The following is a 288,358-nucleotide window of genomic DNA, read 5'->3' as shown; positions in this document are numbered from 1 at the left end:
ATTTGGAATAAATATATATTTTCGACTCCTTATTTTAATAAGTGTAATTAACAAACGCATGTTATTTTGTGTGACTGTTTTATTTAAACACAATTTTCAGTATTTGGAACAATTAAATGAAATAAACAATTTAAGATAACTGTAGGAGTCATAAATCATTGATTACATAAGTGAAATTGCATAGTATTGAAATCTTAATATTACCAATAAATTGTGATTTAAATAATGGCATTTCTAATGCAAGGGAAGTAACTCTTTCACATCCATCCATATGCTGGTGTTTAATTACCCCTGTTGAAAATTGATCCAATAGGTAAATTTTTCAATGTTGAGAAAAAAATCAACTTAATTAAGGTATGCTCTAGGTTATAAAAGTTGTGTACTTTAACTTATGTCTTTTTTTCTACTTTTCTTGCAGTGCTTACTTCCCCTGATCAGTAGAATGCATGGTCCAAATTTATCAGAGATTGAAACACAGCTGTTGTAAATTCTAAAGTAAAAATTAATGTTCATTGTAAGAGAGGTAGATGAGTTTAACTAGTGTGATATCTTTTAAACATTATTAACAGTAGAGGGCAGTTACTTTAATAATGGCATGTGACTCCCTTTGATAGCCAAAAAACATAAATATACATTATTCTGCAATCATGTAATATCCAGTAATGTATAGTTAACTACTGAGGCTGAGCTGAGCTTCTTTACATAGGTACCATATAGCTTTCCATTATCAGTTATAACCAATTATAAATTGAAAATTGTATTGGAAAATTGTTATAAGCTCCAGATCCACTTAATTAAAATGAAAAAATATTTATCACTTAAAAACCTGAAAGAAATACTAAATGTATAACACTTTTTACTATTTCATGTGTATGACCATTAATAGATATGTTTGGCATTATTATTTTGATCACTAATTCTCTGTGTATACATGTAGTATATCATGGGGGGGGGGGGGGTTCATGTTTTCACACTGTGGGTTACGGCCATTAAATAATGGAAAGGGGTAAATTTTCAACATTGAAAATTGATCCAATCTCTGTTGATAAATGACCCATGGGGTCAATTATTAATGGGGCCGAAGTTTATTGTTACACTGGCACTGCTCATAAATACTTGAATAACTCAGATGCTTAATATTAGATATTATCAGAACAGAAAATAATCATGTTACGTTTTGTAAAGTTATTGAGACTCCTACTTTTGAGACAATAAAAAAAATTAAAATTGAATATTACAGATGTGTTATGGTAGTTTATCCATAATGTTTTCCTGCCAAAAAATATCTAACATCGGCCAATATCTAAGCAAGTCGGTTTAATTTCGGAACAATATTTTTTTTAAATCTTGGTCTTAAGATTTTTTACAAGCACTCATCCTCTATCACTAAGATGTACTAAATTCTGGCTATAAACGTGAATACAGAAGATCGTGAAAAATAACATTCCATTTATGGTCGATTTTTTAGCACGTTTTTTTTTTTTTTTTTTTGAAAAAAAATGTAGAGGCATTGCTATAGACGCGGCAACATTGCCGTTGCTGTTGCCGGTGCCTTTGCTGTTGCCATCCGTAAACTTGTACCTGGATCATAACTTTTTTATTTCTTGGTGTATTGTCTTCATACTTGGCAACAACAACCCTTGGGACAAGACCTTTCAGTAGACCACACTAACCTTGACCTTCATCCATAAATGACCTTGACCTTCAAGGTTAAAAGTCCAAATTTTGCTTGTTCATTCTGTTATTGGCTGTAACTTTGTCTTATTTTTGAATGGATTGTCTTCAAACTTGAACATAATAATCTTCAAGGATATCCCTTAAAAATAACCCAACAGACCTTGACCTTCACTCATAAATGACCTTGACTTTGACTTTGAAGGTCAAATTATTGAAAGTTTTTTTGGCTATTATTGGCTGTTACTTTGTTATTTTTGAATGGATTGTCTTCAAACTTGAACATAATAATCTTCAAGGATAACCCTTATAAATAACCAGACAGAACATGACCTTCACTCATTAATGACCTTGACCTTTTCATTGTTTTTGCTGTAACTGGCTATAACTTTGCTATTATTGAAGGGATCAACTTCATGTTATAACAGAACATATATAAGGACAAGACCTTGTCACCACCATGTGCAACCACCAGCACGTGACACCACCAGCACATGACTTCACCACATGACTCCACCATGTGACACAACCACGTGACTCCACCAAGTGACTCCACTACGTGACTCCACCCAAGAATCCACCATGTGACTCCACCACGTGACTCCACCATGTAACACCACCACGTGACACCACCACGTTACTCCACCACGTGACTCCACTACGTGACACCACCACATGACACCACCACGTGACTCTACCATGTGACACCACCACGTGACACCACAGGACACCACCACGTGACACCACCATGTGACTCCATCACGTGACACCACCACATGACATCACCTCGTGACTCAACCACTTGACTCCACCATTGACTGCACCACCTGACACCACCACGTGTCACCACCACGTGACACCACCTTGTGACTCATCCACCTGATTCCACAATGTGAATCCACCATGTGACTCCACCAGGTGTCCATTATGTGACTCCATTATGTGACTGCACCACGTGACACAACCAGGTGACACCACTAAGTGACTCAACCATGTGACTCCACTATGTGACTCCATTATGTGACTCCACCACGACTCACCTCCATGTGACATCACCAAGTGACATATTTTTAGAATTTTCTATTTATAGAATTGCATGTTTCTATTTATAGAATTGTGTGTTTCTATTTCTATACATAATAGTATATTTATATATACAAAATATATAGACAAAACTAATGTGACAAAATAGACCAATTAATTTTATAAAAAGGAAACGTTAAGATTTTGTTCAAACATTCCTTTGTTTGCTTTTAGAGAAAGTAAAAAGTTGAGCGTTGCCAACACCCGGCGGTGGCTCTTGTTATGATATAGGCCGAAGTTAGAAATTATTTGGCTGGAAAGCTTTACAGTAAGACTACCTTAAGTATTAAAACGTTCTATTTGTACTCATCATAATCTGCCACTCCTAGTTTTTGTGTCGCCTTGAAAAGGCGACATATAGGGGTCACTTTTGTCTGCAGAGTTGGCGTCGTTGTCGATGTCGGCGTCCCCTAAAGCTTGTCCTGAGCATAACTCAGTCACCATAAGTCTGATTGACTTCAAACTTGCTATGTATGCTTCTTTCAATAACCCGAAGCGCAGTGTATAAAGACCGGTACTCTGCACTTCTTAATTTTTGAGTTATTGCCCTTCGTTAATTTTCATACTTAAATTTTGTTCAGGCCATTTCTCTTCAATTGTAAAAGCTATGGACTTGAAACTTCATAAGATGATAGATCTCATTTAGAAGAAGTGCAGTGCACAAAAACTTGTACTCTGCACTTCCTTTTTTTTGAGTTATTGCCCTTTGTTAATTTTCATACTTTATTTTTGTCCGTGCCATTTCTCCTAATGTATAAAAGCCATGGACTTGAAACTTCATAGGATGATAGATCTCATTAAGAAGAAGTGCAGTGCACAAGAACCGGTACTCTGCATTTCTTATTTTTTGAGTTATTGCCCTTTGTTAATTTTCATACTTTTTTTGTCGGTGCCATTTCTCCTAAAGTATAAAAGCTATGGACTTGAAACTTCATAGGATGATAGATCTTATTTAGAAGAAGTGCAGTGCACAAGAACTGGTACTTTGCACTTCCTTATTTTTGAGTTATTGCGTTTTGTTAATTTTCATACTTTATTTTTGTCCGGGCCATTTCTCCTAATGTATAAAAGCCATGGACTTGAAACTTCATAGGATGATAGATCTCATTAAGAAGAAGTGCATTGCTTAAGAACCGGTACCCTGCATTTCTTATTTTTGAGTTATTACCCTTTATTAATTTTCATACTTTATTTTTGTCCGGGCCATTTCTCATAAATTATAAAAGCTATGGACTTGAAAATTCATAGGATGATAGACCTTATCATGCTTATTAATAAGAAGTGCAGTGCAAAGAAACTGTTGCTCTGCACTTCTTATTAGTCCCCTACCGGTTTAACCGGAGGGGACTTTAGGTTTACCCTCCGTCCGTCTGTCTGTCCGTCTGTCTGTCAGTCCGTCAGTCCGTCCGTCCACAAAACTGGATCCCGCGATAACGCAAAAAGTGCTGAAAATATTTTAATGAAACTTGATATATGGATAGATGGCAGTATGGAGATTATGCACGTCTTTTTTTTTTCTTCCTATGTTGAAAATTCTGGTTGCTATGGCAACAAATAGCCTGAGAATATGGCAAATTGAACACATAAACTGGATCCCGCAATAACGCTGTTGTGTAAACACTAAATAATCAAAAGATTGCACTGGTTCTTCAATAACGTTGTTTTATTATAGATTACCGGAAGTCAACTCATATAATGACGTCAATACAATAACGTATAAAATGGCGCGTCACGCTAAACATGACGCTAATATTGGCGCAATAACTCTGTACATGCATATGTACGTAACACTCCGGGGGCCACAATGCTTGTTCAAGATCATAATTATTAAGTAAAATAATAATTGTTCAAACTGAAATTCAATGAAATGAAGTATTGTAACTTAGAAACTTTGAAATCAGATATATCTAGTGAATTAAATTACAAGTTCGCTCAATCAATTAAATTTATAAACTGTCTCTGATAGTAAACCACTATTGCAATTAGTTTCAAATCATTGTTATTATACTCTTATTGCAATTAACCGGTAAAGTTTCACTGATTATATATAACGCATTGCAAATGTCACTTTATATTTTAAAGGCATGCGCGAAAAATTGGTGCCGGCAAATGCACGTGAATCACGTGTACAATGTTACTTCAGTTTTAGTGAGACTCTCATAACAAGGTTAGGTATTTGTGTTTCCATCTTGAAAAGAAACGTCCAAGCGTTGCATCTATGAGTATGTACAGTTCCTCGACAGGCTCATTTAATCCCCTTGTTGTGAGTTCTCTGTCGTCTGGGTAAAAAATGGAGGTAATCCTGCGTCTGTATAGTAGATGAGATGGGTCTATGAGATATGTGTACATGAATGTATAGATACGTGTGCGGTCATTTATAACACATATTTTCTCCGAGTCTTTTCTCACAGGATGGTGGGGCATAGTTCTGGGTCTACTTATATGTTCGTTTCGTGATATAATGTAGTGGTCATCTTTCTGTGGTAAATTGTCAACATAATTTTCTTTACTGTACGTAATGCTATTTTCTGAATATTCGCGTCTTTTTTCGTAGCATAATTGTTGGTTTGGCTTATATCCTTCTCCGACCGACTCTTTTATCTTAAGATGCTCTACTTTAAGTTCATTATGCGTAATCACAGTCATAACGTTAATTTTACAGATGGGGATCGATGTGGAATGTATTTCAGGATCAGTTTTCAATGGTCCTGATAGAAGGTATCCGATTTTAGATAGTGTAGCTGTAGGCCCGTCACCTCTGATAACTTTATCTTGTACTACGTCCCAGTAATGATCAGCACCAATTAGAATCTCGATATCAAAATCTTCATCTCCTGAGACTGGGTGTGCGAGTTTGAGCCCTTTCAGGTAAGTAAGGCGAGCAGCATATTTGTGATGAGATTTCAGTGGCGTGGAAATTTCAGGAATAATCAAAACCTTTATGGGAATATTTTCTTCTGGTGTTTCTAAATACACGGTTGCTCTGCTTAAATGTCGCACGCGACGCTCTGTGTCTCCGAAACCCGACATGTATAAAGTTTCACTTCCGGTGGGCTCCAATTGTAATTTTTGGGCTAGGTGTTCACTTATAAATGAACTCTGGGAACCTTCATCAAATAGGATATTGGCAGAAATGGAGGTACTTTTTGAGGTTACCATGGAAACTGCTGTCTTTAATAATACAGGACCTGGTGTGGTAGAGTAAGCAGAATGTAATACCGAAGTGGAGTTCCCTTTCTCATTGTTGATAACAGGATACTTATCTGTAGATTTGGCTGCTATTTTTACTCCACAAAAACTAGTATGATGTCTGCGTGAGCATATTTTACACTTGAATTTAGACTTACAGTCTGTAATCTTGTGGTTTCCCAGACAATTAAAACATAGCCTTCTTTCCTTCACTATCTTCATTCTCTGTTCACGATCTTTAAATTTTACACAGTCTATACAAGAGTGCTCTCCCTTACAAAACGCGCATCTTTGTCTATGTGATCGTAAGTTGCTTGGTATGGGTGTATTTTTTCTTTCTGTTCTACTAGAATCAGATTTTGTTAGAAAAGTTGCTGTCGGAATTAAGTCTTGAGGGGTATTCAGCAAATTTCCAGCATCTAAAATATTGATTTCATTCAGTATACATTTCATCAATTCACGCAAAGACCACGACTGTATCCCGTGCGCACATGTAATGTTTGTTCTGACCTCTGGCGGTAGTTTTTGAAGGATAACAGGTGTAAGTAATGAACCGTATGTAGTCTCATTCTGATTTAGTGAAGCTAATGCTCTGATATATGTCTCTGTTGTATCATAGAATTTTCTAATACTTTGTACAGTGTACATGGGTGCTGGAACTTCTAGTAATGCTTTCATGTAAGTTTGTATAATTCTGTCCTTTTGACCATATCTCTCATGTAACAATGAAATAGGCTGTTCATAATTAACATTAGTTAAGGCAAATCCAGCTATTGTTTGCAAAGCCTCATTTTTAAGACACGACTTCAAGTAATTGAATTTCTGTACTCCGCTAAGTGAAACATTCGAGTGTATAGCAGACTCGTATGAATCCCAGAATGAACACCAGTCAAGGACATTTCCGTCGAACTTCGGCAAATCTAATTTTGGTAATTTGTGATATACTGAGCTTTGAGATAAGGACGGTAAGAAATGCATCTGGGAAGTATTCTCGCTGATACCTGGCGCACAAATCTCGGATGTTTCGCTTGATACGGACACTTGAAATGGCTGAGCATTAGGGTTTAGAGCTGGGGAATTGTAGTTCAAATTTGAAATTGATACCTTCCTAAAATCATGTATCTTCTGTATCTTGGTCTTTAACATGTATATATATTCATCATGCTCAAGAATTTCTGTTTCTATTTGTTCTTCCTCTTCGTCTTGAAAAGAATCAAGGATCTTTTCATGAATCTCCGTGATCGTCTGCTGTTTCTGTTTGAGGGAGTCAATGATCGTCACAAGTTCCTCGTAATCGGCTGCCTCCCGCTGAATTATCTCGAATTTGTTCAGGAGTCGTGTAACTGCGCCTTTGTGACCCTTCTGTATAGAACGTAATTTTGTTGTGATAGTGTTATCCGGTTCGCGGGACCAAAATGTTGTGTAAACACTAAATAATCAAAAGATTGCACTGGTTCTTCAATAACGTTGTTTTATTATAGATTACCGGAAGTCAACTCATATAATGATGTCAATACAATAATGTATAAAATGGCGCGTCACGCTAAACGTGACGCTAATATTGGCGCAATTACTCTGTACATGCATATGTACGTAACAAACGCAAAAAGTACTGAAAATACTTTTATGAAACTTGATATATGGATAGATGGCAGTATGGAGATTATGCACGTCTTTTTTTCTCCTTCCTATGTTGAAAATTCTGGTTGCTATGGCAACAAATAGCCTGAATTTCAAGATTTCTGATTTAAATTTTTCAGCTTTTTCACTATAAGTTCTTTATTTCTTACGGTGTTTACTTCAAACTTTAAATATAAGTTTCTGGTCATCAACCACATCATATGTGACAAGGTTTACAACTCTAGCACAAAAATTATCAGTATTACCTCCCATGAACTTAGAATTTTTATGGAAAAAAAATGTTGTCTTTTTTTTATAACTTCTTTATTTCCTAATGCATCTACTTCAAACTTCATATATATGTTTCTTATTATCACTCAATATTTTTGAGAAGGTTAAATACTCTAGCAAGACTATTTCCAGAATTATGTCCCCCTTGAACTTAGATTTTTTTTGAAAAATTGGTAATTTTCACTCACTTCTTCATTCCTTATAGGATTAACTTTAAAATCCCACATCGTAATATGACGAGGTTGTATAAACATAATTTCCTTTCTAGGCAGGGAAACTTTACACATTACTGTGATATAGACAAACTTAGAACTCAAAAGATTTAAGTTCATTCATGTCATTCATTCACTGGTAAAATTGACTGGCCAATGGCCCATCAGAAAGTTGCTGGGGTTCTAACCGGTAGGGGACTTTATGGATTGCTTGCAATACTATGATAATTGCTTGTTTTTTGAGTTTTTGCACTTTGTTAATTTTCTTATCCTGGCCATTCCCCCTACACTATATTGTTCACAAGGCAACACATCCAACTCACAGAGTTCTAGTTATAATGTACAGATCTTAAGTTGATTTCTTATACTGGCAAACTTACAGCAGAAAATCACAGAGACAGATTTGCACACCTCAGGTTTATATCCCACTTTGTGGGAAATGCATACTAATTAGTTGTATATATCAAGGTTGATTGCAAATTTACTGCAGTATCTTACATGAAAGTTTTGAGTATTGCGGTCAACCCTCGAAATATATCAGTACAAGTTCTCCAAACACTGTAGCTACAGTGCTATGATTAGTATTTGCCATGAACTGATTTTGAAAATTCTAGCAGTCTATTGCAATAGGAATTTTATCTTGAAAATCATGCACAAAAGGCAGGATGAATAGCATAGCTTGCAGGACATGTAGAAATTTAAAGCTAATATTCCTGCATCAGAATTTCTTTTCAATCTCTGGAAATGTATCACAATATTAATTCTTAGTATAATCATATAGTGTTACCTTGGTTGTGTCATAACACGGTTTCATCATACTTACATGTAGGCAAAATGAATGCAGTTTTTAATGTTCAAATTTTGTTTTATTGATATCAGCTGTAACATAGTTCTATTTAATATAATATTGCTTTTTTTTTTATTGTAATTGCAACTTAAAGCAGCACGCCTCCAGATTTTTGCTAATTTTCATGAAAATTTGAAAATGTATTTAACAGTTTAATATTGTAAAGTTACCGAAAGAATACAATTTACACATTATCAATGACACTTACATACAACCCATGTGAGGTCAAATATGCAAAAATAGCCCTTACTGCGTTAGTAACGCAGTAGAAATATAGATATAAATGCTGAAAAATCGGTCATAAATCACATATAAAATGTAAATTATTGCTAGAAATTTTAATCTTCATGCTTTTCCTAAAATTTTAGTACACTTTTCTCGGGTTTTTTTTATCGAAATGTTTTTTGCTCATCTGGAGGCGTGCAGCTTTAAAATGACTAGAACAAACTTTTAATATTAACATATGCTTTTATTGAAACATGTCATAAGGTAAAGCATTTTATAGCTGTAATCTAATCACTGTCATAGGGCAATGATGAGGATGTGCTGATTAAACACATTGGTGCGAGGGCAGTGGAAGATGGTGATGATGTACAAGTAGAGGAGGTAAAAAACAATGCTGTAGAAGATGAGATGGTCGACAATGTTGGTGAACAGAAGTTTAAAAAGATAAGTGCTATGAATTTACGATTACATTTGAGTAGACTAGTTGTATATTGGTATCTGGTGAAAGTTCAGTAATAATCGACTTATTGCACTAGGTCTGAGAACTTTCAAGTCTATATGTGTTTTACAATTATTAAAACCATTGTATTGTCCTTATGATTGTCCTTTGTATTTTTATTCTTCTTCAGTGGAATTATTATGTCTTTTATGTTTGACAATTATGCAATACAGAGGTTTATTATATACGCATGCCGATTTTGCAATTCTGCAAAAGTGGTATTGCACAGCCGCTCATTTGTATAAAGATGATGTCATTTGCTTTTAACAAAAATACCTTAAAAGACACAACTACAGGTCAAGTTCGATGATGCGTTATCTCCGGTCAAAAACTAGGCCACAGGAGCTAAAAATAGAAAAATCTTTTTAATGCTCTAGTGGCTGCAGTTCACATTCAAATTACCTGGAAATTGGTCAGGAAGGTTGTTTTGATAATTTCTAGGTTAAGTTTGAATATGGGTCGTTTCCGGTCAAAAATTAGGTCACATTGCCCAAATATGAAAAAACCTTTTTAACACACTAGAGGTCACATGTTTGACTAAGTTGTCTTCAAACTTGGCCAGGATGCTTGTCTAAGACATTGCTTGGATGCGGTAAATGGGGCAGGGGAGCAATCCAGGGATATCATGGCGCTCTTGTATATTTTTTTTATTTTTTATGTTTGTTTTTTTTCCATATTTTATATCTAAATCACAATTTCACATTTTCACTGTCCACAATCGTCACATACTTCAATATCTGTTTCATTATTATCCTCCCAATCGGGACAGTTATGTAATTCTTGTTGATAATTTAATATAGTTAGCATTTGCAACACTTAATATAACAACAAGCATTGCAATAAATGCAATGCCCGTATTTAAATTCAGAAATTGGTTCTTGAGCCATGGTAGAATATAGAATAGTAATGAAAAATAAGATAAACACCTTAATTAATTAATTAATTTTAAATCTTTTGTACACAAATACAGCAAAGCGAAGTCTGTTTAGTTTATCAGTAGAAAGGTCAACAGTTGTGATGCTGACTGCAATAAATCTACCTGATTAAATAGTTGTAAACCACAACGGGTCTAGGCTTGTTATAAAGGCCTCAACAGACGGTAGGATTTTGAAGTGGAATAAAAAATGTGTCGTATTTTATAATGAGAAAAAAAACAACAAAAACAAACAAACAAAAAACCAGTATTTTAATAATGTGGACTTTCATATTAATAAAATTAACACGTATTACATCATTATGTAAACAAAGTGAAGCTGGATCCGCCCATTTTTTCATCGACAAGAATTGAGGTCTTAATTCTCATACAAACTCAATCATTGAATCCAACTTTAACCAGGTGCATTGATAAAACTAAAACAGAACTATTGTTTGAAAGTTATTATAGGTAAAAAGAAGTAACTTACCAGTATAACTTTCCTGACTCCATCTAGCAAGGCAAATATTTTATCCCGATGCAGACACATCCCCACTGTGTGTGGAATTTTGTCCCCTTCAACGTGGCCACAGTAAGACAGACGTGGATGTTTTAATTGAAAGGGTAATTTTCTGTGACAAGTCAATCTGTTTGATAATTTGCAGTAAAAAAAGTGTCGTATTTTCTAATGAGAAAAAAACGGAAAAAAGGGGAAAAAAACAAACAAAAAACAACAGTATTTTAATAATAATATATTCATAAAATTATTACGTATTACATCATTATGTAAACAAAGTGAAGCTGGATCCCCCCATTCATCGACAAGAATTGAGGTCTTTATTCTCATAATACAAACTCAATCATTGAATCCAACTTTAACCAGGTGCATTGATAAAACTAAAACAGAACTATTGTTTGAAAGTTATTATAGGTAAAAAGAAGTAACTTACCAGTATAACTTTCATTAATCCATCTAGCAAGGCAAATATTTTATCCCCTTCAACGTGGCCTCCTACAGTAAGACAGACGTGGATGTTTTAATTGAAAGTAATTTTCTGTGATAGGTCAATCTGTTTGTTAATTTACATTGTTTGCTTTAAAAAAGAAAAACGTTGAGCATTGCCCCCGCCTGGCGGTGGTTCTTGACCTAAGGCTGGGGCTGTAATGATTCACCAAATGTTCAATCCTATCCGATGTTAATTTTAGGTACCCCGATTTGTTTGTTTTCGATTGGATTGCATTTTTGATTACTATTTTGTCTTTAATTGGCAAGTCTGTTGATTTGCTCTTAAAACTGTGACCGTTGACATAGTCTTTTGCATTTCTTTAGTTGTATGACCATTATCCCAACGTATTTGACTTTTTATCATTCCTGGGACAAAGAGATTACTAGTTGTTTTTGTGAAAATAAATATTGATCTATTTGGAACTCTTTTTGATCAAACAATCTATCTCAGTAATATGACAAGGACATTTCCAGATTTGACTTTTTTCAAACCTAAACTACCTTTTTGAATACATTCACATCAGTGTTTTCTTTTCATGTGTTGCATACCTACCGACTTCGGATATGTTATGCCTTCAAAACATATCTTTCATGTTGCTTTGTTGAATCTCTTACCCTCACAAAACCAGAAGCATTCCATCGCCCTTTATCTTAAGTTTTGTTTGCAGAATTTATCTAATTATCTTTCTACTTTGATGTTTGAAGCAAATTTTCGTGCCGAGAATACAATACTACACGCTCACTGATTGGATTACTGAGTAAGATAGTCGGTTGACTAAAATCACATATTTTTGGTTGTGACTGGAATAAAAATGTTGAATTTGACTTTGGAATCGAACCGGTCTACAATGCATCGGAAGGAATTGTTGCACCTCTAGCTTAAGACTTTGCATAAAGTGAATATAATATTACATTTCATATTATTTCTTAATGGAAATATGGTAAATATTTATCAGGTTTAAAGTAAAATGGCTTGTTTCTCCTCCTATTATCAAGTGAAAAAATATTGAACCAAAAAATGGTAGAGTGGGAGAAGAAGTGTCTGTCAAAGTTAATCACATATTTATTTATTTTTGCATGTTTATCATTAAGAATACACAATTTTAGATGTTTATTGAATAAAACTGATGCTGAGCATTCACAATTTTTTTAAATCCATATATTTAAATAATTAAACCCCCACAATCAAAAATTGGGGGTATATAGGAATCAGCTTGTGTATTGGTGGTTTTACTGGAAGATAACTTGAGGTCACTGTTACTAAAAATAGACAAATGATTACCGGACAATTGCAATGAATTAGCGATGAGATGTTGTAATCAAACTTGATATTAAGCAAGCTTTTATGAAGACCCATGGTGGGATAGTGTTTGAACCTCTTCAAGTCAAGGTCACCATTACTAAAATAGAAATATGGTTTCCAGACATTAACTTTAGTTAGGAATGAGGTATTGTAATCAAACTTGCAAACTTGATATAAAGCATGGTTATAAGAAGACCCAGGTTGGGATTGCTTTTGGGCCCCCTTGGGTCAAGGTCAGTGTTACTAAAATAGAGAAAACGATTTTCAGTCAATAACTGGAGTAAGCACTTTGAAATTGTAATCAAACATGGATTATAGTATTCTTACACGAAGGCCCTGGTTGGTATTACGTTTTAATCCCCTTGTGTCAAGGTCACTGTAACAAAATTGATTTTTGGACAATAACTAGAGAAAAGAATGATATATTGTAATTAAACTTGGTATACAGCAAGCTCATATGAGGACCGCAGTTGGGTTTTCTTTTGACTCACCAGGGCCAAGTTCACGGATAATAGAAATAGAAAAAAAATGTTTCTGGAAGATGGGCTATTAATTGTAATAATTATTGGTATACAAACGAAACATAGTAAGTAAGATAGAGTCAGACCACTTATTTTTTAAAAAAGTTAAGGTTCCTGGTAGGGTTGTGAATCACCATGAGTGATTGCTCTTGTTATTACTGGCATTAGTTGCCAGATAGGAAAAAAAGATATTTTTAAGGTTTATAGATGTACGTGGCAGTTGAATTGGCGGGAAGGATTTGAGTGTGTATATTACATACTTTGAGGCCTTAAGAGCCCTTCTAATTTTAAGGTTTTTTTCATGATAGTAAGTGGCAATCAATGGACTGAATAAAGTTTATGTCTCATTTATCATATAGATCATAACATAGGTTAACTATTCATATAATAGATACATGTATAGTATCTTATTTATTATGGTTCAATAATGTCCTACATTCATGAAGTGACTAAGTAAGGTTCTATTACAACATAACCATCGTTAGAACAGAATACCTTGGATTATGAATATTAGGATAAGAAATGGGAAGTGCCATCCACTGAACAAAGCCCCAATATCCAGTCAGTTCAGTCTGTTAAATCCTTTAGATAGTAAGGCAATTCTAATAAAGTTGAGACTTTGCTCAGGTGTGGGTTTATTCTTTGACTGAGGTTTTATTACTTTCATAGTACCATTTCGCTTCAATCTGAACTAAAGGAGCAGAAAACTTGAAGGAATTTGTAGGAATTTCACATGTGTTTTAGTACTAAAAAAGAGGTATAATTTTCTTTGCTTTTTTGCTTTCCAGTACATAAATGACATTGCACAAGAATTTCAAATATGAATAGTGTACAACGTTTAAATAGCATGATTTATGAAAAAACGTCTGGCAAGTTATTTTTTCCCGCACTAAAGTGTATATTTTTTATAGAGAACTTACAATATGTATTTTCCTTGTGTGCCAAATTCAAATATTGGGACTGGAGTCTGTAATTTGTCTCTTTGTTTGCAGTTTTTTTGTGACTATACATTATACTGTAATTGACTGAAACTATAAATAGTTTCAGATTTCAATATAACAACATTGTTTACATTGCAAAGAACAAAAGTAATTTGAAATCTCAAAGAAATTGAGTTCCTCCTTTGTGACCCGTTTTCCTACCGACTCTTTTTTTGATATGTAGATATGAAAATTTCGTTCCAAAATTTCGTTTCAACAGCATATCTTTAGCTTTCTACAGAATATAAGGATGAATTGTTAAACTGTGGTTGTTTTCTTGCCGGGCTTGTGTCACACATGGATTTGAAGTGTTGCTTTTCATTCAAGAGAAAATCGAATTATTTCGATTTATTATTCAGACTAAAAGTAAGCCACATATCATGGACAACTTTTCCTTGGGACCTGTTCTGCTAAAGGGTAGAACTGAGCTACCAGGTTGTGCAACCTCTATAAGAGTGTGCAGTTGTTCGGCTTCCCACTCAGATGATATAACTGAACACTTCTGAATTGAGAATTGTCAGGAGCACCATTTTTGTTGGCAGAGATTTTTGTTATACATAAATGAAAACAATTTGATTTTAATTTTATATGTGGCACAGGGAACATTCAAAGAATGATTTGTTTAAATATCACATTATCAATTTCTATTAGATTATGTAAGGAGTACTGAACATGTATACCCTTTTACGATTAGGAGACTTTTCAGTATAGTCAGCTGTATATTTTGAATATTTTATACAGTAGAGAAAATATAAAATCTAAGGCAGGCATCATTATCTGTAAAAGTGAAAAGTTAAACTTTGTGCACTGTTCATAGATTACTGATTTTTGTACAGTGTCATTTAAGTTGATTTTAAGTTTGTTAATAGGCTAACTTCGTGCTGCTCAATTTCTTTACAATTGAACAGTTAGCTTTAAAACAGTTCCAAATACAACATAAATAGAAGTCTCTTCCTGAAATAAAATGGGACTTTCTGAATGAGTGGTTTAAGTAACCTGACTGTTAGGCACTTACATCTGTGAGTTCTAAATTTGTCATGGTCTTTGGAGTCTCTTATTTGCGGAAGATGTCCAGCTAGCTTACGGAAAGATTATGGTTCTTCACGGGTGCCTGCATGTACCTGAAGTAATGCATAAATGGGAAACTGAGGTCTTCATTTCAGCAGGGAAGCTGTGTATGCCTGAAAAGTGTCAGTGTGACTTTATAATTAAAACAAATCCTGAAACTTAGTTAGAAGATGTCTTTAAGGTACATGATATTTAAGAAATCCAAAACATTGTAATCAGATTTACTTTCATAGTATTGTTTACAATATAAATGGGGGAAAATAATTTAGGAGGCTTATCTTAAAGTATCATTAAATTTTGCAATTTTTCAGATTTACTTCATGTATTGTGAATGAACTACATGTATAGAGAAATTTTAATTCAAAACATCCGCAATTCACTGTAGAATTGTTTTTGTTACTGCCATTAAACATATTGTCTATATTTTCACTTGTGTCTTTAGGGCTACTGTAACATTGTTCTTAATCAGCCAATGCACCAAATTAAAAGGGGAATCTTTCAAATTATTAGGTCACGAAGGAGAGAAAGATAATGATTAACATCAAATTTCAGTGTTTTTTTTCTACAAAGGATTTATTTTCATTGTTTGGTGCGAAAATATCCATGTTTTTTATTGAGGTAGGCTATCACCAGTCAAAAATTCCACTCCATGAAAATAATAAGTCTTGTATTTAAGAAATAAACTGAAATATTCCCTATTATTCCATTCCAGAGTCACAAAACATATATGAAATGTAATATTTTATTCCATAATTAGTGCATCTTTGAGTCTGACTACCAGATACCTCACCGCTGCTGGTATCCCGACAGGGACTTTGGATTCTTTCATGTGAGGAAGCTATTCAGCTAGCTTACGGAACGTCGGTGGTTCTACTCGGGTGCTCGTTCGTGCCTGAAATAATGCACGGAAGGGCACCTGAGGTCTTCTTCCGACAATAAGACAATCATATAACTGATGTTCCGTGCTTCATCTCTTAACTCTCCATGTCTTTTTATCCTCCCCCCTCTTCATCCGCTTTTTCTTCCTCCCTTCACATGCATTTTTTCTAAATAGTTATAGTTGTCAGTTCTGAAATATGTAAAGAATTGAAACACATTACTTTAATTATAAGGCATACGTATGGGAGTATCAATGAGTCAGCATGATAAATAGTGCTCATCCCCTCTATCTCTCAGACATGTTTTCTCCTTATCACCCCTAACACATATACTATGTACTGGCAGCTCCTCATCTTCTCTTTTAGCCACTTCACTGAAGCATTTTTGTTTTGATGGTTTTGAAAATGCTACAAAAAGATGTTGAAGCTTTCATTCAAAGCATGATTATGATAATATCGTGAACTTTTGTATTTTGTTTTTCAAGGCCCCCTCAGCCTTATCTCAAACATTTGTCCCTGATCAGATATGAACAAAATATCAGATTGTAATATTACAAATTAGTCATCATCAATATTTATCACCACTGTAAAATAAAAAGTCGGCTTTGGTGGCTCTGCGTTTTGAACGGACCTCTGTTGCTGTTCAGGTTGTTCAAGCTGCATAGGTCCCGTGTTGGTCTTTACGTCGTCCCAGCTGCATAGATTCCTGTTGCTCTTTGCGTCGTTCCAGCTGCATGGGCTCCTGTCGTTCTTCTCGTCGTACCAGCTGCATGGGTTCCGGTTGCTCTTCTCGTCGTCCCAGCTGCATGGGTTCATGTTGGTCTTCACGTCGTTCCAGCCTCATGGGTTCCTGTTGCTCTTTACGTCGTTCCTGCTGCATAGACTCCTGTTGCTCTTCATGTCGTTCTAGCTGCATGGGTTCCTTTTGCTTTTTAGGTCGTTTAGCTGCATGGGCCCCTGCGAGTACTCTTAGGACCAATCACAGTCCCCGAGGTGTATGCGGATGGTCATCGGGACACCAATATTTATTTCAAATTCTGCATTGTTAAATTAAAACAGACTAAAACTGACTAAACACACGTATTTTAACTTGATTGACCAGATATTATTTTACAGAAATTAAAAACACCATTAACTATCAATGAAAATAAAGATAAGAATAAAAAATGTAAAATTTTAAAATCACATATTTAAAGGAAAAAGATTTTTATTTTGTTTTTAGCTCACCGGTCACAAAGTGACAGTGTGATCTTTTGTGACTGCTTTTCGTCCGGCGTCCGTCCGTCCGTAAACTTTTACATTAAATGACATCTCCTCATAAACCACTAAGCCAATTTCATCCAAACTTCACAAAAATGTTCCTTTGGTGGTCACCTTTAAAAAATGTTCAAAGAATTGAATTCCATGCAGAACTCTGGTTGCCATGGCAACCGAGAGAAAAAACTTTAAATATCTTCTTGTAAAAAAAACCCTAATAGCTGGAGCTTAGATATTTAGCATGAAACATCTTCTAATGAGTATCTACCAAGTTTGTTCAAATAAAAGCCCTGGGGTCAAAATTGACCCCACCTTAGGGGGTCATTGATTTTCCCTTTATGCATACAGTAAAAACTTTAAAAAATCTTCTTTTAAAGAACTCAAAGAGCTAGAGCTAAGATATTTAGCATGAAACATCTTCTAATGGGTGTCTACTAAGATTGTTCAAATAAAAGCCATGGGGTCTAAATTGGCCCCGCCCCAGGCGGTCATTGATTTTCCCTTTATGCATATAGTAAAAACTTCAAAAGATCTTCTTTTAAAGAACTCATAGAGCTAGAGCTAAGATATTTAGCATGAAACAGGTTCTTATGGATGTCTAACAAGTTTGTTCAATTAAGAGCCCTGGGGTCAAAATTGGCCCTGTTCCGGGGGACATTGATTTTCCTTTTATGTGTATAGCAAAATTTAAAAAAAACTTCTTCGAAAAAACCCGAATAGCTAGAGTGTAGATATTAAGCATGAAACATCTTCTATTAAGTGTGACAAAAAGATTGTTCAAATAAAAGCCCTTGGGTCAAAACTGGCCCTGCCCCAGGGGTGTCATTGTTTTTAAATATATGTGTAAAGAAAAAACGTAAAAATTTTCTTTAAAAAACCCAACGAGCTAGACCTAAGATGTTAAGCATGAATCATTTTCTAATTGGTGTCTACATAAAGCCCTGGGTTAAACTGGCCCCCGCATCGGGGGGGGGGGGGGCTATATACAGGTGAGCGACCTCAGGGCAATCATGGCCCTCTTGTTTAATATGGTTTTGAATTTGTATTCCTTTATTTTTATTTTTGAAATTCTAGTCCTAATATTGAGTGATGAATGGGGGGGGGTCCACTTTCAATTGTTTACATAATGACGTAATCATGTGTACACTTAAACAATAGAATGGGTGACACGCGTGTGTCACTCAAAACAATGGAATGGGTGACACACGTGTGTTATGAATAACAATATAAAGCTTAGCACACAAATGTTTTAATCCCGCCAAAATAAAATGGATGCCTTATTAGATTGGAATAAAAAATGGCGCACTGTTTCTCCATAACAAAAGGAAAGGAAACATATGTTTTTCACCGTAACAATAGATTCATGTACACATTTGTTTTAAACAAGAAATAAAAGTGTAAATGAAATGTGTCTTTTCCCTTTTTATCCACTTGGCAAATTGAATTTTCTGCTGAAGTTTGTCAAAATCAACTAAAGGTAAGTTTGATATTTGTTTAGTAGTTAAATAGCTACCACAATATTGACTAAGTTTTCTACTTGTTTATATTGTAAAGCTATAAAGCAGATAATCACTAAGGGCCTTATCAAACACCAATTATTCACTGTATAACAGTGTTTTGCAAGCTTATCTTCTTAACCAGAAGCCGTTAATTCTTTTATTGGTCCAGACTGTATGCTTAATATGTTGTTTTATTGGATCTGGACCGCTAGTCGGGCTATTAAGTCTTACATTAATTTGATAGAGGTGGGAGATTTATTGACTTATGTAGGCCGGGGGGGGGGGTGGCAAAGGGTTTTTGACTTTTTTACTTTTTATTGTATTTGTTAAACTCCTGTAAATTTCCACTGTCCATTTTTCCTCCATCTTTCTCCACAAATCCATAATACGCTTTTTTTTCCTTTTCCTTGTTTTACACACGCTGTCCTTTATTCCTCTTTATGATGTAATAAAACATACTGATTAGCAGCAATTCTGATGAAAGATAATTTATAACTCCCTTCCCAACCGAATTGTTGTAACAGGGTGTTTTTTTCTGTCTTTTTTTCCCTGTTTAAAATATTTATTAAAATAGTATTTCATAATACAAGTCATATCAAAAAAAATAATAAAATAATTAAAGTGGACCAAATCAGCAGAATTTGTCATTAAAGAAGATCATTTTTCCTCAGTTGTAGTTTTAGATTTCTTTTTAAAAACTGTATTTCTTTATGACATTTTTCTAATTCTTTATAACTATCTTCCAAAGTTTTTATTGTTGAGAAAATTGAACAACTGTATGTTGAAGCTTTCATACAAAGTCTACTAATTTGGTCCAATTTTTCTAAAGTATCTTGCGCAGCTTTTTTATTTCTTAATGTGCCTCGTAGCCGTTGTTCCAGCCTCTGACCGTTGTCTGATCTGAAAAAAAAAACAGTTTGCAATTTTACCAATTATTAATATTGTCATTAATATTGATAATCACTGTAAATGATAAAAAAAAAATTACAATATAATAATACGTATTGCAAAACAATTCTTTTTATTTCACAACTGAACAATATATGACAACATATCTCATTAACTTATTATATAGAAATAATAAATATACTTACTGTAATAGCAATAGGATAAGCTGGGAAACTGAAATAATCATATTTGTTTCAATTTGTTTTTCTTTTTAAACTCATTCAGAATAAAAGTTCAATATTTCAATTTTATTTATATTTAAATTATAACTTACCTCGTCATCACTTCCGACATTTTCAGTCTCCATTTCAGTATCACTAAAAACAAAAATTAAAATAAATCAATATATTTTCAGATCAACTTTGAAAAATATTATCATTTCACAATATTAATTAAAAAAATTTACACACGAAAAAAAATCTTAATAATTGAAAAAAACTTACAAAAGACTTATATGAAAGTTTTTTAAACTTCAGACACTTCATTTCATAAAAACAAAATAATATCAATATTTTATCTACATCTAAACATATACATCATAAATGCAAACATAATATATTTCACATAATATATAAATTATTACTTAAGGCTGTAATTCTGGTAAAGAATTCATCTTTGGTACAAAGTCCCACAACATTAACAAGGACAAAAAATATATCAAATACAGCAAAATGTACAAGCAGAAAAACTGTATCAAGTACAGATTTTTCTTCATATTTATACCTAAAATTTTGGCTCTAATCTTTCTGTTGAAATATTTATCTTTGTGACTATGTCATTATTTATTAAGCTCTTTTTATATTTCTATGAGTAAATCTTTTACCCAATTAGCGGGAAAATAATTTCAATGCGTTACCATATCCTTTGTCCTTTAACGCAAGCTTTTTTTTATTAAGTCACATAATAAATCACGCGCTTGTCCGTACAATGAATTTGACTTTTATTAAGTAGCATTCAAAACCATTATATGCTAGTATTTACCTTAGTACTTTCAATTATCTTTAAAGTATTCTAATGATTATAAAATTTGCGCAAAAATATTGTATTTAACCCTGTAATACTAATACTATATACCGTTTTACATCAACCATTTTCAAACTAGCATGCTATCTTAACTCTTGTATTCAGTGCCATTTTTTATGATCTACTAATTGAGCTTTTTATTGCTTATTTGAACTACAATAAATCGTGTTTATCATACTACTGTAATGGGACTGACAAGTACACAGATAATTATCACAAAAGCTGGTTTTCTGAAAGAGCTAACCTTATAATATGCCCAAATTAATAACATAGCTCATAGGAACTTCTAAACCAAATTGTCTAAGATGTAGATATTTATCATGTAACATTTTAATCCATTTTATCTAGGTACACATTCACTTTCAAACCTTCTTTTTTGCCCTTATTTGTAACTATACAAATATTTGTATTATAAATTTATTATATGTATAACCAAACAAAATTTATTTCCATTTCACTTTAATAATTTGACTTTTTATTCATGGATCTTGTAGTTGGCAATTCATATACAGTTTCCTCTGAAGAGGACACTTCTTGTAACTGTATGTCTGGCATATTCACAACCGCATTAGATCTTCTCCTTCTTCTTAATAACATCACCACCAACACCCCAAATATCCCTACAAATACAGCCCCCAAAACTTCTCCTGTCACACTCACAGTTACTAAAAAAAGATAATTACTTTTTTAAATACATTGTATTTTTTATCCTTACTTAATACACAACTGATGAAAGGGGGGACCTACAGGCAGTTTGTTTACATAATCACGCAACATGTATCGTTTTTGGCCCTAAAACATGACATGTCATTGTTGACATAATGACGTAACATGTAACGTTTATGGCCCTAAAACATGACATGTCATTGTTGACATAATGACGTAACATGTAACGTTTATGGCTAGAAAACATGACATGTCCCTTTTATGAATAGAATAACAGGACATGTCACCTTTAAGACTATAAAATCCCAGATATTTTTGATGTTCAATTTTTCAATTGAAACTAATACATTTTATTTTGTTTACATAATTTACGTAACATGTTACGTTTTTGAATATAAAACTCAATTTGTTATTTATGTGATGTGATAAAACTATTCATTGTTAACACCAACAAGACCAATTGTTTTGTTTATAAATTTCTTCTTTAGTTTTTAAAGCATTTTATGCTAGGCTACGTCAATTCAACCACTTATGGAAGGTTCATACACTGTTTGATGTAATTAATTTACTGTGTATTCCTAAACCCATAAATTTGATAACACTTAATAGTCAGGTGGTATACATAGGAAAAAAATAACCTTAGACATATTCAAACCAAAAAGATTTATTTTTCAATAAAAGAAAAAGATTCCTATCAAGCCAATTATTGTTTCCTTTGAATATAATGAGGCCTGTTTTGTCTCAGCTTTATCAAATTGTTTCATCACATCTCTTTCTCACACTTGCAATTTAGTTATTTTCACATAAAAACCTCCTAACTCTTATCTTATTGACCGCAAAGTAAGGTAATAACTTCACTCAGCCAAATTTTGATAAAGTTAACCCATTTGTAAATATCATACAGTGATTGAAGTAGGACATACCGATATAATTATTATCAATTTGGGAGTAAAAGGGGGCTGGACTTAGACTTTTCTTATTTGTTTTGCTGTAAAATCCATTTTTCCTTCTATACAATCCTTGTATCCTTAATCCTTTAAACATCTTGTGTTATCCAATATTATTGATCCTGCAACCGTACTAAATGTTCCTGTGTTAGCCTCTTGTCAAAATGCATTGTTGTTTTCTAACACACGTCACCATTTCAAAATATGCGGTGAAATACTGACCATAATACAATATTCCATACCCATATAAAAAATGGGGGTTGTTTTTTTTAGCTCACCTGTCACAAAGTGACAGGGTGAGCTTTTGTGATCGCTTTTTCGTCCGGCGTCCGTCGTCCGTCCGTCGTCCGTAAACGTTTACTTTAAATGACATCTTCTCATAAACCACCAAGTCAATTTCATCCAAACTTCACAGGAATGTTCCTTTGGTGGTCACCTTTGAAAAAATTGTTCAAAGAATTTAATTCCATGCAGAACTCTGGTTGCTATGGCAACCAAAAGAAAAAACTTTAAATATCTTCTTCTAAAAACCCAAAGAGCTAGAGCTTAGATATTTGGCATGAAACATCTTTCTAGTGAATGTCTACCAAGTTTGTTCAAATAAAAGCCCTGGGGTCAAAATTGGCCCCACCCCAGGGGGTCATTGATTTTCCCTATATGCATATAGTAAAAACTTATAAAATCTTCTTTTAAAGAACCCAAAGAGCTAGAGCTAAGATATTTAGCATGAAACATCCTCAAATGGGTGTCTAAACCAAGTTTGTTCAAATAAAAGCCCTGGGGTCAAAATTGGCCCCGCCCCAGGGGTCATAGATTTTCCCTATATGCATATAGTAAAAACTTATAAAATCTTCTTTTAAAGAACCCAAAGAGCTAGAGCTAAGATATTTAGCATGAAACATCCTCAAATGGGTGTCTACCAAGTTTGTTCAAATAAAAGCCCTGGGGTTAAAATTGGCCCCGCCCCAGGGGGTCATTGATTTTCCCTATATGCATATAGTAAAAACTTATAAAATCTTCTTTTAAAGAACCCAAAAGCTAGAGCTAAGATATTTAGCATGAAACATCCTCTAATGGGTGTGTACAAGTTTGTTCAAATAAAGCCCTGGGGTCAAAATTGGCCCCGCCCTAGGGGGTCATTGAATTCCCTATATGCATATAGTAAAAACTTAAAAAAATCTTCTTTTAAAGAACCTAAAGAGCTAGAGCTAAGATATTAGCATGAAACATCTCTAATGGATGTCTACCAAGTTTGTTCAAATAAAGCCCTTGGGTCAAAATTGGCCCAGCCCCAGGGGGTCATTGTTTTTCCTCATATGTGTATAGCAAAAACTTTAAAAAATTCTCTTTGAAAAAAAAACCAAATAGCTAGAGTTAAGATACTAAGCATGAAACATCTTCTAGTGAGTGTCTTCCAAGTTTGTTCTTATAAAAGCCCTGGGGTCAAAATTGGCCCCGCCTCGGGGGGTCATTTATTTTCCTTATATGTGTATATAGCAAAAACTTAAAAATTCTCTTTGAAAAAACTCAAATAGCTAGAGTTTAGATATTAAGCATGAAGCATCTTCTAGTGAGTGTCTACAAAGTTTGTTCAAATGAAAGCCCTGGGGTCAAAATTGGCCCCGCCCCGGGGACATAGATTTTCCATGTATGTGTATAGCAAAAACTTAAAAATCTTCTTTGAAAAAACCCAACTAGCTAGAGTTTAGATATTTAGCATGAAACATTTTCTAGTAAGTGTCTACAAAGATTGTTCAAATAAAAGCCCTTGGGTCAAAACTGGCCCTGCCCCAGGTGTGTCATTGTTTTTAACTATATGTGTAAAGAAAAAAATTGACCAGCTAGACCTTAGATGTTTCGCATGAAACATCTTCTAATGGGTGTCTACCAAGTTTGTTAAAAAAAAAGCCCTGGGATTTAAACTGGCCCCGCTCCGGGGTTCTATATACAGGTGAGCGACTTCAGGGCCATCATGGCCCTCTTGTTTATTTTCCTTCCCCTGTTTTTTTTTCTCCAATAAACAAAAATAACATTAATACAATAATTATGTGAACAATATTTCAAATAACTAATAAAAAGATGCATATATTAAACCCCATTTCTCTTTGCTAAAACAACATTGTTACTTCTTATAAAATAAAAGAAAAGTGTGATGTCATATTCTTTTATATATTATAATCAGTTAAAGTTATTATCAAGAACACATGGAACATTTGCCAATAAACAGTTGTAAACATTTTGACGCAGAAAGGTTCTATTAATAAGCACTATATTTTATCTTTCGTAGTGAAATACCAGGATGTGGGGTGTATATGAATATATAAAAACCCGTACTAAGGCATCATATTCTTCTAAGAAAATTAAATTTAAGTGTGCGGTAGAGCACATTTACTTATATTCCGTATCATTAATTGTTTTGTAATGGAATAGATAAACGAGCATTTGTAGCTTTACTCCCCCTAGAATATATTATAACTAGCAGTGTAAAGTTTTCATTGTGCGGAGTGTCTATAGATATATAAAACCTCATATTTTTTCGTAAGACATGTGCGATCCTGTTTAAGTTGAAAAAACACACATTGTTGGTAAAAATAAAAATAAATTAAGTTGTACATGATTACGCAACATTTGTTTTGCACAAATATGTTATAAAAAATAAATATTTAGTAATTGCTATACATTCAGCTAAAATATAATCTCAGGAAAAATTCTAAATGATAATTTTAAACTGAGTAGACTTATTTTTTAACAACAGTGTTTTTATAAGTAACCCATGTAAACAGAAATCTAAGGTGCAAGTAGTCGAGATGCTAGACATTTAAAATGGAAAAAGTTTAACTTAGATTTTCTACAAATGTTTTTATTATTTTTTGAAGATATACAAAAACAGTGAGTAAAAGTTGGTACTCTCCGTTTGTTATAATTGAACAGCGTATACATATAATTAGCCAGTTACCTACACTTGGAGAAAAAATGATACTAAAAAGTGACATTTCTATTATCAGAAACATGTTTTAGGTTGTTGAAAGATAAAGTAAAATTAATTCAAAGCATCCGTTGGGTAACACATCTAAATTTAAAAAACGAAAATATATATTGTTACACTAAGCGTTTAAAAATCAATAATATATTCTCATATTACTTTGAAATCTTTCTAATCACCAGTGAAACACTGACCTCATATACAGTACTGGGAATGTAAATGTCTAGCAAAAAGGTAAAACAGCAATATTACTTAATGATAAAACAATACAATAAATCAATAAGATATAATGATAACATTGCTTAATGTCTTACATGAAATACAGCCTTTTTAACCAAAACATACAATTATGCTACCGGTAAATCATAGAAGGTATACTAATCCAATACGCAGGCATTACACGAAATTGATAACATTTGTTCAAAGTCTATAACGACTGTTCCGTACCTGTCAGTAACAGTCATTTATAACGGTAAATTAAAAAAAAAACTAGCACTCTATGGGTCCATCTGGTTCCACTTGCATTTTGTTTGCAGGCCATTCCAAATCCTCAATGTCAAACATAGATAATTCTTCTCTCAAAATTTCTTCTAATTCTACACTATTGAAATTTTTTTTAATTTTTTTACTTTTTTAAATTGAGCTTTCTTCACTAACTTGCATAAATAAGACCATTCTGTATTTTTACTCCCTGAAGTAGGAGTTACGTAATCAACCTGCTCGGTAACCAATATGCCTTCATTAATAGTATTAGCGGATGACATTTCACACTCTTATATGCTTAAAAAATTTATGTGCTTACAGTTAAAAATTATATTTCTTTTTCAAAAAGAAAATAAGATTTATACCTTTTATTTAGATGGCCACTTGAATCCACCAGATAATGTACCAAAGTCTGTAGCATGTTTTTCAGGACGTCCCACAAAGCAATTGGCAGGTACCGGATGTCCAAATATATTTGTGTCGTTGGTAATTATGGTTTTTGCAGTTCTGAAGAAAATGGATTGTTCACTTGTTTTTTTTTTATCAGGCTGGTCATTACATCCGTAGCTAAGCATTTTAAGAAAAAAACACTGAGGTGAAAATTTTAAATGTGCATCTAAGGCAATATCAGTTGTAAGCCAATCCTGCTCTTTTACGTGACAGGCAAAACACTCTGTTATGTCACCACAGCGAGTATAAAAAAGCCAGCCTTTGCCAAAGTATATTTGTTAGGTATTATTTGATTAGACCAGGTTTTAAAAGTTTCCAGTCTGTCTTCGTAAAACATCATATTTTGTGGAACCATTGTTGCACAATCTATTTGCTCCATTTTTTTTCTTAAAAGAAAATATTCCATTTAATGTTACACTTTATTTAGGTAAATGTTGTATTGAGTTTTCCAATTTTTTTTAAAGTTTTTTTTTTAATGTTTTTTTTATATTTTTTTTAAAGTTTTTTATCCATATTTTTATCTATATTACATGTCCACATTATCATTGTTATAATATTCATCACACTTTTCAAAATAATGGTGATTGTCATTATTATAGTCCCCATCGGGACAGTTATGCCATTCTCCATGGTAAGTTAATATAGCGTAGCATTTGCTACACTCAATGAAACAACGAGCATTGCAATAAATACAATGCCCGTGTTTATTATCCAAAATTATTTCTTGTGCCATGATAGAACATGTTTTATTTGTTTTATTGGATCTTGACCGCTAGTCGGGCTATTAGTCTTACATTAATTTGATAGAAGTGGGAGATTTATTGACTTATGTAGGCCGGGGTGGTAAAGGGTTTTTGACTTTTTTACTTTTTATTGTATTTGTTAAACTCCTGTAAATTTCCACTGTCCATTTTTCCTCCATCTATCTCCACAAATCCAGAATACGTTTTTATTTTCCTTTTTCTTGTTTTACACACGCTGTCCTTTATTCCTCTTCATGAAGTAATAAAACACACTGTTTAGCAACAATTCTGATGAAAGATAATTTATAACTACCTTCCCAACCGAATTGTAGTAACAGGGTGGTTTTTTTTTTTGGTCTTTTTTTTTTTCCTGTTTAAATATTTATTGAAATAGCATTTACAATACAAATCATATAAAAAATAATAAAGTGAACCAAATCAGCAGATTTTGTAATCAAAGGAGATCATTTCTCCTGAGTTGTAGTTTCAAATTTCTTTTTAGAAACTGTATTTCTGTGTGACATTTTTCTAGTCCTTTATAACTATCTTCCAAAGTTTTAATTGTTGAAAAAATGCTACAACTGTACGTTGAAGCTTTCATACAAAGCCTGCTTATTTCGTTTAATTTATCTAAAGTATCCTGTGCAGCTTTTTTGTTTCTTAACGTGCCTCTTAGCCTTCGTTCCAGTCTCTGACCGTTGTCTGATCTGAAAAAAAATCAGTTTGCAATTTTACCAATTATTAATATTGTCATTAATATTGATCATCACTGTAAATGATAAAAAAATTTACAATATAATAATACGTTATTTCACAACTGAACAATATATGACAACATAACTCATTAACTTATTATATAAAAATAATAAAAATACTTACTGTAAGAAGGTCACTGGAGGGAAAATAGTTGCATTATCTGAATCTGTATTTTCAACAGAGGTTACAGGGGTTGGCTCACATCTTCTAAAGTTGTCTGTAGCAATAGGATAAGCTGTGAAACTGAAATAATTATATTAAAATGTTTCAATAATTTGTCTATTTAAACTCATTCAGAATAAAAAATCAACATTTCAATTTTATTTATGTTTTGCTAACCATCATAAAACTACTTACTTATCGTTTGAACAGCCCCTTGATTTCCTTCCCATAACAGCAGTATAAGCATAAAAACTGAAACAGAATATAAACTGAGTTGAAAAAAGTATTAATCATACCTGGTTCAAAAAAAAACATACCAATATTTATTTATGGTTTTGTTAAATAATTATAACAAATCATTAAAACTATAACAAAAAACAGTATATTTCAATTGTAAATTGGTAAGTAATTATAAAGAAAGGCTTAAAAGTATAACTTACCGCGTCATCACTTCCGACATAGAATTATTTTCATTCTCCATTTCAGTATCACTAAAAACAAAAAATAAAATATATCAAATATTTATGCCCCCACTTCGAAGCCTAGGATCTTCAAACTTGATATGGTGATTGGTCATGACCAGCAGATGACCCCTATTGATTTAGGGGTCAAGGGGTCAAAGCTCAAGGTCACATTGACCTTGTAGGTAAAACAGTTTCCGATTAATAACTAAAAACGCTTAGGCCTAGGAACTTCAAACTTGGTATGATGATTGGTCATGTCCAGCAGATGACCCCTATTGATTTAGGAGTCAAGGGGTCAAAGGTCAAGGTCACATTGACCTTGTAGGTAAAAACGGTTTCCGATCAATAACTAAAGAACCCTTAGACCTAGAGACTTCAAAACTTGATATGGTGATTTGTCATGACCAGTAGATGACCCTATTTTCCGACCTTTTCCATCTTATTAGTTTATTTTATTTTATTCATTAATTCATTTATTTATTTTCTTTGTTTTACTGTAGTAAGCTTGAGCAAAAATTTCAATGCATGTGAACTACATCAAACATGTATTTAATTATGCATTCAGCTATGTCTATATACAACTTTCAGTCGAAGAAAATTCTGGAAAAAAAAAATATTTGACTAATTAAATGTTTATTTTCTTCACTAAAAACTTTTCATATCTTATTTCATGTTCTTCCATTTCGAATGACATGTCATTTTCTTAAAAAATAACAGTAAGTTCTTTACAATCGACATTGCCAGTGAGATATACAGGTAAAGAATTATTCAATATAAATTTCATTATTGAAGTCTCTCAAGCAGGTACCAATATTGAAAGTTATCAACTTACAATGTTAAGGGTATTTCGAAGTGTTTATAGAGTATTGTAAAACAGTGCATACTCACATTATGTTTTCTTTCTTGTATATGTACTCAGACTCTGCTATTCTTACCTCACACTATATACAACCAATGTTTATTCAATATGTGTTTACTTTCCGTAAAGAAAGTAACAATTCCTTCATAAGATTAGCTCCAAACGGTGCGTTTTCCCAAGAGCAAATTTGGGTCACAGTTTTTTGACATAATTATGCAAAAACTTTCTCCAGCAATATTTGATCTTCCTATACAAAAATTTGGAGTATTCAGGTTTTGACAATATATGCAAAATTGCTTCAACATATTCCTTCTTGTATGGCAAATTTGGAGTACTCGCGGGTTTTGACAGTTTTATGCAAAACTTGCTCCAACATATTCCATCTTATATAACAAATTTGAAGAACTCAGGTTTGGATATTTATTGCAAAAATTTCTCTAGCATATTCACTTTTATATAGATAACTAATTTGTAGTACACAGTTTCGACGTTTTATGCAAAACTAGCTCCAGCATATTCCCGCTTAAATAACAAATATGGAGTACAAAGTTCTTGACATTTCTATGCAAAACTAGCTCCAGCGTATTCCCTCTTATATAACAAATGTGGAGTACAAAGTTCTTGACATTTCTATGCAAAACTAGCTCCAGCTTATTCCATCTTATATAACAAATTTGGAGGTCACAGTTCTTGACATTTCTATGCAAAACAAGCTCCAGCGTATTCCATCTTATATAACAAATTTGGAGTACACAGTTCTTGACATTATTATGCAAAACTAGCTCCAAAATACACCAACCCTACTGACAAAACAATGCTATCAAAGAGGCATTAAATATTCTCAAGTAATAGACAAACAACAATTCTTACAACCATGCTTCCAAGCGCCCTTTTTTCCTCTTTTAATGTTTTAATAATCTTGTCAATCTCCTCCTCTATCTTCTTCTTAGGTCTCCCCCTCACAACATTTTCCAGATTCTCATAATTATCTTGTTGTTCTGAAATAATAAAATAGGATCATGCAACAATGTTATATTTATCATTAATATAATCATAATACTATTATCACAGTTTCAAGATTTCATTTGTATATAAATGTATTCAAGACTTACTGTTGAAATGGGAGGGACAAATTTCCTCCCTCCATATTTTTAACAAGCACCGACCCCGTCGGTTCCACCCATTGAGGTTTTACTGTATTCTTCTGTTGTTGTTGTTGTGGCTGGGGGTATTCTAACTGCATTTCAGGCATTTCTAAGTCCTCATTATATGGTACTACTAATATTTCTTCTCTACTTTAAAATAAAAATATACCAATCTCAGTGTAAAAAATATGATGAAAGGGGGTTTGTCCAGCGTCAATTTGTTTACATAATGACGTCATCAATGTCAATTTTATGAATAGAAAACAGGACATGGCTTATTTATGAATAGAAAACAGGACATGTCAATTTTATGAATAGAAAAGTTAACATATTTTGCATGTTTTATCAATACAAAAAATTACATGTCAGTTTTATCAATAAAAAGCTTAACATCTTTAAAATATGTCATTGTTTTCAGTGAAAAAATGATATATGTCTTATTTATAATTTTAAATAGTTACATGCTATGTTTTTGAAAAAGAAATGTGTGCATTTTCTCTATTTTTTATTTGTTTATTTGATAGAACAAATACTATAAAAAGTACTACTGTGTGTTTGTTTTATTTCAATCAGCTATAGCTATCATCTGTTTACAAACGACTGGGAGTGTGCCTTTCCCATTAATAAAGGTAAGAGACTCTCTCAGCTAATCAGATTGTTACACACGTTAAATCATTCAAGTACTTAACCCGGTCATAAAATTAAGTGGTCAATGTGATTAAAGGGGTTGCAGGGCTATTTTACAGACTTAGGCCAAGCTAGAATGTTTTTTAAGAGAGGATTTTAGAGGCATTGAATAGACCATGTTATATGTCAGGGCTGATAATGGTTAAAAGAATGTTTGACAGTATTTCACATTTATTTTAAAAAGATAGGCCTGTGTGCAGGAGTATGACCATTCTTTTTCTATTGGGACTAAGACTTTCTTATTTTGATTTTGTCCTTTTTCCATCCTTTCCATGTGTATAACAAATTCTCCTGATGTCTATATATCCATATCCGATTTAAGTATCCATCCTTTTTCAATGATTCCAAAATGTTTTATATTCCAATAAAGTCCATATTGCTCCTTGTGATCCAGATGATATATATTACACCATTCATATATAATGACTGAGATTAGACTTTTATTTACCCAATCCCAAGTATTTATGTATATTTGGGGTTTATTATATTTTCCCCCTTTATTTTTTAAAAAATAAAAATTATATACATAATAAATACACATTACAAAAAAAGACAAAATGATTATTAAAAAAAAAACAGGGAGGATATTAAAAGCAAGATATTAAAAAATTTTACTTAGAAATACATTCAAATTTCTCTTTTCCTTTGTGAGAATGGAGAGCTCATTTGACAAATTCTCATCCAATTTATTTAAAAAATCTATGGTATTTTTTATATATTTTGTAACTTCCATCACCCGCTTTAATATCCTCCCCGTTTTTTCTTTGATAATTTCTGTTTTTTCTTTTTCTCCACTTTTTTTTTATTAAATCTATTTTCCAATCTGTCGTACTTGTCCGATCTGAAAAACGAAAAACAGCATATTTATTGTAATTGTTGCATTTTTTACACTGCATACTAATGTTATCAAATTTATATAAACAAAATTAGTCCTCATTAACTCTTGTAAATTAATAATTTCCTTAATAAATAGGTACACACTTATTTCTTCAAATAAATAATATACTTACTGTTTAAACATCAGTGTGAGCCCACTGTCATCAACAGGGGGCTCAAACAAGCATGAGCCAGCTGGCGCCACCCAAGCTGGCTCAATTCTTGCTGGCATCTCTACCCAGGGAGGAGCTGGTGGGGCTACCTCCGGCAGGGCTACCTCCAGCAGGCCAGGCAGGGCTACTTCCGACAGGTCTGACAGGGCTACCTCCTGCTCCTCTGCCTCTGTTTCAAAATCTGACTCCCACATAATACTGAAAATATAATCATCAAAAATCGATAGGAGTTAGAGTTGTATAAAGAAGTAAGAGTTTAATATTTTACTAAACGATTGATAAGTGAGTGAAGATATACTGTTATTAAATAACCAAGTTCATTACTCCCTAGAAAAGAAAAAAGATAAAAAATAGTATAATCAATTATACCTTGCTATTGAAAAGTCCACAGCATTATCGTTGAAAACTATCGGTGGAATTATACTGTCAAGCATGTCTCTGTATGAAAGTATAAAAAAAAATTAAAATCATTATGTCCATATGCACACTTAATGCTAAAATGCTAAATACTTTTTTTGCAACTTAATTTTCAAGTTTTAGATTATTTAAACAGAACTGTAATTAATATCATTTTATGATGATGATAATTATTATGGTAATATTTCTATAAACATAATATATTTTAATCACTGTAATAGCTCTACTATATTTAAAAACAAATCAAATCCAACTTACAGTGTTAGATTTTCAGAAACCATGTTTATAGGTGATCGGGATTGCATTTTCTCAGGGGTTATATACCAGCCGTGGGTAGGGAGACAGTATGACAAATCCTTGACATAATCCCTGCCCCCCCGTCCATAAGTCCAAAATGAAAGATTTATTCTCAATTAGCGCAAATACTCATGATAATAGAGTTTTTACAGCATTTATTATCTCTATTATGTGAGATTTATTCCTAAAGTAAATCTCGTGTCAGGTGTTTAATGTAAGGTCTTTCAGCGGTTCCTTACTCATTATATTTAATAGGATTTGCTGTTGTTTTTTTTTTCAATGTAAAAAGGGACAATGTTTAACTTAAAGTTCTGACTTATATTTTAAATAACCACATTCAACTTTTTGCGCCAAAATATCAGTATGACTTAGATCTCTATTTCAAATTATTTGAACTAAAACAAGCAATAATTTTATTTGTTAAAATACAACTAAATACAGAGGGTAAGATCGCAATGTATCTTACTACCAACTGTATGCAAGACACAAGATAATATACCAAAAATCATTCAAAGAAATCATCCTGTGTTGTATAAATATATATATATATATATATATATATATATATATATATATATATATTTATACAAATTGCCATCTTTATAGCTTTTATATCACTCCCTCCTTTATCTTATGAACTAATGAAGTACATTTTTTCCGTCTCAAAATCTACAGGTGTTTTACAAATCTATCTCATGGAAAAACAAAAGTGATTATGCACATTTTAATAGGTTGTTTTTTATCAGTTTTCTGTATATTTCAGTGCATAAATCAAAGGCTAACAGATAATACTATCTACAACTTATTTACGTTTTTTCACACGTTTTTACAAAAATCTATGGCTTATAGCAATGTTAAAGTTCCTTAATCGCCATTGTTCTCGACCTTGTCACTGGTCTTTCATATACTGTCTCCTCCGAGGAACTAGTAATCTCTGGTAACTGTATGTCTATTTCTGGTAAATTTAGTACACGAGCTCGCCTGCTTCTCTTCACCCCCAAAATTATCCCAGCTGTCAAAACAATACCTCCAATCACCGCCCCAGTAGCACTGATAGTAACTGAAACATAATTATTGTATTATTACTGGTAAAATGCATTGGGAGAAGTGATCTAATAACAAGAATTTTAGCTGAAATGTGCTTTACTGTCTTGCCTGTTAATGTAACGGTTCGTCGTAGGTATAATTAGACAGGAAACTTTCTAGCGACGAACTTATATTGTTTTATTTACCTGAAACAAAACAATATGACCCAAAAGCAAAATCAGGCGGGTTTTTCACTAAATACATCAATACTTTCTTTAAAATGGCTGGCCTGAATGGATCTCCACCTAACAGGATAAGATCTGCTAAATTAACAACTATTGGGAAAATTAGGGCATTTATTTTGATTAAAACAAGATAGAAAAAACAAAGGCAAACGAGCTCTTAGCAAGCTGTGTCTAAACATGTAATATTGAAATGTGTCAGAAAATTTCCTTTTTTTTTTCAGAAAATTTTCATTTCTTTTATATTTGTCCATTTTCTGAATAGAAAGCCTTACATTTTCCCCCAAATTCTATATTTTAAATAGGAAGCTGTACACTTTTTATCACAGAGTATTATAAATAAATACTTTATAAACCCGTTATAAAACTGTTCGTTTTATAACTTAATTCAAGCAGAAAACAACAATATTGATCAGCTTTAATCCAGACATCCTTGTGAAAAGGTTTATACAATTTATTTTACACTATAACTGACAGCATTTTGAAGTCATTAACTTAATCTAAAACCGTAAATAAGATCAAATTAATAAATTAAACGAGACTTACCTGGAAGTTGAATTTCAATTATTATTCTACTGCTACTGGACCACAGGGTTTAATGAGATGAACATATGATCTTATCAGATGACCAAGCAGACTTTCAGAGCATACATTATTATGCAAAATGCGACAATGGCTTATACATATGGGAGGGGTAACCGGGTAGGCATTAAACCCTGTGGTCCAGTAGCAGTAGAATAATAATTGAACTTCAACTTCCAGGTAAGTCTCGTTTAATTTATTAATTCTACTGCACTGAACCACCTAGGGTTAATGAGATTTTAGAGACCATGCTCGCATTTTGACAATTCGTTAAAATTCCATAACCAAGTAAAATGATTACGTATTCAATCTACGACTATAAACTTTTCAAAAACTGAAAATATAATGCACAAAATAAAGTATGCAATAGCCATATACATAAAATGCTGTAAAAGAAAACTATTCCTATTTCTACTGTGGCGGAAAAAGTCATAAGGCTTGACCCCGGCTACAATGTTACATTGCATAATTTATATTGCTTTTGTAAACAGAAAATTGCAAACAAGTTTGACATTAAATGGTATACACATATACATGTAGCATAAAATTCTTTCACATGCAGTGATATTCGAAGTTTTCTATGGTTTAAAAGCAACACATTTATGCTTTTAATTATAATTTCTTTAGGCATGATTTCTGATATCTTGCAAAATCAGTGTTTTGAAATTACTTATCTGCCCATTAAGCCTAAACCTGCCATTATTCGTTTATATTATTTACATTTTTTTCTTCACATTCTGCACTATATTTTTCTTCAGATTAAAGTATTCTCAAGTGATAGACAAACCACAATCCTTACGAATGAGTGCAATGCTATTTAAGAGGCGATAAATCTGTTCAAGGTTAAACGATTAATTTTATAACATATTTCATTCTATAAAACTAATACAGGGCATGGACTTTGACTAACATTTGTTTTAATTAAATACTACAGGACAAGGGTTTTACTAACATTTTTATTTAACTAAATACTACAGGGCAAGGGTCTTGTCTTTGACTTTTTTATGCTCCCCGAAAAATTTCGGGGGAGCATTTAGTCGGCGCCTTGTCCGTCTGTCCGTCCGTCCGTCTGTGTTCTTGTCCGGAGCATAACTTGAAAACCCTTTGAGATAATTTGTTTAAACTTCATACAGTGGTGGAGGGCATTGAGGGGGAGTGCAGTGTTAAAGAACCATAACTCTATTTTGCCCGGTTTTTTGAATTATCTCCCTTATAGAAAAATCTTGTCCGGGGCATAACTCTAAAACTATAAAAGAGATATCAACATGAAACTTTGTAGGTGAATAGATCTCAATGGGAAGATGTGCAGTGTATAAGAACAATAACTCTTTTTGTCATAATTTTTTAGTTATTGCCCTTTGTTGATTTTTACACTTTGAACTTTGTCCGGAACATAACTCTAAAACTATAAGAGATATCAAGATGAAACATTGTAGGTAGATAGATCTCATTGAGAAGAAGTGCAGTTCAAAAGAACCATAACTCTGTAAAGCCTCATTTTTGAATTATCTCCCCTTATAGAAAAATCTTGTCCGGGGCATAACTCTAAAACTATAAGAGATATCAACATGAAACTTTGTAGGTGAATAGATCTCAGTGGGTAAATGTGCATTGCATAAGAACAATAACTCTTTTTGTCCTAATTTTGGAGTTATTGCCCTTTGTTAATTTCAACACTTTGAACTTTGTCTGGAACATAACTCAAAAACTATAACAGATGTCAAGATGAAACATTGTAGGTAGATAGATCTCATTGAGTAGAAGTGCAGTGCAAAAGAACCATAACTCTGTTAAGCCTGTTTTTTAATTATCTCCCCTAATAGAAAAATCTTGTCCGGGGCATAACTCTAAATCTATAAGAGATATCAACATGAAACTTTGTAGGTGAATAGATCTCGATGGGTAGATGTGCAGTGCATAAGAACAATAACTCTTTTGTCCTAATTTTGAGTTATTGCCCTTTGTTAATTTTAACACAGAACTTTGCGGAACATAACTCTAAAATTATAAGATATATCAAGATGAAACATTGTAGGTAGATAGATCTCATTGAGTAGAAGTGCAGTGCAAAAAAAACATAACTCTGTTAAGCCTCATTTTTGAATTATCTCCCCTTTGAGAAAAATCTTGTACTGGACATAGCTGTAAAACTATTAGAGATATCAACATGAAACTTTGTAGGTAGATGCATCTCAATGGGTAGATGTGCAGTGCATGAGAATCATAACTCTGCGTTGCCTAATTCTGGAGTCATTGCCATTTGTTTATTTTTACTTTTTGAAGTTGTCCAGAACATAACTCGGAAACCATAAGAGATATCAACTAGAAACTTTGTAAGTTGATAGATAACAGTGATTAAAAAAGTGTAGTGCAAAGAACAGTAACTCTGCCTTTCCTAATTTTGGAATTATTGCACTTTGAACTTTTTCCAGGGACATAACTCAGAAAACTACAAGAGGTGTACTTTCCTGTGTCCAAAACCTATTCGGGGGAGCATCATCCGGCTCAAACCGGGCTCTTGTTTTATTTATTGATAAGTCCTCTCCAAAATCCATCCTTTATTCAGCATCATCATTATTTTGGTTTTCCTTTTCCATGTTTTTTCTTTTTTTTTCCAATCTTATTTCCTAAATCCTTCCTTTGTGTTTTTTTAATCCTTATTTCAAATTTCCTCCTTTGGGGTATCAGTTTTGTAGCAACATTTCTGTTGTTTATAAGTTCCCATCAATACATAATGACTGAGATTAGAATTTAAAATACCCAATCCCAAGTCTTTATGTATATATGTGGTTGTTTTTATTTTATTTTCCCTTTTTTAAAAAAAATAAAATACATTATTATATAAAAAATACATGTATAAAAAACACAAAAATATATTTTTTACATTTTAACATTTAAAAAAGACAAACAGGAATGATAGTTTGATACTATATTTTACAATTTTAAAATTTTTTCTTTAAAAATGCATTTAAATTTCTTTTGTCCTTTTCAAACAATTCTAGATCTTTTCCTAAATTGTGTCTAAATCTTTTAAAAATGAAATTATTTTTCTAATATTTTTTTCAGTGCATATCCTCTTTTAACTATCATTCCCTTTTTTTTATTTTTTAATTTTTTATGTTTATCTCCCATTATCCTTTCCTCTATTTGAGCACATTTGTCAGATCTGAAAAATAAAAAAATAATGTATATTACTATCAATATTTTGAAATAATTTAAAGGAGCACACTTTTTTTTTTACTTTAATTTATAATTTAATTTGTCATTAAATCAATGATACATAACTAAATATAAGTAAATACATACTTACTGTTTAAACATAAGTGATAGATTTTGTCCTGCTGGACCACTGGTTCGAATAGACTCGACCTGTTGTGGCAAGCCAGGTTGCTTCCAGCCGTTTTTGGTGTTGTATTAGTTGTTAATGTTGTTGTTACTGCTGCTGCTGTTGCTGCTGTTTGATCCATTGAGCTGAAATTTTAATTATTATAATTTTTTAACATTATTATAACATACTTATCTCTTTTTTACAATTTTATAACCAAATGTTTTTTCAAAATATTACTATTGGCTACAAATCTTTTTTTTAAAACTTAGTAATGTCTAAACCATTTAAAACTTCGGACATGCTGTCCTCCGTAGTAATATCCATTGGACTGAAATAAAAAACAAAAACAAACCTAACTATTTTATAATCTTATCATAAACTTTAAATTCATTTTTTTTTCATTTCATAATAACATATTTTTCAATATATTATCTACTTTATGTAATTCATTAATACCTTGAGAAAAAATCTATATCCACAGCATTTTCACTGCAGCCTTCTCTTAACATTTCCCTACAATAAATAAATAAATATTTTAATAAATAAATAAAATGAAATTAATCAATCAATCAAAACTTTAAACATTATAAACTTACAATCAATATTATTTATTTATTTTATCATATATTTTTAATTAAATAAAAATATGATAACATTAGCTTACTAAGTATGTATTATTTTTTATTTTTAAAACAAAATATAATGTTTATCAAATATAACTTACATTGTCAATTCAGGGATCTCCCAGTTTTCCATTCTTTTTTCCAAACAAAAAAACACTGATGCAACTCTATCAAGAAACTCAAAAAAAATTTGCGCCAATCTCACAAATATCAGCATTTATATAGTAACCTATTAGGGGATACCTAAAGTTGTCACTACAAGACATTGTCCAATTAGTACCCTCTTTTCTTTTTATATATAACATGTTGAAAAATTTATTTCTAATTAGGGTGAAACTAATAATAAAACTTGCTACATCATGTTTAATTGTATTCATTATCATAAATAAACGACTCTTTTATCTACTATATAGCCCCCTGTATTCAATATTTCAGCACTACAGCTGTTTTTCAAGGTATATTAGTCACTATTTGTACTTATTTGTCAAACTCTTCTTATCAATTTACAGTACATTAAATGTAATCCCTTAATGAATACTTCTTTTTTTTCACAGTACAAACTTTTGCGCCAAAAATCATTTAGCTAAAATTGCGCCTTTAAAAATGTAATAAAGTACCTTTATATAGATAAACAATTCTCCAAGACAAATGTTTATACCAATTAAAACAAACTAGAATTATCCCCCATTTTGTTCTGTTTTGACGATATTTACTAATAACTGTCATTATTTGATATGTCATCATAAACATTTGGTATGTCATCATAACCAAAAGCGAAATCATTTTCTTAAAAAAGAAATAAAAAAAAATGATTAAAACAATTATTACTCATATAATTTGTGTACATAATGTTTTATAAGAAACAGTGTCAATGTTTGACTACTAGTTTATCAGTCATTATTTCATTCACTGGGTAACAATTTTTAAAGTCTGTACCAACATTTGTTCTGTTTTCAGGCTGAACCAATTTATATAATTATTAACCATGACATTATTTAAAAAAAATGATAGACCATTTTGGACGTAAAATTATTCTTTTGTGTTTTAAAAACTACAAATCTTTATTAGTCCCCTACCGGTTTACCGGAGGGGACTTTAGGTTTATCCTCCGTCCGTCTGTCTGTCCGTCCGTCCGTCTGTCCGTCCGTCAGTCCGTCCACAAAACTGGATCCCGCGATAACGCAAAAAGTACTGAAAATATTTTAATAAAACTTGATATATGGATAGATGGCAGTATGGAGATTATGCACGTTTTTTCTTTTCTTCCTATGTTGAAAATTCTGGTTGTTATGGCAACAAATAGACTGAAAATATGGCAAATTTTACACATAACCTGGATCCCGCGATAACGCAAAAAGTACTGAAAATATTTTTATGAAACTTGATTTATGGATAGATGGCAGTATGGAGATTATGCACATCTTTTTTTTTTTCTTCCTATGTTGAAAATTCTGGTTGCTATGGCAACAAATAGACTGAAAATATGGCAAATTTTACACATAACCTGGATCCAGTGATAACACAAAAAGTACTGAAAATATGTTTATGAAACTTGACATATGGGTACAATGTAGATGGCAGTATGGAAATTATGCACATCCTTTTTTATTTTCCTATGTTGAAAATTCTGGTTGCTATGGCAACAAATAGACTGAATTTCAAGATTTCTGATTCTAGTTTTTAAGTTTTTTCACTATAAGTTCTTTATTTCTTAAGGTATTTTCTTCAAACTTTAAATATAAGTTGCTTGTCATCAACCACATCATATCTGACAAGGTTTACAACTCTAGCACAAAATTTATCAGAATTACCTCCCTTGAACTTAAAATTTTCATGAAAAAAAAACATTGTTTTTTTTATAACTTCTTTTTCTGAATGTATCTACTTCAAACTTCATATAAATGTTTCTTATTGTCACTCAACATTTGTGAGTGTTCAATACTCTAGCAAGACTATTTCCAGAATTATGCCCCTTTTGAACTTAGACTTTTTTTTGAGAAATTGGTAATTTTTACTCCAACTTCTTCAATCATGATAGGATTTTTAAAATGTTATATTTTGATAACAGGGATGTTTAAAAAATAACTTTAGAGTGTCCTTCAGTTCGTCTGTCTGTACATAACAACTGTTTCCTGTGATCACTTTTAAAGAACTTTTTCAACAAATTTACTTAAAATAGGAACCTAAGTGAATGGCCAATGGCCTTTCAGAGTGTTGCTTGGGCTCTTACCGGTAGGGGACTTATGGATTGCTTGCAATACTATGATAATTGCTTGTGTTTCAAATATTATCACATCAAATTTATTCACACATATATTTACAGACACAGAAGTTTTTTTTTAAAGTTCCTTTATTGCCCTAGATCTTGTCACAGGAATCTGATAAATTTCCTCTGAAGAGCTTGTCGTCACAGATAAATCTTCTAATCTTATGTCTGGTACATTTACAGTAGCATTTCTTCTTCTATTCTTGTAAATATTTCTCACATAGACGGACACCCCTACAATAACAGCAAATCCTAAGATTCCTCCAGTCACACTTACCGAAACTGAAAACGTAATTGTTAACAAATTTACATTATAAAGTTATAACTAAATATTTAGACAGGCTCTTCATAGGTATGATTAGAATCAAAACTCTCCATCGATGAAACAGTTGTTGTTCTATAAATAACATTTAACGGAATGTCGGCTTGCCATCTTTTTTTTCTACAAACGGATGATTTAAATCTTTTAAACAAAATAACGGTGTTTTAATGCTTAATAATACAATCTTATTATTATACATACAAATAAACTTATAATAACTGCATGCATAAACTCACTCTTTACAGTTCCATGATCGTGCTTTTTTTTCATAGCTAAACCCTATTTATGGGTTTATGACTCCATTACTCGTATAAGTGTATTTTTCACTTTTGCTGGAGGGCGAACACTGTACAGTGACATTTTTAAAGTTTACATTTAAATCTAGTCTTAAGTTTTTGGAATTTTTGCATACGCTGTTCATTTGATTCACAGATCCTGTAATCACAGATACGTTGTATAAATTATTTCCTTTAATCCTTTTGACTGTTGGACCTGCAGATATATCCACGTACGTGACTTCTGTTAAAATGATGCGGTCAGTGTTTATGTCACTGTCACACCAATACATTGAGTTTCTGTTGTTACATAATGATAAAGTAACACATTGTAACTTAAAAAAAATGTGAAAAATACAATCAACAATTTTACCGCCATTTCAATATATCCTTTCTTTTTGAAACCCAAGTTATGAATGTTAAAGTCTGTGGTCACATTTTGTCTACTCATAAAAACAGTGTAACTAATTATTTATACCCCGGTTAATCAATTCTTTACAAATCAAAGGTAACTCGCTTTTTTAGTTCTCTTTGTAGCAATTTAGACCATGGAATTCAGCTTGCAGTTTTCAATATTGTAAACTCTTTCATCTTTAAATTTCATGGACCAGTGTTGAAATAATCATTTATCAAATACATGTAGTACAAATTAAACCTGACCTGTTAAACACCTACAGGAAACTATGGTGTACATTATCCTATAAATCTGTACCATAATTAATAGCATCGTATAAAATGTATGGTGTACATAACTAAACAATAAAGACTGTATACATTGGTACTTAAAATTTTATATTTTCTTTTGCTCTTTAGAACAGATGGACTGGTCATCTGATCTAAAACAAATTATTTACAGCTTTGAAAACAGTCGCGATTTAGAAGAATTTGCTGTTATATGGTGTATGGAAGGAGACTTCTACAAACAACAACGTGTAATATAATTGAAATGGCAAGAACTTCGAAAAGATATAAATTTACACTCTGCTGGACCCTATCAAAGTAGTTCAATGTCACAACAAGGCGGTGCTGGTGACAAAATAGATTTCACTATTTCAAAAGAAGGTGAAAGGCAATTTATAAAAAGCAGAGCCATTGATCGCAATTATAAAGTACAAATTAACCAGAATGCTTTACAAGGGAAAAAAGTCGATGAGTTACATAATGAATTACACGATTTATTTGACAAGGCGGGAAATTCCGCAAACATTTAACAACTAATCGGGGTGAATTTTGGAGTTTAAAATCTGACCTCTAGACGCGTAAGACCGGTTTTTAGGAGGTTTCAATATTTACCACCTAGATAATTTGGTTCAATCACAAAGCAAAACAAAGTGTAACCATATGCTATTCATATTTAGTATATTTCTCAACAAAGGGTATTGTGCTGATGCTATTTGCATTTAATTATTTATCTAAATAGCATTAACAATACAAGTCATAACAAAAATAAAATAATAAAGTGAACCAGATCAGCAGAGGAGATCATTTCTCCTAAGCTGAAATTTCAAATTTCTTTTTAGAAATTGTATTTCTTTGTTATATTTTTCGAGTTTTTTTTTTACTATTTTCCAATGTTTTATTAATTGAAAAAAATGCTGCAACAGTACGTTGACGCTTTCATACAAAGCCTGCTAATTTCGTCTACTTTATTTATAGTATCCAGGGCAGCTTTTTGCCTTTTAATGTGTCCCTTAGCCTGTGTTCCAGCCTCTGACCCTTGTCTGATCTGAAAAAAAAACAGTTTGTAATATTACCAATTATTAATATTGTCATTAATATTGATCATCGCTGTAAATGATAATTATTTTTTACAATATAATAATACTTGTTGCAAAATAATTAAATTGTTAAAAATACCCCATTATTACTCGTTAATATTTTAATATTTATTTAACTATTATCAAATACAAAACAACTAACTGTTAGAACTGCAAAGGCGGAAAAGGTATAGCATCTTCATCTCTCCTTACTCAGGCTGTGTCACTGACAGTGGCACAATTGTAAAACTGAAAAACATGCCATAAAAATTTAATTCAATATGATTTTATTTAGATCTTGAATATAATTCCATATTTCATTATTACTTAAATATATATTTAAAATCTTTTTGTTTTAAAAAAACTTGCGAATGCGCTTTTCTAATTATGTGCTCTCCAACTCAGGTTGCCTCATCGCTGACAGTGGCGAAGTTGTAAAACTGAAGAAAAAAATTGTTAAAAATCAATTTAATATATTTTATGCAGATCTTCAATAAGATTCCATATTTCAATGTTAATTATATATATAAATTATTGTCACAAATGAGCAAATGCACAAATAGTCCATCTTCTGTTTCCGTTCTCAACCTCTAAAATAAATAATAAAATGCATCAAGTATTTTAAAAGCATTTTCACCAGATAATGTTTCAAAGTCTGCAGCAGGTTTTTCAGGACGTCCCACAAAGCAATTGGCAAGTTCCGGATATCCAAGTCCCACGAAGCAATTGACAGGTATCGGATTTCCAAATATATTTGATGTCTGTGTGGTTGGTAATAATGGTTTTTGCGGTTCTGAAGAAAAGGGAGTGTTCACTTGAGTTTTGTTATCAGGTTGGTCACTGCACACATAGCCAAGCATTTTGAGAAATACACATTGTCGTGAAAAATTTTAAATGTTCATCTAAGCCAATTGAGTTTCCTAAGCACAACAATTACAAGCCTCTTGTCCATAATTTATGCAGGTAACTGTTGACAGATTTACAAATACTAAAATCACACAGTCTAACCCCAAAGATTTATAGTGATAAATAGTGGCAACAAATGAGGTCTCAATTCGCATACAAACTCCATCTTTAAATCAAATTAACCTTAACCAGGTGCATTGCTAAAACTACAAAAAAAAGAGGAAAAATTCATCTTTTTTCCCCTCTTATTCACTATTATTTTTAAATTTCTTCATTTTTGAAATCCTAGTATTTTTTCTGAAACTGTCTAATTCTTAAAGGAGTTCAGTTGGTACTTCGTCTGGTTACTAATTTTTTTCGAAAGAGAGTCCAGTTTTTCTTCTATGTTAGATAATCTATGGTTTATTGTATCGAATGCTGAAGATAATTTATACTCGGAAGCTGATTTTAGAATATTATAAGGCGTTGTATTTGGCAGTCTTGATGCTGGCTCAAGCGGTCTCATTGTTATAGATGATGCACTTCCATAGTAAGGCACATGTGATGTTCATATTCCAGGAAATGTAGTTGCTGATGGTAGAGCTATTGTTTCAAGACGTCGTTTTGTTGTTTGTTTTTCATATCTTCTCCTGTGATTCTTTCAAAATAATTGTCGTCCATAGTGAAAATACAATACTTTTTGTGTTTCAAAAGTCCTGACTTATTCGAATATACATTTGTACAGCTTTCACACTCTTGCATTTATTTTTTTTACTTGGCTCCAGTCATAGGGCCGATTTTGGACTGTGAAGTTGGTTATTTTGTAGGCAGCCATAAAATTAAAAATTCCAAATACTCCTCCGTGAGACACTCTCCCATTACAACCTACATCAACAAATCGAATAAATTGGCATCAACATGTGCTTGGAGCACACTACTAATTGTGTGCCTATAATGAAAATAAGTAAGATCCTGTAATAGCTGGTGATTTGTGGCAATATGTCTGCCGTCTAATTCTTCTATCCAAATTGGAAATTGCCACTTTTGATCATTCTTCTTCCGCTTCAGGTGTCAGGTGTAAATTATTTATAATCTAAACTATAATCTATCATTTAAGAATACAAAAAAACAGACAAACTGGTCAGATGACCCAAACCATTTCTGACGCTAGTCGGTTAGAAAAGGTCAGTAAAGGAACAAGGGGATATCTTTAAAGAGACAAGTTAAAGTCTTAAATCTCTGAGAGAAGGGAAGATAGGAAGGTATATAACTTATAAATTAAGGTTATTGAAAATTGCAGATTCTGCGAATAGTACACATCGAGGGTTCAAAGGTAAAAGGTTATAACTGCCACTTTTGCCGAAATTGACTTTTTATGTTTTTTATAATGTACTTATTGTCCTTTATGTCTGACGAAAATATTATATAAATATTCAATCCTTATAAGGGCAAAAAATTAAAAAGTATTTTGTAATAACTTCTTTTCTACAAATTATTTAGGGGTAAAAGGTTCTAAGTGTACTTATTACCTGTTGTTTACTTGTTGTTCCACATGTTTTGAAGAATCTGTAGTGGAAAAAGGTTATAACTGATTTTATCACCTTTTTCCCCTGACAGAATGCTGCATTCATACAGTTCACAAGGCACTATCTGTTAACTCTTTTCCCACGAAATTTATCTTTTAGAATTAAATGCAGCGAGAATATAACCGAATATGAAAGACAGAAAATATTCAGTACATACTGGTCAATGGGTGATTACATAAGTCAGAGGCAATTCATTTGTTTCCATGTTGCCAATAAAGAACCAGAGAATGTATCTAAACAGAGAACAAAACAAAGACCTATTTCGAATTCGTTTTTCACACAGGTAGAAAAGAGGGCATGAGGGATGTTGCACTTATTCATTATCTCTCATGTACAGACTCAATCAAACCGAGTCTGCAATTTTTATGTAATTTTGTTGTGATTAATGCTTCCGAGGGATCACTTTGTTTCCAGAATTTTTTTACTAAAAACTATCGATGTCGGTTCCAAAACAGTTGCAAACGCAGTTAAGCACAAGGTGGCAGGGTTATATGTTGGAAATGACAAGAGAGGGAAAGCTGTGCCTGGAAATAAAACCACGGAATATCACAGATCATTTGTAAAGAAACACAACGAAAGCTTTCCGACTAATGAATCACACTACACACGAAGACCCCAACAGGAAGTATCTAACGCAAGATTTAAATATAAAACGAATATACTCACTGTATGTAGAAAAATGCAAGGACAAAATAGAAAGTGTGTTTCAGAGGCTGTGTACAGAATCATTTTTAGTACAGAATATAACTTTTTTCTTCCGTCCTAAGAAAGATCAATGTCCACTCTGCAATCTGTATGACACTTTGAGAATAGAAGATAGACTAGATGAGGCAACAAAAGCAAAATATCAAGTTCACCAAGTGACCAAAAAGAAAAAAAAACAGTGCAAGAATGCAAAAATCAGCCGATAAAAAACGCACAAAGAAAGATCCAAAGTTTTCTGTGTCGGCATTTGATATCCAGGTTATTTTGAAAACACCACTCAGTTTGATTGGTGATCTTCGTTACAAAAGAAAACTGTGTTGTTGCAATTTGTCATTCTATGAAATTGGAAATGGTAACGGGACTTGTTATCTGTTGGATGAGACACATGGGGAAACCAGGCTCGTGCAAAGTAGGAACTTTTGTGTACTTGTATGTAACCTCTGTTGCAAGTAAGACATCTGGTATTGAAGAAGTGACATTATATAGTAATGCATGTGGAGGACAGAATTGCAATCAGTTTGTTGCAAGTTGCTTAGTTCACTGTGTCCAAGATATACCTCACATCAATGGTAAAACCACACATTTCTTGAAATTGGCCATTCATTAATGGAATGCAAAGTCCATACATGCATCTATCAAGCATGCAAAAAGCCTTACAATAGTTCATGTTCCATCGCAGTGGGAAACAGTTATATCATAAGCACGCCGGAAGCAACCATATATTGTCGTTCTAATAAAATACAATGACATACTAGATTACAAGTTGTACAAAGAACAAAACTTTGGCTCAATGAAAATCGATGTTGATGGTGAACGTGTTAATTGGCTGAGTATATATAAAATACATGGTTGATTTAGGGATGGATAAGGCTTATCCGGTGAGCTAGAAAGTGTATCTTGGCGAGCTTTAGCAAGCCAAGATTCACTTTCGCAGTGAACTGGATAAACCTTCTCCAGCCCGACATCAACCATGTATTTGTTTTATCCTGCTTTTAATAATGTTTTTAGAATAATTAAATGGTTTCATTCTTCTTTTTCCCCGATAAAATAACATCTATGTGTAGTTTTGTTTTGCTGCTAAACATGTGACGTTATCAAATGATGTAATGACTGGAGATAGATAAAGACAAAAATACAGTATTGTTGTGAGCTATGGTTTTGTGGTAAGGGAGTTCAATGCAGTTAGGTTAATGCAGAAGAAGAACAGAAGTAAAGAAAAGTTTCTTAAGGCTTTACGAAAGGCTTATACAGAGAAGCTTCCAATATCTGCTGCACAAGCTGATTTGATGTCACTTGTTGCCTCTGGAACAATTCCGAAGGAGTGCGAATCATACTATGAGTCATTGCCATGCAGCAAATCTATAAAAGACAAACTTTAAGTGCCTTCTGTTAGTGAGAGTGAAGAAGATGAGTGGTGGTCATAGAATAATCAATGACAAACATTCACATTTTGTGACATGAAACAGTAGTCTTTATTTACTTAACTATGATATGGGTCACTAATATCCTTAATTGCTGATGTCTGGGGTATGTTTGACTTAGATTTTAGTGCGTATTTTCGTAAACTTTTTAGTTATTAATTTATTTCTGTAGAATCAAAATATTGAGCAGGTACATATTTCATATTTCTATGAATGAAAAGTGTTAATTTTGTGTACGAGTATTAATGTGCATTGTGTTAATTACATCACGTAAGGTTCTTCAAAGTAAGGACATAATTGATAAATTTGCAACAGTAACAATTACTGCAACATATAAATTTTTCAGAGGAACAAAGCTATAACTGCACTTATAACCTTTTACCACAGTTTATATTTAACTTTTATTGCTAAAATAGATAAATACAGAATCCCTAAAGAAAGCCCAACACGGCAAAATTGAAAATGTTGCAGGCTCGGTTTGATTGAGCCTGTTCATGGACGGTACTGGAAAGTGCAAGTTACCGTCCACGCCCCCTAGCACCGGCTTAAGCAGAATTCAACATTTTAACATGAAATAGTAAAATTTTGAATTTAGAAACATCCGCAGATGTGTTCATACGGCGGTTATCATGGAACGTTCAATGTGACACTTCCGTGCCATTCCATGAAAAGCGGCGTATGGTCCCCAAGTAATAAAAAGCGTGTGCCCTAAACGAGAAAACAATGGGCGGAACTAAATAAAATGGAATTTTGAAAGGGGATCAGAGGTTATGAAGCCTGCGTATCACAGATAAGACGTCAAAAGACAAATTAAAAAAGCAGGCAACATATCCTAAGGGTGATTCAACATTATTCAAGTAGGAATATTGGAACCACCCAACTAGAAAATGCCGAAAAGTTGAAACTAAAAATACCACAAGCACAACAATAATGTCGTGCTGAACGATCTTCAAGGATCGAAAATATAACATCATTGATTAAATGTACGGGGAGAAACCTAAACCTAAACCTTCAGAAGTAAAAGGTCGTAAGTGCAGTTATTACCTTTAACCGCTCAAACTTGTAGTCTTGACAGGATCTAAGTACATTTATTACCTTTTACTTCTGTAAAATGATATTATTTTGATCTTAGAACTTTAAAACAAACTATAATTACAGTGTTTTATCAGCACCAGGCAATGTAAACTAAACAAAATATGATCTAATGTAGTCAACAAATATGGGAGAATCAAAATTGTTATAACAATATTACGGAAAATAAAGTTGTATTAAAAAAATATGTTTTTTGCGTTTTTCTCGAAATCTTGAAAATGGCAGTTATTACCTTTTACCTTTGAACCCTCGACATATTGCTCTGATACATGCTGAACATAAGTTGTTACGCGCAGAAAATCAAACGCAGTCTACATTATAAGTTCCTTTACCAAATACTATGCAAACTCCTTTATCTCATTACAGATCCGGGTTTCTGAGATAGATCACAGCCTTCATCAACAAGCCCACTTACCGAGACCTTAGCACCAATAAGAACAGTACATCTGTTTTACTGACATCCTACATGCAGAACAAGCCAGGTTGAGAAGCAATCCAGGTCACAATCTCCGTTTTTGCACGAGTCGGACCAAAAGTCCAGGCCAGTAAGGATGTTATGTTTATCTTTGCGAAAGAGAACACTTTGGTTTTACTATGCTATGCTATGTTTCAACCTAAAAACTAAAAATGTATTTGACTTGACTGAAGGCAATATAATTTATATATTTGTTAGTGTGTATGTGTTAAGTTTTCTGCTATTTATTCATTTCATTAACTCCACTGTTTTTAGCTTATTGCACCATTTTTTTCGCCTTTTTATTAGGTCACCTGTCACAAAGTGACAAGGTGAGCTTTTGTGATTACAATTCGTCCCGCGTCCGGGTGTCTGAAAACTTTTACTTTAAACGACATACTCTCATAAACCGCTGAGCCAATTTCATCCAAACTTCACAGGAATGTTTTTTGGTCGTCACTTTTGAAAATGTTTAAAGAATTTAATTCCATGTAGAGCTGTGGTTTCAATGGCAAACGAAGGAAAAAAATAAAAATCGTCTTTAAAAAACCCCAAATAGCTAGAGCTTAGATATTAAGCATTGCCATGAAACATTTTCTGAGTCTATGGTTTTCATTGGTTTTCCTTATATGTATATACATGTAGAAAGAAAACTAAAAAGTGTATTTTTGGAAAAATCCAAAAAGCTAGGGCTTAGATATTAAGCAAGAAAAATCCGCTAATTGGTGTCTACCAAGTTTGTTAAAATAAAATACCGTGGTTCAAAATTGGATCCGCCAAAGGGGTTGATTGATTTTCTTTATATGTATATTGTATAAACTTATAAAGATTCCTTTTAAAAACACCAAAGAGCTAGAGCAAAGATATTGAGCATGAAAGATCTCCTAGTTAGTGTCTACTTAGTTTGTTTTAACAAAAAAGCTCTGAGGTCAAAATTGGCCCGCCCCGTGGGGTCGTTGAATTTCCTTATATGCACGCAACTTTTTGCAACTTTTCCCTTAGCAATATCAGCCATATAATTTCAGATACAAATATGAACTTTGTTATATCAGTTTACGATTTAGATTTCATATGTGTTTTTTGTTTAAAGTTTTCAATATTACTTGTTCCTTGGCATGGACTGTTCCTGCACTCAGGTGAGCGATTTCAGGGCCACCATGGCCTTCTTGTGCCGTATTTTAAAGAAACATGATTATCTTAACATAGACAAAGGTTTACATTCTGGGCACTCGTGCTAAGATATTTCAGTACAATATGTGCCCGATTATATATCGAAAGGAAGATCTATTTTGTTTATCTAAATGTGACATGTAGAAACTAGACAAGGTAGTAGATGTGGCCTTAAATATTTAAGCAAGCGTTTTCATATATATATGTATATATAATATATATATATATATATATATATATATATATATATAATATATATATATATATATATATATATATATATATATATGATTATAATCAAAACTTTCCATCGATGATACAGTTGTTGTTCTGTAAATAACATTTCACTGAATATCGATTAGCCTTTTCTTTTTATATATATTTGATTTAACCTCTTAAAAGTTACAGTTTCGTAATAAATATTATGCATAAAATAAAAGTTTTCATATAATAATAGCATTGTTTGAATGTTCTTTATAAACTACCTTTAACAGAACTGAAATGGCAAGAATTTGAAAGGGCACAGATTTGCACTCTGTAGGCTCATATCCTATGTCTTCTTCAGATCAAGATGGCTTGACAGTTGAGCAAATACGTTTCGCTATTACAAAAGTTGGTGAAAAGCAGTGTAACCCTTTCGCAATTCCTTGTTACTGTCCTTGTTTGCAAGCTTACGCACCTTTTTCAAAGTTTATTTATATTTTAATGTTTTATTTTTTTTTATTTCAGAAGCTGAAAAAGAGTCAAACGATGACATTTTCAGAAAAAAAAGTTGCGTTCAGGACTTTGAATTCACAGTGGAGAAATTAAGTATGAAAAAGCAGAGACAGAGATCTATCTAGGTCTCTGGACAAAGACATATACGCTGACAATTATAAAACTAGATGAATATTTCTAAACGCTTGATAAACCTTATAAAAAGTATTAACGATAATAGTTTTAACTTAGATAGACACATGGTGATTTAGTTAGGTTTGTGATTCTGACAAAAACATTGTAAGGTTGAAAGTAGCAGTTTCCGTGTCTTATCATTTTACAAAACCAATTCAATTCATGAAATAGAACTAATATTATCATATCTTGGAATTTGAACACACACATATCTAGAGTTTGTAACACTGTGTAAGTTAAGTTTGTAGGTGGATATGTCATAGAAATCCTGATTATGGTTGTTAGGAACTTACTGGTGTTGCATCATTTCTTTATTCAGAAGATTTATCTAAGTGACAATTATACTAGAACAACTTCTATATTCTTAACTTCTTGTTAATAACTTACTCGGTGTAGAAACTGCAAAGTTTACAGAAGAACTTTTAGGTCTTTGCATGCGATGAAGAAAAGGAATCTAGTATTAAAGTTCAAGAAATGCGTAGCTATTTACTATTGAAAAACTACATATCTTTTAACAATATGTATGTATTTCTTTAACAGCCATAATTTCATTTACTTTGATTTTTAGGATACTTTTTTTATGAAAATACGTTTGAATAATATGACTTATTTATCATGATAATATTGGTATTTACAAGCAAATACAATACTACTACTACTAGTGTTGTGCATCAGAAACAAAGCAAATTTTTCATACGAAAAAAAAACATTGAATGAATATGCATGCTCTTTACTTTTGAAATTGTTATTATTATCTAAAAAGACTTTTTGTTTTCAGAAAAATGTGTTAAATATCAAATATGTTAGTTACAAATGTCTAATGTTTTAATAACATATGTCAAATTAATAATTTAATAACTGGAAGATTAAATGTTGCTTTTCGTCTTTGCCCAATCAATTGTGCTAAAAGTTTTGTTATGTTTTTAGATGATAATGTCAATAACGCTCTCTGTACTTATTAACTTGTAAAACCTTATAACTGATAAAATATCCAGGTGATGATTGTTGTTAAGTAACATTATAAATTCCTTGTTGCTATTTTACCTTATTTTGTATTGAAACCTGATTGGTCATTTTGTAATTTAAGAAACAAAGATGTTAAAATCGTATTGGCCAGTTTAAAACGGAACCAATTTTAGAAATATTGAACAGATAGATAATTTGGACAGTAAGAATTTGGATTGCTGAGCGATAACTTTGTGACTTTCCAATAGAAATAATTGTTACTGTTTTTTAATATCTATTTGTTAACGTCAGGATTACCTGTGCATATTTTGTCTATTAATTGTGGTACTCCACTTAGAAAGTAACATTAAAGTATAAAACAGAACATTGTGTTGTGATTCCATCCACATACAGTAGAACCAAAATTCAGCGCATAATACTAGTATAAGGTGGCGCGATAGCTCAGTTGGTTAGACCACTGACTGTCACTCTTGAGGTTCCGGGTAAGATCCTGGGTAACATCCTTGGGATTTTTCAGGAACACTTTCAGTGTTTCCCACCTAACTAGAGGTTTACTAGTACGAAACCCAGGTAATCTTCACATGTATCAGTGCTATACACTGGACATGTAAAAGAACCAAGTAATCTATTCAATAAGACTTAGGGACTGGTTACCGGATTTCCTTGTATCTCATAGCTATCTCTACAGTCTGCAGAGGTAAGGACCCTACTGGAAATATGTGCTTGCACTTTCTTAGGTTATCCTTGACCGCCCGGTCTAAAGAAAACCAATCATATGATAGCTACATGCAATCATTGCAAGAGGCATAATTATAATTCATTGATTTTTTGTTATTAAAAATATCATTTGATTAGAGTATCATCTTTGTTTGGAAGATAACTTGTCTTATATCTGAACAAATGTTATAAAGATGACATGAAACTAATAATCTATTTGAAAACCCCTGAGAACAAGTCAAGCTTACCAAAATTCCTTCTAGGGCAATACTAATTTTGTTAACATGTATATAGATATAGTCATTAACGGCACTCCATGTATAGAAGCTGGAGAAAAAAAGATTTACATGTATCTTTAAAGATATTTATCTATAAGGGCTTAGTTTGTTCTTTGGAAAAAAAATCCTTGGAAACAGCATGCTGCTGATGATAAATAGCACTGGCGTTCGGCACATTCACCATGCCAATAGTGGTCAAATTATCATAAAATAATCACCCCTTGATCATCAAGAACAAAATTACTGTCAAGCACCCGTTTACTACATTACTAATTTACTATCCAGCACCCGTTTACTATATAAAATATTTTTTATAGTAAACGGGTGCTGGATAATCATTTTGTTCTGGGCGATCAAGGGGTGATTATTTTATGACAATTTGACCATTATTGCCATGGCAAATGTGCCGAAACTTCTCTGATGTAGGCCTACATACATAATGCCGACCTGTGTAAAATGCGCAACAATGAAAAGGTAATGATTGTAATGCTCACTTTCTTCATTATAATTTATATTACTTTATCAACGTAATCGATAACAATAATGTTAAGCAGCATCAATCAGATCGTTTACATTATTATTATAGATGTTGAAATATGAATTTTTTTCAAAACGGCTTATATTAAGTTTTTTGATATATTATGATCAGTACATGCGCTGGGATTGACGAATATGCATTTTATTTGGATTTTAAAGGCGTTTTGAGCTCCAAACCCCAAGTGTCTGGGTTCGTTGCCGATGCGCGCTGACCATGTATTGCATTATATTTGTAATCAGTGAATATATTGAAGCATATGAACGCTAAGACATGTCAAATTCGCCAAGTATTGATCAATATCAATTATTAATTGTGAAATAGTGTCGACAATTTAGTGTGTAGAGTTTTAAACATGACCATATGGAGCTATATAAGTATATATAATTATTGTTTATATATCTGTGACATGACATTTCAACTTTGTGTGAAGTCAAAACATGCTTAGTTCATATTTTTAAAGAGACTTTGTAGCAATTATCAATATTTTCTAATATCAAATTTGAGCATAGTATATTTTTAAATAAATACATTTTCTTTTGTTTATAATGTTACAGTGGCATGTACCTTTTGTATTTGTCACGTTTGTTAATCCTTGCTAGACACGGGTTGGTTGTGTATGCAAAAGCCAACTACATAGCAAAAGATAATTAAAAACTTGAAAAATCCAACATTCAGATATCAGGTCAATAGAGTATTGGTGCATGTAAGAAAATTTGAAAACGGCATAGTCAAATGAAACGTCCAAGCAGTGGCGGATTCAGGCCCGGGCTTCAGGGCTGCAGCCTTCCCCCCAGCTCCGCCCAAATGCCGTAGCGTAACAAGTGCGCGGAGTTTGCAATATAGCTTGTAAAAAGTCCACTATCTTATTTCCAACATTATATATTTAGTGGTTTATCACCCAAAAATACGGTAGAGACCGGCCGGCCGATACGAGAATTGTTCTGTGCAAAATGGTAGCCCCCATAAACTTTGGAAATAATTAACAGGTCAGTGATATTACTATTTACGTGACCCATCAGTATCAATAAATATATTTATGAGAAACAATGCTGTTGTTCTTGTTGTTTGATAGAAAACTGGTAAATCCACAGAATTAATGTCAGCCCGGCCTCAAAATACGATTCACGAATTCGAAAACTTAGCTAAACGCCGTTTTCCGGTACTTTCTGTACATAGCTCTGGGGATTTCACCTAATGGAGTGTAATAGCGAACTCGATGTTTTCGGCCTTTTTTAAAATTAAATTGAACAATAAAACATTTATTTCTTTATAAGAAAATAATTAAATATCATTGTATGAATAATTACATACAAAAAATTAAGTAAATACACAAGTTTACGTAGTCCTTCATTGAAAGACATCGCATTTTCTTTTTTTTACATTTTGACGTTTATCGGAAAATGCGGATTTGACCCATGTAAAAAATAGCTTCAAATCCGCGGTTACGTCTAAATATTTGGACTAAAGTTTACGCAGAAAGTAACCTAGTTCTGGCTTCCAAAACTTTATAAGCCGCTTTTTAACATTTTTGTTTTTCATCTGATGCAGCATTAAAGTTTTGGATTAGACCCATTACGAAACCTAACCAGAATACCATAAGTTGATTTATTCTTGTTTTTCACTTGCAAATACACTTGACCCAATCAATTCTTGGTCATTTTACGATAAAACAATCATTTTAATATCATTCTATACCAATTGAAGTATCTAAATATTAATACCGTCATTAAATTTGCCTATTTAACTGTAAAATATCAATTTACGCCCACTACAGTTGGCCATGACATTCAGGTGCCACGCGAGATCTTGTATGACGTCATTCGCGGGAACAGATTTGAATAGAGTCGTGTACTATATTTAGAATATTTTTTTGACATGATTTCGATACTTTTATTCAAGATAATGTTTTTATTTATTTTCATTAATTTTTTAGTACTTAAATACGATTGTATTGAATATAAAAGTTAGTAAATCACCTTTTTCAATATCTTTAAAAAAAGTAATTTATAAAAATATTGGAAGCACATGGGTTTGTAAAGGTCAATCTCGTAATCACGTGGTCAAACATTTTGGCAATATGGCGGCCAAGTGCCGAAAATTTTACCTGTCGGAAACTATTAGGTAGTTTATGTTCGTAATAAGATTTTTAATTGTCCATCCTTGGCTTATCAACAGATTATATATAGTTTTATCAAGGTATGCTTCACTTTACTTCATGGCATGTTCGAAGAATAAATACGAGCGTGTCAGATTCCTGGCATGATTATTGGTGGACTTTCCCTATGGGGTTATCTTCAGCGTTCACGTCCTGTCATAGTATATAAACGGGTACGCTGAAGACCTTAAGCTAAAAATAACAAACAGTTAAAATAGGAGAGTATCATAGCACTTGGCTTGAAACAATTAAGGGGGTGCCACAAGGCTCTATTCTTGGACCTTTAATCTTCAACATCTTCATGAATGATATTTTTTATTTTATAGATAAATCCATCCTCTACAATTATGCAGATGACAATACTCTAGCCTTCTCCAACTCTAAAATAGACATATTGAAAAACACATTAGAAAATGAAAGTAAAATACTTATTAACTGGTTTAACATTAATAAAATGCAAGCTAACGCTGACAAGTTTCAAGCCATAGCTGTTGGGGAAATAACAAATGAACACTTAAAAGAATTTCAAATTGATAATGTTACAATAAAATGTGAAGATTGTGTTAAACTGCTAGGGGTAGACATAGATTTTTTACTTAACTTTGATATACAGGTCACCAGAATGTGTAAAAAAGCTGCCAATCAATTAAATGTGCTCTTAAGAATTAGGAAATTTTTTAAATTCAGAATGTCTTCTTCTTATTTACAAATCTTTTATCAGATCTAATTTTAACTACTGTCCCTTGTCTGGCATTTTTGCTCCAAAACAAACACAGAAAAACTTGAAAAAACTCCAGCATAGAGCTCTAAAAATAGTATTTAATGATTTTAATTCTTCATATGACACATTATTAAAAAAAGTTAATATGCCTACTTTACATTTGTCAAGAATTAAAATAATAGCCAAAGAAGTGTTTAAATGCCTGTACGGAAAAATCACCACCATATATAAAATGATTTAATTCAATTTAAAAATTCCAATTATTCTTTTAGGTATCAAAAAAGTGTAAATGTCCCAAGGGTCAAAACAGTAACATACGGTAAGAATTTTTTTAAGTTTGAAGGTGCCCAGATATGGAACAGTCTCCCTAATGACATCCGCAAGGTTGAAAATTACAAAGAGTTTGGGAGACTGATCCAGGTCTGGAGTGGCCCAAGCTGTAAATGTGCTATGTGCTTGTAAATTTGCTATGTGTTTGTTTTTTTCTGCTTAGTTTTGTTTTAATTTATGTAAATGCTTAGACTACATGTTTTGTTTGTTTGCCTTGCTTTTGTGCATCCCTTTTAGTTTGCTATGATGCTTTGATTATATGTTGTGTGTTAATTTTTCTTAAACCCTTGTATTTTATGCTTGTTGAATCTTTGTTGTGTTTGTATGCTTTGTCATATTAAAACTCCTTATTCCCCATTCCATTAGGCTGTGCATGCAACTTAATTTTAGTTAATTTTGTTTGTTACACTGTATGTGCTTTATCTTGTTTCTTTTTTATGCTGTATAAGTTCTATCATAAATTTTTATGCACTTTTATAAGTAAGTTTAATTTTATCTATTTTAATTTTATTTAATTATATATATTTTTTAGGAAACCTTCAATTACGTATTTATAAATTGTAGATGTTAACTTATAACTATTACTATTTTATTAATTTTTTATTTTTTATTATTATTTTTATTTATTTCACATTGCTATATGTATCATACTTAAATTTCTAGACTACAGTCATTTATTACTTTTAGAAACTGTTATTACCTTTAATACAATATGTACTGTGCATGTCATCAAGCTATGCCTTAATTTACCATCTTATTGTAAAGTTCTTCTTAACCTTGATACTTTTATTTCATGCTTAAGCTGCTAATAGTTTTATATGTTTTTATTTTCAGAACTGTTATATGTTAGCAAATATGTTTTATGCTTTTGTTATTGTCGGTAAATAGCTTATTAGCTAATGTTTCTTGTAATATGATAACCGACTTAAAATAAAGTTTCTTGTATCTTGTAACCTTATTTATTATGGAAGCTCCCACTACGTCTGTTGTAATTTTATTGATTTTCATTATAAACTATTTTTTTGAAAAAATTGCAATAGATATCAAAAGAATATTGATAATTTTCAAATACATCAATTTTTTTCACCTTAAACGGAAAAATAATGATAGAAAAATAGAAATATCATGTAACTGTGTTATGTACTTCATTTGGTGTAATTCCCCAGAGCTAAATCCGTAACGTACTGGAAAACGGTGTTTAGCTAGGTTTTCGAAAAGGTCAATACTCCAAGGAAACAAGTAGCTAAAGATACTTCAGCGAACAGGTTTTATAGTACTGCTAGATCTGTTCGCTGAAGCCAATCCCATATCGAAAGTCAACTAGAACCATGACATATTTATGTCATGCTGTAATTCAATAAATTTGCATGATCTGGACAAAAGCTATTTTAATAGAGGTAGTTAGATATATTTGGGACACTTCAGTCTATATTTTTGAATACAGAACGTTAGATTGATGAAATAATCAGTGGGTTCGCATTTCATAAAATTCGCCACCATTGCTGCCCTAATTATCACATGACTAGCGAGAATTAAGGTTCAGATACCTTTGCATGACATTTGGTGACCCGTGACCCAAATGCAATTTTTAATTGAAAACTTGGCTTTGCAATTATGAATAACGGTGTATTTATTCAGGGTCTTTCAAATAGAAAATTCTCTAAGATTTATTCAATAACAGACATTGTACCAAAAACATGTTGGATTTATAAATATTGTTTTGAGTGACGATTTATGAATTATTTGTTTGTTTTTATTTTAAATCATACACTTATTAAAAATAGCGTATGGTCCATTACTAAAAATAGATTCTAGAATTCCCAAAACTTGAAGTCCCGCGAGATTTCATTTGAAAGCAGTCTCCATATTGGTAAACATTCTCTACATATTTCCCTAACAAATAGTTGGGTACACAATTATGTCATTGAAGTTATACATTTAAAAACAAAACATGAATCGATTCAAAATTGATTTGTTTATCAAACGGTATTTTTATTTGACCCAAATTTGAGTAATAAGGGAGATTTTGATAGGTTTTATGTACGGCACACAAACTGCAAAAATTCTGGTAGCCTTTGCAAATAGGGTTGACCCATAACTTTACTGTTGCACTACGTCAAAATAAAAGCGACATATAAAGTAATGGAAGCCAGAACTAGGAAACAAGGTGAGAAACTAGGACACTTGCAGCATCAAGACACAACAACACATGATTCAGATAATATTTTTATTCATAAGTTTATATCATAAAAATAAAAATCTGGGCGAGCATGCGCCTGTGCGAGCATGGGTCCAGTGAGTCTAAACAGTAAAGTCAATCTGGTCCCAAAATCAGTCAACCCGGCCCCAAAATTAGTCAACCCTGTCCCAAAACTGGTCAACCCAGCCACACATTATTTTTATTTGGTCAATGCGGCCTGAAAATTGGTTAATCCGGCCCCAAATTTGGTTAACCCGGCCCCAAAATCGGTCAACCCGGCCCCTAAATTGATTTTCAGAGAATATTTAATTAATTAAATTGAATTATTATGTTTTAGACGATATTTTGCTTCTTTCATTTTCCCTTTGTCTATGAATGATATATTTATTACTCACAACAAGATTATAAAAAAAAGGGATAAATTATCTCACATTTACAAATAAATTAAACTTTACCAAATGAAGATTATCAATCATATGATAAAGTTATTGAAAACATTATTAGGCTATAATTTGTCAGTAATTTGATTGCCCCAGTTAAGGCTTTTATACATAATAGCAGAGATCTGCCAAGGACGCGATTTTGCGCCACTGGCGCTAAAAAAATGAGAATGGCGCAGGAAAATCGACAGGAAAAGGGGCCAAGGGTGCATATAAAATCTGTGCCAGACTTATATGAAAACAAAACTGTCCGCTGGGTTATTTAGTCATCCAGTCAAAACTGGTACCAACAACAACACGTTACCTATTCCCCTGTAATTACGCATATTATTGAGTTTATCCATTTCCCTATAGCTTTTGTTCACCTTATCTACTTACCGCATTTCTTCTCATAATCCCTTTCCCGCACAGATACTCATTTCTACTACCGTAAATTTAATCTAATAAAACAAACAAACAAAAAGAATTATACAACTACTTAATAATATTAAATTGGTTTTATTGGTTATCTTCTCTGTTTAATACTGAATCATAAGTGAACCGCTTGTCATAAAATATGATTTCAGTTCCATTACAAAGGAAATTCAATTATCTACAAACTTTTTAAAAGTCATTTAGGTCAATGTCTACTTATTTTCCCAAGGCCCATACTTTGGTCAAAATGGCCCATCATTTTCAGACGAAGTGGGCCCAGGGCCCAGTACGGCAGATCTCTGATAATAATGAAAATGATTGATTATATAAACATCAATAATTATGTGTGAACGCATGCATTTTTCTTTCCCCCCCCACTAACACTTACAGTCAAAGGGGTACGGCTCACTATATACTATATATATATTAGTAAACTATATAGTGTAATGGGAATGGACTTAAAATTCATTTCTGACTTCGGATAAATGTTTTCTACCATCAAATACATATTTTGTGAACATTCAATGAGCCATACCCCTTTGCTAACAGTGACTAATACTAGTCTAATAGTATCTAATATAACAAGGGATACAACTCAAAATTGCTTAATTCATCAAAAGTTAATAGAATGCAGTATACAACAGCATTTTTTCTTTCGTTTGTTGGACGTTCATGAAAGAATCTATAACTTCAAAAAAAATGGCTCCCTTTGCAGTGTTGCATCTAGAATTTCAAAATTATGGGGGATTGTCCCCCACTTAACTGAAAAATAAGGGGGATTTGAAAAATATGTGGGGGACATATATTTACCTTACAATATGACATACTGAAAAGAATTATTTACTTTACGTTCAGGCATTTTTGACAGTTATCCTCGCATGTATCAGTGCTATACGCAGAGCATTCAATAACAGCTAGGGTCTGGTTCCCAGATTCCCTTGTATCTCATAGCTGTGTCTTAATGCAACTCAATGTATACAATATAATGTATACTAATGTATACCTGCTAAGTGAAATCATAAAAGATTTTGAAGCAGTATCATCTGTATGATGTAGATTTAGATTTAGATGGAGAGCTGTCCTACTCGCCCCAGCGTCCGCATCCAGATTTCAGATTAAAGTTCTGGTGCAGTAAAATATTTTCACTATAACTTTGTAATTTCTTAAGGTATCAACTTCAAACTTCACATAATTATATGCTCCTTATCATCAACCACATCTTATGTGACAAGGTTCATAACTCTAGCACCAATATTTTCAGATTGATCTCCCCTTGAACTTAGAATTTTCCTAAAAAAATACATTTTTTTTACTGTTACTTCTTTATTTCTTAAGGGATAAACTTCATACTTCAAATATATGTTCCTTATCATCAACCACATCTTATCTGACAAGGTTCATAACTCTATCACCAATATTTTCAGAATTATCTACCCTTGAACTTAGATTTTTCCTTAAAAAAATACTATATTTTACTGTTTCTTCTTTATTTCTTATGAGATCAACTTCATACTTCAAATGTATGTACCTTATCATAATCCACATCTTATGTGACAAAGTTCATAACTCTGGCACCAATAATTTCAGATTTATCTCCCCTTGAACTTAGAATTTTCCTTAAAAAATATTATTTTTTACTGTTACTTATTTATATCTTAAGCTATAAACTTCATACTTAAAAAATATGTTCTTTATCATCAACCATATGTTGTGTGTCAAGGTTCATAACTCTAGCACCAATATTGCAAGAATTATCTCCCCATAAAGTTAGATTTTTTTACTTAAAAAATGTTTTTTTTTTACTATAACTTTTTAAATTTTAAAGGTATCTACCTCAAACTTCAAATACTTATTCCCTATCATCAATTACATTTTATGTGATAAGGTTCATAACTCTTGAAGCAATATTTACAGATTTATCTCTCTTTGAACTTAGGATTTTCTTTAAGAAATATTATTACTTCTTTACTTTGTAAGTTATCTACTTCAGACTACAAATATATATTTCTTATCCATACACACATGTTGTGTGACAAGGTTCATAACTCTAGCAAGACCATTTCCAGAATTATTCCCCTTGATCTTGGAATTTATATTAACAATGTTATTAGCTCGACTATACGAAGTATATGGAGAGCTGTCCTACTCGCCCCGGCGTCGGCGTCCGCGTCCGCGTCCGCGTCCAGATTTTAGATTAAAGTTTTGGTGCAGTAAAATATTTTTCACTATAACTTTGTCATTTCTTAAGGTATCAACTTCAAACTTCAAATATATGTTCCTTATCATCAACCACATCTTATGTGACAAGGTTCATAACTCTAGCACCAATATTTTCAGATTTATCTCCCCTTGAACTTAGAATTTTCCCTTAAAAAATACTATTTTTTACTGATACTTCTTTATTTCTTAAGGGATCAACCTCATACTTTAAATATATTAACGTTATCATCAACCACATCTTATGTGACAAGGTTCATAACTCTAGCACCAATATTTTCAGATTAATCTCCCCTTGAACTTAGAATTTTCCTTAAAAAATACTATTTTTTACTGATACTTCTTTATTTCTTAAGGGATCAACCTCATACTTCAAATATATTTACGTTATCATCATCCCCATCTTATGTGACAAGGTTCATAACTCTAGCACCAATATTTTCAGATTTATCTCCCTTTGAACTTAGAATTTTCCATAAAAAATATTATTTTTGACTGTAACTTATTTATTTCTAAAGGGATCAACTTCATACTTCAAATGTATTTACGTTATCATAATCCACATCTTATGTGACAAGGTTCATAACTCTAGCACCAATATTGCAAGAATTATCTCCCCATAAACTTAGATTTATTTACTAGAAAAATATTATTTTTTATTTTAACTGTTTTATTTTTAAAGATATCTACCTCAAACTTCAAATACTTATTCCTTATCATCAATTACATTTTATGTGACAATGTTCATAAATCTTGAAGCAATATTTACAGATTTATCTCTCTTTGAACTTAGGTTTTCTTTAAGAAATATAATAACTTCTTTATTTTTTAAGGTATCTACTTCAAACTTCAAATATATATTTCTTATCATTACACAAATGTTGTGTGGTAAGGTCCATAACTCTAGCATGACTATTTCTAGAATTATTCCCCTTGATCTTGGAATTTATGTTAACAAATGTTATTTTTTTACTATAACTTAATACATAATTATACATAATTGATTTTTCTTTCATAGTTTTGTCCTCCTTACTGCGTCCAGTAGTTTATTAGTCGAGCTTCGCTGTCTCCTGTGACAGCTCTTGTTTTTATACTATAACTTATTACATAATTTTACATAATTGATTTTGTCTTTCTTATTGCGTCCAGAATTTTATTAGTCGAGCTTCACTGTCTCCTGTGACAACTCTTGTTATGTTTACCTTTTTTATACTTGAGTTGTAAAAAAAGATTGTGGGCAATAAACATGAATGACCTTCACATCTGAAAAATCATATGAATAACAAAAAAACAAAACATCACCATGAATGTGGGGAAATGTCAAATTAAGGCCACGGCAGACATTACGGCTATATTGTGGAATAGATCCCAGGTCTAAACAAGGAGTTTATATATATGTGACTTTTTAGTGTATTCTATACAATTATTTCTTCTGAAATATATATAGGGGTCTAATCTAGAACATTGTTGCATCTGACATAAAAAAATCAGTATACATGGCGGATAGGAAAAAAAAGTTTGTTGTTTGTATTTTATTTAGAATTGATAATGACATTGTTAATGATTGAGCATGAAATTGAAGGAAAATTTTGATAAACTTTTAGATAAAGCTAGAAAGGCAAGACAATAGACACTTTTCTAAATTTTATATGAAACTTTGTGTTTGATATGAGTATTAACTATTTGACGTTCAGCTTAACCGAAATATACTATAACAAGCCCATAACATCTGATATAGTGGACTAGATATTACTTGATTAGTATGCTTCGTTTTAGAAAATAAAAAGAGCATGGGGTGGAGTGTTATGTGTGATAAACATAGCTTATTTTTTAAATGTTTTTTTTTTCAGAGTAGTAGAACTACAAATGTAAATCAGTGGAACTTTCAACAGACTGTTATATTTGTTTCATCCCTTTGAGCTGAAAATCTGTGGTACGATCATCTAGAGACAACAAAATATCAATAATGGTAATCATAATTTATTCTTAATTGGTTTAGCTCATTAAATTAAAGGAAACTACATGTAAATATTTTCTCATGGATGATGGATTATAAATGCATTTTGAAAGACTTGCTATCAGCAAGGTATCACAGGTCTTTTTTACAGACATGTATATATCAAATCAGAACAGTCTAAGATCTACATGTCTTGCTTGTAACTTCAGCAATTTTTGTAGTAAATTTGGAACTTTTTATGGACTGTGAAAAGATTTACCACAAAAGTAAGTTTTTTGCTGTTGCTGGAAAATAAACATAATGAAAAGTCCAATTACAGCAAGATTTTGCTTGTGGTAGCGGCGGTTTTCGTATTTATGAAAAACCTTCACTAATTACATGCTGCATAAATTCAAATACTTGATACGGCATTAATTTTGTTGATCACTTTTAATCATAATGTATCATTCTTAAAAATTATAGTTTACTTAATTTGCTTTAAAATATTTCTTCACTTTGTATAAAAATAGTCGAAATTAATAATATACATTTCATTGCTGATGTCAACAGCAATGTGGGCCAAGAGTTTTCCGGTCTTGGCACTATAAATTGACATATTTTATTTAATTTTTGTATTTTAAAATAAAAAATTACATTTTCATTTTCTCAATTTTATTTTTTACAAACATGTAAAAGAAATATGGTACATAAATAACAATTTCACAAAGAAGATTGTAAAAAGATTAATGTAAAAATAACACAGATAAAAATGATCCAATAGAAGTAATGAACACATAATGAATAATGCTGCTCAAACACTTAAAAAGTATCGAGTATCAGTATCGATAAAATACTGTGTCGTTTCACAAGTATCGGTATCGCATGGGTACTTTAATTTTCTATTACAGGAAGATGAAAAAGCAGGAACTAACACAATGCAAGGACCATACACTATAGATCAGCCAAAGACCGATATTGGTTTGTAATTTTTTAGGTTGTTTTTCTCCCCATTGAATACAGTGTCGGCCATCCTGTCTTCTCGGAAATTACTTTTGGGTTAATATATATTGCATTTTATCAATTTTAGACAGATTATTGCATCAATTACTGACTATATTACATTGTACCTAAAAACATGAAAAAAATGAAAGAAAATTGGGACAAAAATAAATGAACTGCGTTCAAATAAACAAATTTATATAAAAATTAAATTAAAAGTTTAAAGAGAATCTCTCAAGATATAAAAATTGGAAAATAAGAATCAAAATCATAACCGTCATAGTCATGCTTTCTAATAAAATGGCCTCTCCCCGAATAATTTAATGCCGCCGCCCCCCCCCCCCCCCCCCCCCCCCCCTTCGACAATAAAAAAAAGAAAACTTTAATGTACTTTGAAAACACAGTATACATTCCCTTGGAAAGCGAAACCGGCCGCTTGGGACATTTATCAAAATGAGAAAATCCATTTTTCCTTTTGCATACACATCACCAATGGCCATATATTATCTAGTATATACAACACTTCAAAGTACTACAGATATTTTACAAGAAAATCAAACTACTGCAGAAAAACCAGTGTCATAATTGAACAACTAATCTAAGTATCTTCCGGTTTAGAGCTCCAGAAGTATCGAAAGGATGGCCAACTATTCAGTAAACTTGAAGTAGCTTGTAGCTTAAATACAGTGCAGCTAGAAACTAGCACAGACTATGGGTACTCTGTAACTGGATAGAGTACTTGTACTCTACATAGACATGGTTCTTATTAAGTCACATCAGTATAAGCATAATACACATATAGCAACAGCACTCTGAAAAATGCAAAATTCAATAGATTTACCAATCTGATTATTCTTTTCAAAAACAATTGTATTTTGATGTAGCTTACAGTTGGCGAAAATCAATGCTTTAACATTTACTTCATTGTGTAAGAGAGAGGGAGAAGGGAAAAAATTGGTTATAATATTGCTTCCCTGGAATGATAGTAAGAGGAGGGCCTGATTTTCATTCTCCAGGTGCCTTCAAGGCTTTTTTCCTTGTAACTTGTACAAATAATTTGATGCCACAAAATATCTATTTTTGATTTCAGATGGACCAAGTGTTTTGTCGTCCGATAATCCCTTGGCAGAGACTTGCTTTAATTTAAAGAGTATCAAGGTAATTCTTCATTAGCTTGACTTTTCCGAAGAATAGGGAACTAGAGCTATTGTACTTACCTAGGCATTGATGTGGCTATCACACTGGTTCAGTTTTGTGTGCAAGTGGGTATCTAGAAAACTAATGAAGGAAATGGGTGGAAACTTTACACTCTTGTTCTATGTGATCATTGTTTACTATATACAGGTGCTTTCACACAAATAACAGTCTGTCCTCTGGCGAGTGCTTTGGTGCGAATGACCCCCTTGTTTTTAGCTAACATGAGCAAAAATTACAAAAAATTTAGATATTAGGATATAGATGAGTTGTCCATTTCTTTACATAAACCTTGTCAATACTTTTACTGTAGAGGCCTAGAAGTAAGGCCCCTAGGTTAACCTATTTAAATATATTCTTTTCAATTTTTATTTTTAGCTCAACTGTTTTAAAGAATTGCTAGTCATGTTGTATGTTGCTGTCCCAAAACTTTAAGATTAGCGAATATTTTATTATTCTAATCCCCCCGGGCATGTAGTGATTGAATCATCTGTCTGTCAGACATGTCTGTCTGTCTGTCTGTCTGTCTGTCTGTATGAGAATTACCTAAACTGGCCAGTTGGATTTATCTTATGTTCTACCTGTACTTGTAATGGCTTCATAATCTGCAGACTCACTAATCAATACGAGTTACATAATCTGGGCATGTTAAATATTTATAGCTTCCATTTTTAGCTGACCTGTCACAAAGTGACAGGGTGAGCTTTTGTGATCGCTTTTCGTCCGGCGTCCGTCCGGCGTCCGTCTGTCTTCGTCCGTCCGTCCATAAACTTTTACTTAAAATGACATCTCCTCATAAACCACTAAGCCAATTTCATCCAAACTTCACAGGAATGTTCCTTTGGTGGTCACCTTTAAAAATTGTTCAAAGAATTTAATTCCATGCAGAACTCTGGTTGCCATGGCAACCGAAAGAAAAAACTTTAAATATCTTCTTTTAAAAAACCATAAGAGCTAGAGCTTAGATATTTGGCATGAAACATCTTCCAGTGAGTGTCTACCAAGTTTGTTCAAATAAAAGCCCTGGGGTCAAAATTGGCCCCGCCCCGGGGGGTCATTGATTTTCCCTATATGCATATAGTAAAAACTTAAAAAATCTTCTTTTAAAGAACCCAAAGAGCTAGAGCTAAGATATTTAGCATGAAACATGTTCTAATGGGTGTCTACCAAGTTTGTTCAAATAAAAGCCCTGGGGTCAAAATTGGCCCCGCCCCGGGGGGGGGGTCATTGATTTTCCCTATATGCATATAGTAAAAACTTAAAAAATCTTCTTTTAAAGAACTCAAAGAGCTATGGCTAAGATATTGAGCATCAAACATGTTCTAATAGGTGTCTACCAAGTTTGTTCAAATAAATGCCCTGGGGTCAAAATTGGCCCCGCCCCAGGGGGTCATTGATTTTCCCTATATGCATATAGTAAAAACTTAAAAAATCTTCTTTTAAAGAACCAAAAGAGTTAGAGCTAAGATATTTAGCATGAAACATGTTCTAATAAGTGTCTACCAAGTTTGTTCAAATAAAAGCCCTGGGGTCAAAATTGGCCCGGCCCCGGGGGTCATTGATTTTTCCTATATGCATAATAGTAAAAACTTAAAAAATCTTCTTTTAAAGAACTCAAAGAGCTATGACTAAGATATTTAGCATCAAACATGTTCTAATAGGTGTCTACCAAGTTTGTTCAAATAAATGCCCTGGGGTCAAAATTGGCACCGCCCTGGGGGTCATTGATTTTCCTTATATGTGTATAGCAAAAACTTAAAAAATCTTCTTTGAAAAAATCCAAATAGCTAGAGTTAAGATATTAAGCATGAAACATCTTTTAGTGAGTTTCTACAAAGTTTGTTCAAATAAAAGACCTGGGGTCAAAATTGGCCCGCCCCGGGGGTCATTGATTTTCCTTATATGTGTATAGCAAAAACTTAAAATCTTCTTTGAAAAAACCCAAATAGCTAGAGTTTAGATATTAAGCATGAAACATCTTCTAGTAAGTGTCTACAAAGTTCGTTCAAATAAAAGCCCTGGGGTCAAAACTGGCCCGGCCCCAGGGGTGTCATTGTTTTTAACTATATGTGTATAGTAAAAACTTTAAAAAAATCTTCTTTTAAAAAGCCCAATGAGCTAGAGCTTAGATGTTTAGCATGAAACATCTTCTTATGGGTGTCTACCAAGTTTGTGCAAATAAAAGCCCTTGGGTTAAATTGGCCCTGCAGCGTTGGGGGGGGTTGGGGGGCCTATATACAGGTGAGCGACCTCAGGGCCATCATGGCCCTCTTGTTTCCAAGTTATAAGCCTTTTCAGCACTTGGAAAATGGATATGGTTAACCTAAACCGGCAAGTTGAATATATCTTACGTTCTATCTATTCAAATGGCTTCATAATGTACAATTATTCATCAATACAAAATACATGATATTGCCAAGTTATGTGCCATCCATTTTCCCTTGTAATTTCCCTTGTTATCACTTTGAAAATACAACTTTGTATGGTTAACTTCCAGCAGGATAGATTTATCTTAAATTTCTCTTAATTCCTTCTTTATTTAATGACATTTTCCATATTTGGTAGATAAATACATGTACCTTCAATTTTGAAAAAAAAAATGATTCAAATTTTGCATGGAGGGGCATCAGAGGACTTTTTCAGTAAAGCTATGACATAGTCATATGACCTTTGCAGTAATTATGCAAAGTAAAAGTCGTATGACCTTTGCAGTAATGATGCAAAGTAAACACCAAAACAAGAAAATCAATTCTACAATTATGATTTTTTTTTTAATTATCAGTGTGGAAATAATGACTGTTATATGTTGCAAAAACAGAAAATAATCCATGTTGAATCCATAATTATTTTATGATATTTTGAGATAGGCCCCAAACAAATTTGTTCTAAAGAAATATTGTAGTTATAGATCTAAAATATAAATATGTTTAAATGACCTGTCATGGTTATAATCAATTGATGGATTACATAATTATATAAAAATTTAAATACACTCGCACACACACAATTTTGTTCACAGGTTGGGAGATTTTATCCTTTATAAGTATTATTCACATAAATAATTATTTCTATGATTATAAACTTACAGGAATGTTATCGTAAAAATGGACTTTGGACCAAGGATGCAGGAACGAAAAGAACAACACTTCTGCATGCAGCGGCAGGATATGGGTTGCTTTCAGGGGTAGAATACCTAATGAGGGAATGTTCAGTTGATGTCAACATAATAGATGAGAAGTAATTAATATAAGAAAAAATCTGTTTTTGCTTTTTATATACCCTGAAAGTTTTTATAAAAAAATATTATGCAATATTCCTTAGCTAGTAGGCAGCTTCCAATTTTGTTTGAGCATGATAATTACATGTACATGCATGGAGGGAATTATGTTATACATGATATGGGCATCTGGCTTTATGTTCAAACTTTAGCTAAGTTCACAAACCTGTGGCGACTAAGATGCTCAATTGGTCCGGCTGCTAGAGCCCTTCAAAATTCTATTAGATATGTCCTTTATGTATATCAAATGATCATTTATGACCTTGACCTCTAAGGTTAAATTATTGAATTTTCACTGATTTTTGCTATTATTGACTGTTACTTGGTAATAAATAATTGGATTAAAAGGTTGAGCTGACATTTACCTTGAGCTTTAAATGACCTTGACTGTCAAGGTCAAGTTATTGAATTTTGAGCTCACCTGAGCTTGCTAAAGGTGAGCTTTTAGGATCGTTGAAGGTCCATCATCCGTCCACACTTGTTCGTTAACACTCTAGCAGTCACATTTTTGCCTCAATCATGATCAAACTTGGTCAGGATGCTTGTCTAGGTGATAGCTCTGATGAGTTCAAACATGGGTCACCTCGGATAAAAACTAGGTCACTGGAGCTAAAAATAAAAAAAAAACCTTGTTAACACTCTAGCAGTCACATTTTTGCCTCTATCATCATCAAACTTTGTCAGGATGCTTGTCTAGGTGATAGCTCCGAGATTAAACATGGGTCATCTCGGATGAAAAACTAGGTCATAGGAGCTAAAAATAGAAAAAACCTTGTTCGTTTACACTCTAGCGGTTACATTTTTGACTCAAGTGTAATCAAACTTGGTCAGGATGCTTGTCTAGGTAATTGCACGGATGAGTTTTAACATGGGTTATCTTAGATGAAAAACTAGGTCACAGGAACTTAAAATAGAACAATCTTGTTTACACCCTAGTGGTCACATTTTTGACTCAATTGTCATCAAACTTGGTCAGGATGCTTGTCTTGGTAATTGCTGGGATAACATCGAACATGGGTCATCTCAGATGAAAAACTAGGTCACAGGAGCTAAAAATATAAAAATCTTGTTAACACTCTAGTGGCTACTGTTTTGATCAAAATATCCTGTAAATTGGTCTGAAAGGTTGTTTTGATGATTTCTAGGTCATGTTCGAATATGGGTCACCTGGGGTCAAAAACAAGGTCACACTGCCCAAATATAAAAAAACATTGTTAACATTCTAGTGGTCACATTTTTGACTCAATTATCATCAAACTTTGTCATGATGCTTGTAAAGGTAATTGCTCGGATGAGTTAGAAGAAGTGTCATCTCGGATGAAAAACTAGGTCACAGGAGCTAAAAATAGAAAAATATTGTTAACACTCTAGTGGCTACTGTTTTGATCCAAGTATTCTGGAAATTGGTCTGAAAGTTTGGTTGAATGATTTCTAGGTTAAGTTCCAATATGGGTCACCTGGGTAAAAAACTGGGTCACACTGCTCAAATATGGATAATCCTAGTTAACACTCTAGTGGTCACATTTTTAGCTCACCTGTCACAAAGTGACAGGGTGAGCTTTTGTGATCGCTTTTCGTCCGGCGTCCATCCGTCCGGCGTCCGGCCGTCCGTAAACTTTTTCTTTAAATGACATCTCCTTATAAACGGCTGAGCCAATTTCATCCAAACTTCACAGGAAAGTTCCTTTGGTGGTCACCTTTAAAAATTGTTCAAAGAATTTAATTCCATGCAGAACTCTGGTTGCCATGGCAACCGATAGAAAAAACTTAAAATATCTTCTTTTAAAAAACCCAAGGAGGTAGAGCTTAGATATTTGGCATGAAACATCTTCTAGTGAGTGTCTATCAAGTTTGTTCAAATAAAAGCCCTGGGGTCAAAATTGGCCCCGCCCCAGGGGGTCATTGATTTTCCCTATATGCATATAGTAAAAACTTATAAAATCTTCTTTTAAAGAACCCAAAGAGCTAGAGCTAAGATATTTAGCATGAAACATGTTCTAATGGGTATCTACCAAGTTTGTTCAAATAAAAGCCCTAGGGTCAAAATTGGCCCAGCCCCAGGGGGTCATTAATTTTCCCTATATGCATATAGTAAAAACTTATAAAATCTTCTTTTAAAGAACCCAAAGAGCTAGAGCTAAGATATTTAGCATGAAACATCTTCTAATGAGTGTTTATCAAGTTTGTACAAATAAAAGCCCTGGGGGTCAAAATTGGCCCCGCCCCAGGGGGTCATTGATTTTCCCTATATGCATATAGTAAAAATTTAATAAAATCTTCTTTTAAAGAACCTATAGAGCTAGAGCTTAGATATTTAGCATGAAACATCTTCTGATGGGTGTCTACCAAGTATGTTCAAATAAAAGCCCTGGGGTCAAAATTGGCCCTGCCCCGGGGGTCATTGATTTCTCTTATATGCATATAGCAAAAACTTAAAAAATCTTCTTTGAAAAAAAACAAATAGCTAGAGTTTAGATACTAAGCATGAAACATCTTCTAGTGAGTCTCTACCAAGTTTGTTAAAAAAAAAGCCCTGGGGTCAAAATTGGCCCCGACCCGGGGGACATTCATTTTCCTTATTTGTGTATAACAAAAACTTAAAAAATCTTCTTTGAAGAAACTCAAATAGCTAGAGTTTAGATATTAAGCACGAAGCATCTTCTAGTGAGTGTCTACAAAGTTTGTTCAAATAAAAGCCCTGGGATCAAAATTGGGCCCGCCCCGGGGTAAATTGATTTTCCTTATATGTGTATAGCAAAAACTTAAAAATTCTTTGAAAAAACCCAAATAGCTAGAGTTTAGATATTAAGCAGGAAACATTTTCTAGTAAGTGTCTACAAAGATTGTTCAAATAAAAGCCCTGGGGTCAAAATTGGCCGCCTCAGGTGTGACACTGTTTTTAACTAAATGTGTAAAGAAATAACTTGACCAGCTAGACCTTAGATGTTTAGCATGAAACATCTTCTAATGGGTGTCTACCAAGTTTGTTCAAATAAAAGCCCTGGGGTTTAAACTGGCCCTGCTTCAGGGGCCTATATACAGGTGAGCGACTGCAGGGCCATCATGGCCCTCTTGTTCACTCACCTGTCATGAAACTTGGTCAGAATGCTTGTCTAGGTAATTGTTCAGATGATTTTGATGGGTCAGGTGAGCTATTTAGGGCCACCATGGCCATCTTGTTATTTTAATTGTCATGATTTTGTTATGTCTGTATAGAAATCATTTATACTTTGACAAAACAGCACTTGCCACCAAACAAACATATTGAATAATTTAAATGTAACCTTGCACTTTAATTAACCAAGGCTAAATTAACCAAATTGTCTTATTTTTGTCTGTAGCTATGAAATTTGGACCATATGCACTGTTTTTGATGTAAAATTTAACTTTGAAACCATTTGACATAGATTTTGATGACGTGACTTACTTTCTTGTCCTTTAATGTACAGCTTTGAAGTTTGGACTACCCGATATGTGCACAGTTTTAGAAGTTAAATTTAATTTTTATGCCCCCACAATGTAGGAGCATATAGCGTTGCACTTGTCCGTCCGTCCTGATATCTTGTGAACGCAACTCCTCTTAAACAGGATGGCAGATTTAGCTTAAACTTACAGGGATGAACAACCTTAATGTGTAGATGGTAGTATAGGAAGGATTTTTTTGCTGCGACCAAATTTAAAAGAATTATGGCCCTTTGTTGATTTTTTCACTATTATACTATGTAGAAATTTTGTGAACGCAACTCCTCTTAAACCGGATGAAGGATTTTGCTTAAACTTCCAAGGATGAACAACCTTAATGTGTAGATGGTAGTTAAGGAAGGAATTGTTGCTGTGAAAAAAAATTAACAGAATTATGGGCCTTTGTTGATTTTTTCACTATATTCTATGTAGAAATTTTGTGAATGCAACTCCGCTTAAACCGGATAGCAGATTTTGCTTAAACTTACAGGGATGAACAACCTTAATGTGTAGATGGTAGTAAAGGAAGGACTTTTTGCTGTGACAAAATTTAACAGAATTATGGCCCTTTGTTGATTTTTTCACTATATTCTATATAGAAATTTTGTGAATGCAACTCCGCTTAAACCGGATAGCAGATTTTGCTTAAACTTACAGGGATGAACAACCTAAATGTGTAGATGGTAGTAAAGGAAGGAATTTTTGCTGTGACAAAATTTAACAGAATTATGGCCCTTTGTTGATTTTTTCACTATATACTATGGAGAAATTTTGTGAACCCAACTCCTCTTATGGCCCTTTGTTAGTCCCCTACCGGTTTACCGGAGGGGACTTTAGGTTTACCCTCCGTCCGTCTGTCCGTCAGTCCGTCCGTCAGTCCACAAAACTGAATCCCGCGATAACGCAAAAAGTACTGAAAATATTTTAATGAAACTTGATATATGGATAGATGGCAGTATGGAGATTATGCACATCTTTTTCTTTTCTTCCTATGTTGAAAATTCTGGTTGCTATGGCAACAAATAGACTGAAAATATGGCAAATTTTACACATAACCTGGATCCCGCGATAACGCAAAAAGTACTGAAAATATTTTTATGAAACTTGATTTATGGATAGATGGCAGTATGGAGATTATGCACATCTTTTTCTTTTCTTCCTATGTTGAAAATTCTGGTTGCTATGGCAACAAATAGACTGAAAATATGGCAAATTTTACACATAACCTGGATCCAGTGATAACACAAAAAGTACTGAAAATATGTTTATGAAACTTGACATATGGGTAGATGGCAGTATGGAAATTATGCACATCCTTTTCTTATCTTCCTATGTTGAAAATTCTGGTTGCTATGGCAACAAATAGATTGAATTTCAAGATTTCTGATTCTAGTTTTTAAGTTTTTTTCACTATAAGTTCTTTATTTCTTAAGGTATTTTCTTCAAACTTTAAATATAAGTTGCTTGTCAACAACCACATCATATGTGACAAGGTTTACAACTCTAGCACAAAATTTATCAGAATTACCTCCCTTGAACTTAAAATTTTCATGAAAAAAACATTGTTTTTTTTAATAACTTCTTTTTTTTAATGTATCTACTTCAAACTTCATATAAATGTTTCTTATTATCACTCAACATTTGTGAGTGTTCAATACTCTAGCAAGACTATTTCCAGAATTATGCCCCTTTTGAACTTAGACTTTTTTTTGAGAAATTGGTAATTTTTACTCCAAATCATGATAGGATTTTAAAAATGTTATATTTTGATAACAGGGATGTTTAAAAAATAACTTTAGAGTGTCCTTCAGTCTGTCTGTCTGTACATAAAAACTGTTTCCTGTGATAACTTTTAAATAACTTTTTTAACAAATTTACTTAAAATAGGAACATAAGTGAATGGCCAATGGCCCTTCAGAATGTTGCTTGGGCTCTTACCGGTAGGGGACTTATGGATTGCTTGCAATACTATGATAATTGCTTGTTGATTTTTAGTTTTCAACTTGTGGCACATGTAGTCCAAAAAATATTTTACCTAGAGTCATAAGATTGACAGAACAGTGGCGTGTGGGGGCATCCTTGTCCTATGGACACATTTCTAGTTTTTATTAGCTTTGTCAATTATTTATGATAATGAATTATTCTTGGACAAAACAACAAGTATGTTAAAATCTAACAAAAAAAATATGAAAAACTATTTCTTTCCAATTATTTTCTTTTTGAAGATTCAATTAAAGCTTTTATTTGCTTGCTTTTGACAAAAAATTTTGAGCATCCTTCCACCTCCCAAGGCTTGTTTCTTCTAAATTTTAGCAGAGTGCCCATTTTTGTGAAAATTATATTAATGCAATAATTCTCTTTTTCTTACAGCAAGTTTGCCCCCTTGCACAATGCAGTGGCACATAAACACTATGAAGTAGTGAAGTGTTTCATTAAAGTAAGTGTATCCTTTTTTTATACCATAAAAGTTTAAAGTCATTATTCGGATGTATGCTATACTATTATCTAACAAAATTATAGCTCTTAAGGCTGCATCAAGTGAAAACGACCAGTCATTGCCACCAGTGTAGAGGCAGACCAGTCTGAAGATCTGCACAGTCTGACCAGGCTCTATACTGTTGACAGCTCAATATTTGTACTTTGATATTAAAGTCATTTAAACTTTGAAAGGGACCATTATAGATGCAAAGTAGACCATATGATAGAAATTCATTAGGTTAAGGGATAAAAGTTGAATTATCATTTTAATAATGCCAGATGTTATCCTTCCTGTCCACTCTTATTAGAACAAACAATATCTTGTATACCACTGGGTCAGTAATATCAAAATTTTCTAGGTATATATGATACTTTGGAGCAGATTTGTTTAGTTATAGTCCTAGGGTCAAACTATTTGTTGGGGTCGGTGTCAGGGCATGGATTTCCTTCTATGTTTACTGTAAAATCTTTGAAAATCATCTGCGTCTAAATAATAAAGACTAGGGCTTAGATATTCGGCTTTGAACATAGTCTAGTGGACATTTACAAATTTTATTTAAATTTTGATTTTGGATTCACATTTGCCCCACCGTAGGTATGATCGTTTTTTTTCTGGTATGTACAGGGATTTTATTGGCTTGGCGTACGTGGCCGAGTGGTTAAGGTCGTTGACTTCAAACCACTTCCCCCTTACCGCTGTGGGTTCAAATCCCGACAGGGACTTTGGATTCTTTCATGTGAGGAAGCTGTCCAGCAAACTTAAGGAACGTCTGTGGTTCTACTCAGGTGCCCGTTCCTGCCTGAAATAATGCACGGAAGGGCACCTGAGGTCTTCTTCCACCAGTAAAGCTGGAACGTCGCCAAATGACCTATACTGTGTCGGTGTGACGTAAAACCCAAAACAAACAAACAAGTTTTAGAGCCGATAATCAGTCATATTCCCAATTGAAAATAGTATATTATTTTCCCAATCCACAGGGAAAAATTCCCAATTGAAAGTAACGAAATAAAAATATTGAAAAAAAACAACAAAACAAACCCTCTAAATTCTTTGAAAATAAGGGGTCCTTTGTTTTTTTAGTGCTTAAATGTTTGATTGTTTGCATTCATTTAATCACTGCACATTTCCAGTTTTGCTTTTTTTTCTCAATTTTTAACAAAACTTTATGCACAAAAGGGCTCCTGAGGTCTTCCTCCACCAGTAAAGCTGGAATGTCGCCAAATGACCTATACTGTGTCGGTGTGACGAAAACCCCACAAACAAATAACAAATAAAACAAAATTCTGCTAAAATTCCCAAGTCCATTGGTATGTGTCATGTTCCCAAAATCCTTTGGAAAACACTTAATGTATATAGTAGTCACAAAAAACATCTCCTTTGAAACCATAAATGCTAACACAACAGCTTCCCAAAAAAATTTATTGCCTAGAAAAATAAATAATTATTTTACAAAACATGTCAGAAGAAAATGTCAATGAGAATCACATCTTCATATTTGTCTCATGTTATTTAATTGTAAATATACAAACTTGGATAATTTGTTGAATAAAACTGAAAATATTGTTCTAAACTATAAAGAGATGCTTAACATTCAAAGTCAGTGTGTTTGAACTCTCTATAATTTTTATAGAAAAAAGAACATTTTATATTTAAAGCTGCATGCCTCCAGATAAGCCAAAATATTTCAAGAAAAATAGACTTGAGAAAAATGTTCTAAGATTTTAAGAACATTAGAAATATTCAAGATTCAAGTAATAATGTACATTTTATGTGCTTAAAATGACTGATTTTCAGAATTTATTACCAAATTTCTACTGCGTTACTAACGCAGTAAGGGTCAATTTTGCATAATTTAGCCTCTTTTCGGTAATTCATATGGATTGTTAGCGTCGTTTGCAATGTGTTAATTACTTTCTTTGTTATTTTCACAACATTTAACTTTTTAAGTACTTTTTTAAATTTTCATGAAAATAAGCATTAAGCTAGAGGCTTGCTGCTTTAATTCTTTCTTTAAAACAGTCTTTACTAGCTACATGTACTTGGATGAAAGTCCCCTAATTCAATATGAGGGAAAATCTGGCATTTAAGAACATTAAATTGAAAGTTCAAAATGGGGGAAAATTTGGCATTTAAGAAAATTTGACAATGTTCTTAAGTTGAAAAATGATCTTTTCAGTTGGCTTAAGGAAGGTTGATGGTTTATTCTACCAAGCTGCTTTTTCATCTGAAAAGAAAGTTATTATATGACACAAAAACCATAAAGAGGTTTGGTGTCAAATGAAATCAAGTCAATATAGCAGGGAACATAAACTTCTTAGGAAATAAATGATAAAAGATTATTCCTTTTTTCAGAATGGCGCAAAGGTGGACATTTTGGGTATGGATGGATATACACCATTACATTTAGCAGCTACTAATGGGGATCTTGTTATGTATAAACTTCTGAAAGAGGTATGACAATCATTATTTGATGTAACATTGGTACAATTTGAAATATCTCACCATACTTGGTAAAATATTTTCTTGCTCTCCAAAGACAATGCACCTATTCTCATTTTTATAACTTAGTGAATTTTTAATTTTTTCTCCAGACAAGCATTATTAAGTATTATAAATAGAGATAAAAAGATTAAGCAAGGTAGAGTTACGGTTCTTTGACATGCACTTCCTGTAACTAGTCTCATTAACTATGTGAAGTTTAAAGGGATACTCAGGCAAATTAATGACAAAAATATTAAAATGATCTTACGTACTCAAATCAAACTAAAACGACATTTTCTTAAAATATGCTCATGTAGTAAAGGGTTAATTATCTCCCTTTACCCTTTGTCTGAAGTATTATTTGAAAAATATTAGTGGAATTTTGTAAAATCCTCCCACAGTTAAAGAGAATAGTGAAAGTATTTTCAGTGCACTAAAACCATAGCTCTACCTTTCCTTTGCTTAATTTTGAATTATCTGTCTTTAAAATGTTTGATATATTTGTTTGTCTGACATTTGAATATAAGTGACAATAATGTTTTAATGATGCTTCATACATTTACCTTTGGGTGGACGGCCTCCGTGGTCAAGGGGTTAGAGTCGATGACTTCTAGTCCATTTACCTCTCTGGCGTTGGTTTGATCTCCGGGAGATGCTTTGGTAGTTTAACAAGGACGAAGGTAATCTAGTACTGGTGTAACTCTCCAGGAATAATGGTTAGGAAACTACCTGCCTATATGACTGAAATACTGTTGGGAAAAGGTGTAAAATGAAACAAACAAACAAAACCTTGGGTGGAGTTAAGTGTCAAGGTCAGCCATGTTTAGGTTTAAACATATTCATTTCAACTTGATTGCAAAACATATTCTTGCATCTTATACCAATCATTTTCACGTCCGCTTCCTGGAACTAGCCAGTACTGGTGTCATATGAAGAAACATGGTCATCATCCGAGTAAGTCTGGAACCTATGACCTCTACGTTTAGAGGCAGACACCTAAACCACAAGTTCACCAATATAGATTTATTCTAATTTGCTAATACAGTTATTATTTAAATACTGATAAATAGAGTAATTAATTAATGTACCTTCATTACATACTTATTGAAATATTTGAATTGAATAATATTGTGGTCATCAGAGGTCCTCACAACTTTGTTTTCAACTTTTTCAATCCAATAATGAACTTAAGCTCATTCAATATGCTCTATATTAAGGGTAGACTTGAGTTTCATTGATAAAGGGCACTAATTAATATATTGTTATTCAATATTGACATCTTTCAGAGTGGCTGTAATCCCTTTATTGAGAATGTCAATGGTGAAACACCTTCTAGAATACTCGAAATTTTTTATGAAAGTGTACAGGAAACTGGGAACAATGTACAGCAAACGAGGGAGGCTGATGCTAAGGAACAGTGCAGCCAAGGCACAGGGACCATTGAACAACAGACTATGAACAATGTGCAAGAAACTGAACAGCACTCTGAAGTGAAGGTGAACAAACAAGTAGAGAGACAAGAAATAAGATACAATAAACAGCAAGCTACAAATAAGGCACAAGAAGCTGAAAATAAAGCACAAGTCGAATATGAGGAACAGAAAAATGGGGAAATAAAACAAAAGAATCCAAACAAAGTCCAAGAAGCTGGAAGTTATGTAAAAAAAAATGGCAAGAAGTCAAAACGAACCAGGAGGAAGGGCCAACATGTTAAAAACAAAATAGAGCAATCTGGAAATAATATACAACCAACTAGAGGGATGGCACAGAACATTGCAAATATGATAAACCCATCAGGTAAAATATGGAAGCACAAGGCACCCATTTTTATGATTAATAGTCATAAGGTGAATGCCTCTGATAAGAAATTTGAGTTTATTTTTTTACAACATGTACAAAGGCAAAGAAGGAAACTATTGCATAGAATTGTCTTGAATTTTGCATTTTTAAGATAATCAAAGTTGAAATAAACTGCACCTAAAAGGAAATGTTAACTTGTTTAACATTTCTTGTTGAACATGTCCAAATACAATTGCTTATAATGCCCCAGGTCATGTGTGTTTTTTAAACTTATATTGGAAAATTAACTTGAGTATTATCATGTGAAAATAGAACACACAGAGCTTAGAGATTTGACATGGAGCATTTCCTTTTTGACATTCTAAAAAATGATAAATGATATATATAAATATATAAACAGCCTCTTATGGGTCAAAATTTGGCCCACCCTGGGGGTTATTTGATATATATAAACCAATAGACAAAACATTATAGTCTGGTTAACTGTACAGAAAATTTTGTTTAAACTTTGAACACAGGTTTCCTTTAAGGCATATATATGTTGTCAATTTTTCAGTTCCTTACAGTGCCCAAAGGGATGGGGTGTCTTATTTCAGTCACTTCCTCTAAGTTGTTTGATAGATTTTGATGAAACTCTACACAAATATTGATCCTTAGTGGTCCTATAGAAAATTGCTCAGATGGCTGCCAGAGATAAAAATAGAGACAAAATTAGAAAAACCTACACAGTAGATTTTGTTGAAACTGTACAGCAATGGTCATTAGAAAGTACTTTACAATAGTTTTGGTCTGTTGAACAAGTGGTACTTAGCAAACAGTGTAAATCATAATCAGATAGTATATATGTGCTGGTTGATCTTTGTCTGCATTAGCTGCATGGATAGATTCAGTTGGTGCTAGCAGGGTTGAGGAATGGCTAACTTCTCTTTTCCTTTTTTTGCAAAAATCAAAAATACTTAAACTTAAATTAGATAACTATTTCTAGTTTTTTAAACAAATAAAAACATTAGATGCTTTAGACATGTTAAAAGACTTCATTATAGTTGACATTTTGATTTCCTAAAGAGTGCTTTGTCATAATAGAAAACTCCTACATGTAATTTTACAGCAATTCCACTGTGTCTCTTTTCAGACCATGAATGTGTGGGTTTTGACAAAAAGGGTGATGGTGCAATGAAAAAGGGATCCAAGAGGAGTGAAACAGCTTTTGTTGCAAGAAATGGAAAGTGTAGGAAAAAGGATGAAGATGCCACCATTCCAGATATAAGTGTCAAACAAGGAAAAAAGAAAGCTAATGAGACCTTTTTTGGGAGTGACTCAAAATCAGTGCCTGATGTTCAATTTTGGTTAGGGCGTTTTGCCTATGTATCAGTGGAAGACACTTGTAGACAAAATTCAAGCCCTTTACTTCATGGAGAAAAGCAGAAAAACGATAGTTTGAGAACTGATTTGAAAAGACATCCAGAATTTAGAAAAGTAAGTGCTACTGTTAGCAGTGCTGATGATGCATTGGCAAGTGGCATATCTGTTGATGAGGAAAATTGTGGGATAAAAACTGATTGTAAAGACGCTGATCCTCTGCCTGATTTCAAAGTACTTTATTATGAAAAGAAAGATAACACACAAGAAGAAAATACAGAAAATTTGAATGAAAGTACTCGGACTGGAATTCTTGAGTATTTGAGAAGACAGAGAGAACAACCAAGAAAAATAGCGAGGAAAGGTTTCAAGAGTTCAAAAAATATGAAAAAAGCATCCAATAGGGATAATACAGCTTTTGTTGCACAAAATGGAAAATATAGGGAAAAGGATCAAGAGGTCACCATTCTAGATATAAGTGTCAAACAAGGAAAAAAGGAAGCCAATGAGACATTTGTAGATACTGACTCAAGATCAGTGCCTGATGTTGAATTTAGGTCAATGTGTTTCGCTCATGTATCAGTGTCAGACACTTCTAGAGAAAACCTTAGCACAGTATTTTATAAAGAAGAGCACGACAATACTTTGAAAACAGAAATGAAAAAAAATCCAGAGTTTAGAAAAGTCAGTGCAACTAATGTAAGCAGTGCAGATGATGCATTGGCAAGTGGCATGTCTGTTGATGAAAAGATTGAGATAAAAACTGATTGTAAAGAAGCTGATCCTCTGCCTGATTTCAAAGTACTTTTTGATGAATAGAAAGATAACACACAAGAAAAAGAGAAAAAAGAAAAAACGGTGAGAAAAGGTTTAAAGACTCCTATAAAAATTGTGGTGTCAATGATTGTTATGAAAAGTAAAGATCTTTAAGAGAAGAAAAAAAGCTTTAAAACATAGACTGCTGACAGTGTCTTATTAATAATGCAGTTCAATGTAAGTGTTGTATTATACAAACATGATTGTGAAAATGTACAATTATATTGTAACACTTTGTAAAGAAATCATAGGTATATTGGAAAAGACAAACTTTTTACTTACAAATACATCTTTTCTGTAAAAAAAGTTATAATTCTATGAAACAGCAATAGTTGTTAATATAATTTTCCTGGTAGTGTTTATAATCCTGAAGATATATTTTCTGAAATTAATTCAATAGTGCTGATTATACATGTACTCTCATAGATGAGAAGAATGCCTGTTCAAGTCAAACTTTTATATTGGTGGACAGCTTTGCTGCACTTAAACATGCATAATATATTAGTTACTGTGATTTTTTCTCTGTTCTCATTGTTTGTAAGCTGTTGCTCTTCAATTGTTACATTATATTTACTGTCATTTTTTCCTCCCTATGTGTAATTGTAAGATCGTTTGTAAATACTGGAAATATAGTTACAGCTGCTTACAAAATAAACTTAAGTGTTTACAGTTTTATGCCTTTCTGTTGAGTCATTGAGGCATCATAATTGCAGCTACCTGCATGATGGCAAGAGGTGACTAAATGGGTTTCAATTACTGGAGTCTAAGCATCTCTAACATCTAGCAGGTAAAGTGGGTTTGACCTCTGGTGTTGCTTCAGCTTAAAGTTTGTAACACCCGAGGTTAGCCAAAATCATCTTTCCTGTTCCGGTGCCATATGTCCTAAACTTTGTTGCTGTGCCGTAAAATCAAAGAAAAAAAAAGTTTTTTGTAAATTGGCTACTGACTATCCAATTGCTACACTAGGATTTTACATAGTCACTGGTTGACCTTCTTTACACAAAATAACATATGAGCCACGTCACGACAAAACCAACATAGTGCGTTTGCGACCAGCATGGATCCAGACCAGCCTGCGCATCCGCGCAGTCTGATCAGGATCCATGCCGTTCGCTTACAAACCCTATTACAATTAGAGAAACTGATAGCGAACAGCATGGATCCTGATCAGACTGCACGGATGCGCAGGCTGGTCTGGATCCATGCTGGTCGCAAACGCACTATGTTGGTTTTGTCGTGACGCGACTCATATGGTTTTGTTTGTGATACTATTGACCTGGCAATCAGTAGTAAAGATTGGGCTAATTTTTTCAGTGCTTAAAACTGTTAAATCTATTGTGTGAAACATTTTTAATATGACAAGGTTATTATTCAATGTATTTTATGTATTGTTAACTTACCTAGTTTGATAAAATTGATTTATATTTGGTTTATTAAATTTGTATTATATATTTTTATCTTTGTTTTATAAATTTATAAAGAGTGCATTTCTGCTTTTGTGTAAACTTCCTTCGTTCAATTTTAATAAATATTCTTATAAATAAATCTCAGTTGTTTATATATCTTTTACATTCTTCCTATATTTACACATTAGATTAAAGGTACATTTTGTCTCAAAAATATGTATTTAATTCTTTAGAAAGTTAAATAATGTAATAATAATGGATTTAGAGCGTCCTACAATTTTAACAACCAGCAAAAATAGTGCAGTAGTATGTTATAAATGTAAAATAAGTTAAAGTAGTAATTTGACTTCTTTACAAAATGCTTATTAATTCAACATATACCAATTGCTAACAGAGCAAAAAAAGCTCCTCTTTATGCCAAATGAGTACATGTATTGGTTTTGAAAACTGTAACAAAATACAAAGCAAAAGTTTTTCTTTAAAATATAATTTAAGAGGAGTCTTATTGACATGATTGATGGAACAATAAATGGATGGAACAATAACTCTTATCATTATTATGATGTTTATATATGTAAGAAGATTTTGGGAGGATTTGTAAGTTATTTTAATATCCCTGCTTTCAGCAAGTATCCACAGAAAACGTAAATTTTGATGGGATCAGTAAACTGAACAGAAGAAAAAAATGAAATGTATGATGGGGATGTATATACGTCCATAACTTTGTTTCCGTAAAATATTCATAACAATTCATCATTGATAAAGATGGCTTATACATACTGCTCTGACAACGGTTAGTTAGCTCCAAATAAGAGATTGATTGTTGTGATCTGCCTCTATATAAGGCAAGGCCAGCTTGCAGTTTGGTACAGTCTGACCAGACTTTGTTTTGTTGGTAGTTCAGTCTTGGTACTAAAAATATTGAAATCTCTTTAACTATGTGTTTAACTAACAAGCCTCCAGATTGAGTAAAATAAATATTAACCATGCTCATCTTAGATTTAATGAGCCGCGTCACGACAAAACCAACATCATGCTCAGGCTGATCAGGATCCATGCTGTATTCGCTATCAGTTTCTCTACTTGTAATAGAGTTGGTAAGCGTACAGCATGGATCCTGATCAGACTGCATGGATGCGCAGGCTGGTCTGGATCCATGCTGGTCGCAAACCCACTATGTTGGTTTTGTCGTGACGCGGCTCAAATATTCTTATCGGAGAAATTTATAGAAATCCATGAAATACTTACTGAATATTTATTTTATATTTACAAAGAGGCTGTGTTGTTATTTAGTCATCAATATTTTCAAACATCAAATTTGAGCATAGTACATGTATTTTTTTTAGCAAAACCTAAAATTATGTATCTTGCTGAAACATTTAATGCAAAGTAAATGCCAAACAAAATATTGATAATAGTATTTGGCTCCATCTATTGTCTTCTTGAATTATAATGCCTTATCCACCATTTAAGCTAATTAAAAAGAATACACTGTGACTTTGTGACAAGACTTTAAATATTCAGTAGACCTTTGTGTTCCATCAGATGAAAGTTTGGACCAATGCAAAATTTCAGTCTATTGTATTATTATCAAGTGAGCTATCGTCTGGTGGAATATTATCAAGTGGGCTTTTGTCTGCTCCCCAATATTAGCATGATAAGTGATCCATGTGATGTGTGTTGATAAACCAATTAAGCATTTGTATTGAGGGGCAATCGGTCTGTTTGTTCCTTTATATATCATAGCTACTGTTCAGCATGTTGCAGCTACTGTATATCAGGCAACACAAGAGTGATCACATGTGTCTCCTGATGATGGCCAAAGCATGTGGCACAAAAATAATTAACAGCCCAAAACATGTTTTTATTCATGGGCCATAACTTTGCTAAAAGCGTATCACTGGAAAACCCATTTAATATGCACAAGTACTTCAGGAACTGATCAATCTTGTAAAGTTTAAGCATCATAAGTATAAGAGAAGTAGTCTGGACAAAACTTAAAAACCAAGAACATTAATTAAAGGGTACATACAGACTTGGTACTGATCACTCCTTGAAAGTTTGGATAAAATTGCACCAAACAAAAATAACATATTTTTATTCAAGGGCCATAACTCGGTCAAAAATCACTCAAACGGAAAACACGTGTTATATGTGCAAGGGCTTAAGCTACAAAACAACACTGTAGTTTCATTGAAATTACATTAGTAATATGTAGAGTAGTCCAGTCAAACTAATAAAATAAAAAACATTCAAGGGCCATAACTCTGACAAAAATCATTGCAACGATATGCAAAACTAGACTTGGTACTGATAATGAAATTGCACCAGTATTTTAAATCGAGGCAAGTTTTGTGTCAAACGGAAAGACAGATGACAGAGAGGTGACCCCTATATGTCATTGCTACTCTGTAGCAGACAACACAAAAAGCATAGAAAAACTGATTTTAAAATTTATTTACACAAAAAGCATTAATTTTCCAATTATTGTTTAAAGCATTCACAGCAGAACATCACTCTCAACCTTCACAACAAAAATCAGATTAAACCATTCCCTGCCAAAACAAGAAGTTAATCCATGTTTAAAGCAGCACGCCTCAAGATTCATGTTAAATTTCATGAAAATTTTGATAATGTATTTGACAGTAAAATATTGTGAGGTGAACAAAGAGGTCAAAATGTGGAAAAAAAACCCTTACTACGTTAGTCAACGCAGTAGAAATATGGTGATAAAATACTGCAAAATCAGTCTTAAAGCGCAAATAACATGTAAACTTTAACATTGATCTTGATTGTTTTTACCTTTCTTGAAATATTAGTGCATTTTTCTCAATTTTCATTTTCTTGAAATATTTTGGCTCATCTGGAGGCGTGCAGCTTTAAAAGGTCATATTAATTCAGTCTTGAATACATAGAAACAATACAATACAAACAGATTGTTTCAAAAAAGCTTATATTTCAAACATAAGATAAAGAGCTTATACTTCAAACATAAGCTTCGATAAGAAACATTATAACTATTCAAACATTTTTCAAAATAAGAATAAATGATAAACATGTATATAGTGACAGAAAACAGTTTACTTATTATAAGTAGCAAACACCTTTTTATTGTAACACAGCAATGACAAATCAAAAGTGTTGGGTATAAAGCTTAATTTTATGCCTCCTAAAATTAACCTGAAATAACTTTCAGCGTTTGAACCATGTGATGTTAAAAGAAATCACTATCGGATCAAAACTCATAAGTTTAGCCTTGTATTCAAAACATCCATGTCAAATGCATATCTCACCCAATACAGCCTCTTTTTTTCCCAAAATATCTAATTAAATTTCATTTATTTGAAGTAAAAATGTTCTGTCAAAACGTCATAAAATGTGAAATAAAGAGATCATTATACATTGTTGAGAACAATACTGACTCTACTTTCAGACACAGCTGTAAAACCCAATCTGATGAAATTAGCTCTAAATAACGCTCCGCTTTTAGATCTAACCGTGACCAAATACAAAATTATTTCTGGTGACCTTTCACACAGCCAGAATCATCGGTGACCTTTCATAACTTTGAAAGCATTGTGGTTTCTAAATTCAACCCTGGGAAAACCAATACTGAGTAGGTAATTTTCATGATTTCAAGAACAACAGCCATGGCATTGTCCATAAACCCAACAGGTAAACTGGCAAAACAATCTTTCACATAAACTAGAACTCCGTGAGTCGGATGTGTCGCCTTGTGAACAATAAAGTTTTGGAGAAATGGCCAGGACAAAAATGAAATATGAAAATTAACAAAGGGCAATATCACAAAAAAATAAGAAGTGCAGAGCAGCAGTTTCTGTGCACTACACTTCTTCTTAATAAGATATATCATCCTATGAAGTTGTAAGTCCATAGCTTTTATACATTAGGAGAAATGGCTCGGACAAAAATAAAGTATGAAAATCAACAAAGGGCAATAACTCAAAAATTAAGAAGTGCAGAGTACTGGTTCTTGTGCACTGCACTTCTAAATGAGATCTATCATCCTATGAAGTTTCAAGTCCATTATAAGCTTTTATAGTTGAAGAGAAATGGCCCGGACAAAATTAAAGTATGAAAATTAACAAAGGGCAATAACTCAAAAATTAAGAAGTGCAGAGGACCGGCCCTTGTGCACTGCACTTCGGGTTATTGAAAGAAGCATGCATAGTTTGAAGTCAATCCGACTTATATTGAATGAGTTATGCTCAGGACAAGCTTTAGGTGATGCCGACAACGACACTGCCGACAAAAGAAACCCCTATATGTTGGCTTTTCAAGACGACACAAAAATTGACTCTTATTTCAAGTTAATTTGTTAAAAATTACTTCAAACATTTTTTTTCTAACTAGTCAACAATTTGTTTAACTTCCACGGATAACAGTATTTTAATATTTCTTCTAATGCCTATGTAAAAACCGGTCTGATTGCATGGCTAAAAATAGCTTTTTCGGGGAAATCCCAACTATAAATAAGGCGAAACATATACGGTCATCATCAGATATACGTAAAAAAAAAATAAGTAGATCTGAACTTTAGTCAGATTGCTGCAAAACCAGTATCTGATTTGGCTAATGCCGTGCCCAATAAACATTATAAAGATTTGGCAGTGAATGTGTACTTTTTCATTAGAAATCAGTATTGAACTCAACAATATGTCATAAATAACCTAGATATCTAATGTAATATTTCTATTAACAGTACAATTGTTTTCATAATGTTATGGTAAATAGGTTCTCCAAAGAGTTGTGACATAAAATGTCTATGCTATTTGACACACATAATATTGTTCATTAATTGACACACATGATATTGTACATTACATTATTTGACACACATAATATTATTGTTCATCATAAAGAGAATCAAATGTTGTGGAACAAAATAAAATGCTCCTCTTTGTTGTTGAGAAATGATTCTGTGCATGTATCTGGTCTGGTTAAGGAAAAATTTAACATATATTTTTTTTATACAAGATAGACACTTAGACAGATACTTTTATTTCCTCCACACAGGAGAGCATAACATATTTACAATAGGCACAACATAAAATGACATCTTAAGCAAACAACAACATTAGAATATGTAAACAATATACGCACGTACACAAACATTACATCTTCTATGCAAAATGAATAACATTAATTATCATGTAAGCAGTAGAATTATTAATATGCTAAATAAGATTTTGTCTACTAAGATCATTTATATATCAGCAATTACATTAGTCATTATAATTATTTAAAACATTCAATTGACAAAAATTAATGAGCTACAGAGAAGTGTCAATGCAGAAAATTTACTGACATGGATATCAAATAAATAATAATCTTAGCGAAACGAAAGTAAAGATGTAACTTTTACTTTAATCCATGTAGTTTTATAATTGATTGAATAAGTGATAGACAAATGTATGTTAAGTAGATACCATTTCCTTAGCGAAACGAAATGTAAAATAAAGTATTTATAAAGCTACATGAATGAGGTTATGTTCATTGAGAAATAAAATTAAGATATATTTACTATATAATTCCATGACAACATAATTAATTTACATACATTGAGTTTGTTTGTTTTGGGTTTTATGTCACATCGACACAGTATAGGACTAGTCATATCGCGACATCCAGCTTTACTGGTGGAGGAAGACCTCAGGTGCCCTTCCGTGCATTATTTCAGGCACGAACGGGCACCTGAGTAGAACCACCGACCTTCCGTTTCGTAAGCTAGCTGGATAGCTTCCTCACATGAAAGAATCCAAAGTCCCTGTCGGGATTCGAACCCACAGCGGTGAGGGGCAAGTGGTTTGAAGTCAACGAGTTTAACCACTCGGCCACGGACTCCCCTACATACATTGAGAGACAATACCTAAGATATATTAAATATAAAACTAATAGACTTCAGAATAAGTTAACATGCATAGTTACATGCAAAACAAACAAAATCTTAGATATAATTTTTTAACAAAGCCTCAGAATTAGTTCACATATATAAATAGTGTATATATCTCAAAACCTCTTTATGAAAAGCCTCATTAAGACATTCTATACGGACAGCACTATTCATTATTCATTGTGCGGTATTAACAATGTGCTGAATAGCATACAGCGTATTAAGTGGCATTAAAGCTGATCATCAAAAATCTATGTCACACTTGTGGAGTATATTACAAATATATAATTACTAACAAATGCTAAGATATATTTTGCTACTATAGTAATTGAAATTTTGAAAATACTCAGTCTGATAATTTCAAAACAGTCTCTTTTGAAATGTAGAATAAATATCTTTTGAGTACATCATAACATGCATTATTATTATCTTTACTTCCTCCATAACTGATCGAAGAGCTTTTATATAATATTGAATATAATATGCATATTAAAATTTGTACAAATGATTATATATACAGTAAATATAAATACAAGATCTACAAGGTGTATAATATAAATCAGTAAAGAAAAAGGCATAATTAAAATACATGTATGTACAAACATTCATATATTTACTCATACTGAAAGATAACTAATGCAATTAATCTGTGATATCTATCGACAATTGTCAATTTAGAGAGAAAAAGAAAATAAATTAATGAACATTTGAAGCTACTTTTATGCATAGATATCAGGTTCATAGTGTCAACTCTAGATTAATGTATATATCAAGAGCTTGTTTAGTGTAACAAAATCACTTAGGTGAAGCCAAATTATTTAAGTATTTTAAAGTTACAATAATTTGAATTTTGAGGAAAGGGAAAGACAATGAATAAGAAAGGAATAATAACTTTTATAATATATATATGAATGCCAAAAACACATTAAGAAATTAACCTTAACCGAAACAAAATTATTAAGGCGATTAAGATGTGTTTAAGCCATGTCAGTTGTTGTTTTTATATAAATATAAAGGCACTTGTGAAAACAACTATCTATAATCTACATTGTCTATGATTTAAATTAAGCAACACCTGTTCGATAACCTTAAACGAAAACGAAACATTAAGGAGTGTTAGTTGTCTTGTGAACAGAGAGTAATGATATCACAAAAATGTACATTTATAATAGGAAAATTCATAAAACAACAATAAATAATAGAAAATATGTAACATTCAGTATTAAATCTTTATGTACACATTCATAACTCAATATAACTTAATGTAATGAAGTTATTCACAATCTGCTAATATCACAGTTTATACATTGTTCAGGTAGCCATGTTATAGACGCTGGCCAGGAACACCTTAAAACGTGATACTCTCAGGCTATAGTTCATGTCAAAAGAATCAAAACCTCTTAAACATTTCTAAAAGTTGTGATTCTGGTGAAAGGGAACATATGCCTAACATATGTTACAGGATGGACCATAATGTAGATCTGATACTCTCCATTTTCTCACAGAAGAAAACAAGGTAAATAGCATTAGTGGGTAATTTACAATTTGTACACATAGTTTCATAGCTTCTTGAGAACAATTTAGAAAGAAGTATGAATGCATAGACACATTGAATCTGATATGTTTTATACTGGCGACTGAATCTCCATAACATACAAGGTTCATACTTAAAGGGCAAGCGGGAGAAACTATATACACTGGCATCTCATAATATTCTATTGCACCATTCAAATTCAACAGAGTAGATAATTATGTCTAAAACACAGTATGAAGATATTGTAAATGTCACTAAAAAAATTGGCAGTGCTTTTTTTTGTTTAAAAACAACAAATTAACTTGACCTGAGATATTGTGTAGGGTGCGTCCCAAAAAAAATAGTTTTGCATTTACTTACTCAACTTTGACATTTTCAGTAAGAATATTTTAAATTTCAATAAATTTCTGCAATAAAAGTACTTCATTTTATTAAAGATGACCACAGTAAATCTTAATTATTTAATTTGCATAGACTAGTTATATTTCTCTAGTATAGTTGTACAAAAACAAAGGTACGAACATTAAAAAATCAATAACTATCAACATATACATGTATATGTACAAAATTTTACATGCAATTAAAACATTGTTATGCGTAATTCTAACATTTATAAACAGTTCGTTCAAGACTGGAAGTTGCGTTGAATAAAACTTTTTTTAAAAATCAATTAATGTTACCAAATCTTATAATAAACAAAAACTGTAAGTCTAAAATTTCAATCTCTATCTCAAATCACAGAATTAGCTTTCTGGAATACATTCAGTTAACCATGATTCTTTATTATACAACACTTATTAAAGATTTTACTATCTACAAAAAATAAAATAAAAATGTATTAAAATTCTTGTACAATTCTTGACAAATTGAAAATTTCACTTTAATTAAACAATAGTTATTGCTGTTGCTTGGCATCTGGGTTTCACTTCATCATATAATATAAAAAGGATAAATATTTCAACAATTTGATCAAACTTGTCCAAAAAATTCTCAAAGAGCATGCCAAGGCACATTTTAAAGTGGTGTTATGCTCATCAAAGTGCAAATGGCAAGAGCATTGGTAAAAGTCTAGAATAAAATTAACTTTACCTTTTTCCATAATTGTGTTCAATTTAATATATTACTATGCAAAATTAATCAATAATCCACTTAACCCACAGAAATTTTTTATAAATATTGCTCAGAATATGTATTGATAAATTTTTTTTAAAAAGCGGCGCAGTTTTTTTATAATTATATTTTAGGTAGTTTTTGTATTTTTTCCTTAATATCTTTCATTATCAAATATCGGTCAAGCACTTAATTATAATTAACAATCTTTTGAAAAATATTACTGATTCAACTCGTCAGCAAAAAATTGGGCATAACATCACTTTAAAATATTTTCTTCCACATGTAAAGAAGACTCAAAACAAATACAACTTGTGTAGATCGTGTATATATTATTAGTCCTACAGAATTTTGACAGGTTATATGGTCCTATATAAACAGTTGTTTTTATAATTATATAAGCTGAGCCGCTACATAAGGGTTATATTGCAAATAACCGTTTATATACAGCTATATAACCTTTTAGAAATCTTTATGACAAATTTATAATACAGAAAACTTCATTTTTCAAAGTAAAGCTGATTCCTTAATAAACTGACAGCAGCTGTGTATATAAAACTATATAAACATCACCATTATTCAATGAAAAACAATTCATTACAAACATGCAGTATTATAAAGTTACACAATTATCTGTAATGCTAGCATAATATATCCTATAGCTTCAGCTCTCAAACATAATATTCCTGTCAACTTAATCATGTACAATACTTCATACACAAAAATCAGGAGCAGAAGTTGAAATGGTCTAAATTTCCATAAAGATCTTTAACGCTAGCAGTTCTCAATACATTATATTCAGCCCTTAATCTGCTGAACTTGCATAATGGACTTTAATGCTCTAGTTTCAATTTTAAAACAGTCCATTTAAAGTTGAAACGTTTTCAATACACCAAAATGAAAAAGTCTAGCTTTTATCATACTGCACAGTTGTGTAATGCTTTAAGTTCCAGCAGGTTAGGAGTAAATTAAATCAGTACGTCTGAAAATAATTTACATAGTAAGAAGAAGTATATAGTATATGAACATCTCATCTGCATCTGAGAGGAGTCCACTCTATTTCGAAAAGCATCCAATTGTCATCAACATTAATTTTGATCATTCGAAGAAATTATGCTCGGCTTGCTGAAAAATAAGTTAGAAATTTGTTATGTATGCAACAATTCTCAATTTAATCTTTGATATCAGTTATAGTAATTGATTCTATGGCTTTGTGATTAACAAAGTTTTTTTTTCTTGGTTTTTGATTTTGAAAGATTGGGTCTCCTCCAATGTCACAGCACTTAATCGATAAACATAAAGTAAGAAAAAAGGACCAAGTTGGTTTTTAATAGTAAATGTTTTTCTTTTCTAGAGATATTAAAGCAACTTTCCACCTTTTAGTATGGAGGAAGACCACATATGCTCCTCTATGCTTTTATGCTTTAGGTCGGGCAGAAATGGGCAACTGAGTAGAACCACAACTTTCCTTAAGCTAGCTGGATAGCTTTTTTTTCATATGATAAAATCCAAAGTCCCTCACAGGATTCGAATACAGCGGTCAAGGGGAAAAGTTTGAAGACAGCAACCTTAGCCAAGTGGTTTGATGCCACTCAGCCACGGATGCCCAAGATGATTTTCTGAATAAGTACAGTGTTTTAGATAAAAAAAAAAGCATGCCAATATTAATTAACTTTAAGTTTACAATCTGTCTAGGTGGATCAGAGTCTTGCGTTTAGTATTTGTAGTGAGTTCAAATCCCACAGAGAGCCTATTTTTCTCTCATGTATTTTGCATCTTTGTTTTAGGATAATGAAACTTTTGAAAAACTTTAAACAAAGTTTGGTTATACTTGTTGTTCACATATGACTTTAATTCAGTTACAAACTGAAATGGCAAAACCCCAATTCCCTAAAAAATCTACCTTTTGTTCTAATCCTTGACAATCTTTCCGTAAGGACCATCAAACCCATACAGCAATGTTTTTTCATTGTCTTCTTCATCACCTTCTTCCACATAATCATTAGAGTCAGGCGGGTCTTTCTTTAGTTCCCATTTTCCTCCATTTTTTACCAATTTCAGTACAATTCTCTCATGAGCAGTTTTCTGTTCTTCAGCGCTATCCTTAAAAAGTTCTGGATCAATTAAAGTAAAGTTTGGGATTTTCTGAGGGGGTTGTCTCCTATCTTTTGCATGTGTTTCATGATGTCTTGGTGTTACAGAAAGCTGTTTATCCAACTGCACATTTGCAACTGCAGGTTTTGCTTTACTACTGACCTTTTTCTTTAAATTTAGTATAATCATATTATGATTATGATCACTTTTCACTCCTTCATTGTTAGCCCCTGAATCTGTTATAATGGCAAAGTTTGGTTTGTTCAGAGGTGGTGGTCCTACGGCACCTGCCTGTGCATGCATTTCATGACTTTTTGTGGTAGATTCATGAGTATTTTGTGGTACACTTTCCTTTCTGCTTAACCTTTTAATTCTCCCATTGCCTCTTACAGGACATTTTCCTTTCATGTCATATTTAACATCTTGGTTTGGACGATTGTTTTCAAAATGTGTATTTTTTCTACTTTTCTTAGACTTTGTTTCTTCTTGTGGTGAATCAACAGTTTCACTTTCTGATGTACTTTCAACAGATGATATGTCTGATACTTTACATCCGAGTGCATTGAACTTCCTTTTCCCTGTTTTAGATTTTCTTGCAGACTGCTGAGGATATTGTTTATCTATATTAGACTGATTTGTATGAAGATTGTCAACATTTGAATGTACTATACATTGATTATCATGTAACTGGTCTAAATCATTGTTGTCATCATTCAACTGCTCTACATCATGTTTACCTTTATTGAATTGATCTAAATCATGACTGCCCTCATTCAACTGGTCTACATCAAGGCTGCCATCATTCAAGTGGTCTAAATCATGACTGCCCTCATTCAACTGGTCTACATCAAGGCTGCCATCATTCAAGTGGTCTAAATCATGGTTGCCATCATTCAAGTTGTCTAAATCATGGTTGCCATCATTCAACTGGTCTACATCAAGGTTGCCATAATTCAAGTGGTCTATATCATGGTTGCCATCATTTAAGTGGTCTACATCAAGGTTGCCATCATTCAACTGGTCAACATCAAGGTTGCCATCATTCAAGTGGTCTAAATCATGGCTGCCATCATTCAAGTGGTCTAAATCAAGGTTGCCATCATTCAACTGGTCTACATAAAGATTGCCATCATTCAACTGGTCTAAATCATGGTTGCCATCATTCAAGTGGTCTACATCAAGGTTGCCATCATTCATCTGGTCTAAATCAAGGTTGCCATCATTCAAGTGGTCTACATCAAGGTTACCATCATTCAAGTGGTCTAAATCAAGGTTGCCATCATTCAAGTGGTCTACATCAAGGTTGCCATCATTCAAATGGTCTAAATCATGGCTGCCATCATTCAAGTGGTCTACATCAACATTGCCATCATTCAACTGGTCTACATAAAGGTTGCCATCATTCAACTGGTCTAAATCATGGTTGCCATCATTCAACATTTCTAAATCATGATTCAATTGTTGATTGTTTTCATTCACATTCAGTAGGTCTAAATCGTAATAAGTTGTCTTAGATCTGTCTGTAACATCCTCTTGATCTTCATTGAAATTACTTTGATTTTCTGAATGAGAGTCAAAAATGATTTGCATAGCATAACTAAGGATGACTACATGTACAAATCTTGTCATGTCAGAGGGATCAAATAGTTCAGGAGTATGGTATACTTTAAATGGAATACCAAAGAAATGACTGAAGGAGAAAGGCTGTTCCTCCCGCAATTTTCTCATAATACTATAATAGCGCTGTTCTGTAAAGCTTTGTGAGCAGCTGTCAGTCCTAGCTTTCTTGACTGGGTATTTTTCCCTTGTACTAGATTCATCTTCAATCTCCTTCCTTTTCTTTGAACCTTTTGGATGATCATAGACTAGTTCACATGCCTCGGCTTTTGGTGTTGGTTTGCAAATATGTAAATCTGTAAAACAACAACAGAAAATGATTTATTCTTAGATATACATGTATATATAAATCATGTGGTTCACTTTAAATTAAGATTTTAGATAGAAATGTATCAATACAACACTTATGCCTCTACTCTATGGTGTATTTCTATACAAGTAATATAACATGATTGCTAACTTTCACAAACCTGTGCATGAAGAAACTCTTGTTAATGATTACACACTTTAAAAAATTTTTCATCAACAGGTGTCACTATGATTCAGATCTAATGATCCCAAAGTCAATAATGGTCAACTGCTGGCCATGGACAATGTCCTTTAACTAAGTTGAATAAACCTTAACTTATTAAATCTCAAGTAACTCATTTGACCAGGACTTTACATGAAGTGCAATGTGGCATAGGCACATGACCAAGTGACCTTAAAATCAAAGGGTATGAGCAAGGTCTCCACCTAGTTGAACAAACATAAGACTGTTCACTACCAGTTATTGATCAGACAAGGATTTTTCACAGTGACACCGGCCATGTTACCTCAAAATCAATATTGGATACTTTCTGGCCATGAGCAAGGTCCCATCAAAGTTTCCAAGACTTTGGCTTATTACTAAGATTTTATAAAAAGTGCTTAACTGCTTCTTGTAAGCTAGTCCTTTGGCCCAATGACCTTGTAGGCTTATTCCTTCTCAAGTTATTAATTTGACAAACAAAAATTAAACAAATATCACTGTGATGTGGTGTTATTTCAAAATAAATAGTGCAATGTTCATGCCAGGTGACATATACCACAGCTTCGGTTGACAGGGATTACAAGACATACAAATAAACAGATGGACAAGCCCTTCAAAAGTATGCCCTAAAGCATGATAAAACCTGTTGGCAAACAATACCCCCAAATTTTCTTGGTAGTTAGATAGTTGATTTTGGTAGTGAACAAGTTTTAAGTGAATATCTAAGAAATAAACAAACTGAAAGACACAGATGCTTCTGCTATACATTATGATAGGACACTGAGTAGTATAAATAAAGATTTTATCCTAGCAATTTTGATAAATTTTGAGCTAAAACAATGCAGAATATTTTTACTATCCCACTGCTTTTTAAAAGAGGTGCCATTACTCCTTTACCAGGGTTTTGACATCTAAAAGTCTCTGCTATTTTTACCGAGGTCAAAAAGCAATGGTAATACAACTGACAAGACTGGTGCAGTATGACATGCTGATGTGTCATAAAAACTTAAATACTCACCTAAATTTTTACACTGGGCTTTATTTGATCTAGCTGGAACCACCTGAAATCAATTTAATTTCACATTTTGATTATAATTGCAAGAGACCCATGATCCAAAAGTTTAAAAACATAAAAATTTAAAAGTTACATATTAATCAACTCTAGACTTTAAAATGATAAAGAAATATTATTATGAATTAAATGAAAATCAACCTTTTGTGCTATATCCAGCCAGATTTTCATGATTGAGTAATTGTTGTTTTTTTTCAAAATAAAGATGCCAATTCTTAAAAAATGCAGAGAGGGAATGATTAAAAACTTTTCTTATAAGTTATAAGTCCATTACTATTTCAAATGGTACACAAACTGCAAAAAAATATTTCAAGTCCCTTCATGTCAAAAAATCAGAGTGGAGTCCCTTTAATATAATAGAATGCTCTTAATTATGATTTGTCTTGCTCTACAATTAAGGGAATACATGCTGGACCAAAAACAAAAGTGACAAAATTATTCAGTTTTTATTACTTCTTGTTTAGATGGGTTTTAAGCCAAATTTACTTTGATAATGTGTCAATTTTCAAGCTTCAAATTTACTTTTGGAAGAAGACCTTTAGCATATGTCCCTGCATGCAAAATTTCAGGCTCTGGCTTACACCTGAGTATAACCATCCTTTTTCACTAATAATTACTCAGTCTGGATACCATTCTCATATGGAAAAAAATTCAAAGACCCTAGTAACAGAATTCAAACCAACAGTGTTTATTGGATATTTGATCAGAGGCATTGGTGCCCATTTACCACTAAACCACCAAGGCCTCTGTTGTAACTATAATTAAAATGTATGGATATTTTACAAAAATCATCAGAATTTTCAAAAAGTAAATTTCGTCAAGAAATGTAACTGAGTAATTGTAATTTCTCTTGCCTTTTTGTAAAGTTTATCAGCACATCCTCTTGTTATACTGTAACTTTGAAAAAATTAAAGCATGTTTAAAAAAAAGATTGCATTTGTGAAAAATGCTAATTGCCACCGCATTAATACAACACTAAATAGTAATGTAGGAACAGATATTTTTTGTTTCTATACAATTGAAGATTGTCATAATGCATAGATCCCTGACCTATCTAATTCTTATTAACAGATTAGTGGTTAAATCTATTGTTATTCAAAAAAAAGATCAGAGTAGGAATAATATCAATGCAGTTGAGTCTAGTGAATTTGGTGGTGAAGGTCATATTTCACACAGCCTAAATTTCATGACTACATCAAAGGACAACACAGTAAGACACTTTGTCAAAATCTAGGTCGGCTGATATCAAAGTTCACTTTACATCTTAATCTGTGCACATGGTTCAAATTTCATAGCTGTACATCAAAGGACCAGAAAGTAGGTCACATCATCAAAATCTAGGTCACCTGATATCAAAGTTCAATTTTACAACTAAAACTGTGCACATGGTCAAAATGTCATTGCTGTACATCAAAGGACAAGAAAGTAGGTCACAGTCACCTTGGGCAAGGCAAAATTTTTACCCAAGGATTTAATTCAAAACACTCTTGATACAGGTCCACCAAACAACATTTTATGTCAAATATCTAAGCTTTAGCTTTCTCCAATTCTGAAAACATTTGTTTTATTTTCTGTTTTTACAATGTGTACATAATAAGAATCAATGCCCTAGGGCAGGGCCAATTTTGACAACAGGGGAAAAATTTGAACAACTTTGGTAGAGGACCTAAAGATGATATTATATAGCAAACATCAAAGCTCTATGCCTTGTACCTTCAGACAAAAATATTTTTTATTCTTTTACTATAGTCTACTCCACTTATAATGAGATCAGTTTTAACGAGGTAACGCTTATAACGTACATTCTACTGTGTTGCAGCCTTTTTCATTCTATTTTCCTTTCATTTTATATTGTTTATAACGAGATCGGTTTAAGCGAGATATCGGTTACAACCTACATTACGAACGTCGTTGGTTCTACTCAGGTGCCTGTTCGTGCCTGAAATAATGCACGGAAGGGCACCTGAGGTCTTCCTCCACCAGTAAAGCAGTAAAGCTGGAAGGTCACGATATGACCTATACTGTGTCGATGTGACGTAAAACCCAAAACAAACAAACAACCTACATATATTCGCCGTCCCATGCGTAATTTTCAGAATATTAACGAGGTCACATCATTGGCACTTTGTCTGCATCAGTTTGACACCTTGAGAAAAACAATGGTGACCAAAAACAAAGGTCAACTAGGGAGGAAATTATTGAGCAATTAGTGATCAAATGTGTCAGTCTTGTTTGTCAGCGTTCTGGGCTAAAGTGTCCTTTAGGTGACGAAATGTTATAACAAAACAATTTCATTGAGTGATTAGCACAAAGGAAGCCGTTTATTTTCATGTATATTTTAATAAACCAAAAACTACTGAGTGCAAAGAGTTACCTCACATTATGTACTCTTCAAAAAGGAGGTACCCGAAAGGGAAAGTAGAAATAAATGATGTTTGACTGTGTCTCATTTCTCAATTTGTTCTGTCCAGGTTATAACAAGACCCGGTTATAACGAGGAATCATGCAAAGTCCCGACGATCTCGTTATATGCGGAGTGCACTGTATGTACATATTGAAAATCAATGACCCCCCGGGCAGGGCCAATTTTGACCTCATGGCTATAATTTGAACAATCTTGCTAGAGGTTCACTACACAATGTTTCATGCAAAATATCTAACCTCTAGCATTTGTCAATTGCTAGAAGAAACTTTTTTAAAGTTTTTACTATATACATATAAGGAAAACCTATGACCCCTGGGGCAGGGCTGAATTTGACACCAGAGGCAAAATCTGAACAACTTTGGTAGAGTACTGATAATAACACATATCAAATATCAAACCTCTAAGCCTTGTATCTTCAGACAAGAAGGTATTTTATTTTGTTTGTTTGTTTGTTTCATTTTACGCCTTTTACAGTATTTCAGTCATATAGGCGGGTAGTTTTTAAACCATCGTTCCTGGAGAGTTACACCAGTACTAGACTACCTTCCTCCGCACTAAACTACCAAAGCATCTCCCAGGGATTGAACCCACTCCAGAGAGGTAACTGGATTAGAAGTCATCGACTCTAACCCCTCTTTAAGTTTTTACTATATGTACATATAGTGAAAATCAATGACCCCGGGGCGGGGCCGATTTTGACCCCAGGGCTATAATTTGAACAATCTTGGTAGAGGTCTACCAGTCAATGCATTATGCAAAATATCTAAGCTCTAGGCCTTTTTGGTCTTTACAAGAAGATTTATTAATTTTATTCTTATAATTCCTTTTAGTTGCCATGGCAACCAGATTCCTGCATGGAATGAAATTCTTTAAATCACTTTTGAAGCCCTTCACTCAAGGGTCAATCTTGCCAAGTTTGGTTGAAATGGGACTAGTGGTATTCACAAGAAGATTTTTAAAGTTCACTATATAATCTATAGAACACTAGTACAAACACACACACAAACACACACACAGGTGAATCACTAAATGCCACTGCATAGCAGATGCTGCAGTGGCATAAAAAACATAATTTATCACGATATGATTAATTATTTCCAGCTGAATATTAATTAAACAAACTATAGTCAGTTTGAAAGGTTGGTCCTGTTTTGTCCAAGTATAAACCAAATAAATATTCATCAATTAATGACTTTGTAGCACATATTATAAACTAAACAAGAGAGCCATGATGGCCCTGAAATTGCTCACCTGAATATAAACAAGAGGGCCATGATGGCCCTGAAGTCGCTCACCTGTATATAGGCCCCTGGAGCGGGGCCAGTTTAAACCCCAGGGCTTTTATTTGAACAAACTTTGTAGACACTCACTAGAAGATGCTTCGTGCTTAATATCTAAACTCTAGCTATTTGAGTTTTTTCAAAGAAGATTTTTTAAAGTTTTTGTATAACACATATAAGGAAAAGGAATGACCCCCGGAGCGGGCCATTTTAACCCCAGGGCTTTTATTTGAACAAACTTTGTAAACACTCACTAGAAGATGCTTCGTGCTTAATATCTAAACTCTAGCTATTTGAGTTTTTTCAAAGAAGATTTTTTAAAGTTTTTGTATAACACATATAAGGAAAAAGGAATGACCCCCGGGGCGGGGCCAATTTTAACCCCAGGGCTTTTATTTGAACAAACTTGGTAGACAATCACTAGAAGATGTTTCATGCTTAGTATCTAAAACTCTAACTCTTTTGTTTTTTTTCAAAGAAGATTTTTTAAGTTTTTTATACACATATAAGGAAAATCAATGACCCCCGGGGCGGGGCCAATTTTTGACCCCAGGGCTTTTATTTGATCAAACTTGGTAGACACCCATAAGAAGATGTTTTCATGGTAAATATCTTAGCTCTAGCTCTTTGGGTTCTTTAAAAGAAAATTTTATAAGTTTTTACTATATGCATATAGGGAAAAATCAATGACCCCCTGGGGCGGGGCCAATTTTGACCCCAGGCTTTTATTTGAACAAACTTGGTAGATACCCATAAGAAGATGTTTCATGCTAAATATCTTAGCTCTAGCTCTTTGGATTCTTTAAAAGAAATTTTTTTAAGTTTTTACTATATGCATATAGGGAAAATCAATGACCCCTGTGGCGGGGCAGTTTTTTGACCCTATGGCTTTTATTTGAACAAACTTGGTAGACATCCATTAGAAACATGTTTCATGCCAAATATCTAAGCTCTAGCTCTTGGGTCTTTTTAGAAGAAGATTTTTTTAAGTTTTTACTATATGCATATAGGGAAAATCAATGACCCCCTGGGGCGGGCCAATTTTGACCCCAGGGCTTTTATTTGATCAAACTTGGTAGACACCCATAAGAAGATGTTTCATGGTAAATATCTTAGCTCTACCTCTTTGGTTCTTTAAAAGAATTTTTTTAAGTTTTTACTATATGCCTATAGGTAAAATCAAAGACCCCCTGGGGCGGGGGCCAATTTTGACCCCAGGGCTTTTATTTGAACAAACTTGGTAACATCCATTAGAACATGTTTCATGCCAAATATCTAAGCTCTAGCTCTTTGGGTTTTTTTAGAAGAAGATTTTTTTAAGTTTTTACTATATGCATATAGGGAAAATCAATGACCCCCGGGGTGGGGCCAATTTTGACCCCAGGGCTTTTATTTGAACAAACTTGGTAGACATCCATTAGAACATGTTTCATGCTAAATATCTTAGCTCTAGCACTTTGGGTTCTTTAAAGAAGAAGATTTTTATAAGTTTTTACTATATGCATATAGGGAAAATCAATGACCCCCTGGGCGGGGCCAATTTTGACCCCAGGGCTTTTATTTGAACAAACTTGGTAGACACCCATAAGAAGATGTTTCATGCTAAATATCTTAGCTCTAGCTCTTTTGGATTCTTTAAAAGAAAATTGTTTAAGTTTTTACTATATGCATATAGGGAAAATCAATGACCCCTGGGGCGGGGCCATTTTTTGACCCTACGGCTTTTATTTGAACAAACTTGGTAGACATCCATTAGAACATGTTTCATGCCAAATATCTTAAGCTCTAGCTCTTTTGGTTTTTTAGAAGAAGATTTTTTTTAAGTTTTTACTATATGCATATAGGGAAAATCAATGACCCCCTGGGGCGGGGCCAATTTTGACCCCAGGGCTTTTCTTTGAACAAACTTGGTAGACACTTGCTAGAAAGATGTTTCATGCCAAATATCTCAGCTCTAGCTCTTTGGTTTTTTTAGAAGAAGATTGTTTAAAGTTTTTTCTTTTGGTTGCCATGGCAACCAGAGTTCTGCATGGAATTAAATTCTTTGAACAACTTTTAAAGGTGACCACCAAAGGAACATTCCTGTGAAGTTTGGATGAAATTGGCTTAGTGGTTTATGAGGAGATGTCATTTAAAGCAAAAGTTTACGGACGGACGGACGACGGATGGACGGACGGACGCCGGACGAAAAGCGATCACAAAAGCTCACCCTGTCACTTTGTGACAGGTGAGCTAAAAATCCTCATGACAAGGAACAGTTAATATTGCAAACTATAAACAATGGCAGATATAAAATCTGAACCTTAAACTGATATCACAAAGTTCATATTAGACAATTGCAACATAATGTCTGGAACCATTATCAAGGAACAGTTATGCTCAATTGACTACCGCCTAGATTGTGCAGTTCACTTTGGACTGGACGAGGTTCTAGATGTCTCGGGACTAGCTGGGAGTAGAGCTGTTGGTCAGCTGTCCATGTTAGCCCTCATTTATACATCTTTTAAGCTTTATCGGAGCTTGACCTAACAATGACTGCTGCATGTGAGCCTGTTTTTTTTCTCATAGGAACTGCACCTAATTAACTGTTTTTTCGCTACTACTCCAATCAAAAATTGTCTTTCAAGATGCTGTTCGGCCTAAAGTGCTGACAATAATCTAAAAGAATTCTTAAGTTAAATTGAAATAGAGTGAGGTACTGAATAGGAGTTTTAAACACAATATTTATACATCACAACAGCAGACGTCAAGTGCCGTGTGGCAGCGTAATAAGTTGCCCCGTACTTCACTTCAGCGTTGCTATATTTTTCTGGTCCTTCTGGGTAATAGAGTCTAGCACTTTAAGTGTTATACTGATAGTCCTTCTTTTGTAGGATCTGAACAGATTCTCTTACCAGTGCACGATCTTATTTCCCACATGGAACAGAGGATGGCTATTGCTTGCCTTCGATACATTAAACATTTTTCACTACTATTTTAATGCTAAGCGCCAAGCCAGGAGCTGTTAGTACCATTTTTCATGTCTTTGGTATCACATGGCTTGAACTAAAAAAACTACTTCAGTCAAAGAAGACGGTCTACTTAAAGCGTTATGGAGGATATAAATTTATATAGAATATTTAAAATACATCAGCATAATGCTACAGGATAATGTGTCAGTAAGATAGAAATTGACTAATTTTATTGCATTTAACCCAGGGTTTGAAAGATATTTTTCTACACGATCTCTAAATATATAATATTTTGGTGCATATTTAGGGTAACTGATAAATGATGTAAGTACTTATGTAGTTTTATCGTTTTTCTTAATCATACTAACTTAATATCTGGATATTTATTCCAGTATATGATTTTTGCTTATAATCTCACCATGATTCTTACAGAAATCAAAAATGTATTTCAAATGCACACATAGATACAAGTTCTTCGAGTTGCATTGTAAGATACCCAAAACACTTACATTATTCTTTAAATAAAGCATTCCAAAAGGCACAGAACACTATTGTTAAGAACTTTTTTGGCAAAGATCTTATCCGATTTATGATAATATCAACATTATTTGAAAAATGTTTAAGTGTATCGTCAGTGAAAGACGGGATCTGGGCTTTAATTCTGGTTTTTATCTGAAACTAAAAAGATACATAAAATGGTTTACTGAGACGATGTACATATTGAACAAATGCGAGTACATATGGTGGTCAGGGGTATTGATGGGACATCTCACAGAATATACCGACTTAAAGTAGAGCCAAAGGAATAATATTATTCAGGACAAAAACAATATCACGTAATACATATACAAATTATCGTTGAATATGCTAGTGTTATCCGTTACTTAGAAACCATGTTTATTATAAAATGTTAGATTATTTTGAGATTTTCCCTTTATATAACTTGTCCTTGATCCTCAATCCCCGTTCCTCATTATAAACCGCAAATATCTATTTGTTAAATTGTATCTAAAATTGGGCTTGTGTAAACATTTCTGGTTGCTATTGCAAAAGGAAAACAACTGTTCCGAAAGTTGTGTACATGTAAGGAAAACTAATGACCCCCTGGGGCAGGGCCAATTTTAACCCAAAGGCTTTTATTTGAACAAACTAAGTTGCCAATCATTTGAAGCTGTTTCATACTCTAGCTCTTTGGCTTTTTTTTTTTTAAAGAAGATTTTTAAGTATTTACTATATACGTATAAGGAAAATCAATAACCTCCTTGGGCATGGTCAATTTTGACACCAGGGCTTTTATTTGAGAAAACATGAAAGATACCCATAAGAAGATTGTTCATGCTTTATATCTAACCTGTAGCTCTTTGGGTTTTTTAAATAAAGATGTTTTTTGGTTTTTACTTTTATTTTATATCTAACCTTGAGCTCTTTGGATTTTTACAATGAAAATGTTTTTTTGGTGTTTACTAATATATAATAAGGAAAATCATTGACCCCCTGGGGCTGTGCCAAATTGACCCAATGGCTTTTAAAAAGAAGACTTTTTAAGTTTATACTATATACATATAAGGAAAATCAACAACCCCGGGGCGGATCTAATTTTTACACTGGGCTTTTAGTTTGAACAAAATTTGGTAGACACTCACTAGAAGATGTTCCACACCAAATATCTTAGCTCTAGCTCCTCTTGGGTTTTTTAAAAGAAGATTTTTTTTCCATGGCAACCAGAGCTCTGCATGGAATAAAATTCTTTGAACAATTTTAAAGGTGACCATCAAAAGAACAATCCTTTGAAATTTAGATGAAATTGGCTTAGTCGTTCACAGATGGACAAAGAACGGAGGATGAACGCCGGATGAAAAGAAATCACAAAAGCTCACCATGTCACTTTGTGACATGTGAGCATAAAAAGAGACATTACAGTTTTAAATCATAATTACTTCAGTCAGTATGCCGATTAAGTCCAACAGTGATGTCAATGCATCAAATTTGTGCAAAAACGATCTGATCCAGGTTTACAGAATTAATATAAATTTTCAAATTTGTCAACAACAATGTTAGGTCAATGTCATAATTGACAAACCAGTATACTCACATTGCAACAATTATTGTGCTGAGAAAGACGGAAGGGAAATAACTAACTCTTAGAAAACTGTCTAGCAATAACACCGTAGGGAACGTGTTACAGTATCGCCTTTTTCGGTTACAGTATAGAATTTTCAAGATGGAGGATTATTTATGGGAAGAGGTGCAGGTGATTTTTATTCAGGTCCATACTACTAGTAATTTAGTTTCTAAAAGTTGTTTTTGTGCTTTTCTTGTAAGGAACAGAATCCGGTATCTAGTCATATATTTCTTCAGAACCTGCCCGCAGATTTTATCTTTATATTGTCTCATAAATGTGCAGATTTGACCCAGTTTGAAAATTTTTGAATCGAGAGACCCAACGCATTTTTTCCTCATTCCGACATTTTTTTAAGCGTGCCTAGATAAAGTAAATCTACATAACGTTAGTTCCTTTGTGTTTAGAAACGTTTATAAAAATAAATGACCATTTGAAAAACCTATTTTCCTGTTGTTAAAATGCGTTGGGGAAAAAATAAACAATGTTACAGTATAAAGAGCGTAGGTTAATTTTTGAAAGGGTTACAAGGCATAGACCTTAGCGACTTTGATACAATTTTTTACAGTTTATACCAGATTTTCGGTACAGTTTAGATACTAATTTCAAACACAGTTCGTGTTCCAATAAAACCTTTCTAGAAAGGTTGTATTAAGCAAAAAAAGTTTTATTTTTGCTATTTTCCTTACTTAAGTTTCAGATTGAGACTTTTGCAGAATAAGTAAATGTTCTAAGTAAGGACTGTTTTTCAAACGAACAACAGGAACATTTATCGATTGAAAAAGAAGAAAGATTATTGCCTTGATTTCATTACACATTATAATAATGCCTATTAGTAATAAAATAGAGAAAAAGAATCCTTAACAGTCCAACACGGAAAACATGAAAAATGTTGCATTTGATTAACCTGTTCATGGACGGTAGTGGTAACTGCAAGCTACGCCTCCTAGCGCCGGCTTCAGCAGAATTCACATTAAACATGAACTGGTACACTTTAGATTTTTTAACATCTGTGGATGTGTTCATATGGCGGTTATCATGGAACCTTCAATGTGACACGTTATTGCCATTCTATGAAAAGCGGCATATCACTCCCAGGTAAAAAATTTCGGGTGCCCTAAACGAGAATACAATGAGTGAAACTAAATAAAATGAAATGTTGAGAGAGGATCGCAGGTTATGAAGCCTACATACCATAGATAAAGCTGTCAAAAGACACAATTAACAAGCAGGCAATACCCTAAGAATGATTAAACAGTGAGCAATATTTCAACCTTAAATTTTATTTTAAGTTGGAATTTCCATCTACCATAATGTATTTTGTATGTATTTAAAAGGATTTGTTACGTTTGGCTTTCTTGGATTTTAAGTTTCAACGACACTGAGGTCATGTGAAAACATTCCTGCTTTAGTGTAAAGAAAGACCCCAGAATCCCTTTGTGAAACATTTCAGACCCGAGTATGCACCTGACTAGAACCACCGACCTTCCGTAAATTAGCTTGATAGATTCATCACATACAAAGAATCCAAAGTCATGATTGGATTTCAACTACAGCAGTAAATGAAAGATAATTTGAAGTCGACGGCCTTATGCCGACCCTGCCACTATTATGTACCTTCATCAGGCTCAATAGAGAAGATATTGTAATTGTCTGACCTTAATTTATACTGTATAACTTTCAATATTATTTTCTTTTTCAAAAACATGAAAACTGCTATACAGAATGTCTGAAATAAGAAAAAACGACTTTTAATTTAATAATGACAAAATAATCGTAAATTCAACAAAGAAGCATTCGAAATGACGCCATGATCATGATTTGATTTGAATGCTTTAGGTTCGAAAATGAAGGGTCTTTAAACATTGCCTTTTTTCAAAATATATAATTTGGGTTTTCGTATCTCCGATTGCAACCGAAACCATTTGAACAACTAATTGGTAGAAAGTCATGTAAATTTCATCACATTTAGTCAAGTAGTTACTGAACGGATGAGATTGAACACACATGTGTACGACAGACGGACGAATAGCAATCGGGCTAATAAGCTCACAGAGATTTAAAAGTCTATGTAACATTCATACATTTTACCTAGAATATATAGAAAATATCGAAGTCTAAACTGTAACCGAAATATGAGTATAAACTGTAACAAAATCGGATAGAAATCGCTAGGTCTATGCTGTAACCCTGCACAAATCACCTCGCTCTATACTGTAACATTGTTTATTTTTTCAAACGCAATTAACGAACAGGAAAATAGGTTCAACTGATCATTTACTTTTATAAATGTTTCCTAACATAAAGGACTAACGTTTTGCAGATTTACTTTTTCTAGGCATCCATAAATAATGTCGAAATTGGAGAAAAATGTATTGGTCTCTCGATTCAAATTTTCAAACTGTCAAATCTGCATATTTATGAGACAATATATCGATAAATTTGGGGTGCAGAGTCTGAAGAAATATATGACTAGATACCGGATTCTGTTCCTTACAAGCATAGCACAAACATCTTTAAGAAACTAAACTACTTGTAATATGGAACGGAATAAAAATCACCTACCTGTCCTCCCAACAAATAATCCTCCATCTTGAAAATTCTATGCTGTAACCGAAAAAGGCGATACTGTAACACGTTCCCTACGGTGAATAACTTAATAGCAAGTTCTTGCTACAGCATTAACAGTTACCCTGGAGCCAGATTTTCTCATCTGTTCCTGCAGTATATGATTCTTGCAGTATCTTTGAAACTGTGTATTCAAACTGGCCTTCTGAGCTTTTATTGTTTATTGGAACACAATTCTGTGTTGTAATAAACTAAGTATTTCAATAATTTTATCTTGGAAAAGTGCATCATATCACTGTAAAGCCTTCTTCAAAACAAAATAAAATGATAATTTGAATCTTTCATCAATATAACAAGAGCCCGGTTTGAGCCGGGTGATGCTCCCCGAATAGGTTTAGGTACAGGAAAGTACACCTCATGTAGTTTCAGAGTTATGTCCCTGGAAAAAGTTCAAAGTGCAATAATTCCAAAATTAGGCAAAAACAGAGTTATGTTCTTTGCACTGCAATTCTAATTAATGTGATCTATCAACCTACAAAGTTTCTTGATGATATCTCTTATGATTTCCAAGTTATGTTCCGGACAACTTCAAAAAGTAAAAATAAACAAAGGGCAATAACTCCAGAATTAGGCAAAGCAGAGTTATGATTCTTGTGCACTGCACATCTACCCATTGAGATCTATCTACAAAGTTTCATGTTGATAGCTCTTATAGTTTTACTGCTATGTCCTGGACAAGATTTTTCTAAAAGGGGAGATAATTCAAAAATGAGGCTTAACAGAGTTATCGTTCTTTTGCAATGCACCTCTACTCAATGAGATCTATCTACCTACAATGTTTAATCTTGATATCTCTTATACTTTTAGAGTTATGTCCTGGACAAAGTTAAAAGTGTTAAAATTAACAAAGGGCAATAACTCCAAAATTAGGACAAAAAGAGTTATTGTTCTCATGCACTGCACATCTACCTATTGAGATCTATTCACCTACAAAGTTTCATGTTGATATCTCTTATAGTTTTAGAGTTATGCCCTGGACAAGATTTTTCTATAAGGGGAGATCATTCAAAAACTGGTCAAAATAAGAGTTATGGTTTTTTGACAATGCACTCCCCCTCAATGCCCTCTACCACTGTTTGAAGTTTCAACAAATTATCTCCAAGGGTTTTCAAGTTATGCTCCGGACAAGACAACGGACGGACAGGCGGACAGACGGACAAGGCGTTGACTATATGCTCCCCCCCCCCCCCCCCCCGAAAAATTTCGGGGAGCATAACAAAGGTATAAAAACTTTAATCCATTCATATGTAGTCAAGTATTTACCTGAAAACAAGGTCTGGAGTATTTGGTGTTTCCTCACAATGTACTTTCTTTTCCTCCTCACAAAATTGTTCCTTCACATTATTCCCTGCAACTTCCTCAAAAGTTGTCTGTTCAACTCCAATGCACCCTTCATATTCTGTGTTAACCATTGTCTGTTCTTTCTTCACAACTTCACCATCAGAAACTGGTTGACCAACTTCTGATTTTTGTTCAATCACAGAGGAAGAAGATTTTTCATTAGAATAAGAAAAACTAAAATAACAATGTAAATTCTCCTACAATATGAACATTGATGATAAATTATTTGCACTAAGTCTATTTCCTTAAATAATGGCCACTACCTTTATCATAGAAAGTGCTAAGTGTTAAGAGGATCTGAGATATGTCTTCATTTTCTATTAACTACAGCAATGACAAAATCAAAGCAAACCTGAAATTCCTACTTACTTTTTACTTTCTACTCTCTAACAATACCAACCTGTTTTTCAACAAGTTACTGCTACTATTTTCTCAAAGACAGACATGTGCCACACCAAGCTAGAACTTGAGCTCCTCTGAGGTGGGCAACATAGTACACTCATTGGCAAATTTGAAAGAAGGTACCAAGGACAAAAATAATTAATATGGCATAATTTTGTCAGTGATAAATTGATGGATACATACATAACATACATGCATGCCAAATTGAAACGAAGTCACTAAAATCCTACAAAAGTTATCCTGCTGGGTTATAACAATTACTTGAATAACTAAAATGAAAATAACTTAAGTTTTACCTGTTGAATAATCTGCTGTTGTTGGCACCACAGCAACCCTCTCATTGTCAGTTTGTATCTCTTCCTCATTTATCTAAACATAAAAATAACAGAAAATATAAGACGTCCTTTATAATATAATTCAAGTATTTTTTCCAGAACATTATCCAACAGGACCACAAGATGAAAATCTCAATGATAAAGTGAGGACATATTCAATGATAAAATGATAAAGTGAGGACATTCTTAATGATAAAGTGAGGACATATTCAATGATAAAATGATAAAGTAAGGACATTCTTAATGATAAAGTGAGGACATATTCAATGATAAAATGATAAAGTGAGGACATTCTTAATGATAAAATGAGGACATAGTTAATGATAAAATAAGTGAGGACATTCTTAACTAGAACTATCGCTGATTGCGATTCATATCCCCACCAATGTCCTTGACAGAAGACGACTTGGAAAGGTGGTTAAGGGAATAACTTAAGTTGCACAAATACATAAAAAGAAATTATCTCTGGTGAAAAAAAGACTAATTGTACAGGTAATTGTATACATATCTATTATCAAATCATGTTCAAAACAGTTTCAAATAACCTTTCATTTTCCCAATATACAGTGTACTTTACTTTTTATAAGTCAATTTTTGACCTTCAAGTGTGGCCCTGACCTTAAGTTGGCACAAGGGTAAGATGGGTTCTGCACATCGCCCAATTGGGGTGAACATTTGAGTAAAGTTTGAAGAAAATCCTTCCATTAGTATAGAATTTATAGAGCGGACACAACATATTGTCTAGTATTGATTGTATGTAAATTAAAAGACTTAAAAAGGGACATAACTTTGTCAAAATGCAATACAGAGTATGAAACTTGACCTGCATATCGTAATTGTGACACCTCATTTATCTTTTAGGTTTCAAGCAAATACCTGTGCTAGTTTCAGAAATATTCAAGGACATGTTAAAATTAAAGAACGTTTTCTTAGTCAATTTTTGACCTTCAAGTGTGACATTGACCTTAAGCCTGCACAAAGGTGACATGAATTCTGCACATAACCTTGTTTAGGTGAACATTTGAGTAAAGTTTGAAGAAAATTCTTCCATTAGTATAGGATTTATAGAGCAGACACGACATATTATCTAATATGTAATTGTATGTAAATTTGAAGATTAAAAAGGGGCATAACTTTGTTAAAATGCAATACAGAGTTATGAAACTTGACCAGCATATCTTAATTGTGACACTTCATATATATTTTAAGTTTCAAGCAAATACCTTTCCTAGATTTAGAAATATTCAGATATATGTTAAAACTTAAGATCATTTTTCTAAGTCAATTTTTGACCTTCAAATGTGACCTTGACCTTAAGCCGGCAAAAGGGTGACATGGGTTCTGCACATTACCTTGCTGAGGTGAACATTTGAGCCAAGTTTGAAGAAAATCCTTCAATTAGTGTAGGACTTACAGAGCGGACATGACATATTGTGTAATATTTGACTGTTTGATATTTGACCTTCACTTGTGACCTTGACCTTAAGCTGACACATGGGCAACATGGGTTCTGCACATCCCCTTGTTGAGATGAACATTTGAGCCAAGATTGAAGAAAATCTTTCAATTAGTGTAGGACTTATAGAGCGGACACGACATACTGTCTAAAATTTGATTGTTTGATAATTGACCTTCAATTGTGACCTTGACCTTGAGCTGACACATAGGCAATATAAGTTCTGCACATCCCCTTGTTTAGATGAACATTTGAGCCAAGTTTAAAGAAAATCTTTCAATTAGTGTAGGAGTTACAGAGCGGACACGACCTACTGTTTAATATTTGATTGTGTTTGATATTTGACCTTCAATTTTGACCTTGACCTTGAGCTGACACATGGGCAACATAGGTTCTGCACATCCCCGTGTTGATGTGAACATTTGAGCCAAGTTTGAAGAAAATCCTTCAAGTGGTATAGGAGTTATAGAGCGGACACGAAAATGGAGACGGACGGACGGATGGACCGACCAACTCGACAAAGCGAAACCATTATAGCCCCCCCCCCATTTTGTGGTGGGGGTATAATGATAAGTATAGGACACACCCACACCACCCTTACCCCTCCTTTGAGTATGTACCAATAATGCAGGTTTTTTTAAGGATTTTGAAAACATGACCCATACCCATGGAATTGGGAATTTTAGCGGTGTTTTGTTAAGAATTGGGAAAAAATGCATGACTGAAATTTTACAATGATTAAATGGATGCAAACAATAAATGTCCATGATGGCATCTTCAAACATTTTAAGGACTATTACAGTGAAGGAGCCCTGATTTTCAAAGATTTTAGAATTGTTATTCAATATTTTTATTTTGTTACTTTCAATTGGTAAGTTTTTTCCTGTGGATTGGCAAAATAATATACTATTTTCAATTGGGAATATGACCCAATAACGGCTATAAAATAAGCCAAAAAAAATCCCTGTAATGACAGTTCCCATCCATATTACTAGAGCGCATACTAAACTATTCTCAGTGCTTAATAGATAAAATGAGGCATAAGATTGTTTAAACCTCCTCCAGGTTGAGGTTATGATGGTGAATAAGTGTGAAAAAATCTAAAAGGTGTCAATAATGTCAATGTACTTTAAAATTATCTGCTGTGGTACGCAAACTTTAAACATAAATTCTTATTCCAAAAAGGGGTATAATTCCATCTAAACATTTGATACTTGTGTACATGTTTGGCCCATGCAAGTGAAAAAGTGTACAAAGTTTCAAAGTCAAATGTCAATGGAATTTGAAAATATTTAAGGTGGTACAAACATTAATGTAAAAGTTGAAAAAGGGGCATTTTTCTGTCAAAATGCTTGATACAGTGACCTCCTGTGTACAGGTTGGTTAACATGTGTGTTAAGTTTCAAAGCTATATGTCAATGGACTTTGAAAATATTTAAGGTGGTAAGCAAACTTTGACATAAGTGGTTATGCCGACCCCGACTCTCAGGTGACTAGGATAGCTTTACTTATTCTTCAAATTATAAGTCCAGCTAAAAAGTATTCATTGGAATCCAAGACTTGATTCCTTATTTCACCTCTCTCCCCTTCCTTAATACCATTGTTTGTTGGGAGTAAGCCCGAAGGCCATACAAATAAGAATACAAGTCAGTGACTCAGTCTGCTTGACTTTTAATATAGTTTAGATGTTGTTGTTGTTTATTTCAATGCCTGATTTTTCTTTCTGTTTTAAAGGCATCACTAAAATATACACACATTATTTGCAAAGTACATGTAGAAGATTACAGCTGGATTTTTTAAAGAAATTAAATACATTTGGTAAAAAATATACCACTATGCATATTTTCACTGATAATAATTAGTCTTGTCAGATAAAAAAGTATTCAGGTATGAAATGCATTGTTCATTGCAACCCTTTTTTTGGCAGCATTTCACACCGACACTAAATGATAAAGAAGAGGAAAAACAGAGTTGAAAATGAAGATACTGAACTAAATATAAACACAAAAATACTATCATGTGAAAGTGTCATTGTAATGATCATAATGTTGTGTATGTTTCAACTACATTAGTTAATATATGCAAATTTTTGTGAAAATAAATTCATCATGAATTAAAACTTACCACAGTGCCACTTTGTTCCTCTGATGATGATGGGAAGTCAGGGAAAATTTTTCTGAAATCACAAAAAATATGGTCCTCAAACTGCATTTCATGTATTTACGATTCCTGACGACAAAAAAGTTTACTTTCAGCATAATTCAGTCCTTCCTGGAGAAAGTGATCAAGTATGTTAAAGTTCTAAGAATTCAACTATCAGGCTTAACAGTACGGCGGAGTAGCAGAGTGATTAAAACACCGAACTAGTAATCAAAAGATCACTAGCTGTGTTGGTTTAAATCCCGTCAGGGGCAAGCCCTTGTTTCCTTGAGCAAGAAACTTTACACTCATTGAGTAGTTGGTTCCATGAACAGATTCTTAAGTTTGCATATAAGCTTATAGCTTTTAACACAAACTAAAATAAATTTTATATAAACAAACTATCATTCTTCATAGCATTACAAATGTTACCTAATTTTACGAAATGACATACTCGTGCAATTATTTAACCTTCAGCTTTATGACCACCAACTTAATTTCAAGTGAGAACAAACATAAATTAAATGTCAATTAAAACTAGAACGGTTTTTGTCAAAAAAACATATGTCTCCAAAACTATGGATGGTCACTCATGTGAAGTTTCATTGAAATCCCATCAGTAGTTTGACTTGTGAAGGCCGGACAAGATTTTATATTTATAGCTCTGACGGCCATTTTGTGCAGCAAAGCGGAACATGCCCCTGATGTGCACAACTAGGTACTGATCACTTCTGTAAAGTTTGGTTGAAATCCCACCAGCAGTTTGACCTGTGAAGGCCGGACAAGATTTTTCTACTTTAAGCTCTGGCAGCCATTTTGTGCAGCAAAGCGGATTGTGCCATTGATGTGCATTACTAGGGATGGTACTGATCACTCCTTTTAAGTTTGGTTGAAATCCCGCCATTAGTTTGACCTGTGAAGGCCAGACAAGATTTTTCTATTTTGAGCTCTGGTGGCCATTTTGAGCAGCCAAGCGGAACGTGCTGGTATTGTGAACAACTAGGGATAGTACTGATCACTTTTGTGAAGTTTGGTTGAAATCCCACCAGTAGTTTGACCTGTGTCAGGCTGGACAAGATTTTTCTATGTTTAGCTCTGGCGGCAATATTGTGCAGCCAAGCAGAACGTGCCGGTATTGTACTAGGGATGGTACTGATCACTCCTGTGAAGTTTGGTTGAAATCCCACCAGTAGTTTGACATGTGAAGGCCGGACAAGATTTTTCTATTTTAAGCTCTGGCAGCCATTTTATGCGAGATTGAACATGTTGGTGATGTGCACAACTAGGGATGGTAATAATTGATCACTCCTATGAAGTTTGATTGAAATCCCACCGGTAGTTTGACCTGTGAAGGGCGGACAAGCTAAATGTGGACAGACGTACGGAAGCTCTAACAGGACAGTAATAATGTGGCTAATCTATTGTTCTCTGTATTGTTCTTTTTAGCCACACAAAAGAAAATAGCCACATAAAAGCATAACGGAATGAAATGCATCAAAGAGAAAGAACAGTTACCTTAAATTGTCCCTATAGCCACATTATTACTGTCCCGTGAGAGCTGACGGACAACCGGATATATTTACAAAATGATCTTTTTGGCCATTTTTAGTCGCACAAGGCTTATCCTTTTCCCTTATATAGAAATGTTTTGACGACTTCCCCCCATTGCCATGGTAACAGGAAATTTATGATTGAGCATGCTGTTACAGAGGCTATGGCCTTAGTCAACATTTGTGCCAAGTTTCATCAGTATTGAACTTGTAACAGGAGGCTTTTCAATGAAAACAGTCATTTTTCACAATATGCTCATGGGGTAAAAGGTTAAAAAAAGACACACAAGTAAAAACGGAATGAATAGGATCAAAGAGAATTTACTGTTATACCCATTGTTTTCCAAGTCGGACCGACAGACTGACGGACAGAGGGCATAGGCAAAAACAATATGTCTCCCAAAAATTTTGGAGACATAATGAATTTTGTTGAACAAAATTTTTAATCATTGATGATAACCTATTTACAACTTACATCTAAGTGACATTTTTCAAGCTGAGTTGTTTCCCCTTTACAAATGTTTATTGATTAGCTGATACATATAGATTTATTGGAGCTAATACAGTGCTGTAATTTATATATTTAAGTACCTTCTTAAGTAATCAAAGTGCCTATGATTTAAAGCAAAATTATCAACCTAACCTGAATCTATATTGATTCTCAGGTATTAACCTTCAAATTTAAATGTCATATTTTACATGTAGTGACCTTGACATTACCATAGCCAATGTCATAAGTAAACTGAAAGTTTATCCAAATAAATATGTTATAGTACTTGAGTAAATTTCAACAGACACTTCCAATAGTCTTCAAGAAAAAACAATACATTTTTACTTACTTTTCAAGCTTGTGATCCGACATTCTGTCAAACTTTTGCTTCTGTTAAATGTGACCTTCTTAAGTGCGGTGTACCTATAAAAAAGGCCTGAAGTGAAACTAACAATCGACAGTTACTTAATAAGCGCGCGAACATTTGAATAAAGATAAATATTGATAAAGAACCCTCATAAATTGTAAACGCTCAAGTAACATATTATATTACAAGTTACAACTCCCTACTTGAAATACCATTCATAAAACAATAACTTTATGCAAGCCTGGTCATTTTGTTTTTTGTATGTTAAAAAACATTACTCGAGTTAAAGTTTGAAATGATATTACCATTCACAAGTCAAAGCCACAGTTTAAACTGGCATGCAGTTATGATTGTATTGAAAATATAAATACTACATTATGTTTAAATATTAAGTATGCCCTAGATACTGATAAGGGCAGTATTTATAATATCAAATTACAAATTTGGTTAAGTGACTTAACGGACCAGTGACTTATGGTCAAAATCTAATTAGTAACAAGCAAATTCGTTGAATTTATATCCCCTGACGAGTACTGGTTATTATTAACACAACAACTGAAGACATAAGGCTTTATTTATATATTAATCATGTTAAAATGTCTGACCGGAACAAGGCGACAATATGTGCATCTCCTCTTGGTATTGAAGGTTCCAATAAAGTTTCAATGAATTCCAGCCAGTAGTTGCAGAGAAGTAGCGAGGAAACAAATATTTTTCTATATGCATACTGCATAACAAATCAAGGGCCATAACTCTGAGTTAAAGTGTCTGACCCCAACAAAACAATGATATGCGCATCTTCTCTTGGTATTGAAGGTTTCCATAAAGTTTCATTGAATTCCAGCCAGTAGTTGCAGAGAAGTAGTGCGGAAACAATTTTTACTCTACTGGTATATGCATACTACATGTACATAACTAATCAAGGGCCATAACTCTGAGTTAAAGTGTCTGACCGGAACAAGGCGACGATATGTGCATCTCCTCTTGGTATTGAAGGTTCCCATAAAGTTTCATTGAATTCCAGCCAGTAGTTGCAGAGAAGTAGCGCAGAAACAATTTTTTCTCTATATGCATACTTCTTAACTAATCGAGGGCCATAACTCTGAGTTAAAGTGTCTGACACGAAAAAGCCGATGATATGCGCATCTCCTCTTGGTATTGAAGGTTCCCATAAAGTTTCATTGAATTCCTGCCAGTAGTTGCAGAGAAGTAGTGCGGAAACAATTTTTACTCTATATGCATACTACATAACTAATCAAGGGCCATAACTCTGAGTTAAAGGGTCTGACCGGAACAAGCCGACTATATGCGCATCTCCTCTTGATATTAATGATTCCCATAAAGTTTCGTTGAATTCCAGCCAGTAGTTGCAGAGAACTAGTCCGGAAACGAAATTCGGAAGGACAGATGGACGGACGGAAGAACGGACGGATGGACAAGGCCAAAACTATATCCCCCTCAAACTACAGCTGCCATAGAAGTGACAAATACACCTATCATCTCTATGACACAGGATTTTGATAAAGGTTCTTTTGTCATTATCTTTTAAGGTGCAAATTTGAGCCTGCAGCATGGGTTCCTCACATCAGTCATTCTTGATATGAAAATTTGAGCCCTGAGATTGAAGAAAAATCCTTCTAAGGTGTAGGATTTATAGAGCAGATGTAAAATACAATATCATGCGGCATGCCCGGGTTCTGTACATGGTCTTGTTGAGGTTAATATTAAGTGAGCCAAGTCTGAACAAAGTCATCAAGGGGTATAGGATTCATTAAGTGATATAGTCTGATATTTGACCCGAGTATAACCTAGTGCATGAGTGGCATGGGTTAAGCATATCCATCTTATTAGGGTTGACATTTGAGCAAAATTTGTAGAATATACTTCAAAGGGTATATGAATTATATAGTTGTTGGACTGAATGGGGAGTGTGCAAGACAGAATTATCTAGCACCGGTGTAAACAGTAGATAATACTGTCTGATATGCAATAAACCTTCTAACACAACAGCGATTACACAGTTGTTCAAGAAATTTATGCTGTTTTGTAATTTTTTAATGTCCCAGATACGTTATTATGTATTAAAGTTAATAAGTTTAGTATATCCATACTTTTGATAGAAATACTGTAGAGGTGCAACGATACCTTTCGATGCATCGAAAACCGGTTTTATGAGCGCCGATTCGATTCCCGATACCAACTGTAACATTTTCGATTCGATTCCCCACCCAAAAATAAACATGGAAAAAAGTGAGAGTTTTAGTCTTTCCCTTCGCGCTTTATCACGTTACATACGATTGGCCAGTTAAAACTCGGTCATCCAATCAGTGGGCGCGTAATGTTTTATTTTCGGCAAACAAGTCAAAATGGCTACCAACATCAATGTTGATAAAATAAAATTAAAAAATCCTCCTAAAAAATTAAAATCAAAGGTTTGGGAACACTTTGGGTTTCGGCACTTTCGGGAAGGCCAAGACACGGATAAAGCTACTTGCAAAATATGCTTTACGGACGTGTCATATCCAAAGTCCGACAGTACGTCTAATTTAATGCAACATATGAAACGAAAACACGATGTGGACTTGTTTGGTCAGCTTTATCCGTGTCCTGGCCTTCCCGAAATAAGTTTGATTAGTACTACAGTAAGTAGGCATATTTGACATTGGGATTGATTATTATTTCTTTAGTCAAGTGTGAAAAAAAGTATTAATTTCATGAATTTCATTTTTTCTGTATTGTTTACTAGACTAAGAAGTATTGTGTGACAAGTCACAACACTGACATTAGGATTGATTATTCATTTACATATTATGGGAATTATAAACAGAATATCTGAATATCAGTTTTGACAACCTTGTGAAACTTTGTTCATTATTATTTACTTTACAATTTACATACTTTGTTAAATTCCTAGTCAGCAGAAGGTATCTGTGATAGTCATGTAGTTGAGATGAATGATTATTTTCCTGATTAAAATTATTTCTAAATAGACAAGAGCATTTTATTCACATTAACACAATTATTAAGTCAAATAAGTTTATATAATAGTTATATTACAACAGAAAAGCAAAGCACTAGGTTGAAGGCCACTCACTTTTTGAGCAGACAAGCAGAATTGTATACCAAAGATAAATTAGTAATCAGAAATGTATCGAATCGAAAAAAATCGAATCGGAGTGTCTAAAATCGAAATCGAATCGAATCGAACATTTGGTGTATCGTTGCAGCCCTAAAATACTGTGCCAACGGTTTAAACACCAAAAAATATGCCATATAACTAGAAAATGTTTTTTAAATAGCTTACACCAACTGTCATTTTGCCCTGTCCTTAGTAATGGTGGTATATATATTATTTCAATATGTTTTGACAACAGTTAATAAAATTTCCAAGAAAACTTTTTTATCAGTCACTAAAATAGACCTACATGTATCTTGTATATATTATTAAAAGAGGGAAAAAGTCCTGGGTCCAGTTCAAAACCTTACAACACCGTTACTAAACAGTATTATTTACTTCCTTAACTGTTATTAAATGTTGTTTTCAACTTTTGTAATGTTAACTATGTTCCAGCTATAATGTTGTGTTTTTGGGATTTAATACCACCAAATTTTGATTAGAATTGTTTAAATAACCTTAAATGTTACCAAAATTACTTAGTTGAGCATCATTATAGCGTATCATACAGTTTCCATTGAGAAAAAACAAAAACGTGCTAAGAATTTCCATGACCAAATTTTAGAGGCATTGTGATGTAATTGTTACTTTCCTATAATGAATCATAATGATTTTCAACGCTTACAAGAAGATGGGTTAACAGTTGTTGTTTTTTTTTTCAAATTGATATAAATATTAAAAAAAATATTTTTTTAAAAGAACATCATTTTAACTTCCATTATACTGTTAACTTTTGTGACATTTTTGGTTAATGCCAATTTAATTTATTCCTACCTTTGCTATGATGATGATTAAATTTAAAAGATTGTTAAAATACTCTAAGTTGATTGTTTAAATCGAACCCAGCATACATTGAACAAGGGAAGAAAGACAGGGCCAATTTTGGTAGAGGATTTATAGACGATATTATTTACCAAATATCAAAGCTCTAATCAAAGCTCTAATATAAGCCTTGTTACTTCAGAAAAGATTAATTTTTTAAGTTTTTACTAGAAGTACAAGATGAAAATTAATGATTACCTCCCATGATTACCTCCAACCCCCACCCCAGGCAGAATTCAATTGTGACCCAAGGGCTATAATTTGAATTTGCTTAGTCCAATATATCAGATGTTACAGGGTTGTTATAGTTCAAGTCCGTCAAGTCTGACATTGCTTAGTCCAAATATTTAGATGTAACCGCGGATTTGATGCTATTTTTTACATGGGTCAAATGCGCTTTCGCATTTTCAAATAAATGTCAAACTGTAAAAAAAAGAAAATGCGATGTCTTTCAATGAAGGACTAGACATTGTTTTGCCCAGAAGCAAAAATATCTCAAAGCGACGTCATATTTATAGGACTAATATTATGCTCAATAAACAAACAAAGTTTAAAAGAAATATCTTTATTATTTTTGTAGAAATATAATTTTATTTATATTTTTTATGTGAGCCTGATCGGGCATAATCTGATAATAATTTTTCACTAGCCTGATCAAATAAAGGACACAAAGAAAATTAAAGGATGACTGTGGGCGCCTTGCTTAATGCGTATGCATTCCTATATGGTCCCATATAAAAATGTTGTATATATGTATGTATGAACACCTGTGTATAAGAGATCCCTCTATGTAATTTTCAGCTAATTTTTGTAATAAAATATGTTTGTTTTCATGATGATGTGTATTTATTCAATAAAAACTGTTTTAGTATATTTTTCAAAATTAATTTACATAATTGACAAATGAAATATAACATGCCAAAAAAGATTCTATAGACAGTTTGAAAATAGGAATCATTATTTAACTGTGGTGGATCGTTATTTAACTGGGGCGAATCGTTATGTGGCGTATAATTACTGGTGCGAATCGTTACTGTAATTACTATAATTACCCAATAGACAATCAACATCGTATAATTCAGTACATGTTTTACTTATAAAGTGCTACCTATTTAATAGATGGAACTATATTCCGCGAAATATAGCGTAAATCCTGAATACATTGTTGTTATAGGCCTATAGTTCTCTAATGAAGGAATAAGAAAGAAAGATAACTCTCGCTACGGTCAGAGGACCCTAATTTATTTTCTGATGAATATCTAATAATTTTAAACATTACTTTAAATATATATCACAAAGTGAATATCTACAGAAATTATTGCACAATTCAGACAGGGCTTTCTTCTCTCCATTTCGCTGTTTAAAAATGGCTCTGTCTTGTGGCTATCAATCGCGATCTATCAAGTGCTAGGTACAAGGACACTAAATCTGTATGGGTATTTCCTTCCTTGGTCTGCTATATTAAATTGAACGGAATCAAAAAATATTTTATTTAGTGACCATAGCGACAAATAGCCACTTGCAAATTGAATGGTACTGATGAGCAATCCATTCTGATATTATCGTAAGTCGTAAACATATAGCTTAATTCATACAGCCCATTGAATATAAAATTGGCTACATTAATTTATGTTATTATATCAATATTTACTAAGATTTTTTTAAATGGCTGTAAAAATGGACTGTGTTTTGCTTTTGATGATAACCACGAATCATAGCACATAGCCCCATGTAAAAACTGAAATGAATTCAGTAATGGACAATATATATTGTCTCTTTCGGGGATCCACGTATGGACCCATGAAAAATTTAAAATACTTTTAAGTAGTAAAACATATAACATAAATGCAGTCAGTTATTGTTAAGTAACGTTCAATGCCTGCTACAAACAGTTTAATGCCCTACAACATACCATCCTGATCCAGGTAGTTGTAACTTTTGAAGAGTTGGTTCTTTTCCGGACTAAGCAACAAGTTTGTTTGGGTTTAAAGGTATATCATCACAATTTTGATCACACCAAACCTCATTTTTATGCAGGCTAATGACAGTTTTCCAAGTATATAACCTCACAGAAAGTTTTTTTCTCCAAATAAATTAATATGTTTAAACAAGTAACTGCCAGATTTTCCACAATAAAAATAGCTTTTATATTAAATTTTATGCAATTGCCGTTTATTCTAATATAAAACTCTACTGTATTTATACTGGAAACTGCAAAATCATTATATTTCTGAAGGAACTTCCAAGATTTTTCATATAAATTACTTTCAAATTGCAGTGCTAGTTCATTGGCATAGAAGACAGTGAAAATCACCACTGATAAATATATATTTGCTAAGTCTCTCAAACAGCAGGTGTCTAAGATCTAGTCCAAATTAAACAGTATCACGCTAGTTTACTTTAATAAGAAAATGGATTCTTTAGCAGATATCTTATTTTTAACTTGTGTTAATAGATTAATCTATAATACAGAAGTTTAAATCACATTCAAAACTGTCATTTTACTCCAATGCACAAGCATTTTGCAAGAATCCCCCATTTTTTTATTGTGGCAAAGAAACAAGCACACTGACACTGTGGTGTATGTACGGCAGGAAAGTAAAAATCTTGGCACATTTCCCCTAGAATCAACTAGGGACAGGGGTAACAGTGGCATCATGTTACAATTGACTTGTCAATAATAAAATGTTTCAATTGAATCAAATAATAACCTTCAATTCCTTAAGTTTAACTTAGACAATACACTGGAATAACAAAACCATTCCAAAACCAAGGATGTAAAATAAACAAAGAAAACAATATAATTTATTTCAAAAGTATATTACACTGTATTTAACACACCATTTTTTGTATAATAGTAAAAACGTTTTTTCATGATAGTAAAAATGTTTTTTCATGACAATAATTCTTTTTGTTGAATTATTATGAATAATTTGAATTTTATCCATGCTAGTATTTTTGTAATAAAGCTTCACCAAACATAGTTGTCTCCCTTATAGGTTTTTTTTTAATACTAGTACAGTCGACTCTCGTTATCTCGAAGTCTAAAAATATATCAAAATAGGGAAATATCGAGATAAACGTATAAGGTTTGAACAAGGCAGTAACTGATTTTTACAAAGGCATGTGCATATCTTAAGTGAAATAAATTAAAAGTATAATATCTCTATGTCCCAAAGTCGATATTTAACAAATTACATGAGCAGATGTTAACAAGCGGAAATACGGGAGTCTGTGATAAAAACACTAAGTGAGGTTTACTCAGTAATACACCACTATAGTTTAAACGTTTTAAGCGTGGTCCATCCAGATATCCTCCAGGACCATTCTCCAGATAGTTGTACCGCTGTTTGATATTGTTTTTTGATGTTGTAAAACAATATTGCAACGATAATGTTTCTATATTGAACACTTTTTCATTTACATGTAAAGTCACAATGAATTTAATACAGTGTTCGAATATTTGATAAATAGCGGAAGATTCACTCATTTTGAACATAAGTCAATCAATACGTTAATTAGGTAAACTTTTATAAACAAAGCTTGACTTGTTACAAACATAGTTATCATTATAACACATGCTATTAAGTGATTATCGTCTGGTTTGTGTTTTTCACACCTCTGTGGGAAGAGACTAAAAATTATTAGTGAATATAAAGAAAGGATTATAGCGTGAAAATTACTGTTGGGACTGAAATTTTACTTCGAGATACTGAAAATATCGAAATAAAAATATCGAGATAAACAAATATTTCCAATAAACTTAGGGAAGGAAGGAAACCAGACTTTCAAAATTTCATCAAGATAACGAAATATCGAGAAAAGCGATGTCGAGATAACGATAGTTGACTGTATTCTCTTGTTCTACATGTATTTCTTTTTTCAAAAGTACAGTATTTATTACATTTCATTTATTTATTAATTCATTTTTTCTATGTACTTTTATAACTTGTATACTAATAGATACTTATAAAATATCTAGAAAAACAACAATGCAAAGTTATGATAGCACTTTAAACATTAATGAACAAGCATTTGATAGTATTGCGGGCAATACAGTAGTCCCCTACCGGTCCCTCAAAAAGTTCTTTAATTGTCATACACTCCTGTCTATTGCCATTTATAATGAATTTGAGGATGAAGTCTGTATTTGAAAATATCGACCACAAAACATAAAATAAGTTTGTCTATATCAGAGTAATGTGTTAAGTTTCCATGCTTAGTAAGGAAATTATGTTTATACAACCTTGTCATATTATTACGATGTGGGATTTTAAAGTAAATCCTATAAGGAATGAAGAAGTTGGAGTGAAAATACCAGTTTCTCGAAAAAAATCTAAGTTCAAGGGGGACATAATTCTGGAAATAGTCTTGCTAGAGTATTTAACCTTCTCAAAAATGTCGAGTGATAATAAGAAACATATATATGAAGTTTGAAGTAGATACATTAGGAAATAAAGAAGTTATTTAAAAAAGACAACATTTTTTCCCCTAAAAAATCTAAGTTCAAGGGAGGTAATACTGATATTTTTTGTGCTAGAGTTATAAACCTTGTCACATATGATGTGGTTGATGACCAGAAACTTATATTTAAAGTTTGAAGTAAACACCTTAAGAAATAAAGAACATATAGTGAAAAAGCTGAAAAATTTAAATAAGAAATCTTGAAATTCAGGCTATTTGTTGCCATAGCAACCAGAATTTTAATATAGGAAGAAAAGAAAAAGATGTGCATAATCTCCAGACTGCCATCTACCCATATTTCAAGTTTCATAAAAATATTTTCAGTACTTTTTGAGTTATCACTGGATCCATTTTATGTGTTAAATTTGCCATATTTTCAGACTATTTGTTGCCATAGCAACCAGAATTTTCAACATAGAAAGAAAAAAAAAAGACGTGCATAATCTCCATACTGCCATCTATCCATATATCAAGTTTCATAAAAATATTTTCAGTACTTTTTGCGTTATCGCGGGATCCAGTTTTGTGGACGGACGGACTGACGGACTGACAGACAGACAGACGGACAGACAGACAGACAGACGGACGGACGGAGGGTAAACCTAAAGTCCCCTCCGGTTAAACCGGTAGGGGACTAATAAGTATGTTAGCATTGTGCATTTTCAATAAATGTTATATTAGATATTGTTTATGTCCACAACTTAACTTGTGGCACTCTTAATATGGCAAAATGGTGATTAAATTTGGCGTATGATTCACACCTGCAGTAGCAAAACATTACCTTTAATTTCACAAGTGTGCTCTTCAAAACAGATTTCATTTCATTAAATCTTAAAAGTATATAAAATATATCCACTGAAATAATTTTTTGAAATCTATAAACAGAAGGAAAACAATAATGTTGTTTTCATGTTGTTATGGTCGTTTCTCAAAAGAATTTCATCATAGAATATCTCTGTAGTTTAAAACACATGGATATTGTACATTAAAATAATAAAATATTCCAGAACAAAATATTATGCCACTATCTTAAGTAGGGTTTTGCCAATTTAACAATAGCTTATAGCATCTGCCATTCTCACCCTTAAAAAATTTTTTCAAACATATTTATTTCAAACAGGTACCTCAGAAGCACTCTTTCAAAATTCAACAATAGTTTGGTAAAGTATATAGCTTTATTCACTTAAACATAAATAAATGTCCTTTCTCTATATACATCATTTTCATACAATAAAAATTATTGTCATACAATAAATAAAATCCAAAATAGAAAACTTAACAATTATTCAATACTGTAATTCAAATTGCTGAGTACCAATTAATGGACATAGTATTGAATTCTAGTGTTATTAAAGTGAGATTCAACATTATTACACTAACATTAAACAGCTAACAGTATTGAGTAAGGTCAGACAGTATAGTCACAGTATGGTCAGACTAGTAGAATGAAAACAGGTGTGTCAGTTATCAGTAAATGAGATGAAATTTTGACTGTATAAAAGCATGTAGCTAACTAAAAGATGACAAACATTTCAATGATTTCATCAAATGAAACAATATATTAAAACAAATATGTACAATAAACTCAATTAGATAAAAGCCGAGTAATTACAGATACCTACATGATAAGAAATCTACTTAATTTTAAATATATATTTATTTTTTAACACAAATCCAATTCATTTATAAATACATAAACACATAAACAACAATCATTCTAAAGGTCACACTCACTTTGATTTTTTGACCTTTATATATATGATTGTAAAATTAGCCAAAAATCTTCAAAATAACCTTATTTCATAGAAATAAGGTATACCCTACAACCCTAACATATAACACAAATAAAAATAACTTTCTCACAATAATGATACCTCTAAAAATCACAAGGCTTAGCTGTAATAATTTTTGTCTGTATCAATACAGAAAGAAATCGCAGTTTAAAAAAATGTTACATTTCATTCCATAACAGTTCATTGTCTTTCCTTTTTTAATTACATCAGCATTGACTATATTAACTTTCCATCATAAACTGGTGGAGAAATTATCAAAATGTCCTTCATGCATTATTTTATGCATAAACTGCATTAGAACAAATAACCTTGAAGTGCATTATTTAATGTACAAACACAGACAGAAACTGTAGACTAGAACAAACAACTTTCTTTAACTTGCGAATTTCATAATCGCGAGACAGACTGTGACTTAAAAACAACTAAAGCATTCTGCCACAAAGACAACATTTACATATATCATCTAAATTCAAAATTAAAACTAACTGCTTAGGTTATTATCTACTATTTAATGCTAATTATCTACTATTTAATGCTTTGTTTGTTTTATGGTTTTTTTTGTTGTTTGGGTTTTACTTCCAAGACATTTTAGGTCATATGGTGACTTTCCAGCTTTACTGGAGGAGGAAGACCTCAGATGCCTTTCCATGCATTATTTCAGGTACAAACGGGAACCCAAGTAGAACCCCCAACGTTCCCTAAGCTAGATGGACAGCTTCTTTGTTCACAAAGAATACAAAATCCCTGTCGAGATTTTAACCCACAGTAAGGCGCAAATGATTTGAAGTCAACGACCTTAACCACTCCACCATGAATGCCTCATTTTAATGCCTAGTTAAAGAATTATTAAACCTTGTTCAACCACATAAGAGTTTGAGGACCAAATATTAAAGTGGGCTCTCATACAGATCAAATGAAAATCTGTACAGATTCTAGAAGCACCAGTTATGTTACGGCCTAGCTGGCTTATTCCATCTCAAGTAAATGGTTAGCCAAGGAAAACAGAATGACTGATCATAACTGAAATAATGTTTTATTTGGTGCTTAGCCAATTAACTATTATGTGTCAATTATGTCCCTACATGCTGTTGTTCTGCCCCTGCAGAACTTTCTCTTTCAATTTATTCTTTAACTTTTCCTTTTTTGTCACAAGAATTTCACCTTCAGTATTGGCCAACTCTAAGCTACAAAGATTAGGCATGGCTAGTGCAGGGACATCTAGCTCTTGTACTTCATTATCAGCGGGTGGAATTGAAATTTGAGATTGTGGCCTTAGAGCTTGATTAAAGTCTTTCTCGTTATTTATTGGCAAGGCTTGACCTGTTGCACCTGATGATGTACTTGCTGCTTTCTCCATCTGATTCTTTAAATATATTTCAAATAGTTTTCCAAAAGTAACTTGACCGCTGGTAACTAAATTCAAAATCTTTTGTTGACCACTAACTGTGTTCTGCTGACTTTCAACAATATTAACCATTGCCTCTTGAACATTTGAATCCTGGACTGCAGTACAACTCTGAGCCCGACTATTGCTTTTTAAAGACAGTCTACTTAAGCTGGGTAAGTTGCCATCACCAATGTTGTTCTCGTCTGTTTCTCTCGGATAATGGTTTGTTATCATGTCATATGTTTCATCCCCTTGTATAGATTCTTTGCCTGAAACACTCAAAACTGAGGGGCATCTTGTACGATATTCAGTCATGTTGGTATCTACTTCTGTCTTCGCTGGACCACTTTCAATTATAGACAGCTCTTCATCATCCACTTCCACAACTTCTTCTTCTACACTGCGATCATCACCTAGATGCGGAATGTTCTCTGATTTACCCTTCATTGATAAATCTAACGGTTTTTCTACAGTTAAGATCTAAAGGCTGATCGATGACGTCTCCATAGATATTTGGAGCAGACATTGTTCCCATTGTAGCATCATGGAATTGATGACTACCAACATTGTTGCCTACATTGTCATAGGTAGTTGCTGAAGGCTGTGTAAGAGCAACTGCCGACACAGCCCCTGTTTGATTACGGTGAAAATTAAGACATGTCACTTCATCTGGAGGCCTGTCAATTGATCCCTCTGAGAAAATGTCATTTCCCGTGTTTTGGACATTCTGCACTTGCAAAGTGTCGACTCTCTTAAAATCTGTACCTGATTTCATTGGCACTAAATTTAGCTGCAACTGAAGCATGTTTCCTTCTTCATCAACAATGGCTTTGTCTAATGCTTCTCTAATTGGCAAGTCCATAATCCAGTTGGGGTATGGGGAAGGTCTTTGGATAAGCCTAAAGCTAGATTCCACCTTTCCAGGACTGTTTTTCTTTGCTCCAACATTTTTCTTGGTTCCCTTTTGGCTAAGTTTATACTTCTTTCTGGACAGGCTGTTTAAAATTTCTGGTCTATCATCCTGGAGATTAGTACCTATAGAGAAGACCTTTGCCTGTGACCGAAAACTAGCTTCTGTCTGTGCTTTAGCTTGAATTTCTTCCCTATCATCTAACAGGCTTTTGGTTTTTGCCACGATAATCTTCTCACTCAGCTCAGAATCTTGCATAAACTCGCATTCTTCATCATCTATGTTGCTTTCAGATTCTTGCTTGTTTTTGGTCACTGAAAAATAACGCATTACTTTAAGCATAACATAACCAAGAATGTAAGAATACGAAAAAAAGCATGTTTTATTTCATGCTTTCCAGTGTTTTATTGTAATATATCAGATGATTATATTCTGATAAACCACTAGTGAAATTTATAAAATATAATTTTCCCTGTAGCCGGACTATATCTGAATGCGCATGAAAAGAAAATCATTACTAAATGGAATAGCAGTTAGAAATAAATGCTGTCATGCGTAAATATTGCTTCTTTAGGAAAAGAAAGTCGATGTCACCATACATCATGTTAAAAATGTAACAAAATAAGAGAAATTTAACAGAACTATATTTCAAAATTGATAATGTGACGTCATGATGTGATGACGTCAGAAAGGAGAATGCATGACGTTACGCGGCAAAATCAGTAAAAAATACTTTAAATCACTTTAAAAGCATGAAATAAAAAGAAAATTTATTTGTTTTACATATAAGATTTAAATATCATTTCACTGAGTGAACACCAGATGCAATATTTTCACGAGTGGCGTAGCCACGAGTGAAAATATAATAGCTGGTGTTCACGAATGAAACTTATTAACATACAAATAACAACACACTATACATATATGTTACGAAGTTCAATCATTTTTTTTAAAGATTAGTGAATCAATTTATATCGCATCCATCTATCCAACATTAAATTCGCAAACTTATAAAAACAGCATTTTCAAAACTTGCATGTACATAATGAATGTCAAGATTCAAGAAAGATTTAAAGTTTAAATTTTTTCTAACGATTCAAAACTTACATACTATAACAATTAAGTTACGATTTTAGATAATAACATAATTAATGTTATATGGTTTTCATACGCTGATTTTAAAATTTGCAAGATTTCATTATCATTAAATCTTAATACCACATATATATAAAATCCACTTACATATTATGGTTTTTCCTGTTTTCTTGTCAAGGTAAAACTCCGCTTCTTCAACCATTCCATCCTCTTCATCCATAGCATACTGTAAGACAAAAAATTCCCACTTTAAACTGCTATCTTTATTTTACACTGACAATTTAAACAAGAGGGCCATGAAGGCCCTGAAATCGCTCACCTGTATATAGGCACCCGGGACGGGCCAATTTTAACACAGGGGCTTTTATTTGTACAAACATATTAGACACCCATTTGTTTCATGATAAATATCTAAGCTCTAGCTCTAAGAAGATTTTTTTAAACTTTTTACTATACACATATAGAGAAAAACAATGACCCCCTCTCTGGGCGGGCAAATTTTGTCCCCAGGTCTTTTATTTGAACAAACTTGGTATGCACTCACTAGAAGATAATTCACGCTTAATATCTTATATCTTAACTCTAGCTCTTTGGGTTTTTTAACAAAAGATTTTTTAAGTTTTTACTATATACATATAAGGAAAATCAATGATCCCCAGGGAGGGGCTAAGTTTTTAACCCCAGGGAACTTATTTGAACAAAAATGGTAAACACCCATTAGAAGATGTTTCATACTAAATATCTTAGCTCTAGCTCTAAGGGTTTTTTTTAAAGAAGATTTTTTTAAGTTTTTACTAAATACATATAGGAAAAAACAATGACCCCCTAGGGAGGGGCCAATTTTGACCCCAGGGCTTTTATTTGAATAAACTTGGTAGACACCCACTAGAAGATGTTTCATGCTTAATAGCTAAGCTCTTGCTATTTGGGTTTTTTTAAAAGAAAATTTTTCAAGTTTTTACTATATACAAATAAGGAAAATCAATGACCCCCTGGGGCGGGGCCATTTTTGACCACAGGGTATTTATTTGGACAAACTTGGTAGACACTAACTAGATGATGTTTCATGCCAAATATTTCAGCTCTAGCTCTTACGGTTTTCTAAAAGAAGATATTTTAAGTTTTTTCTTTCGGTTGCCATGGCAACCAGAGTTCTGCTTGGAATTTAATTCTTTGAACAATTTTTAAAGTCCACTACCAAAGGAACATTCCTGTGAAGTTTGGATGAAATTGGCTTAGCGGTTTATGAGGAGATGTTGTTTAAAGTAAAAGTTTACCGACAGACAGATGGATGGACGCCGGACGAAAAGCGATAAAAAGTATATTTAGTTAATTATCTCGTCCTATTTAGAATTTAACTTTTTTTTAATCATTTTCAAGATGCCAAGACACCTTTATGATAATATTTTCAAGACCTACAATTCCCATTCAAGAGATTTTAAATAATTAATCACATTCTGTGTGATTTTCTAAAAGCACCTTTGGCTTTGCAATTAGTATACTAGCGGAAGATGTCATTTCTTTTTATATAATTTTTAATAAGGATAATTAATTGGATACCATGTACATTTAATTATACATATATCATACATAATGTTGTATGAAGTTGAAAGGATAAAGCGTTCCAACTAAATAAATTTACCAATAATTTTCTGCCATTTACAATGTTTACATGCAATAACAATGAAAAAGAGTTGATTTTGAATAACAGTGTTTCAAATTTAAAAAGCAAAATATCAAGACAGCAGTTTTTTCATTATTATTTTTTTTTTTTGCAGAAAATAACACCACTATAAAAATTCCATCTTTTCTTGGGAAAAACTACATCAATCTATATGTTTATGTTTTTAATAGCAAAGATCAGAAATTGTCGACATTTTTATGTTCTTGGTTGTTATTTTTCAATCAAACCTTCACTGAACAGGTCATGTTGCGACTCCCCAGCTTTACTGGTGGACGAATGCCTTAGGTATATGTGCTCCTCCCTGTATTACTTCAGGTACGGGCCGTTAAATGAGTATAACCACCAACAATCTATATAAAATAGGTATGGAACAAAATGATAAATAACTATACCTTATTATATACATCATCTTTTGTTTCAGTGGGTACAGACAAACTGCTATTGACAAACTGTGACAAAGTCTGTTCTCTGAAAAATTCAAACCATAAATAATAAAAAAATTCAAATGCATTGAAAACTTACATGTAGTCTTAAATGTTTTTAATGTACTTTGAGTAATGTAATGCATTCACTCACAGAGACAATGATTTGTACATACAATGTTTAGACTTCATGCAAAAAGTTTGCATATGATACTGCACATTTTGGTTATAGATACACATGAACATGCCATCATCTTGAAAAAAAAAATAATGTAGGTGAATTTTAAATGCTGATCCTTGACTCTATTGACAGATCCCCTATGTAAACTAACTTTATTTTGTAACTCTTGATTGGAGGTTATTATATACTGGTTAGACCTCATCAATTTTATACAAAACTTTACAAGAAACAGGAAAGATTAATTTGGCTAACCTAGGGTATACAAACTTGAAGCTACACTACCGGTCAGAACCACCACACCTGCTGGACCTAAGAGAAGCATAGACCCTAATAATTTGAACCTATTAAGTCACCTCTTAAGATCACACAGGGTTAAACTGTGACTGCAATTCTGATGCCACAACCCATTAAGGCAGCCCCTCAACCACAATGATCAACTATACAGGGATATATTCATAAATAACATATATTAAACATACCTAAAAGCTATCAGATCATACATGTATATATGATAATAAATTTACTTACGACCCATCAGATCTTATAATAATTGGTTTTCCAGGTCCTTTTGTTTTAATGCTCACATAGCCTGGACTGTCATCAGTTGAGACATCCATTTGTTCTTGAGCACCTAAACAACAATTAATAAAGGAAAAATGAGTCAATATGCCCAGTTTATTTACATTAATGGAAACAGTATGATTATACATGGAGAAATGGCAAAAGCAGTAGAGAGGACAGCTGGGGTAAGCAATACCAACAAAGAGACTGTGTAGACTAGTAAGCACAGTTGTATCAATATTTTCAAAAATCAAATTTTACCATAGCATCTCTTAAATATGAAAAATGTCCGCAAATTTCTACTTTAAGGAGATATATGTGTCCACAATTGTTTGTAACCTTGGCATTACACTGAAGTTACATACATTCACAGCATAAACGAAACAAAAGGTTAGCTGTAGCACAAGCGCATAAATACATAATAAAGTTACATGACGCCTGAACATTAAGTCATTAACAATGCGTCTATTTGGTATACTGTACATGTATGTTTCTAAAATTAATGTTACTACATTTTTTTAGTTAGCTCAGCACTTAATTTCGTACTATCCTCTGAGCATTCTGTATCAGAAAACTAACTTTACACGTTTTGTTTTCCAATTTATATAAATTCAAAGTCTGAAAAAAAAATACTATGTGAAAACTTGCAGGCATGCTGGCAATTGACAAAACAATGGATCGAGCAAGGTATGTGACCTTAACACTTTTCCACCAGACACTGAATTGAATATTCTGAATAATTCCTAATGGTTTCATCTTTTGTCAGTGACTTGGTATTTTTCATCATTTTAACACATAAAATCAAATAAATCTGGACATGTCCTTACAAGCATTAGAGCAGAAATCTTATCAAGTTAACAAAACATAAATAATGAAATAATATCTGATTTTTATGACTATCACAATGTGATATTATATTTATTGTGACTTTCTATAACCAAGTAATGTCCAGTATTACTATGTACAACCCAGATTTACCAAGTCTTACTTACTGGACTGAGAAGTGCTCATAAACCTGGGTCTTTCAACTTATTGCCAAACTTGTTTCCTACAGGATTAAAATACACTTCCATTAGTCACTCAGTGAGTAACAAGGAATTTAAAAAATATTTTTTTTCTAATTGCGAACGTTTTGCAACTTATATTTCAATTTCGCGTCTGTTCCCGGAAACCCGCCAGTCGATGTATATGAAAAAAATGCTTTTTACCTGTTAAGGGCTCAAAAATTTATCCCTGTTTGGGGAGGCACCAAAAACCCCTGGGTTGTGCTCCCCCTTTAGGAGTTAAGGAAAATTAAATGACTTGTTGAGGATGCATGCATTAACCCTTTCCCCCATGAGCATATTGTGAAAAATGGCCAGTTTTACTGAAAAGCCTCCTCTTACAAGTTCAAACTGCTATGAAACTATGAAAAATGCTTCAATACTAATCAAACTTGGCACAAATGTTGACTGGACCATTGCCTTTGTGAAGACATGCTCAGTCTTAAATTTCCTGTTACCATGGCAACGAGGGGACATCTCAAAATTGCCAAAAATCACTATTTTGCCTCGATTTTTTCCATCAAAATTTATTTCAAAGTGCTGCAACTTCTCAAGGGATTGATATAGAGTCAAAGGCTTTTCAGCGTTGGTTACACGTTATATTATGATCGACCTTGGGTCATTTTTAGCCTCTCACAAGTCCAAAATTTTCTTGGTGATGAGGGGGACTCCGCCCCCCTTCAAACCCCCCTAACAGAAGGGGGCACATCCACCTTCTGGCAACCCCCTGATGTATCTTTTGGATGGGGGGCGGCGCCGAAAAAGTGCTCAATTTTTTGACCAACATTTCTCAAACGAAAACATGTGTTTGGGGCCCAGATAGGACATTTTTTCACTATTTGAGGCCTAAAAAAAGGGGGGTGGTCGAAAATGCGTTGTTTCGCGTATATATGTGGTAAAGGGTTAAAAAAACAAGAGCTGTCGGTAGGACAGCATGCTCGACTATTCTTAGTGCTTGATAGTAAAAAAAATGCCTGATACAGTTACCTCCTCCTGTTTACAGGTTGGGGTCATGATGGTGAACAAGTGTGCAAAGTTTCAAAGCCATATGTCAATGGACTTTGAAAATATTTGAACTATTACAAAAACTTTAACGTAAATTCTAAGTCGAAAAAGGGGCATAATTCTGTCAAAATGCTTGATAGAGTTACCTCCTCCTGTTTACAGGTTGGGGTCATGATGTTGAACAAGTGTGCAAAGTTTCAAAGCCATATGTCAATGGACTTTGAAAATATTTGAACTATTACAAAAACTTTAACGTAAATTCTAAGTCGAAAAAGGGGCATAATTCTGTCAAAATGCTTAATAGAGTTACCTCCTGCTGTCTACAGGTTGGGGTCATGATGGTGAACAAGTGTGCAAAGTTTCAAAGCCATATGTCAATGGACTTTGAAAATATTTGAACTATTACAAAAAATTTAACATAAGTGGTTACGCCGACGCCGACGCTCGGGTGACTGCAATAGCTCTACTTATTCTTATCGAATAGTCGAGCTAAAAAATGATGAAAAACTTTGGAATCACCTAAAAACTAGTTTTTCCATGTTAAAATGTGGTCTTTCACCTAATTTTGGTGAAATATTGTTGTTTTGTAACATTCATAATTTTTTTAGTTAACCCTCTCCCCCATGAGCATATTGTGAAAAATGGCCAGTTTTACTGAAAAGCCTCCTCTTACAAGTTCAAACTGCTACGAAACTATGAAAAATGCTTCAATACTAATCAAACTTGGCACAAATGTTGACTGGACCATTGCCTTTGTGAAGACATGCTCAGTCTTAAATTTCCTGTTACCATGGCAACGAGGGGACATCTCAAAATTGCCAAAAATCACTATTTTGCCTCGATTTTTTCCATCAAAATTTATTTCAAAGTGCTGCAACTTCTCAAGGGATTGATATAGAGTCAAAGGCTTTTCAGCGTTGGTTACATGTTATATTATGATCGACCTGGGATCATTTTTAGCCTCTCACAAGTCCAAAATTTTCTTGGCGATGAGGGGCACTCCGCCCCCCTTCAAACCCCCCTAACAGAAGGGGGCACATCCCCCTTCTGGCAACCCCCTGATGTATCTTTTGGATGGGGGGCGGCGCCGAAAAAGTGCTCAATTTTTTGACCAACATTTCTCAAACAAAAACATGTGTTTGGGGCCCAAATAGGACATTTTTTCACTAGCCTAAAAAAAGGGGGGGGGGGTCGAAAATGCGTTGTTTCGCGTATATATGTGGTAAAGGGTTAAACAGTTATATTGAAATTTAATACCTCCTTCTGGTATAGCCATCACCTCTACAGAAAGCTGGTCAGACTGTTCACTCATATCTTCATCATCATTTAAATCTTGACCACTGAAATAAAACACAGTAATTTGTGAATTAGCAGGGGTTTTTTTTACTAACAAATTGACACCGATAGTCGGCGTCTTCCCCTCGGTAAATAGCCAAGATTTTTCCCCAAAAAAATTCTATTTTCCTTTAAACTGGATCAGATTTAATAATTACATGGTTTAAAATATTATTTTTCTTCATTTTATGCAGGATAAACCACCAATTGTTGTCCAAAATAACCAAAAAAATTGCAGGAAACTGCAAGTACTGTCTCAACATGGAGGCAGCCATTTTTTTCTTGGCTATATCCCGTACTAAACGGTACTATTTCTGGAAATCAGTTGCTATCAAAATATTGTCATTTTCTTGGTTATTTTTAGTAAAGTAATATATTTTGTACTTCTTATTATGAAAATGACTTATATGGAGCTAAAGTGTGTCACAGATACACTATTATACCTATACTGTATTAACTTTCATATAAAAATAGAAGTATAAAAACCATTCACCACCATACATATTAAGAAAATATGTTATACTGCAAAGAATATTTTGCATGATGATAAAGTTTTTAAGGGGAAAAAAATATAGTTGTAACCCTCTACTATGTAGTTAAGTATATAGTATAAATAACGTCATAATAAAGTTTCCCCAAATTGACTTTTTTCGTATATTTTTTCCCCTCCCTACCAGCGTCCAGCGTCTTCCCCTTTTCCTAAAAAAAACCCCTGATTAGGTTTATGTTTATGAAGGAAAGATATGACAAAAAAAATAAAATTAGACAATAAAAAATATGATAGACTGTAAAACTATCAACTTGTGGTTAGTTCACTGACTGGTACACATGGTTTACATCTGAGACTGAAAAACTCTGGTAGGAATGGACATTTTAAAGTATATTTGCACTTGGAAGTTGGCTACCATAGTTTTTAACTACCTTATCAATGAGTTTCTTTACAGTTACACACATTCGTAATTATTATTAAAATGTAAATTTACACAGGTCTGTAAGACAATATCTATTGCAAATCATGAACCGAACGTATGCTTAGAAAGCAGACCTCGACAAATCCACTCGCCTGCTGGCATTTGCCAGTAAAAGTTTGGGTCGGGCAAGGAAAATATAGGTTAAACTCGTCTGATTGGGGAAGTAAGATTCACATGACATTTCTCTAAATAGTAAACTTTAATGTAAATGAAGTTTTTCAGTAAAAAAAACCTGCAGACGCCCTTTCAATCACTAATATTGTCAAATTAAAACCAGAAATTGACCTAATAATTACAGCATTATTCTACAATGTTTCATACATACGCGTTCGGTAAAGTTTTAAACTTGGCCATGACTGCATGAGGTTGATATCTTAGCCGAGTGGTTGCACTCGTTAGACTTTAAAGTAAAGAAGTATTCAGGTTTAGTACTATTAAACATTTTTCTTTCTGTTTATGTTATAGATCTACATTATGCTCAATAAACAAACAAAGTTTAAAGAAAATCTCTTCATTATTTTTCTAGAAATATGATTTTTTATGTCATAAGCCCAATCAGGCATTTTCACAAGCCTGTTAACAGCAGCTGACATGTCTGTCAGAATTTTAGAATGTCAATTTCCTGTGATTGGACTAGGGTAATGACAGGTTCATATGATAATTTCTACAATCACTTTGATGGAAAAGAGTTTTATATAGTTAACATGTGTGAATGCCATTTATGAACACGTGCAGATGACGAGAGGCTACGACATGTTTCCCTGAACAGATTTTTAATAACAGATTTCCCTGACAGTTCTGTAAGAAAGGTATTTATACAACTAAATAATGCACAACTAACGAAAATCTTCGCATATGCTGTATATTAAATGAAATAAAAATACATCAAAAACATATAAAAGTAAAATTGAGAGTTAAAATACTTACATTTTTTAAGAATAACTTCGTTTCACAATCTTTAATTTGTAAAAAATGGCTGCCAAATTGGTTTTCCCTTATCTACGGGCTGTACGCATGCGTGAAATCCAGTCTGGTTCCGGCCGGCCTATTGATAAATGTTTGGTCTAAGGGAAGTAAATGTGTTAAAATATGTTAGGTGAATTATATTAGTTATCCTTATTAGAAAATGTTCGCACAAGATTTTTGCACTTCTACATAAATTTAAGCTACACTAATTATACATATCAAGATCCTGTGATAATAGAAGTTATTCGATCAACTATTTCGTTAGTAGACATGGAATTGTGAGATAATCCTTGTCCATGGTGTAAATAATTCTACCTATCAAATATGTGAACAACACACAACATCATACATGTATAATACTTCCATATAATACACGTTCTTTTTTTTTTTTAAAGCATAATACATTGGAACACCTAATCTGTTTTCCGTATACCCTTTTCGTGTAGGTTATCTTGCTGGGAAAGGACGAGAAAATAAAAGACAGTGAATTGTGTATCAAAGTGATCCCTCGGAACAAAATTACATGAAAATTGCAGACTCGGTTTGATTGATTCTGTACTTGTTTGAGGGATAAATAAATTAATGTAAAGAAATCTCACAAAACCATCTGTTTATAAATATGAAATAATGTAATTATAGTGTTCTCCTAACGTGTTTTATGTAATCCCATCAATTATAAAATTAATGTAATATGAACATTTGAAACTCCATCATGTTTCCCTTTTTACCAATTTACTGTATTTATTTGTATGATTATGCATAATTGTATGATTGTGCGTATGATTTTCCAATAAATGGGGTTTCACATTTGTGGACCAAAAGCTTAAATAAAAAAGAATACTTCTAGGGCAACACTAAACTCATCAAAATAATTATAAACAGCAGTCCATGGATATAGGAGCTGGAAAATATATTTACTGAAAACAAAGAAATAATCTAAACACAAAAATTTACATTTATATTATAGTTCAGATACAATGTGTGGCGAGTAATAACATATTTCCTTCTTTAAAAAAAAATTGTTCTTTTGTTCAATAATCACAATTATACTGTTTTTTATCCTGTGCTGCTATAGTAACTGTTTTCATTGGTCATTTTAAAATTACAAAATGTAATCTGGGACTCTCATTGGCCATTATGATAGTCCTTGTCAATCTCAGGTTGTTCTCAACTAAATAGTAAAGGATAACTCTTTCACGTAAAATTGCTCAGATATTTAAGTTCTGTTTAACAATACCTCTTGCATTCAAATCTTACTACATTTTATATAATGAACAGTTTATTTAACGTCAGAGCTTATTGAGTTTATTTTACACAAGACCTAGCTGAGTTTTAAATTTTGTCCACAATAACGAGAATAATATCAGAACTTATACGTACCCTTATTTTATGATCTATATATTATATGGAAGATACAGACATGTACATGTAACTTGTATTTGCTTTTTCATGTTAGATCATTTGTTTAGATCTGTATATGTAAACTTGTTATTTAAAAGCGAGAACCTTCGATTTAAAGATTGGAGGCATATTATTTGCAATACAGAGATATAGTCATACACGTTTGCATTTTCAAAAGTAATCTTCAAAAGGAACACTTTACATGTCTGGAATTTTGGCAACGAACGCCCTCCATACAAACAAAGCATTTTGCGTTTTTTTTGTACAAAGCATCGTCTTTGCACATTTAGAATATTGCGTAAATTATAAGTAATATATAAGCTGCATGTAAAACGAACTATGGTTGCATTATGCCACGGCTACGGTCACGGGGGAGGAAGTGTTACACGAAGGAGTTCTTATGATAACTTGTTCAGGAGTTCTTGTGATAACTGTCACGGAGTTCGTCGGAAAACATCTGTATATACCAAAAAAACACTCGTCAAAAGTGGTTATTTTCATCGTTCAAAAATGAGTTTTAGGTGCTAAATTAAAATTTAATGATTAAGCTTGTCTTACATCTTGTATTTTGTGTCAAAAACTAATACACAGGCCATTTTTAATCGCCCCTTGCTTCAAATCAGGTAGTTTTGAGTAAAATTTCCAAATTATTTGCCAATTCGCAAGTTTTGACCGGTTTATTTCTAGTCTTCATCCTTGCCATACATAATTACCTAATTATTATGCAAAATTGCAAACATAAAGCACCGGCTAACATATTTATACCCGATTTTTCAAATGTCCCGGAGTTCTTGTGATAACACTGAAGATGTCACAGAGTTCTTATGATAACTTTTGTTATTGCCAGTGTGTTTCTTGCGCTAAATCACCGCACGTTTTGGCGTTTATTATCTTTCAATAAGTTTGTAAATCATTATGAAATGCAGTACGATCATCCTTTGCACAAAAAATGTGGTAAGTGTCTGCAAAGGATAAATAGGTGATAGGCTATCATCTACAATAAAAATTACACCAGCGGCCACTGATATTCAGCAGTATAATGGCTTAAACCTCAAAACAAAAATGTCTCAAAACGTGCTTCACATGTTTTAAACAACCACCTTTCTTAAGCAGACAATATATAGGCATGCTTCCCTTACCTTAGGGCTAAGTAATTTGCATCATTTATACCATAATAAATAAGTATATAACCAGGATAATTTCCACACGGTCACCCATGTCTTAAAAAAGTACGATGCATGATAAAAACTCAACTGCGGTTGACTCTAACTACCGATCTCTCAAACAAATTTGAACTGTCCTCCCAGGTTCGACCGAACTAAGTTTGACTAAATATTTTTGTTATCAATTACAGCAGAAGTAGCAGAGTTTCCTCCACTAAGATTACATAGGGGAAATACTCATCAAACATCGACAGAAAAATATACATAAAAATACCATATTTGAGTATTTCAAAGCGCATTTTTTTCACGTACATAAATGCCCTACTGGTTTCATAGCAGTTCCCGGCCCCAAATCGCACTTTTTAACAAATAAAATAAAAATCTGTCTACCGAAGAGTGCAAACTTTGACAGAACAAAGTTAGGTACCTGTCCAGCATTACCATGTTTTAATGTTGCTCTTTTATTTTACATTTTAATGGAATAAAGACCTGAGATGTAACACCTTTGCTCACCATTATTCAAAATTTCATAGCAGTTTATCGGACCTTTTTTATTTTGAATATAATACAGTACCAATAAGCAATGTTAAGCTGGATTTTTCAAATAGATATAACTTCCCAAGCTTTTCCGTGTCGTCTGCAAATATATTGTTTAAAAGTAGTGATTAAAATAGAATGGGATTTCAGTTATTGTGCATGGGTATTCAAACTAGAATTCCCCAGGTGTTGCTTGTAAGTGTCGCAAGTTCTCTAATGTAACTTAAAACAACAGACAAAACTTTAGAACATATTAATCGCTGTACTATTATAACTGCTGTATTACATAGAAAACAAATGTTTCTCTGATTGATGCAGTAACATAGATGCTTAACTGATAAAAATAAATAAACTGTATGTCTGAATGAAAATGATAAAGGGCCAGAATACTGCTAGGAGCCGGAAACTGCTAGGAAACCAGTACATAAATCTTTTTTGCAGTCTACGAAATCTGCGTCAAACAAGAAAAAAAACTATGAAAAAGGAACGGGGGAAAGAAATAATATCTCTTGAACTAAATTCACTCAAAACCAACATTATATATCCTATTTTGTATGCAAAGGGTGAGCGTACTACATTTCATAATAATTTACAATCTCATTGAATAATAAAAAACGCTAAGACGTGCCGTGAAACACGCTGGCAATAACAAAAGTTATCATAAGAACTCTGTGACATCTTCAGAGTTATCACAAAAACTCCGGGACATTTAAAAAATCGGGTATAAATATGTTAGCCGGTGCTTTATTTTTGCAATTTTGCATTATAATAAGTTAATTATGTATGGCAAGAATGAAGACCAGAAATAAATAGGTCAATACTTGTGAATTGGCAAATAATTTGGAAATTTTACTAAAAACTACCAGATTTGAAGCAAGAGGCGATTAAAAATGGCCTGTGAATTAGTTTTTGACACATAATACAAGATGTAAGACAAGCTTAATCATTAAAGTTTAATTTAGCACCTAAAACTCATTTTCGAAAGATGAAAATAACCATTTTTAACGAGTGTTTTTGTAGTATATACAGATGTTTTCCGATGAACTCCGTGACAGTTATCAAAAGAACTCCTGAACAAGTTATCATAAGAACTCCATCCTTCGTGTAACACTTCCTCCCCCGTGACGGTGATTGATTTCAAACCTTTATGCTCTGACCACTGTGGCTAGAATCGGAATAAAGGCCATCCTGCAGCTAGCTTACGAATCGGCCATGTCTCTAAAACAGGTTCCCGTTCTATCGTGTCTGAAATAATGCTAGGAGGGGCACCCGTTGTTTTCCTCCTTTGGTGAAGCTGGGAAGTCGACATGTTGGTGCGACCTCAAACTTACAATAAGGTATGAAAGTGTTTAAACGAGGCAATCTTTGTCACTCATTAAAAAATACATTTTCCACATCTAATTGTTTCATTGTTTTTTAAAGTGGGAAATTAATGACGGCCACTTATTTAGCTAACTAATTGCGATGTTTGACACGTGTATTTAAGGCAATTTATCACTTACAAAACGTTTTAACAACAACAGCAACATTTATTTAGCAATTAAGCATTACAATGCTTTTAGCCATAATATACATTTGACATAAGGTGACAAATGACACGAGAAATCATTAGCAATCAAATATTTTCTGCATAGAGAAGCTTACACAATAAATAAACTAGTTTGACATAGGTAAATTTAAATCACGATACCAATATATAATAATTATCAAATTTCTAAACTATTCCTTAATTTATTTGAAAAAAATTTATATTTTGATAAGTTTAACAATTGTCTTTCATTATCTGTGGACATCAGTCTATCGAATTTACTAAGAGTTGGCCACCTACAAAAATATGGTTTGAAGTATTTTTTCCTTATTTCTCGATATATTGAGCAGACAAGAAGAATGATACTCATCTTCAATTATATTATCTTGGTTGCAAAATTTACATATTCTATTAGTTCGTTCTATATTAAGATATCTACCTCTTTCTATTTCTAAATTATGCGAAGATAATCTAAATCTACTTAAGGCAATCCGAAATTTCCTTTCACTTATTGAATTTAAATATGTTTCAAAGTTAAAAGATTGTTTAAACCTACAGTAAGTAAGTAAACGTTGTGAATTGTTTATGCTTGCATACCAAGCTTGATAATAATTATCTAATATCCTTTGTTTAATTTCTAAAAATGTAAAATTTCCATTATCTTGATTTATCCATATATTTGAAAGTCCTAGATTGTTTAACATTGTTTTTATATGAAAGGCCCAATTTGAATTATTGTATGTTATATTATTATTGGCATCATTGGCATGATATAAATTTGTTTTTGCAAAGAGTTGTCTAATTTCTGTAAATGGATCCAATATCTTATCATATTTATTTTTCTAAAAATAATCATAGGAACTCTCCCTAATTCTCCGTAGAGACCAGTAGTATTAGTTGATTTATTAACATATAAAAGTTTTCGACAGAATTTTGTATGAATAAGTTCTATATCTGTTCCTGCATTCATTCCCCAGACTTCTGAACAGTAGTTTAGTACAGTAGCAACTAGCGAATCAAACAATTTACTTTTTTCACTAGTAGAAAAATCGTACTTATCAAAAATTGAAAATAGTTTATGTAAAGATTTAGATGCATGTTCTGCAATACATTTTTGGGTTCTATTCCAATTTGCATTTTTGAAAAAAATATACGCCTAAATATTTAAAAGAAGTAACATTTTCTAGTAGAGTATTATAAAGGTAAAAATCATAATTTGTATGTCTACTGCCTTTTTCAAAAATCATAACCTTAGTCTTTGAAGTATTTATTTTTAGACCCCATGTATTACAATATATTTCAATATCATTGATTGTAAGGATACTCTACTTTATAATACTCTACTAGAAAATGTTACTTCTTTTAAATATTTAGGCGTATATTTTTTTCAAAAATGCAAATTGGAATAGAGTCACTAGTTGCTAAAGGAAGTCACTGGTTGCCATGGTAAGTCTCTGGTTGGAAATTAATGGTTGCTAAGGAAAGTCACTGATTGCTATGGAAAGTTAGTTTTTTCTTATGGAAGTAAGTAGTTGATATGGAAAGTCAATGGTTGCTATACTGGTTAATGTTGATATGGAAAATCAATGGTTGCCAAGGAAAGGTACTGGTTGCTATGGGAGGCACTGGATGTTATGAAAAGCCACTGGGTGCTAAAATAGTCTTTGGTTGCAATTCAAAGTCAGTGGTTGTTATGCGAATTACTGGTTGCTACGGGAAATCACTGGTTACCATGGAAGTCTAAGGTTGCTTTGGGAAGTCTCCAGTTGATATGGAAATAAACGGTTGCTAAGGAAATTTACTGAAAAGTAAGTTGTTTACGGGAAGTCAGTGGTTGTTATGTGAGTCACTGGTTGCTCAAGGAAGTAACTGGTAGCCATGAAATTCTAAGATACTTCCACTGACAATGGTTACTAAGGAAAGTCACTGTTTGCTATGGAAAGTTAGTTGTTACTAATGGAAGTCAGTGGTAGCTATGTGAGTTACTGGTTGCTTAGAGAAGTCACCGGTGGCCATAGAAGTCACTGGTTGCCATGGAAGTCTATGGTTTCTATGGAAAGTTTCTGGTTGCTACAGAAGTCTATGTTTTCTAAGGAAAGTCACTGATTGCTATGGAAGTCACTGGTTGTTATGGAAAGTCAATGGTTGCTATGGATGTCAATAGTTTCTATGATAAGTCTAAAGTTATTATGGAAAGTCATTGATTGTTATTGCTGTCAATGATTGCAGATGCTATGGAAGTCACTGCTTGCTATGAAAAGTGATTATGGAAGTCAATGATTGCTATTATAATCAGTGGTTGCTTTGGGATGTCACTGGTTGCATGGAAGTCTATGGTTGCTATGGAAAATCACTTGTTGCTATTCAAAGTCAACAGTTGCTATGGACAGTCTATGGTTGCTCTGGAAAGTAAATGGTAGCTGTGGAAAGTCTTTGTTGCTTAAGAAGTCAATGGTTGCTATGGGAAGTCATCAATTGCTATGGAAGTCATCAATTGCTATGAGAAATGTTGCTGGTTGCTATATATGGAAGTCAATAGTTACCATTGAAAGTCACTTTATGCTATGGGAAGTCACCGGTTTCTATGGAAGTCAAAGGTTGGTATGGAAAGTCACTGGTAGCTATGGAGTCAATGGTTGCTATGGAAAGTCAATGGTTGCTATGGAAGTCAATGGTTGCTTTGAAAAGTCTATGTTGCAATTGTAAGTCAATGGTTGCTATGGAAGTAAACAACCATTGTATTTCCATAGCACCCATTGACATGCCATAGCAACCACTGACTTTCTTAAGCAACCATAGCCTTCCTTATATTGGGATACTAGTATTGGTTTGTGATAGCGCCATACATAGCTATACGAGTTTGAAATTATTGCTGCACCTGTATCAGAAATAAAAACTTAAATTAAGATGTGCAACATCTCATCCCAATAAATATTTGTGTAATCTGTGATATATTTCTGCCATCTGTGAAAGAAGCAGTTTATAAAATTCCAGACATACTAATAACTGGTTTTATCTATTAAATTTAGAAGAAGAAAAAAAGAAAGAGTGAAATATCTCCAAATAAGCATTTGTGTAAGTTTTAGTAAACTACTGATAATCATTTAAGAACCATTTCATGAAACAAAAACCTTTGTTCAGGACTTTTATAAAAACATACACTTTTCATGCAATTTCAAAATAGATTTTCATGGGTTATCAGGACTTTAATGAATCTTTATAAACTTTTTACATTGTTGGTATAACAATCACCAAGCACTATGGGTTGTATCAACCTTGTTAACTAGGCCACATACCGAGTAAAAATCTTTATAACTTTTTGTATATAAATCATGACACATCCATGTGTGTGAGATAAAAATAGATTGCAGTTCCTTGAAAATATGTTCAATTCACGTGAAATAATGAAATAGAATAAAATCAAATAAAAAGAATTCTGTAAATCATTTTATGTGTTCCGACCAGTATCAACAACAACAAGATGATATATTTACAATTTTAATCATAAATAAGTAAACATGCTATTATTTTGAATTTAACATTCAACATTTTTTCAAAGTTACTAAACACATGTAAAATGTGGATTTCTTTGCATTTGATTCTTAATGTTGATCCTGGTCCTGTCAATAAACACTTGAGTTTTTTTTTAACAAATAAATGGTTTAAACAAATTGTAAAGAAAAACTAGAACTCCGCGAGTCGGATGTGTCGCCTTGTGAACAATATAGTTTAGGAGAAATGGCCAGGACAAAAATGATATTTGAAAATCAACAAAGGGCAATAGCTCAAAAAAAAAGAAATGCAGAGCAGCAGTTTCTATGCATTGCACTTCTCAGTATCAATAAGATCTATCATCCTACTAAGTTTCAAGTCAAAAGCTTTTATAATTTATGAGAAATGGCCTGGACAATAATAAAGTTTGAAAATTAACAAGGGCAATAACTCAAAAAATAAGAAATGCAGAGTACCAGTTCTTGTGCACTGCACTTCTCCTTAATGAGATCTATCATCCTATGAAGTTTCAAGTCCATAGCTTTTATACTTGAGGAGAAATGGCCCGGACAAAAATAAAGTATGAAAATTAACAAAGGGCAATAACTCAAAAAATAAGAAATGCAGAGTACCAGTTCTTGTGCACTGCACTTCTTCTTAATGAGATCTATCATCCTATGAAGTTTCAAGTCCATAGATTTGATACTTTAGGAGAAATGGCCCGGACAAAAATTAAGTATGAAAATTAACAAAGGGCAATAACTCAAAAAATAAGAAGTGCAGAGTACCGGTTCTTGTGCACTGCACTTCAGGTCATTGTAAGAAGCATGCATACCAAGTTTGAAGTCAAAACGACTTATAATGACTGACTTATGCTCCGGACAAGCTTAAGGGGACGCCGACGCCGACACCGACAACGACGCCGACACCGCCGACAAAAGTGACACCTATATGTCGCCTTTTTCAAGGCGACACAAAAAGTTAAGTTTTCCTTTCTTTAATTTCTATTATAGTTCTGTGTAAACACACGAGTTTTAGAAGAAGAAATTTTTTTTTGTTGGTGTTTTATTGCCTTAAGTTTGCATTTTTGTTACATAGATACTGTGGTCATATGGCTATTTTCCAGCTTTACTCTTAAAGGAAGACCCCAAATGGCCATTCATATATTACTTCAGGCACAAGCAAAACCACCAACTTCCTGTAAGCTAACTGGCCATGGGTAGCTTCCTCATATAAAAGAATCTAAAGTCCTGTGTGGTAATAAATCAATAACAGTCAGGGGCAAGTGATACAAATTTATGACCTTTAACTATCGTGCTAACATAACCATCAATAGAAACTTTAAACCATACATATCTCATAAACCGTCTCAGATTACATGTATTTTGATATGAGCCGCGTCAAGACAAAACCAACATGCGTTTGTGACCAGCATGGATCTAGACCAGCCTGCACATCCGCGCAGTCTGATCAGGATCCATGCTGTTCGCTATCAGTTTCTGTTCTTGTAATAGGGTTGGTAAGTGAACAGCATGGATCCAGACCAGACTGCGCGCTCGCAAACGCATTATGTTGGTTTTGTCGTGACGTGGCTCATATGTCTTTTATCAGTAAAACCTCCATTCTGATCTAATTTGAAACTTCTCACACAAAAAAGTTGAAAATGTAAGACAAAATTCATAGCACGTTATTCGACATGGGACGGAATGTGTTCACATAAATCACAATAGTATGGAAATAAATTATAGTACTATACATATACAACAGTATAATACAATAAAACTAAAAAGGAAATGAAATATTCCATTTATATGTGTTCTGTAAATAAAGGACATGAAAATAAAACTAAAAATATGCTTGCAATTGAACAGAGCTTTCGACTGTTCTTACTGATTTATAGTAAAAACTAAGCTTTTACATACAATGCAATACAATGCTTTGTTTACAAAGGGGAGTAATTCTGACAAAATCAAAGATAGAGAGGTGGGTCTGTAAGAAGTGACCTACAGTTATGGTCTAACCGGAAAATTTTTAGTTAAAAAACCAGTAAAAAACAGTGATTGTGGAGATGATCTTGCAAGCCGAACATCTTCAAGTCCTTTTGTAAGTTTTACAAAGGAGTTAAAAGCAATCAAAATAAATCTTTGCTAGAGTTATGGGTCTTATGATCTAAATTGATAATAAAAAAATGTTTTGATTTTCAGGGTAATATCTACATGTATATGAAGTTGCAACAAACAGCAAAGCAACTTATTGTTACACAGACTAAGATAGTGCATTAACCTGCAAACACAAAATCAAACAGTGTAACTATGAACAAAACTGTATATGCAAATGTTTTTGAAATATGTGATGCTATTTCTCCAATACTTAAGTGACTCAACAAATTTAGAGAGCAAAACACAATGTTATTTCAATATCTAAATAAGAAGAAACACGAAATAGCCATTTGAAGGCCCGTTATGTGTCAGAAATGCTATCATTTTTATTTCTCAAAAACTTTAAATTTTTGGTATCTTGTTACAGTTTCATGAAAAGACACTAACTTGCCATACGGATGAATTATCTTTGCTCCTTTTGTTTTCTTGGCAATTGGTATAATTATAGTGACTTAATATTTTGTATAGAAGTCATAATACTACTTTGTTTACATTTTGCTACCCTTACAACACATTACTGCACATTCAGCGCTACTATTTTCAGCTGTTAAACATCTAACATGCACTTAATCCATTATTAAACATATTTAACATTTGTAAAGAGTGAAACAAATATGGATTTCTGAGACATTATGTCCCTTTAAACAGTGTGAGAAATACCTAAACAAATAGTCACATAAATAGTCAAGTTTCATCCTCTTAAAGCTACTCTCCCACAAAAAACTGTCTCTTGTCTCCTTGTAACGACATAATTTTCTGTAATATATTGTACAGCAATTGATTGCAGGATAAAAAACTTACCAAGCATACACAACCAACGGATCTACTTGCAACCAGTTAATGGGTGTGGTAATAATTTAAGTCAATATTTACAAAATAAAACGTTGCAACGGTTTGAAATTACAGCATCATGAACAAAAACTTTATTTTTATGTTTTTCCTTCGGATAAGGCAAATATTAATATTCTAGTTCTATATAAATGCATGAGTCTGTGAAAATTTTATCTTTTGATGACATTTTATTTAAAAAAATGACCAAACTACAATGTGTGGGATAATAGCTTAAAGATTAAAAATTTTACATGACTGAACTGGTATTATCCTTAATTTGAATATTGGACTTGTCCAATTTTAAATTGGAACTGCCCAATGTCAATCAGAGGGAATTTTATACAAAACACAAACATTAGGTAGAGCAACTGTATAGAGACTGGTTGGAAAAAAATGTATGTGTATGTTGGTTCATGTAGGGGCTAAGACAAGTCATATTCATATATCTGCTAGAGCTCTTAAGAACACTTAATCAGCAAATTGATCAACAAAATCATAGCTCATGGGTTTAAACATGATGTTAAAGGAAACCATAAAAAATTCTACATCAACAAATTCATAGTAGATTCTATTGATATTCATAAACTTTGATCTTAGATAATTCACTATCAGACAAATAAAGCATACAATTTTATTGCTATATTGCTACCTTTATACACATTTAAGCCAGAAAAAAACCCAACAACAACATTTTCATCAACAACATGAAACAGCCATGCAAATAAAGCCAATGTATTGCTGTTTTAAGTACAGACATTTCTACCTTGAATTATCAGTTATTCTTACATAATTAAAATTTTTCTAAGTTTTATTTGTTTCTAAGTTATTCCATACACATGCGGAGTTTAACTTCATCCACATTCAATTTCCAAATCAATCAATCATTCCAATGTTCAGGTTGTCCTTTCATATATACCGGTATAAGGCACATTAATTAAGCACTTCCCAGAGTCCTGACAAGGTAAAACCATCCTTCAGTTTTTCCACGGCAAGTCCAAGTTCCTCTGAATAAACTGGATCCCTGTCTCTGTCTTTATTACCGTCTGCAAAATATGCCTAGAAAACAAAACATAAAAACTCATTAGTCTCATTAACAAGAGCCACCGCTGGGCGAGGGCAACGCCCAACTTTTTTACTTTTCTAAAAGCAAACAAATAAATGGTTTAAACAAATTGTAAAGAAAAAAAAGTTAAGTTTAAGTTTTCCTTTCTTTAATTTCTATAGTTCTGTCTAGTCACACGAGTTTTAGAAGAAGAAATTTTTTTTTTAGACATTTATCCTTGATGGTCAAGGTCATTTATGGATGAAGGTGAAGGTTAGTCTGGTCTATCCAAAGGGTTGTTGTAGCCAAGTATGAAGACAATACACCAAGAACTTTAAAAATTATGATCAACATACAAGTTTGTGGACGGCTACGGCAACACTAACATGACTGTAACAATACCACTACTTTTTTTTAAAAGTCGAGCTAAAAATGACAGAAGAGAAGGGGCACAAAAAGTGATTATTCACTACACCAAGTTTACTACCTGGGGATAAAATTTAGTCCCTTTTTTGTCCTGTAATAAAACCTTTTATGGTTCTGTTACAAAACCTATAACATGTAAAGTAAATTTCTTTACATGGTCAGCTAATGTACACATGTATCCCATCTTAGAGTGATTCAAAGCATGTTAAGCAATTAAACATGCTAATCAAACGTTACATGAGTTAAATGTGTTATAAACATTGTGATATGCAAATTACATAAAACATGGAGTTATTTCATTCAATATTACAATGCTGTAGATAGATTATTACATTAATAGGACAGGGTTATGTTTATTTAAGGGGCTATGATTTATTTTTATCAGTGCTTATTAAACTGACTGTGCAAAAAAAAATAACAGAATAATTTAGCACTTGAATGGTGATATATGATATATGCTGTTTACAGGAACATCAAATTGTATAGGCATAACTGATCATGGAGAAACACAAGTAGAATAAACTTACAGCAAAAGCATCTGTTTGTCCGTCTGTTTCTATTTCAACATCATCCTGAACTCTCTCAATAGTTAATTCATCCAGACCTTGAGGCTATCATAAATAATAAACATGTCAATACTTTGGCAGCTTGTCAAAATTATGTCTATTTTTAGCATTTCTGCTCTGAAAGTCACAATCTAACTAGTTTTTATACTTTTATGCCATTATACATGTAGTATTTTTTGTTAATTAAATACCTGTGTTTGACCAAAACCTAAATATAAATAAAACATAGTGTAAACCAGTCTTGGTGTTAATTAGATTCCTCTTTCTACCACTCTCCTATATTGTTAAATAATTAATCATTTATTTAAATCAATATCAGAACATGATAAAAAAGATCTGACATCAAAGTACACTCACTGTACACTGTGATAAAATCACTCTCCATGTACAATTGTGTGTGAATTGTAACCAGTAAGTTACTACTATTAAGTACGATAGTAATAGTTTCAACTATAATCACATATAGAGATTGTGTATACACCAAATTGGTCTTAAATCATATGTTCATATTGCAACTATCCAGCTTTTATCAGTTGATAAAGAGCCATGCACACTTGTGTACATAACTGTATGTCTCTAGGTAGAACCACTAGTCATCCAAAGCTGGCTAGGTAGATATTTTCTTTAGACATTCCAGAAAAGATTAAAACCTAACCCCACGAAAGGCAATGGTTGTTTAGTTTTGAGTCACACCAACATCATAAAGATCAATTAATTTAATATTAATGTTGCAAGAACTTCTGTTAATGAAAGAATGCAAGTACACCTGAGATGCTGTCATGACAAAACCAACATAATGGGTTTGCGACCAGCATGGATCCAGGCTGGTCGCAAACGCACTATGTTGGTTTTGTCATGGCACGGCTCAAATAACATTCTGTAAGCAGGCAACATACATAGCTTCCTCAAATAAAAGGAGTTCAAAGAACCTAGAAGACAAAAATTTTAACCACTTGGGCCTGGAAGCCAAATGGATAGAATTAATCTCAAAAGGTCCAGTCTTACCCTTTCATCTTCCTCAAACTCTACACCAAACACAGGACAGGTGCTATAGACTTTGTGTAAACTCTGTATTTCCTTATGAACTTGCTGTAATTTCTCAACAGGATCTATCCTGAACCCTAGTACATACCCTCCACTCTGTAACAATAACAACAATGAAATCAGCATAATCATAAAATTGCCCAAACATATAAATATATATATAAACCTTTTTCAATCCAATCTTTTAATTTTGCTCTTTAAGCAATCAACACATTATATGTCAGTCTCAGAGTCTGTCATATAGCTACTTTTAGCTGTCAAGGCTGCTTTGTATATTTTAATAAATGATTTATATCCCATGTAGTACCATGGACCATTTCTGACACAGTTCAATAACTTACTATCATCTGTATAAGACCACAGACCATTACTGACACAGTCAAATAATTTACTATCATCTGTATAAGACTACAGACCATTACTGACACAGTCAAATAATTTACTATCACATGTATAAGACCAAAAACCATTACTGACTCAGTTCAATAACTTACTATCATCTGTATAAGACCACAGACCATTACTGACACAGTCCAATAATTTACTATTATCCACTTAAGACCACAGACCATCAAAAGCAGACAAATGCTTTCCCAACAACTGTGTAGGACTAAAGACCATGACTGACACAATCCAATACTTTGCCAACAACCATAAAAGGTCGCTGACCATTACTGATACAGTCCAATAGTATACTAACATAAAAAGATTGGCCCTCCACAGCATTTTAGAGACCAATATCAGACAGATAAAGGCATGACATTTACCCAGTAAACTAAAACCACTTTGACAAAATTTAATATTAGCTATAAAATTTCAACTTGAAAACATATGCAATCTGCCCAGACATTACTTTAAACAAAAAAATCTGTATAATTAACAAAAAAGCAGTTCTAAAGTCATCACAGTAAAGTCCATTTTACAAAAACAGAGTTAAAAGTGTTAAAAATACCTGTGCTGAACTCTCTACAACCAAAGCCAATCCAAATTTTGAATCTCTGATCTTGATAGTTTTCTGAAATTTAAAATTTAAACTCTTAGACTAATAAATTAATGACTCACCAATGCCATCAGTATAAACCAGGCAAGCCTTAAAGCAGCACACCTCCAGATTCATGCTAAGTTTCATGAAAACTTTAAAAATATATTTGAATGTGAAGTAACCAAAAGGAAGCAATTAACACATTATCAATGGCACTTATAAGCCAAGTAAATTACCAAAAAGTGGTCAAAATATGCATAAATAGCCTTTACTGCGTTAGTAACGCAGTAGAAAAATAGTAGTAAATACTGAAAAATCAGTAATTATTCGCACATTATATGTAAAATATTACTTAAATCTTGAAACCTATTACTTTTTCTTACATCTTAGTACATGTTTCTCAAGTTTGATTTCATTGAAATATTCTGACTCATCTGGAGGTAGCCTTAAGTGCTGTATTGATAGGTTAATTAAACATTTAACTTACAATAACGGAATATATTTGGAAGAGTACACAGCTGAAGAAACCATATTGGATGAGCTGCCAGAAGATTCTAAGTAATATGATTTCTTAAGCTATGTATGAGCTAGTCCAAATATATTCCCGTACTGTACTTTTTAAATGTTTTATGACCTTTATCAAAATTAAGGAAATGCAACTTAATTAATATTTTTAAAGTTTGACATTGCAAGACTCTTGCAAGCCTCTTATAAGAATTCATTTGGTTACTTATGTCATTATAAGCTTTTATCATTGATGTTACATGGAAAAGGCAAAACACACTTGACTGTCCCATATAGGATAGTTATATTGGACCATACAGTGTCCAATATGGGAATAATTATTAGATGGTCAAATGGATCAATTTAAAAGCCATGACGGGTTGTTTACAATTCATATAAAATAAAGGGCAGTCATTGATTATTGTGATATCAATGTTTCTATTCCTAGCAACACATATAATTGATATATAGCATTGTACAAGCAAAATTTGTTTCAGCAGATAAAAGTATTCAAAACATTTGAGATTTAGTATGCACTGGTCCACTTAAAATCTTGACACCTTGGAAAGGAAAACAACAGTAAAAAAAAACAACACTTTTAACAGCATAACGTCAGTTGACAATTGCTAGTTATTAGGTGTTAAAGATGTGAAAACAAATTGACACATTTATCTTTATCTAAAAGTTTGGTGGGAATTATTGCCATGGTGTTTTGTACATAACAAACCATGAGGATTCTACTTATAAAGAAACTGCACCCAACAAAGCAGTTTAAATTCTTACACTAATTTAACTATGGAATTAATTATCCTATATATAGACCAAGTGAATTATGAGCAGGACCTTCCTTTGAAAATAGTTCTTGCTCTGATATATTTATATCTGTAGAAATACGTTATTTCAAAATTTGTATCAAACAAAGTCATTGTTTGCTGATTAATGAATTAGAAAGACACAATGCTTAGATAAAGTGATTATTTTTGACACAACAGTTTTCAGACATAACTTATTTTTCAAAATATATCTTATATCTGTCATGTTTTTAATGCAAGGATGTTGAAAAATTGAGTCAACTACTAGGTGAATTAAGGCAAATATTACTTTCTCACTAAAATATTGTAATCTACAGTAGTATCCACTATCCAAAGTTAAAGACAAAATTCATTGAGGTCCAAGTTTATTTAAATTTACAACTTTAACCACCTAGCAAAGGACTGACAGGAGGTATCTAACATAGGAAAATGTTTAGCACTGATTCACAACAACGCTGCTTTATATCCGAGAAATACTCACCATTTGAAGGTAGGGTATACTGACATTAAAAGATTCATTGATATTAGCATGCCAGACCAAACGAACATTAGTGATGAAATAAGTCCCCAGATTTCCCTGAAAAATAAAAGAAAATATACTAAAGGCTTATAACACAGTACAGAATCAAACACCATTCCTGTGTTTTACACAGAGCAGTAAAATAAAATCCTTTCTTTTCTGTCACATACTTAATTAAATACACTGAGGTATGCTATTTTTTGACTTTCAATTGTTAAAATAAGTATATTTAATTAATAAATGCTGTTCATTTAAGATGCATTAGACTAAAAAAAACAAAATTATTGTCAGTGTGCGTTTATTTCCAGTCAGGGACAACATTACTAGTATTTTGTTTACATGAAACCTATCTGTAAGTATTGAAACAATCCTTCAGCCAACGTTACTTCTTTTTATTTACATCATACATTATGACCAGTTAAGACCTTTGACCAAAGAATTAGGTACAAAAAATAATGTATAATAATGAGTATATTATATAAATGAAACATTCTTCTCTAAGTATAAATGTTTCTGAAAAATAAAGTCCAAATGGTAATGACAGTCACAAACATATAAGAACCATACAAAAGGCCCTGGATCGCTCACCTGAGAAATAGGTCAAAAGATTTAAATGAAGCCCCTTTCACCCCAGAAGATTTAATAGCGAAAATTAAAACATCGCAAAAAAGTACAGGATTTACAGTGCATATAAGGAAAATCAATGACCTCCTGGGCTAGGGCCAATTTTGAACCTAGGGGTAAAAGCAATGGATGCTCTTCTAACAGCACATTTGCTCATGACTATTTCGAGTGATAACTCTCTTAAATTTCTTTTAACTATGTAATGTAGATTTATGGTTATTTAACAAAGCACTTCCTCTTACTAGTCTCAATAATGAGGTATCATTGATATATACTCTGGAGTCTGGACAAGTATATTATCAAGCTTTTTTAGTATTATTAAGAGACATAATTTAAAAAATTAGCAAGGTTAAATAACAGTTCTTGTTACTGCATTTCCTCTCACTAGTCTTTTTCACTGTGTGAAGTTTTAATCAAATCCATTCAATAATTGTCAAATTATTCTCTTGACCACAGTGTGATGGACATACAGAAAAGATGGCCACAACTAGTATACAATGCTCTCCCTTCAGGGGGAATGATGGAATCATTACTTATCTACATGTAATTACTTTAACGTAAATGCTAAAAGTTATTATTGATTTGTTCATCAGAAAGTGACACAAGATGATTCAGACTGATTTACATCATATGATGTAAACATAATACGTCATTAGGATGTAGATATTCACAAGAATGAGGCATTTAATAATTTTGATAATAAACCTGACGTAGCTGAAAAACTGTCAAAACCTGTTAAAACAGGATTGTCAACGTAGACAATTTATATGATCAATGGACTTTGTTCCCTATAGCAACAGTTGTAACTGTAGTTCATTCACATACTGATGGGCAGTTACTTAAAGTCTCATTTAGCCCCAAAAAGCTCTTATTTCTAATACTTGTTGTCCAATTTCATTTTCTATAATGCTACTCATTCTAGGCCATATAGATGAACCATCTTTCCCTTTTTGGACATAAGTAAAGTTACTGTGAATTAGTATTTTGTATAATAGACAAAATATCACTTTTTCATAGTTTTGCAACTTTTATGACATACTATTTCACATGCAATTGGGCTACAAATAATAAACATCTCCATTACCAAATTACAGAACACAGACTTGCCTTTTTTCAGAGCAAAAATCATATTAATTTAATTAATTTAGCCTAATTTGCCTGTAACTAGAGTTCCTGGAATCTGTACTATATCAACTGCTTTCATACACAAATAACTGTCAACTTCTCAACATTAAAGTGTATAATGTTCAATGTAATTCATAAAATTTTTAAACCATTAATTATATTGTTTTCATAATCATTTGTTTGATTCTTGAATCAGCAGTTACATAGAATGCCCTGTCCCTGTTATTTAACACACATGTATATTGCATGTTAACAAAATAAAATGTTCCATCACAAATTATTATGCTGTCTTCAATAGGGTTTTAACTGTTTAGCAGTGATTCTGTGCATGTCTTTAGAAAAATATACAAACATATTTCTTTCATACACGTAATATTGAAGTTTTCTTTTTTAAAATTCAAAAAATTTCTGAAGCAGATATATACATGTAGCTTTGAAAAATTTTATGATGTGAAAGTGAGGGGAGTTAGATGGATGCAACTTTGAAAATGGTTCTTGACGAAATTGTTATTGACAAATGTGATGTGCAATGCCTTGAAACTTGAATTCTAGGTCAGTTCACCCTACAAAGCTTATCACACAGGTTCATTCCTACAGGACTTTTCATAATCAATTTTTAAAGCTGGTCACCATTGCATTTATGTTAATTTGCATGAAAATATCATGTTCAAAAAGAGACATTGTCAAGTGTACAATTATTTAAGTCAATTTTATGAAATGAGGCCCCATTTGGGTATTCAGGTTAAGCTCCCTGTAACAGGTATCACATAATATCATAATTGATAATCAAACACATCAAAAAACTGTTTGTTGGACAAGGCCATTTGGCAAGTTAAGAGTTAACACTGAAAACAATATAAGGGTTTAAATGCGACTCCATTACAAAAAAGTCATATCATGTACTAACCTGATCACTGGATAGATTCCATACACCACTAACTTTATCATAGACTTGTTCTTGTGGTAATAATCTAAGTTGTTTATTCTGTATAAGTGCACCTCTCAGCTTTAAATCTCTGTACAGTTTAGATGTTTCATACGCCCTGAAATCATTAACATATGGCATGATAACACAATACTACATGTATTACCATAAAAATCTTATAAATCACAATGTCAACGCATTTCCCCTACATCATCATGCTGTACTTATTTGTCTGAATTTGAATTATTCAATAACTCTTTTAGTGAAGCTTTTTTTAAATGTCAAACAAATTACATTTAGTGGTGGCATGACCAGTGGTCAAGGCTTTGGCTAAAAATTCTAAATTGCCAAATCTGCCCCCAAATTTTAAACCCCCTCTTTTAAAGGGACAATTTTGTTTCCCACAAAAAATTTTATTTCCATTTTCATTTTTGGTTTCCCAGAGAAGGGGATTTGAAAGTTTTGCCCGTAACTCATAGTTTTCAAAAAATTTTTGTTAAAATAAATTTGTATAAACCAAACAAACAACATTTGTAATTTAAAATTTTAATTTTAATACTTTTTCAAAAGTTCCCGGGAAAACAATGTAACCCTAAAAACTTTTTTTCCTTAAAGGGATTAGTAAATAAATATTCCCATGAACTTTATATCAAATTTATAAAATATTTTGTTCAAAAATTTTATATAAATTTAGACAAACAGAAAAGGATATGGTTTGATGGTCGGTTTGGAGAAGGGTTTACCGTAGTGAGAAAGTGATTTGGCAAACCTTTAGCTTTATATTTATTTATCCCGCTTTTTATAATGTTTTCTAGAATGAGAAATGGCTTAAAATAGCATCTATATGCAGTTTGTTTTGCGCTAAACGTGATGTCATCATGTACTAATATGACAGGAGACAGATAATTTTAATCCCAGCAAGGCTTATCCACTGAGATAATAGACAGTGGTGGATAAAATACTTATAACAAAATTTCATCAATTCTAAATGTGTAAAGAAACAAAACAAAAAACAAAAAAAACGAACAATTTTAAAAATAAAGAACAAAAAAACAAATAAAAACAAACACAACCAAACACAAATAATAAAACCATATAAAAGCCACAAAGAATACAAACAAGACAAAAAAAACAAAACAAAAAAAAAAGAAAAAAAAATACCAATCAGTAAAGTATGAACAAAAGCATATTGATATACTGATTTGATTTGTATATTATTTCAGTTGAGATATCATTTGTTTATGGGTTGAAGGTTTCCATCACAACTCTTCTTGCATCAAATGGAGCACTTTGTTCTTCTTGTTTTTTTTATCGTATGGTGAAAATTATACCAATGTTTAAAAAAACAAACCCCAAAAAAACCCCCAATTTTAAAATTTAAAAATTTTCCTTATTCAAAACAAAATTTTTATTAAAATGCATTTTTGTATATTTTTTTGCTAAAAATGTGATAAACAGAAAGGGTTTTCCATGGGACACTAAACCCCCCACACGCCACGTTCGGGTCAATTTTAAATAACTCTAGGTCTATTTTGGAAAAATGTGCCCACAAGTTTAAAACTAAAAATCAACAAAGACCTATAATTCTGTTTAAATTTGTATCAAAAAATTCCTTCCTTTATACCATCTACACATTAAGGGTTGTTAATCCCTTGGAAAAGTTCAGCAAAATCTGCCATCCCGGTTTTAAGAGGATTTGCGTTCAACAAAAATTCTACATAGTAATTAATGAAAAAAATCAACAAAGGCATAATTTCTGTTAAATTTGGTTGCAGCAAAAATTCCTCTCTTTACTGCCAATCAACACATTAAGTGTTGTTCATGCCCTGAAGTTTAAGTCAAAAATCTGCATCTATTTTGGTTTAAGAGGTAGTGAGTATTGCCACAAAATTTCTACATAGGTATATAGTGAAAAAAGTCAACAAAGGCCATAATTTCTTTTAAATTTTGGGTCGCAGGCAAAAATTTCCTCCTTTACTACCATCTACAACATTAAGGTTGTTCATCCCTGTAAGTTAGAGCAAAATCTGCCATCCGTTTGGGTTTAAGAGGAGTTGCGTTCACAAAATTTCTAAATCATAGTATCATAGTGAAAAAAATCAACAAAGGGCTCATAATTCTTTAAATTTTGGTCGCAGCAAAAATTCCTTCCTTTACTACCATCTACACATTAAGGTTGTTCATGTCCCTGTAAAGTTTAAGCAAAATCGCCATCCGTTTAAGAGGAGTTGCGTTCACAAAATTTCTACATAAGCTAGCTGAAAAAAAATTCAACAAGGGCCATAATTCTGTTAAATTTTGTTGCAGCAAAAAATTCCTTCCTTTACTGCCAATCAACACATTAAGGTGTTCATCCCTGGAAGTTTAAGCAAAATTTCTGCCATCCGTTTTAAGAGGAGTTGCATTCACAAAATTTCTACATAGTATATAGTGAAAAAAAGCAACAAAGGCCAAATTTTTCTCGTTAAATTTGGTCGCAGCAAAAATCCTTCCTTTACTACCATCTACACATTAAGGTTGTTCATCCCTGGTAAGTCTTTAGCAGCAAAATCTGCCATTCCGTTTAAGAAGGAGTTTTGTTCACAAAAAATTTCTACATAGTATATAGTGAAAAAAATCAACAAAGGGCCATAATCCGTTAAAAATTTGGTCGCACAAAAATTCCTTCCTTTTAACTACCAAATCTACACTTAAGTTGTTCATCCTTAATTTAACAAAATATCTGACTTTAATTTTAAAAAGAGGATTCGTTCCAAGCATTTTCGGGGACGTACGGAAACGGACGGACGGACTGACAGACTGACGGACCTGCGGACGGACGGAAAGGCAACGCCTATTATGCTCCCACATTGTGGGGGCAATAAAAATAAGATGTTTACTTGGCCAATGTTAAAACAACAAGACCAAATGCCCAAAATTTTAAGACAATTTTGGATGGAATATTTTCGCGTTGGGGTGGACTAACAGTTTCGGAAACTAACCAGTAATTACCAAATTTTCTCTGCAATTGAGGCCTACTAATCCACATTTCCATGGTTTTATCAGTGTAAAAGACAAATTGCCATTAAATCAATAACCCCAGAATTTTAACCCTGTTAAAGAGAAAAAAACTTCATCTCACTAAGGAAATCAAACCCATGTTTGTTAGAAAAACAAATCCAAAATGCACTCCATAATCAAGTTAACGGAAACTGACTTCTATGCTGATTAAATACTGAATGGATTTTATTAAATCAAAACAAAAAATAAACTAAAATTTAAAATTTTTGAGCCAGTCACAAAACAAAACCCACATAAGTGCGTTTGCCGACCAAGCATGGACCAAAACCAAAGCCCTGCCATCCCCGCAGACTGTACCGCGAATGCTCAGGAGCTGGTCTGATCACGGATCCCAATGCTGTTCGCTTCCAAACCTTTACAAAGTAGAGAAACGATAGCAAACAGCAATGGATCCTGCCAACTGGCGCGAAATGTTCAAGGCTGGTCTGGATCCATGCTGGTCGCAAACCCATTATGTTGGTTTTGTCATGACGCGGCTCATTTATCAAATAGATAGTGTTACAAACCTATGAACAGATATCACAGTGGTGAACAATCTCGGTGAACCAGGTATCTAAAACAGATAAAAAAGTAAAGTTTTTATTTTATCATTTTCTCCCATCAATTGTATTTTTCCTCTTAAATTGTTTTAATCATTACAGAAAATTTCTTTCATGAATATGTTGAATATTTTTCTTTTTCTCTCTGGAAATCAGCTTTAACAAATCTGTATTTTAAGACTATGATACCTTTAACCTCACATAAAACAAAACAAAAATTGTGCTTTAAAAAACTTACGAGATTTGTAAAGATGAACTCAAATCTTGTGTTGTTACATTTTGTCAAAACGTACAGAGCTTCTGTGGTACCACGTAATTTCTGAAAAACAATCAAAATTTTAATATCTATTACAAAAATAAATAAATTAACTATCATTTAAATAAAGTAAAATGGTTTGATTTTGAAACATGACTTTATATATAATCAAATCAAATTATATGCAATCAAATTTACATCATTAATAAAAAAAAATACATACAGTGTAAACTTGTTTTGCATTAGAACACATATGTAATTAAGAACTTATAATTTACCCAAACCAACAAAATAGGTTTCAATTAATCAAAACTTTGTTTTCTGTTAAATCTGCATTAAAGTGGAAAGGTTTGCACCTTTTCGATATTTTTTTAAATATTTATAAAAACAATAGGTGTATCATTTGGATATTCTTTTAAAAGTTGTTTGAAAAAAAAACACACAAAAAAAAACAATGTTTATATAGTTCTAAATGATTTAGAGTGAACATTTTTATGATAAAGAACAACATTTTTGTTGGTTCACCAATTAACTTATTTAGTGTCCACTTATAAAGATAATATAGTTGAATTCAAATGTATTTTCACTTGCCAGTATATCCATTGAATTTCTTTCTGAGGTTTTGTTGTTTGTAGTTACACTAAAATTTTCTTTCAACATAAATTATTCATTGTTATAACAGACCCTTTCCATTATTAGGATCAATTTTCACTTTAAAAAGTTAGAGTTGACTCAGAAGATTGTTGCTCACTTATTGACCAAATACTGATAAATGCACGTTGTATATTATCCCCAAATGACTAAATTTTTTTGTTAAAATGTTTTCCCAATAAAAATCCTAGGGCCCTGAAAAATTAAAAAAATAAAATAAAAGCCGCCCCCCACAAAACCAACATAGGGGTTTTGCAACCAAAACTTTAGATCCGCCCAAGACTGCGAAATCCAGAATTTTGTTTCAGGATCTGCTGTGGCCTATCATTTTCCTCAACTTGAAAAGGGGTTTTTTAACAGAGGGACCCTGATCAGCCGCAGGGAGCGCGGGGCTGGCTGGACCCCTTTGCCGGTCCAACCCTTTATGTTGGTTTTGTATGGAGGGCCCTAAAAATAAAAAAATTTTTAACGTCAAAAATTTCCCTTCTTTATTTAAACAGAAATGGAATATGGAATTTTATAAAAGGACTTTATCTCCTGCATTAAAAAAAGTAGTGTTTGTTCAATGATTCAAATATTCACTTTCAGGCCATAATTCTTAGGAAACAAACATTCTAACAACACAGATTAATAATTATCATAACCTTTCTGATAAGACTTTAGAGTTTCTATGTAGATGTTTTACCAGTGCATGTTGAAGGACAATGTTATACTTCTTAAATGAACTATCATAATCTTACACTACTATCTCAAATAGAATTATTCAAACACTCCTTCAGATGAATTTATTCATTTAGATTTACTATGAAGAGTTAGGTTTAAACTACATTACTGACATTAATACTGTAAAAGCTGTTTTGTGACTATTCAGCATTGCATATGGAAAAACACATCAGGTGTACGTCTTGGTATTTTTTTTCTGGCACAAAAACCAGCACCTGAGTAGAACCACAGACCTCAAGGAAGCTAGGTGAGTAGCTTCCTCACATTAAAGAATTAACAGTGATAAAAATTACTTAACATTTTATATGAGGCAGAAGGAGAATACTTACAAAGATTTACCCTGGGCATGTTGAGGGAATGCCAAATCAACCTCAAATTTTGTTAAAATTTTAGTTCCCCCGGGTAAACAAAAAAAATAAATAAGAAATTTTTTTCTAAATAAATTTCACTCAAAAGGAATTGCTGGCCATGTCGGTTCAAACCCGTCGGGGGAAACCCATTTTTTCCCTTGGGGCAAAAAAATTTCCCTTTCTGATTGCTTAGTAAAGGGTTGTTTCCAAAAAGGTTTTGTAGGATGTCAAAAAAGCTTTTTGCTTCCAAAACAAATTTTAAACTAAAACAAATTTAAATAAATTTTAAAAATTCCCTACAAATTAGTTTTTATATTTCATAAAATACAGTCTTTTCCAAGAAAAGAAATATGTTTTGTTCATATAAAAAGATTAATTTTCCTGTATTTTACACATTTTTATTAATAAATCATGTCATAAATGTGTATTGTCCAATTTGTTCTTATATTCATATATCTTTTCCAACAACATACCCAATTACAAACCTTGTGCTAAGTTTAATTATCTGTAAAATATAATTCTTTTTGTTTTGTTAAGATTTTCTTAATGTGTTGTATAGATTGTAGTGTACAATATATGGAAAATTACTTAAGTGTCTTATTGTGATGTTTTTAATCACTTTCGTTAATTGCATTTACCAGTATACAACTTGACAAAATCAATGTGAGTCATAAAGCAAAACAGAATAATATACCTAATGTGCAATATTCTTTTCATATCTATTTCGTAAGTTAACAAAAGTTAGAAACAGAAAACACAACAAGTCTGACATATTTAAGATTTAATTCTTACAAATTTGGGTTAGATATCTTGCCCTTGCTCAAAAGGATTTACAATTAAAAAAAAAAAACTTTTATAGGTATACATGAAGGCCAAGGTTTATCATGTTTGTCTATTTTGATCCTAAGACATTCAATTCTGTATATATTACAGGAACTCAAAAGGGGTTTCTTAACATTACGAGGCTGGAAATGTTTTTTCAAGATTTTTATATCATTTGATGCAGGTCTGGATAAATTACATATGTGCAAAATTTCAGATCATTCACTTACTCCATTATTCCAAAAAAAACTTATATGTGTGCAAAATGATGTAAAAAGATAGCAGCCTTTACATGCTTAAACTTGAAGCAGGCTAAAAATAGCACTTAATACTGATTTTGAATTAAATTCATAGGCCGTAATTTTCTTTACTATCTTTCTCATATTTTTATATTTGAGAGTCCCAGTTGATTTATGTGACAAATTTTATATTTTAGGCTTTTGAATCTCCATGGAGTTCATTTAAATCACAGTAATCAACAGTTTTATGCATTATACCTCTTTCTCCATTGTTGCCTTTAGTATCTTCAACAGCATCCATCTTATCTATCAACTTTTCACCTGGTCGCATTTTCATCTGACTATTGAAAAGAAAATAAAGGCAATTGTCTCTGAACTTAAAAACAGAAAAATATGATCAATTTCTGTTCTTAAAAGTAAACAAAAATGTCATTTTTATTCACACATGTACAAATTATGTCATACATGTACACAGAAAAACACAAAATAAATTACTAGCAGATTTCAGTCAGAGCTTAGACAAAAAAATTTGTGTCAACCAAAACGTGTCTAAGAACAGTGAAAATAAAATATGAAAACCTACTGAATTTAAAATAACACAGAGGAATACAACAAAATCATTGACTCATAAAACAAATGTGTCAAAAAGTATGGCAACCAAATTGAAGCAATCAAAAAACTGTTTTATTTTTTATAAGTAAAACATTTTACATTAATCAAAAATACTCTATATTTTAAAATTTCATTCAATCATTTATTTATTTGTTTATATGTTAAAGTATGTTTTTTATTACAATTTTGAGGTGGGGCAAATCATCGCTAAAATAGAACAATCATGTCAGTTGGGCTAATGTTACAGAGTGAGAAAAACATGCAGCCTGACCTGGCCTTGAACACAGGGCCCTTGGCATACCATTCCATGGATCTACATACTGAGCTACATGTCTGCTAGCTGGAATCAGCCCAACAAATTGTGCACCAGGGCTTTTATTTATATATATTTGTCCTTCATAAAGACCGATAATTGTTACTAATATCAGTTTGTAAAATACAATGAAGGTTGGTCTTCCAGTCGAAATACCAAGACTACATGTCTGCAAGCTTACATGTGCACTACACTCTATTAAACTTTACAGGTGAACAGTTCACAACCATGACAATTTGCAATCTATTATTAGTTCTGGCTTCCATAACTTTATATGTGGCTTTCATTTGTAGTTGCGCAGCAACATATCTCTAGCAGTATCTGTAGCAGATACAATAAAACAAGTTTACTTTCTCTTTAGCTGTCAGGTTATATGTCACGTACACATATTCTCCATAATTGATAAGTATTCTTTATGGTGACAATTATTTCTAATCTGTCACAGGGTGAGAAAAATGTGCAGCCTGACCGGGACTCGAACCCGGGACCCTCGGAATACCGTTCCGCGGCTCTACCGACTGAGCTGTCCGGCCGCTTACACATTTTCTTCCCTAATTAGTGAACAGTTCTGAACCGTGACATACTTCCCTGCTATATTGAAATTCGTCCTCGAATTTCACAGAGCTACAGAGCAATGTAAATTAAACTCTAAGCTATATCAGTCACGATCCCCCGTTGGGCGCCAAATGTCACAGGGTGAGAAAAATTAGACGCCTGACCGGGACTCGAACCCGGGACCCTCGGAATACCGTTCTGCGGCTCTACCGACTGAGCTATCTGGCCGCTTACACATTTTCTCCCCTAATTAGTGAACAGTTCTGAACCATGACAAATCTATAAATGTATAGTAATTGAAGAATCTGTCACGGTTCAGAACTGTTTAATATTTTGCAGAGAAGATGTGTAAGCAGATCAGTCGGTACAGCCTCTGTACCGTATTCCGAGGGTCCTGGGTTCGAGTCACGGTCAGGAACACATTTATCTCATTGTGACATTTGGCACCTAACGGGGGACGGCGACTGAATATAGCTCAGAATCTAGGGGAGGAGATGTGTATGCGGCCAGATAGCTCAGTCGGTAGAGCTGCGGTACGGTATTTCAAGGGTACAGGGCTCGAGTCCCGGTCAGGCTGCCCATTTTTCTTACCCTGTCAGGCTGTGACAAATCTAACAGTTTCTATTTTTGACGAGCCGTGATTTATCAGTTTATGTTCCTGTGACTGCAAAAGAATAGAAAATTAAAATTCTAATAACTTACTTAGGGTTTATGTCAAACCTGACATCCCTGTCTTCCCAAAGACCTTCTGATGTCATTTTTGTTCTAAAATTACTTTCTGTCAAAAAATGTTTTCCTTAGCAATGGCCGCTTACAACATATTTTAAAGCAGATCTCACGATCAAGAATTTTTACGGCGACACCGTAAATTTGCAAATTTCACACAATTTCGCGAAATTGCAAATTCGTGGCAAGCACATTTAAGAGGTTTAAAGGTTGCTAGGTAAGAGAAAATTCGTTATGTCAAATGAAAGTATAAGAATTTATGCCATAGTTTCAAGAAATCTGTCCATATAGTGATGACAATGTAAAATTTTTAGTAAATGACAAAACGTTAATCAACTTTTAGGCTTAAGCAGTGTCAAGTATATCGTACTCCCCGCGGGTACCGCGTCCTTGCCAATTCCGATGTAATCAGAAAATTTGTTTCTTTACACATTGAATGCCACCAAATACTGTTTCCACCATTAAAGTGAAAGTGCTGCTTTTTGTGAATTTGGATAGAATTAGAAATTGTTAGAATTTTTTTCATTTCAAATAAATTCTGTCATTGATAGGAAAATCCAAAACTGCCGGTGTGTGTTAAAAATACTTCTTTATTTTACCCCATATTTAACGGTTAAACTTATAATTTCATGTTCCGACAAGTGAAGGTCATCTGCTGAAACTGTAGTGACATCTTATTCTGTTACAAAAAATTATACTGAATCCAAAAAGGGCCATCAATTAACATACCATGGTACCATAGTGCTCTCCGTTTAAGCTCCCATTCAAAACATGGCTGACTGACCCTAGATGTTTCTAATTTAAATCATGGAGTTATTTTATTAATGACATAATTATTTTAATGTCAAGATGCGACAACAAAACACAATTCAATAAAATAGTAAATACAAGTTCTTTTTATTTGTACAATTTGCTGGAAATAATAAGAACAGTGGTACCATATCCTAGGGGACCATCCTAAATCAAAAAAGATCATATTAAAAGTTATTTACATATGAATACTTTAATCTTTATGTAAAATTTCTGTACAAGTTGGCTGAAATTCAACAGTTAAAAAAGCTCTTTTACCATCTTGGAAAAGCACAACCTTCTGTAAAACTGAATTGGCCTCTTAAAATAAACTCTGGAATTCTACTTTTTATTTAAGCCAAGGAAGTGATTGTTACATGACTATCACATGTCATTGAAGTACACTGTAGGATGCAGCTACCTAGAGCTGTCATTGATGCAAGGAAGCCTTTTTTCCTCTATTTTGTGAAAATACCACTTGGGAAATTTGTGTTGTAAAATTTCCCAATTTGGGAAAAAAGTTATCATGAAAAATGCCAATTTGGGAAAATATGCTATCATTCAAGATGTTACAATTGTTAAAATAAACATGATAAATCTACTTAAATCTTACTTAAACTGTTCAGCTTTTTCTGTCATATCAAAAATACAAGGACAGGCTAGAATGTGTATATGTACAAATGTAAAACTGATATCAATTAAAAATCCTGTTTTTATTTCGATAATTATCAATTTTTTGAAATGTGTATCAATTATTGATCGACAGAAAAATATCAACGTTACATCGATATTGTTTCTATCGATGACAGCTCTACAGGTACCTGCTCAAAGTTTATTGTTAAACACAGCAATGCTTAGCTGCAGCTTTTTCTCACAATTTCTCCATCCACAGCTGCCTGTGAGAGACTTTTCTCAAATGAATCTTGTCAAAAGTCCTGTTAGAACTCGCTTTACCCACAAAAACCTGCAGAATCAAATGAGAATTGTTGTCTCTGGTCCATATTTCTCCGAGTTTGAAGAATGGGTTAAGCCCATGCTATTTAAAGTGTAATTGTGAAATCCGTAGGTTGGGAAGACATTGCAACAATTCATGATTCGAAATCTGTTAGCTACAAATTGTCCTGTTACCATACGAAATACCTTCCTAGGATATTGTACTCCCCTAGCAGTATATTGCATACATAAGAATATTGATGATAATGATATTGATTCAACAACAATCTTAATTTTGTTTCAGATATGGCTGATTTTCACAAGCCTGGTGTAGCGAGGCTAAAGCCAGAGTAAGCTATTTTTATAATTTTTAATTGAAGTTTGTCCTCAATAAGTTTACCTACCTGATTAATGAGTATTGTACATGTCACATGCTTTACAAAGTAACAAATGAAATACCACCCTGTTTAAATAATATATCTATGCTATGTGTCAGTTGTTAAAGGGTGTGACATTAATGAAATTTACATAATAATGATTATTGTGTACTTTGTTTTGTCACCTGATGTAATAATATAAACATTATATGGCATATTTAGGGGGAATGATCAAGCTTGCTGACTTAAAACCACTGTCCCTTCAATCTGTGGGTAGGAATCCTTCAGGGGACTTTGAATTCTTTCCTTCCATATAAAGAAGCTGTCCTGTTTAGTTAACAGAAGTTCTATGGTTTTACCCGGGTACATGCATATGCTTGAAAATAGGGGCGTGGATCGTCGGGTAAGTGACGATCCGATCTGATCCATGATTCAGCACATGCAATTCACAAATCGAACCACAAATCTTTTGTTATCAAGACACCAAAAAAAACATGAACATTAGTTCTGAAAACATGTTAATTTTTCTTAAAACAATACTAAACATTAATTTAATTATTCATTAAACATATATGCAATGCAAATATAAACTAGGTTGAAAACAAGTCTCCCCAATATAAAATTCCACCAGCAAAATTTACTTTCAATGAAAATGAGGAAAAAGCAGTTTGTAAAACATGCCATGGCAAATTGACTTATATAGAGGGGGTACAACAAACTTGCCTAATCACATGAAAAGACCAGTATTTCCAAAAATTGGAAGTAAATTTTGCTGGTGGGATTTTTATATTGGCGCGACTCCTTTTCAGCCAATACATGTAATGTCACACTGACGTATTAACTTGCGTTTAGCAAATTGTGGATTCCTAGAAATAAAACAGTCTTCAATAGATTTCACGTCATTATAGATCTATACATAGCGACTAAAATATTTAAAAACAAGTGCTCAATAAAGATAAAGTGATTCCTTTTTCGAAACTAATGACTTCCTAGCTCAGCATCATGGTATACATGTTTGTTTAGTTCCTGTCTTTATTTAGGTAAACGTCGCATAATTCATACACAAATTGATTTTTTTTTTGACATTTAAAGTGTAAAAAAAGAACGAATGTATAATAAACAAATAAGATCACAATCCACGATATCTGGACTGACGAATATTCATACTCGATTTTTCATTTTGATTCGTGATTATCCGAGTACTCGAATACTCGCCCCAGCCCTACTTGAAAAGCTGGAAAGTGTATATGACTTTAACAGTGTGCTTAAAACAGTTAAAAGAAAAAACTACATAGACATACATTTATATTTGATTATCAAGAATCTGCTCAAAATATTTGAGAAAACATCTTGACTTTGTTTCTTCAGGTTTGTTCTGGCAGATTACAGGCCGAAGATTGACACAGAATATCTGTCCCAGGAAACCAAAGATGAGATGGCAGAGTTGGACAAAGATAAGGAAGCTGGAGATGAACCACAAGCAAAACGCATAAAATTAAAGGTATTTATAATGTCCTGTATATGTGGTCAACATTAGAAAGGTCACAGTGTCAGATGTGGAATTCATTGTAAGGTCAAAGGGTCGAATAAAACAATCGTAAAATTGCAAAATGCAGGTAATTAATGAAAAAAATTAAGCAGTTTCTCTTTTAAAAAAAAATTTCAAGGGCTTAAATTGTAAATATTCATTAATTGATGGTAATACTGCTTGAAGACCTTGTTAAATACATGTTATTTTTATTATTATTATTACCTAATGCCTTCTTTAAAAACTAATTCCTTATTTACAACTGTTTAATAGAACCGCTGAAATCCTATGCATCCACAGTGATGAAATGTACTGTTGACCGGTTCGTTCTCTGGCAACAGTTCCAAATGTCATTCCTGATACTTCATGGTAACAGTTTTGACTGTTCCACAAATATCCATGAAATAACTGTATACTTAATGATTCAATGAAATACATTGAACATGTTAAGTAAAGTATAATATATTTCAGGGTAGAAACAAAAAGAGACCAATCGTTGGCAAGAAGAGATTGCCGGCAGACAAGCTATGCCCTGCTATTGTCCAAGAAAGAGATTGTCAGTTTGGTGAGAAGTGCAAATTTAACCATGATCTTAAAAAATATCTAGATGAAAAACCACCTGATTTGGGAGAAGAATGCTATCTGTTTGAAACATATGGTAAATGCCCCTGTGGTGTTACATGCAGATATGCAAAACCACATCTTGATAAGGATTTTAAGAATATCACTAAACCAGGACTGGAAACTATGGAGAAAAAGACGGACACTGTATCTAACGTACTGACCAAGGATCTACAGCATTTACTTTGGAAGAGGAAATATGACTTCTCAAAAACAGATGCAGTCCTAGAGAAGTTATGTCCCTCAGCAAATCATCAAAAGAAACTTGCAGAATCCTACTTGAAAAAACAGGAAACCAAGAAGGCAGAGTCTGAAATTGCAGCAGAAAGGTCCGAGAATACTGAACCTGAAAACAAAAATGCTGCCTCAAGTCAGGTGGAAAATGGAAGTAATGACAGTAATATACAAGTTATTAACAGTAAGCTTGATATTCCTCCAGCTCCAATTAAAAAGGTACCTATACTTTTGTTTATATACAGTTATGCTTGATTTACTGTATACTTCTATTCAGGTCCAAGATTTCGATAGGTTATATGGCTAAGTATAAATGGTTGAAAGCATGACACTTGGTAAAGGTAATATAGTGAACATATTGATTAAAAATTTATGATATTTCTATAGATACTGCACATTTGCCACAGTTGTTTTTTAGCTCGACTATTCAATAAGAATAAGTAGAGCTATTGTAGTCACCCGAGCGTCGGCGTCTGCGTCGGCGTAACCACTTATGTTAAAGTTTGTAATAGTTCAAATATTTTCAAAGTCCATTGATGTATGGCTTTGAAACTTTACACACTTGTTCACCATCATGACCCCAACCTGTAGACAGGAGGAGGTAACTCTATCAAGCATTTTGACAGAATTATGCCCCTTTTTCGACTTAGAATTTACGTTAAAGTTTTTGTAATAGTTCAAATATTTTCAATGTCCATTGACTTATGGCTTTGAAACTTTGCACACTTGTTCACCATCATGACCACAACCTGTAGACAGGAGGAGGTAACTCTATCAAGCATTTTGACAGAATTATGCCCCTTTTTCAACTTAGAATTTACGTTAAAGTTTTTGTAATAGTTCAAATATTTTCCATTAGTCCAATAGTTCAAATATTTTCAAAGTCCATTGACTTATGGCTTTGAAACTTTGCACACTTGTTCACCATCATGACCCCAACCTGTAAACAGGAGGAAGTAAGTGTATCAAGCATTTTTTGTGTCGCCTTGAAAAGGTGACATATAGGGGTTACTTGCGTCGTCGGCGGCGGCGGCGGCGTCTGTGTCGGCGTCGTTGTCGGCGTCGTCGTCGGCGTCCCCTAAAGCTTGTCCGGAGCATAACTCAGTCACTATAAGTCTGATTGACTTCGAACTTGGTATGCATGCTTCTTTCAATAACCCGAAGTGCAGTGCATAAGGACCGGTACTCTGCAGTTCTTATTTTTTGAGTTATTGCCCTTTGTTAATTTTCATACTTAAATTTGTCCGGGCCATTTCTCTAAAACTAAAAAAGCTATGGACTTAAAACTTCATAGGATGATAGATTAAGAAGAAGTGCAGTGCACAAGAACCGGTACTCTGCACTTCCTAATTTTTGAGTTATTGCCCTTTGTTAATTTTCATACTTTATTTTTGTCCGGGCCATTTCTCCTAATGTATAAAAGCCATGGACTTGAAACTTCATAGGATGATAGGTCTCATTAAGAAGAAGTGCAGTGCACAAAGAACAGGTACTCTGCATTTCTTATTTTTTGAGTTATTGCCCTTTGTTTATTTTCATACTTTAATTTTGTCCGGGCCATTTCTCCTTAAGTATAAAAGCTATGGACTTGAAACTTCATAGGATGATAGATCTCATTAAGAAGAAGTGCAGTGCACAAGAATCGGTACTTCTGCATTTCTTAATTTTTGAGGTATGGCCCTTTGTTGATTTTCATACTTAATTTTTGTCCAGGCCATTTCTCGGAAAGTATAAAAGTTATGGCCTTGAAACTTCATAGGATGATAGATCTCATTAAGAAAAAGTGCAGTGCATAAGAACTGATACTCTGCATTTCTTATTTTTTGAGTTATTGCCCTTTGTTGATTTTCTTACTTTATTTTTGTCCTGGTCATTTCTCCTCAAGTATGAAAGCTATGGACTTGAAACATCATAGAATGATAGATCTTATTGATAAGAAATGCAGTGCACAGATATGCTGCTCTGCACTTATTATTTTTTTTTAGTTATTGCCCTTTGTTATTTTTCATATTTCATTTTTGTCCTGGCCATTTCTCCTAAACTACATTGTTCACAAGGCGACACATCCGACTCGCGGAGTTCTAGTTTTTACTATCAAGCACTAAGAATAGTCGAGCGTTGCTGTCCTACCGACAGCTCTTGTTTTTTTTTCCTAAAAAAGAAAATAATTCATAAGTTTACAGCTATGTACCTTTGTATATTTATAATATTAAGGCTGGGAATGTCAAATGACAATTGACATTGCAAAAAATGCATTTTTATATAGTTTTTTCTTACCTGTTAAATAATAATGACCAAGGAAGTATGTATGTATTTTGCCTGTTGGAATAATCACGATTTTGAATTTCTCATGCGGAAAACATTTTAAATTTAATTAAACACAAAACACTGAATTTATTGTGGTGGTAAAAGAATCCTTAATAAAATTGAGTCATATAAATGTTTAATGTTGTTTTAAAAGATCGTGAAGGAATATTGTATTTGCAATTAGCATTTTAGATGTCAGTTCAATTTTAAATTTAGCAAATGAGTTGAAGTAAAAGACTGTATGTTCTAGTCATGATTGTTTTCAGTATACATGTATGTGTATTATTTATTCACTTTATTGAGACATAATGTAAGATGACAAGCAACTGTTGTCTATAATTATTGGTCTTACAGTGATTTTTTTTCACTTAATTGGGAAGAGGCCTTTGTCGCTAAAATTGCTAATTTGGGAAGAAAAAAGCGGGTTTCAGTTAAGATTTTTGGGAAAACTGCATGATTTTAAAGAAAATTTCAATTGGGAAGAGGCCTTTTATCGGAGTCTGTAATATAAGCAGGAAAATCACTGGTCTTATATTGAACTCCAGTAGACATTCTATTGATTGATATGATAAATGTTTAAAAGGTTTTTTTATTACAATAAATAACATTGATAAATTTTCATAAAACTTATTCTAAGTCAATTTTAATATGTATGCGACTTGTTACAGAGAACTTACTCAAACATATGGATCTTAGCATTTGACTTAATCTGCTAAATGTATATTAACCGTTTATTTAAGACACCTCTGTTATATGGACGACAAAGGACAAGCGTTTACACCATATGATCCATAATAGTATCAAAATGGTGCAGTGGAACATAATGTGTCAGGAACTAAGAATGTGTGGAGGAATATATTAGCGATTAACCAAGTAATTAGCCAAAATGAGTTATAATTGTCATCATATCCAACTATCTATCGACTAACCACACCAACGATAAATGCTGCTTTTGCGGACCAGCATTGAACTCCAGCGATCACAGACAATCTCGAACCATCGCGCGCACCAAGTTACTTATCAGCCGAACCACAATGAAACTGCTATACCGCCTAGAGCAGACTGCCATCCATAACAAGAAAAGAAACTCGATATTCAGAACGAGACCAGTGCGACTCCTGATTCAACTGCCGGTCAGAATGCGCCAGGTACGTGTGTCTGGATCAACACATAGACCTAGTGGTGTTTATTCTAGCAAACGCGACCCATATCAACCGTATCGAGTTATTGTCGTGGAAACAGCGGACTCTATGTTGATTATCACTGTAAATATATTATGTCCCTAATGCTAAATACAGAATTAGATACATCTCCATGAAATGAATGATTGCTCGAGCATATGAATTGACTTCACGATTAATCATCATGAGACACAAATACTAAAGTAATAAATGAAGTTTATCTTGATATGTATTATAGTTTGCTCATCTACTGGACAAAACTTATTGGCACCCAACTCAACTAACCGTTAAGAGTCACCTATAGGAGTCCACTATAATAATGCTACCACATCACTATCATGTTTGTATACGATGCTAACCACATGTTACTGCAATTAGGTCTACTGGTAAATTCGAAACATTGTCGAAGTATAGCAACTTATATAATATACATAACCATAAATGCCCTTACGACATGATAACGTAAATGTATAACAGTTAATCAGTATATAATGCTCTTCTTTCAATCGTGCAAAAGTGTTAAAGATATACACAAACTAAGAGAGCCACTAGCGCCAACATATTGTATCATGCTTTAATTGTGACCTACCACTACTATACGAGGCGGCATTAAAAGATCTTACACTTGTACCGTCACAAGTCCGTTCCCTTTTTGTGTCGCATTTAGCCCAAAAAGTAATTGACCTAGAGTCATGAAACCTTACAGGAATGTTGCTCAGCATAATATTATGTAGTTGTGCACCTGGGTATTTTCGTGTGGATATTTTTTTAGTATTTTTAGAGTTATTGCCCTTGACTTAATAAAAATTTCCAATTTTCAACTTGTGTCGCAAGTAACTAAAAATGTATTTGACCTAGAGTCATGAAACCTTACAAGAATGTTGCTCAGCATGTGTAGTTGTGCACCTGGGTATTTTCGTGTGGATATTTTTAGTATTTTTAGAGTTATTGCCCTTGACTTAGTAAAAATTTACAATTTTCAACTTGTGTTGCACGTAACTCAAAAAATGTTTGACCTACAGTCATGAAACCTTACAGGAATGTTGCTCAGTATGTGTAGTTGTGCACCTGGGTTTTTTTGTGTGGATATTTTTAGTATTTTTAGAGTTATTGCCCTTGACTTAGTAAAAATTTAAAATATTTACCTTGTATTGCACATAACTCAAAAAGTTTATGAACTGTAGGCCTGAAAGTTTACAAGAATGTTGGTCAGCATGTGTACTTATGCACCTTGGGGTTTTCTTGTGGCTTTGTTCAGTATTTGTAGTATTTGCCCTGTACTTAATGAAAGATTTTTAGTTTTCAACTTGGGCACATGTAGCCAAAAAAAAAATTTGACCTAGAGACATAAGATTGACAAATCGGTGGAGTGTTGGGGCACCCGTGTCCTACTGACACATTTCTAGTTTTTGTTCCCTCTGATAAATTTTCTCCACATCACATGTTGCTCAGTCTTAGATATCAGCATGTAATCTAAAAATGTACTTCTAGGGATGATAATTATTAAAATGAAAGGGTTATTATAAGCAATTTACTATTTCCCAGTAAGAAAAGGTAATTTAGCAGAAGCATTGCAGTGGTCTCATCCTCATAGTTAAATCTTTTTTATGTCCCTGGGCATATACAGTCAAACGTGTATAAAGCGAACATGCAAGGGAAACACCAAAAATGGTTGCTTAGTGAAATGGTTGCTTAATGGAACGGTCTCTTAAGACACGTGAAAAAAAAAAGTCAAAATTTTTACATGACATCTTTTTTTTGCCGTGGGAATGCTTTCAACTTCATTTATATAAATCTTTAATAGTTAAAACGCTCCGATAATCTAAATAGATGCTAATATAAAAAAATAACTCTCTGATATTAATTGACAAAACAGTTTTGATCCATTATGTGCATGTTTGATATTTTTCCAGAATTTTTAAACATTTCCGTTGCTTTTCCTTGTCTCCAACATGAAGACTGTAATAAGTGTAGATGTTTTCTGTTGTGCATTTTTCTTTTGAAATAAACAAATTTACACATCTATGTTGATGTGTTGCGCTCCAGAATCCGGTCCCTAGCTCAAAGGTCAAGGACACTCTTGTAAATCAAAATACAAAAATACTACTGGGCCGTGCTTGGAGAGCATTTGTATATTTCATGACCCTCAAAATAAGCTATGTCTAGTTGGTGTCATGTTCATATCATTTAACAATACTTAATAATGTTAGTTGTTTCAAGTTAAAGATAAAAAAAAATGCATTGAAATCTTTTAAATCTTACTCATTTACAAATTCAAAGCAAATTAAGCGCCAGCCAGCATAGCTTTAGAGTTTGAGACTTGTAATCCCAAAATTTTGGGTTTGATTCCCAGGCTGGCCAACTAAAATTTCTACAGATGAGACTTTAAATGGAAATCCTGTGTACAAGTGTTACTTGGCACCTTTAAGAACCAGGGGAAGATTCTAGAATTAGGGCATTTTTCTGTATCTGTATCTTGCACTATCCTCCAAAATATAAAATGACTAATACTCTGCTGGAGGCCTTGCCCATATGGGCAACCGGTGATGAGAAAAATAAGCTCAACAAGCAGAACATATCCATTTCAAGTAAATATATTTTTAGCAGGTGATTGAAAAAATCATGTTAATTGGCTTTTCGTTACAATTTAAGTCTTGCTATTTTTCCTTGTAATTCAATTTCAGGTAGGTAATCTCCCTTTCCGTCGTATATGTAAACAGTATGGTGCAGACATTACATGTGGAGAAATGGCGATGTGTACAAACTTGCTTCAAGGTCAGCAGTCTGAATGGGCACTTCTTAAACGTCACAAGTCAGAGGATTTGTTTGGAGTACAGGTATGACATAAAAAAAGAGAGACTTAGTTTATACAAATTCTGTTTAAGTTTAAATGTGTTGAAAACTATAAGCTTATTAAAACACTCTTGAATCCATACCACAAACCAAACAGTACTAAGAAAGAAGTTTAAAGTTTCTTGTTCAAGTAAACAATGGCTTGCCCCTGACGGTGTTTTTACCCACATGGCCAGCGATCCTGTGATTTCTAGTCTGATGTGTTAATCACTTAACCATGTTGCCACAGAGATTTCAATATTGAATATATATCGTCGGTTTGTCCATTACTTATTAATGTTGCTATATTAAAAAGCACTTTTCGGAACTCTGCTGAAAGTTAATAAACAGCTCAGAAATAATATGAATTTAAAGTACTTCTACCCTTTGACTTTTGAAGTAAACAAAAACAGGGGATTAATTTTTGTAAAATGACATTCAATAAGAAATATTTGACATGACATGGAAAATAAAATTTATTTCAGTAATATTATGATTGAATAATATGATTATAACAAAGTTTAACTTTTGTGGCTAAAACTAAATACTTCCAATGTCATTGTATTATAGACCTTCCATTTTAGACCAATTAACTTTAAAATGTTCAAGGGTTATCAAAAAAAAGGGTAGAGAATGATTGAAGATTCCCTTGTCGAATGAACTGTTTTCACAGAAAAATATGAAAAGTACATTGAGATACTTTAATATAATTCTTGGTACTAGGAGTCTGTGGTCTATTAATCATGGTAGCACTGCTTCTCAGTGTCATAAGAGTATATTGCCGCATAAAGTAACAAGCACTGGTCAGTTCCGAGACGCATGTATACACAAGAGTGGTTCAAATAAATATCCAGCATTTATATCCAAGCTAAAATAGAAAATATTTTAAATTACATGTGAAATTTTGAATGTATATGTAAATATTTTATTACCAAGTACCTGCCAGCATTGAGATTCTGGTAAATGAAAAATGCCGTTAAGGTACATGTACCTTACAGAAGGGTTGTGGTTCTATTCAGGAATTGGGTCTACAATAATGCATGAAGAAGATGTTGAGGTTTTCCTCTACCAGTAAAGCCAGATAGTTGCCATACAAACATCCCAAGTAAAAGCAAAAGGAATAGCATAATTGTTTCAAGAATTAAGTATGTTTTATTTTGAACTTAATCTTTGACTCATATATTTTAGCTATGTGGTGGTTATCCAGACTCTATGACTAGGTGTGCTCAGCTGATCTGTGAAAATATTGATGTAGACTTCATTGATATTAACTGTGGATGCCCTATAGATCTTATCTTTAATAAGGTATGGTAGAGGTTTTATTTTCAACTTTAATTAGAGATTCTTTATAATGTATTTGAATTTTTTTAGCTTGATGTTGAGTTTCTTGTTATGGTATGTGATGAGATAATTATCTTAAAGGCCCATTTTAATAGGACTGAGAATAGGGTTTATTATGCTTTAAATCCATTATGATATACATTCAAATACATTCAAATAAATACTAAATTTTAGAGATTGTATTGAAATGATATCTTAATTTTGAGGTTAGATTACACTGGCATAGAAGGCAAATTTTTATTGAATCAAGAATTATTGTTTCTAAACCATGGTTTTATTATAAGTAATAAATGAAGACTCAGATATTCATTAAATTAATATAACAGTTATTCAGAAGTTTTAGCTTAAATTTATTCATCAGTTGCCTAAAAATAGTTTGGGTTTTTGTTGCTTTTTTTTAAATATATATAATTATATAAAAGTAACTTGGCCTGTTAAGCTGGTATGTGTTGATAAGAGAATATGTTTTATTTATTTTTGACAATGGAAAAGTTTTATGTTTAATTTTGAGTTTAGCTATAAAGGAAATTAAGTATCATTTTACTCCTATACTCAGTTGATTGTGGAACAGCAAAAAATACAGGCATTAAAGCTTTAGAGGACAAACTGTTATTACGCAGTTTCGCAGTTTTTTTCTTCTAATATTCAACATTTCCTTTGGTATTTACGTCATATATGACATTTTCGAAAGTTCAGTATATTGTTATAACTTGTCTATATTACTCAGGAAAGACATTGTATGAATTTGACTAAGGATTAGAAAGAAAATAAGAATGGCCACCTTGTCCAGCCATGAATTGTTTGATCTATGGTCCTTTTTGTGGAGGTAGATCATGGCAAGTGGATGACCCCTATTGATCATCAGGTCAGAAGGTCAATATCACAATGACCTTGACTTCAGGCCTATAACTACAAAATATTTTAATCTACAGTCCTTAGATTTGGTGGGAAAGTTGGTCATGACGTTAAGATGACCTCTATTGATTTTCAATTCAGAAGGTCTAAGGTCTAGGTAACTGTTACCTTGAGCAAAAAAGCTTTTAAAAATGCTTGTCTGATTGGTAATGTAAGAACAAGTTTGCCTACAGATCCAAGATTTGGTGGAAAGATTGGACATCTTATCACAGCAGTTAAGAAGTCATGGCACAAAACTGCAAAACTGTATTCTCTTTACCATTTCTATCAAATTTAAGCTTAACATTCAAAAACCTTGGTAGGGCTGTAGCGGCCATTCAGATACTCAGATATTTGCAATTCAGACCTTGACAATACTGATGGGATATATGTCACACCTAAAATCACTGGATTGTAATTCACTTACTTTAATAAAAAATTGTTATTAATCTTAAAATAATGCATTAAACCTTCATTAACTGTTTAAGTTTGTCTAGTTTACATGTCTCCTGCATTACATCCAAATCATAATACACTGTTCCAAATCATAATACACTGTTCCAAATCATAATACGATTTATATTTAGGGTGAGGGAAGTGCATTGATGGGAAGACAGAGTAAGTTTGAGCAGATAGTTACTAGTATGAAATCTGTGATGAATGTTCCACTCACAGTGAAGATGAGAACTGGTATCCATGACAACAAGAATATTGCTCACACTTTAGTGCCACACCTCAAAGATTGGGGTGTTGCTATGACAACAGTGAGTTGTCATTACTTTCTTACTTGAGTTATGCTTTCTGAAAATTTTGAACAAAACAAATGTTAATTGGTAAATATTTGTGTAAAATGTTTTAGCAAAGTTGGGGTAAACTAAACAGAAATAACATATGGTATATTAAAGATATCTCTTGATATGAATTAGTTAAGTTGACTTAAATGAAAAAAGCTTATTGATAAAAAAACAAGTGCCAACTGGCATAATATGTGTGATTAAAGGTTTTTGACTTCAAATCGCTTGCTCCTTAAAGTGACATTATGCTCATATTTTCATAGTCAAGTTGAGCTGAATTGACTTTTTATTTCAAAAGATTGACTGTTAAAATGGTGTTTGACCAACAGTTTATTTTGGAAAATGTTTAAGATAAAATTTAAAATCTGCCTAAAATATAAAAAGACTGCCCCACTCTTTTTATAAACTGAACGTTTCAGGTAAGTTCTAATTGATATTTACAGAAATTCCGTTTCGATCCGGGGGTTATTTATTGTTTATATGAAGTAAATTATTAAATTAAAAGGAATTATGGCTATATAAAAACTTATTTTGACTTTCACCTGTTCACTCACTGTATACCCTTGAATGAGCATAATGTCACTTTAATGCTGTGGGTTTGAAAAGTGCCAGGGACTTTTGATTCTCCCTTTTGAGGAAGCAAGCCAATACGCTTATGGAATGTTGGTGATTCCACTTATGTGATGTTTGAGTCTGAAATTATATCCAGACAGCCACCTGAAGTCTTCCTCCACCAGCAAAACTGGAAAGATGGGTGGAAAGAAATTTTTTATTTGCCCTCGTGAATTGGTATAGTAGTCTTACCCATGAGGTAGAAAAGATTGTTTGTTAGTCAAACTAGCAATGATTCATTCTTTGGACAAGATAAATCATTCCTTTTATGTCAGTTTGGAGAGTACATTTCCATATTTTACTCTTTCTTTGTTAATCCTTGGCTTTCTATTTAGAAATATTAAACATTCACCAATTATAACTTAATTTTGTTGGCATGATATATTTTTGTCAGTTACATGGACGATCACGTACACAGAGGTATACAAAGACAGCTGACTGGGAATATATAAACAACTGTGCTGAAATAGCAGATCCTATGCCTTTATTTGGTAAGTTTGAGTAATTTATTAATGCAAAGTTTTATCTCATTCCTTAACAGAAGTAGGAAATTTATCAGTTTTGGGACGAATGTTCAATATAAGGTTTCCTACCTATAACACTGGTATTATTGGCTGTTGCTGTTGCTATTTCACATTATGAGAATGTCAATGTTTGGTGGTATTAAGACAATAGATGGTACCCCCACTTAGCTAAAAGAGCAGGCATCGACACTAACTTTTTTAGCAGGTGGTATGCCGGACCACTAGATTTGAAAGTTAGGTGGTCCTTTCAGAAGTCAGGTGGTCAGTTATCATTATTATATCATTTTACTGCAAATGTAGAAGAAAAAAGTTTAAACTTGATGACAAAGATGTATTATTAACCTTTAAAGAAAACAGATATTTTTAGATAATATATTTTTCATCTAATCAGAAAAGGGAGAGCAAGTCAGTAGGTATTTTATCGTAGAGTTATTTGTTTGTTTGTTTTTATCTCATTCAAAAATACACAACAGATCTCTTATTTCTGTTAACTTTTATGTTGAAGTGATTTCTCCCTCAACTTAAGATAGGGAATAGTGAAGCAATTTGTATCTGTTATTTACTTACTGTTATTCAAATATTCATTGCTGATATGTGGTACATCCTATAATCATGACAGTAACATAGTATCTTTTATAGATTAACATTTGTAATGAAACTAATAAATTATCTTATTCTTGTCTTTGAAACCAAGGAAATATCTAAATTATTAAAATAATAACAACGTTAACGTTATATATAACTATAGTTTATCTTATTTTTCTCACAGATTTATAATACAGAATTTTACCTCCCTGTTGCTTGTTGGTTGATATTCATTTTTGACATTGGGTATTTTTAACCTTTTAAAATAATTATAACTCTAGAAGAAATAGATCTCTTATCGTTATACAGTTAAAATAAAGATAAATAGCATAGAATTACTAGATGTATTTTTTCTGTTCCTTTCGTTTGCTGCCGTTGTTTAAGTATCTGAAATTTAAGTTTATCCGATATCATATAATTACCATCATAGGATACTCACGGTTGATTAACATGTAACATAACATAAATGTTAATGGTTCCGCCATGGATATCAGACGATGCATAATTACTAGCACCATTTGAATGAATTTTGTACCTAGTAAATTAATATCACAAATTCTTAACTCTTTTAACTTGCATAAACAAAATTTTAGCGACTTAAAATGAAAGTCATTGATGACCTCAAAACTTAATTAACTAATCAGAGATTAATGAACCATATACATGTACATCGGACACATGATTTTAAACAAAATAATATAACATGTTTATGACCAAATGGCCATTCTCCCAAAATGAGCCTTGCATCAACCAGAAAATTCAAGTGGTCCGACGGACCAGTTGTTTTTAAAATCAGGTGGTCCTTGCCAAAATCAAGTGGTCTCGGACCAACGGACCACCGCTAATATCGAGGCCTGAAGGGTGAGCATTGGATAAGTCATCCAGGGGTCATATGTTAGATTCTTGGGTTGACGAGATTTCTCAATGACAAATTTATCACAGACTTTGTGTCAAATGGTCATTTGTCTCTTAACAGCTGATTCGGAAATCATTTGGTATTACTAGTTGGTCACATGCAGAGTAATACATGTAGGTAGTTACTGGTTAGTTATCCAGGAAAGCTGTTAAGTGAATCATCTTCCATAAAAGATGACCCAAAAAATATATTTAAATCAGTATTAAAACCAGTAAAACAAAAAGGTAATAGAAATGAAAAACAGGTGCAATAACACAGGTTAGATTAAGTTACTGGAGGGACGGTTTATTAACCCTAACCGTTTCCTGCTGGGTTTGTATAAGGGCCGGAGAAATTTGCAGAGTTTTAACTGAATTTCTGTCCCTGAACTGCAAGATAAATGTAGTGCTTTTATTTTGGAGCCAAAATGGCAAAGATTTTGTCCAAATCATAGTCGGGGTTCGTACAGTCTTAAAAAGTGCTTAAATTTGAGTCTCTTTCTAAAAAAGTGCTTAAAAATGTAAAAAAGTGCTTAAAAGTCCTTGAATTTGATTACTCTCTTGAAAAGTGCTTAAAAAGTGCTTAAATTTGCTAAAAATGTGCTTGAAAATGTTTGAATCACAGAATGACATAGTTTTGATAAAAATCAACGGTTAACAAAATAAAAAAAAAGATCCAATTTAGTATCAAAATCAATGAAATGTTTACTCAAGGTAACAGTAAGTGGACAAATTGCAGTTGTTTTGAACTAATCTGTACTTGATGCACCCTTAGTTGTTCTTCTATAATGTTAGAAAATGTGTATTCAACAAAAAATGGTGAACAACTATCCATCATAGGTTGGAGATTGTGTCGGTATATGTGCAACAAATGTGCTTGAAAAATGGAAAAACCTGCTAAAGTAGTGCTTAAAAAGTCCTTGAATTTTGGCATTGGATGTCTGTACGAACCCTGATAGTAATTTTACCATCTGTCTATCTTCACAGGGGATTTTATCATCAAAATGTCATGAGGGAAGCATTTACCAGGAGTTTGAATCTCCAAAGGTCATAGTTTCTGCCATTCCATTGGAATTGGGCAGTTGTTATTTTGATTGACTAATGAATTACAAATTATGGACCCATACCTCATTGTCTAGACAATTTTCTCTTATTGTTTACAGGGAATGGTGATATTTTGACATATGAGGATTATAATATGCATAGGAAGAACTCAGCAATTAGTGGAGTAATGCTTGCTAGGTAACTCGTTATTGTTTTATAGTTTATTTGTTTATGAGGTTTATAAGGTCATTTAGAAATAAGATGTACACTAATTTTAGTTTTTTATCCCATTCAAGTTTTTGAATGTCACCTTGTGATAAAGATTTTCTCAAGGCACCTTTTTATTGACATTAATGCAAGAGTTTTTGAATTAGTGCAATACTGCAGACTGACAGACTATACATGGGGTATAGCCATGAACTTTTTAAAACAATTTTATGAAGTGTATAAAGCTTCATATTTGATGCATGTGAATTGTAAAATTATGGTTTATTTATTTTACAAGAATTCTTAACAGTATATCTAGAATGAAAAAATTGTATGTATATTTTAAAGAAAGTGGAGCATGCGTGACATCATCGACAAAACTACCAAAAATAGCAGCTGAATATTTTGTTCCATAACATTTTATTCTACATGTATTTAAATACAATAATCATGTGTATTGCAGCTTTTATAAGAAACGACATAAATATTAAAGAAACATCATATTTATTATATAAAAATATTTCATATATAGCTTTACAGCCTTTAAGTTCAAGACATATTTTGTTTTTCAGTATTTTACAGTTTGTTAGAGGATATATAATAAAAAGCTTATTGTAAACATACTTGTACATGTTCTTGCTGTATTCAACTCTCATTGACTTTTCTAGACTGAATCAAGCTATTATATTCTGAAAAGATTGCTGTTGTATTTGTATCTTAACAGTTTTTAAATGAAACATGATGGTTGTTTGTGTTTAGTTTAATTCATTTTGTTTAGTACTAAGTCACTGCAACATTATATGGTCATTTAGCGACACTCCAGCATTACTGACCTCAGTTGCTTCTTCATGCATTAAGGCACAAGCTTGCATCTGAATTGAACCATCAGTCTTGACATGGAAGAAACACAGGATATGAACACACAGTGGTGTTAACCAAGCCTTTTTATATTTTTGTTATTACCTTTATAGATGTATAATCACTTATATTTTAGAGGTGCTCTGATAAAACCATGGCTATTTACTGAGATCAAGGAACAGAGACATTGGGATATATCATCTACAGAAAGATTCGATATGCTTAAAGATTATGTTCACTTTGGTATGGATAATTGGGGCTCAGATCAACAAGGTCTTGAAATAACTAGAAGATTTTTGTTGGAATGGCTTTCATTTTTGTACAGGTGAGATTTTTAGCTCACCTGTCACAAAGTGACAGGGTGAGCTTTTGTGATCGCTTTTCGTCCGGCGTCCGTCCGTCCAGCGTCCGTCCGTAAACTTTTACTTTAAATGACATCTCCTCATAAACCACTAAGCCAATTTCATCCAAACTTCACAGGAATGTTCCTTTGGTGGTCACCTTTAAAAATTGTTCAAAGAATTTAATTCCATGCAGAACTCTGGTTGCCATGGCAACCGAAAGAAAAAACTTTAAATATCTTCTTTTAAAAAACCATAAGAGCTAGAGCTTAGATATTTGGCATGAAACATCTTCTAGTGAGTGTCTACCAAGTTTGTTCAAATAAAAGCCCTGGGGTCAAAATTGGCCCCGCCCCGGGGGGTCATTGATTTTCCCTATATGCATATAGTAAAAACTTAAAAAATCTTCTTTTAAAGAACCCAAAGAACTAGAGCTAAGATATTTAGCATGAAACATGTTCTAATGGGTGTCTACCAAGTTTGTTAAAAAAAAAAGCCCTGGGGTCAAAATTGGCCCCGCCCCGGGGGGTCATTGATTTTCCCTATATGCATATAGTAAAAACTTAAAAAATCTTCTTTTAAAGAACTCAAAGAGCTATGGCTAAGATATTGAGCATCAAACATTTTCTAATAGGTGTCTACCAAGTTTGTTCAAATAAAAGCCCTGGGGTCAAAATTGGCCCTGCCCCAGGGGGTCATTGATTTTCCCTATGTGCATATAGTAAAAACTTAAAAAATCTTCTTTTAAAGAACCAAAAGAGTTAGAGCTAAGATATTTAGCATGAAACATGTTCTAATAAGTGTCTACCAAGTTTGTTCAAATAAAAGCCCTGGGGTCAAAATTGGCCCCGCCCCGGGGGGTCATTGATTTTTCCTATATGCATATAGTAAAAACTTTAAAAATCTTCTTTTAAAGAACTCAAAGAGCTATGGCTAAGATATTTAGCATCAAACATGTTCTAATAGGTGTCTACCAAGTTTGTTCAAATAAAAGCCCTGGGGTCAAAATTGGCACCGCCCCGGGGGTCATTGATTTTCCTTATATGTGTATAGCAAAAACTTAAAAAATCTTCTTTGAAAAAACCCAAATAGCTAGAGTTAAGATATTAAGCATGAAACATCTTTTAGTGAGTGTCTACAAAGTTTGTTCAAATAAAAGAACTGGGGTCAAAATTGGCCCCGCCCCGGGGGTCATTGATTTTCCCTATATGTGTATATAGCAAAAACTTAAAATCTTCTTTGAAAAACCCAAATAGCTAGAGTTTAGATATTAAGCATGAAACATCTTCTAGTAAGTGTCTACAAAGTTTGTTCAAATAAAAGCCCTGGGGTCAAAACTGGCCCAGCCCCAGGGGTGTCATTGTTTTTAACTATATGTGTATAGTAAAAACTTTAAAAAAATCTTCTTTTAAAAAGCCCAATGAGCTAGAGCTTAGATGTTTAGCATGAAACATCTTCTTATGGGTGTCTACCAAGTTTGTGCAAATAAAAGCCCTTGGGTTAAATTGGCCCTGCAACGTTGGGGGGTGGGGGTTGGGTGGGCCTATATACAGGTGAACGACCTCAGGGCCATCATGGCCCTCTTGTTATAATTCTGGACATTTTTCAGTTATGTGTATACATTGTAGTTATGTGGTTGTCCCTTCTTTCAATTTGATTTCAATCCTTTCTTCTAAACTGCCTTCTTTTCTGACCATTTCACTAACTAACAGTGTCTTTAGTTATTAACTGATATCTTAACGTAAGACCTTCCGAAAGTTAGATATTTCCGTGACCTGCTATGTTAGGAATTGTTTCAAGGTCACTGATGTTAAAAATAGTTGAAACTTTATGTTGGCTGGGTCAAAGTCATTGATGCTAGAATAGTATTTCTCCATTTTCGTGAACTTAATGCTTGGTTGTAAGTTTGGTCACAGCAATATTAAGTATCAGTATAATTGAAAATCATTAGAAATTTCATATGTAAAGTTATGGTAATGTATGCAAAATGAGTTATTCATGTGCAAAATGACAATAATCCTTATGAAATAAGTAATTTAATATGCAATTTGTGAATTAAAAGAAATAAGTAATTTCATATGCAAAATGATGGTATATGAAGTAAGTAACTAGATGCAGCCATTTTGCAGCAAATAATAACTATACAGGCTTTTTATAGTGATTGAACCGTCCGTCCGTCCATCCGTCTGTCCGTACAAGGTTAACCTAGAACGGCAAGTTGGATTTTTCTTAAGTTCTACCTGTAGCAATGGCTTGTAAGTTTACACACTTACTAATCAATACAAAGTACATGATCTGGGCAAGTTACATAACTCTGGCTTTCATATTTACCAAGTTATTGCCCTTTTCAGCACTTAGAAAATGAATAATGGTTAACCTAAAACGGCAAGTTGGAAATATCTTAAGTTCTATCTATACTAATGGTTTATAATTTCCACACTTACTTATCAATACAAAGTACATGATATTGCCAAGTTATATAACTGTGTCATCCATATTTCCCAGTTATTTCCCTTTTTTCACTTTGACAAAAGGGCCTTGTCTGGTTAACTTATTTCAGCTAGTTGGATTAATCTTAAATTTCTTCTTATTGCTTAATTTCTTTAATGATATCTTTTATATTTGGTAGGTGGATACCTTTGATGGTCCTCTAATTTTTTGTGGAGTAAGCGGTCTCTAGGGTCAAGGTCACTGGTTTAAAAAATAAATATAAACATTTTTGCTCATACAGCCTTTATATTTTAGTTGATGTCTTAGATTAATACAAACATGCCAAGGGAGGTCCTCCTTATTTGGGTGTAGTAAGGGGTCATTTGGGTCAAGGTCAATGTTACCAATGTCAAGGTCACCAATGTTAAAAATAGATTTTTACATTTTTACAGGTGTATTGACCTTATTCTATAGACAGATGTTATTGATAGAAACATAAACTTTGATGGAGTTAGTGGTCAGTTGGGTCAAGGTCACCAGTGCTAAAAATAGATTTTTACACTTTTGCTCATACAGCCTTTATTTATTGACAGGTATATTTTATATTTGGTAGGAAGATAACTTGCATGGTATTCATCCTTTTGATATGGGTAGGGATCAGTGGGTCAAGGTCACTTGTGCTAAAAATAGATTTTTACACTTTTGCCCATACAGCTTTTATTTATTGACAGATGTATTTCATATTTGGTAGGAAGATAACTTGCATGGTATTCTTCCTTTGGATGGAGTAAGGGGTCAGTTGGGTCAAGGTCACCAGTGCTAAAAATAGATTTTTACACTTTTGCCCATACAGCCTTTATTTATTGACAGATATATTTCATATTTGGTAGGAAGATAACTTGCATGGTATTCATCCTTTTGATTGGGGTAGGGATCAGTGGGTCAAGGTCACTTGTGCTAAAAATAGATTTTTACACTTTTGCCCATACAGCTTTTATTTATTGACAGATGTATTTCATATTTGGTAGGAAGATAACTTGCATGGTATTCTTCCTTTGGATGGAGTAAGGGGTCAGTTGGGTCAAGGTCACCAGTGCTAAAAATAGATTTTTACACTTTTGCCCATACAGCCTTTATTTATTGACAGATGTATTTCATATTTGGTAGGAAGATAACTTACATGGTATTCTTCTTTTGGATAGAGTCAGGGGTCAGTTTGGTTAAGGTCACCAGTGCTCAAAATAGATTTTTACACTTTTGCCCATACAGCCTTTATTTAATGACAGATGTATTTCATGTTTGGTAGGAAGATAACTTGCATGAAGTTGAAAATTTTTCAACTTCACAAGTCAGAGCAATGACTTGGCAACTTATATTTTTCACAATTACAAAATGCCATGACTTTGTCAAGCTATATAACTTGTGTTTACAATGTTTTGGCAATTTTTCTGTCCATAACTGAGTGAATTGGTAAACATTTTTTGAAATATTTCTACTGACAAGAATCTGAGCCGGGGGCATTTGTGTTTAACAAACACGTTCTTGTTTGTTGTTGTTTTTACAGGTATATACCAGTAGGTATTTTAGAGCATGTACCTCAATTGATCAATGAAAGACCACCTTTCTATCGTGGGCGAGATGAAATGGAGACATTAATGGCCAGTCCAAATTGTGGTGATTGGGTCAAAATCAGGTAGGTGTTTAACCCTTTACCCCATATATACGCGAAACAACGCACTTTCGACCCCCCCCCCCTTTTTTAAGGCCTAAAATAGTGAAAAAATGTCCTATTTGGGCCCCAAACACATGTTTTTGTTTGAGAAATGTTGCTAAAAAAAAAAAGTGAGCACTTTTTCGGCGCCGCCCCCCATCCAAAAGATACATCAGGGGGTGGCAAAGAAAATTTTTGACTTGTGAGAGGCTAAAAATGACCCCAGGTTGATCATAAGGTAACATGTAACCAACGCTGAAAAGCCTTTGACTCTATCTCAATCCCTTGAGAAGTTGCAGCACTTTGAAATAAAATTTGATGGAAAAAATCGATGGCAAAATAGTGATTTTTGGCAATTTTGAGATGTCCCCTCGTTGCCATGGTAACAGGAAATTTAAGACTGAGCATGTCATTACAAAGGCAATTATGCTCCAGTCAACATTTGTGCCAAGTTTGATTAGTATTGAAGCATTTTTCATAGTTTCATAGCAGTTTGAACTTGTAACAGGAGGCTTTTCAGTGAAAACGGCCATTTTTCACAATATGCTCATGAGGGAAAGGGTTAATAACAGATTAATGTGAAATAATAAATGCTTTTTTTTCCTGTATTTAAGTTGGTTTTTTTTTGTAGTTTTGTTGATAGTATGCATAAACGCATAGAGAATCCAGTAGCATTTGTTAGGTATCATCTAGATTTGCTAGTGTTTGCTCAAATGATGATAATGTCATCTTACTCCACCCTGATATACATGTATTAAAACTATTCTGCCACTGTTAAAAACACTGCCTAAAGCTTTTACCCTGGAGCTAAATATTCCAGTCAGTACTAGTAGCCAGAGTAAAGTTTCTTTGACTGTAAGACCTGGCATTAGACCGTGATTGTCAATAAATGAGCCGTGTCACGACAAAACATAATGTGTTTGCAACCAGCATGGATCCAGACCAGCCTGCGCATCTGGGCAGTCTGATCAGGATTCATGCTGTTGGCTTACAGACCCTATAACAAGTAAAGAAACTGATAGCGAACAGCAAGGATCCTGATCAGACTGCGCGGATGCGCAGGCTGGTCTGGATCCATGCTGGTCGCAAACCCATTATGATGGTTTTGTTGTTATGCGGCTCAAATAATCATGTAAAATCCAATGTGTGGATGCACAAACTTCTTGCCAATTTAATCAGGAAAACTTACAACTCTAGATAAGATGTTAATATGGTTACATTGTTTCAAAGTAAAGTTGTTAATTTGATATGACTGAGAATGCAATATCAGATTTGGTTAGCCCTTAGGTTACTGGGTGCTAATTAGAGTATATATAATTATAATAACAGGAATCTTCCATAGGAAACAAAAAATTTTTTTACCCTCCGTCTGTCTGTCTGTCTGTCCGTCTGTCTGTCAGTCCGTCAGTCCGTCCGTCCGTCCACAAAACTGGATCCCGCGATAACGCAAAAAGTACTGAAAATATTTTTATGAAACTTGATATATGGATAGATGGCAGTATGGAGATTATGCACGTCTTTTCCCTTTCTTCCTATGTTGAAAATTCTGGTTGCTATGGCAACAAATAGTCTGAAAATATAGTAAATTTAACACATAAACTGGATCCAGTGATAACTCAAAAAGTACTGAAAATATTTTTATGAAACATAAAATATGGGTAGATGGCAGTCTGCAGATTATGCACATCTTTTTCTTTTCTTCCTATGTTGAAAATTCTGGTTGCTATGGCAACAAATAGCCTGGATTTCAAGATTTCTGATTTAATTTTTTCAGCTTTTTCACTATAAGTTCTTTATTTCTTAAGGTGTTTACTTCAAACTTTAAATATAAGTTTCTGGTCATCAACCACATCATATGTGACAAGGTTTATAACTCTAGCACAAAAATTATCAGTATTACCTCCCTTGAACTTAGAATTTTTATGGAAAAAAATGTTGTCTTTTTTAAATAACTTCTTTATTTCCTAATGTATCTACTTCAAACTTCATATATATGTTTCTTATTATCACTCAACATTTTTGAGAAGGTTAAATACTCTAGCAAGACTATTTCCAGAATTATGTCCCCCTTGAACTTAGATTTTTTTCGAGAAATTGGTATTTTTTACTCCAACTTCTTCATTCCTTATAAGATTTACTTTAAAATCCCACATCGTAATAAAATGACAAGGTTGTATAAACATAATTGCCTTACTAGGCAGGGAAACTTAACACTTTACTGTGAAATAGACAAACTTAGAACCTCAAAAGATTTAAGTTCATTCATGTCATTCATTCACTGGTAAAATTGAAATCAGAATGTTGCTGGGGTTCTAACCGGTAGGGGACTTATGGATTGCTTGCAATACTATGATAATTGCTTGTTTCTTATTCTTTACTTCATGTGTAAAAAATTGTTTAAAAACATAAGACCAACACTTAAATGTACGAAAATGGACAAATATATGATTTCAAATTTAAACCAAAAGTATGATATAAATGAAAGTTAGCAATAAAGGTATAGATGTCAGACAAATACAGTCAGTGAAAAGGGTGTCTAGTAGACAGGAAAACAATTCTGTCAGTTGGACAGGTATATCTATTTTGTAGACAAATGCACAGTACTTGGAGTGGGGCAGTTTTACGTTTCCTGTAGGCAAAATAAGCACTGTACTGTCAGTGTAACAATCTTGTAGGTAAATTAAATGGTACTGTGTTTAGGACTATAGTATAAATTGTAGGTAAATACACTGTGCTTGTTTGTTGTTGGGTTTTACGTCACATTGTCACAGTATAGGTCATATCGCGACGTTTCAGCTTTACTGGTGGAGAAAGAACTCAGGTGCCCCTGCGTGCATTATTTCAGGCACAAACAGGCACCTGAGTAGAACCACCGACGCCCCGTAAGCTAGCTGGATAGCTTCCTCACATGAAAGAATCCAAGTCCCTGGCGGGATTCGAACCCACAGCAGTAAGGGGCAAGTGGTTTGAAGTCAACGACCTTAACCACTCGGCCACGAACGCCTCTTGTAGGTAAATACACTGTGCAGTCAGTTGGATGGGTATCCCTGTATTGTAGGCAAATTTAATTATATATGAGTGGTTTAGCTGTACCCATCTTCTTGTGAGCAATAGAGTTAATGTAAATCATATGTTTACAATGATGTATTGCTTACAATCAGTATTTCACTTTGATACAATGGTGCACTTTTGACAAGGTAGCATATTCTGCATGGCAATATTTTTATTAAAAATTGCTGTAGAAACACTGTAAAAACAAATATCCAAAAATTAAAGTCTTTTTGCCAGTTTTCATCATATTGAGTAAATTATTAATAATTAATTCATAATTACTATACTATAAAAATAATGGCACCATTGTCTTAAACTGTTGTTTACATGTATTTTCAACATTATAAATCACGCCTGTGAACATTTTTTTATGATAATTGAGTAACATGATGTTTGATACAATATACATAAGTTATATGGTTATATGGCCCCATATAAATGGATGTTTGTATATATAACCCAATCTATAAGGCGAGGTTTATATTGCAAATAACCGTTTATATACATCTATATAACCAGTTAAGAATCTTTATAATAAATTTATTATACAGCAAACTTTCTTCATGGGAGAAAAAATGAAATTACTTTATAAATTGACAACAGCTGTGTATATAGATTATATAAACATCACTATTATCCAATGAAAAACAACATTACAAACATGCAGTATTATAAATATATAATGATTCATTTTCTGAATGATTTATTTCAGTGAGATGCTGCTAGGAAAAGTACCCGATGGTTTCACCTTTCTACCGAAACACAAGGCAAATGCATATAAATAGTGGTCATAACCATCTGATGTATTGTGCAATTAAATGAATGTGTATTGCATAGTGCTAATAGGCATTACAAAAATAAGAATGCCACTAGTATTGAAACTGTATCTGTTCAGTGAAGACAAATTACAGACAAATAATATTGGTCACTTTATTTCTAGTTATTTTGATAATGAATACTCACTCCAATTATGAGAGGTCCATTACACAGTCTGTAGTGTAAGAGTTTAAACATGAATTTTATAGGAATCAATTAGATTGTACTATTTTCTGGTAAATTTTGAACAATCATCTCAAGAATGGTCCTTTGGTGGCCTATTACAAAATCAGTCTGATGTATTTATAAGTTGGTCATAGGTGTTAACAATGGACCTATCAAACTCCTTCTCAGAAACTGCAATGCCCAGAACTTAGATTTATGGCATGTAGAACTATCTTTTGGTCTTGTACAAAAGTTTTATGAAAAGCAAATGAGTAATCTTCATGATGGCCTATTTGATTTACTTATTCAGTTTTAAAATCCTTAAAATGTTATGCTGACAACCTTTGTCCCCAATGTATAAATATTTGTCAGCTGCCAGGCATGTTGTCTTATAAGGCTTTTTAACTTTAGGCTGACTTTCTTCAAATTTTCCTCTTAACATGGCAAAGATTTAGTTTGACTTTTTCATACATAATAGCAATTCCTTTCAGGATATTCAGCAGAGTGAATGTTTAAATTGAAAAATATAGATATAATAAAAATTATTATTTCAATTATGACTACCAGCAACTGAGACACTGAAAGGTTTCTATATTTCTACATCATTTATTAATGTTAATTGTGATCTCTTGAATAACACTTCATCAGTTGTCTCCCCTGATCATGAGAACATAAATTTTTGTATGCTAATATCATTACATATGTTACATCATGAACAAATTGACTTTTTGTTTGTAAGTAAAATCATGAACACATAGAGTTTTGTGTGTTGAGATAAGTTAAATCATGGACACATTGACTTTTGTAAGTCGACATTCTTACATATGAAGTTAAATAATGAATACATTGATTTTTGTACATGTATGTTGACAATTCTTTATAAATGTTTACAACTACCAGTCGGTACTTGTGAAGTTTGTGTAAAATCTGAGAAACGTTTTATATCATTAAACATGAACACTATCAACTTTATGTGCTAGAATTATTTAAATTTATTTGTTAATTGATTTTTGTTAATATTTATACTAAATTTAAATTGGAATTCTTCAGTTTAAATTCATACATCATTCTTATAAGCAATAAGCACAAAAAATATTTTGTCAGTCTAAAATATGTATACATTTGATATTGAAATTAAATACTTTGAAATACTAAACTGAATAGTTTAGTTACAGGTTGTTAATTATGATGTGAAAAATTACAAGAATAATTTGTATCTATAAAACATAGTTGTTTATTTGTATATTCACCCTCCTCCACTCTATGATAATGAGAGTGCAATTCACCAATTCTACTATGATAAATGTGCATGGTTATAAGTGTCGGTCACTTAAATCTTGGTGATTCCCTAACTAACCACCATTTTCTTGACGAGTTGCAGAAATGCCAACCATTACAAGTCATATGTTATCTGTACGACCAAGGTTTCAGGCTCCAAGGTCAAGTTTATACTAAAGGTTAAATCTGGGTCCGTTCAAATCGGCAGTGAGAGACAAATGGCTATTTGACGAAATGTCCAATGGATTTTAGACGTTTAGTTTTTGTGGTCATTTCTGTCTCGTCTCTGATTTAGAAATCATGAAGGATTAGTAGTCAGTCACTTGCGAATAATTTTGTAAACCATCAGTCACATGGGATGATTATTGGTAATTACTGGTTCATTATCCATGATAGCCGGTTAGGTGGACAACTGCCTAGATGATACCAACAATTTGTTAAAATCGGCACACATCGATGCATTTTGAGCTAGCAAACATAGTTAACAATTTTAAAATATTTAAATATTAAAACAATAAAGTTCACAATGGCCTGTGCCAAATTCATTGAAGGCCAGTCAATAATTCAGCCCCAATCTACCTAACTACCTAGTCCTTTGCCTTGGGGGCACATAGGGCAAGGACTATAGGGTTCTCCATGTGTCTGTCCCATTATGGTATATTTATTGCAACGAAACCAAAAGGAAATTATCACATGGCACTAAGTGCTAGCAATACAATAGATGTTTTTCGTTGCAAGCCATTATGTCATGTGTAGCACAAAATCTTAACTGAGATGTATTATGCATGAGATGTGTCACTCATATGCATGACACATACACGAAGGACCAGGACTTTGGAAAAAGATACTATTAGAAAATGCGGAACAGCTGGACCTGGATTTTAACTCTGACCAGTATGGTTGCTACCACTACACTAGAAAGTCTCAATGCAGTCTATGATCAATTAAAACTGCTGTGCTATCCATACAGACACAACTTACCTTTTCTGGAGCGCACTTATCCATGTTATATTTACAACGGTTCCGAAATAAATAAACTTCACCATTAGATCAGTTGGTTGCGGGTTATTGTTCGCTTGTTAATATTTTATCAGCCATCGACTAATGCGAATTATATATTTGAGAAAATATATTCAAAGACAGAAAAGGCCGCAACTATCATGAGGCTGTGATGTTACGAAAAAAAATTATCCACTGACCATTAATGTTGAAAATTTAACTAAGTCGGTAAACGGGAAGTGAATGAGCAACAGACCTGAAATCAAATCCCACGGTATGGGACCACGTGTTGATACTGTATACCAAATATCAAGTGGCTGTGATAATAGTTGATGAGAAAACTGTTACGAAAATTTCCTATCATTGACCATTAATGTCGGAAATTTAACTAAGTCAGTAAACAGGAAGTAGATGAGCGGCAGACCTGAAATCGAATCCCACGGTATGGGTTCACGTGTAAATGCTGTATGCCAAGTATGAAGAGGCTTTTGAAGTAGTTGTTGAGAAAAATGTCACGAAAATGTTTTTACCGCCCGAAATCCACCATACTATAACCTGGTTGCACCTGTGCAACCCGCCCAAAGATTATGTCTATAAAAAAAGAAGGAAATATCTTCGTTATCCAGTTTAAAATTGACATTTTTGTGTCGCCTCTACGGAGTAGTGGCGACATATAGGGATCACTTCTCCGTCGTCTGTCTGTCTGTCCGTCACAAAACTTGTCCGGACTACTCCTCATAAACTACTGGTGCAATTTCATCCAAACTTTACAGGAATGATCAGTACCAAGTCTAGTTGTGCATATTGTCAGCATTTTCCGGTTCAATGATTTTTGGCAGAGTTATGGCCCTTTAATAATTTTTAATTTTAAAGTTTGTCCGGACTACTTCTCTTATACCACTAATGCAATTTCAATGAAACTTTACAGGATTGATCTGTAGCTCAAGTCCTTGCGCATATTGCAAGGGTTTTCCGGTTGAATGATTTTTGGCCGAGTTATGGCCCTTTGATAAAAAAGGTGTTTTTTCTGTGTGTTGCCAGATACGCAAAAGCTTGTCCGGACTACTCCTCATTAACTAATGGTGCAATTTCATCCAAACTTTACAGGAATGATCAGTACCAAGTCTAGTTGTGCATATTGTCAGCATTTTCTGGTTCAATGGTTTTTGGCAGAGTTATGGCCCTTTAATAATTTTTATTTTTAAAGTTTGTCCAGACTACTTCTCTTATACCACTAAAGCAATTTCAATGAAACTTTACAGGATTGATCTGTAGCTCAAGTCCTTACGCATAATGCACGGGTTTTCCAGTTGAATGATTTTTGGCCGAGTTATGTCCCTTTGATAAAAAGGTATTTTTTCTGTGTGTTGCCAGATACGCAAAAGCTTGTCCGGACTACTTCTCATAAGCTACTGGTGCAATTTTATCCAAACTTTACTGGAATGATCATTACCAAGTCTAGTTGTGCATTGTCCGTCTGTCTGTCCGTCTGTCACAAACTTTGTCCCAACATAAAATTGGCCATCATGAGGCGACACATGTGATTACTGATCGCTCTTGTTATATAGGAAGTTTTACCTTCAGCAAGCTGTCCAACTCGTACCAACACATTAAAAGGTCATATGTTGACTTACGAAACATCACAGTTTTCGCATGGAACCTGCAAATTTTATTTCTGTGCATATTTATTAACTGTAAACCAACATGTTGATGTTTTAGACCCGTTTTATGTGAGAGAGTAAGTTTATGTATTGATTTTACGTGCATCTTTAGTTTCTCATATTTACAAGTATTTTACTTTCTGACTAAAAGATCATGTATGTTGAATTAAAGGTTGTTACCACATTTCAGTGATGGTGATTTTATATATACTATATAACTATATGCTTCTAAAACAATTTTCAAACATCGAAGAATATGTAAAATATGTACTGCAAATATTTGTTCACATTATATGTAATCATTAAAATATATGCATTCATTTCTTATTGAAAAAATTGACTTAGACTTTATATAAAATAAATTTCTATTTACCTCCCTTTATTAACATGAAATGTAAATTCGAAACAACGGTTTTTGGAACTTTAAATATTGGTAAATCTTCATTTGAGCATTATATTTATGATATAAGACCATAAAAAAATGAGTTGTTGTTTTTACTGACTTGATGTGTGGTTTTTACTCGTAAAAGAATTAAAATAAAACGTTTAATTGTTTGCCGTATAATTTCAAATATTCAATTATCATTATGCCAGGAGAGCGCTACACCAATTTTAGATTTTGATTTATTTCCCATGAATATTTCTGTAATTTAAATGGGTTAATACTCAAATATGCTGACATTTTACTAGAAACTAATTAAAAACGTTAATAGTTCAAGAATAGTACTCTTTAATTTACAGAAATATTTGCTGTTGAATGCAATTGCCAATTAAAAGTGACTCTCAAAAGATACCCCTGGTAGTTGACCATTTGACAATGCAATTGCCTAGTGCCATATAACTTAATTCATAATTGGAATAGAGTATACTGTACTGTTTCTTGGACATGTTGTTGTATAATTTTAAGTTACATGTGTACTAGTATACGTAAATAACTTCGGATGACGTCAATTGTTCTTTGCATGAGGTCCGTTTTCCAGAACTTGTTAATAAGATTTGTTGAGGAACACGAGTGCAGATGAAGTTTACTATGTAGGTTTAACATTTTGTTGACAATTATAGTCGGATGATAACGGAGATTGCAGTCGAAAATCTCAGTAGATACTAGGTCACATGCATAAAATGCATGCTACCTAGTATCTACTGAGATTTAAGTGATTTAGTAGACCTTCGGTAGACGTCAGGGAAAAGGGTATCGATACGTAAATATCTAATAAGTACAACAGAAACTTTTCGTGGTACTACCATAAATGTCAAACTTCTTATAGGTAATATTTGATATTTATTTGAATTGTATACACATAATTTCTTTGATCTTGATAGAAAACAACTGTTCTGAAAACAATGCCTTTGTAAATACTTGACTGTTTACAAAACTAGTGTTATTTTAAATCGTCACATTCAAGTCATTTTTTTATCATCAAGTATTTAGAATATAAACATCATCATGATTTCTAGCGAAACTTGTCTCAATTGTTTTCTACATTAAAAAACAAAACAAAAAAACTTTTTGCATCGTACGTGATAAGCCGCTGATTTTGCAAACAAAAATCCACGATGTGGTTGTCTCCGATCATCTTTTATTTCAAAAATGATTTTCTTCCAAAATCAATGACATTAAATGCTTAAATTTTTTTTTTTATTATTATTATTATTATTATTATACCAAACTTTTAAAGCACACTTTTTATATACATGTATTTCGTGCATACGTTCTAGAAAAGGCGCCGTACAACGATAATAAATTTAATAAACAACATACATCAAGAAACAAACTATAAAAACTTTATACACAAATCATTCTAAGAATATAAAATATTTGAAACAGAAACAGTTACAATTAAGATATAATAAAATTATCAAACATAAAAGCGATCTTGGGTATATATATTTAGAACAACCTTAATAAATGAAAGCAAACTGTCGCTTAAGATTAATGAAAGCACACGTAAAATACGAGTATATGCTTCATGAGTCGCCATGTTTCACTATGTTCCTTTTCTAGTTATGTTTGGTATGCCAGTTCAAACAAGTGTGTTTTAATGATTTTTTGAAATAGTCCAAAGTCTCAGTTTCTTTCCGACTTGATGGTAAAGCTTTCCTTAGTTTGAGCACTTTGGAAGTACAAGTGTTGCTGCTTCACATTTTTATTTCGGATCTATCCTTGGTTCGTACACTCCACGCAACTCGTGAAAATAGGCTTGTACTTGTCACTGCGCTTGTCCATGTAACGTTTTGAAAGTGAGACTTCGGGATCATTGATGCCAGCACTATTAAGTGTTAAGAATTGAATACCGCTCAAGCCGGTGCTAGGGGGCGTGAGGGATGTTGCACATATTCATTATCTCTCATGTACAGACTCAATCAAACCGAGTCTGCAATTCTTTTGTAATTTTGTTGTGATTAATGCTTCCGAGGGATCACTTTGTTTCCAGATTTTTTTATTCTATCTGCTACTAGTAACCAATAATGAAGATCCCAAAGAACAGGAGTGATGCGGTCAAATCGAGCTGCCGTGTTCTAGACACTGTAGTCTGTTTGCTGTAGCCTTTTATATGCACCATATAGAAGGGAATTACAATGGTCAAGCCTAGACGTGCATTTGGCGTTAAGTATTGTTTGATGTGTCGTATCTTTCGTTAGTAGGCGTAACCCGATCTTAGTAGTAAGTTTACTTGATGGTTCATTACTATTCTGGTGTCTTGTCTACAACGCCTCGGTTTCTCAAAAGTGTTCTGGATTTTGTTACAGTATCACCGACCCAAAGCTCTATATTTTCAATTAACTTGGAGTTACATTTAGTACATTCTAGTTTGATTAGAGATAATGATGGCCTCGGTTTTGTCACCATTCTCTTTAAGAATGTATGTGTTCATCCCAGAAATGATTTTTAGACAATTTTAACACAATATTGTGTCTGTCTTTAAAATTTTTGGTTGGCTGGTTTAAATGGCATGTAAAGATGTCAATCGTCCGCATAAAAGTTATGACTGAGACCGTTGTCTCTACAGATGGTACCTACAGGCTTTGTGAACATGGTGTAAAGTTTGGGCCCTAACACTGATCCTTGTGGTATACGGAAGTTCATGCGGACAGGTTTTGAAAGTTTACTGCGGTCTGATGCCTGCCGGTTAAATACGAATCTACTCATTGAAATGGCTTGCGATGTGTAATGTATCAGCAACGGTTACTTCCCTTGATCAGTAAGGTAGAAACGTTTAGAAGGATTAGGAAACAAGTCATAAATTAAAGTGTACAACTTTTGTTACCTAAAGCATACTTTCATATTGCGTCAATGTAAAACCTTTTTTTAAGCTTTTAAGTTGGGGAAGATATTAATTTATTAATAGATATACAGTCGGTCATTTTATTTATACCCACCATAAGAAGCATATACTTACGCTTCCGTATATACTCGTTCTAAACACAAGAGAATATTTCATAAAACGATGACCCGCTACAGATGTTCTAATGAATTCACCGCCTCCGTGGTCGAGGGGTTAGAGTCGATGACTTCTAATCCAGGTACCTCTCTGGCGTGGGTTCGATCCCCGGGAGATGCTTTGGTATTTTGCGCGGAGGAAGGTAGTCTAGTACTGGTGTAACTCTCCAGGAACGATGGTTAGGAAACTACCGCCTATATGACTGAAATACTGTTGGAAAAGGGCGTAAAATAAAACAAACAAACAAACAATGAATTTCAACCGTTGATTATACTAGTTCGTAAAAACACTTTGTTTGGAAAGATGCTTTTTATACGGAAGTCTCGAGGGGCATGTCCGACTTCGACCAAATAGACCAATCTGTTGGAGATCATTGTCTTAAGCTTTCGTAAAACAGTTCCCTCTCCAAGAAATGCGATACGACAAAATCAGCGGTATAGTTCCGCAGCTCTGAAACGCATAACCTACTTGCAAAAATATATTGTAGCTTATCCATTTATAATGTAATTTTAAAAATTTAAAGGTCAGTTTCATCTGTTCTCACCGATTATTTAGAAAATGAATACAATAAAATCGGCACGTAAAAGACATAAGTAATAACGGAATTGGCGGAAATTATTGCTAATTACAAGTAACAAAGGTAGGCGTGCAATTTGCGCATAGCTCTCTTCCGATAGCAAGAGACCTTTTCAAAATTTGTAATTCTTTCTCTTTTTTTAAAAAAAGGTCATTCCTGATTAATACGGGGTCCAGGAGAGGTTACACTGGAATATTGAATTTTGTATAAAAAATAGTAATCACTCCCATTTCGAACTCGCGGGAACAATTTTAGAAGCATGCTAAGGCAACACTGGAACACGTTGTCATATGGGTGTGCGATCTGTTTCAATGTATATTGCATTTGATACAGCTTTTCGGAATTTGTAGATGCTTATGATAGGTACTAAAATGCGACCGAAAAATGCAGCTTTAATAGAATTGTATTACATTTCCATTTTTATGGAACCAATGAGTGACCTCTGCTTTTGACTTAAGTTGTAAACAAGAAATGTTGATGGACATTATTAGCATACCTAGCACATAATTTAAATAGATTAACCAATATGCAGCCTGCACTGAAAATACAACTGCGTCGTATCATATTTTATTTTCAACTGCGTCGTATCATTTCGTAAAAATCATTGTTTTCTTGGAAAATAAACATCTCTTTTTGGTGAAAGTTTAGTAAATGATGCAAAATTATGTTTTGAAGTTTATGGTGAACCCTGAAAACGAATTTATTTTTGATTTGAAGGAAAAAACGATAGATAAAGCAATATGAACTGCGTCGTATCCACACATTTTCATAAAAATTCTGCCCCGCTTCAAATTGCAAGTTCGCTATAACTTTTGTTTTACAAAATAGTTGTGCAAGCAACATATACCAAACGAAGCGGAAAATAGTGTAGCGTGTTAATACATATATCTGGTTTTCAGTCATTTCCAACAAAAAGTTATAAACAAAAACATATGTTTTTCGTTCCAAGATGGCGGCGTTTGTTTACATTTTGTAGGATACGACGCAGTTTTGATTCCCAGCCCTGTTGCCTTTCTCGCCGTAGTAGTTTGCACGGGTCCAGGCTCGGTCATGTTATGCTTGTGAAATCATTTTTATGACAACTATTATATTTTGTTTCTTCCAAACTCTCTCTACTTCAACTTTAAAAACATGTCCGCAGACGTGTAACTAAAATCTAACTAAGGCTAAGCGTTAAAAATGACCAAAATTTGATCAAAATCTAACGACTGGTCATTTCTCAACGACTCTTTGATCTACATTTTAATGTTGAATTGTTGGCAGGGTCAATGCTCAACGTTGTTAATTGACCCAGGTTCATTTTTTCAAAATTGAAAAATGACCCATGGCTATTTGGAAAAGGTTTTTAAAGATACATTTAGCCTCTGTGAACAATATTATATATATAATGGACCAGACCCATTTGAACAATTTGGTACAGCTTTTTGCAAGAAACATTTTTGTCAAATTTTATCAAAATTGGACTGGCGATTTTAGAGCACATTTGAATGAATTGTGCACGTACGGTTAAAAGCCCACGCCTCGATCACTGTAAGACAGCGTGGTTAAGTAGGCCAATAAAAAAAGAACGAAACGTTGCGATTTTTACATGACTTTATTAAAGCTATACATGTTCAGTCTGCTGGCTAAAATCTTAAAGTTGTTAATTAGAATGGTAGCTATTTTTAGATACATGCATAGTTTGAAAATTGATTAGTTTTTTTCCTCATTTATACAATACATGAATCATGAAAATAAGTTGCATAAAGATGATTAGGTAATACAACAGGTGAGCTTACTGAGCTTAACTTATCAAATATTATATGGGCTGTACAATTTATTTCGACAATGTATATGTTTTTATGTAAAATGATCTTTTTAAAAGATATTTGCCATAGATGTAATATTTTACTTTGAAGCAAACGAACTTAACAATTACATGTGCTGTAAGTATTCATCAAAAATATATAAAATGATATAAAAACGTATGAAATTAATATAACAAAACTTTGACAAAATGTTTTGTCAAATGTAACAATTTAATTTCATCTCAAATTGATGTATTTACAAATGTTCCTTTGGTGATCCTTATCCGACCTTTACTCCGATTGAACTTTGCAGTTTCAATACAATCTTTTAACTGTTTTGTGTTCCACTACAAAGATGTGTCTATTTATCTGTCGGAATAATATGATTTAGGTAAACGCGCGTCATCACACCCTCGACGTTTCATTTTTTTTCCACTTTCCATATTCCAGGCGCCTGCTGGCATTTTCCTTTGCTGTATTTTCTTTACATTTCATCATATTGTTCTTTTCGTCAGCATAGGAGAAAGTTCTGAATCAACTGGCATATCAGCATTTGGTGTCAACGCTTCAATCCAACTTGATACATTCTCGCATTTATCAACCTCAAATACAAGGCCGCGTACCTCGCGTGGATCACTCGTTTCCTTTTCGCTGCTATGGATAACTATTTCATGAGAATCCATGGGATTGAAAACATGACATTTCCTCATACTGATGTATCCGTACATAAACTTGTAATCCGAGTCGGTGTAGATTTGAGCATGATGCTCATATTCGTTCCGAAATACTTTCATATACAATGTGTGCTTGGTACGTTTACCATTTGCTATCCGTATTAAGGAAATCCGACCAGATTTAATGTCTATTTCCGAACTTCTGTGCCTATTCTTGTACACCATCCTCGGTGAAATCAAAAGGAATTGTTCCATTATGTTTGACGGCTTTAAAACGATGCGGGTTTGGACTCTTTTATGGAGAAATATTAGGAAACATATAGTATTTATACCACTTTGCAATGACGTAGCTTTGACATCATCAGTCTGACATTTCTCGCATTTTGTGTTTGTTCAAATTTCCAGGATTGGCGTCTCTATCAATGATGTAAAACTTACGTAGGAAATACGCAAAAAGAAATGTTGAATTGTACAATTCATTCTAAGACGATTCGCACATAATTTATCGATACTAAAGTCGAACAGGCGATCGATTATAATACAATCGCTCGAGCGACAATAAGCATATACTTAAGTTCAACGGTACTTATTAATAACGCCCTGTTTTTCTTTCTGTTTTAGTCAATATACCACAATTTGAGAACGATAAGATATACTAGCCTGCTAAACTGGGTTTATTCAAAACATGGATTAGAGCAAGGTCTTTTAAATAGTCATTTCTATCTAGTCATTTGAGAGTTGAGGATTTTAATTAAGTACAGTGTCAAGGACTGTCACAGATGTTTTTGATGCATTGTTAAAATATAGTTGTAATTTATTGCAACCCATGTATGTTGACAGGGGTCATCCGAGTACGAGAACATCATTTCCCCATTCTGTACATAGGAGGAGGTATCTTTATCAAGCATTTTGACTGAATTATGCCCCTTTTTTGACTTACACTTTAAGTTAAATATTGCGTACCACCTTAGATAATTTCAAAATTTCAACGACATATCACTTTGAGACCTTGCACACATTTTTCACCATTATAATCCCAACCTGTGTGCAGGAGGAGGTTACTATATCAAGCTTTTTTTAACAATATTATGCCCAATTCTTTTTACTATCAAGCACTGAGAATAGTCGAGCACGCTGTCCTACTGACAGCTCTTGTATATGATTTTTGAGAAAATTTTTCAAACTGTTGTTAAATTCATGAGAGGAATTAAAGAGAGCTTTTAATTGGACTACAATAGCTAAACATTTCCCTTGCGGGTACTTGATAGATATACTAGGTGCTGGGGGGTAACTTTCACTTTCCAGTACCGTCCATGATCAGGCTCAATCAAACCGAGTTTGCAACAGCAGGTTTCAAGTGTTGTGAGACAGGCGTAAAAAAGCTGCATTTTACCTAATTTCAGTGATATATTTAATAGGTCCTTCGGAATGGTGGTGGTTGTGTTGGTAGTTTTCGGTCTTGATCACGGCAGTAAGCCACAATGAATTTACCAGAGCACAGTTCAGCCACCGCATCGTTCCTGGGCAGCCAAGGTTGCCAAGCAGTTTACCAGTACTAGTTGCCTTCACTTTCGCAAGGGATTGAAACTTCTGCACATTTAAGAGTAGAGGTACAGTGAGAATGACCGTAGAAAAGATTTCATGATCATTCGCAACGAAAGTGACATGCCTCGTCCGGGAGTTAACGCTCTAGCTTTTGAGCTAAGTCGACGGCTTTTATCAACGCTGCTTCCTTTTTGTTCTCAAAGGATCTTCTGTTCCAGAAATTTACAATCAAAATGCCAATGATATGTTAAAGGCACCTGATAGCTGAGTTACTTTTATATTGTTACGAGAGGGATATTGTGTTAAGTCTCTCTCCTTATTCACAAACGGAAGTTACACATTGCTTTAAATAACACTTACCGCTCCCTAGATGATATTATTAACATGAATAATCCTTATTTCGATCAAATTAGATCAAATGAAATCCTAAATATATCAAAATAAACTTAATATGAATAAAACAAACACTTCATCTTTTTTAGATTTAAACATTTCTATCATAAACAATAACATAGTATAACTAAAATGTATTGTTTGGTTTTATTAACCTGTCAATTACATACTGATTACACGGTCGATGCACACAGTATATAAATCTTCGGGAGATGTTCGGTAAGTTCCGTGAGATGTACGCTGTACGATGGAATTTAATTTAATTTCTATCTCTAAACTAAGTGTACTCAGCGTTATAGCCCAATAGGGTAAATCACGAGTTTATAATCTAAGTGCTACACGTGTTTTAAGTTCGAGGCCGCGTTGGTCCATGTTTTTTCTTAGTAATACTTCCAACATTATTGAATTTATATATGATCATTTTATGTTGTTCGTATTGTTTGATTATGTTTTACTTAATTTTGTTATGTATATACTCTTTTTAAATAACATGTTTTTTTAAGAATTCATGTTTAAAATTAAAACGGATTAAAATCAATAAATGTCTTTTCAATGCCGTAAAACACACTACAAATCTGTTCCATTAAAATATGCTGCAAAAATAAAGAAAGAGTATTAAAACAATGGCAACAGTTAGGATCGGGATCGAACCACAGACCTCTCAATTATCAGGCATTCTCTTTACCGACTGTCCTATTGTGAATTAACGAAAACCTTCACATTAAGCTGGCGTGACTTTCAATCCATGACTAATATACTCCACATTAATTCTCGTAAACTTCACGAACCAAACCGAAGTGGGATCGAATATTTAAATGAGTCCTATGATGTATTCATAATTGACAGGTCAATAAAATCAGACTATATGATAAAAGAGATGATTTTGATTTTTAAATATCGTTAACTGTTTACATGTACTTCTTGCAAAATCATATGGGGTATATGTTTCTAAGTTAATTAGATTTGCCAGGGTCTGCTGTCATGTGGATGAGTTTAATGAATGTAATTTATTGTAAACTTCTTCAACAAGGCTATCGCTATCATAAATAATGTAAATATTTTACAAAGTTGTATCATCGTAATTCAGATATATTTTAAAATTCTATTGTACTTTAAAAAAAATTACGACTATGTATTAGCAAGCCTGATTTCTGTTGAGATGACAGCTTATCTGTGATATGCAGGCTTCATAACCTCTGATCCCCTTTCAAAATTCTATTTTATTTAGTTTCGCCCATTGTTTTCTCGTTTAGGGCACAACATTCTGTTACTTGGGGACCATACGCCGCTTTCATGGAATGGCACGAATGTGTCACATTGAAAGTTTCATGATAACCTTTGCGGATGTTTCTAAACTCAAAATTTCACCATAACCATGAATAAATGTTGAATTCTGCTTAAGCCGGTTCTAGGGGGCGTGGAAAGATGTTTGCACTTGACAGTACCGTCCATCAAACCGAGGCTGCAACATTTTCAATTTTGACGTTTTGTGCGTTCTTTATGGATTCTTTATTTCTCTCTATTTTATAAACTTTATATGATAATGGGTCATAGTAATTTTTATTAGCATTTGTAAAGGGCTATGATCCAGTTATTTTAAGGTGTACCGCAAGCTTGGTGTTTAACACTTTTACAGCTGGACAACAATGCGCTTTCATCTTTTTGTTGCATCTGATGGACAAAGTGGAAGACTGTAACGGACAGTGCTAAAAGTATTTCGAACTGAATTGTTTTAATTTTTTAATTTTCGTCTTTTGTCTTGCTTCGTAGGTGATTTTATGTGGCTTTGCATTCCTTTCAAGGCATCGAGTACTTTGGTAATGATCATAAGGCTGTACCTTTTTGTACATATTTATATGATTATTTATGTGTTTTAAATATTTTGTATAATGTTACCATGACAATTGTTGGAATTTTACTTGGCGGGGATACACTATAGGAACATACCGGTAGTAGTAATTGCAATATACCATCCACACTTGGTTGAAAGACCAGCGCGCTACAACTACACTAGAAAGTCTCAATGCAGTCTATGATCAATAAAAACTGCTGTGCTATCCATACATACACGACTTACCTTTTCTGGAGCGCACTTATCCATGTTATATTTACAACGGTTCCGAAATGAATAAACTTCACCATTAGATCAGTTGGGGATGCGGGTAGAACAATTGTGCGCTTGGTCAATTTTTACCAGCCATCGATTATTGCGAAATATATCTTAGAAAATGGGTCAAAGACAGAAAAGGCCGGGTTGCATTTGTATACCAAATATCATGAGGCTGTGATGTTACGAAAAAAAAATTACCACTGACCATTAATGTTGAAAAATTAACTTTAAAGTCGGTAAACGGGAAGTGGATGAGCAAAAGACCTGAAATCAAATCCCACGGTATGGGACCACGTGTTGATACTGTATACCAAATATCAAGAGGCTGTGATAATAGTTGCTGAGAAAAACGGAAATTTCCTACCATTGACCATTAATGTTGAAAATTTAACTAAGTCAGTAATTAACAGGAAGTAGATGAGCGACAGACCTGAAATCGAATCCCACGGTATGGGACCATGTGTAAATGCTGTATGCCATGTATGTAGAGGCTTTTTAAGTAGTTGCTGAGAAAAATGTCACGAAAATGTTTTCACCGCCCGCCGCCCGACATTCACCATACTATAACCCGGTCGCACCTGTGCAACCCGGCCAAAGATTATGTCGATAAAAAAGAAGAAAATATCTTCGTTATATATCCAGTTTAAAATTGACATTTTTTATATAGAAAAGCTGTCCTACTCGCTATTTGTTAAGTGAAACATCACAGTTTTCTCATGGAAACTGCAAATGTTACTTCAATGAATATTTATTAACTGTGAACCAATATGTTGATGTTTTAGACCCGTTTTATGTGAGAGAGTAGAACTTTATGTATTGATTTTACGTGCATCTTTAATTTCACATATTTACAAGTATTTTACTTTCTGACTAAAAGATCCATTTATGTTGACCTTGTATTATACCACATTATATATACATGTATGTATATAATTATGCTTCTAAAACAATTTTCAAACATCGAAGAATATGTAAAATATGTACTGCAAATATTTGTCCACATTATATGTAATCATTAAAATATATGCATTTATTTCTTATTGAAAAAATTGACTTAGACTTTATAGAAAATAAATTTTATATACCTCCCTTTATTAACATGAAATGTAAATTCGAAACAACGTGTTTTGGAACTTTAAATATTGGTAAATCTTCATTTGAGCATTTTATTTATGATAAAAGACCATAAAAAATTAAGTTACAGGATCTTTAAGATGTTGTTTTTACTGAGGTAATGTGTGGTTTTTACTCGTAAAAGAAGTAAAATAAAACGTATGATTGTTTGCCGTATAATTTCAAATATTTTTGGACATACAATATGTCAGGAAGAGCGCTACAACAATTTTAGATTTTGATTTATTTTCCTTGAATATTTCTGTAATTTGAATGGGTTAATACTCAAATATACTGACATTTTTCTAGAAACTAATTAAAACGTTGTAAGTACAAGAATAGCACTCTTTATTTTACAGAAATATTTGCTGTTGAATGCAATTGCCAATTAAAAGTGACTCTCAAAAGATATCCCTGGTAGATGACCATTTACACACAGTTACAGACAATGCAATTGCCTAGTGTCATATAACTTAATTCATAATTGGAATAGAGTATACCGTTTCCTGGGCATTTTGTTGTATAATATACATGTGTGTATACTTGTATACGTAAATAACTTCGGATGACGTCAATTGTTCTTTGCATGAGGTCCGTTAAGAAGCATATACTTACGCTTCCGTATATACTCGTTCATAGCACAGTGTAAAGAAAAAAAAATCATAAAACCATCGCCAGCTACAGATGTTCTAATGAATTTCAATGTTGATTATACTAGTTCGTATAAAAACTTTGCTTGAAAAAATGCTTTCTCTGCGGAAGTCTCGATAAGCATGTCCGACTTCGACCAAATAGACCCATCTGTTGGAAATCATTGTCTTAAACTTTCGTAAAACAATTCCCTCTCCAACATACAGATTATCTTGCCTTTCTCGCCGAAGTAATTTGCACGAGCCAAGGCTCGACCATGTTATGCTTGTGACTTCATTTATGACAACTATGATATTTTGTTTCTTCTAAACTCTCTCTACTTCAACTAGACGTGTAACTAAAATCTAACTCTTACTAAGGCAAAGCGTTAAAAATGACCCTTATTTGATCAAAATTTAACGACTGGTCATTTCTCAACGACTCTTTCATACATGTGAACCTCCCACTTAAAGCGGGAAACTCCCACTTTCTGCAGACATATTTTCAAAGATTTTTTTCTTAAAATAAGGGGTATTTTCACAAATTAAAGAAATCTCCATTCCTTTGGTGTCAGAACTTCCTTATTTGTTTATTGCAAATTCAAAATCTCCCTCTTTTTTGAAGAAAAATCTCCCACTTGATTATCAAAAAAAGTTCACATGTGTACATAAAAATTATAATGTTGAATTGTTGGCAGTGCCAATGCTCAACGTTGTAAATTGACTCAGGTTCATTTTTTTCAAAATTGAAAACTGACCCATGGCTGTTTGGAGAAGATTTTTTAAAGATACATTTAGCCTCTGTGAACATTATATATAATGGACCAGACCAATTTGAACAATTTGGTTTAGCTTTATGCAAGAAACATTTTTGTCAAATTTTATCCAGATTGGTTTCAGAGCGCATTTGAATGAATTGTGCACGTACGATCAAGAACCCACGCCTCACTGAAAGACAACGTGGTAAAGTAGGCTAATAAAATAAAAGAACTAAACGTTGCGATTTTTACATGACTTTATTAAAGCTATATATGTTCAGTCTGCTGGCTAAAATCTTAAAGCTGTTAATTAGAATGGTAGCTATTTTTAGATACATGCATAGTTTGAAAATTGATTAGTTTTTTTTTCATTTTTACAATACATGAATCATGAAAATAAGTTGCAAAAAGCTGATTAGGTAATACAATAGATGAGCTTACTGAGCTAAACTTATCAAGTATAATATGAGCTGTACAATTTATTTCGACAAAATATTTGTTTTTAAGTAAAATGATCTTTTTAAAAGATATTTGCCATATATGTAATATTTTACTTTGAAGCAACGAACTTAACAATTACATGTGCTGTAAGTATTCATCAAAATATATAAAATGATATAAAAACGTATGAAATTAATATAACAAAATTTTGACAAAATGGTTTGTCAAATGTAAAAATCTAATTTCATCTCAAATTGATATACATGTATTTACAAATGTTCCTTTGGTGATTCTAATCCTAGTGCGTGTCTGTGCCTTTACTCCGATTGAACTTTGCAGTGTCAATACAATCTATTTTCCACTACAAAGATGTGTCTATTTATCTGTCGGAATAATATGACTTAGGTAAACGCGCGTCATCATTTTCCTCGACGTTTCACTTTTTTCCCACTTTCCGTATTCCAGGCTTGCTGTATTTTCTTTACATTTCATCATATTGTTCTTTTCGTCAGCATAGGAGAAAGTTCTGAATCAACCGGCATATCAGCATTTGGTGTCAACGCTTCAATCCAACTTGATACATTCTCGCATTTATCAACCTCAAATACAAGGCCGCGTACCTCGCGTGGATCACTCGTTTCCTTTTCGCTGCTATGGATAACTATTTCATGAGAATCCATGGGATTGAAAACATGACATTTCCTCATACTGATGTATCCGTACATAAACCTGTAATCCGAGTCGGTGTAGATTTGAGCATGATGCTCATATTCGTTCCGAAATACTTTCATATACAATGTGTGCTTGGTACGTTTACCATTTGCCATTCGTATTAAAGAAATCCGCCCAGATTTAATGTCTATTTCCGAACTTCTGTGCCTATTCTTGTACACCATCCTCGGTGAAATCAAAAGGAATTGTTCCATTATGTTTGACGGCTTTAAAACGCTGCGAGTTTTGACTCTTTTATGAAGAAATATCAAGAAACATAGTATTTATACCACTTTGCAATGACGTAGCTTTGACATCATCAGTCTGACATTTCTCGCATTTTGCTTTTGTTCAAATTTTCTGGATTGGCGTCTCTATCAATGATGTAAAACTTACATAGGAAATACGCAAAAAGAAATGTTGAATTGTACAATTCATTCTAAGACGATTCGCGCATATAATTTATCGATACTAAAGTCGAACAGGCGATCGATTATAATAAAATCGCTCGAGCGACATATACTTAAGTTCAACGGTACTTATTAATAACGCTCTGTTTTCTTTCTGTTCCACAATTTTAGAAAAGATAAGATATACTAGCCTGCTAAACTGGGTTTATTCAAAACATTGATTAGAGCAAAGTCTTTTAAATAGTCTTTTCTATCTAGGCATTTGAGAGTTGAGGATTTGAAGTAAGTACAGTGTCAAGGACTGTCAGATATGTTTTCGATGAATTGTTCAAATATAGATGGAATTTATTGCAACCCATGTCCGTATACAGGGGCCATCCGAGTACGAGAACAACTACACTAAGAGAAAGGGATTCTTTTTCATCAATATCCAAGCTGTGTGTGATTACAGAGGTGTATTTCTGCTTTTAGCACGAAACCTTTTATATTAACAACTAAATCTGTTGAAAATCAAATTAAAATTGATGCTTTTCCTTTACTTATGTGAAATATATCAGTTAGAGGTAGGATTTTATCATAGTTCTGCTGAAAATAATAACATTTTTACAGCACGGATAAAAACCGAAATTTTATCCATCATCCCAGTTTCAAGTTGCATGGACATGCCATTTAAATGGACTAAGGGGCCATTTCTTTTGTTATTTTCTTTTGATAGAGTGCCATGGCCCTTTATTCTATTGTTACGGAATGGACTCTATTGTACTCTTTTATTCTGTTTATAGTTACATGCGCCTCTTCTTTTCTTAAATGGCCCTTAACTTTTCAACATCTCTGTATTTTCCTTCTAGATGATTGCATAGTTCAACTTGTTTCAATGTATAGAGATTAAAGAATCTACATAATTATGTTTTAATTATTCACCTACAGTATCAGAGAAGATTGATTGGTAAAAATATTTATATATAGTATATTTACATGTACACTATATATGTTGTATGTAGAATTGAACTAGAGATGACGGTTTAAAAATGTTTTGAACAACCCGGTCTTGGTGTCAACATAGTCTACCCATGTGACTACCCATGTGACTACCCATGTGACCAAGATCATCCGGATCATCCGTGCATGTCGTCTGGTCATGAGCTGTATTGTTCGCAATTCTGTCAGCTCAATAAAAACAATGGTTTTGTCTACGATTTTTTCTAAAATATTTAGCATGGTGTTTGTTTAAGACCCTGTAACGTAAATTTTTATGGTTTTATATCATAAATCTGATGCTCTAATGAAGATTTATTAATATTGCAAGTTTCAAAAAGCATTATTGGGACGAAGTCCGTCTGTTATCAGTTTGACTGCCTGTAAAATTGACAGGGAAGGACTGAATATAAGAAGAATTTTCTTTGGTCATTTTGAAATTACAAATTGAAAATTATGAATTTCATTGGTCATTATTAAATAAAATGTAAAGGATAGTTCTAACCATTCTAAAATAAAATGTACCGTTCTAAAATAAGATTTTAAGGACATCACTAAAATAAAATGTAAGGGACAGTTTTTGCCACTATAGAATGTAAATAATAGTTCTAAAATAAAATGTTTAGGAATAATAGTTTTTTTTAACTTTTGAGTTAATTTGTTATTGATTACAAAATTTATGAAGTCAAACATAATTTAAGTGAAATAGACACCTAACTTAGAAGTTGTCCTACTTTAAAAAACAACGATATCAATATGCTATAATTTAATTTCAATATTTACAAAATGGGTATTTTGTAAGCTACAAGAAATAATTATCATGTCATAGTTATGCAAGCATTGCTAACATTACTTTTACTTAGAAATAACATAATTTTGCATGTTAATTAGTTTAACTTCCGCCGAATATTTTTTTAAAGATATTTCTTGTTTAAAAATGAATGCATGAAATTAAAGGTTTAATAATAATGCATATAAACATTTGCTGTACATATCTCCTTAGATGTTTGGAAATTGTTTTAGAAAAAATAATTATATACATAATTATATAAAACTTCATTTAACTGTGTTACACACTTAATTACATTTTGCAGGATCTTTAAAGTACATTGTAGCTGTTGATAGTAATGTAAGACAAGTACATGTGTATGTTTTTGATGTACAGACCAATCCATTATGAGTTTAAATCATGCATTTCTATGCTCAAATTATAATACATTAAGTGTTTATATACTTTAAGCCGGCAAATATCGGAGCAAGTGCTTACATTAAGACATTTAACCAAATCAAATGGACATACCTTCCAAAAGAGCTTTTATCAAATCCAATATTCATTTTTAACATTAAATTTATTAGATACATGTACTTGTTATTATTTTGAACAAACTGCACATGTGATTTCTTTGCCGTTTTGGTATGGTGGACAAGTTAAGGCGCCACACACAGCCTCCGCAAGGTAGAAAAGCTTCCCAAGATGTTTTGCGCTTCCACCTGCGATTACATCCAGATCTTTATCCAAACAAACAAATTCGGAGCCCGCCTTGTGTTCTATAACAGAAAAAAATCAGTTTAAACTTAATTTCGTTGTCTTATAAAAGAGCAAAATATATTTTACATCTTATGTTCATTCACTACATGAAAGACCTGAAATAAGTTGCCATATGTTTTCTTCAGCATAAGAGGCTTAGACACCTATATACTTACTTACAGACATACCTTTTTATTGTCAAAATAGGCAGAAATTGCTGTTACACCGAAAAACATGTGTTATAAGTAATGTACTTGCAAAATACATACAAATTTCATCTGGTTTGTAAATTACATACTTTGATTTATAATATTTTTTTTTGCTTTCTTATGTTCACTCAATATTTTTATTATTGAAGAGCTAGTTATTTCTTTAATAACTCTCTGATCATAGGCTAGTAAAATAATCTTTTGTTGTTTTTGTTGTAACTGCTACTGTTGTGGACTTCCTTCAATTTCCTTTATATTTTTTTTAATAACATACAGAATAATTGTTTCGATGATAATTTTAATAGAAGAAACTATCCTAAATTTTAGACAAATCCAAATTGTCTAATATATATTATACACTTTACAAATCTTATTAAGGTGCATGTATAAATAATCTTATATGTAAGTCATTGGTGCACCAGGCCAACATTTCACCTGAGAAACATGAAATGATATTTCATTTACCAGATTTTATAACAAACAAATTTAACACTCATTTATGCCCAATAAATGTGATGGTGAGTAAAAGTAAATTTCGCAAAATGATGATAATGGTGATACCTTTTTCTCATACATGTCGTTGACAACAACCTGGGAGCGTCGTTGCATGTATTTAATTAATATAACTTTCTACATATAATTTTGGGGTAGATATGCTCTGTCTTAAACTATCTTGGCACGTGGCTGGGTGAATGTGTGTTGCACTACTCCAGATAGTGCAGAAAGACTGCTGTTATTAACAATGTGACCATTAATGGTTATCTGAACGCAGATCAATACTTACAGGAAGCTTTACCAGAACAATGCGAGAGCGACAACATAATGTATAAACATCGATCAACGTGATGGATCCCAGACGTAAATATGATATGAGCCGCGTCACGACAAAACCAACATAATGGGTTTACGACCAGCATGGATCCACAGTCTGATCAGGATCCATGCTGTTCGCTTACAAACCCTATTACATGTAGAGAAACTAATAGCGACTGGATCCATGCTGGTCGCAAACCCATTATGTTGGTTTTGTAATGACGCGGCTCAAATTATAAGCTTCAACCGCCTCATAAGAAGATTTGATATTCAGTGCCACAGAACATCGCCCAGCGATATGCGGATAGTGTCCAAGAGTGTATAAATCTTTCCACAATCATGAACAAGGTAACGTTTATCGGGCATGCATGTTTATTTTATCTCTCAACGGTATTTATTGCAAGTTCTAGCGTGATAAGACCTGGAAATGTTTAATTTTTTGTCAACAATGTTCAAGCTATCACTTGCCATCTAGGTTGTATACCGTTTTATCATAACCATCAGTCTAGTTGAATATTTGTTTTTCTGTCTTTCTCTCCCTCTCTCAAAGAAATCAAACATGTATTTCTTTTTTCAAAACAAAAAACAAAAACAACATTTTACATTATGAAGGTTATGTATTTACGAAAAGAATTTATGATTATTTGTTTTTTGCACTCTCACATTCACCTTCAGTATAATAGTTCATCTGATGAATCTATACGCACATGTTGGTTAGCAACATTTCGAACTAAGGTAACTTTGGCGTAGATACATAAAAGTGCGTGAATTAACCTACTAAGAGTATAAATGCTATATGAACTTTATATTTTATAACATTTTATGCAATCTTTACAAAGATTTAAACAAAATTGGGGTATGATTTTTTACTGCAGCAACAATAACGAAAGTGACAAAAAAAATAAATAAAAAATAAAATCATATAAAAATGCATCTTGATATTTTTTTCACAAATCATTTAAAATGTTAATCTCTGACATGTATAACTTTGTAACTTTGTATACAAATACACATGTATCAATTTTCATACATTATGCATAGTGTAGTACCAATATAGACAGTGCATTTACAAAAAAAAGCCAATTATTTTCATGTACCGGATAAAATGTGTATTCATGTAGTTTATACAAAACAAACATTTTTATATTTTATTTTGTGTCTTAAAAATATAACGATTATAAAGGGACACGTTTGAATGATAATAAATGTAATGATACCGTAATGTCCTGCCGCTAAAAGACCTTCATATTCGAAAGTCCAACCCGCATAACAAGTGTTTTTACCAGGTATCATAAGCACCGTTGATCTGTAATTAGTTGAAAATAAAGCATCATCTATACATAAAATTTATTGACAAAATAATTGCTTTATTAAGCAATGCTACTGTTTAGATAAGGGTATTTGTTAATCGAAAAATTTCAGTTTGAAAGAATAGTTTTATTGATTTCAGGATGCATAGATAATTCTCACTAATCTATGCTATGGTCTATGCCTGACCTGTATCATGACCTCTTTTGTTTTATGGCATAGTTGACAGTTTAACATCATCGATACATTTAGAATTATTTCATTATAATAGCTTTATTAAGCAATGTTACTGTCTAGATAAGGGTGTTTGTTGTTAGAAAAATATCAGTTTGAAAGATTAGTTCCATTGATTTCAGGATGCATAATTCTCACTTATCACATTTATTTTGTATTATATGGTATGACTTATGTATGATATGTATCATGGTCTCTATTAGTTTTATGGCATGGTGGTTCATTATGTTTTGTATTCTCCGTTCTCCATTTGTGTTCTCCATTAGTTACTTATCCTATTTTGTATCGTATTCTCTATCTGCTTTATATCATGGTACCTATGTCTATTTTGTATCATGTTTTCTGTCTGCTTTATATCATGGTACGTTTGTCTGTTTTGTATCTTGGGTTTTAATTATTTTACATAAATTGCACGCTATTTACTCTAAAACTCTAGTCCTGTCATCTGTTTGATGACACCCCATTTATATAATCCCTCATTTAAGTCGTGACAAAATTGGCTTATTTGAAATATACACTATATTTGATAGACAATCACGAATTGTAAGTCAAAATGTCTGAAAATAAAGTCTATTAAGATATATCAGGTAAATTACCTTGGCACACGGCATACTGCACATGGAGCATTTTGAAATGTTATGTCTTTACCAAACAATCTTTGTGATGTTTCTACCCAGTTAGAGTTGTCTATGACGTATTCAGCACCAAATACCTCAATAAACCAATAGCAACAAAATAATGTTAATGCAGTTACATCAATAAACTTAATATGCTGGTTTTAAGTACCCCAGAATGAGTTTATAGCAGATTTCATTTTTGTATGGAAATCATTTAGATTAAACAATCAGTACTAGATTGTGAAAATGGTGCAGTAAAGTCCTATTATGTCAATCTTTGCTTAAATGTGAGATTTTCTGGAAAAAGGTTTGTACTGGCAAAGCAATGAAATCAAAAGTCAAAATGTGACAGAGGCAATAATAAAAGGCTTGATGTCTCTCACGCTACCTAGCAGCTACATAAGCAATATTTCTTTTATCTTCAAGTTCAATCTGACTTTATTCTAAATATTTTGAAATTTTCTTAATCAAGTTGAAAAGATGAGGACTTGTCCCGTATAAAATATAAAGATTCAAGTAGGTACTGTACTAAACCGGACCAAAACGGGATATACTGTATTTCAAATATGAATGTAATCAAAATGTCACTGGAAAGTGGAAAGCTTCCATGCATTCTATTTATTTAAGAAATGTGCTAATATGACTAATTCTATACACATGTTTTAATTTTATTGGCATCATTCAAATTAGAAAAAAAAAACAACAACAACAACAAATACCTTTGCTTAATCATTGACAAATGAAATACATGTATATAATATATTACAAAGTGCGGATGTTACAACGAAATCAATGAATGACGCTTTTCTTACCATGTTGCGTCAAATCAATTAATATCATTCACACATACGTTTCCTGTTTTTATATAAATGCGTCATCTAAGAGAGAATTCATGTAAGTCAGACCCGTAGGAACTGGAGGGGAGTTTATGGGGGCTTAGGTCCCCACCCAAATAATTCCACAGCAGTAATGGTGAGCTGGTGACTACTTTAGGCTGTCTATTGTATATGTCCTACGCTTAAAAGTTAATGCTTTTTGTTAAGATCGAAAGATTAAAATCTGATAAAAAATGATTTATATACCGGGTAAATGTTTTGTTGGCTCACAACTTGAATATCTGTCTATATATATGTTATCTCAGATTAATTTTTGCCTGGGACGAAACACTTTTTCCTCGTTAATTTTTGCTGATTGAACACGGATTTTTCCATTGCTATAAATATTTTTGTATTGTATTTTAAGGAAATGACTGTCCACTAATTTTGATGTGTTCCTTCATCAAGGGGTACAATATTTTATTGTCTGACAATGTATGAAAGTGCCTAACACAGTAAAAGCTCGAAATTCCTCTTTTTACACAACATTATCAGAGCAGATAAAAACATTTCATTTCAAAACACTTGACAATGTAACATTTGGAGCCTGGGTCTGACCAGAATTTGCTCTGTTATTATTTAATATTCACATTCCTTGTAACGAATGGTACAATTCACTCATTCAGAACAAGGTTTACAGGAATTAAGTCTTAAAGAGTGATACATTTGTCAGAATTTAATCAACGCCTCAAGATGAAATGCAACTTTTTCATGAAAATGAAATGCTACCAAGCAACCAACGAAATCCTATTAAATTACTAGTTGTTTCATCGAAATATTAAAATATATGGTTCTTTTTTATATAAAAGTGTATAATTAAGAAATAAAAAAGTTTACAAGTCAAACCCCTAATGGAAATGGAAAAGATTGAATACCGCTTAAGTTGGTGCTGGGGTGAATGCAAGATATTGTATTGACATTGTTTCTCGTGCAAAGCCTCAGGCAACACCAAAATGGTTAAAAAGTACGCCCAAACAGGAATATTTGATAATGATATACACAGAGCCTGTTTATGGACGGTATTTATATTATGTATTTTACAAACATTATATTTTTAGACTTTAAAACCTGCTTTATACCTGTGCACCTTTGTTGAAAGAGCTGTTGCCAACTAGATACGGGTCTTTTACCAGGCAAATGAAATTTGTTGCTGCACCAGTGTTATCCCAGTTCGATCCTGCTCCATAGCCTGCCAAACACATTTTACAAGTACAATTATGTCAGTGACCCTTTTACGTCATCGACATTTGAACGTGAGAATTAGCAGCGCTAATTACGTGTCCGAAAGCAAACAAACAACTCGTGTTAAGTTGGTTAATCAAGATGCCAGATCAAAGTTATAGCTTAAAAGCCTAACACATAGAATATCTTACGCAAACATATATAATGAAAAGGGACAAATTTCCAGACAGGAAATGCCGCGTGAGTAACCGATGACGACACAGCTTATACTTAGCACTTAAACATGGTATAGCAACTAGATATAAAATTCCAATTTCCGTTTACTAATTAGGTATGCTGCAAATAGATGTTGACTATCAAACCGTTTTATAGGTGCGCCTGGTTTCCTTGCTTTCTTAAAGAATGAGTTTTCATGGAAATACGTAAACAATATAATAATGCGTGGGAAGGTTTATATGTCAAAAGACATCAATTAACTTAATGACGTCAGGTCAGTTACGTAATATATATACATGCATTTGGTTTTCTTTGCAGCGTCAATTCTTAATCGATTTGTAAATTTCGTAAAATAAAGTCTTTGGGTTTTTGTGTACTTCTTTGTTCATCCAACAATAATAATATTTTATGCATACGACAAAAGGGCTCTTGAGTCGTCAATTTAGAACACACCTGCTCAAAGGTGTTTTTGGTACGACTGGTGTTCATGCAGTGCTCCTTCAAATCAGGTGTGGGATTTCCGGTGCTAACGTAGGTGGATCTCTTTTTCTGTTTTATAACATAATTTCAATAATAAAAACCATACTTCGGCCTTGCTACTATTATAACGTATTTACTTTCTCAACTTAATAGAATTTATTCTAAGAGAGAAAAGTGCAATATTATATTTCCCGTTACGCTGAAAACAAAGTGAATCTTAATAAAAAAATGTTTCCTTTTATATATATTAAAGTCAATTTACCTCTTAATTTTGATCAAATTATACGTGTATGTACTGCCAAGACTTCCTAGTAAAGTATCAATGTTAAAGAGTATAAATACAGTAACAGTTATTTATTATTCAAATTCACTGCTGCAGGTGCGCGCATGGTGCTTCCTGTGTGTTTGATTTTAATTTGTAAAGTGGTTTCAATACGTTGTATAACGTTTTAGCACACAATCGTTATTGGAATGCAGCTGACAGATAAATTGTCTTATGTCTCCATCCTTTAAAATATTCTATCAAAAAGCAATGAACTTTATTCATCTGTAGTCTTTCATTAGTTGATGTTTTATTAAACAAAAAGACAAACATCTTTTTTTTTAACATTCAATACCCTTTTTTTGCAAACTATTTTAATAGAATATAACTGTTTATTACATTTACACGTGTTATTGTCAAATGATTGATGATATACTGAATAACGAGGGCGCACGAGTTTTGCTGCATTCTCATGTTTTATGCTGTATATGTCACTAGGTCAAAGGTCAAGGTCACACTGGCCTTAAATGTCAGAATGATATCGAACATATTTTAGGGAAATAAAGTAGGGAAATACTATCCGGGCCACTATCTGGGATTCATGAAACAAAGGATTATTTACACATAATATAATATAGAATGCTTTCTTTCCTAATCTTAAATGCGTTCTAAACACATTCAACTATCTTCCAAAGGCGAACAACTAAAGCAACATGCGCACACCTGCAGCACCTGAACAAGAAGACTAAATTAATGTATTTTCTTTTTGGTACCGATTCTATACCCGAAGCCGATGGAAGTCATAACAAATCTAATTTTATCAAATCTGATAGGTACAATGGCTTTTATATATCAAATGAAACACTTTTTATACCAACTCGTTCGCTGTTTTCCGCCGCATTAGCCAAAGAACTCGAAATACATTCTTCTTAGCTGAGAAAATATACACTTACTATAACAATAACCAGGAATTACAGTTATCATATTGAAATTTATTTACAGAAATTTTAGAAATCACCATAAAAAGCACCATCTAACTTGCTTTTTCAAATTTGCCTGCTAAATGACAGCACCGGAAATTGCACAGCGGACGTGAAGCGAAGCAGCAACGTGCCACAGATGTTCGTTGAGCATTCACGAGTAGTGAAATAATTTCGAGGCAGTATAGCTAAATTGCGATTAATTATGGCTGTTGCTGTTGTATTATAATTATTAATTATTATATATATATTATTATTATTATGTACATTTATTATATTATAAAGACAAAGTAGCGTGAAAATGAAAATATACAAATATTATATACCAATCAGTTTGTCGTATTGCAAGATTAACCAACAGAATGTACCGATACTGCTGATAATTACTGCATGAGTACTTGCAAAAAAGAAGTTCCTTATACTACAACAATCAGACGCAACAAATTGAAGGGTCAGTGCAAGAAGATACATTTCATTCATATACAACTTTATAAGGTTTGTTAGTAGGAATCGAAAAACAAATTTCACATGTCAGTGAAGTAGTAGTAAACACTAGGATAAAATTGCCAAAAAGACATTCAAAGAATTCAATCATATTTATTTCATACAGGTATTTTGGAATTACTCTTTATCAAAATTAAAACTTTTGTCAATTATTATAATTCATTTTTATTATTATTATTATTATTATTATTATTATTATTATTATTATTATTATTATTATTATTATGTAAAGACAAAGTAAAGCAGATTAAGACAAATGAAAATATACAAATATACCTGAATATACCAATTCAGTTTGGTCGTTATTGCAAGAACTTTTACCCCAACGAACGTACGTCGACCAACTGCCACTTGATTGACTCATTTGTTGTACTGTTGACTTAGCAATGTTAAGTTCGGTTTTGGTATTCGTTAGATCTTGGGTTAGCTGCTGTACTTGTTGTTGTAGTGAAGTGATAGTCTTATGTGAGCTGTTTTGCTGTGTCTTTATGCTTTCAATCTGCAAGAAATTAAACATTGTAATAGCTAACGCTGGTTTACAATTTTACACTATTAATCAGCTCACTTAAGTTTTTTTTAAGCCTAAAGTACGTAAGCTGATCTTTTCTGACGGCACCGTGTCTGTCGGTCGTCGGTCACCATTACCCTCAATATCTATATACAATAATGTGGCTCAGACCATTCTTTATACAGAGATAAGTAAACGTGAAGAAAATGTAAATAAAAAATGTTCTGCAACAAAGCTGATGTATGTGAATGTTTTATGTACTTATATGTTTATTGACGCCGTGTCATGCCGCAGAAAATCATGTGTCTTATTCAAAATCATACACGAGTATAAAACAATGTGTGGTATAGTAAGTTTTACCTCTTGGACCACTCGGGACACCGTATGTGCAAGGTTGCTTTGATCGTCAAGTATAAGTCGCCTTTCCGCTCCACAGTAAACGTTCGAAAAACAAAGAAAAATCAAAGCAACAACACACATGAACGCCATGTTGTACTTAAATATATATTCTAGTTGTAGTCACTGTTCTTATGATGAAATCATTGTTAGTTATAATTTTATTTAGGACAAAGATAACTAAAAATGGGTCGGTCAAAGAAATGGGACACGTTCTGTAAGGAAATATATAATATGACATAGACAATTTATTATTGTTGTTATTTCTGAGTTCGATTACTTTATGTAATTACACAGCATAGTATCATAGTTGTATCACAGGCAAAATATAAATGAAAAGTCAACTTTTAAAAGATTTTCTGTGACCTTGCATTAAATTTCTCTGGTCTTGTGACGCTTAACGTTATAAATTTCGTTTAAACAAAATAAATTTAGTTTACTGGCATTTTTTTTTTATATTTATTACCACTATATTAACTGCTACTGCTGCGCTACTGCTACTGCTGTGCCACTGCTACTGCCAATTTTACATTTTATAATTTTGCTACTGCCAATTTCACGTTTTATAATTTTGCTACTGCTAGTGCTGTGCTACTGCTACTGCCAATTTCACGTTTTATAATTTTGCTACTGCTACTGCTCTCCTACTGCTACTGCTAACTTCGTCTACTGCTACTGCCTACTTCCCATACATATGATATACGTCATTTCAATCTATTATATAGATGTATATGGATCTAAATTAGTTAACGCATGTTTTATTTAGAAAGGGTAAAAGAGATTTTTGAACAACTTCATGAACGAAGATTGAAGATTTTTAATTTTTCTAGCGTAGATCTATCCATGTCTCTTTCTCTGAAGAAAAAGTAATAAAATGTAAGAAATATTTGTTTCGTGTTTTCCCCCAGCACTTTTAACATTGATCCTAAAGCCTTTTTACTACTTTTTATAAGTTTTTTTTCCTTGACATCATGCCGGTTTACTGCTATGCGTTGAATCCAGGAAACCACATGAAATTTTTCTATGACATGTGTTTTTTTTATAAAAGAAATACAAAATATTTTCTTTGTGTAAGGATAAAAGGTCAAATAAATTTACAGGCCCTGTGAGTTTACCATTTTCTTAGTACGAAGAATGATCTAGCTATTATCGTATGATACCGATATAATGTCCGTGAGTATAGATCTACGTCATCTAACTCACGTTTTAAGATTTATTTTTCTTACGTTTTGAGAATGCGTTAATAGAATAGAAACACCTTTTTGTTTTTAAGTAATGATTATTCATGTAATGTCGTCATTATATACGTCACTACATGCATTACATGAGATATTAGTGAGCCGCGTCACGACAAAACCAACATTGTGCGTTTGCGACCAGCATGAATCCAGACCAGCCTGCGCATCCGCGCAGTCTGATCAGGATCCATGCTGTTCGCTTACCAACTCTATTACTAGTAGAGAAACTGATAGCGAACAGCATGGATCCTGATCAGACTGCGCGGATGTGCAGGCTGGTCTGGATCCATGCTGGTCGCAAACCCATTATGTTGGTTTTGTTGTGACGCGGCTCAAATCATTTTTTAAGATTTGTGTTGTGTGTTATTTGTAGAAAAAATGTTGTTATTCCTATAGACCAAATTTATAGTTCTACTTTGAATATTTTCCACTTACATACCGAAATGATTATAGTTAAAGACTTACTGTTATGGCGGGCAATTGCGGGGTCGTGTGATTATGAGCAGATAACTCAAGATGTAAGACGTATGTACAACAATTGTCTCCCTTTTATTACAGTTTTATTACATTTTTACTTTTTTTATCTACTACTTAGAGCAGGCGACATTGAGTCAAATCCAGGCCCCGAGATAAGTAAGGAAAATTGTTTAACTATATACCATCGAAACATTCGTGGCATTAGAAGTAAACTAGACTTTGTAAATGACAACTTTCTCGATTATGATATTTTGTGTTTTACGGAAACAAAGTTGGATGCAAATGTTCAAGATAACAACTTATTTTTACAGGGGTTCGATCATATGTTTCGTAAGGATATTTCATGTCATGCTGGGGGGGTTATAAACTTATGTTTCCGCTTTTTTAAGACCAAAACGTGTAGATGTTTTGGAAAACATCCTTCCAGAATCGCTTTGGATAGAAATTAAAGACAAAAAACATTCATATCTATTATGCACTTTATATATGCCCCCTCATAGTACGGTCGATTTTTTGGATAAATTAAATAGGTGTCTCGAACAGTTTCTAGAGATGCAAAACCACATAGTCATGGTAGGAGATATAAATGAAGACCAGCTGAATTATTCGAATCATAAACTTCGCGATTATTACTGAACAATATGACCAACGTTATTCAGGTACCAACTCGTGTTACACCAACTACCAGTACATTAATTGATCCTATAGCAACAACAAATAACATTCATGTTTTAGATTCGGGAATTTTCGAGACACCAAACGAGATAAGTGATCATTTCGGCACCTACATTTTTTTCAAAATTGAATTTGATTCAAATAAACCATTTAAAAGAAGAGTATGGAACTACAATAACGCTGATTTTACTAAATTTAATACCCTTATTCGTGATTTCGATTGGTCGTTCATTATCAGTGAAAATATTGATCTTGCATGCGAACATTTTACAAACACTTTTTTAGATATTGCTAAGCGATGCATTCCTACGTATATAGCGTTAGTAAGGCCTAAAGATAAACCTTGGTTTAATTCCGAAATTCGAAAAACTTCGCGACTTAGGGATAGACAATTTCATAAAGCATTGAATTCAAATAACGTACATGACTGGAATAAATACAAAAAAAAAACAAGAAATAAGGTAAATAATATGAAAAAAACATGCCAAAAACGTTTTCTACAACAATTTAGAATTTTCACTTAACGATCTTAATAGCAATGATTCGCGCAAATATTGGAAAACGGTAAAAATTCTCGTCAAAGAAAACTCTTCTGATTCGGGAAATGTTCCACCCACCTCTTATTAAATGTAGTAACACAGATATATCATATTTTGACACAGAAAAAGCAAATACACTGAACGATTTCTTTGTTTCAATTTCAAATATTGACGATTCAAACACTGAACTTCCAGATTTTCACTCAAAACACATTCAAAACTTAATAATATTTTAATTACAGAACAAGAAGTTAGATTACATTACATTAGATAATCTTATCATAAATAAAGCTTCGGTCCCGACGAAATTAGTCATAGAATGTTGAAAGAAACATCTAAATCAATATGCAAACCTCTTTGTTTACTCTTTAATCGATCTTTAAATGACAATATGTACCCAACTAATTGGAAACTTGCTCATGTTATGCCTTTATATAAGAAAGGAAATAAAGATGAAGCATCTAATTACCGACCAATATCACTAATAAGTTGTGTCGGAAAAGTAATGGAAAGAATAATTTTTAAACATATATATAACTATCTTAATGAACATTCACTTATTTTTCAAAACCAATCAGGCTTCCTTCCAGGCCACTCCACTATTTATCAATTAATAGACATTTATAACCAAATTTGTAAATCCTTTGATACTAGGGAATCAACATGTATAATTTTTTGTGATATTTCAAAAGCTTTTGATAGAGTTTGGCATAAAGGTTTAATTTTTAAGTTAAGACAATATGGAATTGAAGGAAACTTGATAAACTGGTTGGAAAATTATCTAAAAAACAGAAGTCAAAAAGTTTTTGTTAATACTTCGTTTTCTTTACCTAGGTATTTATACGGTGGAGTCCCCCAAGGCTCGGTCCTTGGGCCTCTTTTATTTTTGATTTACGTTAACGATATAGCGGATTCCCTTTTAAGTGTAACAAGACTCTTTGCAGACGACAGTTCACTTGCAGTAACATCAAACAATGTAAACACAATCGAAGAAACTATTTATCACGACCTTGATAACATTCATACTTGGTCAAAACAATGGTTGGTTAACTTTAATCCAGCAAAAACAGAAGCATTCTTTACATATGTCAATCGAAATCGACCTAATTTATACTTTAATAATGTTCAACTTAATTTTGTAGACCACCATAAACATCTAGGTGTTACATTTAGCCAAGACGGTAACTGGCATGAGCACATCGCAAATATAGTATCATCTGCATCAAAAATACTAGGTTCAATGAAAATGATAAAATTCAAAGTTAAAAGAAATACTCTTAATCATATATATGTTTCCTATCTTCGTCCAAGGCTTGAATATGCATCAATTGTATGGGATAACTGTACACAATATGAAAAAGAAACTTTAGAAAAAACTACAAATATGAAGCAGCAAGGGTTGTAACAGGTCTAACTAGATCTGTTTCAATTCAAAATCTTATAAACGAAATAGGATGGCTTTCATTAGACGACAGGAGAAAAATGCAAAAACTTATTTTAATTTATAAAGAAAAACATAACCTTTTGCCGTTATATTTATCACAGTTATTCCCACCAACAGTCGAACATGTTTCCTCACATTTATACTCGCTACGAAATAATGCTAATTATGCTTCAATAGCAAGAAGAACAGAAATGTATGCTAAGTCTGTCATTCCGTCCTCTATACAACTATGGAACGAATTACCAGCCCATATTAGAGAATCAGAAACATTATCGATATTCAAAAATAAGCTTAAAACATTATAATTATACAAACAGCAGGTGCAGATGAACTAGTAGATATATGATGACAAGATATTCTTATAAACTTTTCAATGGTTCATTGGGTTTTACTAGAATTGTATATCACTTTTGAATGAACGGACGAAAGACATTGTTCATTATTTATAACTTTGATCGGCATGCTAGAAATTAAAATATTACTTGTTATTTCTTTATGATCGTGGTTATTAATAGCAACGGATACCAGTCAGTTTGAGTTTATTTATACTCGGCGCCGGTTAAACCATCTGTCCGAGAATATAGCATCCGTGCCGGTCCACTAGGGTAGTCACATCGGGGACGTCTTTTTCATGCTGAGTCTTCCTGAAGCCTATTCTTCGTTCGTTGGTGGTAGAGGAGTACGACAATACTGGCCAGGCATCATGTTCCATACTGGTCGATAACAAAAACGGCTCTCGTTAGCGCCAACCCTCCAGAGTTAGTCACGACAGGTCAACCAATCACCTCTGGTACTTAAGATGACTTGACCTTGACCTGCCGTGTGCCTTCTCCGCGACGTGCACGCCTCTGGAGGGATTTGGAGAAGAACAACGGATATACATGTATACAATCATTTATAATCCATATGTGTAACGCATGATCAACACCATACTTGTGTAATTGTCCCTTATTATGTTATTGCTATTAACGAGGACCCCCTCTTAAGGTATCTGTTCACACTAAGTAACAATATGACACTTGTTATATTACCATGTTGATCATGTTGAGCATAATTGTTTATTATACAATAAATATAATTTCTATTTTAATAAAAAAAAATTACAGATTTTATGAATATTGTTTTCTTTTCTTTTTTTGTGTGTGTTTTATGCGCTTTTTTAATACTGAGTTTTTACGTTTACTACTATTTTAAGAATTCAATTGTCATAATGCTCGACGATTATAAGTCAACTTAACTGGAAAAAGTCAGTAAATCATGGTTAATCTTTCAATTTATAATATTGTTTATTCTTAAACCATATACATGTACATTTGTATTTTTCTTCATCATTTTTGTATACATTGCTTGCAATGTATACAGAGTTATAAGCTATATCTCAGAAAAGATACAGGTTTAAGGCATTACCGAACAACATCCACTCCCGGATAAAAACCGCTATAGAAACTAGTTCTTCATTCTGCAGTATCGTTACATTCCGACTACACATCATTAAAATAGTGTTTGCAAAGTTGTTTAAATGCTTTGAAATTTCCAAATCGTTCATTTTCATGAAATAATAGACTCTACATTCCTTTAAAGAAAACAAAAAATAACAGTCCATTGATAAAATCGTAGTTTATACCTACGCGTTAAACTTCGCATATACGCATGCGCTTGCTAGCATGAATGAATACATCGTAAATATAGTAAGGTCGTCAGAATTATATAAATGGGACGAAACATCTCAGATAGATATTAAATCAAATAAAATTCCTGATTTACTTTTATGCAATAAAATTGCCCTAAAATGTTTAACAAAATGAGTATGGAGCTCCGTAACAAAATTTACCAGCGTATACCGGAAAATGTTTTTTTTTTTTATTTGTTTTTTTTTTTTAAACCTGGCAATTATCGAGGCTTTGAAAAATAGAAATTCCGTAAGCTATTATTTTGAATACCTTTTAACACATGATTTTCTTTTCACTTTTGTATGTCTTAGATTTTTTAAAAGAAATATGTTTCGAAATTCAGCGAAGATTGCCTGATTCAGTACGGGTAAATAAAAAGATTTGGCACCTTGACTGTTCGACCCATAACAATTCGTCGAACTTGGGATATTGACGATTAAGCCAGAGCATGGAGCTAAATATTGGCATATGTGGCCAGATTCGATGATAAGAAATAATCATTTGAAACTAACTGTAAATCAGTGTAAGCATTAAGAAATAAATACATTAACTTTATGTTCAGAAAATAGGAATTATTTTAATCTTCTTATATTAATGGGTGCATGGAATTGCCGAAAAACACCGAGAAACACCAAAAAAATACCGAAAAACACTTAAAATACAAAAAAAAAAAATTTAGGCTGTGATTAAATTCAGCAATTTTACAACCAGTGTAAATTAGAGAATGATTCTTTTCTGTATTTATTGCGATATGAAAGTGTTTTTCGGCAAAGTAACAGTCTAGCTTCAAAAAACATGGAAAAGCCAAAAAAAAAAAAAAAAAAAACAAAAAAAAAAACAAACAAAAAAAAAAAAAAAAACACACATTTTTTACGGGCGTTAAAATAGTCGTAGTTAAAACTAGAGCCGCTATTATTTTTTTCAACCTTTTAAATGAATAACTATAACTTTCTTTTGTTATCAATTGAAAATGTCAGTGATATAATTTTTATAAATACAGTATGAAAGTGTTTTTCGTTTACGTAACGGTCTAGTGTCAAAAACATGGAAAAGCGAGAAAAAAAAACAACACATTTTACTGGCAATGAAATGGACATGTTTAAAATTTGAACTATTATATAAATTTTTCAACCATTTAAATGAATGATTATTAAGAGGATATTTTTTCGTTTGCGTGAATTATGGAATATATTTTCACGAAACATGATAAAATGCCACATATTTTCACGAGCCGGTACGGCGATTGAAAATATGTGGCATTTTATCATGTTTCGTGAAAATATATACCATATTTCACGAAAAAACGAAAAAAATATCCTTTTATTTAATTTCATTATCAAAGAAAATGGTAATGAATCCCCTTGCTTGCTACCAACTGCGATTGTACAGCGCGCGCAGTAATTTATGCGTAAGCACGCGCTGTTTGGCGCTACATTGTGACGTCATGTAAACAACTCTTTAAACGTCTGTACAGCGTTAATTACTGAATTAAAGATATTGGTGTTCGAATTAATTTTTCTTAGTTAGACCATTTTCTTTCATGCTAGATAGTTTTCAAAACAAAATTCAAGAAAAAGTTGTTTTGTATTTATCAGATTTTTCAAACAAAACGCCGAAAGACGTCCCTTAAAATAAATCAATCTCCTACGCAGTGATCTCCCCTTATCAGTGCAGAGATTACAATTCTGCCAAGGGAGGGAATCAATGTGAGGAGTTTGAAAATAAATATGAGTTTTGACTCCGCCCACTTTCATATTTATATTTCATATTTATTTTTAAAAAATATGAAATATATTTGACTGATATAGCACCATATTTCATGGGTAAAATTAAAAAAAAAACATTATATTTGTAAGCATTATCAGTAATAACTCTAGTTATGCAAAATTCCGTATGTATCAAACTCTGATGCCCTGCAAGATGAATTATAGTACATAAAAATAAATTTATACAGGAAAACACATACAGATATACAGAACGATTTAGATTGCAAAGATCAGAAAATACCACAGAGCTTGCAGCCCTTTGATATTTATATGCTATATGAACTTGCGAAGTTACAATGGAGTAAAGAACATATATAGAAAAGCAATAATTTACTTAATCATTACGCAGTATCTTATCATTTATTTCAGTGGTGAAACCTATAGGTTGGCTCAGGGTGAGGTTTTAGATTGTTGAATGTCGGCCATCAATCTTATGTCAACTGTGGTCTGTCCACATTTAGCATCGTCGGATACCCACGGCCGAACCATTTACATTTATCAGTTATGTCATGTTAAATGTTAATCAACCATGTGTATCCGACGATGACATTACAGTTGTTAACAATCTGCTGGTCATCTAGTTTGGTAACACTTTACTGGTCACACTTTTGCCCCAATTGTCACACAACATCGTAAGAATGTGTGTGACATGTTTTGTTCGAGTTTGAACATGGATCACCTTGGTTGAAAATCAGAAGTAAGTCACAGTAGCCAAAAAAATAGAAAAAAATGTTTAGCTCAATGGTTCATCTAAAGTTAAGAAGTTGGTAACACAGCCTGATTATGGAAAAAAAAACCTTCTTAACTTGCTGTCCAATATAAATGAATTTCTTGGAAAGGTTGTATATGAAGACTATATGTAACAATTATACACTGTATAATGAAAATGTTACAGTACATTTGAATTGTTTTGATTATAGATTTCATTTTTATTAATAACCGATAAAGTAATGCATTTGAAAATTAATGTGTAGAGATGAATACAACACACCAGAATATATGTATTAATGCATCAAAGTACAGTACATAGATGTACTATAATTTGGTAATTTAGTCTTGTAGGATGATTCAATTAATTGACTTTGTATAGAGTTCAAGCCAGATTCATGTATTTTATTAGGTAGCGTCACTGGAAACTCAATATGACTGTTTCAATATTCTGTACTGCAGTCCATTTAACGGGTGTTTCAAAAATGATTTCTTTATTGCTCATCTATCAGCTTGCCCAGCAATACACATATGGAACATCACATCTTCCTTGTCTTATAAATAACTTTGGAAGAAAAAAGCCTTGGTGCATGTTAGTCACTTGTTAGGGACATTGACATTAGTCAGAAGATGACCCCTATTGTTTTCGAGGTCAGTAGGTTAAAATCAACATGGCCTTAAGGACAAACATGGATTATATTATCAAGCAATGTATACTTCAGTACTTTCAGTGCTTTGATTTAAATTATCAATCAATTGAATAATTCATAAAATCTGATTTGTAACTTTGAATAATTCCTCGGAATCTTTACTAAACACGAATAACAAATTATATAAAATGTTTTAAAGTTGATAGTGTCATACTAAAGCCATAAAAATGTACATTTTTTCTCAATTATTGTACATATTTATTGTTTTTATCTCATATAGATAAAATATAACATGCGATTTGTGTTGTTGGTTTTTTTTTCGAATTGTATGTTTATGTATAATAATAATCAATCAATTCGAGAGTTGATCTGTGTTTATTAATTATTGTAACCAAACTAAGTGACAAACATTTCATTTTGAAAAAAAAGCTTATTTTATCTGTAAAATATTTGTTCTGTTCTGTAACGATATCTACTCCAAAACCGGGAGAGACCGGACAATAAACGTGTGGTACTATTCGCCGGTCATTAGTAAATCCCGGGAGAGACCAGGAATTACCGATAGGAGTTTACATCCCTCTATAAATAGATTTCGGAATATTTAGGTCATCAACTCATCATTCTATTAACAGCTTTCGGAATAACATACCATAATAACCCACTGTGTACTACAAAATGATAAGCAAAAATACCCGAAGAGCGCGATTTATTGACGGAAAAGGTTATTTCATTTGAAAATGTTTGCATTGCGAAATTCTCCAGTTCGCCATTCATTGTACATATCGCGACTAATTAATAATCAAGCACCCTCATACCGATCGGAATGATCGGCTTTTATTATTGGCAACTATAAAAGGCTCGAGAAGTTGCTGTCGCCCTTTCACAAAATCTCATTTCATTCCAATAGGCGACGCGCTTCGGCGCGGACGCCAAAAACCCCTATTGTGCCACCATTTTATATCGAAGGCGATCGTGTATCTACTGTCTACCATGCTCGCATTAGAAATAAATGTAGCAATCTGAATTCTGACCTTTTTACAAATCATCTTACTTCTAGTGCAACATGCGATTGTGGTACTCTAATTGAAGATGCCGAACATTTCTATTCCAATGTCGAAAGTATAAAATACAAAGAAGAAAACTATTTACAAAACCAGAGAATTCCAAACCGCTTAGTACTAAAAAGCTACCTTTGGCATTGAAAATTTAACCGACTTTCAAAACAAAATCTTATTTCAGCATGTTCAAAATTATATCAAAGAAACAAAGAGGTTTACATTAAACGTTACTACATTGTTTTTTTATTGTAATTAACTATAACAAGTACTTTAGGTTATTTTTGCTCATTACAAACAAATGGGTATCTGCTTAACAATTAATGATGGGGATTGTTGGTGGTAGTGTCGACACACAACTGATACAGCAACATTTCTTTTCTTGTTTTCTATTCTTCCCTCTTCTATCTTTTCATCTTAAAATGAAAATGTATTGTTATTTAATGCATATTTACTTTAATGTATAACTTTCTTTACTTTATGAAACTGATGTTAATCATTTACAGGGAAGGGCCCACGATAATGTTGTAAAAACTTTTGGCCAAACCCTTTTGTATATTGTGTAATTTTGTTAATGTAAATGAATTGATGTTTATTTATATATGCAATAAAATATTATTAAACTAAAGAATATTATCTTATATTTTTGAAATAGGCCTTATTCATGAACAAAGTATTTCTGAAAACCTTATACTAGTATTCCAATAATTACGAAAGTTTTTGTGTATTCTTGACAGAAAAAATCTCCTTGCACAGAAGCTTTTCTTTTTTGTTTCTTTTTTATCAAACCTGTAAAGTTTCACTCAAATTGCTTTAGTAGCATAAGAGAAGTAGTCCAGACCACCTTTAAAAAGATAAAAATAATTAAAAGGCCATAAGTCTAACAAACTTCATTGCACTGGAAAAATGCTGATGATATTCAAAAACTAAACTTGGTACTGATTATTCCTGTAAAGTTTAGATGAAATTACACCTGTAGTTTTTGAGGAGTAGTCTGGACAAAGTTTTGCGACTAACAGACAGACGAACGTTCTCCTGATATATAACAAAAATCCCATAATAAACATTTTCCCCACAAGTACAAGTCTGTACACGGATATTCATCCCAAACTGTCACTCGAGTCCGTGCGGACAGACGGACGGGCAGACAGACAACGGAGAATACTATGTAATATAAATCTTAAATTTAGAGGCTTTTAGTCATTAAATAATCTTTTATCAACGGGCGACCAAGGGGCTTTTAGTCAATATATCATCTTTGATCGAGGGGCTTTATCAACACCCATCAAGGGGCTTTTGGTAATTCGAGAGAGTTTGGTCATTTCTCCAAAACAATCAATCGATGGGCTTTTGTCTTAAACTCTACACTCTTATTTATTTTGGCTAAAAGATTTACGCATGTATTTTTTTCAAATTTCTGTTAATACCTGAAAATACCGTTGTATGTCACGTGCTTCGACCGATTTCTCTCTCTCACTCCCCCCCCCTTCTCTCTGTCTTGTGAGGGGGTGAGTGGGTGAGGGGTTGACAGTGGTGGGGACGTAACAATCTCATGAAAGTTTTAGTAAAAGAATATCACGCACTGTACAGAACTCACAGAACTCACACCTTGGTTTGGTACTCAATAAGATGGTTACCACAATAATAAATCCATACATCTTTTAGGAAGATGCAAAAAAATGTTAATATGTGTCTATGTTATATAAGTATATTTCTATGTTATATATATTTTGTACAGTTGGAAAAGGAAAAAAGCAAGATCTTTTCATATCATGTATATAGAATGTAGACAAAATAGTTAACAAAAGGGATACCACTGTATCATATAATCGTTGTATATGCATACAGCATTGTCTCCCCTGAATGTATTAAGTATACGATTGATTCTTTGATTTCCTATTTGCACAATCAAGCAGATTATTGTTGTTATTACGTAAAGATTATTATGTCTCATAGGAAACATTTTAGACTTGTATAGGGGGTGGGGCCGATATTTTAAGGTTTGTTTGGACGGAAAGAAGGCAAGTATTCGTAACTTTTTTATGAGCCACGTCATGAAAAAAAACCAACATAATGGGTTTGCGACATCCGCGCAGCCTGATCATGATCCATGCTGTTCGCTATCAGTTTCTCTACTTGTTATAGAGTTGGTAAGCGAACAGCATGGGTTCTGATCAGACTGCGCGGATTCGCAGGCTGGTCTGGATCCATGCTGGTCGCAAACGAACTATGTTTGTTTTGTCGTGACGCGGCTCATATTATTATTCTAGGGGAGGAAGAATGTGAAGGATGTGAGACCACCAACTAAGACATATAATATTTGCAGTACATAATTTACATATTCTTCGATGTTTGAAAACTGGTTTAGAAGCATAACTATATACATATATAAAATTTCACTTAAGTGTGGTAACAACCTTAATTACAACGTACAGGATCTTTAAAACAGGTTCATAGGTTCAGAAACTATCCTAAGTTCTTGAAATTTTAAATCAATCATTAGGGAATCTTGTTTACAGAAAAATAAATTTGCATGTGAAATGACGGCTTCTGATTCATTTTCACGACAAAAATTTTGGGAAATTTGAAAAAAAAAAAATTCTTTGGCATCGTTTATGATTTTTTAACATTCCTTGTGAAAAGGGGGCCCAAATTTGCACATTGCCTTGTTTTTCGAAAATAAAAAAACCCTCCTTTTCGATTTAGCATAGCAAAAAAAGTTTTAAATTTTGATATTTAAAAACAATAATCATTTCTTTTCTTTTTATTGTGTGTGTGTTGCGGGCTGAAATTTTATCTTCTTATGATCTGAGATTAAAAATGTGATATATTGGTATGATCTCATAGTTTATTAGATTAAATCTCTCTTTTTTTAGCAACTTAGTATAACTTATTTTTCAAGATTATTTGTTTTCTATTCAGCTGCGAATCCCTGTAATTATATAAATTATTATAATATATGGCCTAGTTTTGTACTATAATACAGTCAGATAAATGACCCACGTCATTCTACCATAATTACATTAAAAAAAATCTTTACTAAAATATGCTGTTCTGTTTCTTCGTGGCATATTTTAATTTCTAAAATAAATTGTTTTAGAGTATTTGTCACCGTCATGTCGCTGTGATTTTGGTCTGGACGTTGAATTGTGCACAAATAATACAGAACAGAACATAATAGAACATTTATACTGTCACATGATAAACCAGTGTTTATAAGTATCAAATCACAATAACACATACATTACATTTACATATTTACATTTAATAAAATTACAATTACATGATATTTTAAGCATATAATTTCATCGTTTTCTATACTTAAATATGTGTAGCAGATGCTCTTAAAGTCATAGCGCGTTTAATATAAATTGCTATATTTGTGATAAATTTTTAAAAGTTCTACAAATTTAAACATGCTTGGTTTTTAAAACGTTAAATACTTTTTATGTATCAATATAACATGGGCAAATCAAAATGAAATGATACTCGTCTCAATGTCGTGCGTATCAATACAATAACGTTGATTTCTCTCGATTCTTCTGGTACTGTATTGACCTGTTTGAATTTTCAAAGAATGTGAAGATAACCTTAATTTTGTTAAATAACATCTTAAATTGCAAGGCAAAATATCTAAGTATGTTTCGTACTCAAAATTACTTTTAACATGATTATAAACTTCTAAAATATGACTGTTTTCCTTATTTCCATGCAACCCTTTAACAAAACTATCGATAATCCGTTGTTTAAAACATAATATAAAAGTCTTTTCACAAACAGTTTCAGGCGAATCCCACACATATGCAAAACCACAATCATATAAAAGAATTCACATTTGAAAACCAGTTTTTCTTCCCCAATAAACGATCATCATATGCAATTCTATACGAATGCTGTAATATTATATTATCTGTTTTGATCGGTTTAAACCAATATTTAAATAACTATTCTTACATATCTCATATATAAAGAGGATATCGTGCAAGTTCACCATTGCAGCCGTTGAACTGTTTTACAAAATTTTAGATGAATTCTTTCAATTTCCTTTGATTTACTGAATCCCCATATTTCTGATGCATAATTTAAAATAGAACCAACAAATGACTCAAGTATTAGTAAATGACAAATGATTTTAGGCTTTAACCTATATTTGTGACAATTAATAAGTAATAAATTTAAGGTTTTCAATACTTTCCCATCTAAATGCTCTTGATTTAGAACAAAATTACCTGTATAATTAAAAATTGTACCCAAATAGTTAAAATTATCCAAAATTTCAAGTCTTATACAATTGTAGAAAAATTCTTCATCACTTAATAAACCACCACGCCTCCTAAATACAACAACTTTTGAGTCAGTATTCTGTTGTAGATCTTCTACAAACAGGGAAAATAATATGGGCGAAATAACCTCCCCTTGCACAACCTTACGCAAGACACAACTGTTTCATACATACTTTTAACAATACGTAGCATTTTACCTCTAATTTCACTTTTATAAAGCTTTAACCATAGGGCATTTCTATATATATTGTCAAAACATTTTTTAAAATCAATAGTAACACAAAAAAGACGTTTATTTTCATTTAAATACTTCTGAACTAATGTTACAAAGATAAACAAGATGTTCTGTTCTGTTAAAATATTTTTTATGATTGCTTAATAATGCTTAATAATCATTTATTTCTGAGGATTCTACATTGTTCTATTGCTGGGGGCGGGTTCTTTTATCGGGGATGCTATTGCTTGGAATTCTACTGCCCGGGGTTCTATTGCTAGAGATTCTATTGCTGGAGCTTTTTGCTGGAAGGTTTTTTTTACTACCTGCATGGGGCTAGTTATGTGCTGGGGATTCTTGTGATGAGGATCCTATTGTCTAACCATTATATAGTGGCGGCTTACAAAAAATCGAAAGTATTGCTCAGAACGCATTTTAGGAAGGTCCAGGGTTGTCTCTTGTCGCCTGTTTTGGTCTACTTCTAAGCGAACATAATATTCACGCAAATCTACAAAGAATTCAACAAAAGAACTTTTACAAAAACTGATTATCACATTGTACTTCGCAACCTATATTATTTAGACGCGTTTTTCCCCTTTTTTCTTTTTTCTTTCTTTATTTATTTAATTCGATTAATTTAATTCATAAAATTTATGGAATCCACGTGTGCATTAAAAAGTTACTGTTCATCTACAATTTTATAACGATTACGTGTATAATTACTGTTCAAATTTCATAAAATAAAATAATCAGCCCCACGTGCAAACCGTAGTATTTTGTACTTTGGTCCGATTTTTAAATCTATTTAAGAAACAAATAAGATTATATCATTTGTATCCATTTTTGGTTTACTCCATATTGGATTCAATACTTGAGCATTGGTAAAAACATTTATCCATATGTGCACTATAATCCCATATGTGAAAGCGAAAGCCAGTCATTCACAGAATATGTTTTGAACTTTAAAAAGCATTATTTGAAATTCTAAGTCTTTTTGGTGAAAAACGAAATGTTATTCTACCCTCTTGACAATCCTCTATATTTTTCTTTTTTGGTAACCTTTCCCCCAACCCACTTTGCAGTATTCGTTGAGATTTTCATTGCCTTGTGGGTTCTGGTGTAAAGGCACATGCAGAAAAGGTAACAAAACGGGCATAACACATGTTTTCACGGAATATCACCACAGAACGCTGCTAAACATTCAACCTCATTGAAACATTTTTTTTTAGATTGGCTCTAAATTGTCAAAACTCCAAATGAGCTCCATATGTCCTGATGATATCCATATGTGCACATTATCCAAAAATCATCAACATAATTACGGACCAATTCCATTAAACAATTACTACTTACATGTTTCTGTGTATTATTTTACAATTTAAACGACTATTCATGAGATAGATTTTCACAAGTCACACTTGAATAGTATATCATTCATAAAGAAAGAAATAAAAGATATTCAGCATACTAAATGTACTAGAATTATAGCTAAGTTTTCATTTATATCGTATCGGAGCTAGTATATCGTCACTTATACCGACTTAGAGTTATAAATAATATAATTTTTATGAACAAAACAATTATTTTAGTTGATACATGAAAAGATAAATCAGCTAATATTATGTCTACAAAGAAGAGGGTCTATATATATAGCCTATGTGACCATTAGTTTGAGTATGTGTTATAAGTAGACATCATACAAGGATATTGTTCGAATTATTAAGATATTTTTTTCGTCTTTACCCCTTGGAGTTGGAGTCCATAGTATAACTCTTAAACCATTCAGAGAAATCCCAAGAGATGTTTGCCACATCGATAAACGCCTGAGTAGTAAAATGTATATTAAGATAACCATAGTCGCAGTTATAATGATTTACATGTATATTACATTTTTTTTCAAATAATTAAAAGGGTTTTTACACACAAATCTTAACCAGGTCAATAGGACATGCATAGTGTATGCTGAACCAAATTGTAAAAATCCGTGCAGTCTGACCAGGCTCTATTATAATGTGGGTACATGTAGCTAATTTTTCTTACTTTGATATTGAAATCCCTTTAACTTAAACTGAAATGAGCCGTGTCATGACAAAACCAACATAATGTGTTTGCGACCAGCATGGATCCAGACCAGCCTGCGCATCCGCGCAGTCTGATCAGGATCCATGCTATTCGCTTACAGACCCTATAACAAGTAAAGAAACTGATAGCGAACAGCATGGATCCTGATCAGACTGCGCGGAAGCGCAGGCTGGTCTGGATCCATGCTGATCGCAAACCCACTATGTTGGTTTTGTCGTGACGCGGCTCAAATGTTTAATAATCAAACGTTACCATCTATATTATATGGATCTTCCGCACTTCAAATCTAGCTTTATATATACATGTATATAAGTAAGACCCGTGTTAATTCATCATTGATCAGATCATCAATAACTGGGGTAGTCATTGTCATGCCATATCTTGCTAATCGCATAGGCTAGACAATTGCATTATTACGAATTTCAAATTTGAAGCAGCGCGCCTCGATATTCATTTCAATTTTCATAAAAATTCTAAAACTTTAGAAATGTATTTAAAAGTAAAATAGTGTGAGGTGAATTATCAAATAAAGTATTTAACATATTGCAATCGGCACTTACAATCCAAGAAAATGACCCAAAAGTGGTCAAATATGCTAAATAAGCCCTTAATTACTGCGTTAGTAACGCAGTAGAAATATGGTGATAAAATACTGCAAAATCAGTCTTAAACCGCACATAACATGTAAAATTTAACTAGGGTCTTGAATGTTTTTATTTTCATAAAATATTAGTACATTTTTCTTAATATTAATTTTCTTGAAATATTTTGGGCTCATCTGGAGGCGTGCAGCTTTAAAGACTTACGGAGCCCAATTTATTTTAACCACGATCTTGTTTTAAATGTTATAGATATAGTGCTGCATGAAATATTGAAGTTTAGACACTTTCATTATAAATGTATTTTTTCATGAGGAATCCTTGGAATATAAGAAGCCATGAAATATCACGTGATTTTGAGCAACCATGCACGCAGAAATTTAAGTACCCATAAAAGTGTAAGGTTTGGTCATTTAATAATGAAAACTTACGAATAGTCTATAAATAAAAGCTATTAGTAGAAACTAAAATTAATACTCGCGCATTTTCAACAGTTAACAGTTCAGTGCGTAGATAGTATTCGAATCCGCCTACTAAACATTTTATTAATGAGAACAGATCGTCGGAATACTTTTCTCTTTTCCCTTGGATTTTAACTGTGTTGTTTACAAAAAGTTGTACCTTTTTAAATGAATTACGGGTCGTATATATGGAGTATTCTGAAAGATGATGGGGTGGGGATAAGTGAAAACAATAATAAAGAAATGAATCCTACAAGCACGCGATATCTGGTGGCGGATTACTTGACTTACAGGATTGGTAAGCACGGATATACTTGGACCAATTCCCCACCCCTTGAAGTTACAAATAAAATCCATCTAGCTATGAGAAATTTAGCAGATGACTTCGAACAAAGATATTCTGCGGAATTTAGTAATATGGTAGAACAGTTGCTTATAACTCCAAACATGGCATATGCTACATTTAAGGCAGTTGCAGAGGAATTGTTTATAGACGGTATTAATTGGGGCCGAATAGTCGCTTTGTTTGTTTTTGGTGGGTCCATAGCTATTGAATGTTATGAAAAGGACATGGTGCATTTAGTAGACTCAATATTTGACTGGGTATCAACATACGTGCAAACTCATTTAGAACATTGGATATCATCGCAAGGTGGTTGGGTATGTATTCTTAATAAACATCATAGTGTGTAATGAGAAACGCTAATTTGCAGTGTCTAAAAATAGTCAAAATATATTGACATGCCAAAGCTAGATTAGAGATATTTTCGTTCTGGGTCAGAATCTCGAGATATTGCCCAGACACAAAATAGCACAATATCTCGTCATACAGTACAATTAGATGGACTATGTCTGAAAACGGAAATCTGTGTAAGTCAAACTAAACCCAGAAAAAAAATTATGTCAGAGTCCTAGCTTTGGCGCAATGACATCAAAAGATTTTGACTAGTGACAATTATTGTCAATGTACAACTTTTCAAAAAATATTAATGGAAGCCCTGTTACCTAACTGGTTGTTAACAAGAATAAATTGATTTTATCCTCATACAAGTATATAAGTATCTATTAATAAATTATATTAAAAAATCAAGTCTATAAAATTAAAAAAATATTGTTCTGTAAACTTGTTTTTGTGTCTTACAACATAACAATAGCATGGCTTTTATTCAAAAATAAATTGCGACCTTTACATTTACGGAAGAAAACTGATTATATTGGTGTATAAATATTGTAGAAATTATAAATGTAAAGACAAGAAGTATTTAAGATTTATTACAGAAGTACGAATGAATGGACATTATGTTATAAAGCTATTTGTTCCCCTTGTCCTCATATTACTATGAAACTTAAATTAAAGAGGTATTTTAAAGCAAAAAGGAAAAATTATATTAAATTGCTTAACATGTTTCAGGGTGCAACGGAGCATTGATATCTTTTCATCTAAAATTATTGTGGTTGAGTAAAATAGTAATATGTATACCCGTTTCACATAGCAATTTAAAGAAAGGTATTTTGGGTTTGCTAAACATTGAAGTTTATGAATTTTAAGGTTATTTTGACTGTTAAGATTTGCAAAATTTAATTTTAGCATGAACTCTGTCCTGATTACTCAAACTTGTATGAAATGATTACTCAAACTTGTATGAAATATGGACATTTTGGTAAATCATTGTAAAATATATTATAAGTGATTAATTTTGTATTATTATTAGTTCTGAAATAATAATGAATTAATTTTACAAACAAAAAGCTAACTCACTGCTCTTAAAAAAGAATATATAATTTATGTACCATGAAGAAGGCTGTTCAGCTGAAATATTAAAGGGAATTTTAAGAATTTGCAGTTGACAACTTGATACTTATTTTTACTGCATTGTGTATCTAAAAAAACAATGTAAACCACTTTAATTTAAAAGTATTATATTCTGTTTGAACTTTTTGTTTACATTTTTTTCTTTTGTTAATTTGTTTGAATTTTTTAGAGGTAAGAAGGTGTATAAGACATTGTTTTAAATCTAATTGCAGTCTACAAGCCTATTCTTTACGGAAATTCTTTTATAAGTATTTAAGCCTTGAGAAAAAAGATTAATTAATGACATACATTTTTGTGGTATAAATTAATGACAATTAGGTCCAATGCCAAATAGTTTTGAGATCAAGCTACTAGATAATTATGAATTAATATTATATAGAATTTACTTCTTTCAGCTTATATAATATGCTAGTTGAACTTGCTTGACTCTAAATTCTTTCAATTGTTACATATAATCATTTTTGTTATTTATTATTTGGCTTACAATCATTAACCAGGGAAAAATATAGATTAAATTTTATCAAGCCCTGCAGGTTTTTCATTATGACCCATGAGTTTGTTATATTGTAAAATTTCACTTTCATGTCTAATTTTGTTATCTACATATTTACTTTGAGTTCATTTTAATTGCATGATAGACCTTTTTCTTTCTATAGCTGCTTATCAGGTATCTCCCACATAGATTTATATGTACCAAGTTTTATTTATAAATTATATCTAAAGACTGGAACAATGACTACGGAATTTGGAAAATGTGCATTCATAGATTGATATAACAGTTTATTTACTTTTGTTGATAATATCAAGTTTATTTTTATGTTGTATCCAAGGTCAAAATATTATCTTTAACCCTTTATATAAATTTTATACTCAATGTACATTGATTAATCAACTGAATACCTAAGTAAACTGTTTTGTACACTTAAATTCAAAATACATGTATTTACATGTAGTCATATCAGATTAAATCTAGCTTATTATTGCATAGTTTATTTTCCATTATGATCAAAATACTGCTGTGCTTGTAGCATTTGTAACTTCATGTACATTACATGAAAATGAATAAATTTACTTAAAAAGTTGTTGCTCACAGTTTTTGACAGTTTTTACCTGTTGAATATTAAGCCAGATTTATCCTAAAGATAGATGTGTTAGTAACTTTCCAGGGCTTCAAGACCCCTAAATGATGTAAAGTAGGAGTTTCATATGAGACCATTTCAAGTTCGGTGCTGGAAGTCATACATGTAATACAATGCAATGTAACCTTTATCCAGGTTGACGGCAGATTCTATCCATTCAAGTGATGCTGACCAGGATCAGCAGTCCATGCCGTCTAACCTTGGTTCAGGCACTGTTTTCTATGTCTGTAAATGTCATTTGAAAATTTTCCTAAAACAATAAATGGTTTTATCTAGATTGAAGATGGACAAGTCTATTTACAAGTCTATAGATGGTGTTGAAATTATTTATGTCAAGAAAAAATTTCAATTTTTTTTTGTTGTATTCTAAAAAAATGTGTTGACTTCATTTTCTACAAAACACTAAAATTAATTTATTTTGTTGCCTAAGTTTCAATACATGCTACATGTACTTGTCATTGATGTGGCTAAAATTTCTTTTTCCAAACCTATAATTATTTATCCCAAAATCAAATTTTTTTAACATGTTTGAATGTCCAGGGTTTATGACTGAATCTGAGCCCCAGATAATTTCTGTGCCACAATGATGGACATTTTTGGTTTTGGCAGTTATATTCTTCTCATTTATAAAATTGAGTTTGACATTAAACGAACAAAGGCTATTTTAGATCAGTGACTCATTGTTATGTTTAAATTAAACTTCAGGCTCGGGGTTGTTATGGAATTAATCTGATAGTTAATCAGTTATTAGATTATTATAAACTGCCTGTACAACATTTCCTGGTATATAAACAACATACTTGTTTGATGACTGGCTCTATCAAAGGTACTATACAGTGAGTGTTAGTGGTTATTGCAGCTTTATTTCTACCTATCAGTATTTTGTAGATTTTTGATCTATGTATACCTTTTTGCATTGGATTTCAAACTTTTGGAAACACTTTCATCATGTTCATGGTAATTATCATTAAGTTGCTCTATTAAATATGGAGACTTAAGTCACTTCTCTTGACCTACAAAAATTTTGTATTTAAATCCCAATCAACCAGTCATAAAAGCAGCTCAGAATAGCTTGCATGGCCCAGTGTCATTTTAGAAACCTACATGTAAAAATGGTCTGTTCAGGTTCAATGGAATGACTTTAAACTGAAACAAATACTGACTCCACATATCTTTATGCTGACTGAATATTGACATAATTTGAATATGTTTTATTTTGTTATTGTGCTTAAAACAATGAGAGAAATTAGATGGACAACCTTTGAAGCAAAAGTAGAATGTTTTATTGTAGCCATGCCTAATCTTTCCAAATAGTAATTTAGTTGTAAAATAGGTCACAGTTATATTACAGTCATGTACAATGTAAATTGTATTTTGAAGTGGCAATTCCTTTATCAGTTGATTGAATTTCATACTATACTTTATATGGTTTTTGGAAAAAGGTGCACAGTCATACTTAAAATAATATGGTTTTGGGAAAAGACATCATGCAATAATTAAATTAAGAAAAACAACATTTTTTTTGACTTTTTTAAGTTGATGTGCAAAGAAGTCTACTATTTAAAATTATTATATGTAAAAGCAAAAATGTGGAAAATCTTGTTAATTATGCATTGAAGGCAATCCTTTGATTGATCTATGGCCAGTCTGGAAATTAGCCAAAAACCACATGTTTGAATACCTGTATTATTTATATACTGTACATACCAAACTGTTTACGGTTACCTGGTTTTTATATTTGAACATTCTTTCTTAGGACAGTGTGAATAAAATTTTTCTTCATGGTTATCTCTCCCTGAATATATTGCTGTTTGTTTTAAACTAAATGCCACATTTATCATATTTCTTTTACATATAAATAGTTTATGGGTTTGTTCGTATGGGTTATGAAAAATAAATGTGTGGAGGAGCTAAGTTAGTTTTCTGATAAAAAGGAGTAATGTGAATTATCTCCCCTTGCATCATTCCCACAGTTTGGGACAATAAATTACCATATATACACTGGAATAGTGCGTTATGTAAATAACTGTATAAACTGTTATATAGAAATCTCCCTCACAGTGGAAAAATGACTTAATGAGTTACCTTCCCTGACATTTTTTCAGGTTATGAGTAAAATAGTCTGTTATATACATTAAGTTACCTCCCCTGATATTTTTTCTGGTTATGAGTAAAATAGTCTGTTATATACATTAAGTTACCTCTCTGACATTTTTTCAGGTTATGAGTAAAATAGTTTGTTTAGATACATTTTTAAGTACCTCCCCTGATATTTTTTTTAGGTTATTGAGTAAAATAGTTCTGTTATATACATTAAGTTACCTCTCTGACATTTTTTCAGGTTATGAGTAAAATAGTCTGTTAGATACATTAAGTTACCTCCCCTGATATTTTTTCAGGTTATGAGTAAAATAGTCTGTTATATACATTAAGTTACCTCCCCTGATATTTTTTCAGGTTATGAGTAAAATAGTCTGTTATATACATTAAGTTACCTCTCTGACATTTTTTCAGGTTATGAGTAAAATAGTCTGTTAGATACATTAAGTTACCTCCCCTGATATTTTTTCAGGTTATGAGTAAAATAGTCTGTTATATAACATTAAGTTACCTCCCCTGATATTTTTTCAGGTTATGAGTAAAATAGTCTGTTATATATACATTAAGTTACCTCCCCTGACATTGTTTCTAGTTATGAGTAAAATAGTCTGTTATATAACATTAAGTTACCTCCCCTGATATTTTTTCTAGTTATGAGTAAAATAGTCTGTTAGATACATTAAGTTACCTCCCCTGACATTTTTTCAGGTTATGAGTAAAATAGTCTGTTATATACATTAAGTTACCTCCCCTGACATTTTTTCAGGTTATGAGTAAAATAGTCTGTTATATACATTAAGTTACCTCCCCTGACATTTTTTTCAGGTTATGAGTAAAATAGTCTGTTATATAACATTAAGTTACCTCCCCTGATATTTTTTCTGGTTATAGGTAAAATAGTCTGTTATATACATTAAGTTACCTCCCCTGACATTTTTTCAGGTTATGAGTAAAATAGTCTGTTATATATACATTAAGTTATCTCCCCTGCTGTTTTTCAGGTTATGAGTAAAATAGTCTGTTATATACAAGTATATATTAAGTTATCTCCCCTGACATTTTTCACACACGTGAAATATATACATGTTAATTACTGTGAAAATAGTACATCAATTTGAACATGGAAATTTAAACCCATGATAAAAATCTTTTCTTGTTACTGTTATCTACCAGAATTTATGTATCTATTTCAATTTTATCTGAATACCAAATATAACAAATTTAATGGATTTACTAAATTCATAAATTTAAGAGTATAAATTTAAAGCTATAACTTGTTAATGAATTATTTCTATAAAATAAATGAATGTAAATAAGGTTGTTTCCATAATCTAAATGATTGGGTTCAGAAAGTGTTCAAACATGGAATGTCACAAGAAATAAATATTTAAGTAGTAGGTAAACAGAATGAAATGTTCTTGTACAAAATATTTTGGTGTTATTTTATTAGGAATTTAACCATTTATCAATAATTTTGGATTTTTTGCTGAGAGATCTCTCTTAAGGAAATATTCATATATTTCTTTCATGGACATACATTTTTTTCAAAATTTTACTCCCACGCATTAAAAAACCCAAACACGTCATAAAAACGGAAAAAAATCATACATCTGTATTATATTATTTAAGGCAAGCAGCAGAATTTTTTTATAGATAACATTCAAGAGTTTTCAGGTTGCCAATCCTATGCAATTGACATTTCGATTATAAAATATTTCTTTTGATTACTGATTAAATGTATTCTAGGAGTGCAGTTAACACTTATAGAATCTAGGACCATGATAAATTATTCATTCATGATTATGTAAATTGCAGAGATTTCTATTTGCCGTGGCATTTTTCCCACACTTTTATATCAAGGTTTTATTCTATTCAACCAGTATGTCATTAGCGTACATTAAAATAAATTGATCTAGGCCTTAGTGCTAAAATATTGTAATCTGTTTTTTCCTTAATATCAGATATGACAGTTTTGATTTGATATGCTTTCAGTTTTTTGTTGATATTAAGTTGATTTGAATTTAAAGGCAGTTACAACTGTCTATGAATTTAATCACATTTATGTTTTCATGAATTACAACAAGCTTTGAAATATCATATATAAATTTAGAAATTGTGTAATAATGGACATGACCATACATTAATATGTTTAAAGCCTCGCATAAACTCATATGTTTTAAAGGAGCATTGTCATTTACATGTATCATAATAATATATATGTAGGTTTAAAGGGAGATGGTCAGACATTTAACTTGTGATTTTTGAGATTTTTTGTATAGATATATTACTGCATGTAATGAATATTAAGAATATGGTAGGATCCTGAATGCAGAAATATTTTACTTTTTAGCTCGACTATTCGATAAGAATAAGTAGAGCTATTGCAGTCACCCGAGCGTCCGCGTCGGCGTCGGCGTAACCACTTATGTTAAAGTTTTTGTAATAGTTCAAATATTTTCAAAGTCCATTGACATATGGCTTTGAAACTTTGCACACTTGTTCAACATCATGACCCCAACCTGTAAACAGGAGGAGGTAACTCTATCAAGCATTTTGACAGAATTATGCCCCTTTTTCGACTTAGAATTTACGTTAAAGTTTTTGTAATAGTTCAAATATTTTCAAAGTCCATTGACATATGGCTTTGAAACTTTGCACACTTGTTCAACATCATGACCCCAACCTGTAAACAGGAGAAGGTAACTCTATCAAGCATTTTGACAGAATTATGCCCCTTTTTCGACTTAGAATTTACGTTAAAGTTTTTGTAATAGCTAGTTCAAATATTTTCAAAGTCCATTGACATATGGCTTTGAAACTTTGCACACTTGTTCAACATCATGACCCCAACCTGTAAACAGGAGGAGGTAACTCTATCAAGCATTTTGACAGAATTATGCCCCTTTTTCGACTTATAATTTACGTTAAAGTTTTTGTAATAGTTCAAATATTTTCAAAGTCCATTGACATATGGCTTTGAAACTTTGCACACTTGTTCAACATCATGACCCCAACCTGTAAACAGGAGGAGGTAACTCTATCAAGCATTTTGACAGAATTATGCCCCTTTTTCGACTTAGAATTTACGTTAAAGTTTTTGTAATAGTTCAAATATTTTCAAAGTCCATTGACATATGGCTTTGAAACTTTGCACACTTGTTCACCATCATGACCCCAACCTATAAACAGGAGGAGGTAACTGTATCAAGCATTTTTTTTACTATCAAGCACTAGAAATAGTCGAGCGTTGCTGTCCTACTGACAGCTCTTGTGTGTCATTAGAATAAAAGGGAGAGCTATTTTACTCAACCTGGCATTGGTGCCAGCATCACACTTAAGTTTAAAAATATTTTACATGTAAGTTGGTAACTGAAAAAGTACTGAGGGGAATAGGTTGAAACACAGTTGTTTTAAAGCATAATTATTAATACAATGTAGGTTGCTGACCAAGGTCCATAACTCTAACATTCTGAACTAAAAAATTGTCCATTATGCAGGCTTATAAATGTGAAGTTTTACCTTCAAGCACTGTATTGACAGCTCTTGTTTCATGCTCAAGTGGGCATTCAAGTTTCTAAGAACTAAAGATTGTCCTTGTGGGATTTTTAAAGCAACAGAGGCCTTTCAGATCAAGTTCTGTCAGACTGTCCCAGGGGTCAGCAGTTTGTGCAGTAGAATTTGTCATAGCTATATTTGTGCATGATACATGTACATGTATTGGACTGCACAGCTGATTTGATTACAAATACCATAGTGACGTAGATAATGTAATATAAAATTCCGTGAATTATATATTAGTATAATAGTAAATACCCTTGTAGGATTTGTTTGAGACAAAAGACTTTGTTGCCTGAAAATTAATGCAGAATATAGAAACTATACCTAGTGGTCTAGTTTAAAAAGGCAGCCTTGAAACCCATTATTGTGACTGTTAGATACATGTTCATGTATCTGCTTTAATTATGTCTCCCCCACCTCGGGGGGGAGACATAATGTTTTTGCCCTGTCCGTCCGTCAGTCCGTCCGTCCGTCAGTCCGTCCGTCCATTCTTCGTTTCCGGACGATAACTAGAGTTCCTTTTGACCTACAGCTCTCAAACTTCATAGGATGAATGGTCTTTATTGAGCAGATGATCCCTATTGTTTTTGGGGTCAGTAGTTCAAAGGTCAAGGTCACAGTGACCGTTGGTCATTTCTCGTTTCCGGATGATAACTAGAGTTCCTTTTGACCTACAGCCCTCAAACTTCATAGGATGATTGGTCTTATAGAGCTGATGATCCCTATTGTTTTTGGGGTCAGTAGGTCAAAGGTCAAGGTCACACTGACCGTTGGTCAATTTCTCGTTTCCGGATGATAACTAGAGTTCCTTTAGACCTACAGACCTCAAACTTCATAGGATGATTGGTCTTATTTGAGCAGATGATCCCTATTGTTTTTGGGTCAGTAGTTCAAAGGTCAAGGTCACAGTGACCGTTGGTCAATTTCTCGTTTCCGGATGATAACTAAAGTTCCTTTTTGACCTACAGCCCTCAAACTTCATAGGATGATTGGTCTTATAGAGCAGATGATCCCTATTGTTTTTGGGGTCAGTAGGTCAAAGGTCAAGGTCACAGTGACCGTTGGTCAATTTCTCCATTTCCATTCCTGTTTCCATTCACAGTTATTCTCAGCAGTGGTGGAGACATGCGCTTTTTTACAAAAGCATCCTCTAGTTTTATTTTGAAGTGGCAGAATTGTGGTAAATCGAGTAACCAACAGTAAATTATTATACTGGTCAGACTGCACAGAAATTCAGACTGACCTTATATCTTAGGATCGCATTCAGGTCAGCACTTGATAATCACACTCTATAGTATACTGTATTCATGCAGGCCTCGACATTAGCGGTGGTCCGTTGCTCCGAGACCACTTGATTTTGGCAAGGACCACCTACTTTTAAAACCCACTGGTCCGTCGGACCACTTGAATTTTCTGGTTGATGCAAGACTCATTTGGGAGAATGGCGATTTGGTCAAAAACATGTTATATAATTTTGATTAGTTCAAGAAGTTCTAAGTCATCAATAACTTTCATTTTAAGTCGCTAAAATTTTGTTTATGCAAGTTAAAAGAGTTAAGAATTTGTGATATAAATTTAGGTACAAAATCCATTCAAATGGTGCTAATAATTATGCATCGTCTGATAACCACGGCGGAACCATTAACATTTATGTTATGTTACATGTTAATCAACCGTGAGTATCCGATGATGGTAATTATATGATATAGGATAAACTTAAATTTCAGATACTTGAATAACGGCAGCAAACTAAAGGTACTGGAAAAAATACATCTAGTAATTCTATGCTATTTATCTTTATTTTAACTGTTTAAAGATAAGAGATCTGTTTCTTCTCGAGTTAAAATTATTTTAAAAGGTTAAAAATACCCAATGTCAAAAATGAATATCAACCAACAAGCAACAGGGAGGTAAAATTCTGTATTATAAATCTGTGAGAAAAATAAGATAAATTATAGTAAATAATAATGTACGTTGTCATTATTTTAATAATTTAGATATTTCCTTGTTTTCAAAAACAAGGATAAGATAATTTATATTAGTTCCATTAAAAATGTTAATCTATAAAAGATGCTATGTTATTATTATGATTATAAGACGTACCACGTATCAGCAATGAATATTTGAATAACAGTAAGAAAATAACAGACACAAGTGGCTTCACTATTCCCTAACTTGAGCTGAGGGAGAAATCACTTTAATATAAAAGTTAACATAAATAAGAGCTCTGTTATGTTTTTTTGACTGAAACAAATAACTCTATGATAAAATGCATACCGACTTGCTCTCCCTTTTCTGATTAGATGAAAAATTTACATCTTTTCTTTAAAGGTTAATAATACATCTTTGTCATAAAGTTTAAACATTTTTTTCTACATTTGCAGTAAAATGACATAATAATGATTACTGACCACCTGACTTTTGGAGGGCCCACCTAATTTTCAAATTTAGGGCCCGGGTACCATGCTAAAAAATTAGTGTCAGGGCCTGTTCATGCAGTAATTGCTAAAAGGTCACGCCTAATTGGTCGGGTCTGCCTCTCAATCCAGGGATCGGGGTTTTAGTCCTAATCGGGTCACAACCATGTTTCTTCATGTGACACCAGTACTTGTTGGTTCCAGGAAGCAGCCCTTAAAAGCTGATTAATATAAGTTGCAACAACTTGTTTCACAATCAAGCTTAAAAAAAGATATGTTTAAGTCATATAAAAACTTAAGTTTAAAGTTCTTGAGCCCAAGTAAGGAAAAACCCAGTTATAAGTTAGTCTTTCGGGCCATTTCAATATAGAAAACTGGATCAGTATATATACAAACTGCGTAAATAAAGGAATATATTTGTGTAGAACCTCAGAAACAAATGACCTGTCATAACTTGGACAATTGCTTTAAAGCATTTCGCTTTTTGTATCTTTTTTCCAACACTGTCATTAACCATTCTGTAGTAAATTGTTTGGGGACAAAAAAAATCTTTTAATGTTAATAAAGATTCCTATTTGGTTTGAATGGGACATTTTCAATCAATATGCAAAGGGTGGACAGTTAACTTTTGACAGTAATGTTTTGCTGTAGGGACTGATATGAGCTCACAAAAAGTTCAAGCTATTTTTGGATTCTCGACATGATACAAAGTCTTTGACATATTGCTGGCTTTTTGTTGTTACAAAAAAATATAGGTATTTAAAATACTGCATCATCCATGTTGTAACAACGTTTTCATAGGATGATCAGGACGTCTATATACATGTAATCTAGCTTATATTTACATGTATATGTTAGTAATAATGGTACATGTATACTAAGCATCTTTGTACAGTTACTTCATTAATACATATAACTGGCACTCGCATATTGTTTTAACCATTCAATTTTCTTTCCTTTTAAAAATCATCAAAGAATATTATCGATAAGGAAAGTTAAGAATAATTTGAACCAGAAACTTGTCAAAAATTGTGCCGAACTATAATTATAATGGAAAAAGAATGTATCTGTTGATAATGTGTCATTTTTCTCCCCTTATACCAAAAGGAAATAAGTATCGAATCTGCTAAATATAGAATAGACTGTATGCTGCGGCACATGACTTTTCCTCCTCCAGAGAGCGAGTAACTGAATCTTGTCTGTGTCCAACTCAGTATTATTTCTCTCAATTGATTTTTGTGATAATAACAAGGTGTTTATGATAGACAAATAAGCTCAGAACATTTTATCACAGAATTCATAACAACAATGGTTTCCAGGCAATCGATGACGAAGATAATGGTTGATTACGTCTATACTAGAAATTAACGAGGAAATTCAGAAGAAAAAAAATCCCAGACAAATTGGTCAGTTACTAGTATATGTCTGTAACTAAAATAGAAACAGAAATTTCCCATGATTCAATCACATAAAATTAACGTTGACCATATTCGTCATTTAATGTAATAACTGAGGAAACTGCGTAATTTGATATTTTTTTCTGCGTAGGAACTTCTGAGCTCACTCTTTGGTTTTCCAAACACCACAGTATGCTTCTTTATTCTGATGAAAACTCGTGAATTATTTCACAACATTTTTAGACTTAATCACATGAAATTACCATCAGACTTGAATGCCACTTGTGTTTTAACTAAAATGTATATTTGTTATATACATGTAGGACCACTTAATGAATCATTAATATGGTTCTGTTTTTAAATATGTTGGTGTGATTTTATTTCCTTATATTTGCCCCTTCGAAATATAAGAAATAGTATTTTTTTTGGTAAAACGAACCATAATGCATTATACGCCTCCAAATTATAAAGCAAACATGAAACATTTTGAAAATAGAACTTCAGCATTTATGTGAATTTGTTTAATTGATTTGTCTTAATTTAAATTTGAAACAGCGGGATTTCAGTCTCAAAATAAAAAAAAGAGAGAAAGGAAAAGAGATTGCCCAGACTGGCTCCAATTACTGGTGGCATTACGGCTAAACAGTCTCAGTTCCAGCAGATAATAAAATAACATTTATTTGTATAGAAAAAAAAAAAAATATTCACAATCAAAAGAGTTTTTCAATGTTTAATATACAAAAAGTATGAATGACTTCATTTTATTGTCATATTTCTAATCTGTTAGGAGTTATACAAGGGTTTATAAGGCCAATTTTTGCGTAATTCTACATGTAACAGGTACTCATTAGTATGTTTAAGAGAGTAAAAACCATGTTTTGGATAGTAAATGCCTTTGGCTGGATACAATCAATTTATTTGTTGACTTTGACAACTTACTCATTCAGCCAAATTTTTTTTTCTCTAAAAATAGAAAAGATCTACCAGACATCCAAACTAATTCTTATTTTAATGCGTAGTTTATAATATTTGTTTACAATGGTGAAAAATCAAATATTCATTATCAAGATGCTGGGATCGAAAAAACAAAACAAACTAAACGAAACGCAAAATCTATATTTTCTCTTATTGCGTTTTATTTTCTTTCAGTTTCCTATAAAAACGTTTCAAATTTTCCAAATCGTTAATATCAAAATCCCATTTAATACTTGCTGTTGATTTTTTTGCTACTGTTTAGAGTGACTGAACTTCTTATGTATTAAGGTCAGTAAACAGGCATCTGTTTAATTTATTTTTGATGTGAAATTTTAACCTGTATTTGAACTGTTTTGGTTTCAATAACAATGAGCCTCCACAAATTGAAAGAAATTTAATCAGTAATTTATGCCGATAAATTAATGAATGTATTAAAGGCATTGAATTTAAAGTAAAGAAAATTGATTTTAAATTTAAAATTAAATGTAAAGTTTTTGAATTTATGAGAGATTTTGAAATTTAAGATCTGAGTTTAAGTTTTTTTTCTTATTTATTGGAAATTTATTATAAAGAAAACGAAAATAAGTCTTAAACTCTCAAGGAATTTAGATACACATTAGGTGGCATATTCTTTACACATTAGTATGATAAACAATGGAAGTAAATGTAATGAAATGTATTGATGGCATTTTAAAGTTGAAAAGGGAGGTAATAAAAAAATTATGGCAAAGAATTCAAAGGGGTTATTGAAAATATTTGGAGAAGACCATTATTTAACTCCCTAAAAATGATTAAAATCATGGAACAAACATAATGTTATTTAAAAATACAAACATTTTAAAGGGAAGTTAGAATTTGAACTATCCTAAATATTAAAAATATGTTCTTTTAATTTAAAAATTTATAAATTAAAAGATTTTGTGTGTTTTTGACAGGCAGGGGCCCCTTAAAAGCTTTCCCTGTAAAATGTAATACTTAAATTTTAGAGTAATATTTGAAAATAATAATACAACGTTTTTGCCACTGAAATTATCCCTGAAATTAAATTGATTTCAGAGAGGTTTTTTAAAACAGCCGATTCTTTTTCTACTTAAGGTTGAAAAATTTTGAATGGAAAAAATTTTTCATGCCAAATATGGTAATTTATGTTGTATACTGTAAAAGGGAAACCCAATTCAATTTTAAAAATTTTTGAAACTTGTAAAATATAAAAAATTAAAAAGCATGAAAATTTGAAAAATGCTACTGGTAAGGGTTTTTTTAAAAATGATTAACAGATCGTTCATGTTCAATTATTATACTTATTAAAACAGTATTAAGAATAATATAAGCTAATGATTCAGAATTTGAATACACAATAATTGTATTAAAATAGGCTTAGGTAAATTGATGAATATAAAAAAGTTGAAATTTTTAAAATAAAGTTACAAATTATAAAAAAAAAGTTTGACATTGTATGTACATTACATGTATGTGTGTGTATACATGTACAATGTATTACGTATGTAATATATATATATTTGCTTTAAAGTTAATGATTCGTTACAAGCCACTTAACAACATTTTCACATGATTGTATTAGTAAATGTCATCATATGATATATTGAATAGAACATTAATCAAAACTTCAACCCTGAGCACTATTGTAACAATTATACTATAATGTTAGTTGTGTTACATCTTTTTAGCATCAGGATTCAATACTTGTTAGATCAATTATTGATGCGCAATTATTATGTCTCCCCCACCTCGGGGGGAGACATATTGTTTTTGCCCTGTCCGTCCGTCCGTCCGTCCGTCAGTCCGTCCGTCCGTCAGTCCGTCCGTCCGTCAGTCCGTCCGTCCATTCTTCGTTTCCGGACGATAACTAGAGTTCCTTTTGACCTACAGCCCTCAAACTTCATAGGATGATTGGTCTTATAGAGCTGATGATCCCTATTGTTTTTGGGGTCAGTAGGTCAAAGGTCAAGGTCACACTGACCGTTGGTCAATTTCTCGTTTCCGGATGATAACTAGAGTTCCTTTTGACCTACAGCCCTCAAACTTCATAGGATGATTGGTCTTATAGAGCTGATGATCCCTATTGTTTTTGGGGTCAGTAGGTCAAAGGTCAAGGTCACACTGACCGTTGGTCAATTTCTCGTTTCCGGATGATAACTAGAGTTCCTTTAGACCTACAGACCTCAAACTTCATAGGATGATTGGTCTTATAGAGCTGATGATCCCTATTGTTTTTGGGGTCAGTAGGTCAAAGGTCAAGGTCACACTGACCGTTGGTCAATTTCTCGTTTCCGGATGATAACTAGAGTTCCTTTAGACCTACAGACCTCAAACTTCATAGGATGATTGGTCTTATTGAGCAGATGATCCCTATTGTTTTTGGGGTCAGTAGTTTCAAAGGTCAAGGTCACAGTGACCGTTGGTCAATTTCTCGTTTCCGGATGATAACTAGAGTTCCTTTTGACCTACAGCCCTCAAACTTCATAGGATGATTGGTCTTATAGAGCAGATGATCCCTATTGTTTTTGGGTCAGTAGGTCAAAGGTCAAGGTCACAGTGACCGTTGGTCAATTTCTCGTTTCCGGATGATAACTAGAGTTCCTTTTGACCTACAGCCCTCAAAACTTCATAGGATGATTGGTCTTATAGAGCTGATGATCCCTATTGTTTTTGGGGTCAGTAGGTCAAAGGTCAAGGTCACACACTGACCGTTGGTCAATTTCTCGTTTCCGGATGATAACTAGAGTTCCTTTAGACCTACAGACCTCAAACTTCATAGGATGATTGGTCTTATTGAGCAGATGATCCCTATTGTTTTTGGGGTCAGTAGTTCAAAGGTCAAGGTCACAGTGACCGTTGGTCAATTTCTCGTTTCCGGATGATAACTAGAGTTCCTTTTGACGTACAGCCCTCAAACTTCATAGGATGATTGGTCTTATAGAGCAGATGATCCCTATTGTTTTGGGGTCAGTAGGTCAAAGGTCAAGGTCACAGTGACGTTGGTCAATTTCTCGTTTCCGGATGATAACTAGAGTTCCTTTTGACCTACAGCCCTCAAACTTCATAGGATGATTGGTCTTATAGAGCAGATGATCCCTATTGTTTTTGGGGTCAGTAGGTCAAAGGTCAAGGTCACAGTGCAGTGGGGGAGACATGCGCTTTTTTACAAAAGCATCCTCTAGTTGTGGATGATATTTTTGCTAAAAAGTAATAATTTAGGATTTCTATTAAAGGAGCTGAGTCCATGCACTGAGTTTCAGCCTAAAAAAAACATGAAATGGAAATTCTTCAAATGTAGATCAACTTAGTCATGTTCAACTCAAAAATATATGAAATATATGATAAAAAAATATACTTAGAATTGAATTGGAAATTTTTTGTATGATTGTTAGCCTGATTTTAGTAAAAAGGTGTTTGAACGCTTTTTATCCACAATTCAAATTGTGCAAATTTTAGTTTTAAAAAAAATCCAATCTGTTCATGTTAAAAAATATCAGTAAGAGTCCCATTAAGTTTCAAACCTAAGTGTAATTGTTGATAACAAAAGGCCTCAGATAATGCAACCAGTATTATAGCCAATCCTGTCTACATTGTTAATGGTTGGCAGTCTATTTAAATCTTGCATTTACAGTTCAATCTAAATTATCTTACTGCTGCAAGGTGATTATCAAAGATTCTACTTGTTTTTATCTATTCTCATTATGTTATTATTTATATAGAACAAAATGACTTTTCTTCATAACATTAACTTTAAGACATCATAATTTTGTTAGATGGAAAAAAAATCAATACATCATAAATATTATGTATCATACTAGCAAATAGTTCATGCTGTTTTCCATTCAGTATAAATGACTTTCCACAAAGTACAATTAAACTTATTACATGTGTTTTTGAGTTTTGATGTAAATTTTAAGTGGTTTAGGTAAACAGAGAATCAGGATGAAGAATATTCATCAAGTTTTAACTGGTTGTAAAACTGTATGTATGTAAATAAGTTAAGTGATATGACGCAGTCCCTATTTCCTGATTGTCACAACACATCCTCCTATATGTGATGGGCAGGGTTTAGGTAATAGTGCTGGTATTTACAGTACAAACTACAAAATCATAAAAACAGCTTGAAGAAGATAGTAAAAACGTACTTTTCGTATTTATTTAAAAACTATTTATTTAAAAGCTTAGTTTGCAAATTGTAATAATTTTTTATCAAAATCTTCTTTCTGGGACTTAATGGCAGTGCTCATGCCCTAAGAATATGTCTCCAGCATAAGAATTCTTTAGGTTGAAAGATAATTTTTCAGTTGTTGCTGAGCCTAAATTAGTCTTTAAATGCTATGTAGATATAATCAGTATTATCAATTTTGTGCACTTTTGTTATACAAATTTATTGTCCAAAAGTTTTGTCTTTCTTAATTGAGTAGGCATGAGTTCTTGTACTTAAGGCAAGATTAACACAACAAAGGGGAGCGGTGGCCTAGTGGTTAAGGTGTCTGCCTCTCAACCCAGGGATCATGGGTTCTAGCCCTTATCTGGTCAAGACCATGTATCGTCATATGACACCAGTACTGGTTGCTTCCAGGAAGCGAACTTGAAAGTGATTAATATAAGTTGCTAAAACTTGTTTCGCAATCAAGCTTAAATAAATATGTTTAAACCAACACAACAAATAACTATTATTAAAGATCCTGTATGTTTTGTAATTTGGATTGCATACCACTCTTCATTGAATTATATATGTATGTAATTATGCAAATTTGTCAATTTTCAAACATGGAAGAATATGTAAAATATGTATTGCAAATATTTGTACATATTTAAGGTAATCATTAAATTATATGCATTCATTTCTTATTGGAAAAATTGACTTAGAATTTATAAAAAACTAAATTCTAATATCAATTTTTTGCATGATAATTATTCAAATTCTTTACCAAAGTTTTTCTTTCTTTTGAGTAGCATTTAATTCTTGACTTCATATGCAATAAAACGATAAAATAATTTATAATAAACTTTTAGAAAGTTTTTCATGTTAACAGAATTTAATCGTAAGTTTTTGGCTTTTGAAAAACATCTGTAAAGAGAAAATGATAAAGAAGTGTAAAAAAAAATGTAAACAAAGTAATATTTTGATTTCCATACAAAAAACAAAGTCACAATAATAAGTCAACTGATTGCCAAAAAGAAAAAGAAGCAAAAAATGGTTCAGGTAATTGGCCAATGAGTAATTTTTTGGAACTGTAAGAGGACATCAAAAATAAAATGCTTTTAAGAATTTAAAATGGAACGAAGTATTTCAATGGCACTTGATTGACGTAGTCTTGGTTTTTATCATGTCTGCAACAAAAATGTGGTTAATCATATAGGAAGTTAGGATTTTAGATTAACTAGAGCAATTAAGTAACATGTAGTCTAAGGCTCATTGTGTACCATATCTTTATTTACATAACAGTTATAATAGACATTTAAATACTTTTTTATTGATGTATGCCAACATTCTTTATTTTTAATTGATTTCTAGATAGATAAAATACTTGACATTTGATGTAGTAAAAATCTTAAGTAAGATTGTGAGAATTTTTTGCTGTACTATAAATAAAGTTGACGTAAAACATAAACTTAAAGGATATTTGAATGTTCTTTGGTCGAATATTTAGAAAAGTATTCAAATATAAGTTATAATTATAAATATTTACAATAAAATGAACAGCGCATTTTTCCTTATTTAAGGTAACATTTATTAGGTAATGCCCTTTTTACGATAATTCTGTAGTCATTATATTGTTCTATATTGTGCACAGTTGAATTCAAATTAGGATATCAGCTATAATTTTAATGTCTTAATTGAAGGCTAATTAACTTCTCCTTTCAATTTTTTTTACCTATAGACATAAGCCAAAACAATATGATTCTATGTCAACATTTTAGGAATATATAAATATAAAAAAAAACACCCAGAAAGTAATGAGTGTGTAGGTGAACATGACTGTATACAATACATGTACACCATAATGATATTTTTACAAATAATGAAGTCATACAATGTAGTTCCTCACATGTATGTGATAAAAATGTTCTAAAAAGAGGTCTTTAAAACTCCATTGCAATTTGGGGAATATAGCAGATTCTCTAAATCACTGAATTGTTTTCAAATAGCAATCATGATTGATTTGATATAAGGAATTAATTTGGTATATGTTTATGTTTTTACAGAATGGTTTAGCAGAATTTTACGAGAAAGCCCCAGATAAAAATGACCAGTCAATTTGGCCATCATTTGGAAGGATTTGTCTTGGTGCTGCCGGGATTCTGGCACTTGGAGCCCTTCTTACGCAAAAATCATAACACATGCAACCTAAAGGTAATGTACTTTGTGTTGCGCTATAAGCCTATATACTTCTAGGTCCAATGTTATGAAGACATTTTTCAAGCACAATCTTAGGTCTTGTGTTTGATTGATCAGTGATTGATCAGTAACTGCACAGAGGGTGCTCTGACAAATGAAAGTTTTTACATCTGAGATAAATCTCACTGATAAGTTCTGTAACTCAAAGCCTGTTTGCTTAAAGTTGGTGGTTCATGTCATGTGTGTTGTCCTTAAAGTTGGGGGTTCAAGTCATGTGTTGTCCTTAAAGTTGGGGGTTCAAGTCATGTGTGTTGCCCAACTTTAGTGGTTCTAGCTATATTTGTTGCCGCACTTTGATGGTTCTAGACATGTGAGCTGCCCCGCTTTGTTGGTTCTAACCATGTGTGTTGCCCCCACTTTGAAGGTTCTAGCCATGTGTGTTAATTGCCCCCTCCTTTATTAATTCTAAGTCATGTGTGTAATGCCCCACTTTAGTGGTTCTAACAACATGCGTTGCCCCACATAAATGGTTCTAGCTATGTGTGTTGACTCCTTCTTCCATGATTATAGTCATGTTCATTTCCTCTCTTTGATGGTTTTAGTCCTGCATTTTGCCCCACTTTGGTGGTTTCAACCATGTGTTGCTCCACTTTGGTGGTTCTATAGTCATGTTATTTGTCCCACTTTGGCCTGGTTCTCACCATGTGTGTTGTCCTGCTTTCCCCATACAATGCCTAAAATAATGCATAGGGGAGCATGAGGTGTATCCGTTTATCAATAAAGCCTGAAATTTACATTATGAATGTGAAAATGACTGATTCACTGAATGACTTAAAAATACAAATAAAATCAATATCCAAGTTCTGATGTTTCTTTTTACAATGAATTCAAAAATATGGAAAAAAATGTTATTATAATTATAAATACATCATATAATGTATACTAGTATACAAATTTCATTCTATAATCGGTGAAAAGTAATACATGTACTTTTGCTTTTCTTATTTTCAGTCTTATTTTACATAGAGAATAATATAATTCAACAACTAGAAGCAATGATTGAGAGAAAACACCTGTTCAAGTGAATTTTGTAATGAGATGAATATTCCCCAGGATGTAGGATGATGAAAAAAAAAATATCCAGACAGAAGCTGACAGTAGAGGAAAACAAAACTTAACAACACAGGATGTTGAAACAACTGCAAAAAGAGGCTAAATATAAAAAGAAATAGCTTATAATATCATGTTATGAATAAATTTTTATACTGATAGAAAAATTGTAAAATGTTATGTAAAAATTTTGAAGCCTTGACCAAATGTGTATCTTTCAATACTTTCAAGTTTTAAACAATTTTCCTAAAACATGCTTTATTGTGACCATAATATTACACTGTGAAGTGATGAAAAAGTTCAAGTAAATCTATTTTTTAGCTGTAAACTTTTTGTCTTAAGGCTCTGGATGAAAAAAGTTTTGTATTTTCGGGCTTTGCATAAATATGGTTTGCTGAATTTATAGTAAATTTTCATTTTGGTACATAATCATGTTAGGGACTGAGAATGTTATTTTTTTATCAAATGTTTCCTTTTCACATGTTTCATTATTTTAAAATCCTATTTATGACATGCAGAATGTTGTTTTTTTTTTTTTTTCAAAATTGAAGATTGTTTTATCATCACAGATCAGTCATTTTTGTAAACCATTTAATAAACAGTGTCCCCACATTTCAAACCATTAGTGTACATGTTGGCAATGGTACTGGGCAAATCATTCTTGTTTGCTTTCTTTTTTCAATATATTACACAAGCTTTAATTTTTGTAGATATATTGTATACTTTTATTCACAGTAAAAAAGAAAAAAAGATAATTTCATAGGGTTTTGAGAAAGGGATGGATTCTTAATTTAATGGTTTCAGGGTGTTCACTAGCCTGAGAGTCATTTGACTAAGTTTTATCGACTACAAGGCCAAATCCCCATGATTTTAACAAACTTTGACCCTCCAGTTAAAATCCTGAGGGTCAAATCAGGCCTTTTGGAAATTTGAAGGGTCAAAGAGTCATTTTAAGGGATTTTGTACCATTGGCTATCATTGGGTTGTTCATGATCACTTAAAATTGAAGCCTTTAAATTTTGTCAGACTCTATAGTGAGTGTAGGCAAAATGTAATCCTTTAGGCCAGTCTTGACCAATGCAATACTCATGTGAGTGTAGGCAAGTTGTTATCCTGTAGGCCAATGGCTTGACCGATGCAATACTCTGTGAGTTTAGGCAAGTTGTAATTCTGTAGGCCAATGGCTTGACCTATGCAATACTCTGTGAGTGTAGGCAAGTTGGAATCCTGAAGGCTAATGGCTTGACCTATGCAATACTCTGTGAGTGTAGGCAAGTTGGAATCCTGTAGGCCAATGGCTTGACCAATGCAATACTCTGTGAGTGTAGGCAAGTTGGAATCCTGAAGGCCAATGGCTTGACCAAAATACCATCCAGTTTTAAATACAGACAGCCAAGAGGTTCTCTCTTAAGGCTTCTGCAATCCTGAAGCTTATATTGAAACAATATCTGGTAGCAATTGTCCTCATGGTTACAAGCAATACCTTATGTGGCAGTTTAACTGAGCTAATGTTTACAGATGCAATATCTGTAAGTGTTCTGCAGTTGTACCTATAATGATGACTATAGATTCTTTGAGGTAATTGTTGATTCTGAAGGTAAATGAACTGACCTAATGATATACTTTTGTTTATAATTTGTTAATCCTAAGGTTAAACTGACTTGCAACAGTTCTCATACCGTGTAAACATAATATGAACTGATTGTTCCTAATGTATGCTCCAAATACAGCTACCTCTGAAATTACAATGTGATGCTTGTTGGTTGTTAAATATGGTTCCAAAGTTATATAACTAAAATTTGAAGACCAGTCACTGCAGTCAGCCAGTCTCTGATTGGTTCATTCAAAGTTTGAAATTTGAATCAGCAAATCAGATTCTTGTGTAACAGATTGTTTTCAAATTCAAGCTCTTTAAGTTAAAAAGCAATGATGTGCAGACCTATGTTTTTGGTTTTAATGCAGAGATATTATTTCTAGATATATAACTTTGGGTCCATTTCTTTTTGTTACATATGTTATGTTTGTTTTCATTTGCTGGAGAGCAGAATTACTATGAGATTTTGTTAAGAATTAAATACCCATTAAAAGTAGGTCATGCCAAGTGATTTATATATATATGCTAATAATATGTGAAGTAGGTTTTGGAAAAAAATGTTTTATTTTTAGAACACGGAGACATAAAATAATTTTGCTTTGTAAATGCTGTGACTTTGCTGTGAAAATGATAATGCTTTTAATTAAGTCATAGAAAATGCTTTATGTCATGATATTTTGAAATCATTTTTGAGGAAATTATAAAAAAATTTTTTTTACCAGTACTTATGTCTGAAGGATGTTGCTGATTTTAACACATTTTAAATCTTAAATTTAAGGAATAATTGAGATACTCTCATTTCCATGATTAATTTCATAGTTAACTTAGTTTACATTACCATATTTTTAAATTGAACTTGAAATTTTTAATCAATAATTATTTTTGCAATGAAAAAAATATTAACATCCTATTGTTAACATCCTAAAGAAAGGATTCTCAAACAGAGCTAAACTTTATACCTTTTCAAACAGTTTATGAACCCCATTAGATGAAAATGTATCTTTGTTACTGATACATACGTAATTTGAGATCTTAATGATAGTGAGTGTCATCTCAAAGGTATGTTTATGTTTTTTTCCCATGATTTAGTTTGTATGTTTTTGACTGCGCAGTATTTAGAAGACAGATTACTTCATTTTATCCATTAAGTGTTGTTTACACCTTGTAATTTATAATTCTGCACTTTAATATGAGAATTTTGTTTACACTTGATATGCTGCTTTTTTCTCATAAATGTAGTTTCTGGTGTATATTTAACACTGACTCAATCCAGATTACAATAAACTTACAGTAGAAATTTTTATACAGGATCTTCATAAAAAATGTTATATTCACATATCTTTCAAGTTGATATTGAAAGTTAACTATGAATATGGTATTTCTGATGAAGTTTTAAATTAATTTAACAACCATTTATTTAGTGACAGGTACTTTATATGTATAAAGAAACTGCATGATATGAAAAAAAAGTATTTTGAATTAAAATATTGGTTGGTGAAACCTCGTAGAAAGCTTTAAAGATAGCCAAAGGCTACATACACATTTTCAACTGAAACAGTATAATTTAAAAGTAAAATTTTTTTTTATAATTAAATTTTTACTTAACGGTTCAGCAATGTCTATCTAGCGGAAACAGTTAATAGCTTACCCTCAAACCTGCTAGTGGCAACAAATTTGACCCATGTTACCCCTGCAGCCAATGATCAGCCTCCAAATACATGCTGTATTATGTTCTGTTTCAGTCAGTGCATATTTTGAAAATTTCCCTAGAAATCATATTAAATGGTTTTGTCCAGACTGATGGACAGAGTGAGGCTTAAATAAAAAAGATTTTGTTATTCATAACCTCTCATCCTTTATAATTATTGTACTTCTAATTATGGGTCCAAATTGTGTGTTAAATGGCTGAATGTATATGATGTTGTGAGATACATGAAGTTATTTTTTTCTTATATTAAAATATCTTATGAAGGGACTAACTCTTTCATGAACATATATTTAATAAAGTTATTTTAAAATAGTTTCAATTTAAGAATTGTATACACATAGAGTTATTTTATTTCTATAAAAATGAACCATCCTATTCTTCATTAAAAAATAAGGGTTTTAACTTAAAAATATAATGTAAATTTACCTTAAATATAAGTAGTGTTAACTTAAATGGATATAATTTTATAATGTAAAACATTACACCTGATTCTGAACACATTCGTAATATTATCACAACAGGGGTGTTTATTTTGATATTGTATGTTCCATTTACCTTTTAATGAAAAGTCGGTTTCTGTATATTTTATTTGCATAAATAATTCACTTTCAGCCTTGACATTTCATGTTGGTAAATAATATGAAAGTGAAAGTTCAAGTGCCGAACTTAGTTAAAATCTAGACTATTAATTATGCCATTCCGTTAAATGTCAGGAACAATGATCAAGAATGTACAATAGACTCTGGTTTACAAAAAAAGAGCCTGATATCTGCAAAATTCTTTCACAAAATAAACATCAAAGACCTGATATTATAAATTAATGTTATAATTGTTACATAAGGTAATTTCTGTATGTTGAACTTTGTTCTTGTAGTCGACTTGATTACCATTATTTTATTATGAAACAAATGAATGAACTTCTGAGTGGGTGTTAAAGATAATGCCAAGTGTTGAAAAAAGGGAATATGAACCATATATATGACTGACGTCAATTAGCAAAATAAAGACATATAAATTACTTCTATACTGTTAGAATATTATTGGTTAAACAAGTTTCTATCGTTTCTTTTCCAATGAGCTCATTAGGATGTGATTATATGGTAACATTATGGTAGTTTAGTATCACATAATGTTGCGCAGGATTATCTTTTCAGAGTTGTTTATTGTTAATCGCACAGGCCTATATATAACCTTTGGTATTATATAACTGTAGTTCTGATTTCAAACCACACAACAAATGTTATATTATTATATTGAAATCAAAAGTTATTATCCAAATCATAAGGGGAGAAGCAAGTAAATTACATTAGAGCAGAAGAAAAATCTGGAAAAGGGAAAGTTGTTAATAATTAATTATGCATTTGTTTTAATATGGGACTCTAATATTTGTTTAAAATGGTACTTAATTTGTTTTCAAACCTTACTTTTTCCTGGTGAAATTAAAAAAAAAAAGAAACACCCTAAGTTAAAAAAGTAATGTCATTAAAGATGTCACCTTTTTTAAAATCAGAAAATACAATGTATATGGTACATTATCACTGAAAGTCATCCAACACATGTTCTACTAAAGATATCTTAAGTTTCCTTATCAGGCCTTCTTAATAGATAGCTTGAAATGTATGATTATATATCTTTTTTTATTGTCTTATTTTTGCACCTGTTGTTAAAGATATGATAAGCTGTAAACCGGGGACTTTTTATGTTATTTACTCTTCCTTTTTCTATGTTATTTGCTTTTTTTGTTTTTATTAGATGGCTTTTTAATTTTGTATAGTGGATAAAAAATGTTTTATGTTTTATTTCAACTAGACACAAGGATTGGGTGTATGTTTGGCACTAATAATAAGTAAGAAAGAAGAATGAGAGTACGAGAATACCTGATGTCTTTTGTAAGAATAATTTCTAAGAAATGGTGTACGCATAATATAAAGTATACCAAAGACTGAAATAATTTTATTTCCTATGAGTATAAATAGCACATAAGTGAAACATAATGTAAATTTTGTATATAGTTTGTCCTGCATGTAAAGTTAGAAACATTGTGCAATAGATATGATTATAACATTGTATATATACCATAGTTTGTTTGAGCTTTATAAACGCTTACCCCACCCCCCAACCCCACTCCCTAAAAAATATTGCTTTTAATTTTTTTTTATAAGTTCTTCTGTTCTTAATTTAATTTTAAAAATTTCTTTTTCTTAATTTGCTGATTGTAATGAAAAAAAATGATTAAAGAAAAATAGAGGTATTGAAAAGAATACTGGAGGAATGATGAAAGAAACCATTAACTCTTAGTCTGCCAGTAACAACTACATGCAGCCAGTGCAGACCAAGATTTACTAGCACATCTGTGCCATCTGATCATGATTTGCATTGAAATTTTTTTTTTAGATTTTAGAAATTGGTTAAAGTCTGCAAAAGATAATGCCCCCGCCCCACCATTTTGTTAATAAAATGCTTGGTGATTTTATGTTAGCACTAGAAAAATGTAAATGTCAGTTATAAAAAGTAAAATGTACATCTTATCAATATTCAGTTGTTTGTATTGAGAGCGTAGTAAACATAGATATCTTGTTAAAATTTTCACAAAATGTTATAAATGCCTTAAGATTAGTAGATAAATTAATCAGTAACACTTTTGAGACGTTTATATTGATGACATTTTTTAGATTCTATGGAAGATCTTAACAACTATATTAAAAGCAGATAAGATTTATCTTGATAACGTTGGCTGATATATTTTGTTTTTTTAAATGTTCTTTAAATAATGCCATTTTAATAAATGTGTATGAAAAGATTTTATATATTTTACACTTAGCAAAGGGACATAATTTATCTGTAAATATTTTTAAAATTAGTGCTGGGTGGCTTCCCTTCTTTAGATTATATGTTTCCTGCATTTCATAATACAAGATACATCATAAATGGTATGACAGTGATTCTTTGAAAATTCTGTATTACAATTGTATAATGTACATGTGTCAGGTACACAGCTTGGCCCCTTCCACATAATAATCAAACAGTCAGCATTTAAACTCCAATTAAAGGTTTTTATAATTGTGTGTTTTATTGATGTAAAAATGTAAATAGTTTGTTTCTATGTTTGCAGTGTTATGTGGTTTGCATAGAGGTGCTGCACAAAATACAATTTTATATTTATCATGCAAATCAAAGGGTTTTAGAGTTAAAACTTCTTTTCTGTTAGAAAAACATATAATTTTAGAAAATCAAAAACATACCTATCTTTGTTATTAGCCCTTACAGCATTTATAGCTATCATAGCAAGCCTATGCCTCTGGTATATAGTCAGCTTGCCAAGACATGTTGCAGTCAGGCCCAACTCTATCTGTAAGCTCAACTTCTGTATTTTGATACTTTAATCCCTAAACAACGGATAAACTGATCTTTATTCAAGATATTATTGGTTTTTATAAGCTTTTTGCTGAGAGTTATGCACATTTATACATATTTAGACTTTTTTCCCTTTGCTAGACAAAATCTGTTCCACTATTGGCGACATATGGTTGGTTTATTACATACATATACAAATAAATGATCTATGAAAATGGTTTAATTGTGAGGTAAGCAAATTGTTCATCAGCTTTCATCAACTTTACCCTCTAAATATGTCTGTATCGACTATATGATATAATTTGTAAAATATTTAGTATTAAAATAATGACATATTCAATGACCACTATAAACAAATACAGAAAGATAATATGAACTGTTTTTATATTACAAGCTATTGATTTCAAATTTCAGATTATTGAAGGGCCATATTTAAGTAATAAATCAACTTGATTTCATAGACATAAATCTGTAGTTTGAAACTTATCACAAAAACTAGAATGAACATATGAATTAACATGAAAAAAGTTTAATGTTATATAGAAGTGATACATGTATGTATAGGTATATATATAGTAGCAATCTAAAACAGTGTCAAATATTAGATAATTCTATAGTTTTAATCCCTCTCTGTGTTTTATATGGTATTTTTTGTTATTGAAATCCCTGTAAGTGCAATTCTTTTTATAATGTCATTAAGGCTGTCTTAAATTTAAGAAATAAGATTAAAATTTCCTCTATTATGTGTCATATTGTAAGTATTGTAATTTTTATCCCCGCCGAAAAATTTCGGCGGAGGATATAGAAATAATCTCCGTCCGTCCGACCTTCCGTCCGTCCGTCCTTCCGTCCGACATTTTTGTCCGGAGCATATCTCTAAAAGTATTTGAGTTATCAACTTGAAACTTCATAGGTTGATAGACCTCATTGAGGATGAGTGCAGTGCACAAGAATGATAACTCTACCTTGCATGATTTTTGAGTTATTGCCCTTTGTTATTTTTCAAAATTGATTTTTGTCCAGAGCATAACTCCAAAAGCCTATGAGATATTAACATGAAACTTCATAGGTGCATAGATCTCACTCAGGAGGTGTGCAGTGCACAAGAATGATAACTCACCTTTCATAATTTTTGAGTTACTGCCCTTTGTTATTTTTCATACCTAATTTTTCACCTGAGTGGAGCATAACTCAAAAAGTGTTTGAGATATCAACATGAAATGTCATAGGTGGATAGATCTTATTGAGGGGGAATGTTGTGCGCAAGAATGATAACTCTTCCCTATACAATTTTTGAGTTATTGCCCTTTTTTTTCATGCTATTTTGTCCAGAGCTTATCTCAAAAAGTATTTGAGGTATCAACTTGAAACTTCAAAGGTGGATGGATCTCATTGAGGAGGAGTGCAGTGCTTAAGAATGATAACTCTACCCTGCATTATTTTTGAGTTATTGCCCTTTGTTATTTTTCAAAATTAATTTTTGTCCAGAGCATAACTCAAAAAAGCCTTTGAGATATATCAAAATGAAACTTCATAGGTGCATAGATCTCACTCAGGAGGTGTGCACTGCACAAGAATGATAACTCTACCTTTTATAATTTTTGAGTTATTGCCCTTTGTTCTTTTTCATACTTAATTTTTCAATTCAATTTTTTTCTCAAAAAGTATTTGAGGTATCAACTTGAAACTTCATAGGTGGACAGATGTTACTGAGGAGGGATGCAGCACATTAGAATGATAACCTACCCTGCATTATTTTTCAGTAATTGCCCTTTGTTATTTTCAGCCATCAGTATTCACATAGGTTTCAAATCTGTAATCACTGTAGCCATCAGTTTTCATTATCAAAAGACTTCTTAAAATGGAATTATTCCCAACTAATACATATACATTCTTCCAATGAGCAAACACATTCGGCGGGGGATGGCCATGTTGACATGGCTCTTGTTTTAACTAGGTAAGGATATCTTTGACTGACTTAGAAGTTAATTAACATGATAGGCATGTAGGCCTCCTTAACTTGCAGGAAATATTAGGAAGTAATGAACCTTTGCCACAAGTATAGAGCCAGGTCAATTTGTGCTTTCCTCCAGTCAGACAATGCTCTATACTGTTGACTGTCTAAGTTCAAATTTATCATTACATCTCCAAAGTTAGAAAAATTGATAATATGAAAGTTGTCAGACAATTTAAGAAATAAACAAGGTTAAGGATAAACATGCATCTCTATAAGATTGCTTTAAGACTTAATGCATCAATTTGCATTTACATTCAAGGTCTGTCATCACATATTACATGTACAGTATATTGCATTAATAATTCAATAGTAATTGTAATTGCATAACCTGGAAAGTAACTTAAAGCATCAGTTAAATCTTGTAATAGTAATGCATTTCAAGATTAGTAACTTTATACTTTTTTCTCATTTTTTCCCCTTCATATCTGATGTATTTAATTCATAGATGTGTGAAACCACACTTTCAAAAAACACTTTACCTGCTGGTAACAAAAGCCTTTATGTACATGTAGTCTGACCAGGCTCCTTATTGTTGGTAGCTAAATCTTTGTTTTGATATTGTCAATTAAAAAACGTTCAAGTAGACTGTTCAAAATTCAGAGCTTGGCAAATCAGTTACGCAAATTCAGTTATATAGTTTTACTTAGGGTAAAGATACCATATATAACACTTGTAAAATATTGGTTGATTTCTGCTAGAGAAAATTGTAATTATTTAATTGAAATATAACTTACTGTTATGTAGATGTTTTGATATATATCATAGTCAGGCAGTTTCTGTAATGATTTAAGTTAAGTTATTGTTATGACATTCTGGCCATAACAGTTTGTTGATTTTTGTTGTAAAGAAACTTATTGTAATGGTAATTGTTATAATGTTTCAACAATTACAATTAACCAGTTTCTGTAATTGTAATGTCAATTGTGACAATTAACCAGTTTCTGTAATTGTAATGGCAATTGTGGTAATTACAATAAACCAATTTCTGTAATTGCAATTGTAATTATGACAATTAACCAGTTTCTGTAATTGGTAATTGTAATGTTGTGACAATTACGATTAACCAGTTTCTGTAATTCATATTTATTTTGAGTTTAGTTAAGAATTGTTTTGAGAATGTAATGCAGGGTCATAACATTCATTTACTGTATGCGATTGATAATAATAAGTCTTGAATGATTTTTGTTTTGAAATTGTTATAATTGAGGATTACATTTACTCAGGTTGTGTCAAAGAAATCATATGAAACATGTACAAGTTATAAAAAAATTATAGGAATTGCAATGCATGTCCATAACAAAAATTATGTTTCTGTAATTAAGCCTTATTTAATGTTGAAATTTTTTTTTATTCAATTGCCAAGTAATGTCATTGCATACATTATTTAAAAGGTTTCTCTAATTACACTGTGACTACAGTTATTAATATGTATCATTAATTGCTTATTTGTGGGTATAAAATTCATCTGCTTCTATTACTCATTTAAAGTGGTTTAAACATACATTATAAATTATATGAGGGTTTTTTCTTCAGAATCTAGGTTGAATAGAAATTTGTAACTTGATTGAATTGCAGTTATTGAATTGTTTCATGAGCAGTGACGATTGTTATATGAAACATAATGACCGGATAGGTTGATACAGCAGAAGAGATTACTGATATATTAGAAACAATGGCAGCAACTAGTATATAGAAAATATTGATATTAAAACCACATTTTGTCTACAAATATTGTATGGATTACTATTAATATGACTTTTAAGTAAAGTTTAATATTTTACCAGTAACTTGTATTTAAATGATTGGCCATAAATCTTTTACTGTGTTGTTTTAGACAAGACCAATGTTATTATTCCTTTATTTTATTCTTTGTTTTGTATAAGTTACATATTGTTTTTTCTGATTTAATAAAAGTAATATTGTTTCCATGGCTTGTACATGTTGTATTTTTTTCCTACCATTGAATTGCATGATCATCTGCGCCTTAAATTATCTTTAAATTCATAATGATGACAAGTCTTTGGGATGAGACTTTAAAACCTAGCCCAAATGTTAAATGTTGTTAAGTTTTCAACTTTTTTAAACAGATATAAAATTCAATCCTTTTTTTACGAAAATCGAAATGTGATTCTACCCTCCTGACTCTCCTCTATATTACCCATTTTGATTTGGATTTCTATGCAGTCTTCAAAGAGATATTCTTTCTGTCCCGGGTCCTGGTGTGTCCAAAACATGCAATGTGTACACTAAACGGAATCAAAAACAGAAATTTTACGAAATCTCACTACAGACCGATGCTTAACATTCAGACAAATCCTGATTTAAACTTTTATTGATATTTGGCTACAAACGAAGGACATTTGACCATGACCGATTTACTGATGTGTACCAGAAAAAACAGAGCACATTTATTCTGAAATCTTGCAATTATTTTGATACATTTGTATAATGAAGATCACAGATAAATGCATTATTTTAAAACTGTGCGAACTAAAGGTAATTATTGATATGGAGATATGTATTGGATATTATTTTGAACATTTGACCAAAATGTGATGAATTTGATTGACAGGTCAGACCTCAATTTATGGAACAAGTCCGGGAATTTACAGGGATTTTCAAACTTTTTCAATTTGAAAAATAGAATTGCGTGAACGTTCAACTTGACCACAAAACAACCAATCACATACTTATGCTGAGATAGTTTCAAGGTCAATTGAATTTGCAAGAACATCAAATAAGACTATGGACCCATACTATGCGATTTAACATCGGGCGATAAATACCAAGATTCTATTGTCACTTAAATGGCGCCTACTTGCTAGATCATCGTGGTATTGACTGTAGGCTCGTCATGATGTAAAATACCGCTAATAATACAGTCTTCTACAAACTCTCATTCTTTCCAAGAACAGTCTTGAACTAGAACAGACAAACCTTGTATATTGTTTCATTGCCCACAGTCAGTTCAGCCAATATGACAATTAGCCTTTATCGAGATGTGAATCACATGTAACAGCACCCCTCTGCCATTCAACTTGCTTACAGAACATCAATTAAATGGTTCCTATTTGTACGTGAAATAATACAAGGAGGGGCACCCGAGAACATCCTCCTCCAGTACAGCTTAGAAGTTGCCATAAATTATTACATTTACAGTATTGTTGCAATGTAAAACCCAAGAAAGAAAGAAGTTATTTGTAAGTTACCACATTTGTAGAGGTTTAATACCATCTATGCCATAATTATTATGCTAAGAAAAGATTTATTCAACATAATTTATGTTTAGAAATTTTGTTATCTAGCTATTGATGGTATTCTCTTAAAACTTGATTCATGTTCTCGAAATTTTAATGGAAGGTCACATTCCAACCCTTTAACTGTGGGCATGGATTTCAAATGAAATAATTATGTCCCTTTCTGAACTTAAAATATTTTGTCAATATCCAATATTCATAACTTTTTTTTGGAATGAATGAAATCTTCCTCTGTTAATTCATACGTTTTCCATGCTCCTGCTTTACGAATAGCTGTGCGAGTTGTCCAACTGACAGTTCTCGTTATATAACATTTTATATACAATATTTTATTATTATTATTATTGATTAGACTATGTATGCTTTACGAGTAGTTAAATAAAGCACCATCGTAGTAGGTGTGTTCTAATTATCTCTGTAACAAGATGTTATATTTACAGGCGAATCATTATATAACCAACGTCCAGTTCGACACGATTATTTCGGGTTTTTGACTCATTTATAGTCAGGCCTACAAAATTCTGAAATAGAGTTAAATATATAATGTCGTAGGGGTTTTTGATCGTAGAAAGCGAGACAACTCATGAATATATAAATTAAATATTATCGTACTAGTTATGTCCCCTTTTGCCTTGTCCTAAATACACAGTAATATATTTGCCCTACCGCCATGCTGATGTAAACTAGTAAAGAAAGATAATATTAACAGTGATTTCAACACATGGGATTGTATATTGCTTTGTTTCGCCATCTACATAGCCATCGTAATATATTGGAAAAAATGCGTGACATTTTACAAATACTCTAATTTATGTTCAGGTTTATTGATGGTCAAATGCGTATTAATGCATTATTTTACCATTATCAATGTTTATCTACAAACCATTACTTGTGTGTTGAACTTGTCATGACTGTAGCTTTACAAGAATGGTTTGGTTCTAGGAAGAATATATATGTGAACACAATCTTGAGTAAACGTTAACAACTCTCACTACTTCCATACTAGTTTTTAGCATATGTTTGCGTTTTTTAAGGCACACATTTTACTTCTTGAAGACATCAAATTTCTAAAATTCCCATGGTTTCCTTAATATCTGTGACTGTAATATAAGATATTCAATCTCAAAATTAAGAGAACATATAATTCTCAGCCTCACCCTATTTTCTGTTGAAAGAGGCTCTTCTACAGGTTGTCATTTTTGTTCACTTTCAAGTATATAATAACACTTGGTGGAAATATATAATTATATATATAATTCAATTACATAATTTTACAAGATAAAAGTTGTTTGTGTACGGCCATTTCATTCTGAATTACAAGAGACAGTGGAAGGAAGGCAACTATTAAGCTCATACTGCAAGATTTCCAGTTACCTCTCTTCTCATTCAATGTATTGAAAATATTGCTAATGGAATTTCTGGTAACATTGCTTTATAAATATTGAACTTTCAACACATTATAGCAATGTTCTCTTACTTTAAACCATTATCATAAACATTCCCAGAAATATCAGTAACAGATTATTAACCTATAATAAAATCATTTACTGGATGAAATTATTTCACATCACTGAAAAGAAAAAAATAAGAAAAAAATTTTAAAATTGTTTTTGCTTTAAGAAAAAAAACCTGAGGAATCAGTCTCAAATCATAAGTTTGTTTATTCTTTCCAGCGATCACGATGAAAAAAGTTTTAAAATACTACCACCTAATTACACTAAAATACTACACTAAATCCTTATAAATACACTGATTAGTAACATGTCTCAGTAATGTAATAAAGTTAATTTTTTTACTATTTAAGTTGCACTCTCAAATTTGTTAGCTGAAATCCTTAAAAATTTAAAAGTAACACAAGAGATCATTCTCAGGAATACAACCGGTATTAATGACTGTCATACAGGACAGCTTTAAAAAAATGCTCGTTAAATTACAGCTTCTGTCTTGGCAATCATATTCTCATATTTTGAAAATAACAATAATATGTTTTACGTGTAAAATATCATTTTGTCGAACAACTGTTAATAGTTCAATTCTTGTAGCAGACGGTGGGTGACTCATATTTACCCTTGACACAGTTGATTATTTGGTAAATAGTTTGTTTACATTATGTTAATGAGACGATATCGTAAGTTTTTCGAGAGATTTCCGTAAGTTACATAACAAGTAAAACTCGGAATTCTACTGTAGTTCTCTTAGTAAATTACCTGTGTAAAACAGGTTCCTTTGAAATATTTCTAGACGTGGGTTATTCTGAACAGTTCAGCTGTTAATTTTTATAAAGTGGGATTAAACGTTCATTGGATATCTAAAAATAGATCCACGGAAAATTTCGAAGTTTACCGAACTAGTGCGCAGCCGGTACGAGTTTCACGTCAATCTGTCGATTATCGCTTGAAGGCAAACACGGTTCGCGTCTAGTATCTCGCTTAAATTTGTTTAGTTTTTAGTTTAAGTTTGTTTTTTAAATTAACAGAAAGATATGAGGATGGATGAGGATGACTTTTCGATCGGTACTAGTGGAATAGTGGCGGAATATATTACTTATAAAGTACAACAAGCTGGATTTGATTACCAAGTTTCGCCAACAAGGAACTGCCCTAATAACAAAGTAATAGACACTGTGAAGAAACTGTGCAGCGAGTTTGAGAAACGGTACGAGTCGCAGTTTACCGAAATGTGCGAAACTTGCTCGCAAGTTGAATTAAATTCTGCAAATTATGTAGCTGTTTTGGACCAATTAATTGTCAACGGACTTCATTGGGGTAGGGTTGTTGCAATATTTTCATTTGCGGGTGCTATGTCAGTGTACTGCATGAAAAAGAACCAGAAAGAGAGGGTTGACTGGATCCGAGAGTGGACTTGCCAGTTCATGGACAGTAAAGTAGAAAACTGGATAAATGAAAATAATGGATGGGTGAGTAGTTAAAGTTAACTAAAACATCTGAAATATAAGCTTAAACGTGGCTGTTTTTGTTCAAAGTAACACTCAGTTGTAATTTTTATCTTCTCTTTGTATCACATTCTTACAGTGATCAACATGTATATTTTCAGTCGCTGTAGATCAAGCATAAATAGGATTGATAGTAACACGAACAACAAGCTAACATGTCATTCTTAAAACTCATAATCAGTATTCCCAAGTTTGAGATCGTTTCCTTGTTTTGATTAACACAGTACAATTGCGATGAATTGGTCCAGTGTAAGACTATCTAGAGTAATAACGGAATATTATTGATAAAGATCTACTCAGAGGCCTATTTAATTAATCAATATTGTTGTGAAATAATGCCATGCTGCAGACGCATGCTTGCTAGGTCAAGATAATAATTTAACACAGATTTCATCATTCTTCTCGAATTCTAGTATTTATTTCTGCCATGCTGTCATGAAAAGATAATGTATTGTAAACGAGTAAACAGTTTTTTGTTGATCTGAACTGGAACACAATATATCCCAGATATGAAATAATTTAAGTCCTCTATATGTCTCATTGTTATCAGTGACTGTATGTTTATTTCACATTGAAAGCATTATTTTGTATAACTATAAAAAGCGTAAAGACGAAAGAGAAAGATTTCTTATTTATCGAGATTTTATCACAGCATGTATGTATATTTTAACTTCACAGGGAAAAATATAAAGTAAAAATTTTCCTTTAATTGCGTGGCAAAAATATTTGGTTTCGATGTCAGAAATTCCTCTTCAATGTCACTAAAATATTTGCCGAAATAGAATAGTTTTATTTTTGATTGACAGATGATCTAGACTATATGGCAGTGATTTAATAAAAGTAGCTTTTAGGGTACTAACGAATTATGTCATTATATAGTCATTTAAAGTTAAGTCATTCACGCTTTAATTGTTACTTTACATATTTTAATGTAATTTAAGCGACCAACGGAGACTATTATCTGATAAAATAAAAATATCTAGGTCACTAAAGAATTCTTAAGACTTTAAAAAGAATAATTTAAGCATTAGCTAAGCGTTTACCCGTAACTGGAACACTTGTGCATGTAACTGGAACACTTGTGCACGACACGTGTATCGCATGTTCAGAAAGGGGAAAAAATGTTGAAACCATTATCCAAAACATGATAATGAAAACTTTAAAGGGTATATAAGTTCTTTCGATAATTATAATATCAGTTACGGAAATCATTACTTAATAAGATAATAGTTTCCATAATGTATTTATAAGTCTTATGTTTAAAACACTATAATCTAACATTGAACGTCAGACTGAAACCACGGATCTAGATTCTGAAATATAATTCTCTGAGAAACTTATTAACGATGAAAGGAAAGAAATACAAGGAAAACGGAAACGAAAGATTAAAATTACTCGAATTTCATTTTAATAGTTGTGGCCTAAGTTTAAACATCAAAGAGGAAGAAAAAAAATGAGTCACAAGAAATGCTTAGTTATTATTAAACTGTTAAATTGTTTCCTTTTAAGGCAAAAGACAATTAGACAATAGCATCAAATGATTCAATGATACAATTGCGACTTTTCGTGCTTTTCCGTCTTCATTCGGATAATGATTATTTGTTATTGGCGAGGGGTTCAGTATGATACAAGAAGGCGATGATATTTGATTATTAACTTATTTAGTTTGAACTCAGATCGAATCCTAATTGATAACCTTTATCGACATGGTAGTACTAATTATTACTGACAAGCGATTAAAAACAAAAGCATTGTTATAATTATCTGACTCGAAGTACTTATTGATGACGTATGTTACCCACTTATAAACTTGTTTGACAGTATAAGGTCCCTTTATATTAAATAACTATTACGTTCTCCACCCTAAAAATCGCCGTTTATTATTATGTTATTATCAAAGCATTATTATTCATGGTTAAAGTACCCTGACCCTTTAGTACGGCGGTCTAATATCTAACCAATAATGAAGTCACCTTACATTTTCTTCTAGATGTGAGATGAGCCGAGATAATTGTTTTTCAAAGTTCAACTTTTCACTATGTTACCATACCTTCTTTATTTTGTCCCTTGTGCGTTTTGGAACTTAATAATTATTGTAATTTTTATGTATTTTCAGAGAGGACTTATAGATTTTTACACGAATGGCATCAAGAAACCAGAAGAAAAAACAAATGGATGGGGATCTGTTCTCATCGGTGGTGCCCTCGGAGCTTTTGCGCTCGGTGCGCTCATAATCAACAAGGCATGAATGCTAGATTAGCCTACACTTGCTGTATTTCAAATTTAGATCTATTTTAAAATTCGTAGTATATTGTGAATAGGTCAGTCGATACGGGTAGGACAGGATTCTACTGTTCGAAAGTGCACTTCTTCCGCGTGATCGTATATGTGCTCGGATTGGAGACAGACATTTGGGACGATTAGAAGTGATTTTCGAACGGACAACAAGAAAGGAGGGTTGTAAAGAATACAAGGAGGTGATTCTGCTTCAAAGAACAGAGAGATACCCCCACAATTAACGTGCTATAAATGACACGTGAGAATCTATGGCCAGTGCAATACAAACTCATAAAGTGCTTAATAGAAGAGCTTAAACATTAATACTGGTTACGGAAGTTCCAGTTAGCTGAAGAAAACATTGTAGAAAAACAAAACAAAAAAAACAACAAAAAACTATAAAATTATTTTTAAAAATGTGTTATGTAGAAATTTTAAAAAGTATAAAAAAAGCAAAAATAAAAAAAATGAAAAAAAAAAAATGTTTTGAGATGTTCCATGCCAATATTGATCAAAGAAAAAAACTTCATATTTGATCAGACATTTAACTTGACAATATTATGCTTGATATAGTGATACTGCTTGTATACATGTAGCAGTAAATGTTACCAGAAAACGCATTTCAAACTAACTTTTCCCCATTTGTTTATCATTTATCATTTCAGTATAATTTCATAATATATATATATTGTATATTGTTATAAGTACAAAACACATAAATGACATTACATACATGCTACCATTGTTTAGTAAAGTACATTGTACATGATAAATACACTCGGCCCTAAAAGCCTAAGTATGTTTTTCCTTTTCAACAAATAAATTGATTGTTTTGAAAATGTTATCATAAGAATCAAATATAAGGATTTGTTATCACTTCATTACGTAATTTATTTATTACATCGCCATCTTGAACCAAGAGTCTAGTTTCAATTCTTGGAAAAAAAGTGTTTCGTGTATATTTATAGAGTTAATGTAATGTCTGTTTGTTTTGCTGTCTAGGTTTTATCTACAATAAACCACAAGTATTTTCCTCTGGGCATACTTGATCACAGTTCATGTGTATGTAAACCATATATCTAAACTTAATTTGTTTTAAGGATTTTCTTATCAATATTGGATGTGATTTGGTACTTTATCTACATTTTTATCCATTTTGGTCTTTTGAAGTTCATATAGAAGATACATGTTTGTATATCACAGAGGATCCATTATTTTTGCCAGATTAGATCGGAACAGAATAGAACAGACACTAAGTTAGATAATATAACATTTTATTAACATTATTAGGGTTAGAATAACGAAAGGCCTCTAAGGCAGGCGCAACTTTTTCCACCGAACTGTGGTGGTAGGTTATGTGTAAACTGTTCTTACTGTGGCTAAAGACAATAGATATAGAGTTAACGAAATTATTTTAGAGATATTTTTTTCCGCTTAAATGTCTTATACAATGTTGTCAGATTGACATAATATGGTCAGACAAATGTATATGTAAGTAAGTCTGTAAGGTCTCTTAATGAAAGAAAAGCTTCATCTTGCGTGGTGTTTTTAGGTATGTAAGAAAGTGTCAGAGGATTTTTATCATAGGTATAACATGGATTTTGTCAAAATATCAGTATTATGAATGATAATTTAAAATTAAATTTCACGAATATTTCATGCAACGTTATTTATGATTTCATAACATCCGTTTTTATTGCATTTAATATTCTGCTGAAAATTGATATTAAACATTGCATAACTTTTTATCACTAGCTGGGTGCGTGATTTGTAAGTTGGTACATACGATGATAAGCTTCACCGATTTATTAGTCACGATCAAAACTTCCTAAAATAGGCAACATCATTTAAATGTCTAGTCGTGGTTTAAACTTCAGATGTATGTACATACTTGTATATCCAATAAGCTATGGTTTGTTTACATTCGTAAACGGTTGTTAACGGCCATTTGAAAGTTTAAAATTCTTTATATACAATGTATTACTCCGCGCTAGATTAATTGAAATATCTCTACATACGCATGATGTCACTCTAAATTTGATGTTTAATATGCGAAAATCTAGGACGCCGTGATTAAAATTTATATGTTTTAGATTAGATATTTCATCATTTTATAAATATAAAAAGAGCAATCCTTAAGATAACACCGTAAGAACCATACTTTAGATAACACCTATCCTTTAGGTATCGTCGGTCGGTGCTTTCGGATCAGTTCGTAAATAGATTTAAAATTTTTAAAATTATTTTGATAAATATCACGTGTTTAATCATAGAATTATCGATAACAAGCTTAGATCACTTGCACCGATTGACCGGACTACAACTGGTCGTACCAGCACATACCAATTCTGTTTGTTTTCGGTATAACTTGCACTAGACCACATAAGCTTCACTATTCTTGATTTATCATCCGGTCAGTTAGACCGGTGGTGTATAACTGACCCTAGACTCAGATATTTTTAATTACGATTGAGGTGTGAGCGATTAGGAGCGGTAAGAAAGAAAGAAAGAAAGAAAGAAAGGAAGGAAGGAGGGGAGGAAGAGAAGAAAGAAAGAAATATTCATACATTATTCATATCATGTGCTGTTGTTGTTTATGAATTTATCAGTAAAATATTTTAACATTGAATGAATTGTCGTTTGTTTTATATTACAACAATAATTATTTTACCAGTTAACACAACAAAATGTTTTTAATTATATAAATGTAGGGTTCGAAAATTAAAACCAGTTTGATACCGTCGAATTTTATATTTCTTTTTTATAAATAGGTAAGTTCATTATGGTATTACATGTCGGGACAAATTGGCATTATTCAATCACTCCTTTGAAGTTCTTTATTCTACAAATCCAGTTCGACGCCCAAATAGGCCTGCCCTAGCAGTTTGGTTACATTTGAGTGTACTTTTATTTTTTCTCCATCCCTTTAAAATCGACCGAATCAAAATATTAAGTTACGTAATATTATTAATCATATCGAACCTCTGAAAAAAATGTTCATTAGTTAAAATCACATAAATAGATTGTTTACTTGATTTTGGTCGTTCATTACATACAAACAAAAACAATAAAAGCGTAAACAATTTTAAGTTTTTTAGGCGCATTAGAACAGATTATGAAATAATCCATTTTTAATATTTTTTTTAAAGTCTTTTACATACTTCAAATAACATACTTCAAATACAAAATTGTTATTAAGAAATATATAGAAAGTCCATAGTTGTGGTGAATTAAACTATGTATGCATTCCCTTTGATCATTAAACTGTGCCGAAAAATCGATATAGCTTACAGAATAAATAACGAATATAGAGAATGAATATTTGAAATGTTTCAACAAAAGGTATGGAAAATTGTTTAATTGGGCTTTTGTTGAAGTTGGAGAATCGCCAAGGTTTATTGATGTATACGAATAATGAATCAAATAGGTTGAATAGTTTAAATATCACAACTAAAAATAGAAAACAACTAACGACTGATTTAAGTCTGTAAGTATAAAATAACTCCATTTGTGAAAAGTATGTCAAACATGGCATGATTAATTTTATGTTGATCTACAATTTAACATAAAGTTGGGTACAAACGATTTCATGTTTAAATATAGAAAATTATGATCTTATACGGTCATGTTTTAATGATCAGAATTAGTCAAATATATTTGTAAGAAGAAGACAAACGTATCGTATGATTTTAGGACATCTAGTGACAACTTAAACGTCATGATTTAATGTTTAGGTTCGGCCGACCAATTCGTCTTGTAAGCCGGCGATAAGGGCGACTTCGTGAAAAGTAGCCACCATTTAAATGTTAAGAAGAAATGTATAAGATATTCATGTTCGTGCAAGAAGTTAGAGGGAATTCATAGGGCATTTAGTGCAAGACGTAGATAAATGAGAAAATTGACAGATGTTCAAACAATACAGAAAACTTCAAAAAACTGTTTAGTTTGCACTTTTAAATTTATCGTAATAGAACTCCACATTTAGTTGAATCCAGTTCTATCTGGTATTTATTCTAAATATAGAATCTAACAAAAATGGTTATTTCAGAGGCTTTATCGATTAATCTATAACAATGTTAAGTATCAATGGAAACGGAAAGGCTTTACCTTATACTATGTAAGTTCAAAGTAATTTGCAATTTGGCATAATTATATCGACAGTACTTCGACAGGACTAACTGTGGGTAATATTCCCTTTCGTGGGTATAAGAAGGAATGATCCAATTTTAGTTGGTCAGATATGGCAATAAACTCGGTAGAAACATTATCATTTGTTTGATTGTGTTAAGTTAAAGGCCAAAGGATGACTTATCAGCTTAAATGGTGAAGGAAGAACTTGGACGTCCCTCTGTGAATTTCTTCCGGCACGAACGGAAAACCGCCAACCCGAATAGAAAGATAAAAGACATCTATATTCACTAATTGATAGGTAAAAAAGTTATAAAAGAATATATATATGTTAGCACGAAACGCTGAACAAAGACACTAGGAGGGTTATTGTATTGTTACCTGTCCTCTGTGAACTATATACAAACACGGTAAAACTAGTAAACCGTTCGACAGGTAAAATATAGATCTTACAATATGATAGATTTGTTGTATTCACAGTGTTGGTATGAGAACAATGTACAGGGATAATCCAGTTTTATGTTTTGTGGTTATCCTGGCAGATTATGGAATGTAGGTAAAACAATAACTGTTTAAGTTCTAAAAATGTGTTCATTTCCAGGTCAGACATATGTATTGTTAGATTATCTTTTTTCTTTACAAGTTTTATTTCCAGGCCACGAGTTTGATATTTTGATACCGGATACTTCAAAGAACATAACTATTTTTTTACATTGTTAAATAAAACAAAAATCCCCGAAAATGAAACACCAGTCAGACATATTATCACAACATTTTGCACTGTGATAGACAATTTATCTAGTTTCAGTTTAGTTCTGTTATCTTAAACATGAGCTAAAACGTACTTTTTATTACTTCCTAGTTTTCTTTTATTTACCGAAAGTAGGGAATAATTTCACCTTGAAAACATTGACATCGGGAACTTCCAAAATTTGTCTTTCAGTATAAAAAATGTAGTTTCGAACGATTTAAGGATATGTCAATTGCTATAGGATTACTGAACGTATTATCATACCCCAATTTAATTGATATTCGTGGATTGGTTATATAGTTTTTAGCTCAATTGCCTTGCGGTAAAAATGTGTGTGTTGGGTGGGGGGATTTTTTCATAAAGAAACTATTAAATATATTTTGGCGACATATTTTTCTTAATACTTTTGTCAAAAGTATCCATAAACAGTATGTTAAGATATTGATTTTGTGTAAATAAGAGACATTTGAAGAAAAATTTACAACTTTAATAAACATTTAATAAACGTTTATGCTAATGCTACTGTGAAATATTGTGCAGTATCTAATACACGTTGTATTTCATCCACTAAACCACATCGATTTTACATATTATCATTATTGAAATAATAGGGTTTTAATACACTAAATAGGGACAAAATTGTTTATCATTAAAAGGGAAATCTTCAAAATCAGTACTGACTGATTAACAAAGTGAATACCATGATCAGACTGCACGGATAGTGTATACATGTGGTATTGGTATACCTAGTATGTTGCCAGCAATCTAAAGAAAGGGGCGTTCCTAAGTCTAAAATAGTACAAAGAATCGTTTGGCACATACATCGATATAATTTTGAAGGTGACGATAACTGAATTCTCAAGGAAGTATGTGATTTCGATAATGATGAATACAAAGATTAACTAGGTACAAGCAACATCGCCAGCCAAGCACCGCACATTTTTGCCGCCCACAATTTGGCATTGTATATCGTGAAAAGGTATTTAACTAGAATGACTTGCTTCAGGTTTACCATAATGAAATTATTTTCTCATTGCAATGCATCTAAGAGTGCAGTTTTTTTTCTCTTTCCTACACCAGCCAACCAATTATCCCTCTCTCCAAATCAAAATTTATATAATTTTAAAACAGTGTTGCTTTGATCACGTAATTTACGTAAGATGGACAGCTCAAGTGTCGATATATTTACTCATCAATCAGTAATTTATCCATCATACTTACACTCGTGATAAAACTATGAAACTATGAAGAATCAAAGCACAGAAGGCGCTGAATTTGTTTGGGTCTCAGAATGTCAGAAAGGTGAAGGTTGTGAGATTATAAAACAATTTGTTTTTGTATAGTGCCACCAATGCTTTCCAGCGTTTTATTGTAGTAGATTGGCTATAAGACTAATTGCAACACTGATATTCAATCCAATGTTTATTTGACTTAAACAATTTGAAAAAAAATGCTTTAACTGGGATTTGAACACCAGACCTCTCGCTTCCCAAGCGAGCGCGCAAACCCCTCGAACACGGCGAATCTCCATGTTAACGTTCTGAAGAAAAGCATATTATTCTAAATTAGGGTTTGTAACGACGCTAACTGTTGTTTAACACTTGTGTAAATAATCATGGCGCTTACTATAAGCATGTATATATATAAAGAATAAAACTATATTAGAAATCTTCGACCATTCGGGAATTATTTTGCATTAGAGTCTGAAATTTCGCTACCATTATTTGTTTGGTCTGACGACCCAAACAAATAAAAAATGTGGTGGATTAATTTACTTTAGAAAACAAAATGTCTAAAGAACCATATATTTTACTAATATTTCGTAATAACTGAAACATTCCTTAAGAAATGAATGCAAATAATGAAATCAATGTGAACGCCATTTTAACAATATTTTAGTTATATATTTATTGGCCAGTTATGTGAACGAACGCTCCTCCTTTCAGCATTGGTACAGTTGTGCAAACGATTCGAAGAACATGTATGTATTAATATATGATTTCAAACAACGCTATCAGCGGCGCAGCTTAGTTAGAATATTGAGAAATGCACAGAAATACATTCATTTCTAGATTTTATTTCAGTTTGGCTTTTTGTCTTCGCTTTTCTAAAAGAAAGTATAGTTGGCGGTCTTCGTAAGGAAGTCCCAGAGGTAACTAAGCCCGACAATATTGTCTACCCATTGTTGCGGAAAATATATGTTACGCTTAATACCCGAAATCAAGAGCTCGAGATCCAGAGCTATTACAGACGTACAACCGACCCTGACGGTTGGCTTAGATAATGACATTAGAAGCGATTTGTTTATTCCCTGGTAGATATAAGAGTCGGTGCACTTCTTTATTTGCATGTAGCTGCATGCCTCCAGATGAGTCAAAATATTTCAATGAAATCAAACTTGAGAAATATGTACTATGATTTTAGGAAACGTATAATGATTCAAGATTCAAGTAATATTTTACATGTTATGTGCAGTTTATAACTGATTTTCAGTTTTTAAAACTAAATTTCTACTGCGTTACTAACGCAGTAAGGGCTTGACCACTTTTTGGTAATTTACGTGGGTTTTAAGTGCCATTAATAAGTAACTTGCTTCCTTTTGATTATTTCACAATATTATACATTCAAATACATTTTCAAAGTTTTCATGAAAATTAGCGTGCTGCTTTAACCACACTGGAAACCAGCTGCCAGGACTTTTCCCGTAAAATTTTACGGTAAATTTTTACAGTGCAGTTGATTTTGTTTTCAATACTTAGTTACCTTTTACATTTGTTTTCAGGTGTAATTTTAACCTAGTTATTTTCATAACGTCCAACACTTTAATAGCATTTGATTTACGTAGCGAGCAAGAAGATTGGCCAGGAAATTAAATATGATACCGGTGATTAGCTGTTAATTAATAAAAACAACATGTTTCAAGGACTTTCGTCACTTACTTGGCTTTCTAGAAACCCCACATCATTTACATGACTGTATGTTATTTATAGTTTTGAGCGATTAATAGGAATTTAAAAATAAAACAATAAGGAAAGACAGGCAACACCAAAACAAAAATAAGCGAAACTCGTAACAGGTAATCATTTGACATCGCCACGTTGCAACTTATTTTTGAAGAATCCCAGGTTCACTTAAATATCAAGAGTTGATTAAATTATTCGATTAAGGATCATCGAACAGATGTCCAAGCTTAAGTTAGATAAGATAAAGAATTTAGAAATGAAATACAACGCAAAATATTTAATATAAATTGCTATGACGGACAAAAGTATAAAAATCAATAGCATT

At 32.6% G+C, this 288,358-nt stretch overlaps 9 protein-coding genes and 1 long non-coding RNA gene across 11 annotated transcripts; 4 read left to right on the top strand and 6 right to left on the bottom strand.

Moving 5' to 3' along the window:
• Positions 1-4,914: 4,914 nt before the first annotated feature.
• LOC132756474 (uncharacterized) lies at positions 4,915-11,103 on the bottom strand. The gene is made up of 2 exons (XM_060747554.1): positions 11,044-11,103; positions 4,915-7,308 (listed from the first exon to the last, which is right to left on the bottom strand). The coding sequence occupies exons 1-2, from the start codon at positions 11,101-11,103 to the stop codon at positions 4,915-4,917; spliced, it is 2,454 nt and encodes an 817-aa protein (XP_060603537.1).
• Positions 11,104-55,152: 44,049 nt separating this feature from the next.
• Positions 55,153-84,005, top strand: LOC132756459 (ankyrin repeat domain-containing protein 12-like). Of its 2 annotated transcripts, XM_060747531.1 has the most exons (9): positions 55,153-55,254; positions 64,596-64,714; positions 65,590-65,659; positions 66,771-66,838; positions 69,963-70,111; positions 75,984-76,050; positions 78,445-78,543; positions 79,860-80,370; positions 81,506-84,005. In XM_060747531.1, exons 2-9 carry the CDS (start codon positions 64,712-64,714, stop codon positions 82,549-82,551), a joined length of 2,013 nt encoding a protein of 670 aa, XP_060603514.1. In that variant the 5' UTR covers positions 55,153-55,254; positions 64,596-64,711; the 3' UTR covers positions 82,552-84,005. The 2 variants fall into 2 exon arrangements, with proteins under 2 accessions (XP_060603514.1, XP_060603515.1); XM_060747532.1 differs by lacking the exons at positions 55,153-55,254; positions 64,596-64,714; positions 65,590-65,659; positions 66,771-66,838; positions 75,984-76,050 and having other exon boundaries at positions 70,005-70,111.
• A 6,729-nt stretch (positions 84,006-90,734) lies between these two features.
• LOC132756473 (DNA-directed RNA polymerase III subunit RPC1-like) lies at positions 90,735-114,344 on the bottom strand. The gene is made up of 7 exons (XM_060747553.1): positions 114,321-114,344; positions 111,249-111,321; positions 110,473-110,671; positions 98,661-98,703; positions 97,753-97,795; positions 94,416-96,519; positions 90,735-93,637 (listed from the first exon to the last, which is right to left on the bottom strand). Exons 1-6 carry the CDS (start codon positions 114,342-114,344, stop codon positions 94,424-94,426), a joined length of 2,478 nt encoding a protein of 825 aa, XP_060603536.1. The 3' UTR covers positions 90,735-93,637; positions 94,416-94,423.
• Positions 114,345-114,858: 514 nt separating this feature from the next.
• On the bottom strand, positions 114,859-122,499 carry LOC132756458 (uncharacterized). The gene is made up of 3 exons (XR_009629329.1): positions 122,395-122,499; positions 117,272-117,345; positions 114,859-114,919 (listed from the first exon to the last, which is right to left on the bottom strand). It is a non-coding gene; the product is annotated as an uncharacterized LOC132756458 (long non-coding RNA).
• Positions 122,500-128,560: 6,061 nt separating this feature from the next.
• Positions 128,561-139,216, bottom strand: LOC132756457 (uncharacterized). The gene is made up of 6 exons (XM_060747530.1): positions 139,065-139,216; positions 137,089-137,171; positions 133,751-133,853; positions 133,012-133,087; positions 131,083-131,161; positions 128,561-130,154 (listed from the first exon to the last, which is right to left on the bottom strand). Exons 2-6 carry the CDS (start codon positions 137,141-137,143, stop codon positions 129,367-129,369), a joined length of 1,101 nt encoding a protein of 366 aa, XP_060603513.1. The 5' UTR covers positions 137,144-137,171; positions 139,065-139,216; the 3' UTR covers positions 128,561-129,366.
• An 8,001-nt stretch (positions 139,217-147,217) lies between these two features.
• On the bottom strand, positions 147,218-167,741 carry LOC132756456 (Bardet-Biedl syndrome 5 protein-like). Its single transcript, XM_060747529.1, has 11 exons — positions 167,607-167,741; positions 165,667-165,765; positions 164,343-164,392; positions 162,622-162,752; positions 162,351-162,397; positions 158,767-158,902; positions 156,072-156,167; positions 154,245-154,307; positions 153,254-153,388; positions 152,210-152,293; positions 147,218-151,270 (listed from the first exon to the last, which is right to left on the bottom strand). Exons 1-11 carry the CDS (start codon positions 167,660-167,662, stop codon positions 151,145-151,147), a joined length of 1,023 nt encoding a protein of 340 aa, XP_060603512.1. The 5' UTR covers positions 167,663-167,741; the 3' UTR covers positions 147,218-151,144.
• Positions 167,742-167,758: 17 nt separating this feature from the next.
• On the top strand, positions 167,759-195,917 carry LOC132756472 (tRNA-dihydrouridine(47) synthase [NAD(P)(+)]-like). Its single transcript, XM_060747552.1, has 13 exons — positions 167,759-167,847; positions 169,657-169,702; positions 171,098-171,230; positions 171,729-172,361; positions 175,519-175,567; positions 178,253-178,437; positions 179,621-179,737; positions 181,255-181,431; positions 182,468-182,564; positions 185,240-185,318; positions 186,322-186,510; positions 190,521-190,649; positions 194,431-195,917. The coding sequence occupies exons 2-13, from the start codon at positions 169,659-169,661 to the stop codon at positions 194,501-194,503; spliced, it is 1,905 nt and encodes a 634-aa protein (XP_060603535.1). The 5' UTR covers positions 167,759-167,847; positions 169,657-169,658; the 3' UTR covers positions 194,504-195,917.
• A 19,616-nt stretch (positions 195,918-215,533) lies between these two features.
• LOC132756478 (uncharacterized) lies at positions 215,534-224,473 on the bottom strand. The gene is made up of 6 exons (XM_060747557.1): positions 224,280-224,473; positions 223,688-223,910; positions 220,867-220,976; positions 218,892-219,007; positions 217,971-218,059; positions 215,534-215,751 (listed from the first exon to the last, which is right to left on the bottom strand). The coding sequence occupies exons 1-6, from the start codon at positions 224,406-224,408 to the stop codon at positions 215,576-215,578; spliced, it is 843 nt and encodes a 280-aa protein (XP_060603540.1). The 5' UTR covers positions 224,409-224,473; the 3' UTR covers positions 215,534-215,575.
• Positions 224,474-242,183: 17,710 nt separating this feature from the next.
• LOC132756455 (bcl-2-like protein 2) lies at positions 242,184-264,015 on the top strand. Its single transcript, XM_060747527.1, has 3 exons — positions 242,184-242,836; positions 261,789-261,936; positions 262,933-264,015. The coding sequence occupies exons 1-2, from the start codon at positions 242,345-242,347 to the stop codon at positions 261,918-261,920; spliced, it is 624 nt and encodes a 207-aa protein (XP_060603510.1). The 5' UTR covers positions 242,184-242,344; the 3' UTR covers positions 261,921-261,936; positions 262,933-264,015.
• Positions 264,016-277,148: 13,133 nt separating this feature from the next.
• LOC132756454 (bcl-2-like protein 1) lies at positions 277,149-281,731 on the top strand. Its single transcript, XM_060747526.1, has 2 exons — positions 277,149-277,878; positions 280,031-281,731. The coding sequence occupies exons 1-2, from the start codon at positions 277,444-277,446 to the stop codon at positions 280,160-280,162; spliced, it is 567 nt and encodes a 188-aa protein (XP_060603509.1). The 5' UTR covers positions 277,149-277,443; the 3' UTR covers positions 280,163-281,731.
• The last annotated feature ends 6,627 nt before the right edge of the window (positions 281,732-288,358 follow it).

This window comes from Ruditapes philippinarum, unplaced genomic scaffold (assembly GCF_026571515.1).
Source record: "Ruditapes philippinarum isolate M1 unplaced genomic scaffold, ASM2657151v2 ctg1362_1_1_1_1, whole genome shotgun sequence".
NCBI lineage: Eukaryota > Metazoa > Mollusca > Bivalvia > Venerida > Veneridae > Ruditapes > Ruditapes philippinarum.
Note: the sequence above shows the minus strand (reverse complement) of the source record. Positions and strands in the feature narration are given on the sequence as shown.

What these genes read in the sequence shown, in the direction of transcription:
- LOC132756474 (XM_060747554.1), bottom strand. Translation starts at nt 11,103, where the DNA reads ATGTGTCTGCATCGGGATAAAATATTTGCCTTGCTAGATGGAGTCAGG. An exon ending in GAGTCAGGAAAGTTATACTG is followed by an intron (nt 7,309 to 11,043) that starts GTAAGTTACTTC and finishes CGTTCTATACAG; the next exon opens with AAGGGTCACAAAGGCGCAGT.
- LOC132756459 (XM_060747531.1), top strand. An exon ending in TCAGCCAAAGACCGATATTG is followed by an intron (nt 65,660 to 66,770) that starts GTTTGTAATTTT and finishes TTTTGATTTCAG; the next exon opens with ATGGACCAAGTGTTTTGTCG. An exon ending in TAGTGAAGTGTTTCATTAAA is followed by an intron (nt 76,051 to 78,444) that starts GTAAGTGTATCC and finishes TCCTTTTTTCAG; the next exon opens with AATGGCGCAAAGGTGGACAT.
- LOC132756473 (XM_060747553.1), bottom strand. Translation starts at nt 114,344, where the DNA reads ATGGTATTAAGGAAGGGGAGAGAG. An exon ending in TATTAAGGAAGGGGAGAGAG is followed by an intron (nt 111,322 to 114,320) that starts GTGAAATAAGGA and finishes TTTTATGTTTAG; the next exon opens with ATAAATGAGGAAGAGATACA. An exon ending in AACAGCAGATTATTCAACAG is followed by an intron (nt 110,672 to 111,248) that starts GTAAAACTTAAG and finishes AACAAAAATCAG; the next exon opens with AAGTTGGTCAACCAGTTTCT.
- LOC132756457 (XM_060747530.1), bottom strand. Translation starts at nt 137,143, where the DNA reads ATGAGTGAACAGTCTGACCAGCTTTCTGTAGAGGTGATGGCTATACCA. An exon ending in GATGGCTATACCAGAAGGAG is followed by an intron (nt 133,854 to 137,088) that starts GTATTAAATTTC and finishes ATTGTTGTTTAG; the next exon opens with GTGCTCAAGAACAAATGGAT. An exon ending in ATTATAAGATCTGATGGGTC is followed by an intron (nt 133,088 to 133,750) that starts GTAAGTAAATTT and finishes TGAATTTTTCAG; the next exon opens with AGAACAGACTTTGTCACAGT.
- LOC132756456 (XM_060747529.1), bottom strand. Translation starts at nt 167,662, where the DNA reads ATGACATCAGAAGGTCTTTGGGAAGACAGGGATGTCAGGTTTGACATA. An exon ending in AGGTTTGACATAAACCCTAA is followed by an intron (nt 165,766 to 167,606) that starts GTAAGTTATTAG and finishes TCTTTTCAATAG; the next exon opens with TCAGATGAAAATGCGACCAG. An exon ending in ACTGTGATATCTGTTCATAG is followed by an intron (nt 158,903 to 162,350) that starts GTTTGTAACACT and finishes TAATGATTTCAG; the next exon opens with GGCGTATGAAACATCTAAAC.
- LOC132756472 (XM_060747552.1), top strand. Translation starts at nt 169,659, where the DNA reads ATGGCTGATTTTCACAAGCCTGGTGTAGCGAGGCTAAAGCCAGA. An exon ending in TGCCGGTCAGAATGCGCCAG is followed by an intron (nt 175,568 to 178,252) that starts GTACGTGTGTCT and finishes TTACAATTTAAG; the next exon opens with TCTTGCTATTTTTCCTTGTA. An exon ending in AGGATTTGTTTGGAGTACAG is followed by an intron (nt 178,438 to 179,620) that starts GTATGACATAAA and finishes CATATATTTTAG; the next exon opens with CTATGTGGTGGTTATCCAGA.
- LOC132756478 (XM_060747557.1), bottom strand. Translation starts at nt 224,408, where the DNA reads ATGGCGTTCATGTGTGTTGTTGCTTTGATTTTTCTTTGTTTTTCGAAC. An exon ending in TGTCCCGAGTGGTCCAAGAG is followed by an intron (nt 223,911 to 224,279) that starts GTAAAACTTACT and finishes AATTTCTTGCAG; the next exon opens with ATTGAAAGCATAAAGACACA. An exon ending in CTTTCAACAAAGGTGCACAG is followed by an intron (nt 219,008 to 220,866) that starts GTATAAAGCAGG and finishes TGGTTTATTGAG; the next exon opens with GTATTTGGTGCTGAATACGT.
- LOC132756455 (XM_060747527.1), top strand. Translation starts at nt 242,345, where the DNA reads ATGAATTACGGGTCGTATATATGGAGTATTCTGAAAGATGATGGGGTG. An exon ending in TATCATCGCAAGGTGGTTGG is followed by an intron (nt 242,837 to 261,788) that starts GTATGTATTCTT and finishes ATGTTTTTACAG; the next exon opens with AATGGTTTAGCAGAATTTTA.
- LOC132756454 (XM_060747526.1), top strand. Translation starts at nt 277,444, where the DNA reads ATGAGGATGGATGAGGATGACTTTTCGATCGGTACTAGTGGAATAGTG. An exon ending in TAAATGAAAATAATGGATGG is followed by an intron (nt 277,879 to 280,030) that starts GTGAGTAGTTAA and finishes ATGTATTTTCAG; the next exon opens with AGAGGACTTATAGATTTTTA.